The sequence below is a fragment of the Perissodus microlepis genome, chromosome 12, assembly GCF_051167445.1.
Source record: "Perissodus microlepis isolate ML-2025 ecotype Zambia chromosome 12, ASM5116744v1, whole genome shotgun sequence".
Taxonomy (NCBI): Eukaryota; Metazoa; Chordata; class Actinopteri; order Cichliformes; family Cichlidae; genus Perissodus; species Perissodus microlepis.
Genome location: NC_140472.1, coordinates 5,970,883 through 6,257,863, shown reverse-complemented (window position 1 = coordinate 6,257,863; position 286,981 = coordinate 5,970,883). Strand labels below are relative to the sequence as shown.

Below are 286,981 nucleotides of genomic sequence, written 5' to 3'. Positions count from 1 at the left end.
AATAGTGTGCAAATACTGATAACAGTGCAAATGTTTGCAATATAAAAAATAAATGAAAAATGTAAACATCTATGTTTAGTGAACTTTGCAGTGTTGCTCTGTGGTGCAGCTACGACACTGTAGCAAAGTTTACACACTATGTCTACTTGAGCCACGTCTGACTCCGCGAACCCATAATGTTTCCACACCACTGAAGTTTTTTTTACCTCTCTTTTCAACCAACAGCAGTCACTTTCCTCTCCAAATAACTTCTGCCTAGCTTTCCGAGCTTCCCTCGGGTCCTCTTAATCAGCGGTCCCCAACCCCCGGGCCTCGGACCGGTACCGGTCCGTGAGTCGTTTGGTACCGGGCCGCGTGAGTTGAGGCTCAGGTGTGAAATGTATAGTTTTCAGGGTTTTTATCGGTTTTCAGCGTTATTTTTTTATCGTTTACTCGGTTTTCCTTGGTCTTTTCACGTGTGTTATGAATAAATTTTCTTTTTTTCGGTACCGGTACTAGTTTTATTTTGTTGTATTTATCCGCGACACCTTAAAGGCCGGTCCATGAAAATATTGTCGGGCATAAACCGGTCCGTGGAGCAAAAAAGGTTGGGGACCGCTGCTCTTAATTGTTGTGACACGTGTTCGATATGCAGAGAGGTGCGCTCGATTTGCCACACGGAGCAGCGCGAGAGTAAAGCACGAGGGAGGGGCTAATAATCGGCTCAGTCATTTTTAATGATCGTTGAAAGCCCAGATCGTAATCGAGATTAAAATTCAATTAATTGAGCAGCCCTAGTTCCAGCTGTGGCTTTTTGTCACTTATAGAGCCTCTAAGAGAATATGAAGTGACAGAGGCTGTTTTTGTCCCTGCAGAGACCAAATTCACCAGCTTTTGGAATCTGATCTTGGATGAGAAGAAGCCGTTATTCACTACAGAGAAGTTCCTCTCCCAGGGCAGTGAAGAAAGTAAGAGCATTTTAAAAATGCTGTTATATAGTTTTACATTGCTTATGAGTGATTTAAAAAAATGTCTCATTTCTGTTTTGCACTCTGTCTCTAGCTCTGCTCACAGTGCTGCAGCTCTGTGAACGGCTGTTTTTAGATCATGCCCACAGACTGAACAGCAGCAAAACACAGTGAGTCTAACCTCAGTGTTCATTCACAGCAGAAACACTTAGATATCAAAATACTGTCCTCACACATCGTGTGCCCTTTTTGTTATTTCTAACAAGGTGAAGGTGAGAGCCTTTCTTATGTCTCTTCTTTATGGCTGATACAGATTCTTTGAAAAGACTGAATAAAGGCTTTTGATGATAGCACTTATTGACAGCATACCAGTATCTGCTGTCAGTGCCTACATCAGCTGACTGATATCAGCCCAGTTATAGCCAGAAACATATGTTAACTTTAACCTGAGATGGTACTTTTTTTAGTGGGCAGTGAAATGGGGTTTAAAAATGTAGTGCACAACAAGGACCTTACACAACTTGCTTATGCTATTTTACATATTCCCATGGTATTAATACTGTTGGGGCAGTGCTTTTACTGTATGAAGGAGCCTAAATGCAAGAAATTGTTGTGTGAAAAAGTCTTCACATGCGATGCTTGATCCCTGTAGTTTGTTTTGCTTGTTGTTATTTATTCCCCTTAGGCTAGTAACAAGTCTTAATAAGAAAAAAACTGTTTTAAATCTTTTCATCACACCATGTTTTAACATGTAAGCAGTAAAAAAGTGGAAACAACAGAAAAACATCAGTCTGTCATTTAGATACAGGTCTGGAAGGCAATATTGGCCCATGGCAGTGTTTGGTTGGAATATAGATACAACCACAATTCCAAAAGAGTTGTTGAAGTAAACAGGACAAAACCCAGACTTGCTGACTTGCTGAAATTAAAAGTCACCTAGTGTTGTTTTTGTGCAGGAAGCACGCAGTCTGCCTTTTATCCCGTTTTGCTTTAATGACATTTGCCCTTTTGTGCGCTCTGTAGGATGTATCATCAGGCCACGGTTGCGGCTCTGTTGTCTCGAAGCTGGCGTGTGAGGAAGAGAGCACAGCAGACAATCAGGAAGCTTCTCTCCTCTTTGGGAGGATCCAGTCTTGCTCATGGCCTTCTTGGGGAACTGCGGGTGGTCATCAACAAACACAAAGTACAGAATCACTTATCATTTCCAGCTGCTGCAGGGCTGGATGCTAACTCTTTCTATTCACTTTATTTTTATCTTACTGACACTACTGTAAACTTTCAGGTTTTACCCCAGGACAGCGTGGTGTCAGAGTCCGGAGAGCTGACTGAGCTGGGTCGCAGCTATGTGCCCCCTCGCGTCCTGTTGGACGCACTGTGTGTTGTTTGCTCCTCTGCCAGCCAGTGGGGCGATCCTGCTGAAGCAGAGAGTTTGGCTATGGAGACCCTGATAGTTTCTCATCATCCATCTATAGGTACATGGTTTTCACTGTTTGATAACCCCAAGGTTTGTTGCTATAGTGCTTTGGTGGTGGTAGCAGCATCTGAAATGTTTCACTCACGTTTATCTTTTTCAATGGAAGCTCGCCGTGGCCTCTGGCCTGTTCTCCTCTCCTCCATGAACTTGAAAGCTGAAGAGTTCATAGAAAACAACCTGGAGGCTATTCTCCCACAGCTGCTCAAAGTCGATGCCGACAACCAGGTTTGACAATCGTACAGCTTCATTTCTTGTATTCCACATTTGTTTATACAGATTCATGTAGAAAATGGTGAAAAAACAGAATGAAACAGCTTCATGTAGCATCTAGATCCAGGAAAGGAGACGTGTTCAGAAGATGATAACAAACATGCACCTCTTTACATTTGCTCTCCAGCTAAAAAGCAGCATTTCTTTTTTTTTTTATTTCATCTTAAATTAAAGAACAGTTTTTCTTACTGTTCACTAAACTCGTACACTTGCAGACTTTCTGTTTGTATCTTAAGTGATGAATAAGTTCTTGGATTATTTAGTGATTTTATTTATGTATTTATTTTCTTCCTTTCTCCTCAGGCGGTCAGAAATGCAGTGGGCTCCCTTTCACGCCTCTCCCCAAACAAGCTGTTGCCGCGGGTGATCAGTCACATCACTGAAGGGCTTTCCAAACCGGCACTGCTTCAGGTCACCAGGGAGGAGTATGCCATCATGTTGACACCCGAGGGAGAACTGTATGACAAGAGTATCATCCAGAGGTAAATGCACAGTTTCACTCACCTGCAGCTGAACTCAGAGCTCCGTCTGTGGGACATTTATTCACTCCTGTCTCCCCTATGTTAACCTGCTGCAGTGCCCAGAAGGAAAACACTAAGAAAGTAAACATGAAGCGAGAGAACAAGGCGTACTCATACAAGGAACAGATCATTGAACTGGAGTTACAGGAGGTAGATTAATTATTGTTTTTTATTTTTTAAGGACCTTAATGTTTGATACTATTTGAATGTGTTAATTTCCTTTTTGATGTGACAGGAGCTCAAGAAGAAGAAAGGTATCAAAGAGGAGATCCAGCTAACTACCAAACAGAAGGAAATGATGCAAATCCAGCTGGAAAAAGAGTCTGCTACTCGCAAAAGACTCCAAGAGGTAAGGAGCTCTAAAGTCTGTCCACTAAATCAGGTCATTAAAACAGAGTGCCCCCAGTGTGACATTTTAAAATTCCCTGTTTGCAGCTGGATGGAGAGCTGCAGAGTGTGGTGGGTCTCCTGGAAGCCACTCTGATAGAGAGACCTGCTCAGATCACCAGGGAGCTCCCTGCTGTCCTCCAGGTCCTAATGCCCCTGCTGCATTCCCCCCTGGCTGCTCCAAGCATCCAGCAGGTCTTCTTGGATATTGGAGTGTGCCTCATGCCCAAGAGCCTTCAACATCTGGGTACAAAGTCTGTCTTGGTGTAGTTTTAAAACACTGTTTCTGGCATCTCAGTTTAAAATCACTTTTGTTTTTCTTTCCCCCATCCAGCTGTCCTTGTGGGTCATGTGACTTTACGGTTACTGAAGCCTGAGTGTGATCTGGATAAGGCCTGGGAACAAGAGGACCTGGCTACAGCTGCTCACCGCACCGTGATGCTGCTGCACAACCACACCGTCCCACAGAGAGAGGGCAAGACTGCCGGTGAGTACATGTGGTTCACAAAATGAAATGAATGTGAGTCAATAAATCTGAAAGGCTTGAACCAACACCACACTGATGATTAAAAACATTAAAAGATGAGAATAAAATCTAAAGAACACAAACTAAAGCGCGGCTCACTGTGACCACAGTATAACTGCTGAATGTGATGAATATTAAATTGGTTTCAGTTTCATATTTTTTCCCCCAAAATATGAAAATAATTCAGATGAAAACTCAAGTAAAGGAGACAGGTTTATAATAGACATTTCTCTGTGCAGAAAATACAGACCTAAAAAGTATGTAAAAGATGGTCATACCTTATGGGTCTGAAAACCTGAATTCTTTCAAACGTCCAGCAGAGGGCGCCTGCTCTAGTTTAAAAACAAAAAAGTCCCAGTCTTAAAAAGTCTAAGATGAGCTGATCTCTGTAAATACTTTACTGATGAGTTTGTGCCGTTTAACGGTAATTTTAATCCTTCTTGAAAACAGTGATGTTCATTTAGGTTTGGTCAGTACTCTTGACTATCAACAGACATCAATGACCCAAAAAATATATTCAGGCCTTGTAGTGAACAAGGCTGTTAAGTATAAATTACCCTAATAGCATACATGTGTAAATAATTTTAAATTATAAGGTACTAAAAATAATTATCCGGGCACATAAAGCAGTCACATGAGATTCTGAGGAACATAAAAATGATAGAAAACAAACTGTTAAAAAAACCCAGAATTGAGCGTTACCTTGGCCTGTGTGTTGGGCGGCAACAAGCAAGCGTCGTTCAGGAGAGGGATGACCTTCTCTTCCTTTCCTTTCAATATGTATTTTTTATTTTTTCCTCAGATGCGGCGCCTCTATCTGCTCCTGCCTTTTCCTTCTGCTTCCCTCTCCTCAACGCTACACTCAGGGAGTCTTCAGACAGCACCGAGGAGACGGAGAACACCATGATGAGAGCACTGCAGGTCATCAATGAACACTCTCAGCTTCGGGCTGACACCAACAGTGATGACGTTGCCATAGATGAGGTACAGACGAATTGCTTTATTCCATTTTCTGTGTGGTGGCTGTTATCTGCACAGAGCGAGGTCTAAACAAGTTGGGAGTCTGTGTGAAGTGTAAATAAAAAGAGAATGCAATCATATGCAGAAACCCATATTTTATTCATATAGTGCACATAAAAACATATCAAACATTTAAGAGGAGAAAATATTCAACTTCAAGGAAGATATTGGCTCATTTTGGTATTTAATGGCAGCAACTCGTGTCGTGAAAGTTGGCACAGGGTAGAGTTCCCTGTTCTTTTAATAACAGTCTGTAAACATCTGGGGACTGAGGAAACCAGGTGCTGGACGTTTGGGAGATGAATGTTGTCTCACTCTCGCCTCGTAAAGGATTCTAGCTACTTAACAGTCGCCATACTTCTTTGTGGTGTTTCATGTTACATGACGCACTGAAATGTTTTCAGTTGGTGAAAGGTCTGAACTGCACGCAGGTCGGTGAACTCTTCTATTATGAAGTCATGCTGTTGTAATAGATGCAGGATGAGATTTAGCAGCGTCTTGTTGGCCTTTCCTGAAATAGATCCTGTCTGCATGGGAGCACACGATGCTCCAAAATCTGGATATGCCTTTCAGCATTGTGCCTGGTTCCAGATGTACAGTCTGACATTTCTATAAACACCAATGCACCCCTATACAATCAGGATGTTGGCTTCAAGGCTGATGGCTAGCCGGATGATCCCTCTCCTCTTTAATCCAGAGGACGCAGCGTCACTGTTTTCCAAAGAGAATTTCCGATTTAATTCATCTGACCACAGAACAGTTTTCCACTTTACCTCAGTCCATGTTAAATGAGTTTATGCCCAGAGAAAGATGGCAGCATTTCTAGATCAGGTTCACATAGAGCTTCTTTACATGATCGAGCTTTAACCTGCTTTTGTGAATGGCACAGTGAACTGTGGTCATAAAGAACAGTTTCTGAAGTGTTCCTGAGTCACGACAGAATCGTGTCTGCTTTTTAATTCAGTGCAGCCCGAGGGCCCAGAGATCATGTGGTATCCACTATTGATTTTTCCACCTTGTTCCCGTTTCAAGTTAACCTGATTAGCTGTCAAAAGTTCTTCTAGTCCAGTTTTTTAGTACCACCATCTTTTTAATTTTTTTTTATAAATTTTTTGTTTTTTTCCTGTCCCAACATTTTTGGTCATTTGTTGCCACCATCAATTTCAGAGTAAGCTGAAATGTATTTTGAGAAATGGTAAATGTTTCAGTTTAAGATGTTTTCTATGTTCTATAGAAACCACAATAAATCTAAGTTTATGAGATTTGTAAATCTTTGGGTTCCTTTTTTTTTTTTTTTTTTAAATTACGCTTCACATACCATCCCCCTTTTTTCTTGGCCTGGATCTGTTTATTTTATTTTACTGTGAAATTTTTTATATGCAAATATTTGTCTTAACATACAGTGCTGTGCAAAAGTCTTGAGCCACCCTCATTTCTTTAAATATAACATCGTTTCTAAAGATACAATTTAAAATCATTTGTTTACTCTGTGTAAACACAACACAGGTTTATTCTTTGAGTTAGGGCCTTTGTTGTTTGCATGATTCATATATCAGTGTTAAGTAACTTAACAACATTTTTACCCTTGACCTTCCTTTAAAAATGCTCAGCTACAAGTGCTGGACTGAAAGTGAAAAAACAGCCAGTGTCCAAAGAAAGGCCTTCAGAAAGTCTGGAGAATTATTGCCCAAGAGCACTTTAAAAATGACAAAGTCTGGCTCTTTGTAGTGTAAATAAAATGAAGAGTGGCTCTAGACTTGCCCGATATAGAGTACATTTCCAAACACTGCATAGTATCATTTCTTTGTGTTGTTTTCTTGTCATAGAACGGCCCAGAGCTGCTTCCACGTGTCAGCATGTTGTTGCTGCTGACCAGAGTCATTTCCACCGCAGCACCGAGGCTCCAGGTAAATGCCAGAGTTTAGAGTTTGTGTATCCAAACATTTGGACCCTTTCTAATTCTTCAGTGGGACATCAAGTCATTTTGTATGTTACCTTTTAGGTCTTGTTTTACTCTGCTCCAGAATTATTGCGTAGCTCCACAATGTGACACTTTGCACACTTTGTGTTTCAGGTGTTGGCGTCTCAGTGCCTGACGGCTCTGTGTGCCAGTGCTGGAGGAGAAGAGGGCTGCACTGTAGCAGAGCAGCCAGAGATCGATGTCTTACTCAACGCCCTGCTTTCACCCTGCTTCTCAGTCCGTGACGCCGCCCTCAGGGTGAGCCTGGGATCACTTCATTTTGATATTTGCTGAAGTGTCTCTGTGTCTCTCTGTCTTGCATTTCACTGGCCGTGGTTTTCAGAAGTGTTTGCATTACAGAACAGTTCAGAGCCTTTGTCCCTGACTGCCACAGATTTCTCTGAATTAACTTAGTCTTTTAATAAATTAATGAAGTTAATTTAATTGTTCAGCTGTATTCCTGAAAGCCTTGGCCTCTCTGGGTTGCTCTTTTTATACACACTCATGTAATTAACCTGGTTTTAAGAGATTCCGCCAGATGTTTTTCAGTCTTTCAGTGCCTCGTCCTAACTTTTTTGAAGCATTTTCAACGGTTCGTCCTGTTTGTTTTCAGGGGCTGTTGGAGATGGAGTTTGCCCTGCCTACAGACTGCACAGACGCCAGCGGGATGAGTTTGCTGCGCAGGCTTTGGGTTGCCAGATTCGATGTTGAGGAGGAAGGTCAAGCCTTGGCTGAAAAGTATGTAACACACGTTCCTAACTTCTTGCAAACAGTCACTGACTGAAAATGTTTGACTTTTGTTCTTCAGCCTGTTTATTCGTTCATGTTTCATTCAGTCCCATGTTGACACCATTCTGCAATAACATTGTTTGATAATTTACATTTTAACCATTCTGGTTTTTATATTCGAGTCAAAACATGATGAAAATGTTTGATTTGTGCTGTGGAGAAACAATGTTGTAAATTGGCCAGTTCCCCTGTTTGTTCCTCCTGCTCAGGCTCTGGGAGTCTCTGGGTCTGGAGTTGGTCCCTGAGATCTGCTCACTGCTGATCGGGGACGTCACTCACCACGAGGAAGCCATCCGCTCTGCAGCAGCTGACGCTCTGTCGAGTGCTGTGTCCCAGTACAGAGACCAGTCTGCCACGGTGCTCTGCCAGCTCACTGAGCTCTACCATCAAAAACTTTATGTAAGAACATGTCCCACCCACCAATTTACATAGATTTTTATTGCTGTAAGAATTTTACCCCCAGTAACAATATAAGTTTGTTTTGATCGGTTCTTTCTTCTCTTTTTTTCCTTCTAAAGAGACCACCGCCTGTGCTGGATGCACTGGGCAGAGTCATCTCTGAAGCCCCACCTGACCAGTGGGAGGCCAGGTAATTAAATCTGGGTCTGATGGAATTTAAGGAAAGAAAAAAAGCTCTGAGTGCCACACAGTTCTGTATTACCCAAATGTAAATGACGGGAAAACATCAGGACTTAAGAAGTGTTCCTAAAGACTGTGGTTGAATGCAGTGTTGTTCTTGTGCACTGATTATGTTTTTTATTCTCAGGTGTGGCATTGCTCTGGCTCTGAACAAGCTCTCTCAGTACCTGGATGAATCTCAGGTCACCCCTCTCTTCCTTTTCTTCGTTCCCGATGCTCTGAACGATCGCCACACTGATGTGCGGCGCTGCATGCTGGACGCCGCCCTTTCAGCGCTCAACACACACGGCAAGGTAACGCTCAGTTCTATTTTTCTAGACGTTGTTTTCAGACAGCTATCATTTCTGTATTCCTCGACATCTCATGCACCTTCCTTATGTGTCAGGATAACGTGAGCTCCCTGCTGCCAGTGTTTGAGGAGTTCTTGAAGAACGCCCCGCAGGATGCCAGCTACGACTCTGTGCGTCAGAGCGTGGTTATTCTCATGGGTTCCTTGGCCAAACATTTGGACAAAAATGACCCCAAAGTCAAACCCATTGTGGCCAAGCTTATTACCGCACTCTCTACACCATCACAGCAGGTAAAGGCCTACTTTGGCTCCTTTTCTACCCACTCAACTTGTACTACTCCGATTTTCACAACGTCATCTTGTGTGGTATGTCATCCTTCACCAGGTCCAGGAGTCTGTTGCCAGCTGTTTGCCTCCTTTGGTCCCCGCCATCAAAGAGGATGCTGCAGGGATTGTTAAAAACCTGCTTCAGCTGCTGCTTGAGAGCGACAAATATGCAGAGAGGAAGGGTGCAGCATACGGGCTAGCTGGACTGGTCAAAGGACTCGGGATCCTGGCGCTTAAACAGCAGGACATCATGACCACACTTACTGAGGCCATCCAGGATAAGAAAAACTTCAGACGCAGGGAAGGTCAGCAAGAATTCATGAGTCACTGAACTGTCTGGTTTTGATTCATCCTCTTTATACCAGATGCCACCATTATTAGCACAGCTCAGAGTATCCGGTTTATTTTTGGTTTGTTGCAGGGGCACTGTTTGCCTTTGAGATGCTGTGTAATATGTTGGGAAAACTGTTTGAGCCCTACGTGGTCCATGTGCTGCCACACCTCCTGCTCTGTTTTGGAGACGGGAACCAGTATGTTAGAGAGGTGAGCAGGCAGGTCGTGTTGTTGTCTAAATATTAGTTGTTGGAGGCTTTTCCTCAAGTGGGACATTTTACCACCCCTCTTGCTTGTCCTCCCAGGCTGCAGATGACTGTGCCAAGGCTGTGATGAGGAACCTGAGTGCCCATGGGGTGAAGCTGGTCCTGCCCTCCCTGCTGGTGGCCCTGGAGGAGGAGTCTTGGAGGACAAAAGCAGGTAAAGCGCATCTTCAGTCAAAGGGTGTCACAGCAGGTCTTGAATATAGTGATGTATTTAGACTGGGCTCTAGTTTTTTTTTTAGCGCACACACACACACACACACACACACACACACACACACACACACACACACACACACACACACACGTAACTAGAGAACAGTAGTTACACGTGTGGTTTTCAGCTGTTGTAACAGCACTGAAGAGTTCATAAATGGGTAATAATCAGTCTCAGTCAGATGACTACTCCAATCCCGTCGCTCAGCCCTCTTGTTCCTGCAGGTTCTGTGGAGTTATTGGGTGCCATGGCTTACTGTGCACCCAAGCAGCTGTCCTCCTGCCTGCCCAGCATTGTGCCCAAGCTGACGGAGGTGCTGACTGACTCCCATGTGAAGGTGCAGAAGGCCGGCCAGCAGGCCCTCCGACAAATTGGCTCAGTCATCCGCAACCCAGAGATCCTGGGTAAGTGATTCAGTGTCTTGAGGCACAGCTGCCAATGCAGAAGGCTTGTTGCTCATAGGCAGTCATAAAATATGGACCCAAAGAGGATTAAGAAACAGAAAATCTGAATATTTCCTTTGTCTTCATTCAGAAGCTACTGTTTCAGGTAGTGTCGATGAAGAGCAAATAAAATGAGAGCTATACTCTGCTGCAATGAGTTTAATCCTTTTTTTAACACAGGAATGCATTCCTAATTTGAATATACTTTTTAGAGTGGAAATATTGCACTTTCCCTTATTTTGTCATGTATACTTTCCAACAGTGAATGCTAAGCTTTAACATGCTCAAAGTTTCAAATGAGGTCAGTGTACAGCTAATCTCCGTGAGCCAAAACTTCAGCCCAAAGCATGAAAAGCTCAGCTTCAGACAGTCCTTTTGAACTCTTTGCGTGATAATAATGAGAACAGATATCCTTAATCTCAGAGCACTGAAGCCCACCCACCTGTTAAAATCTGCAGTTTGCAAGTAGAAAAAAATCATCTGAGGGGCTGCACCAAATACAGTCTAACAATAAAAACAGAATGTAAATAACCATAATTGGCTCACTCTAAAATATTTAGCCAAAAAGGTTTGTTTTGTTCTGAGTGACTGGAACAAATCATCTCAACAATGTCTAGTACATCTAGTACAACATCTTATGATATGACGAGTTGCATATTAATTTAATTCAGTTTTATTTATACAGCGCCACATCACAACAACAGTCGCCTCAAGGCGCTTTATTTTGTAAGGTAGACCCTACAATAATACATACAGAGAAAAATCCAACGACCTTAAGCATGCAGTTATTCACCCCTTACTTAAGAAGCCAGGCTCAGATATTTCAGTAATGTCAAACTTTAGACCCATCTCTAAACTTCCTTTTCTGAGTAAGATCTTGGAAAAGGTTGTTCACACTCAGCTGATGGATTATCTAAACAACTCTCAAATGTTTGAAGTTTTTCATTCCGGCTTTAAGCCGTTTCATAGCACAGAGACAGCTCTCATAAAGGTTATGAACGATATTCTGGTAGCGACGGACTGTGGTAAACATATAGTGCTTATACTACTAGATATGACTGCTGCATTTGACACAGTGGATCACGACCTGCTGATCTCTCGATTACAGCATTGTGTGGGCATTTCTGGCTTGGCACTCCTGTGGATAAAATCATATCTCTCAAACAGGAGCTTCTGTGTTACGTTGGGCTCGTCATCGTCCTCTGTGGCCCCTCTGCCATGGGGTGTACCACAGGGATCTATTCTTGGGCCATTACTGTTTACATTGTATCTCCTGCCGCTGGGTGCGATCTTTCGTAAACACAAAGTTTCATTTCATCTATATGCTGATGACTGCCAGCTTTATTTTCCTTTCAGTCATTCTGATAGCTCCCCAATTAGACTCCTGCTTGATTGCCTTAGTGATAAGTCATGGAGGGCTCAAAACTTTTTGAACGTAAAACTGTTCGGCCCGAATCGTTCCTCTGATATCCCTGATGTTGACCTTGCTGCTCTGACCCCTCACCTGAAGAGCTCGATTACCAATCTTGGGTTAAAAATCGACTCTGCACTTACCTTTGATGGCCACATGAATGGGGTGGTGAAATCGTCATTCTATCAACTTAGGCGTCTGTCGAAGGTTAAACCTTTTCTTTCAAGGCGTGACTTGGAGACTGTTATCCACGCTTTTATAACCTCACGCTTGGATTATTGCAACTCCCTTTTAATAGGGGTTGGACTGGGCACTCTGACACGCCTGCAACTAGTACAGAATGCTGCGGCACGGTTTTTATCTGGTAAAAGGAAATTTGAGCACATTACTCCGGTTCTGGCCTCCCTGCACTGGCTTCCAATTGAATTTAGGATTCATTTTAAAGTTCTTTTATTGGTTTTTAAATCTTTAAATGGTCTGGCACCTGCATATTTGTCTGATTTGCTGAAGCCCTATGTCTCCACTCGTTCGCTCCGGTCAGCTGAGCAGCTGTTGCTCTCAGTCCCCAAATCACGGCTGAAACTGAGAGGAGACCGAGCGTTCTCTATCGTGGCTCCTAAGCTTTGGAATAATCTTCCTCTTCACATTAGGCAATCGACATCAGTGCTGGTTTTTAAATCCAGATTGAAAACGCATTTTTATTCACTGGCTTTTGACTCAGTGGTTGACTGACTTTAATTTACTTATATTTTATTGTTTTCGCTATGTTTATTATTTTATCGTATTTATTATTCTTATGGAATCTATTATATTTCTATTGTTCAGCACTTTGGTCAGCCTTGTGTGTTTTTAAAGTGCTATATAAATAAACGATGATGATGATGATACGACCCCGTATGAGCAAGCATTTTGGCGACAGTGGGAAGGAAAAAATCCATGTAAACAGGAAGAAACCCCCTGCAGAACCAGGATTAGGGAGGGCGACCATCTGTAATCTACTGGTATTATACCAGTGGTAGGTACAGTAATGCTAACAGCTAAGTTTGTTTTTCTCTTCCAGCTATCACCCCCATCCTATTAGATGCTCTCACCGACCCGTCCAGGAAAACCCAGACGTGCCTGCAGACGCTGCTGGACACCAAGTTTGTGCACTTCATCGACGCCCCCTCTCTCGCCCTCATCATGCCCATCGTCCAGAGAGCCTTCCAGGATCGCTCCACTGACACTCGCAAGATGGCTGCTCAGATCATTGGAAACATGTACTCGCTCACTGACCAGAAGGTACACGGGGATAAGCGAAATATCAGAGTAGTCCATTCAGTAAAACTAGTGTTTTCCAAAGCTTTTTCTTAATGATTTGTATGCTTTGTTTTGTTTTTGTTTTCTTCTGCTCCTTACAGGATCTGTCACCATACCTACCCAGTGTTATTCCTGGACTGAAGGCCTCCTTGTTGGACCCGGTGCCTGAGGTGTGTTTAGTATTCTTAAATAATCCTGTATGTGTGTAGCTGACGATGAAGCAGCAGTTCACTCCGTGTTTTTTTGTATTTTTTGTTTTACTTCATTTTATCTCCTCTCATTTTTTCCTTTCATCTTTTATCATGTTTCCTTCTCTTTCCCCCTTCAGGTTCGTACAGTATCAGCTAAAGCCCTGGGTGCCATGGTTAAGGGGATGGGTGAGTCCTGCTTTGACGACCTGCTGCCGTGGCTCATGGAGACGCTGGCCTCTGAGCAGAGCTCTGTGGACCGCTCAGGAGCTGCACAAGGTGGGTTCTTCTCTACTCTGTCCTCGTGTTTCTGATTTGTGCTCAAAGCCAAGAGCTCAGTGGTTTGTGTGACGGTCTTTTTCAGGTCTGGCTGAGGTCATGGCTGGACTGGGAGTAGAGAAGCTGGACAAGCTAATGCCAGACGTAGTGCAAACTGCCAGCAAGGTGGACATTGCTTCCCACGTCAGAGATGGCTACATCATGATGTTCATCTACCTGCCGCTCACTTTTGGAGATAAATTTACTCCCTATGTTGGTCCCATCATCCCTTGCATTCTCAAGGTACTGGTTACTAAGAGCTACTTACTGCTAAGAGTAAAACATTTTAAAATCACAATGAATAATAATATAAAAATGTTTCTTTTTTGTATAGCTATTTTCAGTTTTTCACTGTGTATCGTGTTCACGTACATGTTTCACTGCAGCCTCATGCTCTCTCTCGTCCACCAGGCGCTGGCCGATGAGAACGAGTACGTGCGCGACACAGCACTGCGAGCCGGCCAGAGAATCATTAGCATGTACGCTGAGACCGCCATCGCACTGCTGCTTCCCGAGCTGGAACAAGGACTGTTTGATGACCTGTGGAGAATCAGGTCAGATAAATGCACAGTAACATGTTGGCAGTTCAATAAATGTCACTCATAGAGCTACTGACCTGCTGACTCGTGCCCTTGTTGGTTTATAGATTCAGCTCTGTGCAGCTGCTTGGCGACCTGCTGTTCCATATCTCTGGAGTAACCGGAAAGATGACCACAGAGACAGCGTCAGAGGACGACAACTTTGGAACTGCTGCATCCAATAAAGTATGAATGTATATATTTTTTTCTCAGCAGTTCATTTTCTATTAACTGTGATATTGGTTGAATTTTGTTTGCTGATCTTTGACCTTTACCCCTCTCAGGCTATCATTAGTGCTCTGGGAGCTGAGCGTCGTAACCGCGTCCTCTCAGGCCTCTACATGGGCCGTTCAGACACCCAGCTCGTGGTTCGACAAGCTTCTCTCCACGTGTGGAAGATCGTGGTGTCCAACACCCCCAGAACTTTGAGAGAAATCCTCCCAACCCTCTTCACACTCTTGCTGGGCTTCCTGGCTTCTACGTGTCCTGACAAAAGAACAGTAATGCTTGTTTTTCTTTAACTCTTTTTATGATCTCTGGTGTTTCTGTTTGGCTCTTGACGTGAAAGTAGTCATACAGAGCTTTTTGTTAACGTCATTTGTCTGCACGGTTTTAGATCGCTGCTCGGACGCTGGGTGATCTGGTGAGGAAACTTGGAGAGAAGATTCTCCCGGAGATCATTCCCATCCTGGAGGAGGGCCTGCGCTCTGACAAGAGCGATGAGAGGCAAGGTGTCTGCATCGGCCTCAGTGAAATCATGAAGTCCACCAGTAAAGACGCTGTGAGTCACACTGTTTGTAATTATTATAGCTCGTGGGATTGAATTGGAACTTTTAGAATGATTTTATTTATTAAAAACGGTTCTGAATCAAGCAGTGGGGCCTGTTTTAGCTTAAGCTGAAAATTCTAGTAAACTTAAAACCTTAAATCTGATGATGCTTGTGTTGCAGGTGCTTGTTTTCTCTGAGTCACTCGTCCCTACAGTGAGGAAGGCTCTGTGTGACCCTCTGGAGGAGGTCCGAGAGGCTGCGGCCAAAACCTTTGAGCAGCTCCATGCAACCATCGGTCACCAGGCGCTGGATGACATCCTGCCTACCCTGCTCAAACAGCTGGTGAGGGAGTGAGGGGGAAAATGTAATATGAAATCTGTAGGATTTAAGAAGCTTTGCAGTCTAGTCTGTATCTCATACCGAACATGTTTTTTGCAGGATGATGAGGAAACGGCTGAGTTTGCTTTGGATGGCCTGAAGCAAGTCATGGCAGTAAAGAGTCGTTCTGTGCTGCCTTACTTGGTTCCAAAGGTAAAGCATCACACGTGATTTCCTTTTTAAGGCCTTTATGTCATTTTTATGTTGTGTGACTATAATCCAGTGTTCTCTGTGCTTCTGCTAGCTGACTGCTCCTCCTGTAAACACCCGAGTACTGGCCTTCCTGTCTGCTGTGGCTGGAGATGCTCTGACACGTCATCTAGGGGTCATCCTCCCTGCCCTGCTCTCTTCCCTCAAAGGAAAACTGGGAACAGAGGACGAAGCACAGGTACAACCAGCAATCTCCAAATATAAAGCTTCCCTACTGATTCTGTTGTGTTTGAGGATTTTGTTAACGTCCTTTGGTCAGATTTTTCTTATTTGCTTGTTTGTTTGTTTTTTAATACGATACCACAGCACTCAAGAGCTGCAGTTCCTCCAAGATAAATATGGAGAACTGCAAGGTTTTTGATCAGGGCTTATTTTATTTTTCCTGTATATGTTAACTTTGTAGTACAAAGTAGTCTGAGACAATACTCCAGCACTACTGCTGGTGCCCCGTTCTGCTCAGTGGCTTCTTCTATTTTAAATCAACTGGAGAATTAAAATCCTTCTTATCTGCTAAACAGGCCATATGTCCTACTTTGATTTCCTCTTATTGTCATTCAAAATGCAGCTGCAGACGTACCAGAACACCATGTCTCCCCTCTAGGCTCAGATTATTTTTTTCCCCTTTTAAAGCACAGCTTTGACCATCACCAGGTTAAATCAGTTACTATCCAGTCTGCGGTCTCCCTGTCTTTTAAAACCTTCTTAATTTATTTCAAAACATTTTGTACACAAAGGAATTGGCAATGATTTAGAAAGAGCTGCAGTTTTGTGGCGTAAATATTTACAATGCATTTAAACCCTAAAATACTTTTCAGATCTATGCAAGAAGTGAGCTCCATTAAAATGTCAAGGTGTTGCTTCTATTAACTCAGACTTTTTGGTGGTTATTTTACTGTGAACACTGCATATTTTAAACTGCCTTTCTGAATGATATGACTGGATGTTGTTACCTTTGCACCAGGAATTGTGCAGCTGTCAGACGGTGATCCTTTCTGTGGAGGATGAAGTGGGCCAGCGGATCATCATAGAAGACCTGCTGGAGGCCACACGGGGCACCGATCCTGGCCTCAGACAGGCTGCCGTCACCATCCTCAATGCCTACTTTGCTCGCACCCGACTGGACTACAGTGCCCACACACGCACGCTGCTGTCAGGCCTCATCCGCCTTCTTAATGATTCCAACCCAGAGGTTTTGTCTCAGAGTTGGGACACCATCAACTCCATCACCAAGGTGTGTTCCTATAAAAATTTCTTTCCATTTGCATGAGCTTTCATAGTCTAGTACAAAATATGGTAGTAAGTAAAACAGTGGACCTTTTGATTGTTTTTAAATCAAAGGTGAAATGCAAACTCACTGTGGCTTTGATGTGTTCTTTAGAAACTGGATGCAAGCAGCCAGCTGGCTCTAATCGACGATCTGCATCGAGACATTAGATCAGTAGCCGGAGACGTGAAGGGTCAGCACCTTCCTGGTTTCTGTCTGCCCAAGAAGGTAAGAGGGCAGCGCCTGACACAATAAACACTATTGCTACATTATTACAGCATGGTGATGTCATTCTACAGCAGCTCATTCATCCTATTGAGTTCTTGTTCTGTCAAGTGAGCAGAGCTTTGAGTGGGCACATTTGTGACATGAACTGTGTCCACATAATTAGAAACTCATTAATAGTGATCATTCACATGGAGGTCTTTCTATTGATTTGCTCAATAAGGGCGGGCACTGCAATGGGCCAAGTGTGTTTTAACCTGGCTTACACACTTTCAGTAATAATCTGATTTTAATGTTGTTTAGTTCTTCAAAAAAAGCAAAGTACCACATGTCCACTGGATCCAGCTTTCAAAAGGTGTTTATGTCATTGTGTATATATATATTATCTGTGGATTCTTGACTGTTCAGGGAACAAAAAAGCAATTTCAATATGCCACCAATTAAACATTAATTGGGAAATGTTGGTTTCTTTCAGCTCTGTTCAGTTAATATTTTTATTTTTATCTCGATGCTTACATAGGGTGTGACCTGCATCCTGCCAGTCCTGAGAGAAGGTGTCCTCACTGGCACCCCTGAACAGAAAGAAGAGGCGGCTAAAGCATTAGGAGGGGTCATCAAACTGACGTCTCCCGAGGCTCTGCGGCCGTCTGTAGTCAACATCACTGGACCTCTTATTCGTATCTTAGGAGACCGCTTTGCCTGGACTGTGAAGACTGCTCTATTAGAGACTCTCACCCTGCTGCTGGCAAAGGTCTGGTGGAAGACAAAATGGCCAACCGTACCTCTCCAAAGCTGGTCAAAGTTTCTGTCAGAAGGCTCTAACGTCTGCACTGCGTTCCTCCTCCAGGTGGGCATAGCCCTGAAGCCCTTCCTGCCTCAGCTCCAGACCACCTTCCTGAAAGCCCTGCAGGATTCAAGCCGTGCTGTAAGACTGAGGGCGGCAGAGGCTCTGGGTCAGCTGGTTTCCATCCACACCAAGGTCGATCCACTCTTCACTGAGCAACTCTCTGCAATTCGCAATGCCGAGGACTCTGGAGTCAGGTTTGTGTGCAGTCTGGTATTGTTCAGTACAGAATCAGCAACAATAAACATCCCCAACAGAATTTTCAAAATGTGTGAGCCTGTGATGTTAATATTTTAAATCATTTTATCTCCAGAAATAGAGAAGTTGAAATGTATCATCTGATTAAAGATGCTGCTTTGTCTTAATGTTACAAGCACAGACTGGGAGCCATTAGTCTGAAAATGTGTGTATGAAGCATAGCCTGTATATTAAAGAGGGCAGTTCACTCCTCTATTTTGGAATAATCATTTAGACAATAAAATATGCTAAGAAAGCATTTACGTGCTAATTACTGCCAAACACCAGAACCAAACCTTCAGGGCACAGAGCACAAACTTCAGGATGGACTGAATCACCCAGAAAGTCATTTTATTTGTCACTTAATTTCATCATGAAGACTCCCAAAGGCACCATGAGCACAAAAAATATGGAGAAGTCATAAACTGGGCACACCAGCTGCCAGTACAGCTCTTTATATTGGCACACGTGTCATTGAAAGAATGATTTTTATTTTTATTTTTTTAAATACTCTCCAGCACAGCTGTTATTAAATGGTTGATTGGTTGTAAATATGTTGGATTGTAACTGATTGAGTCTGGTCGTACCCACCGGGATGTCACCTGAAACCTAGTGGAGGCTTGTTGTATCGTCAACATTAACTTCTATAAAGCAGACACAACAGCGTTTGTTTTTTGTAACTTTTTGGCCCTAATAAGGAACATAAAGAGCATTTATTTAATTTCTCGGTAGGCTTAAATTAGTGACCAGTATTAGCTATTTGCCACTCTACCAATCTCCGCACTGATAAAAATTAAATAGTAAAGAAGAGGCTGGAGAAACACTCTTCAGTTGTGTTATGGGTGTTGACATTGCACAGTTTGTCCATCAGAGGGCACCCTGTAGCGTCACTGTTTGCAAGAAATGCGACAACCATCTGATCTGAGCAGTGTCGAGCAGAGCGCAATTAATAAATAAGTACACATATCAAATGTTAGGAAAATCTGCTTAAGAAGTATAAGCAGTAATAATATCAGCCAATAATTTAGAATTTGGGATCTTTTTATTTTTTTCTTAAATCATCAAATATTGGTGTTGGTCCAAAAACAAATCCTTTATCGGCTGGCCTCTGCTGGCTTCAGTTTTCTAGTTGCTGCTTGGTTTGGAGTCAGTATTAAAGTCTGAGACATTTCTCCCAAAATATTATTAACTAGAAGCTGATAGTACAGCCTGACACCAGCTTAAATCTAAAAAGTGTACGATGGAAGGAGAGCCAGAGTACAGAAATGCAAATGTTTGGATTTATCTTTAAAAAAATAGTTCCTCATTACATCCTTTGTCAACCAGAAAGCACTGACAAATTTACTACAAATCTTCTATCATATTTCTGGGAAGTTGAGTTTTAACATATAATTAGCAAAAACTGTAGTTTGTGCTGTGTGTTTATATCCAAAATACAATATCTGCTTACATGTTTTTACATGAAATAACAAATATTTGCTTTTGTCTTTTAGTTTAATTCTCCTGTTTGTGTTCACAGGGAGACTATGCTCCAGGCCTTAAGGTTTGTCATCCAGGGGGCCGGATCAAAGGTGGACCCAGCCATCCGCAAAAACATCACCACCACATTGCTAGGCATGTTGGGACATGACGAGGTATGACGAGCAGCCCTCAAAGACTTCTTTTGAATGTGTTGCAACCCTTTTTTCCAACCCAGAACCTGCAGTAGCTACTGGATACATAAAGTAATTAGCAGTGAAGTATGTGTATAAGCAGATTTCAGAGTTATTCACAAGTAGAGTTTCCTCTGTGATCTCAGTAGAAAAACGGAAGTCAGACAAAGAGGATGTGGTTTTCTAAAAAGGTGGTTTTAGTCTTCGTGTCAGTTTGAGAATAAATGACACACAACCTGTCTCTGTCTGGCTGTCTTATTGGTGTGTGTGTGTGTGTGTGTGTGTCTGTGTGTGTGTGTGTGTGTGTGTGTGTGTGTGTGTGTGTGTGTGTGTCTGTGTGTGTGTGCACTTGCAGGATGCAACTCGTATGGCCTCAGCCGGCTGTGTTGGTGAGCTGTGTGCCTTCCTGTCAGAGGAGGAGCTGAAGAGTGTGTTACTTCAGCATGTCTTAGGTTAGTATTTGTGTGCAAAGTTATTTTACACCTCTCTCAGGATCTCATTGTAAGTGTGTGTAGTATTGCTTTGTCATTGTGACCATCATCAGATGTCCTTTTTCCTGCTCATTGTGAGTTATAGAGTGAAATAATTATAGCGCTAAGAAATTTGAAATTTAAAAAAATCCCTTTATAAAAACATTTAATGTATGTTTGTCCAGTGTATCTGCATCAAAAGAAGCTTCAGGTTGTTATTGTCTGCTGCTGTGTGCTGCATTATTTTGTGCGTTAGCTGAGCAGTGATGCCACGAGCTCATGAACGGTCTGCCTCTCTTTAGCCGACGTGTCTGGTGTGGACTGGATGGTGCGTCACGGTCGCAGCTTGGCCCTGGCCATCGCCGTCAAATCTGCTCCCGGGAAGCTGTGTGGGAACGAGTACTGTGACACTGTGACAGAGACCATCTTGGCCAATGCCACCGGTGATAGGGTGAGCAGAGAGTTTACTCATAGATACCCACAGGGAGATTGGAAAACAGTAGAAATAGTTGCCATTTTGGGAAGTGTGTTGTGATTTTGTTCTGGTAATGTCTCCTCGGCTGACAGCGAAGTTTGAAATGGAAACATCAAGGTAACACAGTCACTTCTGAAAAACACCAGATCAAAAAATATATTTCAAACCACTGTTAATAAACCAATGTACTCTTTTACTATAAGGATTAAACAACTGAGATGTGACAGGCGGTAATGGAAAAATCACCGTAATGCCTCGCAGTAAGGTGTCACCAGTAGAGCTTCAGTGCTCCTCCACTCTGATTCTCCAGGTTTGAACTCTGAAGAGTTGGACCCCTTTCCTCCAAAGTATTTCATGTTTTGATGAAGGTCGAGCCACAGGAATCCTCCATAGGTGTTTAATTTGGTTGAATAAAGAAATTACATTCATGTCATTGTCACTGTTCAGCGGCCCCATATAACCATTGTCATGCATGCCTTCAGTATAGAAATACTTTATACTGTTGTATAAAACACTCCGAGTGCTAGAGTAGAGTAGAAAAGCGGCTACAGAGTACTGAGGACTGGCTGCAAACACAGCATTGTAAGGTTGTGAATGATGAAGCATTTCTGTCCACGTAAATGAATTTACTTTTTGGCATCAAAGCGCTATACAAATACAGGCCATTTCCCGGGTGGTCGAGCGAGCGTTAAGATATAGCACAGGAAGAACATAGAGCGAGACAATCTATTGCTCTAGATCAGTGGTCCCCAACCCCCGGGCCTCGGACCGGTACCGGTCCGTGAGTCGTTTGGTACCGGGCCGCGAGAGTCGAGGCTCAGGTGTGAACTGTATAGTTTTCAGGGTTTTTATCGGTTTTCAGCGTTATTTTGTTGTCGTTTTTATTGTTTACTCGGTTTTCCTTGGTCTTTTCACGTGTGTTATGAATAAATTTTCTTTTTTTCGGTACCGGTACTAGTTTTATTTTGTATTTATCCGTGACACCTTAAAGGCCGCTCCGTGAAAATAATGTCGGGCATAAACCGGTCCGTGGCGCAAAAAAGGTTGGACACCGCTGCTCTAGATTGTCTCATTACTGTTGATTGGTCTATTTTCAATATTGTATATTTTGATGTTTTGCCCTTTTAATGCACCGTGCGATTATCTTTTTTGTCTCTGTGTGTTCTTAATCTCATTGATGTATTCCTTATGTAATTATTTGCATTTTCATTTTATCTTTCATATCTTTTTTAATTGAATTTACTTGTTAAGTTTCTTTTTTCATATAATATGTTACTCTGTCTTATCAGCTTGTCAGTCATCCTTGTAGCAATTTCAGCTGCACTGATCGATCTTCTAGCATTATCTTAGATTCTTTTTGTCCTCTTGCGTGGCATTTTGTTCCTCTTCCAGATTCCCATTGCTACCAGTGGGATCAGAGCTATGGGATACCTGATGAAGCATCATTTGAGAACAGAGGGGAGCAGTGGTGTTTCCCAACAGATGATTACACAATTTGTTAAGGTAAAGCAGAGAATCAAACCCTGTCCACTTCCCATTTCTATATTTGTACAGGTGAGGAAGTGGGAGCAGTCAAGTTGCCAAAAATGGGCTCGTGCCCACTGTAATGTTGGAAAAAGGTGTAGCTGTTTAAATTAATACTTCTCACAGTAAAATTACGTGTAATACAGACATAGTTGCTTGTAGTAGAGTTATGCTGTAGTATTATCATTTTTGGTTTTATAGCTCACGCTCATTGTTTTATTTAGGCTCACAGCTCTTCTTAGTCTTTAGGTAGAAAACTGAACACTAAACTGCACAGTACTGAGGGCCAGGAAGAAACTAAGCAGTGTGCTCAACAGGATATTCAGCATCTGTAAATGAGTGTAGAAAACATTTATTTTTGTGTGTGAGTGATTAGTGTGTACATTTCCACACTAAAAGCACAGCATGAAAGCTGATATCAGTCTGATCAGGTGTTTACTGTGAAGCCTGTGTATTTATAAGAAGATGATTCCTTTGAGTACCTTTTTGAACAGTGTGTATTGTGCCATTATATCTGTTGTCTGCGTGACCCTGCAGTGTCTTCAGAACCAGTCTAGTGATGTCAGACTGGTGTCAGAGCGGGTGCTGTGGTGGGTATTCAAAGAACCATCACTGCCCTCCGTGGACGTGAATCTCATCAAACCTCTGCTGAAAACTCTGCTGGACAACACCAAGGACAAGAACACGAGCGTCCGGGCCCAGAGCGAACACACAATCGTCAACCTGCTACGGCTTCGCCAGGGGGAGGAAACCATGCAGGTGCGACTATCAACTCCCTACTCTAATCTGCACACAGGTGTAATCTGTAGAGCAAAACATTTTTACACGCTCCTCTCTGCATTTCAGACTATTACTGCCATTCTGGACTCTGCCAGCAATGACCTACTGTCAGAGTGTCACCGCCGGTCTTTGAAAAAAATTGCCAGCCAGCCAGACTCCAATGAAGAGATCGATGACACAATCCTAACATGATGGACTAAACAACGAAGTGCTCTGATCTGCAGAAAGCAGCAGAAGATTTACTGACATATTAAACAAATCCGTGTATGAGAACCTCAGACACACTGGGGAGCCTGAGATGAGTAGTGTTTTGGCTGTATTCCCCAGAAAATGTAATTTTGTTTTTGCCGTTTTTCTTTTTTCTTCCCCCCTCACTTTAAATCCTTGTTTTAGCGGCCTTTAAGCCCAATTTATTTTATCATATGATGCACAGGTTGTTCTCTTGTACCGAGCAACAATAGGAAGACACGATGCCAAATCTGTTTTGATATTTCAGTGTTTTGCTACTTATTTTACCAAAATGATTTCAAGTATTGCCACTGTTAATGAAACAGAGCCCCCCTATCTTTACCTTTTATTTGAACTTTGAGTGTGACGGTTGTTTGGGGAAAGCAACTTCTTATAAAAACACAAATCATTCTTATGTCAGTGATGCAGTTGTAAAAAGGAAATACATAATAAAAGGTTCTGGATTTCATAATGTAGTGTGTGAAATATTGGATGCTTGGTTTTTCTCAGGTTGGCGTCTCTCAGACTTTGTCACACCTCACTTGAATTCCACCAAGTTCTCTGATTCACCAATTGCTGGATTTTACTCTTGAAGCTTCAGCAGACAAAAACTTTTGGCTTCCAGTTTAAACCTCGCCACTCTCTTGCTTTCTATGTGGCCTTTTCTCTCTTTTCTACTCTGGTGATTTGGTCTGAAGTCTCCCTTCATGGTCTAGGTTTTCCAAACCAGGAACACAGAGCCTAGAGGAGATGCAGGAGTACATTCACATCTGAAATATTATCAAGTGGCCTTAAATGTCTGAAGAAAAAGGTTTCAGGATTGGTTTTCCACTTGTATATTAAGAGGAGGAAGGGGAACTATTATGCCTTTCTTTTTTCCTGCCATATGTATGCTCTTACAGCAGTGGACACTTATTAAATGAGGCTAGTTTCAGTTAATGAGGTTGGTGTTTGTCCTTAAACTGCTCTAAATTCCGTTTAAGGCTTTTTTTTCTACGTTTGGCTCTGTGTGATCTCACTGAGAGCAGATACCCTTTATCTCAGGCACACAGCTTTAAGTTGGCAGCTAAAACAGTTCATTTCAGACAGGATGCACTGAGGGGAAACACCAAGGATAAGTGTAAGATGAATAAGAATTATGTAAAAGGTTTAATTACCCATATCTGCTACTATAGAGCTGGAAATGGTCATAATGAAAGCCTTTTCACTAAAATTGCTCAAATAAGTATTTTGAAATACTTAAGGGGAAATGATCAAGCTGGCAATGCATCAAATTATAAATGATATCGGATAATTTCTAGTTTTGGACATATTTAAATGAAGTAACAGGTACCCCAGTCTAGGGGGAAATCTCTGAAGCCTGGTGTGTCTGCGCAACAAGCCGGATGAAATAAAAGGTGGAGCAGACTGGAGAAAGGTACTTCAGCTACTGTAATACAAATAATATATAAAAACCATGAGACAACAGCGAAATAAAATAAGTCTTCCCCCCTTTTATGGCTCCAAATTATTTCTAGTTGATTACACAAAACTGACAAACTGAATTTCCTCTCTATGCAAATACGAATTTAGTTGAACTTCCTGTAAACTACTGCAATGTGGAGTTAAACTACGAGTTTAACAACACGTGCTTCTCAGTATTGTGTGGTTTAAGTTGTTTTCAGTGCATTAAAAAGAAGCATGAATCCGCGGGACTCTCCAGCGTTTCTGCTGGCATGATTCTTGTGTTCATCAATGGGATGGGACCGCTGTGCTGTAGCTCGAGTCTGCGCAGTGAGACTGGGTCACAGTTGGGTGCAGCTCCACCAGAGGAGGAAGCGGAGTTTCCGGCTGTTTGCAGCGGAGAGTGAGGATTGCTGACGCCGCGAAACCCCGATAAAAAACTCCGCCGGCTCGGGGGGCTAACAGTTTGTGATATCCTTAGTGGTGGTGGTGTTTTATACCGGGGGGATCTGGGGGCTGGTGATTTTCTTTACGCACCGAGGGAGTCCGACAGCTAACCGAGCAAAGAAGCGGTACACGGCGGGGGTGAGCCACCAGCTACCGGCATGGCCAGGGACTACGATTACCTCTTCAAGCTGCTCATCATCGGTGACAGCGGTAAGCCGACGCCGGGGATGCAGGACGGGAAGTGGGCCTTGTCTTGTTTTTTTTACAATGGGGGAAGCAGAAGTACTATTTTAACCCGGCTATGTACCATCCGGGCGCTTTTGCAGTGTATTATTTTGTCTTTTAGGCACTGAAATTACGTGTTAAACGTACACATCCGCCATATTTTCGTGTCAGCTACAGGGCGGAGGTTGTGTGTCCGGGCTGGGCATGTCAGCCGATGAGGCCGGATACCGCCTCCAGACACTAAGGATTTATCTCTTGAAAATGCCCTATCTTGTTCTTATATCGGCTTAGGCAATTGTTTTACCGCCGTAACACAACACGTACTGTGACCTATACCGTTCCTGGGGTAGTAGGATGTAGTTATGGCCTTTTGTTTGTATCTACAGTTAGCTAGGTTGTGTTGGCTAGCCATGAGCTAGGCTAACATGACAAGTCCTTGCCTGGTTATATGTTGATAACTGTTAGTTATCATTTGCTGCACCGGGAAGGTTAAATGCTAAGAAGTTGCCGGCACAGATGTAAATTCAACTAAGTCCGGTTAAGATGTTGCAATGGGTTTTGTTATTTATTTAGTTAGCTAGTTAGCTTGTGAGACCTAGGAGGTTGAGAGTGGAGGAATGCTGCACTGCAAAGACATGTTTGCATCTAGTTAGTCAGACTACAGTGAAGTGAGACTGACACCGCGGTTAGTGTCAACCAAAGTGCCCTTTGGTGTATAAGCTAAGTATATAAGGTATAACAGCACAAAGACTCTGACTGCTTCTTTATGTTTAGCACCTTCTTATCATGTTAATAATTAGAACAAACAGCCACAGGTAGATGCATAACTAAGATCTGTGTATATATGAAAAAAAAATGTTTGCCCCTCTTGTTTTTAAGTGGAAAACATGCTTTAAGAAAAGCGGGAAAATAAAAAAAGTATTCCACCCTCAGCAGCTAGAGCCTTATCCCGCTGAACTTCTTTTGTGAGCAATGGTCTTTGGATTCATTGACAGCTCCGGTCCTGGCACTACCCCATCAGCTGGCTTCTCACAGTGGAGAGACAAGGCAGTACAGCAAGCCCTTCACTGCATGTCACACACAGGGGCCAGTGTGCCCTCAGCTGCAGCATGGAAGCACTACTGTTTGCAGTGCTGCACAGAGATTTTTATTTATTTATTTGGGGGGCTCTGACCTTGTGCCCTTGGTCTGTTGTCAGACCTGCTGCTTGCTGCTGGGAATCAGATTCTCCACTCACTGAATCCCTAGTTGAACGTGAACACCCTCTAATCTATGTTAGTTAAAAGGACATACAAAATTTCACAGTACACATGAACATCATTCTCTAAATGGAAATTTGAGCAACATTTCATGTATCAGATATGTATTACCTTTTTTTCCATGGTCTGTGGTTAATTTATGCTCCATTGATGTAGAGATATAATTACAGGCTGGCAACAGAGGTGTCCTGGATATTTGTACACCTGACAGTTTTTTTGTTTTGTTTTTTTTTGGGGGGGGGGTTGCCAAGCTAAAGGCTCACACGACATGTTAAAGCTGATGAATGCTCTTCTGCTTTGAAGCTTTGGTCATTGTATGTTTGAACAAAACTCTGTAGTGCTGAGATCACAGGAACCTGATAGCTTTTTATGTAAGGACAAATCAAACATGAAATGACAATAACACAATAGATAACCTGTGTAACTGGGCTGCAGGTTCAGTCCCACCTCAGGCCAGCAGAGTGACTTCCTAACTTTCAGTTGTAACCTCACAATCAATCTTACTCACACTTATAAACTAACCTCATTTTCAGTCCCTTTCTCTTTTTTCTTTGTCCTCTCATCTTTTATTACTCTTATTTCTTTCTGAATTCCACTGTTTCATATCTGAATTTTTTAAGAAGCCTCCCTGTGTCTGCCTCACTGAGGTTAAATCGATTAAGATTCTAGAGCTACCTTCGTCATCAGAATGAGTATGTAGGGTGTAGTCTTGCTTACCCGAAGCCTTCAGCTTGTACACTGTGCAGCAGGTTAGATCCGTGTTTATGTCTTGAAGAACTAAATCTTTATTTACACAAAGATTAGAGGAACGATTCAGCTTGACATCCCCCACTTTTCTTTTTTTTTTGTGTGCGTGTGCGTGCCGTCATCACGTGGTGCTGCTCTTGGTTAACTAGGATATAATATGCGAAACCAAAACTCTTGCTCTGTTGTGGTGCAAAAAAAAAAAGTGTTTTCAGACTTGCCAGTATCAAAAATGCAGAGTTGTTATAGTGTATATTTTTTTTGTTGTGCCGCTGTACTTTAAACCTCTTCCTGTGCTTGTGTTTCCTCCTCAGGAGTGGGGAAGAGCAGTCTCCTCCTGCGATTTGCAGACAACACATTTTCAGGTGCGGGGCTCGACCAAAGCAGCGATGTATAATCAGGACTCATCTCCGTTTCAGTTTCCATGTTTTCATAATAAATTCGATTTTGTGTTCGCGTGCCCACTCGCAGGTAGCTATATCACCACGATCGGTGTGGACTTCAAGATCCGGACAGTGGAGATCAATGGGGAGAAGGTGAAGCTACAGATCTGGGACACAGCAGGGCAGGAACGTTTTCGCACCATCACCTCAACGTAAGTGGATCCATTCACACACACGCCCCCCTCCTTTGCTTGGAGTTTTCAGGTGAAACTTTTTGTTTATGTTTCAACAATTAAGTCTGAAACCATGAAAGGCTCTTTGCGGTCCTGACATTAGGTTTTATATGAGGAAGCAGTAGAATAAGTCATTGCTGTTCTATGAAACTGGGTGGAATTCCCCACACATCCTAATTACAGATGTGAGAGGGAGGCTCCTTGTTGTGTGCTGTAGTGCCCAGTGTACGTCATTACCCTCTTACACTTGCAGCGTGTTTCACACTGCTGTCCATGTGCCCTGAGGGTTCACAATGATCAGCACTCCCACGCTTTAAGAAGGAACGTTGGCCTAAATTTTTCTTTTCTCCACAGTTTACCTGAATAGACCAAGAACACAGACTGCTGTCTGTCCCAGAAGTTCACTGCTGTTCAGAAAGCCTCTAAAAACACAAAGTGCTGCTGCTACTCTTGCAAATTTTAATTTCTGTTTTTGAGAGCTTTTAAGCGTTGGTCGACTTTCATGACAAATAAACATGAAGTCTGCCAGAATATAGAGATAACAGTTGTTAACAGCATAAATTTGGTTTTGGTCTGTGCAGGCTTTTTTTTTTTTTAAATAGAAATATTATCGCTTCAGTTTGGTCTTGTGGTTTGATGGCAGCCTACAGAAAGATGCTCTCTAAGCTTTCAGAAGACGTCCCATCATTTACGTCAACCCACATAGCTCGCAATACCACGAGTGGAAGTCTGGAGTCTATTACATTTGTTTTAAGGTTGGATGATGCAGCAGTAGTTGACCTCCAGGTGACAGATGGTAGGTTAGTGGGCAAAAAACCCTTGATGCAAATTAATATGATCCCAAACTAATGAAAAAGTAAAGCGATTTCAGCATTTAGTGCTCATAACTATTACCACGACCACTACTGTTGCTTCTAATAATGATATCAAACTATAACGATTGCTTTTATTATGGATAACACGTTTTTAGACTCCTAAAAATAAATTTCAGTAATCTTTGCCATTGTATCAAGAGAAATAGTCTGCATTCATAGGTTTCTATATTCATGACAAATAGTCACTCACTCAGTGCTCTGAGCAGCACCGATAGGAACATCATTGATGTGACCTACAGCTTAAACTGCAGTCATCTCACATGCTCACCCCTTTTTGACTTTGACTGAAGCAGACACAGACTGCGCTTGGGAGATATTGGAGTGTCATTTGCCTCCCGAGTTTCGTCTTGAATGGGACCAGGAGGGCATGTTTGACTCTTATGTACTAGCACTGCTGCAGGGAGGCCAATCAGAATGCTAAAATCATCCAGAAAGCGTGAAATCCTTAACGCTTTAGCCCCTGTGGAGCATAGCCGTCCTAGTTTGGAAGGATTGTTGCGACTTGTTCTGCAGGAATCCCTCCAGCGAGCAGGCTGCCTATTAAGGGTGATTGTTCCCTGTGCTGAACTAGAGTGGCATGGTGCCTCATTAGATCCTAAATGAATGTTTCTGTGGAGATGGATCATGGGCAGTGACCTGCTGAGTCTACTCAGGCAGACTAACCTGAGGTGGTAGCCATATGTCAGTGAGCAGCTGTGTGTTTTCAGCCTCAGGCTTCAGTCACAGCATAATATCACTTTAACTTTATCTTTTTCTCTTTTAGAGACTTTTGCGCTGTTGTTTTTCTCATAATTATTTACTGTTTTGCATTGTAAATAAAAGAGCACATAATGAGATCAACAATAGTAAAAAGTCCGCAGGTGGACTCCTACCGAGAGCATCTAGGTCCCAAGTTCAAGCGCCAGCAGAGGTCCACCTGAATGATGACTCTTTCAGTGAGTTCAGTATGCTAACCCTTTACAGAAAAGGGTACATCAGGTTGGGCTGTGAGGCTGTTTGTGTGTTTGGCAGTTTAAGGTTCTTTATTCATGTGCAGTGAGCAGACATAAACGCACAGCCACACACCGCTGCTGTGTCTGTCCATCATTGATGGACATTGGGGACAAACCCAGACAACAGGCTTGGGTGGTATCTTTTTACTGAGGATACAGTAGTATTGTGTGTGTTGTGGTGTTTGTTTGTTTGGTTTTGTCATTGTAGTTTTAATTAAACAATTAGATGTTTCCACCCATACTAGTCAGCACTATTAATACCAGTCTGCTAGCAGGAGCAGTGCAGAACAATTGTCAGTACAGTAAGGCAGTCTGATTTGTTTAGCCAGAAAATTAGACTCTACAAACTTCACTAATTGTAGCATGTATGTATAATAAGAAGCGCTCTCCTTCCATAAATAAGGAGAACTGAGCTTGGTCTGTGTTGGCTTTACACTTTACTCTTGTATTGGCAGTCTTTGCAGTACAAAACATCTCATCAGATCACCCTTGTATCAGTTTCAGTAATAAGAATAGTTTTTTATGGTATTGAAAATCATGCCCAATAATGTTAATTTACATTAATAACATAGTGTGATATAAATCCTTGATGCCACCAAACCCTATCAAAACAAGCTGTATCCCCAAACTGTCACAACACACACACACACACACACACACACACACACACACACACACACACACACACACACACACACACACACAGAATCCCTGACAAAAGTTTCTTTGTGTTTGTTTGGCGTAGTGTAGTGGTACTGGGGATGCACTCTCTCAGATCTGGCCTCTGTTTTTGAAGCCGGTTCATTTGTCTGTGCGGTATAAATGTAGTGCTGTTGCTTTTTCCTTCACACAGTCATACACTCTGTCCTGATGAATGTATTTATTAAGTTGTGCCCCTTCAAGTGTCTTTCCCTTTGCTGGATAACATTAGTTATAAGCTCAGAAAATTAGGGATGACTTGAAATTAAAATTATACCGAAGGTCAGGCCATTGCATACTTAAACTGTTACACGGTGTAGTGGTATCAAAAACTCTTCACACATCAATCCTGTTGGCCTTTTTTTTGTTTTGTTTTTTAAATTTTCCAGTCTGTTTTGTGTGTTAGCCATTTCTGCTGTGTATTTTATTTTCATCTATTAACTTTAACAAATTATTTTTTACATATTTATTTGCCAACTTTAGCTTTAATAATTCATTTTATTTGTTATTACCTTTACCAAACTATCTCTGCTGTTTATTCGTCAAGCCTATCTAACAGTTTCTATTGAGGCGTTACTTTTAGATTTACTTTTAAATTTATCGGTTACTTTCCATCACCATCATGTGATGTTCAGAAAAAATGCAGGTCAAAGGGTTTTTTTCCGCCACCAAAGCTACGTCCATGTTTTACCCTGTCTGTTATCCTTTATCTTTAGGTAATCAGTTATACTGTTGTTCATACTCTTCGGCCAACACTTTTAACGTTCTCTAGCCTTGCTGCTATACTACCGTTTCTCTGTAGTAAAAGTAGAAGTCGTTATAACTGTTCAGCTAATTAGAAATATTTTATCTAACTAGTCACAGCAGACGGACGCCCCTCCCTGAGCCTGGTTCTGTTGGCGGTTTTTTCCAATGTCACCAAGTTCTTGCTCAAACGGTGTTGTATGACTGTTAGGGGTTTTCTCTGTATTATTGTAGGGTCTTAACCCCACAATTTAAAGCGCCTTGAGGCGACTGTTGTTGTGATTTAGCATTATATGAATAAAATTAAAATGAATTCAATTGATTTTTTTCGCAAACTGTAAGCTGACTGTTTCCCCTTTCTTCTGTCTTTAGATATTACAGGGGAACACATGGGGTCATAGTGGTATATGACGTCACGAGTGCTGAGTCCTTTGTCAATGTAAAACGATGGTTACATGAAATCAACCAGAACTGTGACGACGTGTGCCGAATATTAGGTGAGTGCGCTCCAAAGAAACACCTTGGCACTGTTCTCGCCTCGTCTTCTTTAGCTTAAAAATAGACTCTGCCCTTCACTCCAGTGCACGCCTCTTGTATTTGCTGGCAGTATGGGAATAATTTCTTGCTCCATTATTTTACACTGAGCTGTTTTCTATTTTTAGTGGGAAACAAGAACGACGACCCAAACTCTAAGGTGGTCGAGACGACTGACGCGCAGAAGTTTGCAGAGCAGATGGGAATCAGCCTTTTCGAGACGAGTGCAAAAGAGAACATAAATGTTGAAGAGGTAATTAGTTGTTTTGTGTTATTTGTAGCCTCAGACTGATAAGCTTGTCTGGAGCTGTTCGCCAGACATACCAGGCATGCACAGAAGCTCTGTGATAACTGCTGATCAGCTTGCCACTGCACAAAGCATCGCTGAAAGTTACTGTTTTTGCTCTGACAAAACAATCTGCTAATTGTTTACTCAGTTATTTCAAGTGAGTGCTATTATTTAAAATGGTTCACAATCACACAGCACAAAGAATAGTGTCCTTATTTTTGAAAAGCTAAGAGTGGATTTTATTACTTTTTAACCAAAGGCTGTTAATGTGCTCTTCTGCTTTATTGCAGTGTTAGATTGGCTTCAGATTTATAGGAATAGCAATGAGAATGGTGTCGATCTTCCAAACATCTAATAGTTTGCTAGCCTGCTTGTGTACATAGGTAAACAAATCCACCCCAAGACTCGCTAATCAAAACAAAATAACAACATCTATGTGGAAACTCATCATCAGAGGTTTTCCAGCATTGTGAACAGCTGTGGGTGGATTTTTGTTGCCTGATTCTTAAGTTCAGTTATCCAGGCTGCAGCTTCATATTTAGAAATAAGACTCAAGTGAGGCTTTGAACTGTTCCTTTAAATACTCCTTTGTCACCATTATGACACACAAATCTGACCGCTCTAATCTGTTCATGCTTTTTGGTTTGTGCCTCTCTCGGCAGATGTTCAACTGCATCACAGAGCTAGTGCTAAAAGCCAAGAAGGAAGTGCTAGCCAAGCAGCAGCAGCAGCAACAAAACGACGTGGTCAAACTCACCCGGAACAGTAAACGAAAGAAAAAGTGCTGCTAACAAACTCGAAGCCATCCACAGAAAAGCGGGCGGCGTCTTCACATGCATATACACACATACACGATGGGACTCAGAGCATCTAAATTAAAGAGCAGATAAAGATTTAATAAATATATGGTGAAAGATTTAAAAAAAAAAATGATGGCAAAAATGTCCCCTTTGGACAAACTAATCATGAAGACTTTAATAAAAAAAATTGTACAGATTTTATTAGACATCAGATCAAGTTTTATTTGGAATTCAGCAGATGGGCACTATTGACCTGAGGTCCTAATTTTTTGTTCAAGGATCTGCAACTGACAGCTATAATGCTCCGATTTGTATCCACTTCCACAACCCTGTTTCTCTCACATCAGTATCTCATCTCTCCTTCTCATTCCACTGCACACGGGACATTCAGAGTCGGGTTGGACTCTGCGTCTGAGGAGGAGGAGGGCTCACCTTTCCTGGATTTATTTGGGTTTGTTTTCTGGGGCGGGGGGAGGGAGGGGGGCAGTTTTTGGAACAGGTGTCTCTCCACTGAACATCTCCATTGAACGTTTCTGTGTTACGATGGCTTCACGCCAACAGATCATGAACTTCTAGGTTTTGTTTTATTTGACTTGTTGGGGGGAAAAAATCACTTGGAGGAGGAGAAGGATCATTGGTAGTCAATCTTTAGCAACTAATCTGATGGACAGAACTGGTGACTTTTGTTCTTCTTTTTTGTCTGTATTTTGCCAAGTTTTCCCTTGTTTCCTTTCTAACTTCCAGTAGTGCTGAGCCATCCATAATAGATTTTTTTTTTTTTTTTTTTTGAGTGCAGCGGAGCAGTTGAACCACTCTCGGAGCTCTGGGACGTCGAGCTCCTCGTGCACCTTTCACTGCAGTCTTACTATGCTTCAGAGTTTGCTTTAAAACCTTTCCCCAAAATCTTTTTTTTCCCTTTTTTTTTTTTTTAAACCGTGATACTGCCAATATTATATATATTAAAAAAGAAATATTAGGAGCTGCAGCGCCTCTCATTGGACTGTTGCCATAGTGGCCAGTGGCTGGCCAAGACGTTTGGTGAATTGAGTCCTCAGGCGCTCCCTCCATCCCTCTCCCTCTTTTACTTCTTTTTTCCTGCAGCGACCAGCCTTCTCTCCCCTGATGCCCACATATCAGCACCCCTCTCAGTGATGGACTCCTGCATTTGGTCCAGCGACGGTGCATGGAAGCTCTTCGCCAAGACACCTGTGCAACCACCCAAACCTCCCAAATACATTGCAGACTGTGGTTTTCAATCTTGTGTTTTTGAGCATGTAACACTGTTTGATTGGGTGTGTTTAGAAAAAAAAAGATATGCCATGCATTTTAGCATTCAAACTCTTGTGGATTTCCTGCGTTTTCTCTTGCAGAATATTCTAAACAGTCGACTAAAGCAGAGGTCCCCAACCTTTTTTGCGCCACGGACCGGTTTATGCCCGACAATATTTTCATGGACCGGCCTTTAAGGTGTCGCGGATAAATACAACAAAATAAAACTAGCATCGGTACCGAAAAAAGAAAATTTATTCATAACACACATGAAAAGACCAAGGAAAACAGAGTTAACGATAAAAACAATGACAAAATAATGCTGAAAACCGATAAAAACCCTGAAAACTATACATTTCACACCTGAGCCTCAACTCTCGCGGCCCGGTACCGGTCCGAGGCCCGGAGGTTGGGGACCGCTGGACTAAAGCATTAAGGTTTATCGCTTTGCTTTTCATGGTCATGACCTGCACTACCTGCCCAAATTGAAGTGTTACAGGACAGTGTTTTTTGGCAACCCTCCACATTGAGAGTGTGGCGCACAGTGGGACTGTTAATATAAGAACAAATGGGGATGAACTGCAGCACTGGATCCGCTCCCTCCCCGCCCGGATTTGCCACAGAGGCCGAAGCGTTGTACAATGTCTTACTGACATTATTATTAATTTTTTTTCTGTCTTTGGAATTGGGAGCGAGGTTGATGTTGCACAAGCTTCTGTCGAAAACACTTTGTTTTCCTCCTCTGGGCAACGCTCCGGCAGCTGGTTTGGGATCCCGATACGTGTCAAAAGGTCACCGTGACCTCAAGGGCCTCGAAATGATATCAGATCTCACACTTTATGATTTCTCTTCATTATGTGTATGTATATATAAATATATTTGTGTGTTTATATTCAATATAGAACATACACACATGATTAGCACACCAACTGCACATGTGTTAAACATGGGCCGTGTGCTGTGGTTGAAAGACACTTGTCAGCTGTGGTTTGCTGTACACTGGAGACAAAGATGTACTATTCATTTTTCCCTACATGAATTTAATCAGTAATAAACGTTTTAAAAGAATAAATATTTGACACATAATGACTGATCTCATTTGTCAGTGGTCGGAGGCTCAGTCCCAACTTGAGTTTAAACCTGTGTCCGTTTAATTTTGCCTTTTTCTGAGAGTGTTTTATGGTCTTTGGAAAACCTGTGACTACTTAACTCTTATGTGGGTTGTTCATATTCATTTAAAGGAGGTTTATGACCACTTAAGGAGCACCAAGTGGAGTAGATACCCTCATCTTATACTAAACATCATTAGTACTCATACCTGCCTGATTTTACATGGTCAGTGCAACTAGCTTCTTTTTTCAGTCACTGTGAAGTAATGAGAAGGATTTGATAAATTACTCATATCCTTCGAATTGTTTATTAAAATGTTTTATATGACTAGTTTGTAATACATTGAGAAAATAAGCAAACTGGTCAGTCAGTCATTGAGTGTTTTTGTTTTTTTCAGTTTCTGAATGCTTGAATAATTGAATCATTTAACTTTTTCAAAATTATTATTATTATTATGGCTTTTGTATCTTTTGGGTTGAACCTAAAATTTCTGCACAGAGGAAAAATATGATTTATGATTTTCATATTTATAAACAGTTTTACTGATGGAAATCATAAAAACTAAAAATACCGTAATTAAAAGAAGCTTCATGTGGAATGTGCTCGTGATAAAAGCAACACTTTTTGTGATTTTAACATGAAATCATGCATCTACAGTGTTTTGAGAAGTAAAAAAAAATTTAATCTATAACTTATTTTAACTTAAATTTAACATAATGTATTCCAAGTTATATGTTACAGTTTATCATGTAAGTTATAATACATGCATACCATGCCCAATTATGTCTGATCTCAGAAGATAAGCAGGGTTTTCTACCAATTGGAATGTCAGTGGTTTGATCCCTGCTTATGACATTTGCATGTTAACGATTCCTTGGGCTGAACCCGTAGTGCTAAATAAGTACCAGTTTGCTTTGTTGGTTGGTTGGCTGGGAGTCCAGTGCTAAAGTTGTCTGAGCAATGGCAGTGTTATTACTTTTGTAGGTTTTTGGTCATAAACTAAAGAATATGACAAATGAAGACTTGATGAAGTTAATGCATTATCTAAGCTCGAATGAAATTCATCTGGTTCATCTGTTTGCGAATCACATCAGATCCCAAACATAACATGGATGTGTCACTTCCTGGATTCCTGGGCCATATATAAAATACAACTTTTGTAAAACTGCTTTTTCCTGCTTAAAATATGTGTGGCTCTGAGAACCACAGGCAGAAAGTGTCCCAGTTTTCAAATCCAAGTCAGCAGAGACAAGTTGATTGTAAAGTATTTATTCGTACAAAAACAAACCAAAAAAAAAGTCTTAAGAAAATTGCATGATTAATATTTTGAATAGTTTGAAGCATTTTCTAACTGAAACAGTGCCGTTAGTCATGGGTGAATGGAAGCACTCACATGGAGCACAATGGGCCCAACAAAAGCTCTAAATTCCTAAACAACATCCGCCCAAGGAGACACAAGCAAACATTCAATGGCATGTCTGTCTGCCCCTGGACACACACTCGATCCACGGTGGCAGCAGCGTGATGTTTACCACAGAGACACAGCACACAGAGTTTTAAAAATGCTTTCAGTCGGAAAATGAAGGAGCGGATACACCGAGGAAAAGAACACGATGCTGACAGAACTGAATATGGTACACAGTATGATTTCTCTACATGAAAAAACAAACAAACTGAAGTCTGGTGATGGGCAGGAGCCACTGGTGTTGAGTCAGAGCTTTCTCACACCGGTCATCCAGTCACAAATCTGAAGGTCCAGTTTTTAAATCCATATGCCATCACACTTACTGCTTATTTCTGCCAGAAGGGGGAACAGGTTTCTGATCACAACACATCAAACACAGCAGGAAAGAACTTTGTGATAAGACACCCCTAAATGGAGGGATTTTTCAAAGGCTGCATTAAAGGTCAAAAAACTATCACTGATATTTTTGTAATACCTTATGCAGACTCTTATTGGGATCTTTAAAATAAGTCATCTATTTCTGTGTTATGAGCAAGTGGCCTGTTGATTCATTTACACAGGACTTCTAAAGGAATATGTCATAAATGTCATATTTGCACTCAGACACACAGTCACATCTAAACAAACAGCTACCAACAGGAAGTTGGTATTAGCAGTTTAATATTTCTCAATCAAACTTAAAATCTCAACCAATGCTCATAACTAATCCCTAAAGCATTAGTAAGCAATTTAGTGGTAGTTAAACTACTCCTGATATTTTATTAACTATTTATATGGGATGCCTTGTCAAAAAGTTGTATGAGAACGTGTCAGATAAACTGAAGTGAGGTGATGTTTTTAAGGGTTTACTGTAGATATGATGCAAAGTTTAGGTTGTTTGATCTCCTGGGATTGACTTGACTGGGACTATAATCTCAACTGCATGCCACACCAGAACAACAAAAACTGAAGAAAATAAAATACAGTCTACAAACAGCATTATACAGGTGTTCTTCTGTCTACAAAAAGACTTTCATTCAAAAGGTACACATTTTTTGTCATATAAATATATCAGTTTCATCCAAACCTATTCCATTTTTTATATATATAAAAATCACTCTTTGGGTTGATCCTCCCCCTACAACCAGCTGAGACAACACAAAGACATCTGCATAGGTTTGCGCAGCTGCGTTAGACGTGAGTTTAAACACAGACAGACATGAGAGACATCGCTGCACCACACTGGGAGTCGTCCATGCATTTTCAGGTCAACGCCTGCTTTTCGACGACAGACGAAAAGAACGGAAGCACGCGGCCGAGAAATCAAAGTGCCCGTGAAGTACTGAAGCAATGAGAATGGAGGTAGAACTTCTCTGATAGTGGTAAACGCAAAGCAAAGCAGCAAATGCTGACCACTGTGGAGGACGTTTTGTGGAGTTACTGTACACTGACATGCCTTTTAACAATGCGAAATTCAACACGTTGTTGACACGGAGAGCTGATGAGCACTCTACATACAGCAGTTCTGCCTTCTTCTCAAGCTGATGTAAACATATTGGAAATTTTGGTCAACTAGGAAGATGATTGACATCATGGGGACAACATTCAACAGTAGATTATCTTTTAAAAAAAATTATACATTTTTAAATCTTAAATATAACATTAAATGTAGAAAAATAACAGCTGGACAGACTTTGTAAATTACTTGAGCTACCCAAAGGTTTATTCAGGTGTCAGAGGTGAACATGGAGGCCTGACTGTGTTCATAACACAGATCATTACACATTCACGCAATTCAGATATTCTCTTAATATAATACAAATATTATGATCCTTTTCTTTTTGGGTTAGGAAGCTAGAAACTTACACTAACCCGAAAAAAGTGTTGTAAAGTACAACAGGTAAAAGGTAGGCTGGAGAGTTGTCGGAGAGTGTTGGTTGCATTATACAAAAAAAAAAAACTTAGGATTTGAGTTTCTTCTCCTGCTTTCAATGGAAAAATAATTTCTTTAAAACTAAACCAACTGTTGCAAATGGAACTATCTGCAAATACTTCAAAAACACATAATGTCACATTTTATTAAAATTGTTTGGCAACATGACCACATCCCCAGAGCTGAAAAAGCAGTTCCAAAAACTACCTGCAGCAGTCACTTAACGATGGCTCCAAAAGTGAGTGATTCCCCTAAAGTCTCATGTTAACATGGACGTTAAAATCCATGTTTACAGCCTTATAATTAACTCTTCCATTAGGGTATAAACCCAAGGCTAAAAACTTGGGTGTAGACCTTTTGACTAGCAGGTGTGCTAACAGCTAGCTAGAAGCTGTATAGCTACTAGGCTTCACCTCTGCTAAATTGAGCTAAACACCATATATGTGGTTTCTTTTCTTTTTGAACTTTTTTAAGTAGAATCTTCTGAATATATACGGCAGCTGTGCCATACAGAACATCTGCTGGAGTTTTGGTTAATGAATTTCTGGTATGTTCTTAATGCTCCTTAGCACTAATTAGCTTATCGATGCAGTTTGCTAAACCTGCTAGCATGACTTAGCACTCCAGCCTCTGATCCAAGCTCTGGCTCCAAAAACACAACATGCAGTGGCCAAAATGCTTAAATTGAAGTTTCAAAACTATAGAGTCCAGAATTTTCTATAAAGTCTATGGTTCACTGATCCATTGGGCAATGGGCTGTAGCATTAGCAGTTGTTTTAAAAATATGTTTCTTTGTGCCAAATAAATTTCAGGGCCAAAAAAGTTGGAATCAAAATTATGGAATAAAGATAGTGATGTCTTGGTGGATTTAATGAGAAAAAGAAAACAAATGTTAAGCTATTTGTTTCTATAAAAATATTGCTTAGTGCAGCTTTAATAGTGTATGTATATATTTGTGATACCCCTGTAGAGATATCTTTTCTTACTCTGAGTGTTTGGATGTGGGGCTATAAATGATGGGGCTCCCCCACTCACTTAAGCCAAGTAAACAACACTCTATATTCCTGATACATCAAGCCTCATGTTCCCCTGAACAAATGAATAAACCTGAGAGATCACATGGGCTGACTGGAGCATTGTTGCTCTGTACCTAGAGGATAGCAATCATATTCTGTCATGTCTTATAGTATTATAGACTTATAGCTTTCTCCAACTATCCTCATCTTTTCTTCGTGATCCTGCTTGGTCCCACGTATCTGCCCGTCTTTCCCCAGACTCCTTGGCCTGCTAACTGGGATGCATACAGTAAGAGTTAATAAATAGTCTTCTTTCTCTACAGAGTTGGCAGTGGGGTAGTAGAGATAGTTTTAGGCACTACAAGGAAACCTCCCCTTCTGGAGGTACATTTCATGACCCTGTTCATGCTCTGTAAGATCAATAGCTTTCTATGTGAGGGGCCTTAAGCCAAAGCCTCTGGGGAAGTTCTCAACATTTCACTCACTGTCAGCAGTCACCAATTAATCACTAGGGGAATAATAATGGGACAGATAAAGTGCAAAATGACCCCCCCCCCCCAAAATAAATTAAAAAAAAACCTCAGTGTGCATGTGCACTGCCTGTCTTTGGCTGTGTTTTTACCCCCTGTATTGTGATGTCACTACCCTCCTTGTCCTGCACCTCGTCCGTCTGCGTCTGTCGGCTGTGCTCAGGGCCAGCATGATAGGGTTCAGTTCTTTTTGAAAAAAGAGAAAAGTCTCTTGTCCCGGTCGGAGATACGCTGAGCTCTTCTTGAGGACTGACCCCTGTGGGTTACGGACGACCCCGACAGAGATGTAGGGGCTGCGCGCCACTCGTCCTGGTGCTTGTCCATCAGCTGCTGGTCAATCACTCTGTGCATATCATCCTAAAAGCAGAAAGGTAAATGAGTGAATGACAAGAAGGAAAGGTCATGCGGAGAGGGCGTGCGGTGAGATGTTACAAGCACTTCTGGAAACATTGGACCCACTGAACAAGTTACCTGTTGGATAGTAATTATAGAAACACCACCATTACCTTTTACCTGTGGTAGAGTTTTCTGTTCTGTGTCCTGTTTTTTTTTGTATATGTGTGTTTTTTGTTTTGCTGCTGATACAACCAAATTTCCCTTTGTGGGACAATTAAAGGATTATTCTATTATTCTATTCTATTCTAGATCATACGAACCTTACTACACTGTAAAGTCTTGACAAAAAGTAGTTTCCCCTCAGAATACATTATTTAAATCATTTTTGAGAGGCACGGGAATTTAAAATTATTCAGTAATTCACTAAACAAAGTAAAGGATTGAAAAAAAAAAAATAAAACAAGCATAAATTTGGCACATTGTGTAAGAGTCCACTGTTCTGAACTGCACCAAACACTTTGAATCTGATGCCAGATTCATTCTTGGTTGTTGTTGTTGAGGTATAAAGCCACCAGAGGGCACTAACAAGCTGTTTAATAAAGGGGGAACCAATTGTGATGTCAGACTGCGACTTAGGTACCTGGAAAAAAAAACAACCATAATTTAATTTATCCCCTAATGTCACCGACATACAGTAGCACAAATATAACCATACACAATTCAAATATTGTGATCTGCACTTCTGAAAGGGGTGTTCTCTCAACAGGTAAGCTGACCAGTGGACCGGCATATGCAAGTGAAAGCAGAGAGGACACAAACAGGTGGTAAGAGAGGAGGTGGTGGGTTTAGATGGTTCTCTGTGCTGGTTAATGGTTTCAGATGGGGAGGGAAAAAAGAGCTGAAATGGGCATTTCTCTTGGCATGGAATGGCTCAGCGGTGGCTGGTTTAGCTGGTGCGAGGTAAAACTGCGAGATGGCACTGCCCGGGCTCACCTCTAAGGCAGGAGGGGGGGTGAGTACCACAGGGGAGAAGGGGTGGTACAGAAGCTGAGAAAGGCCACTAGATCAGAAACCACAAGAGCCAAACAGTAAAGAGCCCTGAGGAGGCAAACTGTGGGTAGGGAGGAGAGAGAGGAAAGAGCAGCTTGTTACAGATAAAGGGGATGGGGAGGGAACACACACACACAATATGTTCAAGCAAAAAGTCTAATACAGTACTGTGTAAAAGTGTTGAGTCACCCCTTGTGGGTGGGGGTAGAAATTTATTGAAACACAATCTTGAAAGTCAATATTTGTTATCACTGACTTTATTCTTCAACATAGCTTGAACTGTTCAAAATGTCACACAAAATCTAAATCTTCTAATTTCTTTAAGTTGTCTATTGATAATGAATCGGACCAAAAATTTCAAATTCGGATTCATCACTCGATAAGACCTGTTGCCACTGATTTTCAGTCCAGTTCTTGTGTAATTTACCAGAGTCTTTTCTCCCTGTTTCCCTTCTGTAAGAATGGCTTCTTGACAGCCACCCTCCACCCGTACAACACTTCATCAAACAGTAGATGAATCAACTGAAGGGCCAGATGCCGGATCCCTCAGGTCCTGTGTCAGGTCTTTGCTGGATGTTTTTCTGATATCTTAAGGACATGACTTTCAGACACTTTCTGATAGCCTGAAGTTTAAAGGAGGGTTGCAACAGACTGCAAGTTGCAAAGTTCCTAAAGATAACATTTAAAATTCAGTCTTCACCAGGTTGTCTGTTATTTGAAGATATCACTGGTTCCTCCCTTGAGTTAGGTGCTTTTTTATGCTTGACTGTGTCATGGCTCAGTGTTAAAACCTTTAAAAGACTCAAAAATCCTGGAGAACCTTTCCTTGAGACCACCAATTGCCAGAAATTCTGGCTCCTTAGAAGCAAAAAGTAAATAAATATTGGCTCAAGACTTTTACACAACACTGTAATGTTCCTTTATTTTTGTCCATCACAGACAAGAAACTGACACTCTCCCTCCGCAGTAAAGTGAGTAGCTCAGTTTGAATACACAGATGCTGTGAGTGGCTTTAAGGTAACAGACTGACACAAGCTACAGCGAAGACAGGGGGGATGGACAAACTGTTCTAGCAGCTAGACGCATTTTATTCATGTATAAGTGTATTTAAAGTTGTCCAAACCTAATTTAGTCGCACTTCATCTTTTATTGCGTTGCCATTTACGTAACTTGTGTTTTTAAAATGAGCTGTTCCAAAAAAATAAATAAATGCTGAATATTGCCTTTGACCCACCTGCCAAGCCTCCAGCTGCTGCGACAAATTGAGCTTCTGCTGGATGGCGTCCAACAGCTGGCTGTTCAGAGACATGATGTCTATTTTACATTTGGCCAGCTCCATTTCTACCGCTTTCTTCCTGCAAGACACACACACAGACACACACACACACACACACACACACAACAATATGAATGAAGGCCACACGCAAAGTCAGCTCTGGCACTTTGCCACACAAATCAGTCATTACTCAGTGACAGAATAAGTTGACTTCTTGCAGCAAACCTCACAGTTATGTTGAATATATGCTGTATCAATTTGTACTTGCACAAGCAGCAGATTTTAGATGGATAAGAGCACTTTGTCAGCATGTATGTCACAGTTCTAGATCATGACATTATGGTCTAGAACAGCGGTCCCGAACGTTTTTAGCGCCACGGGCCAGTTTATGTCCAACAATATTTTCACAGACCTGCCTTTAAGGTGTCGTGGAAAAAAACACAGCACTGGTAGGTATCAAAAAAAAAAAGATGGTTTTATAATACATGGAAAAGACCCAGGAAAACTGCGTTAACGATTAAAAAAAAAAAAAAAAAAAAAAAGATTAAAAACCCTGAAAACCACTTCACACCTGAGCCTCAACTCTCGCGGTCCGGTACCAAACGACTCACAGACCGGTACCGATCCGTGGCCCGGGGGTTGGGGACAGCTGCTCTAGAACTGTTTTTTTCATCTATCTAGACTCTAGAATAATAAGGTTTAGGGTTAGGGATTAACAGACTTGATAATTCAGTTATCAAACATATGATTAAAATCTGAAATGATGGCTGAAAATATTTACATCTCATTATATTATAACTTGAAAAAAATTAAAGCGCTGTCGCACTGTTTGATGAACTGAGGCATAAATTTAATGTAAATACAGTAAAAAGATAAAACTTGTAATCTTTTCAACAGCAAAATGAACTTACTAAACCCGTGCAAACACCTGTTGAAGTAGTGATAAAGGACTAAGCTAGTTGTGAAATCGCACAGTCTTACTTAGCTATGGCATCGTCTCGGTCTCTGATCGCACTCTGGAGCTGCTCGCTGGGTTCTCGAACTTCAGCCATTGTCCTCATTCGCTCGTTCTCTTCTCGGAGAGAGCGCATCTCTACAGAGAGCAGCGCCACCTGTGGATCATGCAGAGTGAATGCGAATGAAACATCCCTGTGAGATTGAGGCCATGTATTCAGGGTGCACGGTTTAATGGCAAAGTTAGACAACATGGTGCTCATGGGCGAGATATTTGTTTGACCTAGTTCGGCAGAAGATGGAGTGCGTGAGCAGCTTGTGTCATTTAAATCATGCAAGACGGCATTTTAAACCCACAGGAGAGCGTGAGCTGTCCTGGCAGAGAGAAGGTTGAACAAGGTTGAAGCAATGTCCCACATTAGAAAAAGCATGCATCAAATTCAAACTGATGCACAACAGGGTGAGGACTACATCTGCTGCACTACGTGTTCTTGTTAGACATGAGAAACTCCTTAATGCAGCGTTATTACCCCAGAAAGACAGGAAAGGATCTTGACTTCAGCTACATTTATTATCTAAATCTCTGACTGACATGCACATACATGATGCACACACATGGTTGTTTTACCTGGTTGTGCAGCTGCAGCAGCTCCTCTTTATTGCCGCGTGTTTTGTCCTGCTCCGCCTCATACAGCTCTCTGACTTCCCGCAACTCTTCTCCCAGTTTCCTCACCTGCTCCTCCAGAGCCTCCTCATCACTACGCCGTGAGCCCTTTGCACACAAAGCACACACGTTACAACAAAGACTTACTGTGGACAGTATCGGCTTTATGAGAAAGGAACTTATGTGTAAAGTGACGATGATTTCTTTAATGCTAAAAATTTGCATTACATATTGTAAAGACAAAGTGAGGTGAGCATTGCCTGTTTAAAATAAAAACAGAGTAGTGGGAAAGTCTGTAGACATTCAGTGCACCTGTCTCCTGGCCTCCTCCATACATACTGATGATAATTTGAACCAAATACCTTAAATTTAGACTCATGACTCCATAAGACTGTTGCCCGTCCCTAAGTATGGCTTCCTGACAGCTACCCTTCAACTGAGACCATTTCTGATGGGGCTTCAGTGAACAGCGTCTCTCGGGTTCTGTGTCAGGTCTTTCCTGTTTCTGACTCTGGGATACTGCCCAACTTCTGCAGATAGCTTAGGCCAGGGGTGTCCAACTCCAGGCCTCAAGGCCCAGTGTCCTGCAGGTTTTAGATGTGTCCTTGATCCAACACAGCTGATTTAAATGGCTAAATTACCTCCTCAACATGTTTTGAAGTTCTCCTGGTAATGAACTAATCATTTGATTCAGGTGTGTTGACCCAGGGTGCTATCTAAAACCTGCAGGACACCGGCCTTTGAGGCCTGGAGTTGGACACAGCTGGCTTAGGCCCACCACTTCCACTTATCCAGTTTCCTCAGATTTTTTTAGGACACACTGCACACCAAGACATGCCAAGTTTCATCTAATAGTTATAACAAATGTTTCTGTGACAGACTGCTAGCACCAAAGGGCCTAAAGATAAAATTTAAAATGGATTTCTTTGTCTGTTGTGTGTAGTCACAACACTGGTTCCTTCCTTGTGTACCTTTCTTATGCTTGAATGATTCACAGGTCAGTGTTAGGTGGCTTAGCAAACAAAAGAAGTATTCCTCTGAAAAGCCTGGAGAACTATTGATGAGAACAAGCGGTGGCTCAAGACTTTTGTCACACAGAAAATAAGATGCTGTATTGCCGTGTACAGTACTACATAAATAGTTCTTCTTTTGAAATGATTCAATCGCCAAAAATTACTAGTAGTCCAAAATTAGTCATTATCTCACTTTTTCAGGTAACACCTAATATTAGTCTAACAACAACAATGCTGACTGCCAGCGTGTTGCTCATTACCGTAGACTCATTGCCATCCAGCAGATTCTGAGTGAGCCTCCGTAGCTCTAGCAAGCTGGTGTGGAGGCTCCCAGTAGGCACATCCTTGGCTGAGGAAGTCTCAGAGGACTCGTCCATGGAGGAGTCAGTGGACAGCGCTGAATCCGTGACATCGTTTCCCCGCAGATGAGAGCAAAGTGAGCGAACTTCACAGTAGGCCTCCCATAGCTGAAGACGTAGCTGATTGATCAACAAGACAAGATAGTTTAGATATTAGTCACCAACACTCCTGATGCTCACAGCGAGTTTAAACAAACTGACTGTGGATACGATCAGGCAGTCATAAACATCGCTACCTGCTCCCTCTCCTGCTCCTGCTCCTCCTGCTCCATACTTTGCTCTATCTCACACAGCAGGCTGGAAGGATGGGGGGTCAGAGTTTGGAGGCTGTGCTCCTCCGTCAGCTCCTCCAACCTAGCAGCCAGCTGCCTGTGGGACACCTGAACCTCCAGCAGCTCCAGCTGGCTCTGCCGCAACTGGACACGAGAGAGGAGTTAACTAAGACTTAACAGTGGCATTCATCTCATTTCCAACTCTATATTTTTATACTTGGACTATATTAGAGTAGCTCTGGATGATAGATAGTTCAAAATCATTGTTATTTATGCAATACTGAACCTTAGTGGAGTTCATCAGCTCCTCCACTGTCTGAAACAAGCCGTTTTACCTCCCTTTCTCCTTCTTTTAAGTAACTTTTTTCGGGTTGGCTATGCACATAAAAACTCACAGGGATTACTTGTTTGTACACTGATGTAATAGTGTATATACTATACCACTACTGTAACAGCTAGATATGAAAGAAAATGAGGGAAAGTAAAATAATCTAAAACCACTCTAATCATTTGTAATAATAATAATAGGAATAATATACACTATCTACTAAGGTAGCAATTATTCCCCGAAGCTTCATTTATGTGTCCATACCTGGAGGTCCTTCTCGTGACACTGCTTCTCCAGCACCAGCGTCCTCTCCCGGAGCTCATCCACAGTATTCTGCAGCAACTCGTTCTCCTCGAGCATGGCGTGCACTCGGTGCTCCGACTCCATCTTCCGTTCTGACAGCATCTTAATCTAGCATTTCAAACAGTGACAGTTAGACCCTGCGCTGTGGGAAGCAGGCGTTGCGTTTAGAATCCAAGCATTGCTCAGATTTCCTGGTCGATCGCAAACAAATGGGCAGCTATGGACCGGATTAAAGGCTGCATATTGTTTTTTCCCTGCCTGTGAGGGAAGCTGGGCTCTTACACAAGATTAAAAGCACTCCCACTGGCCTAAAGAATGTTCGTTGCCTAGCACGGGTGTCAGCATTGGTCGCCACCCTCGTCTTCAGGAATGTTTTGGTGATGCTTTAGCATCTACACAAAGTTTCATAGCAGTGTACTGCTTACCGTGCCTGTGTAATGGCCTTATATTGAAGACACAAGATAGACTTCATGAATTGTCTTCCCTTGCAGCTGCCTGAGCAGCTTTGCCCATTAAACAAACATCAGCTCTGCTCATTTTTATCCCTCCTGCTTCTGACCTACATCTGATAACCTACTTCGCAGCACAGGGAGCTTTCATGCAGAACAGTTGTTTTTACTGGCACATGTGCATCTACGTGATCAGGTTCTGGATATTTTGGGTTCTGCGATAGTCTCTGCTTTCACCCTAAAAGCCATTAGTCATCAAGAACATGTCATATAAAGGCAAAGCATTGGAATAAGGGGAGCACCCAGACATTGCAGTATCTCTAAATATAGAGCAGGAGCCTTTTCTCCCAATTATAGCACAAGCTCTGCAGTCTGGGTGTTTTCTCCCTGGCTTTGAAGAGAAGCTGCGGAACAACCTGAACTCTTACAGCACTGACGTAGAGGACATATCCATTCACATATGGCACAACTGACATCACAACACAGCTCATGCTCTGATAAAAACAAAAAAAAAAGTATCCATGCTTGGCCTCGGAAACAGGGATCGGCAAAAATGCTGCGCACATAACATATTACATACTATAAAGGTGAAAAGAGTCAGCACTTTGCCCCATCATCAAGACACATGACAGGCAATTGCAAAAATCAAAACGAATATCAGCGCCTTCGCTGTTCCTGCTGTTTTACAATGTGTCACATGCAGCATGCAGTCAGGCTGAGAGACGGTGCAAGGGAACCACTCACTTCTAGCCCTTGCTGCTCCAACCAAGAAGGAAGGAGGGTGAGGGGAATGGGAAATGGTGAGAAAGGTGAAAAAGATAAAGAAGAAAGGAAAGAAATCACACAAGTGCCTCGAGTTCAAAGTGAAGATCATCCCCTGAGAAAAAAATAATCTATTAAGGGAAGAAAGACTTTTCTTTTTCTTTTTATCATTAGTGGAGACTTTAAAGCATGACTGTGACTTTTATTGAACAAGTGGACACTGTGGCTACAGGTGGTAATTGCAAGATAATGGCATACTGACTCTTTAAAGTCATCATCATTAGGCAAGTAAAGTGAGGGGACCGGATGTCAGATAAACAGCAACATTTATACTTACCTACCTCGCGATCGATTACAATTAAAACTAATGATGCATCTCGAGTCTCCCACTTAAATGTTTGAACTCGCTATACTAACTAAATAAAAGATGGACCATAGACTGTGCTGTAACTCATAACAAAGCCCTAGGTAAAGCCTCAGGTGAGACACGCAGTGGTTTCACTTTAGAGGCTGTTTTCTTATATACACTCCCTGGTCTACATGGTCTAAATATTTCAATTCAATTCAATTCAATTTTATTTATATAGCGCCAAATCACAACAAAAGTCGCCTCAAAAACCCTACTGGGAAAATCCCAATAAATGAGCAATTTCTTGCTGATATCCCATGTCAGTGGAAAGCTGCTTTAGGCTGAGGCTAAGGGAAGGATGAGAGCATCGCTGACTTACAGCTTGTCAAACCTTGAAGCAGATGAGTTACAGCAACAGAAGACCACACCAGGTATCTCTTTTGTTAACTAAAAATAGGAAAGTGAGGCTACAATTCACACTGGCTCACTAAAATTGGACAAGACTGGAAAAATGTTGCCCGGTCTGATGAGTCCTGATTTCTGCTGCAACGTTTGAATGGTAGGGTTGGAATTTAGAGTAAATAACATGAAGGTATGGATCCATCCTGTCATGAATCAGCAGGTCAAGCTGGTATTGGTGGTTTAATGGTGTGGGGATATTTTCTTGGCACATTTTAGCCCCTTTTATGAATTACTCCTATGACAAATGGAGTATTAATTATATGCCAAAGCCTACTTGAGTATTGTTCCTGACCACGTCCATCCATTAAAGGTCAGAGTATGTCACAAAACTCAAATGATCTCAAACTGGTTGGCTGTACTTAAATAACCTCTGCTGTCACCAAATCACAATCCAATAGAGTAAATTGGGATTGCGGTGGAACAGGATTTTCATTATGAACGTGCAGTTGACAAACCTGCTGCAACTGCGTGACGCTCTGATGTCAATATGGACTAAATTCTCTGAGGAATGGTCCCAGCATCATTTTGAATCTGTGCCACAAAGAATTGAAGCAGCTCTGAATCAAAAGGGAACTAGCAAGTTGTACCTAATGAAGTGCCCTGTGAGTGTATCTCTGACAAGAATGACTTCATGCAGTGCACTGTAAGTAAAGAAATAGTGAAAATATGAAATATTTAAATAGCTGCGTGTATGTTTGCGATAGTTTCCAGCCAGCAGAATATCGTCAGCATCCAAGAGCAATGTCCACACTAGCTATTTAGCTATTTTAGCTAGATTAGCTATTTTAGTTTAGCTGTCTAGATTAGCAATCTTAGCCTAGCCATGCAGATTTTCTTTCCTTTTTAAATCAACCACTGATGTTAATGTGACATGCATGTGGCATAGTTTGGCGCTGGTGCGTATTAAAGCGCCATCTTCAGTATAAAAATTTTTAGATAAGTGGTGACTGGCATAATGCATTTTAAATGTAAATGCAAAATCCAACATTTCTGGTAAGTGTATAACTTGCCTTACTTGACTTGGGCCTGTCAAAAACAGTGTACTACATGGTTGTGGACAAAATGAAGTATCTGAACAGACCAGCTTATTCAAAAAACTGCACAGTCTTGCTTTAACTTCCCTTGAGTTCTGACGCCACCCTACAGTTCTTAGAAATGAACTTAAATTGCTTCTACTAGGCACCATGATTTTTTAACTCTTAAGTACCTAAGATAAATGTTCCTGTTAGAAGTTCTAGTCAGCTTTAGGGGGAGTTTTCTCACTTGTGCATGTTCAATCAACTGTACTTGTTATGAAGTTATGTATACAGTAGACGGGATGCACACAAGACTGACCTCAGCCTGTAGAGTCTCTAGTCGTGTCATGTGCTGGCGTGTGGACACACTCTTCTCCCTGAAGTCATCCCGTAATGAATGGACCTGAGTGGACAGCTGCCTCTCCACCTCTGCAGCCTGGACAAAGACAGAAAGGGAAGGACAGAAACTGAGCTTAAAAGAGGCCTGCTTTTAGTTTGAAAGAATACAATTTAGCACTGTAAAATGTTGCTCATGTAAGCGTTGTTCGTGGTAATACTGGCATTAAAAATCAATGTTAACGTGTTGCAGAACTTGATAACTTAAATTAGAATACTGGCACTGCAACTCTTTTGTCTTTTCTCCCCCATGGTGACTCATTGGAGGCTAACACATGCAGACACTCAAACACATTGCTGTTCAGTTTGCACTCACACTGTGTTAGTGACACTGACGTGCTGTAAATCAGCCCTCCCCAGTCTGTTTTGGTAAATGGTGCATTTAATAGCTGGTTCTCTAAAAGCACAAATTCACCCACAAGTCATGGCCCTTGCTAAAAGCCTCAAACAACAGAAATGATCTGCTCGCTATTTGTGCAATCCAGTGAAGCAGCAGCAGCAGCAGCCTTAGTGCATCACTAGAGCTTATTGGACAGGTGGGATCAGACCACACAGAGCCAGGCTGTGCATCATTAGCATAAAGCTGCACTCAGGAAGCTACATTTTGCATTATCATCACTGCCATGGCAACAACAAAATCCTAAAAAGCATACTTTATCTCTCTCAGGAGATACTGAAAATTGAGTAAATGGACTAACAAAAAAAAAAACTAGAAGCAGGAAGTCCGTTTATATTTCCTTATTTTTGTTGTCTTTTAATCACCGAGTGTTGAATGAAAGTGAGGATGACTTATTGCATCAATATCAATAAAAGCCTCTAGATGGCACTACACGCTGCTGCAGCTTTTTGAAGCGCTCACAGAGAGATGAAAGGGCTCAACAGCTGGGCTGTACATGCATCAGGCCATTTTAGTTCACTTCTGTTTGTAAAGCAGCACTGTTTGTGGTGTCAGTGTTCTTTGGGAAGTCTCTAAGGACAGGCTGCCATTATGACCATTTCTGGGGCTCCACTCTGAACAGCACCTAACAACACAGTGTAAGCACCATGACTACTCATGTTTCTACTGCTTACCTGCAAAGGCCTATTTACCTTTAAATAAATCAGTTTATCATCCACTTCAATCCATCATGAATTCCAAAAGCACACAGCACTAAAAAAAATCCTGATTTACAGAACTTAGCGCCTCATGGACAATCAAATCCTTCCCTGCATGCATATGACCTGGATTAAATAATGAAAACAGGGGTTGCTATATGTTATTCTTTTAGAACAAGTCAATAATGTTTACATCAGAAGGGCAAAAAGTAAAAATAAGTTGAAAAGTGAAAGTTAAGCTTTCCTTCAGAAAACATTGTGGTACTGATGGTCTAGAATAATCTCTGGATCCAGATAAGTTTGTGATATATTTGCAAACATGATTCAGGTCCCGACTAACTCTAAAAGTTTAATCACTTCTAAGCTGAACAAGCACCATCTCTTAACTTTTTGAGTAATCCTACCAACAAGTAGATAAACTGAACCAATCGCATGAACTACTTGGCAGAGCAGTGATGACTAAGTGATGACTAAGCAATAACTTTAGTTTTTATAGGTCTAATTATTCATGTGTCAGCTTTACACCTGGTAATTAAACACAGAATTGAAAACAAGCATGCTTTGTGTGCCATGCTGTAATAAAGGAGCCGAATGAGCTTTTATGAATCGAAAAAATATGGTGTGGAAAACCTTCTTTTTACTTTTTACACGAAGCATGTAAACAAGAACCAACGGTGGATGTATATAACTTGGGAAAGCAGAGAGATGAAAAACTCCAAGTTATATCCCAAACACCAAAGATTCATGGATGTTTTGTCGGCTAAATGTGATTTCCATGGAGTTTTTTCCCCCTCGTAACACTTGTTTCTCTTTCCTGAACTGAGTGGTTTCATTCATATTTCAGGGCTGCTCAGGTGTGTGTGTGTTTCCTTATGTTTGATACCTCTAATCTACACGTTCTTTCAACTAGAGAATTTTTTTGTCATAGTTTGTCATTAATTAGACTGTAATAATTGTCCTTTTAACATTTTGTTCAACAAGTGTTTGTTGGTTGGGTAGTCAATGTAGTTGACTCTTTGTAAACCTGTTGACAAACTACAGTCATGTTTTCTGAAATAACACAAAAGGACACCTTTTTCAAACAATGTAAATGCAGGTATTGGATATGTCATTCCAAAAAACTTGCTGGGAAAAAGGAAAACATACAAATACTTGACAGTCTGATCTGATTAGTTCAGTCAAGAAGCCCAGATGTACTTATCTGGATGAACACTACATAGTGCCGTTGTCTTTGAGTGGAAAACAGGGGCAGGTAGCAGGAGCCAGTGTGACAAGCAGGCCAATGTGACATCTGACCCACTGGCCCAACAAGCTGACAGATTGAAATCGTTTTGGGCAAACCGCAGAGTCGACTGTGAAGTTCCAAACAGTCACTTAATCTGTGCATAAACTCCTCAGATTCCAGATCAAGTATTATCAACATGACAGGACAAACTGGGGGGAAAAGAAATCAGACTGCTGCGACTGAATCCAGGGCACCAAAGTAGGGCTGAGCAGAGAGACGTGTTACCGTAAAGCCTCTTTACTCTGGACATCACTTCCGGTAAATACGTGACATTCGCTTTTCCAAAGGTGGCAGGAGGAAGAGGAGGAGAGTCACTGCTGCTGATTCTGTTTGGGGCTTTCTGTGCGGGACCCGATTCAGGTGCATCAAGGGTCTTGGGTGACACAAGCTGGCATCAAACTATCTGTATCCTTGTGCCATTCTGTAGAGCACATTCCCATGGTAACAACACAGAGGGTTTCAATTTGCATGTCACTCTGGTTGTCATAGCAACCGCAGAGAAGTGGGATTGGTGGAGCTGCGACTTGGGGTCTCAGTACTTGTGGTATTTTCCGCATTCTCTTTCTCAGAGTGCTGTTCCTTGCATGGAAGGAGGAACCCTCCGTCTTAAACAGTTGCATAACAAATCCCACGTGACAATACGTGAGTGCGACAGCAGATCTTATAGGTAATCCAGCAACTGCTCCATATGGTGTCAGCAAACGGATGGACAGATGGGCAGCACTGGCTGGAGTTTATAAATGTAAGGTTTGAACTAACCTGACAGGTAAATTTAAGCAAGCGATGAGGAAAAAAATTGCACTGACTCCTCCTGTACAGCCTCAAATGAATCAAACACAACATTCATGGGTGAGTCCATGTTTCCTTAAGTAAACTCTGAACGTTGAGGGAAGTAGAATTGACCCCAAACATAAAGCGTGACACTTTTTTTTGGCAGAGTCAGGGCACCCTCTGCTTTCTCCCAGCCTGTGTGGTAATGTAATTACAGAAAGGTCCCTTTTCCTGCTTGTTCACTCTGATCAGATTAAGCCCGATGAGATTGGCTGCCCTGACACTCCAGACCCCCGGAAACAAGCACACACCTCCTGAATCAATGACAGCCTATTTTCTCTGAGTGCACTGAAATAACATATAGCATTAATAGTCAGATCTGGACTCATTCAAAACACATACACACAAATATAGTGCCCAGACGGAAGAAAACCATGAAGGAGGGGACAATTTTTATGATCTTCTTTGCTCAAATACCAGCGTTACCTGCTGCTGTTATTAATTAAGTAGAGTATGGATTGAAGTTGTTTTGGTTCCTGACTTAATGCATATAGCAAGGCTATTAGCTTGGATTATAGCTAATCCCTTCAGGACCGTATCTTACCCCATGACTTACATCACTTCCTATGAAGTGCCCTGGCTTGTCAAGGTCATCTCACTGGAGCCAAATGAAAAGAGCCTGTTAAGAGCTGATCCCTGTGTTGTTAAAAGAGCATAACACTGTTTTCTTGTGTTTGCCTGTAGGTTTTACTTCCTCTGAAAAGCTGGCCATTTTACATAAACAGACTTGTTAATGGGCAAATGTATAAATAAAAGCATAAATCATGAAATATTTAGCATTAAAAAAAAACTGTCTAAAAAAGCTGAGATCAATTCACAAATTGACCTTAATGTGATTCACCAGAGAAATAAAAGCTAAAATAAACCTGCAAATATAATTAATGCTAATGATTTCTCTATTACTTTTTTTTGTTGCTTCTACATTTTGTAAATCCATATATTTATGCTTTATTGGCAAACAGGTCTGATTTTGATCTCTGTGATTAAATTAGAGACAAGGCTGGATTTTCCGTGGCGTTGTGTCTGGTCCACTTGTTTGTGCAGTGATGTATAACACTTTTGCAAGAAAAGGTGCAAGGCTATGTAAAATGTAAACAAGAATGGCCAGTTCAAATATAGCTTATCAAATATAGAAACTCAGACATTTTGATAACACAACGCATTTAGTGCATTGACGACTAGGAAAATATTATATCTTGGATTTTTATTTGTTTGTTTGTTTGTTTGTTTGTTTGTTTGTTTGTTTGTTTGTTTGTTTGTTTGTTCGGGAGGGGGGGGCGGTATTTGGTGAGATCTCAATGTTTGGGTGGAGGCTTTGGGAATACTATGACCTGACTATCTACTGATGGTACTGGAAATTTCAGCTCTATGATAAGTCACAAGGACAGTTTGCAGCTTACTGATAGTCAAGAGACATACTGTGCTTCCTTATAAGAAGTATGTACTGAACCTGTGTGTGTTATTAGACCTTTAGAACTGGATGACCAGCCCTGCTGTAACATGTAACTTTCTCTTTGACATTAAGTGACCACAATACTGCACAGTATATTTTACACTGTTTGTCTTTATAGTTTGTTATTTCTGAGGAAAAACTCTGTCTCATCATAACAAATAGTGCAATAAGTAAAGTAACAGCTCACAAATGCAATTTAAAGCACTACAAAAAACCAAAAACACGCAGGCCCATTTAGGCCTATTAAGGAACTGTCTTGCTTGTCACCAGCACAGTGATCAAATCCCACCATCAATTCCAGTAGAAGAGTCCATTAGTTACTGTGCTCGATGTCACAGGTGGCTTGCATGTTTGCAAAGACACCATAAGTGCTGTTTATTATACACAGGGTTTAGAGAGACATCTGCCATCCACACATTAACCATTGTGCACATCATCCAATCACATGGCTCCACAATGAAAACTAAACAAAAATAATAGTTTGTGAGCTGTGCCCGCCCACCTGCACGCTAGACTTTTGCATTTGTTTCCAAAATCCAACTTTTCAGTTTCAGTTTTTTTTTTTTGTTTTTTTTTAGAAATCAGCAACGTGATTGAAAACAATTAGTAGATGTGCTTCATTGTGATTTTTAGGAGGCATGGCTTACGCAACAGTGACAAGCTAGTTATCACTTAGCCAACTTATTTAACAGGGTTAATAGGACAACATATAGATCTACTTTTATTATGAATCTGTTTCACTAGAAAATTTAACCATTACAAGAAACAGGTCAGATGAAAATGAAAGGCCTTCTGTGGCTTTACTACTGCACAGTTTCCTCGGGGTAGCCTTACATTCCCTCCATTCATCCAGACATGTAAACAGCTAATATTACTTAGTCACAGGCCATTGCTTAGTAATGAGCCCAGACAGAAAGAGAAAGAAAAAGAAGAAAGACGCAAAGAAGAAAGAATAAAGTGAGATGGTGGGAGCACTGTGGCTGACCTCATTATTTTTACTAACCAGTAGGTCTTCCTCTGTCTGCCCAGCACCCTGAATCATGACATCTGGATCGATGCAGTCAATTTGTTCTCGTGAATTTCCCTGAGACCACAAGATCTGCTGCCCTCCTCAAAACATAACACAGACCACTTCTGGGAATATCTTCAAAGTTTCCCATGCCAGGATTTCAGTGAAATTAAATCCAGTTTAATTATTCTAAGTGCCTACTTTTGCTGCAATCCACAGTAACTGACTTGTCCAGCACCGCCCTTTGATTGCAATGCGATCGTGGTGTTGGAGCAAAACAGCTCAGGAAGCCGATTTAACCTGATGAAGATGAGGGGGAAAACTGTGGGTTAAAAATCAACTGCACTGGGCCTTTCCCATGTGCCTGGGAGCAGATCATATCTTCTCCCAGGAGGGGAAACAAGCACAATCCTGAGCGTCATCAGAGGCAGTAGTGACGGCATTATCGAAGCACCTGTACAGGCCTGTCAGTTGTTCTGTACAGGAGCCTTGGGGCACCTTAAATTGTAGCTTCAGCACCCACTGTAAAGCTACATGACACCAGTCAGTACAATGATGCCTCTGTTTACAGCCTTCAAGTTGTTACACTAGCCTGACAGGTGCTGTATGTTTCTCTCACGTGCGAGACGAGCAGGATCAGGGGCGTTTCAAGAGTAAAAAAAAAATCATAAAATTCTGTCTGAAATAAATATAAAACCATACCACTTGACAGATTTCCAGCCTCCATAAACATGAACTCTAACACATAGCTGGCCTGTAAGAAGTGATGGCAGCGACACTGATTCAACAGCGAGGTACTGGATCTTAGGAAATGCAGCGTATGAAACGAATGATGCTTCACAGGTCCTTTGTTTAAAGGTCACTTTTAAAAAGCAAAGAAGTTATAAAGGAGACAGAAAGTGGACCAAACCACTGTTAGGCATATGAGGGGGAGTCGATTTTTTCAACATGTAGAATATATAGTTGTTCATCGGCTATAATTAGCACAAAAGGACTTCAGGGCATATTGTTACATTGCTAAATATCATACTTAAGATAATGCATTAAGGTAGATTACACAAAGAAAGGGGGATCTGGCCTCCACCGTCCCCCCATGATCTCCACCAACGGTTACACTGATATGACAATTCAATTCTGGGAGGGGGCAATCAAATTTCATGTGCAAAGGAACAGGGCACACCACAAGCCACCAAATCTAGCCACAAACACAAGCAGCATTCTGGTCTGTGAAAGCACAGCATTCCTATGACATCAGTTATTAAATACGATGACCTTTAACCACCAAGCAGAACATAAATAATATTAAACCGTTGTTTATTAAGTGGCAGTGCAATTATCACAGAGGTGAACAGTGTGAATAAAAGGACACTCTAATAGAGCAATTAAGTGTGCACTCGGTCTGAATAGAGGCTGCTTGTTTTGATGTTGATTGAACAGATTGAGGTGTTGTACTGAGCTCCTTAGGATGGCTTAATCAGCTCTGGCTACAAACATTAGCATTCTCACTTCTGTCAGTCTCCACCTGCTGTCAGACTCAGTTTACCCTAATGTGTTTCCAGTATATCCAACAAGGATAGAGCCTGAAGCTTTCATGGTGACCCCGATCGCTGCTATATTATACATCTGCGTGCTCATCTACTGTAATGTGTCTGTCTGGAGATCTGCTATGAGACCTTTTCTACTGTGCCAGTCATAATAACTGCACTCAAATTACCTGTCAATATGCAGAGTGCTATTGCATAAGTGTGCAGTCAAATCGTTCTAAATTATTCCGCTTAAGACCTGGAAGCTACACTTTTATATTGATGAGTTAGCATAATTCAGGTGAAGTCAGAGAGAGATGGGCTGAATAAAGATAGATCCACCCTGAGGGGTGATGAATCCTCACTTGGCTGAGCACCTTAGGTCATATCAGCCAGGCAAACTGAGTTGTGGCCTCACTGGCCCTGAAGCCAGGCCAGGGAGAAACACTTATTCAGATACACAGATGCACATACTGGCATTTCTGTGAGTCGTGTTTCTAGGTGGGGTGGAAGGGCATTTACAGCGGCTTTAAGACCATGTGATATGATGAGTCAAAGCCCAGACTAATTAAATCTTCCTTGAGGGTGGCCCAGGGAGCCTGAAGCAACACATTTGAAGCACAAACATGCACACAAGCACACAGGCTGAAGCATTCCTCACCCTACTGAGTTGCTCCAGCAGCCTGTGGTTCTGTTCTGAGAGCTCGCTGATGGCCTTGGTCTTGTCCCTGTCAGCTTCTTTCAGCTGGACTTGCTGTCGCTCCAGCTCACCCTGCAGCTGCTGGACATCTGTCTCCAGCTCGGCCACCCGGCCTTCCCATTCCCCCTCCCGGCTTTCCAGACGCCGTCGCAGCTCATGCTTCTCTTGCTCCAGGTGCTGCATTATGTTGACAAGAAGAAGAGGTCATCGTGTTTAAAACCCTTAACTTTAAACACAAGTACCAAAAAAGACTATTGGGGGTTTGACAATGACAAATACTGGTGGTTCTATGGACTGAGAAAGTAAATCTGTCTTGGGCAAACACATTAGAGTATTGGTGGTTAAAAAGCAAACAAAAAAAAGTTGAGACTGGAAACACCAGTTGAATCCACTGAACAGATATGACCCTAGCTATTGGAGTGACAGTTCAGATAATAAGATGCTTCTTTTTTCTGCAGTTAGCAGTGGACAGATGTGCATTGCACCACCAGCAGCTGCCAGCTGTTATGGTCCTAGGATCAAGCAATCACAAAAAAGAGGTATTACATAGACTCAAAACAAAACAACATCAAGCACTGCCAAAAAAAAATGAAACAACATCAATGATAAGGAGATGTTGGGGCTCAGCTTCTCTGAGGATAAATATGGATCAAAGGGATGAACAGATGTACAGCAGATACACTAGGCCAGGATTAGTCCCTGTGTTTTTTCATGTGATTTGTTTTTTCTCGGCCCATGTGCCTGGTTGTTCGAAACATTTGGAAAACAACAAGAACAAAAGATCAGCTGTGAAGCCTTCATTGTAAACATGATGAGTTTATAGTGAATGCTGTGCTGGTCACTCTAGCCATAGACTGGACTGAGCAGCATGCCTATCTACACTGTATACTATAACTAGGCTTGGAGCACATTGTGTACAATGACAGAACTTGCAAGTCTGCAGGCAGCATTTGTTGCTGAGTTTGTTTCCAAACAAGGCCTAAACTTGACACAAACCAAAACGATACTTGAATTAAAACTTGTCAGGCGTACTTTCTTTAGATTACCTCCAATTTCTCGTTGAGATCTTTGTGCATTTTCTCATATTGCTTGGTCAAGTCTTGGTTTCTCTCCAGCAAAGCTTTGCCGAGTTTAGCAGCTAAAACCAAGTCTTTTTCCTTTTGGCGAAAGAGCGACAGCAAGTCTGCGTTATGCCCCACCGCAGGCGTGTCTGGATCTGACAGCTGCTCCTCACCTCCCCGCTCCCCGGTAAGCATGGCCAGTTCCTCCTCCAAGGCCATCCCGAGGCCTCCGGAACCGGCGTGCCGCAGCGGATGACCCTGAAAGCCACCGGGCTCCTGAGCGGTGGGGCTACCCCGGGACTCCATGCAGTCGCTGTCCAGCTCCAGCGGTGCTGAAACCACGGCAGACGTCTGCAGGTCTAGGCAGAACGCGGACATCGCCGCCCGGCGGAGGAGAGGCCAACAGATTACAGCCGACTGATTTCACACCGGATGAACCCACCCTGCTCCGACTGTGTTGGGCTGACCGGGCCGGCTTCTAATCAACAATTCATCCATTATCGTCGCTCTTCGGATCCCTTGGTGTTTAAAAAGTGCTGCCTTCCCAATTTCCTCACGTCCCCCTCTCCTCGTTAACCTACCAGCCGCAACTGGCTCTGATTGAATCCCAGCAAACACCGCCTCCTCTGCAGCTCACTGACTGCTTGTTTATGATTGCTCACAACAAAATATTTTTATCCAGGTATGAACCGCCTCAGTGAATTCTTCGCAGCCGTCGGTCGGTCAGGGTCCATCCCGTCTCGGGGTCCTGGATCCCCCATAATGATCGGCCTCCACACCGGAGGAACTTAGCAGCCAAACATGATAAGCGCGATCACGATGCCTCTCAACCTCCTTCCTTTCCTAATGCGCGTTCCCGCCACGGCCGTGACGCCAGCTGAAACCTGTTACAAACGAGCAGCCGATTGGCTGAAAATGATAGCGCCATATTTTGGTGCTTCACACACACATCTGTGACATCCAGTAAATGAACACGTGAAGGGATAAAATGAAAACACTGTGCTGCCTTCAGTGGTGCAGGAGCCTAAAACCTACACACATAAGCGGGCACTTAAAAACAACAAAAAAAAAATACAACTTTTTTTTACATTGATTAATTTAAACTTAAGCTTTCGCGATTTTTTAAAAAAAGAATCTTTCAACTTGATCGCTTGGTCCAAATAAATAGGCTGGTAAACATGAATTTATGTAAATGAACAAAAGGTAAATAAAAACAAAGAAAAGGTTAAAAAAAACTACAACCACGACAGGGCCAAAAAAAACCCCTAGAGTTTAAATAAACATCAGTTATTTATTATAGGCCCTAGTGTTAATATATAGCTCTTTTTCCTGATAACATAAAAGTAAGGTTTTACATTTATGTGTATTACGTGTGATATTACCTTGTGTATTATACCTTGTACGTTACCGTTTGTACTACTCTGGTCACTCTGTTGTATTACTCTGTTTATATCACTGTGGGCACTTGTTTACCCTACCTCCACAGCTCTGTCAGTACATTGCGGTGCTAATATGGCACAAGACACTTTAACTTTCCACTCGCACAATGTACATTTTCAGACTTTTAATTTTAAAAATCCAGATTGTTTTATTTAATTTACTTAATGTATATAATTCACTACTTACCATATATAATGTCCCCTTTATGCACAGTCGAGGAGCGTTTCAGGACACATTTAATTTCACTGCGCGTTGTACTCGTATAACTATGCATGTGACAAATAAAGAATCTTGACTATTACCTACATAAACCGATCTTGCCACAGTTTGTGGGTATATTTGGACTACAGGTGTAGCTCGATTACAGTGTCAGAGGATATTCAGGGGTATTTCTGGCAAAACTAGTCTGCAACACGAAGTTATCACGATATTTGATGACGCGCACATTTACAGTCTAGGTTCAAAATGTAATACCAAAGCAAAGTGACCAGTAAGGTTATCATATTACGTTTTGTTATGAATTCGTTTATTTGAAAAAATGTAATTATTTACACCATAAGATACATATGATACATTTTGGGGAATGAGTAACTTTATAACTTGTTTTTCGTTCTTTGAAAAATACATGCAGCCTCTCAGATGTTTCTAGAGAAGCTAATTAGCATAATCAGCTAACAGCTGTCTGTGAAATGAAATGTCTGTACACAGTGTATCAAGATATAGCTAATTTAATTGTTGTCAAATTTACACAAATTTAGCATTAGGCTATATTAATTAGTAGTTATAAATAGGTGCTGCGATGTCTTCCAAAAGCGCCCACTTAATATAAACTAACACAAATCATAAGGAAGAAAATGGAGAAATGCATGATGTGAAACTGCTTATTAACTGCTTTAAGAGATAAATTCAGGTTAAGTTGATAAATAAAGGATTAAGCACACAGGGATTAGGTTTAGGGTCATGTGTTTACAAGTTAAAGGTTTTTAATGGACTCGCTAAGTCCTTCACAGATACTGTAATATGTGTGTATGTAGTAATGAGGGGGATGGGGTTAAAAATGGGGTTAGGGTCCTACAAACAAAGGCTCTACTGGGAGCACAAAAGAAGTGGGTCACGGCCTGCTGGCCCACCATGGCCTATCTTTGTGGATGGGGATGCCACCATAGCTCAGTGGATAAACTCTGCTTTGATAAACCTAAGCTTAATGAATTTATCCGTATTAATATTATATTATATTGTTTGCAAATATAGGGAAAAATATTAACATTTGTCCTATAGATAAATAGTTGTGCAGTTCAGTTTTTTTTATATAGTGCTAAATCACAACAACAGTTGCCTGAAGTCTCTTTATATTGTAAGGTAAACACTCTACAATAATAGAGAGAAAATACCAACAATTACACAACCACCTATGAGCAAGCACTTTGGCGACAGTGAGAAGGAAAAACGTACTTTTAATAGGAAGAAACGTCTGGCAGAACCAGGCTCAGGGAGTGGCATCTGCCATTGGGAAAGAGGTTAGAGGGACAGGACAAAAGACACACTGTGGAAGAAAGCCTAACTAAGGTAGGTGTAAGCTGAAGGCTCTACCTCCCATTCTACTTTTAAATATACTAGGAACCAACCATCAGAGAGCTAAGTACTCTTTTGGGGTGATATGGTACTATAAGGTCTTTAAGAGAAGATGGGGCCTGGTTATTCAAGACCTTGTATGTGGGGAGAAGGATTTTAAATTATTCTTTGTTAGTATAAGTTTATTCATTTTCCTTTTATTTTTTGATAATCATTTTTAAGGTTTAAGTAAATGCAAACCCCCTGGCCAAAAACAAGGTTTGAAACCTTTTCCAGTTTTTAATAGAGGGTAAATATTTCTTCAGAGGATACCAACGTTTTTATATGCAAGAAAAATCATGAAAAATACATGAAAAATAAATCTTTTTTCTTTTTTTTTTCTACTTCTTTTTTTTTTTTTTTTTTTACTAATAAGGGATTAATCAACTGCTTAAAGCCTATTATTAGGGCTGATGATCAAAGGGACACAAATCAGACCAACCCCGGTGGTTCTTTATTATAGACTGTGGCTCCCTCTGTGGAAAAGATGATGATATTACATTCACCTTCTCCAAGTGATGAATAAGAGATGATCATCCTACTTTCACTACTTGCAGCTCACTTCCTGCAGATCTGAAAAGTATTTTAGGATTGTGATGTGTTATAAATATTTATGCTATAAAACTGTATCTGAGCTCTTTCTGAATCATTGCCAATCCCTTTGTGTACAAAATGTTTTGAAACAAGTGAAGGTTATTATAGAGATTCATGACCAAAATATGTAAATTGTTGACATATTCTGTGAAGCTTCAGTATTTAGAAGGTGTCGGAACGACCAACAAAAGAAGATGAAGAGCTTTCTGCCTGTGCTGGATTGTGAGTGACAATTCTCCATCCCCTTTTCACGTCAGTTGCCTAATTAACTGATTGAGTAATCAATTTTAAAATCCTCTAAAGAGCAAAATTAGCTCCCTTAATAGTGACAGTTTGGAGTGAATATGAGCAGAGTCTTTTAGTACTTTGTGTTCTGTGCTTATGTAACACCAACCCTTAGTCATACAGGCCTGACTTTGCCTTTTTTTTCAACTGATGCAAGGTTTGGCTTCCTGTTATGTAACAGAACCAGGCTCTTCAAACCTCTAGATTACTGTATTTCTCCGTGATAGCCCTCACCCTATACCAGCATAGCAGAACATACAGAATGCAGAAATGATGCAATATAAAGTATTTTGCCAGTGGGTGGCAGTGTTTTTGCACTGCTCCTTCTAGTCAATGACTTGGAAAGCTTGTAACACCTGCAGAAGAGCTACTGCTCTTTCTGGGAATTTCAGTTTTTCCCTGTTGATAGTTTCTGCCATTTGTATGCTCACTAATATTTCCTAATGTTTACAGGAACAAAATAACCCCTAAATTCAAGAATCCTGTGCTTGTTCGCTTTAAAACGATTTGCCACCAATCATCAGTCAATACAATATGGATGGTGGTCCATCCATATTACTTAATGTATGAGCAGTGGTGTACATCACAGTGAAATACAAGTGAAAACAGCCTTGGAAAAGGCCTGTTATTTTCCATCTTCACTTCAGAATTAAGCTGTGGTCTTAGACACATACAATACCTTGTTGCTAGGTAACATCAGTATGATGCCTGTGCTCAGCCCACTACTCAAGATCACTTTGAAAATGCACCCTTATTTCACACTAATGCCAGTAAATTATGCTAACAAAAATATTCCATGAACAGTTTTGTCAGTAAATTGACTTCATTGTGACTTTAATGTTAATTGTAATCAGACTAACTTGTAATGACAGGTCAATTTTTACCATTCTATTCAATGTAGATCCACACTTGTATATATATATTAGCTATAAAGGTTGGGAAAAGTACCAAGTGGAAACTTTACATACCTTTAATAACATGCTGGATTGTGCAGTGGCGTAAGCTAGAAGTAGCTCTATTTATAAATCATCACACATTTTTTTCCTTCAGATATTTAAGGATCAACAAAACAAACATTGTGTAATACTCTACTCCACAGATTTTGGTTTTCATGTTTCCATAGCAGGTGTGTGCGCTGTTTCTGAGTGTCATCCCAAGGTCTGTATGCTGAACTCTATAATTAAGGGCTCTTCCTGTATGTGTGCTTTTGCAGACACAGGCTGTTTCACAGTAACTGAAACAATGTAAAAGTGTTGTTAATGCACCAGATTCAAGGAGCAAAGAGGCAAAACTGGTCTGTTACCTACAGCAAGGAGGATGTGCAGAGTTGGAGATGAGAAAGTGGAGGTGTGAGCTGATTCAAGGCCAACATATGGGGGTATGCAGGCCTTAAGAAAGAAAAAAGATGGCTTTTGTTACACAACTAAGTCAGTGATTTCATAACCTTTTTTTAAGTATGAAAGACACGGAGATCTAATTAGCAGCCATAACAAAGCATAAGTGAGTACTGCCCATGTTCTCTGTCTGCCACTGATTACTGTCACACGCACTAAATGTACAGTACTGTATTTTCACCTTGATAGCATTTTGTCCCTTCTGTTGCGCTGATGTAGTACTGCTTGCCAGGTTAGGTTCTGCCATCTGTTACAGAGTGTGTAATCTGTCACTGTGTGCGTGTAGTTTGCAAGTCAGTGCCACGGTGACGTGTCACTTAGATTGCCAGACACCAGGGACCTTGTTAAGTTGTGACATGACATGTACCATTATTCTGTTAGCCCATGTGCAATAATACTTTCATGTATATTGCACCTGGTTTCAGTACTTTAAGTGTACTTTGTTACAGAGCTATTAGACACCATTATGGTTTACTGCTTCTATTGGGCCTTACTGGGTTTAAGCTAAAAGAGGGAAAATATATGTGAAAATGCAACATGTGGCTGACTCAGCTGTTCACAGCTCCTGCCTTTATGTGGGAAAAGTCTTTCACAGTCCATGCAAATGGACTGATTAATTACTTTGCTGATTTAAAGTAATTTAAAAAAGATTACTATTGTAGGTTACAAACCATATTTGGCCGACAACCTTGGAGTACTTGAGTCTTTTTCCGTCAACTTGAAAATGAAAACAGATATTTGCTGTAATAGGACTCTTGTCCTGTCAGTTATTAGACTGCAGTTCTGCTCCTCAATTAGAAGCTATTTAATAATGGTCACTGCATTTAGAAACTAATGAGGTGCCCAGTTTAAGAAGTCTTAAGCAAAATAAATGATGTACAGTACGTGGATCAGGCTGCCGACATTAGTGTGATTAGTTCTGGCTGCTACAGAATAGAGAGGAAGACAGAATTTGGGGAACGGTAAGGGTGAACAGATGACAAATAAGTGAGAGAGATAGCTTCCTCTCACACTATGGTATGTGATCTGGTCTGCTGCATTACTCAACAATGCATTTTCTATGTAGTCCTCCACTCCCTCCCTCTCTCCACTCTCTGTAAGCAGTAATCTCCGGTCGCTCTCACTGCCTCGCAGCTTTCTGCCCTGCCACAGCGCATCTCTCTCTCTCTCTCTCTCTCATTCTATCTCTCTCTCTCACTCTCTCTCCTTTCGGCTCTACTTTCTCCCCAGTGAGGATGACAACCCCGAATTTGATGAACCAGCGAAGCTCTCATTCCAGCTGGTGGCTTCTGAGGGAGACCCCACATGAATGGGCTTACTGGACGAGGAGGTGCCGCGTCTAAGGAGCTTCGTAGGAAACCTGTCAGCTGTAGCAGTCGCTGAGTGAGTGTTATACTATTTTACTTAGGGTTTCTGTCAAGGATAAAGAATGAGTGAGGGTGATGACTGGATCGGGGAAAGAATGAAACCAGGATTTTATTGCTTTTCAGGTGTGACAGTGCATTATTTCCCCTTTAAGCATGTTGGAACCATTAGTTGACTGATTGATTGTCTGACACTACAGCTGAGGATTTATAGACTTATGAGATAACTAAGGCAGCGTTGAGCTTACGCAGCAGCTGTATCCCGTCTGTCAGGGCTGAGCACTGTTCTTGGTCACGACACTGAAATGCTGTGCCTTTGTTTGCCCATCTCTCTTCATCGCTGTGCTTACTGTAGCATACACTCATACAGATGGCTATCACTCCCTAGGGTTGTGTTCAAACTCACCATTGTTTGTAAATGGTCAGATTACGATCGCATCAGGCTTTTCCAAACATCTATCTATACTAAGAGTGGGGAAGTTTTGAAACAAAGTTGACATGACTATTTATCATGTAAGGATTTTTCAGATGATCTTAGCTCACTTTAACAATCCACTTGGCTGTAATAGTTATATGTAAAAAGATCTGAAATAACAAAGTCTGATAAAGTCAGAAAAAGTGTAACAAGATGAAGGCTGTGGTTGGTGGAAGGCATCTCTATGGTAACAGCAGGTTATGCCAAGGTTAGAAGAGAGGTGAAGGAAGCTTGCAGCTTCTTTCTGGCGCACATTTAGGTGGATTGCAAATTACGTTACTGACGGGACTTAAGAGGATCAGCAAAACCGAATATTAATGAGGAAATTATGAAAGAAAACAGAGGAAATTTACATACAATAAACTGTGTAAAAGTATTAAACACAACTCAAACCAGGGAGGGGGGGATTTCTAAACTTCATCTATAGTATTCTGATTATATTTAATTTAAAACAGTTCATCAGGAGGGTTGGTTTGTTGGAGTTTCATCTCTAGTTTCCTGTTTGCGGAGGCAGGCCAGTCTGATGGTAGAGGGCAAAGAAAGAATAGAAGACACCGAGAAACTCTCGGCAGTAAAGATCTTCCAATGTTAATGCGACCAGCGACGAGAGAGAGTTCGCTGCACCACATCCTCAAGTGTCATTTCCCCAAAAGGCTCCTTTAGAAGCCCACACTGATCCTCTTTGTCATTTGGATTTGAAGTATAACGATGAGCTAGATTTGTGAAGTGGTTTTCCAAATGCTCAGCATAAATTGTGACATTCATTCAATTTGATCGCCGAAAATGGCTGTCTCTGGAGCTCCAGAGCATTCAGTAGCTAGTCCGTAGCACTGATGGAGCTAGTTAAAAGTAAAAGTGTTTTTGGTGCCACGTCGTGAATGTAGGACAGTTATCACCATCAATGAAGGTTTTAGGAAGGCTAACCAGTCAGTTAGTGATTAAAGTCTAACTGTGGTCTGCACATTTTAACATGGCAGCAGATCTATCTACAACTGGCTGCTTGGTAACTGGAAGCATTGAACTGCAGCTCTGAATACCATTTTAACTGTTTCAGGGTGGAATTTTCCTATAAAGCTTATGTAACAAATGATATTTCTGGCCAGTGTTTATTTTGAATGTGCTAGTTCTTCATGCTGCAAGTATAAAAACCTCTAGTGTCACTTGAATTGCCTTAAAACCTCTATCTTATGGAAAATAGTATCTTATATCAATTTCTGATATTCCCATGCACTAGGCCTATGATGGACCTTCAAATTAATATTACTGTAGTCAAGCACCAAATAACATGGATAAGGCTATATTAGTAGTAGCCTTCAAAACTAAAATGCTAGCAGGAAACTGTGGAGCTAGAGAGCCTTGCACTGGGGTATTGTTAATTTGTCGTTGTCATGACAATCAGCATAAAATCTCACAGTATACATGGAAAAGATGGCCTGAAAGACCAACTTAGAGGGAAGTGGTTGAAAGAAAGACATTGAGCTTGTTCTTAGGGAGAATCTGTGCCACTACAAAGTTGCAACAGGTCTGTGATTCACCGCTGCCCATACAGTGGCCGTGGCCCTTGGTCACCTAGACTGAATGTGGAGCAACACCATGACTGGGATGCAACCTCTCTCCACTCTCCTCCTCTTCAACAACTCTGACTCACAGCCCAGCACGCATTATTCAGCCCACGAAAAAGAGCTCTTCGAATGAAGCCAGTGTTCTTCTCGGAGCTCTCATTTGTCTCATTTAAAGTTTTTCTGGAGTTGTTTTGATTGCACTAGCACGCCAAACTATGTTCAGGGTTTGAACACTGTTAAGTTTGAACAACACAAATCTAGAGATGTTCAGTAGATATAGACTGGCTAGCTCAGAGGTCAAACTGTCTTTCCCGTTGTTGCAATGAGGTTTTAAAAGTATAGTTATTAGTAATTGCTTTCTGGGAGCTAATTATTGCTGAGGAGGAGCCCAGCTGCACAGTCTGTTAGCTCAGCTGATTATGGGCAGTCAGCTAGCACTCGAATTTTAGAGGAAGACAGCCAGATCTGAATCCCATCTGGTGCCTCATGCTCGGATGGCACCCCTAACCACCAACTTTACCACTGGCTGGCTGCTGATGAAGTTCTCCACATTGTTAAGAAGTGTCAGCACATATAGATTCATTAGTGGCTTTGAGCCTCTTAGACCTACGAGCAGACATGAACCAAAGGCACAGAAATCTTCTGTGCCTCTCTGAGTCAAAACAATTTCACAGGAGTGAAAATCTTTTGGGGATCACACTTGCAAAATTGTTTTTCTAACCGCACTGTCACCATTGAATACAAATGGGACTTTTTGACATCTCATATAAACTATACAGAGGGAACACGCGCCTCTGACGTGATGTGCTTACAGGCTGAAAAATCATCAGGTGCATGAGGAAGCTAACCTCATGCATCATCACCCATTACAAGCCACCTGCTCCTGCATCATGTTGTGCCAGTGAAACTTGAACTCTAGGCTGATGCAGCTTGGGCACATGCTGCGTGGCCTGTTGTGATACCGGACAGAACACTCAAAAAAAAAACCTTGAAGCATGATGATTACAGAATGTCAGATTTCCGGAGGAAGTATTAGTAAGCACCAGCAGCGTCTCTAGAAGTTCACAGTGTGTGTTGTTCATCTGCATAGTGTGCATAGCTTAGCTTCCACTTAGAAATCCATGCAGTCTTCTGGTAAACATCCTGATTATGGAAAAAATAGCAAAATTTCACTAACAGAGTATTGTCAAGAAATGGAAGTGTTCCTGCTATGTTCATTTCTTTAGAGACATTACCAGCCATCTAAACCCTAAGCTTAAACATTATCTGTACATATTCTGACTTCATTATTTGAAATTTTGCTATCTTTAATATGACCATCCCCCACTGCAACAGCATTTATATGGCAGAAAATCAGAGGAACCAAACTAGATGCCCTTAAAACGAAATAATAAAGCATTTAAATAGTAAATTAAATCTCTTATGAGCACAGTGCAGCGGCAGTAGAGCACATACAGTAGTTGAGCTTGAGCCGAGCTTGTTACTGTAGCGAGGAGTGGGAGGTGAGCCTGTGCTTTTAATAGACATCCTGCCTCTGCCACTCATTCTTGTGCATGCTACTTGATCACAAAAGCTGCCAAATATATCCAGTGGTGGTAAAAGAGGCTGTTGTTGTGAACACAAGCAGGCTATTTTTAGTCTCTGCCAGGAGAGAATATATGATCACGTATTTGATCAGCACAGTGGTTTGCTTACTAAATATCTAAGCTGTGAACAGCATCCTTTATCTTCTAGTCATCTGTGGTATCATGTTAATGGAGTAAGTGTTAATGTATAAAGTGTCGCTGCTCTGGAATGACTGTGTGCTATGTGAATTTCGCAAGTCTTCAGTGCTTGTTTGATAAATGCTATTTTTGGTATGAAAGTGAGCATTTGAGTTGAGATTTAAAGTGTATGTAATCACGGTACATTTGCCCGAGTCACTACATGCAGTAAACAGGATTTAATCTAGTTTTGGTTTGATAGTTTTGACAATATACCACTTATTTACTTTTTAAATATGTAGCCACATAGACACATGAATTCTGTTATGTATGGTCACAGGAAATATCCCAACTGACTTATGGAATAAGTCATCTATACAGTATGATTATGAAAGGTAAGTGTTTTACATAAGAGCACTGAGTCAGCCCTTCATATTTCAAGAGAGGATAAGCAGAAACTGTTTATTGTAATGTGTCTCTAACTGCTATCCGTTCACTCTCACCTACAGATTAATGACTGCATCTATCAACTCTCCTGATAAGACCATCTCCTTTGGCACAGCCTCATTACTTTAAAAGCACCAAAACAAAGGCCAGGATTGCCAGACACATGTCACAGGTATAACTTTTCACATGGTAAGAGTTTGTTTCTAGAGTCAGCCATCTGTTTGCCAGTTTGCCTTGCCTGATGTGTTTTTCTGTATGTTTGGAATTTCTGGCTATTTACCCTTGTGGCTACACTATGTGCTTTACCTTTAACGGCTATGGTAAGAATAAAAATCTCTGAAGTTCAGCAACTGCTGTGAAAAATATACTAATTAATCCTGACTGATGTGATGTAAGTGATGCTTAGCAAAGAAGCTGCATAATCTTTCTCATAAAGTTGTCGTGATAAAGGTGATAAAACATTTAAAAATATTAAATTCAGTTTTATTTATATTGCATCAAATCACAACATCCATCCCATCAAGACACTTTATATTGGGAGGTAAAGACCTTACAATAATAGAGACAAACCCCAACAATCAGATGCCCTTGTGTGAGCATCCACTTGGTAACTGTGGGGAGGCAAAACTCCAGGCTCAGAGAAGGGGTCCCCTCACCCCCATCTGAGTACGGGGTGAGGGGAACTGAACTGAGAAGGTGCTCAGACATTTACAAGTGAAATAAGGATCATTATGAATTGTGAATCATGCTAAGCTACATTAGTCCAAGAATAAAAATATGGAGTTGAAAAATGGTCCCTTTTAATTTTTGTTGCTAATCAACAAATGTTGCCATTTTATTTCATAGCTTACACAAGTTAATTCTCACAAACAGATATATTATTTTGTTGAATGTGCTCTACTGATTGGTGGTGAGATTCAGTTTTGTATTGACTGTTTGTTTTTGTATGCAACTCTATCAAAATACTCAAAGTTAGGCATCTGGTTCAGTACATCAAACCACGCAGCTTGTAACACAAAGAATCCATCAGTGAGGGAGCAGTAATATCTCAGCTACTTCAACACCGCCGTCTCGTTGTTAAGCACATATTTAAACCTGTCAGAAGGAAACTTTGCTGACTTATAAGATCTGGCTAATGTAATCTGTATGACTCAGAATATACCTCTTATAACACCTCCACAAGCCCCAACCAGATGAAGATATAATGAGCAGTGTACTTCAGTGTCCTGAGTCACATATAAATGTGTGCAGATTTACACCAATCCACCTTTATTCATGTCACTGTATTTCTCTGAGCTGTCTGCTGAATGACTTGTGAGTGACACATCATTTTGGATTCCTGTACCACACTGACCCTTTGGTTTTACTGGCTGCAACACCCATGCCGTGGTGCTGTGTTTTCGTGAGCATGTGTCTGCATTATGACTGTGTTAGTGCTGCCATAGACTAAGTGCTGTCACAGTATCTGTGACTGTGCTGCCTGTCCTGCTGTTTCTCTGCTTTCCAACCCTCCTCTTGGCCTGTAATGCTATAATGGCAAATGTAATTGTAACATCAATCACTACCAATGACATTTGGCACCAAACAAGTCTACTGCACTTTTACACAGACACACACAGACAGATAAGCATATTACATGCATGTTGTGATAATTGCACAAATATACTGTTTTTCCTTTCAGGTTGAGCAAGAGATCTCACTCATTCAGAGGAAGATGTCTGACCTTGAGTCAGTGCTCCAGCAAAAGGACATAGAGTTGAAGGCCTCAGAGACTCAGAGGACAATCCTAGAACAGGATCTGGCCACTTATATCACCGAATGCAGTGTGAGTATCTCCAGGGATTATAAGACAGAGACATAGCACTGGAAAGAGTGTGAAATGTATGGAAACATTTGCTAAAAGCAAAACTGAAACTGAACTACCAGGTAAAAAGTTTTAGTACGCCTTATTTTGGAGCAAAATCGATTTTTATTAGATTTAACAGGAGATTTTATATTAACGTTTTTTATGATGTGTGACTACTGGAATTAACCAAGCACCAGAAGTGTCTCATGATGGTTGGGAAGTGGTAAGAACTGCTTCTACAAAAACTTTGTATTACTACAATCGCTAGCATATGGGCTGCTTCCTCATATGCATGTGTGTGTATGCCATATATACTATGACTCTTGCTGTCAATTCACTAAAATGCAATGGTAGATGAACAAGATATTGGAAATACTACTTAGCTGATGATAGTACGATTCAACAGCATCCAAAAAGTGAAACGACACCTATTTAACGCTAACTATTTATTTCAGGATTTTGATATCAGGTTGATTTATTTTCAGCTGCGTATTCCCAACAAAGTGTCAGCTGACTGAACACACGTTTGTCTTGATTTCAGAGTCTGAAGCGCAGTTTGGAACAGGCTCGTATGGAAGTGACACAGGAGGACGATAAAGCACTGCAGCTTCTTCATGACATTCGGGAGCAAAGCAACAAACTTCAGGAGATCAAAGAACAGGTAGGACGACATTTCGGGTGTCACATTAGGTCAGCTGGCTGAGAGTACGCCTGATGCTGTGGGCTCAGAATTGAATGATTAATGAGGAAATTAGTCAGCTCTCTACTGTTGCAATCATTTTTTGATTTCATTAAGTTTTGTTCTTTTGAGTGAAAAGACTTTTCTTTAGTGACTGTTTTCCCCTTCGTTTTCCAATGAGTATTCATGCAGTACTTTGCAGTGAAGGGAAGTACTGTATTACATAAATAACGAATTATGTTTTTCAAAAATAACATTTTAAGAGGATTTCATAATGGCAGTCAGATGGAGCAGGTCGAGCCACCAAGGCTGAGTGTGTGGGTTGTGAGTGTTAATTAGACAGGCACATGATGCTGAAACCCCACAGCTAGGGATGGGAATTGATAAGAATTTAGTGATTCCGATTGCATTATCTATATCACGTATCGATTGTCATTGGGTTCTCATTGGCTCTGTTTTGAGAGTCAGCACCATCACTAAGCAGCAACGAAGAAATTACATTCATGCAAATGAATTGCATGCCGTGGGTCAAATGTTTGTGCATGTTTGCTGAGCTATTTTCCCTCTTTGTTGTGATCAGTGAGGAGTCGTTACTCAAAAAGTCATTATTTAACATAATACACACTTTTATTTTCATGCAATGTAGTACGTTTCTAAATTACTCCCAGGAAAAAGTAATTTGTTGTACTACCTGTTACATTACTTTCATGTTACTCTGTAAAAAGCTGAAACACACTGTCTCATAATCACTATTTTACAATATAAACAACCCCACACACCAACACAAATCCCTAACGAGGACACACATCTCTAAGATCTTTCTCTTAACAGAATACAAAGCTGACTGCACAAAGCAAAGATGAAAACCAGCACAAAAAAGCGATCGCTGCAGTGATTCTGCTTTAGAAACATGAACAGGTAGAAAGGGAGGCTGCAGCCTGACTGCTCATCTGCTTGTTACCTGTTGAAGTTCAGGGTCTGTCTGCATTCACTCAGCTTTCACCCTGGGTTCTTGGCTAGCTTAGCGTTAGCATGCTGTCTTGGCAGATGCTTGCAAAGAAAGTTGTGTTAGCAGCATAATGCGGTTGTTTCTGTCTTGGATGCAGTTTTAAGCTTTATCATTTATCTCGTCCTTTTGTGCAATAAAAATAAATGCGCATATCCAAGCTCTAGACTGCATCGCTATTTTCCTCTTCTGAAATCAGCTGATTGTAGCACAAGTGCAAGAATGGATAACTGGGATCGACAGGCAGGGAGACTAACAGTTCCAATGAATTGGACTACTGGGAACTGGTTCTTGATTCCCATGCCTACCCACAACAGGCTGTAGGGGTGCAATCAGTATAGCATTACCTACATCATGTGTAGAAATGCCTCATGTTGGAGTACCCTCTTAATGTAAATGATTGTGGTTTTTTTAATCCTTGAAAATCCATTTTTTATACATGTATATATTCAATTTACGGTATATGGATGGAGTGCATGTACAGCGCTTTATTGGAAAAAGGTTTGTTTACCACAATACTGAGAAAAAACTCATCAAAGGTTTAGTTTACTCCTCTGTTTGTAAGACCTTGCTGTATTAGGCTAAGTTGATCGGCAGTTTTTAAGATGTTAAAATACAGTGAGTCTATAAAGTGCTTCGACTCAGTGAGTCTCTTTGGAATCAAGAATACGTCTGATATCAAATGAGACAGGAGTGTACACACAGCTCTTAATTAATGAAATCAAAAGTGATGAGTGTGGCATGTGTTTGTGCGAGCATGTATAGTTCTGCAGGGGTGACGGCACAACATGAAAGAATGTTGCCAGCTGTGAGAATCAAGCTGATACAAGATTGACAATTTAGGACAAGAGATAAGGAGCATGAAAAATCATCTTCCTGGCATTATGCACCATTTTTTTTCTTAAAAAGCAACCTGTTTTCCTCAGCCTACACTAGTGCCGGTTACCAAGCACTGAATACAGGGAATATAACTGGTTGCCATGGTGATGAGAGCCATATACCTACAAGTGAGGAGAGCGCTGATGCAGTGGGCAGGCTGTCGTGATGAGGTGTTGGGGCCTTAGCTCATACTGTTTGGAAAACAGAAATTTTGACCATCACTTCATATTCTCCTTAAACAAACAGTGATCCGTGTGATGTAAGAGATTGCAAAATACCACTCAGATTAATAAATTGTCCAGAAAAAAAGTGATGGAAGTATTTTCTGGAGGGGAAGAAAATGGGAAAAAAGCTTGAAATGGAGGGTGATATCCTGTCACAAAGCTGTAAAGTCACTTTGCGAAGTGAGGATAGTTATCACATTGTCTTTTTGGAAAGTTACAGAGATGTTGGACACAGTGCAGAATCAGTTTTCAGCTTGCTTTTCACGTAAAGCATACTGTGGCCCTGGGGATCCCTCAGCAGGAGTCTGAGGAAGTTGTTTTTGTGTCTGTTTGTTTCTTTTTCTCAACATTTCAGTACTATTATTCATTTTAGCGTGTTACTGTGCAGAGCTGACTGATAACCTGAGAGTACAGTCAGTCTCACTGAGTTAAGTTAACAGCAGTGAGATTAGGGTTGTGGTTGATTGTGCTGGGGTACTAAAATATCAAACATTATTAGGTGTTTTCTTTTCAGTTTTCTTCTTATGTGGAAGCCCTTCATGGATAAATTCTGACTAAAATAAAGAGTTCAGACTACACTGTCAAATTTGTGAGGATTTTCTGCTGCTCGTGTGTATTATACGGCTCTGTGTTCCCACTGGTGCCTCCCAGCAGGGTATTTACACCAGCTAAATCCTGCATTTCATCTTGAATAGCATCTGTCTCCCACGCTCTGTCACATGACTGCAGTGTTTATCACTTTTGTGCAAAAAATCATGCAGTGTTGGATCAACAAAGAGAGATTGGGGATAGATTCATTTACAAAGAGAAGAACTCTGTGCCAAAGCCAGGAAGACCTGCAAACATATAGAAAGAGACAGTTTCACTGAAGATACAAGAGTAAATAAGACCCACAGAAAAGCACACTGTTCCTTTTTTCTGCTGTATCAACAAAAAAAGGATAGAAGTCATGAAATTTTAGAAAGTACCAAGAAAGAGCGCATGTACTGTGTCTGCATTTATACATAATAGAATACTGCATACAAAAAATGTTAGACTTTAAAAAACCCTGCCCAACAATGGTTTGAATTTAGTTTTGCTCCTGATAGGTCCGTCTGTGGAACAGTCCCAAACTAAGCCATGAGATGAGCGAAGATTTTGGCCAGGACTGAGTCCTGTTGACTTTCATTGTTATCAGTTGCAAACTCGTGCAAGTTTCAAGAGCCTAACATTTTTCTTACTGAGTGGGAATAACTAAAACAACATTTAAGACAAATTCAATTAAAAAATTTTAGTATAGCACAAAATCACAACAATGGTTGCCTGCTTTATATTGTAATATATTATAATAATAGAGAGAAAACTAATAAAGTAATGAAGAGAAAACCCACCAATAACACAATCGCCTACAGCATAAGCAAGAACTCGGAAGAAACTTCCTTTTAACAGGAAGAAATCTGAGGCAGGACCAGGCTCAGGGAGGGGCGGGGCCATCTGGTGCGACCGGTTGGAGAGAGGTGAGGAAAGAGGTGCGTCAAGGAGAAGTGCTCAGTGCATCATTGGAAATCCCCAACAGCCTATCGCTATTGCAGCATAACTAAGGGAGGATTAAGGGTCACCTGATCCAGCTCTAACTGCAAAACTAAAAAAAGGAAGAAAAAAAGATTTAAACCTAATCTTACAAGTAGAGAGAGTTTCTGTCTCCTGAATCCAACCTGGAAGCTGGTTCAATAGGAGAGGAACATGAAAGCTGAACACTCTGCTTTTAAATATCTTAGGAACCACAAATAACCCTGCACTCTGAGAGTGAAATGCTCCATTAGGCTGATATAGTACAATGCGGTCCAAGTAAGCGCACCACCCAAATAAAATTAAAAACGCAAGGTTTGAAACATCAGAACACAATTCAGAATCAGAATTTTTACCTCTAATAAGGTGAAAATTGCAAACTACCTTAGAAACAATACATTTATGGATTCTTATGTATTTGTCTTGTGAAGTGAGCAAGTAGGAACAATTTAATGTCATTAATTTGCTTCTTTTTCCTGTTTTTTTCCTTTGAGTTTATCAATTCTTAAAAAAAAATCTGCATAGAAAAGAAAACAGATTAATTTATTTACTTTTTTTGTTTGTTTTCTTGCTTTTTTCTTTACAAGTAAACACAGATTTGAAGATCTCAGTCTTTAGGGGTTTGAGGGTGTTAACAGTGGCTGCCTTCATTGCATCAGCTCATCTAAGTTTTGAATGTCATGTCTTGTCTCAGAGTTTTTTTTCTGTGCAGGTGTGTGAGCCACAATTATGTTCCATCTCAAGAAAAGACCGCTGCTGTGATTCAGCAATTCACAAGCTGTATTTGTTTAGCACACTGAAAGCTTTCTTTTTCATTTCTTTAGGCCAAATCATCGTTCTGCTAAAGAATTACTGGAATTGGAGAAACATTTCTAACCCATAATCATGATTATTGTCACTATCAAATGGGAGATGTACCTATGGATCCAATGAATTGTCACTATAATGGAAACTGCCTTGCTTTAATGGAGCCAAAGTGGTCATGGTGGAGGCAAATGTTTACTTCAACATGGTGCCAAACCAGCTCAGTGATGTTTTTCTTCCTGGCCCACAGCAGTACATTCTGACAATGTGGGGACTCTTCGGATCACCATGTCTGATGCTGTGTGCTTCAACATAGACCAGTTTTAATCTGCGTCGGCTGAGCACCAATGCTCCCTGGATGCACAATGATGCTAGTTTTTATTAGACTGACAAACAGGCTGATGTACCCTGTAAGCAGATGAGGTGGTTAAAATTTGATTTGTTATGCAGTGACTAATTACTGTTTAACAGACATCTGCAAATGACTGTGGCCGATCATTGTTTCTACATTCTTTTCTCCTTTTAACGGTCTTTTCATAAATGTACCGTTTATTTTCCTCTACTATGTGATGAGTTTTGAACGTGTGCCTGGGACTGCTATAAATGATGCAGTGATCTCTAACAAGGACATCTTCTTCAGGTTCTAGTCAAACAATGTAAGGTTGTTTGAGAAAGCGTGCAGTATTTGCTCTATCCAAATATGCTACACTCAATCTTAATGGCTACTAAAAATATAGTTACGGTACCTGGATTAAGTGCTTATGATTAAGATATTAAATCCTTGCAATATTGTGCACAAGTATTAATTCAACCCTCATTTGTTCATTGTTTTGCTTCTAAGGAAACAGAGCTTCTTGCAGTCCAGTCCTTGTATCTGACAAAAAGGAGTGTTTGTCTTTGTTGTCTACAGTATGTTCAACATGTTTTAGTAAGCTTTCATAAACCTTTAAGAAACCTTATTTCAAGGTTGAATCCTGTCACTGTGCATCTGGAAAGCCCTATTTGTCACCATGTATAAAACCATTTGTAAAAGCCCAATCTGACAATGCTCCCAGCTTTCTGACTGTAGTTTGGTGAAGCCCAAATTTTTAAAAACATCACCATGCTTCCCTTGTGATGATTTAGATTCAAGTCTGAATTATGTGAGAGTACCTAATTTGGGTAGATGTGGTATTGGGTCAGCATTTTGTGGGACTACTTGGACCCTTTGCTTTAATTTCTGTTTGTGTTCAGCTTCACGTATCCAGTCATCTAAGGTTTCTCTTACCTGTGTGTAGGAATATCATGCCCAGCTGGAGGAGATGCGAGTTTCCATTAGACAGCTGGAAGAGGACCTGTCTGCTGCCCGTCGCCGTAGCGACCTTTATGAGGCAGAACTGAAAGAGTCCCGCCAGGCCAGCGAAGAACTGAAGAGGAAAGCTGCAGAGTACCAGCACAGGATTCAGAAGGTCTGCACTGGAACTAAAGCTTTTAATGATTCAAAGGTTTTAGGAAGGCATCGGTGACACAAACTGTATGAACAGTTGTGGTCAGACGTTTGCATCATGGGCATGAATGTCATGGTATTGGGAGTTTTGATGATTTCTTTGAAATGTTCTTTCTCCACATTGTTGAGCAGTGATTGTATGGCATACATCTGTAATGGCTAAAACACAAGAATTGAGTGCCTAAGTTTGTGGACTACATTTAAAGGCAGGTCAGTTACAGGAAACCAATCAATTGTGCAACTTTCTAAGGGGCATTAAACCAAATATTAGTGTGGGTGTGTGCATATATTTGAGCCTCATTTTGACCCTTAGTGGATTTGATGAATGCTATGTAAACTACTGAGCATACCTGTAATCTGGCTATTGGCAATTATAGCGCTCACAGTGACAGAGCAACCACATGATCATGATTTGCAACTTCTCACTTTTCTAGTAAGGTAGTGATCATTTCTCTTCCTGACCTTCATCTTCACAGGCCAAAGATCAAGGGAAAGCAGAAGGAGATGAGACGATCACCAAGTTGGAGAAGGTAGCTCGTGAAGTTAATTTATTCGTGATAAAACTGTATGATTGGTGAGGGTGAAAATTTATTCTAGGTAAAGACACTAAAGAGTTTAAATGACTTTAATGTGGGATAATATTTCCATATTAAAATGATTTTTTTCCCTTTTTAGACAAATACTGAACAGCTGGTAAAGATCCAAGAGCTACAGGAAAAACTCACCAAGGTAAAATATTTTTGTTTAAAAGACCAATTAATAATTTATTTGAACTTGTATCCTAAATGGAAGAGATGCAGCAGTATTTTTGCACTTTGAGATGACTTCATAAACCTTTCATTACCCTTCCCAACCTCCTCCTTTCTCTCTCTGTCTCTTGATTAAACTTTGGTCTCCTGTCAGATGTAGGCTATTGCCAGGGAACAATTAAACTGGAATTACTGATTAATAATCAACAGTCAAACAGTTTTGGCTACAATTGGCCTAAATCTGACACAATGTGAACTAAATGTGAAATAATTAACATGTAGCATGTAATTTTCTTAAGGATTTGGTATGAGCAATGTAAAGTAGTTTATTTAAAAGTAAGAAAGAGAGCAAAACTTTGGTTATTCCTTCTAAATGTTTTCCATCTTTTCCTTCTAATTACTAGTCATTAAAAGCAAATGCTGAGGCTACTGACCTCCTTCAGACTACAAAACTGGCCAAAGAGCGCATGGAGCGGGATCTAGAGAGGCTCCAGAATAAGGAAGACTCCAGTGACAGCCTACGCAGACGTCTCCGTGAGACTGAGGTACACACACACAAACACTGCTGTCACAGACACTGTACACATGCACAAAGACTTTCATACATGCGTTCTGGGGTTTTTTCTTGCTATTCTGTGTTTTCAGTCATTCGTAGATTTGCACCGTCAAAATTTCTGTGTTAAAAGTCTTAAATAATCTGACAGAAGCACAAACCTGTTCTGTAATGAATCGTTGCTTGTCAGAGAGGTTTTGTTTTGGGATTTGATTATTTCCTGGTTGTCGGGATCTCCCCCCGCTGTCCAGTTCTTGTGAGTGACACCAGATTAAACTAGACAAAAATGTCTGAGCTCAACAAACATTCATTTTCTTTAGTTTAAGGTCTTCAGTCTGTATCCATTATGTAGCGACTGTGTGGTTTTGGACAGAAGGACATTTATTGTGATTGTTCCTGTGAAACTAACCAGGCTGCCTATTATATTTTCCTACATGATCATCGAGTGGCTGTTTCTGTATACAGTTTTATTCCAGGCCACATTCAGGTGACTGCCTTAACATCTTTTTTTAAAGCAGCACATTCCTTTTTTAAGCCTTTTGTCCTGTTTTGACATAAAAATTTTAAGGATCTAAATCTGGATTGTTTTGACAAAATGATTAGTCCTTTAACAAAATTTAAATTCCAATTTAGATTTTATGAAGCAAATAAAAAATAAAACACTCCAGTGTGCAGACAATCAGGCACCAGCAGCATATCTTTAGTTTTAGCATCATCTAAGTTTTAGTATCTTTCTGAGAGTACTAATCTGAATCTGAATGCACTGCTACGTCACACAACTGTCATGATAAATTAATGACATAAATTAAATGACATAAATATGCAGTCATATAGAAGCTCTGTTTGTAGGGTCTTTTTGTTATGACCATATCTTAGTACTTCTGTAAACAGCATAACTTAGAGTCAGAGAAAAGAGAATATGCAACAAGGTCAAATTTATACAGCTCCAAAGATCTCCTACACCTCCCAACATGAAAGGAAATGAGCTCTGTGGAACTTTAGTTGGGAGTAACTTGAAATAATGAGATATAAACACAGCAGAGATGCATCCCTAACAAGCCAACTGGGTGTGACCATTACAGTATGTCGCCAGTTCTTCCTTGAAGTGGAAATTTAAAGTTAATTGCTGTTCTTATAATTGTGTGTTATGTCTAGATAGCAAAAAAAACACTGTTTTAGAGCATTAATTCTTTTGACTTGTGGATGAATTTGAAAAAATCATCGCTACTTTTTGTGCATAACGTTTGCTTGTTTTGTGTTATCCAGGATGGCAGGAAGACTCTTGAGAACCAGGTGAAGAGGCTCGAGATTGTTGAGCGCCGGGAGGCCAAACTGAAGGATGAAATCCAGAGCAAGGGCCAGCAGATTCAGCAGATGGCAGATAAGATTCTGGTAACCCACCTTTCATCTTTTGAGCAGAGCAAAATGAAGAAGGAGGTGTGAAATAAACAGAACTCATTGTCATCATTGCAAAAGAAGTGCAAATTTACATCTAATATTTTTACATATGCAGTGCTCAGACACTCCACATTTTTTATTTTAATTGCCTTACAGCTGTGATACAATCAGGCCAGCGCTTTGAATCCGTTTACATCACCAGACTGTGTGTGATCAGATCTCTCTCTAACTTTTCCAATAGTTTTGTTGCACCTGTTATGAGAAATTACTCCTTTATTACCATGATTTTCTGCATTATCAGCGTCTGAACTGTGTGCCTGAGATGAAAGTATTAAGCATATCCACTCAGAGCTGACAAAACCGTTTCAAACAGACAGTTTAGAGGACTGTGAATCAGGAGCTTTTGACTCACAGCGATTATAGGGAAATGAATATGAGCAAGCACAAAATACATGCAGTCATCTGAAAAAAAAAAGTTTTTACAAGACTCTTTGGTGTCCCGTGAAAAACGAAGAACACCTCGTACTATTCATATGAATTAACAGGGTGAGTGCATTTGCTGATAACCAAACGCATCATTAACATTAAGTGATGATCAGGAAGTGTGAGCACCTCCATAAAAGCAGTTTTTTGCCATGTTGCTGATCTGGATGATTCATGTGTTTATTGTCACAATGCCATAACAGTTCCCTACGCAAATTCATATATTGTGCACTGCAGATTCACCTGAAATCAGACCGTGCAGTGCTCAGGAAAAAAACAAAACAAAAAGCTGACAGCACAATTTGAAAAAAGACTGATCACATAGAGAGTGTTGCAGATGGAGAAACCACAAGACATCTGAAACAATGTACTTTGGGCAGATGAGACCAAAGATGACGTTTGGCCATGATGCTCGACGTCACGTTTGGCAAAAACCAAACACGGCATATCAGGACAAACACCTTATACCAGCTGTCGAGCACGGCGGTGAGCAGTGATGATTTGGGCTTGCTTTGCACTTACAGTGCACACAGAGTTCTTGCAGACCAAGAACTCTGTGTGCCAAATTATTCTAGATTTGAATGTGAGCCCATTTCTCTGAAGCTAGGTAAATGGTAACTGGACTGGCTTTTCTACTCTACCTGAGTGCTCAAATTGCTCAAACTCATTCACCCATTCACACAAGCACTTAAATAGTTTCTGTCTTTCTAACTAACATTCACACGCCAGTGGATGCATTGGAGACCAGCTTGAGGTTAGTATTTTCCCAAGGATATTTGAGATGCAGACGGAAGCAGCCATTGATCAATACACCAACCTTCCCATTAGTAGACGACCTGCTCCACCTCCTGAGCTACAGCCACCCGTTGACCAAAACTTGTTCATGTAACAGGACAATGATGCCAAACACATCAGCAAATTTCTAAGAGAGAGGCTGAAAAAAACAGTCAAGGTTTAGTAATGATCTAGTCATGATCAATCTGATTGAAATGTTATACCTCAAGAGAGCTGTGCATTAATGGATGCCTGCAAACCTCGACAAACTGGAGCAACGCCGTAAGGAAGAGTGGGCCAAAATTCAACCACAATGATCTGAAAGACATACAGAAAGTGATTATTTCAAGTTATTGCTGCTAAGGGTAGATCTATAAGGCACTAAATTATGGGCATGTTGTGTTGTGAAAACGTTCTGGTTCCCGTGTCTGCTTGTGACAATCAATAATAAAAGAAGTCCCTTTTAAAACTCTGAGAGAGTCACAAAGCTTCTCCATTTACTTTTGATTACAAAGAAGTCATAGAAATTGACCTTTTGCAGCAGTGTGTGTGAGGTCCACCTGTGCATTCCCTGCTGCCTCTCAGCCAAAATCTGTGCTATTAATAAAGCCCAAAAAAGAGAGGAGCTGACGCTGGAATCATTGATATAAATGACTTTGTGTTACCTGAGCTCCTCTACATCCATAGTAACAAAGACAAGGAAATTTTACACTGTAATCATTGCATTTTAATACTAATCTTTCTCCTATATTGTATGAGGGATTAAAAAACACCTGTGTGTTGGTGATTGAATCTCTCGCTGACTACCAGAGACCACAATCAACCAGAGCAGAGCTAAATAAACAGTTGTTATAATTATATCTCAAAACTCTCAAAACCTGCTGGTGAGCAGCAGGAACCATCACTGATTGTGATTAGGTGTTAGTGATTTTGAAGTCCTTTGCACTGCCTCTAACAAATGTATCAGTTGTGTTTTGTGATGAAATGCTTTATGCATTACCTTTATGCCAGAAATGATGGCTACTTTAGCGTTTGCGAGCATGGCTGCTGATGTCAACATGAAGCAAGTGACCTATTTGTATTTTGTGTAGGAGCTGGAGGAGAATTTTCGAGAGACTCAAGCCACAGCCCAGCGCCTGGAGACTCATCTGAAACAGAAAGAGAAGCTCTATGAAGACAAGATAAAGGTTCGATTTATAAATATGTACACACAATCATATACGCAGACCCACTGGTTTGATGTAAAACACCATGCAGAAATGTCCTGATAAACTTGCTGGAAGTGCTCTGTCTAGTGGTCGTGCCTTAGCCGGGGTGCTGGGAAGAGCAGCAATATGTCATATTCAAATTCATATTTTACCCTGTTAAGTGATATCCCGGCTATGGGTCTGTGGGTTGCCTGGCATTGAGCAGGTGCTAGAGGCCCAGATGAAGGCGGACATGGCCGATAAGGAGATGCTGGAGTCCAGTCAGAGCAAATATGAGGAGGAGGTGCGGGAGAAGTGCAGCATCATCAGTGAACAGAAGGCGGTAAGAACTGACCAGCTTGGGAGCACTATTTCAGGCGTATTTTAATATTTATCACACTGACATAGATTCCATGTTTGGAATAATGATTGTATAATTAAAAAGCACAAAAATCACCCTTAATCCGATCCCATTTAAACCTCTGATAGGAAGACCAAACTAAATGTTTGTTAAGCGTATGTTATAGCTTCCACATTTTCTTTTCAGACAATAAATGCAATGGACTCAAAGATGAACAGTCTGGAACAGAGAATTGCTGAACTATCTGAGGCCAACAAACTAGCAGCTAACAGCAGTATCTATACCCAGAAAAACATGTAAGTACCCCAACACAAAGCATTGTTATTGTGCTCCATAATAACAATAAAATACAATAATAATACAATAGATACAAATACGCTTGTAAGCTTGTCCTTTTATTGTGTCAGGGCAGAGTGAAGCTGCAGCTTGTGCGCAATAATATCTGGAAGGTACTTAATTCTGACCTTGCCGTTGCTACATAGCCTTCTATTTAACCTTTTGCACATTTTGATGTTTTGTCTTGCCAGGAAAGCCCAAGAGGAGATGATCTCAGAGCTTCGCCAGCAGAAGTTCTACTTGGAGTCTCAGGCCGGGAAGCTGGAAGCTCAGAACGCCAAACTGGAAGAGCATCTAGAGAAAATGACTCAGCAAGAGCAAAGCAATAAGAGCCGCGTGCTGGAGCTGGAAACCAGGCTCCGAGAGGTGAGGAGACATTAGAACAGGTGCAGGATATCTCTGCTGATAGATGGTGGTGGATTTTCCAACTGTGTGACAACACTTTTCTTTGTATTTGCTCTATTCCCTGTCTGTTTGTCACAGCACCATCCACTTCATAGAGTCTTTTATTTCTATGCTTTATTTTGTACATATGAAGTAATCTTAGTTAATAATATTATAGAGTATCTGCACAGATATTTTATCAAAGCATAAAAGGCATTTTTAAACATTAAATAGACAAAGCTGTGCAGTAAACCTCTTCCATCTGTGTTGATCTGGCTCCATGTAGTATAAACACACTTGCGTGGAACTGTGTCCCCGAGTGTATATTGAGGAAATAATTATAGTGTAGTATATATATCGTGACCTCTTGGGGAAGCAGGTGGTGCATATAAAATAGCTGTTTGATGGTAATATATGGACTAGAGCTGCTAAGTTGGACATTGAAAAGGTAGGGACCATTTGATGTGCAGTGCATATTATGATATATGGAGTTTGGGATCCAGTAGCATAATGTAGGATACGTCCAGATGAACAGAATCAACTTTTTGGGATTTAGGATACAGGATATTTTCTATAGTACTCCATTTATCTCCATAATAGCTTGTAATTTGAATTTCCCCGGGCCATAAAAGTCTCACTTGCTATTGTAAAGTCAGATGTTACAAAATGTGAAGCCTAATAACTGAAGGCAGTCAGACATGTGTCAGGTGTAATGCTCTCACACCGAGGTGATGTCAGCATGTGTCTGACTGCGCTGGGGATGAATCGCCTCCTCCTCCTGATCCTGGTCTTTCTGTCTGCTTTTGTAGATTGGGCTGGAGCATGAGGAACAAAAGCTGGAGATTAAACGTCAGGTGACAGACCTGACCCTTTCACTGCAAGAGCGTGAATCTCAGATCAGCAACCTGCAGGCAGCTCGCCATGCCCTGGAAAGCCAGCTGCAGCAGGCTAAGACCGAGCTGGAGGAGACCACTGCAGAGGCCGAGGAGGAGATAACTGTGCTCAGAGTAAGAGAAATGGAAAGGAAAAAAAGTAGTGAAGATGCTGTCTCATTGATGTTGTGTAATGTAGGCAGTAATATCTGTCCCTGCATCTCTCCTGTCATTCCTCCTAGGCACACAGAGATGAAATACAACGCAAATATGATGCCTTGAGAGACAGCTGCGCGGTAAGCTGCTCACACCCTTATTTTTGTCATTCGCTCTTTACAGGAATAAACAGCTCTTCTGGCACCGAACACCAGCTGAATCATCGCACTAGAAGTAGCCTCGTTTCAGTCCATATGTGTTTCTGTCACTCTTGGATGAATTAAAATTTAAAATCATTTGACTCCGTGTCACTTTTAACACCTTCCCCATTTCATCACGTTTGTCTACCTTGTTGGTGCTCTTTATGGAGATGTAAAGCTGACTGCATAAATGTGCATCCTTAAATATGAGCAGGTCTCCACCCTGTTTTCAAAACATTATGTTTCTGGTCAAAGTGAGAATTGTTATTCCAGATACAATTTTTACAATAATATTAGACTAACTCTCAGAACTGTTTGTTGTTTTCATGGCACCATTGTGCACATTAACACAGAAACTAAGTGAACCTCCACTAACCAAAGTTAGCCCTACTGAATCAGAAAATAATGCCCTCTATTCGGTGATCATTGCTATTTGGGAGCTCCAAATTTTTTTATATTTATTTGCGTTATGTTGTCATTTTTTCAGGTATTTAGGTGCCGTCAAGTTTATGTATCTTGAATAAATACCAAAACCGTCACAGTCTTCCTTTATCCCATTGCCCTACTTTTGAGATCCTCCCACTCACAAACTGTTCAAAAAGCGACAACCATAGATTTAGCTGGCCAGTATTCAGGCAAGCACAGCCAAATTCAGCAACAAGCAGAGCTTGAAATGCCACTCTATTTTTTGCCCTGCTGACTTGCAGTGTTGGTTTAACCATTAGTCTGTGGAGCATTTTGGAGGAGAACAGGATATCTGGACAACTGTGAGCCAAAGTGTCATTTAATTTAGTGAGGTCTCCCGGAAATTATTAATGCATTATGGTGTGCGTTTTGTATTATGAGAGCATTGTAGCGACTAGTCACCGGATGTGGGAGCTCATGATGTTTTCACTGCTTTGTGATCTTTTTAAAAAATCTGTATTCATTGAGGTTCATAGCATATCTTCACTTTTTTAACATTGTAGTTAATCAATATGTTAAATATGTGTAGAAACTGTATATTATAAGATTATAGCTGAAGCCATCATGGGTGTGTTAGACTGCTGTGGGCAATGTTTAAAACTGATAAAGACTGCAAATTCATTGGATGTAGTTATATATTGCCTGCATATCAGCATTGCATTTACACTCTATAGCATTCACACTGCTCACTGAAAGAAAGATCCTCCTCTGTGTTTTGTGGCAGAGGTAAACAGTAAATGATATGTTAATTTTAATCAGTGAAAGTGTGTGACAGCCACAGATTTCACAAACAGCACTGAGCAGTTTGTATTCAGCAGCGTTGAGGATGCAGATCTAGATGTGATTTACCTTAGCTGTTTAAGTTGCTCTATAGATTTGGTTGACAGATGATTGGAATAAATTGCCAGATCACCGCTGCACTCATTCCACTGTTGACTTCTGGCCTTGCCTTAAGAATTTAGTCGCTGCTGTCAGTCCCCTGCCGAAAGGGAGCAGAAGCACTGAGTCAGTACAGAACAGGCAGCTAATTTATGTACTTAAAAGCTTTGCCTCTTCCCCCCTGCCACCTTGAAGTTCTGTGTGGTCCCCTTGTTCCCACAAGAGCTGAGAATAAGGGGCTTTTAACAGACAGCCTCGTATAACCCTCATCTCTTTACAGTGTGCACTGTAGTCATGGCTGATTAAAGGAACAGACCGATGCTGATGAAATGATTATTCTCATTCTGAATGCTACTTGGGTTGAAACAGCAGCATAGAAAAATGATTACTGCATTACATCACTAACCCAGATATCTGCATCATGTAATCATGCAGCAGTAGAGTTGAGATTGTGTGGGGTGTTAGGTCAGCTGTTATTGTGGAGGAGCAACGATCTGAGCATTATATGCACAACAGCACCAAAACTTTTTCTTATGTGCGAATTGTAAAATTAACATTTTTATTACTTTTTCCGAACATCCAGGAATTCTGCTTTTACAGTGTAGGTACACACTGCCTTTGGAGCAACAAAAACACTGTGTAAAGTGTCACATTACAGGCTTATAGTATTATACACAAATGCAGCAAAAGGTTTTGGGTTTTTGGGGGTACATTTTAGTTGCAGATGGATACTGTGTATGTATTCAGCCATTTAAATGTGAAATATGAATGTTCCCTTTACTCTGTAGGTGATCACAGACCTGGAGGAGCAGCTGACAACATTGACTCAGGAAAATGCAGAGCTTAACCGTCAGAACTTCTACCTGTCCAAGCAGCTGGATGAAGCCTCTGATGAGAGAGAAGATCGACTGCAGCTCAGCCAGGATGTGGACAGGCTGCGTCGGGAGGTGGCTGACCGTGAAATGCACCTTAACAACCAGAAACAGGTGCTGACTTCTGATGATGGTGTACAGTCCTAAAATGCAGATGGGTTTGTGAACCCTGAATAAAAACAGAAACTTAGTTACCAGAAAGCACACTGAACCTCTACTATTAGCCCAGAGAGATGTTTTAATCAGATTCAAGAGGCTTGTTGAATCTCTTGTTAGGGTTTCACCTGACTCAGGATGGGGCGACTACACAGGCCACTCACATGTCACCACATACAGTAATACATTACTTTTTGTTGTTATTTTCCACTACAGTAAACATTAATATCTATTATTCTTAAAAATAAAACCCTAATTTCAAAAAAAGTGTAAAATCTGAATAAAAATGCAACGATTTGCAATTCTCATAAACACATATTTCATTCACAGTGGGAACATAGAAATAAAGAAATGGTTTAAAATGACAACATTTTACATTTTAAGAAAAATAATCACTCATTATGAATTTGATAGCAGAATGCATATATAAACACTGGGTCAGGAGACATGTTTATCACTGTGTGGCATTCCCTCTTCTTTCAACATTAGTCTGTAAATCACTGCGAACAGCTGCTGGACTTTTGAATGAGGAAACTCATCCAACTGTTGTGTGATGTAGGATCCTTTGCTCAGCGGTCCTGCGTCTACTTTGTTGTGTTCTTTGTTTCTTGAGCCCCAAATCTTTTCAAGCCTGTATACAGCTTTTAGCACTGACGGTGCCTTTCCAGATGTCCAAAGACATAGGCAGTGATGCCCCCCATAATAAGCTGAATGGTCCCTCTCCTCTTAAATCTAGTTGATGTGGCGTCCATATTTTCCAAAAAGAATTTAAAAGTTGGGTTTGTCTCACCACAGAACAGCTTTCCACTTTGCCTCAGTCTATTTTAAATGAGCTTTGGACCAGAAAAGAGAACATTTGTGGAAGTGTTTCAGAATCATGTCTTTTTTTAATGGTAAATGGACTCATTCTTATATAGCACTTTTCTACTCAATCTGAGCACTTCCATAAGGCCTTTTCCCCCAAGTGCTTCCTATCTAACGTTCACATACATTTATACTCTGACGGACGCATCTGAGAGCAACATGGGGTTAGTTTATTGCCCAAGGATATGTGCCAGACGCACAGATATCCTCGTGTTGGTGTTGTTCCCACATCATCATAATAAATGTTGTTCCAGGTTCAACATTGCAAGTGACCAATCACATTGTTGTGACATCATACGTTTGTGACTTCGGAAAAAAACGCGTTAAACAAAACATCTACTTAACTTGCGAGAAACCGCCTCTGTCCGCCGATCCAGCAATTTGAATTCTTTGCATTTCATACTGTTCTTTAATAATCGGTAAGCATTATACATATTGTCCTTGCAACATTGGAATTTCATAAATCAATGAATCGCTTAGCTTGCAAAAGTATGACGTCAAACAATGTGATTGGTCACTTGCAATGTTGAGCCTGGAACAACATTTATTATGATGATGTGGGAACAACACCAACACGAGGATATCACCAACCTTCTGTTTGGTAGGTGATCTGCTCTACCACCCGAGCTACAGCCTCCCCTAATGCTGTTTCTTGTGAGGGCCCAGAGATCGCAGGCATCCAATATTAATTTTTGGCCTTGTCCTTTGTCCTCAGAGGTTTCTTCATATTCTAAGAATCTTTTGATGATATTATGTGCTGCAGATTATTCAGGAGAAATTGTTGCATAGCTTTTTGCAGATTGATGTCTCTAAGATGATCTTTTCGTACCCAGTTTTGTTTTGACCTGTTGCTAAGTAACCTAAATACTTGCAAAATGTTTAATTTTAGTACCTCTTCCATTTTTTTCAATGTTTTATTGCCCCCATCTCAACTTTGAAATAGCTGTTTCCATCAAATTAAAAATGAGCTATGATCTTTCATGAACTAGTAAAACATCTCAGTTTAAACATTTGATATATTTTCTGTGTTCTGTTGTGAATGAAATCACAGTATGCTGTTTTCATTTACATTTAACACAGACTGGATCTTCCTTTGGTGCTGGCAAAATTGTTATATGCAGGAACAACCCAGCTGGTATTTTTTATTACTTACCAGCAGATTTATTAGCTTCTGACACTGAATTTCCTGCTCAAAAGAAAAAGTCAGGCAGGTTCAAATCAAATAACTGTTTACTAAGCTCGGGTCAGTAACAGGAAGTCTGTCAGAGAAGGCATGAGCATCAGATGAAGAGCAGCAAGCAAAACTACATGTACAGACAGGAACACTGTATTAAGCACAGGGAACACTAGACAACAATAACATGACAACCAGATGTGAAATAAAAATAGATTTTACTGCAAAGCAAGAGCACGAATCAGATAAGCGAGAAAGAAAAACACAAGCAAAACTCAGATAAAGTGTGAAGTCTGCATTCATTCTCTATATCATTTTGCACGGGCGGCCAGTCATTCAGCAAATAAACACATAAAGAGTTGACATCTGAACCCAGCATTTAGAGTCACAGTGCTTACCACTCCGCCAACATGCCACCGCTTTTGTGTGGCAGTTGTTTCTGCATGAAAGTTGAAGTCTGTGAGACAACATCATTTTCTGTTTTCTAAAACACTTGTATTCCTTCCTCTTATTCAAGTTTCTTCACCCTGCCCACTTCCCACTCACAGTCAGACAGGAGCTTTTCACTTACACTCACATTATTTGATATCTCCACAACACCTGTGACAGGTGACCTAGACATCTCTCCCAGCTCCGAGAGTGCCAAGTGTAAATCAGGCAGCCGAAACACTGGAATAATTTTATTATTGTTATGCGTTGTATTCTCAACGCAGTGAGAAAGAGAGATGGAGAGAAAGAGAGAGGAGGCTGTGTGATGGTGTGTTGCCCCTGTGGGAGGATTTGTGTGTGGGTGTCCAGTAGCGCTCTCAGTCCTGCTGGTTGTGTAACCACCGATGGAAGTCATAGACGAGGGATGGGGTGGTGTGTGGGAGGGATGTGTCATCCACATCACTCCCAGGTCGTGTCAGCTGTGGAAGCATTGGACTTCAGAGGGCCGTGGTGTTGCTGCAGCACCGGCAGAGGCTATATTTGTCTCCCCATGCTTTGTCTAAAGGAGTCTGTTGTAAGACATTAAACATGGAGCTTTGTGTAGGCCTGGTGAAAAATATAGGAAAACATTCCGAGGCATGAAAATAACTCCACTCAAAAGAAGGTTCAAATAGTCATTTACATGGAACGTTAGTTGTCAGACTTCATGTATATTATTTAAACAGTTTGTGAGCCCCTGGCTCTAGCATTGTGATTTCTTTTTAACAGATTGTGACTGACAATGCCATGAAAACATTTTTACTTTTTGACTTCTTAGTTTTTTGCATATTTGTTACACCTACATTTTTCAGATCATCAAACAGTTTTTGATACCCAGTGCCCGATGGGTGACGTGATACCCATGTTTGTGAATATGATAACTCAAGAACAAGGCAAATTACAAGTTTGAATCTCAGTAATTTTGACTTCAAGGTCAGGCTTAATCTTTTATGAAAATCACCTAGGATGTTCACATTTATATCATAAGTGCATCTGCTCAGAGACTGGGGGGGTACCAAAGGCAGCCACCAGTATTTTTTGTATTTTTTTTTTTTTTTGACAATTAGATATAAAATGCTGTTTAAATTATAAATTCATTTTTAAGGGAAAAAAGCTCTCTAACCTTCCTGTTCCAATGTGAAAAAGTAATTAATAACTTAATATAACTGGATGTGCCACTCTTGAGAGCAAAAACAATCAAGTGTTTGTTATTCCTGGATTTCACATCGCTGTGGATGAATTTTGGCCCACTCTTCTTTGCAGATTTTAATTTTAATTCAGCCACATGGGAGGATTTTTCATCATGAAAGGCCTGTTTAAGATCGCCCTAAATGATGTCAATCTTTTTTTTTTTTTTTTTTTTTGTGTCCCGTTTGGATCTTTAGCCATCAGAATTGTTGTCTTAAGGCCAAGAAAGATGCCAAGCGGATTTATTTTACCAAGTGGATCATCATGGCCTTGCCATATTGGTCCATTTGATTGACCTTTATTATAATTATGTATTTATTTTATTTTCGGTTGCTACAAACGGGACAGACATGACTGGGGGATAGGACAGGGAGAAAGAATGAAAGAAAGAGAGGGAGAGAAAGAAAACCAAAGGGGAGAAGAGACGGTGAGAAGGGGGGGAAGAAAGGAAAAAACAAACAAACAAACAAACAAAACACCTGGATCACCTGTATGGAGAAAAAAAAACAGAAGAGAAAGCAAACAACAAAGAGCAACATAATAAAAAAAACAGCACCATCACAATAAACTAGCTAGCAGTAGATAACAGTAGATACTAAATAATAAACGATATTGTGCAGCACGCAAGATAGACAGCGCACAATGTGCTTTAAGGCAGCAGCCAAGAAAGGTGTAGTCCGCGTCTGTGAACACCCGTGTGTACACCTGTGTGCACACCTGTGTGGATCAGCACGCTTGTATTCCAAAGGTTTCTCCATGTAACGATCTGCTAGGGAGTGTGGGGAGCCATAGCCCCGTCCACCAGGGTATGAAGCATGTATGGAGGAGATCCAGGCCCCAGAGTACAAGGACCCGAGGAGGACCACCAAAGGGGGGGGAACCGTGCCACCCTCCTGGGAAGAGCTGAGTAGAGCCCCAAAGGAGAGGTCACCCCGCAGCTACGGAGCAGAGGCCAGAGGGGGTTGCAGTGGCGTGCCCGCGGGCTCTGCCGGCAGCCAGCTGTGCCAGAGAGGACCGAGCTTCAGGCCCAGAGGCCTGAGGCCTGAGGGCATCCCACCCCCCGGAAGGAGCCCAGCCGGGCCACAGGCGCCCGGCCCCGCCAATCAGCCACCAGGAGTGAGCCAGTACATGCATGAGCGCCCAGCCCCAGACGACAAGGACCACCAACACACCAACGTCTGAGGGCATCAGCCACCGGCAGGGAGTGTGGTGAGGGGAGATAGGCCTCCGTACTTTAGAGGGCCTGAGATGTACCCAGAGAGGTTGAGTCTAAGACCCAACCTGACATATAGACACAGACAAACAGGCACACGCGGACACAGACGTGCATTCCCACCCCCATATACACAACCAAATACTCGGCACTCACCCAACGTGTAGACAGACACAAATAGACACTGCACAGACAGTCGCATTCCCCAAACATACTCTATATCCCAGGTCCAGGTACCCCCACCCCCAGAGGGGCAAGCTGCACCTAGACCCAGGAGATGTAACCCTTCTCTCTGGGGTGGAGGCAAGCGGACCACCTCCTTATCTGCAGTAGCAGGGAGGCCCCGCATCCCAGACCCCAGTCTGACGGCCAGCACCTCCTCCCAGCCCCCCAGCCCTGACGGCTAACAGAACCGGGGTGAGTGAAGACCTCAAACCTCCCTACGCCCGCTAATATGTAGTGTTGCTGTGTGCTGTTCTAAAGTGCATTTAAAACTCAGGAGAGCATGGTGCTAGCTTCCTCTCAGAGAGCAGCACGGCTCCTCCCGAAAACCCTTAGTGTCTAAATGCATTTAAAATTGAGGGTAGGGCACCAGCGCCAGAGGTGGGTTGGAGTACAACGACCATCCTCTGGATGCTGTAAAACGTGCCCACCCCCAAGGCCCTATATGTATGTGTTATGTGAGAGTGTGAGTAATGTGGATGTCTAGGTTGCAGAATAAAATTGAGGCACAGGCGGCCAGAAGGGGACAGAGGGGGAGTGCCTCCCCTGCACCCTGGTGACATACCTGCACCCCAAGCCCTGCGTGTGTGGGTGGGTGTGGTAGAGCGGGAATAGGGAGGCAGCTGAGGATGGGGAGGGAAGAAAGGGAGGGGCAAGCGGCCCCTCCCTGGGGCCAGCTCCCCCGCTGACCCCAGTAGGCACCCCCACGCTCTGGAACCCACCAGGGCAGCAGCAGCACCGCCCAGCCCCACAGAGTCCGGGGCTGGGCGGTGATGATGTCAATGATGTCAATCTGATTAATGTCTGGACTTTGATTAGGCCAATCTAAAGCCTTCATTTAGTTTTGGGTTTTGAGTCATTCAGGAGGTGGACTTGCTGGTGTGCTTCGGATCATTGTCCTGCTACGTGAACCAAGTGTGCTTGAGGTTCAGAGCATGAACTGATGGCCATTCATTCTCCATAAGACTTTTATGGTAGAGAGCAGCATTCATGCTTCTGCTCTTTACTGTAATTGAATACAGACCTGGATGGAGTATTTAATTACGACCGTACAGGTCCTAAAGCAGCAAAACAGCCCCAGACTATCACACTACCACCACCAGGAGGTAGCGTAGGAGTGATGTTCTGTGAAATGCTCTGTTATTTTTATGCCAGAGTCAAACCTTCCTAAAAAGATCAACTTTTGTCTCATAAGTCCAAAAGTTTTAGAGATCATCACATGTTTTTGGCAAATGTGAGACGAGTGTTTGTGTCCTGTTTGGTCAGAAGTGTTTTTCTCTGTGGAACGCTCCCATGCATACTTTGCTGAACCTTAACTGAAGCGAGTGAGACCTGCTGTTCTTTAGCTATGGTGTTTGGATCTTTTGTGACCTCCTGGATGAGAACAGCTCTCACAGTGGTTCACTGGAGTCCTAAAGCATTAGAAAGGCTTCGTAAACCTTTCTAAGCTGACAGATTTCAGTTACTTTGGTTGACTTTAAGTGATTTCTTGATTCAACAGCTCTGGCAGTAATCAGACCTGAGTGGGGCCAGTGAAATTGAATGCAGCTGTCCAACAGATGTGATTAGTCACAGTTAATTCATGATTTAACAGGGAGGGGCAATTACTTTCTCCAGGTAGGATTGGATAGCTTTTTTTTCCCCATAGTAAATGAAGCACCGGTCCCCAACCTTTTTTGTGCCACAATGTCTGACAATATAATAATATAATAAAAACCAAAATAAAACCAGTACTGGTACCAAAAAAAAGAAAATTTATTCATAACACTCGGGAAAAGACCCGGGGAAACCGAGTTAATGATAAAAAAGATTAAAAAATAACAATAAAAACCCTGAAAACCATAAATTTCACACCTGAGCCTCAACTCTGGCGGCCCGGTACCAGTTCGTGGCCCGGGGGGTTGGGGACTGCTGCTTTATAGCATTTTACAGTATAGTAAAACCATAGCTTGGGAATTTAAATGGCACCAGCTCACTTCCAGTTTCGCATTCTTACTAGAGTTGCTTTTTCCCACAGTCCTACAGTTTAAACAATCTTTATTTATCTTAAACTGAGTCTTGGTGTAATTCTTAAACAAGCCATTTTGACTCTTGTCAACTTTCTTCTGATTGGCAGCCTCTTGTAAACAGAAGGTTTGAACAGTGGGTGGGCGTGGCTTCTGGTTTCAAAAAAACAGAACTGTGTGCCTGGGCTGAACATTTTAAAGATGTGCCCTCTTGACGACCTCAAACAGATCAAAAACAGTCTGAAACATTCTCATCTGTTCACCAGAATCTTGAGACTCTGAAGACCACGTGTACCATGCTGGAGGAACAGGTCATGGAGCTGGAGACTATGAATGATGAACTGCTGGAGAAGGAGAGACAGTGGGATGCCTGGAGGGCAACACTGGAGGAGGAGAAGAACCAGGCTGAGCGGAGGACCAGAGAGATCCAGAGACTCTTAGACACTGAAAAACAGAATAGGTGACCACCACAAGATGTATCACTGTAACTGTGAATCCTAAATAGCCAAAATGTTTTCCTCAATGTTCTGTTTCTATTTTGCTTGTAATTTTCTTGCTACTATGAAAACAGTCTACAGCACATTAACTTATATTCAGGGCACCTATATTTGCCTCAAAGAAACGTTAGTATATTTATTTCTGCACATTGCAATAGTCCAGTTATGTAATCTTGCCACGAGACCTTTAAGAAGGATTATGAGTTTCTTATTTCATCAGCAGAGAAAACTATTTTTGCTCTAAATGTTTCTCTTGCTATCAGTGTTGGATAAAGCTCCCTTCGCCTACACGCACTGGATTCGACAGGCTTTGCCGTATTGTCTAGGGTCTGTCAAAGCAGGAATTCTAGGTAAAATATGAAATGATTTTCTGAGTTGCCTGGAACAGTGGAAAGTGATGAAAATTAGGTAAACTTTAAAGCATTCAAAAACTGAAATTACATTTTTAGTGGTGTGGTTTTCTCTATCCAGGACCACACGACTTTACCCCAAACAAACCATTGAGTGAAACAGCAATATGAACATTACGAAATACTTTAGTAAGTTTGTTTCAAAGAGCCTGTAAACCCATAATAGATGAACTTGAAGAGCACGCACTTGAAGGCTGAAAAATAACTGGCACTAACTTTTCTCCGATCTAGGCTCCGTGCAGAGCAGCGCAGCACCGAGTCTCGGCAGGCTGTGGAACAGGCAGTTAAAGAGCACAAAGCTGAGATCCTGGCCCTGCAGCAGGCCCTCAAAGACCAGAAACTCAAAGCCGAGAGCCTTGCAGACACTGTACGCATTTTCACACTCCTGAATAACATCTGTTAAGTTTTGTGTAGTTAGCAGATGTCGCAGCAAACTCTTCCTTTTCATTCCTCAGCTGAACGATCTGGAGAAGAAGCATGCCATGCTGGAGATGAATGCCCGCAGTTTGCAGCAAAAACTGGAGAGTGAGAGAGAGCTGAAGCAGAGGCTGCTGGAAGAGGCACAGTGTTTCATTATTTTCACAGAGCCACTGATCTGATCGTTTTATTACACTTTTATTACAGACATATGGTCAAAACCGGAAAATAAGTCGGTTCTATTTTTCAGAAATTCTTAGCAGTAATAATAATAATAAACCTTTCTGTATGAAACCACGCTGAAAGGTTTAGCGATCAGTAAAAGCAATCAGTTGTAAGAAGTGTGTGTGGCTTAGTAAAGACATTCAGAGGGTGATGTAAAGGTGCTTTACCTCCACAGCAAGAGAAGCTGCAACAGCAGATGGATGCCCAGAAGACCCACATATTTCGTCTGACCCAGGGGCTGCAGGACGCTTTGGACCAGACTGACCTGTTGAAAACTGAAAGGACTGACCTGGAATACCAGCTGGAGAACATCCAGGTGCTGCTACACACATACATGCACACGCCTACTAAAGACAAATGAAAAAAACCCACACATGTAGGAACCATGTGAGTTTTAAATCACTGCAGGTACATGTACGTTGCTGGACTGTGTCATTATCAGTCTTGTTTCTCCCCCACTGTTCTGAGCCACACGTATGTGCACACACACTATTTGTTTTACAGCACACAACTCCCTCCCCTACTTTCTGTCTCTGTCAACCTCTCTGTATGAAATGAAGTACTTGAGGAGAAATTCATGGCAGTAGTGATGTTCACTTAGCTCCACCTGCAGGCTGTATACTCTCATGAGAAGGTGAAAATGGAGGGAACCATTACCCAGCAGACTAAGCTCATAGACTTCCTCCAGGCCCAGGCACACGGTGGCTCCAAGAAGAAAAAGGTCAGATGGGATTAAATATCTGTCTCTCTCTCTCTCTCTCTCTCTCTCTCTATATATATATATATATATATATATATATACTTATTTCTTATCTTTCTATTTCTTTTTGTTCATTTCTGGGCTCATTGTGTTTCTCCCTGTTTGTGTTTGCTTGTGTGTGTCTCAGGGTCTCTTTGGACGTCGTCGGGAGGACCTGTTGGCCGCCATGGCTGCTCAGGCTCAGACTCAGGGTCAGACTCAGACTCAAGGCCAGGCTTCCCCTGTGCCTGCCATCCAGCCGGTGCCTCTGCAGTATAGCGACATGAAGGCAGCTCTAGACAAAGAACGTTCTCGTTGCACAGAGTTAGAAGATGCTCTGCAGAAAATGAGAGCAGAACTGCGAGCACTGAGAGAAGAAGGTGAGACTGCCCTGCACCAATCTGTGGACTCCAATTTACACTCTGTTGTTCATTTATAATCATCAGTACAAACTTGAACTAAGAATTTTTTTTAAATTTTACTCAAAACAAAATACTCAAAGTTAGTCTTTCCAACCCAGCTCTGCAGTATAAGGACCACGGAAGTTCTACAAACCCAGCCACAGCTCGGCAACAGATAATTATGTCTGCCATGGTGAAGTCTCCTGAGCACCAGCAGGGCCCCACCAGCCTTGCACCCTCCAACTCTGGACGGAGGAAGGACACTCCCACACCCGAGGGTAAGGGAAGGGTGATTTTCATAGTAGCTCAGTGTGTTTCTTTAATCCAATGGCACAAACATGCAGGCTCACAGGAGATGCATAGAGGAGAGTGAGGTAAGATGAGCCGGCAGGTTTGTTATCTCATTTAGGCAACCATTCATAATTTTTGTCATGTGACTTTTTCTTCTTTTTTACCTTGCTGTGTAAGGAAGAACTATTTGTAAAAAGCTCAAGTCAAAGCCTTTTTTGGCAGCTCAGTTTATTAAGTTCAATCAGATGTACTGTGTAGAAACATGTGAAGGAGTCAGTAAAGTGCTCTAGTTTAGTATAAGTCTGATAAACACTGTGGTTGTGGTGTAACATGGGAAAGAGCCTTTGTGGTAAGCTGTGCTTACATCAAGTGAGATATTTGAGGTTTAGACTCGTTTCCATCATACCAGTGAGCAGATATTATTGTTCTCATTTTAGACGCGCTGTAGCCCGAGCACTATCATGCAGCATAATTACAGAAGAAAAACAAACACAGGTCCCCTGCACCGCTATTCTTCAAACCTAGACCTCTGTATGAAGTATCTGCAGAAGTATACAGTATTGCATGCAGCAAGATTCTGAGCTCCTTTGAATAATGGTCAGCACAGCAGGTGCAGTGGTTAGCACTGTCGCCTCACAGCAAGAAAGGACTTGATTTGGGCCCCCATGCATGGAGCCCGCATGTTCTCCTTGTGTCTGTGTGGGTTTCCTGTTGTCCTCCTACAGTCCAAAGACATGCTGTATACTTTAACTGGTAATTTTAATTGGATGTAGAAGTATATAGAATAAAGCATTGTATAAATGTGTCTTGTTGTCACATTGATGCAGTTCAGGCAGTTTTCTTCATCTCTCAGAACTGTGGACAAGTTGTACTCATATTTATTTCATTATCACCAATAATATGAGTAGAATTGGGGATTTGATTACTAATTACTAGTTTTTTGTAACTATATTTTTCAGACAGCTGTTAAATCTTCTTACAGTCACACTAGATCAATTTTTGGGGGGTTGACTTGATCCCAAAGACCAGTCGTTTTTTGGTTGTCTATTTAAGTGAGGCACAACTGATAGGTATCATACGACTTGAGTGCAAAATGTCTTATCTCTTAGCTGACTCTCCTCTACTGCCTCTGCAGCACACACCTCACATTCAAAGGTTGATTTTTGAAGCTCTTACTGTCTCTTCTTTCACACACCTTTCAGAGGGAAGGAGGGTCACTTTTGAAAGTAAGTCATCCAAATTCATGGTTTCTGCAGCTTGGTCTCTTATCTCTCCTCTACTTTGCTACATCCACATCTTTGACAGGCCAGATTTTAAAAGCTCTGCACTTTTACAGTATAAAATGTCAGATCCAAACAGGTTTGTCAGATGAGGCTGAAGAACCTTCAGTGCAGAGCTTTAGAAATCTGAAGCATTTTATCTTGGTTGCTCAAGCGTGTGATTTGCAGAACCCTTCTACTTTATTTAACTCACTTTATTTCCACCTCAAATTCACATCATATACACAAATGTACCATATTAAAAATTCTGCAATGCAAAAACCGCTGTATGCACTTTAAACCCACACTCTGATCTAAAGGTATTATCTAGCCATTTTGTTAGTCAAGGTTACAACAAGAAAAGAAAAGTCTCATATCTACGTTTTATGTCATAGTGACCTGGTAGTCAAAAACAGAAACAACAGAAGCAAGAAAGGAAAGAAAGAAAAAGATGTACAGCTGTCAGTTACAATAGCAAATCTGATGGACACAAACAGCTTAGAGGCCTTGGGGAACAGACACAGGATCCCTGAGAGCGTCCTGTGTCAGATCCTCTGGGTTCTCTCTGGGATGCCGGATGAGATAACTGTGAATCTGACTTGTTCAGCACCTTTGGCTCATTGTTGTGTTCCTCAAGCTGTTCCTAAACAACTTTGCAGTCTGGGGGAAGGCCATTGCTGTCAGTGGGTGCCATTGCCAATGGGCAGGTGTATTTAGTTTGTAACAGCGCTTACCTTGGAGGTTTAGCATCCGCATGAGTGCCAGCTGCACAGCAGTTTGGACACTAATGTATGTGTTTCATGCAAGAGGACTAAAGAAGATGACCAAGTTATTATGATTTATTTTAAGTTGCTAGCTCTAATCATAAATAAGTGTAAAACGTACAGATTTTCAAAGTGCTTTTAAGAACTCGTTAATATAGATCAAAATCAAAAAGTGAAGTGATGCAGTTAAAATAAAAAGAACATAAATGCTGAACAGTGTGAACGGTATTACAAGTAAAATAAATAAACACGGAAATAAATAAGTCCATAAAGAAGTGATAAGAAGATAAAACACTTTGATCAGTTTTCTGTAAATGTACGTTTGTAATGTAATCTAGATGTAAATGAAAGGTGAGTTTGCGAACGTCAGCTCCTTTGTTAGAGAACAGTTAAGGGCTCTGATCAGAGGAACAACCCAGCAGCTCGGTTCCTTGGGTCTGACTGTACATTTATAACACAGGTAAAAGCATGGCACAAGTTTAAAATCAACTGAAATAGCTGGATAAAATAGCTAGTATACAGTAGCAAAACTGAGAGTGATATAGTGTTGTCTCTTTGATTTTGTTCAAAATCAGCCTGGCAGCTGAGTTTAGGACAGACTGGAGGCGGGGGGAAAGACCAAGGCTTTACATTTTACTTAAGTCCAATTAGACTGTGATTTGCCTCCATTCCCCTGCTATTACAATAAAGGTCTAAACAACAGTCCCAGCACTATGTGATGCTAGGATTTCAGAGCTTATACGCATCTATTAGTGAGATATGGCTCTATTTATTATTCCATTCTACTATGATTTACTCACTGATTTGGTCTCTTTCATACTTTTCTCATGCAATATCACATTAAGGTAGTTTTGTATGAGAAAAATACAAACGGGGCCATATTCATCAGTAACTTAACAACAATATTCAATAGATACATGAAATAAAGTGCTCACATTTTTCTTTCTTTCCATGTTGGTTGTACACACAAGATTTGTAAATTTCATACTGATTGACATTATCATATCAATAAGCGCGATCGTTTTGTTGCCATAATCATGACGTGAAATTTTTCAACCATCTTTAATGCAGAATGCAGTTCGCTGATGCTGACTGGATAATGCCTTTAAAATGCTGCAGTGTGTGGGCACAAGCAGAGGGACTGACAAAATGAAGAATCTGTTTCAAGCATTTCCGTCTTCAGAGTACTTGCATTAATGCATTTTGCCAAACATGTACCACTCCTTTTGGAAAGCTTTTGGTTTTTTTTGTTGAACTGATCTCATAGATGGTATGGCATGATGCACTGAGGTTTTAAAGCGATGGATGTACCTGACAGAGTAAGACATGCTGGCGCTGCCTGCCCTGACTGTGTTCCCTGCTGACTGTATTCAGAGTATAGCCGTCGCTTGAAGGACAGTCAGAGAGACAGAGAGAGGGAGAGAGAGAGGGTGATGCACCACAACACGCCTCACCGCTTCACAGTGGGACTCAACATGAGAGCTGCCAAGTGTACCGTGTGCCTGGATACTGTGCACTTTGGTCGCCAGGCAGCTACCTGTCTTGGTAAGTTACAATTGTGCTCACAAGGACTATAAACTAGACAGTGATGTATACCTTCACATAAACCATATTTTAACTTCTTGCTATATTACATTTTTTCCAATTGTTTACACACATTTTCTGAAAGCATGCCTCATACTGTCAGAACTCTACACACAAATCAAAAAACACACACGCAATGTGCAAAACTCTTCAATTCTCCTGCAAAATTAAACTTTACATTCAAAACAATGTAAATGGAATTTTGTTTTCAATGACACATGAATAGACATTTATAAGAACCAGTTGAACACTGATGTGCTTAAAGTCATCATAATGACTTACTGTAAGCAGACACTACATACAACATACAACAACGAACTTCTAGTAGCATTCCTGATTATTCCTGGATGGTGTGTCTTCCACCATACGCTCCCTTTTTTTACTGCAGTTCTTTTTTTTGTTAAAATGTGAGTACAAGAATAAATGAATCAATAGAAAAATATTATTTTCCTGCTATCTCACAGTGTTTTGTATTTATTTCTGTAATGTGTAATAGTTGCTAAGTTGTGTTTGCACATTGGCTGGTTTTGTGTGGCTTTTGACATTAGTGGTTGATTCTGAGTAAGGTTAAAATAGTTTTGGGTCAAATGTTTGGTTTTGCAAGACAAGTTAAAGGTTATGTGAGCGTAGCTTGAATTTTACAGTTTGTGTTTAGTGTTTTGACACAAAGAGATGAGATTTTAGCAAATGTGTTTTAGCAATTAAGAAAAACTGTATAAAGCTCTGATTTCTTTTTTTTCATTTATGTTTTATTGGTTTTCTTGTTTATACAACAATACAACTTAATCACAGTGGGGGGAAAGAAAAGGAAAAAACAAACAAAACAAAACAAAACAAAACAAAACAAAACAAAACAAAACAAAACAAAACAAAACAAAACAAAACAAAACAAAACAAAAACAAAAAACAAACAAACCAGAGAATACAACGAGATTATACAAAATCGGGCCTCCCATTTTGTACATACTTCAACCATTTCGACCAGTATTCGTCAAATGAGTCCGCCTGCAACTTTAGCCTAAAAGTTATTCTTTCCATAACAAAAATAGTATCTATCACATCAATCCACTCATTTATAGTAGGAGTGTCCTCATTAAGCCAACGGCGGGTTATGGCATGTTTGGAAGCTACCAACAGCACACTGAACAAATATTTATCCGGTTTACATAGATTAAGACTCTCTAAGTTACCTGGGTACAATACTGCAAAATGAAATTGGAAGATTGTTTCCAGGACCTTATGTATTTCCTTCAAAAATGGAGCCACACGAGGACATTCCCAAAAGATGTGGAAATGATTTGCTGCTGCATGTCCACACTGCCTCCAGCATGTTGTCTTATGGGAATAATTGGATTTTTGAGCCGGGGTATTAAAATAACGAATTACATTCTTCCAACTTTATTCCCTCCACAAGGGGGAGCTTGTTACCGACCACTGCTGCCTACAGATCCCATCCCATTCCTCTCCTGTTAGGGATAGATTACCCTCCGTTTCCCATCTTGCTTTAACATATCTTGTATCATGATTGGTCAGTGAACGATATAATTTGGAAATAATTTTTTGATAGGATGCATCTCTATATGCATTCTCAAATATGCAAATATTTTCTTCATTCCCAGTCGATAACTGGGGATGTTTTAGCTTTTTATTCAAGAAGTCCCTCAGTTGCAAATATCTAAAAAAGTCTTGATTTTGCAACCCAAACTTATTCTTAAGGTCCTGGAAACTCATCACTTTTCTGTCTTTCAACAAGATACTGTATGTGGTGAAACCTTTATTAGCCCATGTTTTATATGTTGAGTTGATCTTACTAGGCAAAAATTCTGGGTCATATGCAAACCACCTAAGGAATCCGGCCCTCTGATTTAATTGATACTTTTTAAGTACTCTTTTCCATGTCTTTATTGAGCTTACTATCCAAGGGTTGCCTGGGTCTCCCAGGAGACGCAACGCTGAGGGATCTCCTATCAGTGCCCCAACAAGGAAGTTACCTCTCAAGGAAAATTCCACTTCCTTCCATCTTGAACAACATCCAGGTTTACACCAGCCCACCAGACTCCTTATTTGGATTGCCCTATAATAGTCATGTAGGCAAGGGAGGCCTAGTCCTCCTTTATCCTTGGGAAGCTGAAGTGTTTTAAGCTTAACGCTTGGCTTTTTACCCGCCCATATAAATCTGGAGAGGATCCTATCCCATTCTGCAAAGTATCTATCAGGGCTTTCTATAGAAACAGACTGGAACAAAAAGCTCTGATTTCTTAATTGCAATTATGTGTAAAAGGTGTTTAGCAATGTGGTTAGTATGCAAAGTTGGGCAACTGAGTTTACAATTTTGAAAAGTGCAACACTGAACAAAAAAGGCTTACATTAAGTCATTATGATGACTGGAGAAGAAGTGGTCATAGTGTTTTACATTAAGCACATCAGTGTTTAACTGGTTCTATTAAATGTCTATTCATGTGATGGTTTGTGTGTCATTTGAAAACAAAACGCCATTTTGACAAGAAATTACATTGTGTTGAATGTAGAGTTTCATTTTGCAGGAGAATTGAAGGGTTTTGCTCGTTGTGTGTGTGTTTTTGTGATTTGTGTGCAGAGTTCTGACAATATGAGGGATGTTTTCAGGAAATGTGTGTAAACAATTGGGAAAAAATGTATGTTACTGTCTCTCCATCTTCTATTTGCCAGACTGAACCCTGATTCATCTTTCAAAATATATCTCATGGAGGTTTCCATGGAATCCCTTTCAAACACTCTATAATAGATAATAGATAAGTAGTGATACAGAAAGACAGACTAATGAAATAGTGTATTTACAGTATATGCACTCCAGATATATGTGCATTACAATATAGTCTACAGTACTGCAAGAGTACCATTTGTAACAACCTAGCCAACAGTAAGAGTAGGCCTATGGGCACAGAACTCTACTGGAAGAGTCGCTGGTTACAGGTTACACTCGCACATACTGATATCGTAGATCTTTAAGTCTTGCAGAGGGTCTGATCACATCATTAGAAACATGTGTGTTCAGTTGTGAGTTGCTGTGTGTAAAAGATGACAGCTGTGTTGAAGTTGTGTTCACATTTTGCTGCCAGTGTTTACAGTTTTGCAACACACATGTGAAGTGTGTTTAGTGACTAAGGATATGTTTAAGGCTTTGAAAAACAGAGTGCATGAGTTTTGCAAATCGTGTCTAAGTACCTGAACCGTGTTTAAGGTTTGGCCAAAAGACTGTTTGATGGCTTAGAGAATGGAGTTTAGTGTTTTACCAATTCAGAAAAACTGTGATAAGACCAAAGTTCACATTAGCCTTTCTGTCTGTGTTTTGAAGTTTTCCGTTTTACAATGAAAGTCATCATTCTGGGTTTTATTAAGCTGAACACCCTGGTGACAGCTGCTTCTGCTGTTACCTAACACTCCTGATACTTTATGCCCTGCAAAAATAGCAGCATTTCATCTTTAAATCTTTACATCAGTGAACACATATACAAAATGTTCAGTCTTTGACGGTTTGCAGATGTTTAACAGTTAGCAAACACAAGCTTTTTTCACAAGAAAAGAGCATTTTTATGGACAGAAAAACCTACTGTGCATTCTCCTTACACTGATAGTGTTAACACGCTCTCCTTTTAGACTGGCGGTGTCAGTAGTGTCGCTCTGCTCTCATTAACAATGTTCTTTCTCCTCAGAATGCCATGCATTGTGCCACCCGAAATGCTCCCCCTGCCTTCCAGCCACATGCGGGATGTCCAGTGACTGCTCCCTGCATCTGTCTGAGGGCCTGTGTCGAGATAAGAGCAGCGCTCCGGGCCAGCAGCTGAAAGAGGCCGGCGGACACATGCACTTGGAGGGCTGGATGAAACAGCCCAGGTTAGCTGTGGACACAGTGGTGTCTGACTCAGTCTTTGCTCACTTGCATTATTATATATCAAGACCGTCCTACACATCACCTGCCGAAACAGCTGCACATAAATCTGCAGTTCTAATGCGCAGACTTCACACATACCCATTTTTTAAGTGAGTTAAACCTCCAGCAGTGAGATGGACATGAATGTGAGACACGATTTAACAAAATCTGACAAATTAGAGCATTATAGTGTCTGATAAATATCAACCTTATATTTTGAATATTAGTAGTAGTAAAAGTACAAATTTCCAAACTTTTTTTTGCCTTTTTTTCTGTAATTCTCCAGTTCTCAGTTTCACTTTATGTTACTGTGTATTTGGCTTCTTCTTTATTGTTTTTTTAATGCCATGTTTACAAACAGTGATTTTATCTGAGCGTCTGATCTTTTCATCCACATGTGTTACATTTCACAACGGTAGAGATTTACAAACGAGGAGTGTCTGTTCAAACAGCTTTAAAAATTAAAAAAGACGACAAGAGTGGATACCTCACACAGGATTTTATACATCTGGTCCCTGATGTTTCGTATGTACAGTCATGTGAAAAAGAAATGACACCCACGACAGCAAAGTTATCTCAGGACTCACCTGGTCTTTAGCAGATCTTCTAGTTAAGTAAATACTAAATTAGGGGATTTACATATTGTATACGTCATTAACAAAAACGTAATAAATCAAACAATAGTTCAGCCAATATACAGAAACAGTGTGTGGAAAAACAAAGTCCACCTGTACTCAATTACGAGGGAACGTAGCAGCCAGCTGCTGCTAATCACATATATTGATTAATTGATGATCAACAAGCGAGAGCAACTCACATGCTCACAGCTGTAAAAGCAGAAGTTTTGGAACATTTGGGTGTGTGTTACAGTGTCAAGGAGGAAAGACATCAGTGATGATCTTAAAGAAGCAATCATTAGTACCTGCCAATCTGGGAAGGGCCACAAGTTACATACATTTCCATACAATATGGAGTCTGTCATTCTACAGTGAGGGAGCTATATGCACCCATGTCCTCTAACTGATCAGGTGGCCTGATGTTACTGAGAACAACTCCTCATAGGCCCTCACAATAATACTCCGTCTGGTAAAATCCACTCATTTGGTATTTGAGCCTGTTTGAACTAAACCAGCATCTGTCTTCACAGTGGTATTGTTGTCGTCTTGTGTTTTTGCAGGAATGGCAAACGAGGCCAGGGCTGGGAGAGGAAATATGTGGTCCTGGATGGGACTAAAATATCCATCTATGAGATAGAGCCCAGAGAAGGTGACATGTTTAGCTGTCTGGATTTTTAGATAGATGGAAAGTTATTAGAGTGGGCGCCAGTGCTTATGAATCTCCTTATGTGTGTTGCTCAGACTCAGTGAAACCACTGGAGGAGTTTGATCTGTGTCTGTCAGATGGGGAGGTGGTGGTTCATGGAGCAGTGGGAGCATCTGAACTACCAAACACTGCCAAGTCAGGTAGATGTGAAGTGTACCAGGCAGCCTTTGCCTTCCCAATGTTGTTCAAAAGTCTGTCAAATATTAATCATTTGAAGTCGTGTCATACTTTATTCTCTCTGTGTGTCAGATGTTCCTTATGTCCTAAAGCTGGAGTCACGGTGTCACACTCCCTGTTGGCCTGGTCAGGCTGTTTACTTCATGGCTCCCAGTTTCCCAGACAAACAGCGCTGGGTGGCTGTGATGGAGTCTGTGGTGGCTGCGGGCCGAGCCTCCCGGGAGAAGGCAGAGGCTGACGCAGTGAGTATCTCCGGAGCAGGCGAACGCAACCCGGGGCAGCTCGCTCTCTGTCTTTAATGTCTCCTGACTCAATTCATATCTGGCCGTGGTCACAGCTGTCACGTCTGTGGTCGTAAACATGATATTTGACTGTGTTGGTGCTGTTCACCATGAGCAGATTTCCCCTCCGTAGTCTATTTAAGACGTAGGTTTCAAGTTTAAAGTTTAACGGGTAGTTTCGCTTACGTGCGTCATTAATTGTCCCTTTCTTCTCTCTTCTTTTCTCTTTCTCTCCTCTCTCTTTGTCTCTCTCGCCTGTGTTTGTTGCTTTTTCATCGTGACACATTGTATGTCCGGCATATGGGCGTGATTTGTCGATTTGCTCTATTCCTACCCATGTGTCACTGCACACATAGGCTGCTGTGTCCAAAAGACAAATGGTTCTGTCTCCACTGGTCCAGGTAAACAGTTAGACACGAGACATTTTGACATACACGAGCACTGCACATCCTACACGAGGCACGCTGTAGCGCATGAGTCTGTCATTTCGTTGGCTGTCACCTGCCCCCCACCCTGCTGTCATTTCACTTGCTGGGACCACTTCTCACTTTCACTATCCTTTGCTGTATCCTGAACAAACTCTCAAATATTCTTCCCTGTCTCCGATGTCCTTTTTTCTAACCACAGTACACAAATATTCGCCAAGATGTCTGATCATCTTTGGGTTGAATCTCTGCAGCTGTCCTGTCCGGAGGAGCAGGGATCGCACTGCCGAGTTTTACCTGTTTGTGTACTTGTCTGCGTTGTTACCTCTGCCCTTTCTGCACACTCCTCTGAGGCTGGGACTCAAGTCACTTGACTTAACCAAGAGACGCAAGTCATATTCTTACTAATCTTTAAAAAAAAAAAGCAACAACAAGATCTAGAGCTGAATGTGGTAATATTAAAATTACTTGAAACTAATGTTGTCCAAGTAATTTTTTCTCATCCTCATTAACTTGTAAATTCAGGTTGATATGAGTGAAACGACGAGTGAAACCTCATGTGTCAGTCATGGAGTTCATCTGAAGTCACTTTATGGGTGACTCTGTAAACGGCAATGCTCATTTTTCATAATTTACTCTATTTATAGACCAATCACTGAAATTGTATAAGCACTATGAATGTGATGGACATGAGCTTAGTACATCTGTCATCCATATAAATCAGCACAGATGCTGATTGGGTACACAGGCGAGTGAGGCCTAAAGCTTGCTACTGTACTTCTACCCAATCCCTAAAGGAGTTCAAATTCCTATCAGACTCAATTGCCACATTTTAATATTAATAGTTTAAGTTGCTATGGCGACTGTCCTAATCTGCTTGACCCTCTCATCTCAGCTTGCAGCTGTATGCATCTGATGTAATTCTGTTGTATATGTGTAGAAGATATCAGCAGCGTATGAGCTGGAACACTGACTCAGTAATGAGGAAGCCGGCGGTGATGCTGATTAGTGTTAATAATGACTCTTGTTTAAACGCAGTAGAGCTTCTAGACTTTGATCCTTTCACTCTGATCATTTGTGTAAACATTACATTTTTGCAATCTGTACTTGACCACTGGCAAAATATTTACTTCATTTATTCATTTCAAATGTAAAATCTTGTTCTCAGCTTCGTAGGAGTTGCACGTTTTATTCCCTTTAATGCTGACAAGTGGTACAAAATTACTTTATTACAAATGAAAGCATCGTTTCTTTGGTACTGTAGAGCCTCTGAATAAAACAGCGTGCTATTAAAGGTCCAACAGGTATAACTTTCTATCCGTGACCTGAAGCTGAAGACCGCTTGTGACTTGGTCCCACGTCTGACACTGTGATTCTGAACCCAGTCCTCCAGCCATCCAGCCCCTCCCGTCCTGCTCCTCTGTTCCCTCCTACCCAAGATCACGTGGAGGTCGTGATCCAGCTGACCCCTCACCCCTCTCTGTTCTTTCAGAAGCTTCTGGGAAACTCTCTGCTGAAGCTGGAGGGAGATGACAGGCTGGACATTAACTGCACCCTTCCGCTCACAGATCAGGTAGGAACATGTTTTATATGCTATAAAATGATATTCATATGTAACTACATATATATTTATTAGAAAATATGTTTACTTCTTAATTGTGCATTTTAAGCATTAGAAAATGACATGATCTGCAGTTGCAGGTGTATTCAGGAGAAGAACGATGTATTGGAGCATGGAGCAGATGCTCGGGGCTCTCTGCCAGGATTTGCCGCATGTTGCTCCAGTTTGGAATGTCACCACGTTCACCTGAATATTTATGTTTTTTTGGGTTTCGCTGCTGTGCTGCAGATCGTTCTGGTGGGCTCTGAAGAGGGGCTGTATGCGCTGAATGTTATCAAGAACTCCCTGACTCACATTCCTGGCCTGGGGTCAGTCTTTCAGATCTACATCATCAAAGAGCAGGAGAAACTGCTGATGATTGTTGGTAAGAGGCCCAGCTTTGGTATTTTCAGTAGAAAATAAATGTCTGCTGAGCAGCAGGAGTCGACTCTAGATTTTCGTTCGCTCAGACATTCACAGTGTCGGTGGTAAATCAAAAGGTCAATATCTGCTGCCATTACAAATAATTGGCATAATTGATGAAGTGCAATTATTATGCATCATTTAAACTGAAAGGTTGGTCTGCCATACTAATAACTTTGGAGAAACTTGTAAATATCTTGTTACACAAGACAGCACGGTGGCTTAAAAGTGACTAATGTCTTTATCCTTGAACAAGCTATGTGTAATGTCTGTGTGCTGCAGGGGATGAGCGAGCGCTGTGTCTGGTGGAGATTAAAAGAGTGAAGCAGTCTCTGGCCCAGTCCCACCTGCCTAGCCAGTCTGAACTGGCTCCATACATCTTTGAGACTGTGAAAGGCTGCCATCTGTTTGCTGCAGGAAAGGTAGTTCTTCTGTCTTTGCATGAATGCTGTTTTCATGGTTGAAATGTGATCGTACATACGAGCGTGTGCATTCTCTTTGCAGATAGACAACACGCCTTGTATATGTGCTGCAATGCCAAACAAAATAACCATTCTGCGCTACAATGAAAATCTTAGCAAATACTGCATTCGTAAGGTGAGTATGACACAGTACAGTCTTTTATACTGCTGAAAGTATGTCATGCTTTTTTTCTTTTGACCAAACAAAGGTAACGTTTGGTTTTAAAGTGGATAAATCTTCTACCTTCAAAACATTTTCTACTACTAGATGTGCTTCAAAGTACTGGCTTTCCCTCACCACCTAATTCTTTACCTCACAGGAAATTGAAACTCTGGAGCCCTGCAGCTGCATCCATCTGACCAGTTACAGCATCATCATCGGCACAAACAAGTTCTACGAGATTGAAATGAAGCAATTTGTACTTGAGGGTGAAGTACTTCTTTATGCCTTTAATGCTTTCAGGACCAAATCAGTTACCAGCCAGTCACAGGATGATATTTTACGGTTGTTAGATCACTGTGTGGCTTTTAACCTCAGCTTTTTCCGCTGCAGAATTCTTGGACAAGAACGACGTTTCGCTGGCCCCGGCTGTGTTTGCAGCCTCGTCTCACAGTTTTCCCATCGCCATCATGCAGGTGGCCAGCAGCATGCAGAAGGAGGAATATCTTCTGTGTTTTCATGGTAAATCCATAGGAACTGAGCTCCATGAGCTCATGAGATACGATTAGCCAAGTCAGTGCAACAGAAGGGGTTTTTCTTCTAACCTGGCTGGATCGAAACATGTTTCAGGCTCCCAAGTGTTTTACATTTTCAGCTGGGTGAATGTGTTTTACACATGCATCCTGTTGTGCTAGTAGTACTGCAGTTTCAGAAGCACAAACTGTTAGTGTCCCAGGATTTTTAAATGCACTCGTTGCATAGTGGTTACCACTCCGACACTCCAAAGACATGTACTTACTGGGGATAGGTTACTGATTCTAAATGTCTATTCTAGGTATACATCTATAAATAATAAATGTCTAATCTGGGTATATAAATATAAGTTGAATAACATTTTTGGGGATTAAAGCCATTATAAATGTAAAAGTGTGCTTAACATACTGCTGTCTGCACACAGTGTTTTATCTGTAAGAGTATGATGAAGAGTGCAGCAAATGTTTCTGTGGCAGAGTTTGGAGTATTCGTTGACTCGTATGGACGAAGAAGCCGCACTGAGGAAATCAAGTGGAGCCGTTTGCCTCTGTCGTTTGGTAACTGCTGCTTCTTTCATCTTAATTCTCTCATTGGATTAAAAAAAAAAAAAACATTAACTGTACCAAATCCACTTTGCAAAGGTACCTTTTATAAAACTAAATTGTGTGTGTCGTCTGTTGCAGCCTACAGAGAGCCCTACCTGTTTGTCACCTACTTCAACTCCTTGGATGTCATCGAGGTGCAGGGGCACGCTGCTCTGGGGTGAGACAGTGGCCTCTTTGTGCCACATCTTACACTCATTGAGTTTACTTCTCAGCTGCATTTCCCTCAATTTGGTCTTTTCTTCCAGTCCTACAGTGCTGGCACACCTAGATATCCCAAATCCACGTTACCTAGGCCCAGCTATTTCCTCTGGGGCAATTTACCTCGCCTCCTCCTACCAGAACAAACTGCGGGTCATCTGCTGTAAGGGAAGTCTGATCAGAGAGTCTGGGGAGCTCCAGAGGACCGGGTCCAGTCGAGGGTCAGTTCACTCTGTCATGTTTGCTCACTTTAATCCAGTTTAAACAAAGAAAAAAAAAAAATGTTTCAGTGACAGTCAAACACAAAACAAATCACCTAAAAACTCCTGAGCGCTTGTAGTGTCTGCTAAAAATCACTGGAAGGTTGGCTTTGCTATGTCTGCTACCATCCATGGTGTGTTTTTGTTGTTGTTGTTAACAGTAGTCCCAGTAAGCGGTGTCCACCCACCTACACAGAGCACATCTCTAAGCGTCTGACCTCAGGCCCTGGCAGCCATGACGGCTTGCATCGGGAGCCAAGCACCCCACATCGTTATCGGGAGGGCCGCACAGAGTTCAGAAGAGACAAGTCTCCTGCCCGGCCTCTGGACCGGGAGAAGTCACCGGGCAGGGTGTTGGACAGCCGCAGGGAGAGGTCTCCTGGAAGATTCGGAGACAGCAGTCGACTCCACGCTGGTTCTGTCCGAACCCAGCTCGCACCTGTTAACAAGGTATGCAGAAGTTTCCAGTCGGCCTGTGGATGCGCTAAGGAGAAATTATGAACAAAATCAAGCTGCCCTTCTGGTAGAAAGGGCATCCAAATATTTAATGAGTGTGTTCTGCCTTGGATTTGATCACAAAGTCCTATTCTTGATATGGTAACACAAAGCTGTCCTGCTGAATGTGGATACATCATTGACATGTTTTGTCTCCAGACGTCTTCTCCCCGGTTATTTCTGTCAATGTGCAGAAAAACACAGTTTATATCTGTAATGTGTGGAGAATGTTGCACTTTCACAAAGTCTTCTGAAGAGGCTCAAGCTCCAGCAGCGCTTGTGCCATAAAGAGCAACCTTACTGCTTAGTCAGCACGTTTGAGGTCATCCTGATGAAGATAGCAAGCAAAAACCTTGCTCTTTATGCTGCAGTGTTGCTGCTGGAGTTTCAGACTTTAGATTTTTCACAAACCTCTGTCTCAGCACAGATACATTTGGGATCATTTATGTTAAAACAATTGTGCACATAACCACACACACACACACACAGTAGGTTATTTTGATTTTAACAAAGTGACTCTGCAGACAGGTGTACACATGCGTGTGCTATGAGGAAGGTTAATCGTTATAGGGTATATCAATAAAACTGAATTGAAATGAATGAGTGAATTAAATAGGCTGGATATCTTTTTCCATATCTAACAAGTTACTGTCTGCAGATGAAGTGCTGAACGATAGGTGAAATACACAACACAGGCTAAAGGCAAAACAGCTGATGTGTGGGGATGCAGAGAAATACTACATGAATGTGTTTGTGCTTTAAGCGCTGGGTTCAGTAAGACTGGGAGAAAGCCACGTGAATTTAAAAGCCGTGTCACTGCCCAGCATCAGGAAAAGGATCACCTCTGATTAGAGTTGCAGATTTTATTAAAATACTCCAGGCTGTGTAAGACAAATTCATCTGCAACCCCAGTGGTGTGAGAGCAGGTAAAGAACAAATTTTTAAAACATGAATTCAAAAAACTAAATTAGACTTTCTCATTTTTTAAGGTTAATGTGAATGAGGCTCAGTTACCCTGTTTGAGGATAGATAATATTAAGTATTGTAACATGCAGACATGAGCTGCCTCTTGAGACATTTTTATATAGTGTGTAACAAATCTGATAATAGAAGTCAAAATCAAACAAACAGGGAAAAAAACAAAACAAACCTTCAAAGTGTGCACACTGCTGAGGAAAAACCCTATAACATGCACCTTGTGCTGGGATTCCCTGCTTCCTTCCTGCTGTTCCAAACAAATATTACTAGCAGCAGCGATCAGGTGCAAAATAAGACAAGCTTTGTTGTTAAATTTAGCAGTTTGCTGTAAACTTCAGTAAATCATGTTTGTACCATTCATTTAAATACATATCCAGTAAGGCCACTCACCTTTAGTTTCAGAACTGATGCTGCAGCTCTTTAGTAAATACAGACAACACCAAACTATTCATGATGTTTAAGTCACAGTAACACGCTTTGACCTTTGCTCTTAATCTGTGTTTGCAGGTGTGGGATCAGTCGTCAGTGTGAGTCCACTTGCTGCTCCTGACTGGAGGTTGTAGAGAACCAACTGCAAAAGCCCTTATTCCACCCTGAGTGCAAGCGCACGCGCACACACACACACACACACACACACAGCCAGCACCATTGCCTGTACATAGTGCAGCGTCAGTTCCTCGTTCAACCTCACAAAAACCTGCAACGGGAGACGTCTCCTGTGACAATCCTCTTGACACGTGCTTTGATGGGAGTTATCCCACAGTAGATTTGGTGGCAGGGAACCTACGCTGATCTACAGAAGCTACTTTCTATCTCCTCAAAGTTGTAAATATTGCTGTCGGAGTTTTTATAGATAAAAGGGAAGAGTCGGCTGGTAAAGCCATGTCTATTTTTTTTAAAAAATGAGTTTCTAAAGATGTTGCAGGGAGATTAACGCTGTCGCTGGCTAGGACGTACAATATCAACCTTACATAGGAATCTGAAATATCACAGGGTTTTTTCTCCATTAAGAGAATTAAACTGACATTTAATTACTTTCATAGCTCACTAACGGAAGGGAGATCTGAGGAGGCAAGACTTTGCACACAAGACTGGATTTGATCAGGAGTTTAAAAGCTCATTTTTGTTACACGACCAGATCAACCGTGTGGTCTTCTTGCCTGAATAGCCTTTGATATATAACTGCATACGAGTGCTTCGACCGTCGTTGTCCGGCCATACTTTGTAAAACAATTAAGCAGTGTTTCGCTCCAAGTGTTCCTCGTGTTGTTTTTAGCAAACCTAAGAAAGAAACACGCAGCTCTGCCTCTGATGCCGGACGCCGTGCTGTCAGGCTGGCTCAAAGCGCCTCAGCTTGCTCTTAGTCCGCTGCTGCCGATTATGGTACAGATGTCCCGTTTCTGTGCAGTGATATGAAGTCTAGTAACCGTCAGGGGTCGTCACTTGCTAGTATCGTTTCTTTAGAGGCAGCAAGACCACCTCCACTCATCACATCAGTGAGCATGACTAACTTAGAGCAGCACTGTCGCTTTTTGATCAATTCTCTTGGTTGTTCTTTTCTGTCATGTACTCACTTGGATTTGCATTCTATAAGTAGAAATTGATGTTAGACAGTGTAACTTGAGATTTTCTTGATTTTTAGAGCTGTATACCAGTACACGCATTAAACATGATTCTAGTGTCCGTTTTCTTCTTTGTGCGCTCTCAGTTGCAGATTCTCCACCACAGCAACTTGTGACAGTGAAAGCAGGTATCATCTAGCAAGCAAACAGTCACAACAGAGATTCATCTTCTAGTTTATTTCTTTAAATTCTACAACAATGTAATTCTCTTTAAAAGGAAATCCAAAACAGAACAAAATATTCAGACTGAACAAGGAGCACTTGTTGTTACAGGAATTTGCTATGTACAGCCATACACTCGACAGACATGAGAAGGTTCAAAGTGCTTAACAGAGGGGGTGAGAGAGAAAGAAGAAAAAAAAAAAAGCACGAGTGATCCCTTTGTGAGAGACCCGTAATAAAAACTGCTTGGCACCAGGCTCCACCAAAGAGACACTCAGTCACACTAATGCTTGAAATGCTTGATGCATTTATACACTCACACCTCATGTGACTACTGGGCCATTGCAGTGATGCCTCTAAAAGCAAGTCAGCGTGAGTGGAAAAAACGAAACCCCAACATATGCATACTGGGGGTGGGGACACAGCAACGTTAACTGAAGCCCACATTACCAGCCCCTCCCACACACACACACACACACACAGATCTGTCCATAACTCCATCATGCTGTTGCAATACTGAAAAGCACACCTTCAGTCTCACTTTACTCAGATGCGCCCTGTGGCAGTGTTTACTTAATGTCATGTGCAAATAAACAGCCTTTCCTCTCCCGTGAGACCATTCACATTCATGGATTGTTTAACAAGACGTCCATGTGACGGTGGTGAAACTCGAAAAAGGGAACTCACGCTGCTGGTCGTCAATGTGGGGAAGGTCAAAAAGCTTTGGCTTCACAAGGGAGTGTGGAGTCTTAAAATAATAAAATTGTCTATTTGGACACAATTGCTCCATTTTGTTGCCATCGTGCCATTGTGGAATTGACTCATCTTTTGCGAGAGGGCCAAAATAATATATTTCAGTTCTCTTTGAAAGACTAAAGGTCAGGCTGTCGAATTAAACACTTCCACAGGAGGTCGACATTAAAAAGCACACACTTGAAGCTGGTTGTTTTGACCACCTAAAACAGCAGCTCCACCACCAGATGGCAACAATCTCAACTCAGCATCATGCACAAATCCAACAGGAAGTGACAGGAATGGGCTCAGTCAAACAGCTTTAGGATAATTAAGTAGCATCAGGTTGTCAATCACAGTTAATGTCTGTGTTTCCTCCCTTAGTCCAAAACTTGCTGTGTTTAGATCTACAGCAGCCATCTGACACAGCGAGCTGGATCATGGGGAATAGAGATCGGCAGTCTGAACAAAGATTATCAACCTTGTCTACGCTTCTGTGCTGTACCTTTAAATGTTCCAGCTGAACAGTAATCAGGGGAGGGGTTTACAAAAAGATTTGCAACACAACAACAAACCATTCGTGCTGGAAATCTGAAAAGCAAGAGTCACTCAGCAACTAGAAGCTCAGTATGTGAATGTATGTGTGTCTACATGAACAAGTGTGGATGCAAGTAGAGGTAGTGTTTGTAGATGGGTGTGAATGGTATAAATGTATGAGAGCTTTAAAGGGGGCAGGGCTTCATTTTGGGTTCAGGCTGCTTGTTTTGGACCACTGTTCACTCAGTGCATAGACATCTCGTTGGCTACCTTTGACTGCTCACCCCCTCATAATGCTGAAATCTTTACATCCACACATGCTGTGATTGGCCAACACAAAATATTCTGACGGGATGCTGTAGCCAAAGTTCAGAACCACCGCTCCGTCTCTGTTTCTGATTATCCTGTGGCAAAAACTGAGTTAACTGGAGTTTTAACAGCAAGTCAACAATACAAATATCAATAAATAAAATCCAAGTAGGGGGAGGAGAGAGAACCATTACAGCATCAAATCAGGTCACCCTGCTTCTCCATTTATTCAAAAAACAAAAACAAAAACTGCCTTAAACAGATTGCAAAATATAGGTATTTTATACAATTTCAAAAAGAAAAGAAAAAACTTTGGTGACTAATTAAGTGCCACTATTCAAAGATTCTATACATTTTTCTTAAATGCTATGTAGGTATCTGAATATATTATTCCTCTCATTTACTGTACAAAAGTTGTGTCTGTGTGTGCACAAGTAGTTTGTGAATGGGTGTGAGGCTGAGCAGGCGTCTCAGCGATGCTTTGACAGATTTCATGTGGCGTTACAGACCTGGGAAATGCAGAAAGCCCTTACTGCTGCTGTGCTCCTGTGATTTAGACAAAGTGGAATTTGTTTCGTAGTGGCTGACAGCCACCTGAAAAAAAAAAAATATATATACATAGATAAAAAGAGGTCTTGTTGTGAGCTTTACACCCGTCTGATTAGTACCAGAGGACTGAGGGGAGAAAAAAAACAAAACAAAAAAAACAAACAAACCCCCAAACCAACCCCAAAACAAAACAGGTTGTTCCGTCCCAGTGCCTGCTGGGTAAAACAAAACTGGATCTTTTGGCAGCAGTTGGCCGCACCGTCGTGTGCTTCAGTTTGTCCACGACAGACAAACTGAAAAAAAAAAACGTCGGTATTGATGCAGGTCTATTGGCCAAACCTGTGTGATGTTAATGCTTCGAAACAAAACAAAAAGCCAAAGCCTGAAATCAGCAGAGTCTCACAGTGAGTGCTCCCTGCACACGAGTAATAAACAGTCTGTTGGTATGGAGGAGCAGCGCAGCACGAGCTGTTAAAAGATCAAATAGCCACAAGCCTTTTCCTCTCACTAACTTGCTGCATGACTTGTCTACACGGGGGCTTCAAACACAACAGAATGATTCACCATCCTCACCGTGGTCAGGATAAGGATGCCAAACTACTGAAAAAATAAAAAAGCAATTAGAAAGGGGAAAAAAAAAAAAAAAAGTGCATTTAAATATGTGAACAGCACAGAATTTTACAAATTCACAAACTCCAGGAGTCCAGCCTCCCTTCTGTACTCTGGACTGAATCTCAACCATAACTAAATGTGATGTTCACAAAGCATCAAGGGCTTTTTGATTTGTACATTACTTGTTTGCCACCACATTTGTGCGTCGCTTCTGAAAAGCTGCTTAAAAGCTCACCCAAACAAAGCAAGCACAGTTGAGACTCGGCCCACAGAAAGTTAAAGGCTCAATTCACCCAGTTATCCAGAGTAATGACACTGCAAACAAAGGCTGCGGCCAGTTTCTTTAAGAGATGCACTTCACTGTTTTACACACTTTTCAGACAAGCTCTCCTCTAGACTGAACATGTGACTGAGTGTTTGCAAGCATCCTCACAGCACTCTTACCAAGTCAAAATGGCAAAACTTGCCTCACTCTCAACAAATCTGAATATATGGAGCCTAAACAAGCTTCTTAGGCACTCTGGTTTAATTTGGAATATGATGCACTTCAGCATTCCCAGTCCAGGAGAGGGAGGAATGGGGTTTTCAAATGTACTGAGCTCTTGCACACAATGGTAGAGAGGACCAAATATTCCCAAGTGTGCTATTACTAGTTGATGGTGACAATACAAATGCATGTATGGTAAATATCACCTGCTTACAGTGGTTCTTGAGCAGTGGGGAACATCAACATTTAAGTGACCCATCTTTAAATAGGATGCTATCACTTCAGTCACTTTAGCTGATGATCAACCAATGTCTGAAAAGCATGAAGTCAGTTTTTCCACAGAGGACTTAATGTAGTTTATTACTAACTGATCAGTCTGCGGTCATGTTATCAAGTCATTACCATTAGAAAGCAGCATTTTTAAATGAGATTCTGAGCTACATAGCTGGAAGTATTAGTAGTAATTTTAAAAACTAGTTTCCTGCACTTTTAGGACAATTCTAAAGTGTAACAGGTTCAATGGGTATGTGCCTCTCAGTCAGATCAGTCTTATTTTAATGTGGAAATCATACCTGCAAGTGTACCATTGCAAAGTTGAGAATTTGATTGGGGGATGAATCTCACACTGGATCAGGCTTCTCAAATTTGCTTGTTACATGTATTCAGATATAAAAGTGTTTAGGTTTCATTTTGGACTGTTTATATGTAACCAAGTTTTCTGGTAAAAACAGCCCAACCTTACAGCATTAACAATTTACACAAAAATATGCTGAACTGATAACATGACCTGCAGACTAATTGGCAGCAGAAATCTCAGATAAGGTCAAATCATAATAAATTTTGCTGGATTGTTGGTACCATAGGAAGTGAGGGAATATGACTACCATCTCCTCTGGTGATCTGGATGAATTGTTCCTTTAATCTTTCACTGAGACATTGGCTTGCTATGTGGATATTTCCAATGCTGAGGGACAGTCTCGTGATTGCCAGGATGTCAGAACACCCTGCAGAGATGAGTCCATGCTCCAGGCTAGGAGATGAGAAACCTTTATGATTTTTTTCAGGATCTTCAGGAGAATCTTTCACAGACCAAAGTCCTCCAGGAGACTTCAGCAAATACAGTGAGACAACCTCCTCTGCCTGCCTGGTCCAAGGAACCAGGATGTCCAGTTTCATTCCTTTGTGCGCAGTCCCATCTCACCAACATGCCACTCAGCTTCTCTTTCACACATACACTCACACTCCAAAGTGCAGTAGCACTCACAAAGTTGGTGGGACATTCTTTAGCTCCTGTGCTCTTCAGCAGTGCTTCCGCATCAGCGACTTGCAGCTCAGCCCGACTCCTGTCTGTCCTGGTCCTCTGGACCTCAGTTGGAGCTGGCTGTAATGGGCTTCTCCAGCTCCAGGTCCAGGGTAGCTGAGCCATGCTGGAGATTGCTGTAGCAGGTCTTACAGACGCGACTGGGCTCAAACAGCTGCTGGCTTGGCACTGGGATCCTCTGGTCGCAACAGCTGGCACAGAACACGTTACCGCAGTTCCTGCCAAGGAACACGGAGATGTTATTTGGGGGACTCTCACATTCTTTACACCTCAAGTTACCATGCGTCCCTGTGGTAGAGTCTTAGAAAAAAAAACAAAAAAAAAAAAAAACACCCCATTTAAAACAGTTTACTTAAACTGGACTGATGTGAGTTGGGGGTTTTTTTGTTTAAAAAAAAAAAAAAAAAACTTTCAGGAGAAGAAATAAATAAAGAAAAAATATCAAGTTGGCGTGTGGGCTAGCTTATCTGGATCAAGTTTATATTAAACTACAAACATTCACTTATCTAGGAGGTCCACACAGGGAAATACTCAACACTGATTTTAAAACAGGACTTAGGTGCTACTTATTTAAAAAAAAAAACAAAAAAACAAAACAAAAACAAAAAAACACTCCTGGTGAAGTGACGTTGATCTATGATTCAACCATGTGTGACGCATGATAAACTTTTATTTTAAACATGATTTGAGTTGTGGGCAGACTCCACCCATCCAGTTTACAGTGCAGCTCTGCTGTGATGTTTACTACATGCCGCTTAGCAGAGGTGCTCCAAACAGAACATGTTGATTATTCAACTCAAAACACTGCTGTGATCACTTGACAGACAGGTCACACTGAAGATTTCAAACACCCATGCTCTAATTCTGATGTAAGGCCATGCTCACACACACAGCGCTCCCTTTCAATTGCTTGTAACCACACAGAGCAGAAAGTGAATTAGATTCTGTTTTTCTTCCAACTCTTTACCCTTTTGCACCACCAAGTGGCCTGAGAGGTGTCTTACACCATGCTGTGCTGCTGGGAAGTGGGATGCAGGGTTGGTTAGGGGCAGCATGCTGCCAGGGTGTGTGCCGTGTAGGGGTGTAACGGTTCAGAGACAGAATCTGCAGTAACAAACGTCCATGGTTTCCAGATGTGCCACGGTGGATTTGGAGAATCGTTACAACCCTAATGTTGTGGGTGAGTCGGGGGCAGGGTGCTGATGTGATGCTATACTAGGATGGTCGAGGCTGAGGGATCAATTTAGTAAAGATTTACAAATTTTCCAATGAAACGGGCAGCCTCTGACTAAGTGACAGCACCATGCTCACTGTCACAGCCAATTCAAAACTGCTGTATGAAAACACACTGCTACTGCTGGAGGACACACACAAATCAACCCATCTCAGAAATGAAGAGGTTTCCCTGAGAACTTGCTGATTGCCAAAACAGAATGAGGGGATTCAAATGCAGCAGGTGAGTAAGGGAAAGGGTGAGGTGGGATTGGGTTAGGATGAGGAGGAAACTGAAGGATGCTGGGTTGAAAAGGCTGGAGGGTGGGTGGGACAGGGGAGCCGGATCTCACCAGACCTCCTGAACAGGCTCCCTGCCACTGTAGAGGAGGAGAGGGGCAGAAAATGGATAAGTACTGCTGAACAGCAGAGAAAACATAACACTTAAAAAAAAAAAAAAAAAAAAAAAAAAAAAGGTCCTGATGGAGATGTGTTGTGTTTAAGTTGCATTCACAGGATTCACACAAATTACATTTACAACTAAACATCCTAAAAGATTCAACCTCAAAGTTCTCCTGAGTGACTTATGTGATCCACTGACAAAAAGGGAACTACAGAGCAGTCAGCAGTATAAAAGGAAGTGATGACACCAGGAGGAAGTGTCCACGAGCTAATTCACCACATGATTATCAACCTGACCACCCAGTTTTGTGTGGACACATCGGTGCAAAACAAAGGCATCTACAATAAATTAAACAACCAATCAACAGTTTACTTGGCTCCCTGGCTCTTGTTTATAGATTGACATAGTACAGACAACCAGAGAGAGTGGCGCCTCATTCCATCGGCAAATGAAATGCAAATTAGGTCCTCAAATTTTAAAAATAACTTTCCTCTCCTGAATGAAAGACATGATACTGGGACCAAAAGCCTTAAATCGTGCAACTATCCTGACTGTTCATCCACAGCAGGTGTAGAGAGCATGCAGGACACTTTCTTTGGAAGGCTACTTCCACACAGTACAGACTTCTTACATTTGCACAAAGGGCATGCTTAAAGACTTTCTACAGATTTCATACATTAGAGAGTAACACTTGGATCAAAAAGGCAAATCTGGGTCACTTAACTGGCTGCATTTAGAATAGTTGGGCATCATGTCAACAGACGTGTGAAAGACCCACACTACAGTATTCAAGTACGCCATCTGTTATTCTGATTTTTTACCTTATTTAGAGGGTTTAATGATGGTGCCCATTTAAGTGGTACCTGTTGCATTTTATGTGGATGCTGGAAATAAGACTGGCTGCCCCAGCGGCAGGGAACCAGGAAACATCCAAATAAACCAGGCAGAAGTGTATAAGACAGATTTCTCCTATACAAGTCTTTAATTCACAAAACCCTTTGCTTTATTAATAGTAGACATAGCTGATTAATAGCTGCCAACATTATACCAGTTCCAAGTACTGCTTAGTGCGTCCTTGAAATATTTTGAGCAGTCACAGATTACATCATGTTTATAATCCATACATGTCTGTGCAGGGACACAGACATGCATACTTTGAGAAAAATGCATCAAGTGAGAAACTCTTATTTTGGCTTTCAACGCAAACTGATTTTAAGCTTTGGTCCATAGAGAGGAAGTAAACCTCGTCACAAACAGGTTGACAAAGATTCTCAAGTTCATCTTCAGGTACCAAGCATGAACAGCCTCAGCTGAACCTACATACAAGAAGCTCATCTGACCCGAAGAGGAGTGAGCTAAACAGCAAAGGCCTCAACAGGAGAGAAAGAATTGATTTGTGATAACTGAGAGTGAAGGCCTGAGATTCTGCAAAAACAAAGCTGTTCTCACCTGCAGTGATGTTTCCTGGTAGCAAGCCAGAACCTGCTTTCACAGCCATAACACTGGGCTGCCAAATGATCAGGGTACCAGCGGGTGACCTGCAATGTTTGGGGAAAGTATCAGTTCAGTTTCCATATACCGAGCAGCTCATCCAGGTTCTTCTGCATTGCATAAATGCTGCTAAAAGACCGCTTTGTGAGCCTTGTGCCATCCCTCCCTGACGAGGGTCTTTATATGGCTGCAGCTGCTCACCTCAGTGTCCTGCTTGTCCACCTGCTCCCAGCTGGCCTCAGAGAAGAGCTCTGTGCTGCAGCGCGACAAACAGTTTGGGTCCAAGTTGTACTCCGAGTCAGTCATTGAGGTCTGAATGGAGGGAGACAGATGATCACAGTAAGGTTCACTTTAACTGGCAATGGTAAGCAGGGCAGTCTGAAGTGGATCGCTTCCATTTACAAGTTGTAAACAGATCAGAGGGTCAGTTAACTTTCAGTGGCTTACCACTTCATCTCCAATGTCTCCGTTGATCCGGTGGGAGATAATGTGCTGTTGACTCTCCAGGCGGCTCCAGAGCTCCTGGACTTGCTTCTTCAGAGTCTCCACCTCCATCTGGTGCCCCGCTTCAATCTGCCTCAGTCTTTGCTGGATAGCATCATTGTGCAGCGTCAGCCCATCGTCATCCAGATGGCTGCGAGTTGGCTGCTCAGGGCTCATGGTGACCCGGCCTAGCAAGGCGTGACACCAGCGGTGCTGAGAGCAGCTGCCTCGTGGGTGGAGGATCAGAGAGTTGCAGCTTGCTACGGATACCTGACGGCTCAAAGGGGCCCTCTCCACATTCCCTTTGGCCCAGTAAGGTGCTCCACTTGGCTCCCCTTCGGAGTTGTCCCCATTACAAAGTCCATCCCTGCTAAGATCAGCACGAACTGACTGAAAGGCACTGACAGAGGGCCGCTTGCTGCCCTCGCTTAAAGTTCTGATCAAGCCATGCTCACTGGTCTCCAGCCCCTTCTCTTTCTTGGAAGAGGGAACTGGGCTCCTGCCATCACTCATGAGGTGATGGTTTAAACCAACAGGTGGCTGCACAGGGAGCTCCACCCTGCCACAGACCTCTTCAGTTAAAGTCTCTGTGGAGCTTTCCATCAAGGAGGTCCTTTTATCTACCAACTCCACTGACTCAGGGACACTGTGGTCAGATTCAGAGTCAGGGCAGCTTCTCTCATCTAAGCCTAGTTTTTCAGGTGACCTATACATTAAGTCACTATTTATAGTTCTATGAGCTGCAGGCTCTTCTGGCTCACCTGTGCTACACTCCTTCGGTACATGCGCAAGTTCTTCTTGTACAGAAGATTGCTCTACATTCTCCGTCACCAAGTCCTCAGTTCTCTGAGACGCATTGGCTTCCTGTTGATCCTGTTCCTCTTCCTTCTGTGTGGGCACAGAAAAAGAGTCACCGTTCTCCTGAGCCTTCATCTCACCATTTTCTGGGAGCTGACCATTAGCGAACATGTCTCTCTTCATGACAGTCTCACTGACATCCACCATCTGATGCTGCTCTACATGTCCATCCACCTCCTGGTCTACAGCATTAAAAACCTGAGCAGTATCAGCATGGTCCTCTCTTGGCACGTCGCATCCTGCCTCCTCCTTTGTGGCTTCCTGAAGGATGTTCACCATTTGTCCCTCAGCCACACCCACTGCCACAGAGAGCTCTGCCTCCTCCGCTTTATCTTCTGCTGGGTTCACAGAAGACTCTTCTCTACGTTCAGTATTTGAGCCCTGGGATTGCTGCTTGCTGTGATCCATCTCAGAGTCCAGTCTGTCATGATATGGCTGCACCTCATCCTGGTTCTCCCCTCCTTCAGGCCCCACTGCCACATTGAGCTCCAGAGACCGCCGGTGGTCCTGCCACTTCTCATTCAGGCTTGGGTCACTGGAGCGACGGTTGGGAGCCAGTGAGCTTCCCAGCTCACACGCACTAGGCAAGTTGTCAAAGGAGCGTGTCTTTGTTCGCCTTAACAGGAAAGGAGAAAAATAATTACAAACAAGCGGTATTTCATTACATAACAATAGCCTAGTATGCTTGACAGCCTATAATCTAATGAGGAACTGCAAACAATTATAAAATGTTTGCCTAACAAATCACTCACATGTCTGTCTCATCAAAACAGACATTTCAGCAAAGTATCCAGACCATCTCTTTAATTCTGACCTGGCTGTCACAAACTATGTAAATGAACGGGCATTCACAGCACTTCTAGTCCTATCGACCACCTGAAGCGCTTTAATGACAGCCTTAAAGACTACTTCCTGTTGCACTTCCAAGATGTTTTGACTGTCGGGACACAAGATAAGAGCATAGACTGCATCTAAGCAGAGCATGTGACCAGCAGAGTGGAAAAGCCGGCCCCCTCTGGCTGTGGGTAGTCTGTGGCTTGCGTTTTATCTTACACGATAGGGAGAAGAGTGGAAAGGGGTCGGGTGCCAACGTGCCAGGCTCACCTGCCCAGGGGTGCATCTTCCGGGTTGGCACCGGGCACTGGGTAGGGAGCGCAGGAATCATCGGAAGGAGTGGTAGGGGAGGAGCTGGGCAGATAGACGGCCGTCCACAGCATCAAATTCCGTACATGACACACTGGATGGAGAACCTGAAACAAGAGCTGCAAACTTAACTCAAGATATAGTCAGACATGACGATGACAAAAGTTATCTGAATGCAAATCTTTAGAAGGGAGTGGATTAGAATAAATGAACAAACAATCTGCCTAAATCTGGGATGAATAAAGTTTTATAAGATTTGTCAAGAACATCTAAACTAAACTTGTTCCAAGAATGTAGTTTCTTTTCATACCAAGAGGACAATATTTATGTCTGCCCGTCTCCACCCACACAAAGCAAATGCAAAAGTAGTAACCACAAAAATGCAATTCTCAGAAGGGTGTCAAAAGCACTGGTATTTCACAGTATTTTAGATTTATTGCCAATTGTTATGTACAAAAATTTACAGCACTCTTGGGTTCCTTAAAAAAAAAAAAAAAGAAAAAGAAAAGAAAAAGCAGCATGTGAAGACATGCTGTATGCAACGGCAAGAAGCACAGATCTTGATTCTGAGATAGTTAGATTTGACAGTTTCAAACAGGACGGTCTCTTTAAAAGCTTCCTTTTATACTGTATCCTGTTCACGTCTAGTCAGTTTTGTTGAAAGCAGAAAACCTTTGAATGAGCTTCAGGAAATCTTTCATTTAACTGCAGGAATCAATCTGACTGACTTTCCACTCATGAACAACCCAGACACCGACGTTTCACCAAAGTTCACTATATCTCTATGGTAATTCCACATGCCTTTGTTCTGTAGTGTACGCAACAACAAGAAAAGCTGAGGTATGTCTGAGACAGAGAGCATCACTGGAGTACTTGCTAGCTGCACTCCATACGACAGGAAGGGCAAAAAGTGGATCAAAATTACTGATGCAATTAGATCAGTAATAAGCGTTTTAAGGAACTGCTTTACTAAAATATAACTGAAATACAGTTATGTTATTCACTTTATATTTTTCTCATATCAGAGGACGCAACCAGGCCGCTACATAATGCCGTCAGACACTAGTTTCTCTATTCCTTGTCCTCACTCTTAGTGCACCTTACACTCACTAACACCACGTGTTGAGTAGAGCTGATAGGTTAATGACAGCATAATGAGTGTGAGACCGAGTCAGCAAAGCTCACAGTAAAAGTATTGCTGTCTGAGCTTTTCACTTTGGTCAAGTAAGTCTATGCAACTTTTACATTTATGTAAACATGCCAAGAGAAAAGCTGTCGGCTTTGCTGTGTAATACCTCTGAACTAGTGAACTGCTGCTGACACAGTGTAGTAACTACACAACTGAATATAGTGACATTCTGTCACTGACATCCCCATCCAGCTTTCTGAGCTGGGAGTCGATCAATTCTGTCCAATAGCTTGGTACAGCCCCAGTTGTCTTTAAGTTTAAACATTAAATGTTAAAGTCAGAAAAGACAACAAAGACACGAGTATCTTTGCTTTCTTTTAGCAGGACTGAATGATTAAAAGTGTTGACGTACAATTTCGGAGTGTGAGGAGTAGAGCATGTTCCTCAGAGAGCGGTTGGCTGGCCTCAGGAGTGACCAGACAGAGCAGGTCCTCTCCTGAACGTGACGATCCTCCCTGTCCTTGCCGCTGTTACACAGGAAAGTGCCGAAGAGGCAGGAGTAGGTGTGCTGCACCAGTTTCACCTGCACAAATGTGACACAAACACTTGTATACACATTATCAAGTATAACAAAAGCATGGATAAAAAGTTCCTCATATTAAATTTTAGCACACCATGAAGGTAAATGCATATCAATCTCTCACATCTGGAACCTGAATGTAACTACACTTTAATCAGAGACACCATTATGTCTGTAGATAAATTGCTCATTTTTAAGGATTGTTTTTTTGTTGTTTTTAAAAAAAAAACAAACAAAAAAAAAACAAAAAACAAACATTGAATGTACATACCAGGAAGGCTTCATTGAACTCAAATGAGCATGGAAACTGCCTCTGCAGTTGGTGAACACAGTCCAGCCACTGCAAGAAAACAGGGCAGCGCTCATTCAGGTCCTCTGAATTTTCTCCATGGCCACATCGGTCAGCAAACTTGTGGCCAAAGTCCAGCCATTCTGTCTCCACCAAAACTTGGAAGCCCTGCATGAGATAATCCAATAAATGCTTTTATCATTTTTACATTTTATTTGCATACAACAACATTGTCATCTCCATCCATACCTCAATAGTGCGGTAGTAAGGGTCCAGCAGCAGCTTGGATAAAGCAACAATCTGTGGTGTGCGGTCCCAGCCGTCAGAGCAGTGCACAAGAACAGGCCTGTGGTCTCTGTTCACAGCGTTGACCACCAGCAGAGCTGCCTTCAGTAGCAGGGACAGGTGTTGCAACCACTTTGTGCCCTCAAGTGCAGAAAGCCAGCTGCAAACAGACAGCAAAAGCCTATAGTGCCCAGTTTATTAAAGCTGAAGTGCTGAAATGAATATAATCTTAGAAAGAAAAAAAAAAAAAAAAAAAAGTCCAACAACACCATGTTATGTGACTAGTAGGACACATACATACACCCTGACCCACATAAATGATGATTCTTTCACATTACATAGTTTATAAATCTAACCGCAACTGTGTTTTCTAGATCCACACACACCTCTGCCAACCTGTTCAACTCCAGCTAAGCTGAATGTCTGAGTAGTGACTTAACCCTCACTTTTAAAACCCCAAAATGTAACCACTGCATCCTGAATGTGCTGTACCAAAAAAGAGAAAAGCACACACACACCACCCCTAATAAACACCCTGCTTCAGACTGTTTTATCTCCTTCTTGATCTGCAAACCATAAGAAGAAAAAAAAAAAAAAAAAAAAAAAAAAAAGAAGCCACACAAACACTTAAAGCTGATAACACTTCATATCACTGCAGTGTTGAATATGGCAGTGCAAAGGGAAAGAGGGTTTGGGCCTCAGTATCAGGCGCAGCTGTAAGGCCAAAGTCAAAACGGCTATGATTACTAGTTACATCCAGCTACTACTAAAGGTTGTTGGGGGTTTTGAGTTTTACTAGTTTAGTGTTGTGTCATAAAATCTTGACTTGGGAAATCTGGGTGTACTGCTGGAGACATATTTACAAACACACACACATACTTGGCTGGGTCAGGCATCTGAGTGCAGAGGAATCGTAGAGACTGGAAACTCTTGCGAATGGAGTGGATGTTAGCCATTCCCATGAAAACCACCTCGCAGTTGGGATAGTATTCTGAAATAAGATGAAAGTAAAACTTACTATAAGCAAAAATTGATCTCTTTAAGCCAAACTGAGCTGCTAAATCGAAGACACACACTGACCCAATTCTGTATGCGACTTGGGACCAAACAGACGGGACTTACCTGGGCATTCACAGCCTCCACCTTTGGCCCTATTAGCTACAGCAGCTGCATAGGACCTGGCATCTAAGATCAGTAACTTCTGAGGTTGGCTGGCCAGTGTCTCCACCTCTGAGCTGTTGGTCATGGAGGATTCTGACAGGCACACACACAAAAACAAAAGAGTTACAGCTCAGGTTGTATAAAGCACCTTCTGGGGGCATAAGTGAGATTCTTTCAGGCACATCAAACATGTCTTTAACAGAAGTTTACTGTAGTTTGCAGCTTCAGACAAGCACCAACAAATCAGACAAGTCAACGGTGTCTGCTGCAAATTCATAAAGACGGCAACACTTCAAGAAAATGTGCAGTGGTAGGTGTATGTTCAGCTGGAAGCATGCATTTGTCTGTGGGCGTACACGGCATGTCAGTGAGGCTGACTGAAGGCCATTTTACACAGATCTCACTCCACCACTAAGGCCACTCCTTGTGATAGCTTTGCTTGTTTACACTGAACTAAAGAGAGCCAGCATAACACTGCAGCAGTGAGGAGTGTTATGAATGAATGCTGGGCTAACATGATGTAACAGTAGTTTCTAGTATGATGCAACACAGGGACCCAAATTTCAAACATATGGGTTCTGCTTTCAAAACAATAGCAAGCAGGTGAACAGACTTTGAGAAAGAAGGGGAAACATTTCAGCTCTGACAACCTCTGCTGCCAAATAAAGCAGAATATTAACATATCCTACTCTGAGTGGGCAGTATAAAAGTGTCTGAGTGAGAGCTCTTACCAAAATCAGTGTCAGGCAGGTCTGAGCTATTGGTGTAGCTACCGTTGGGAACATGTTTTTGGGAGCTGCTGTCCACGGCACAGGCCTTGGCAATGGACTGAACCAGGTGCTCATCATCAGCGTTCCTCCAGCCCCACCAGCTGACCTCTGGCTGGCCACAGCGGGCAATTACAGCCCCAGTAGTTGTATGCCTATGTGAAGGGCAAGTGAGGAGAAGTTAGACTGGTAATGTCTGGCCAAGGTAGAGTTTATTTAATGGAAGTAGGGCTGCCACGATTAGTCGACTAGTCACGATTACGTCGACTATTAAAATCGTCGACGACTAATTTAATAGTCGACGCATCGTTTGAAGCTTTGTAAGATCCCAAAAGATGCAGGAATAAGTAGTAGTATTTAAGAGTGTAATAACGGACTGAAACAGAAGATGGCAGCACTGCATGTACAAGGATGCCAGCTGCCGTTAAACCCCGAAGAAGAAGAAGCTGTGTCCCAGAATTCATAGCGTGGCCCAGCGCAGTAGTCAACAATGGCGGCAGCTAGTTAGTTTTAATATTACTCTTATTATTCTTTTTGGGTCACAAAAAAAAAAAAGTTTAACGTGTTTTCAGGCTGAATGTAGCTGTGTAAACCTCAAATATCTGCTCAATTTATCAAGACACCACATATTTTCAAAAGCGCTCTAACGTGAGACGTCAGTTACCCACTAGCTCGATAGTTAGCCGGGGTACAAGGCTCACTAGAGCCGGTGAGAACACCGGACTCCCAGCAAATCGTTTTCAAACCCACCGCCGTCTTTCACTACTCAGGTTAAACATGTAATATAAGTCACTTAGATAACTTCAAAATGTTATTGTTTGGCTTTTTTAGTATTTTATTTGTTCCTGAGTAAATCGGTTTGGCTGAGATTAAAGTTATAGTTTTTACACAGCTGAATAAACGTCAAGCAGACAGCTGATTATCAGAAGTGTGAGATGCTGGAGAATTTACTCCGGTGTCCTGTTATATTTTAGATAGCAAGGAGTTTATTAAACTTCACCGAAACAACCTGCAGATTTCATTAAAATTTAACAAACTATCATCTTGTCTTTATTTTTAGTTAGCACATACCTTAAACACTTCAAGCTGTAAGCTAATGATAGTTATATAAGAGCAGATGCGTGCTGGTGCAATAAGCTGTACGTTTTACGTCCAATGGATGATGATCTGATTAGTCAACTAATCGCAAAAATAATCGGTGACTTGTCGACTATCAAAATAATCGTTTGTGGCAGCCCTAAATGGAAGTAATCAATTTAATGATAGTAATACCAGTACAAATCCTACAGAAAAAGATGACAATTTATTCCCTTTCACAGCATTTTGTACTACTTTTAACTTTTCTTAGATTTCCAAAAAAAAAAACACCAGACTTAGAACGCACAAGTATATTAAAAATAGAATTTCATTACCACAACTCAGTGTGTCACATGTATGAAGTAGACCTTTTAGTTTTTCTTAGGCACAAAGCTTCGGAAATGCCAGTTTATGCAATTTAATATACTAAAATAGTAAAAAACTTAAATTTATTTTATGTTCTGTGATGCACAAAACAGGCATACAAAGTCTTCACTTCTGATTGGTTCAAGCATTAAGTTGCCCAAACAGTGCCAAGCATTATTAAACAAAAAGAGCCAAAAATGCTTGAAGCACTTTCAAAATTGGTGACGTCAGTGCTTTTGGTCAGGTAGCACACTAAACAAAAAATAAATCTGAAGCTAGGAGGGTTTGTGGCACTGATATAGAACAGTCAAGATTTTATCCAACAATTGCTTTGTTTCCGCTGCATAAGGAAGCTTTTTACCTCTAATGATAAACAGGCCAAGTGTCTGCTTTGAATAGCTGCGGAAGAAATAAACACAAACCTGTAAACTACAGCAGGAAACCTCTTCCAGGAGCGGAAGGCTGCCACATTTTCTAGCTCTTTGTCAGTAATCCAGGCTGGCACTAGGAGTTGCTGAGGATAGCTGGGGCAAAGCCTGGCAGTGCAGAAGGGCACAAAGAGCAAAGTTAAACAAGGAGAGGGAACACCAAAGGATTGTGATGGCTCAACAAAAGTCTCTGTCTGCAGACACCTAATCCTGGGCCAGCCCCTTATCTGTCCAGGGTTCAGCACTCATGGAGTACAATAACACAACCACCCACTGTTTAACACATACTGACTTGTGCTGTTTGCCAATGAAAGCAAAGGATGGGATCCATCTTCTAGCTGCAATTCTGAAATCAACACGGAAGCAGTATCCTGAAAGAAAGCCGCATCTACCTGAACTTGCTGTTGATGTCAGATATCCTCCAAGCATTTTGAGTGTCAAAGCCCATCCTCTCCACCTCATTCTTGAACCATGAGGTCACGTGTTCACCTACAGTGACAGCAGAGATGTCCGATAAGCAAAATACAGGTTTGGGTAAGTTTCTGTGAAGACAAGCGAGCAATTAAAAGGGTACCTGGTCTGCACAGCTCGCCATGCTGCTCTTTCTCTCCTGCGTACACCTCCATGCACCAGGCGTGGAAGGCAAAGGCAAAGAGGTCTTCCAAGCGAGACGGAGGCCTCACTGCTGTGTTCAGACGTTTCAACCATTCCTGGCACTGCTCAAAGGTGGAGATCTGACATCTGGGGATAAAATTTAAAATGTGATCTTTCAAAAAGTACCAAATGCAGGAGTCTAGTACTCAAAAACGAAAATAAATAAATATTAATCTTTACTAATAGTACAAATTTTATCTTAAATGTTATCCTCAGTTTTCAAGAGAACATTTCAAACCCGTTTACTGTCATTTTGTCATACAAAGCAGGCTCACACTGTAATCACCTAATGTCTTTTTTTGATACTGCAGTGATTAATACAAACATATGGAGGTGACATGACTCAAAGTTTCTCATCTAGAGAAAGACAGGAAGTTTCAATGGTCATACCTGATGACTTTACAATCCTTACAGGTGACATGAAGCTGGAACATCTCTCTACACTCCACACACTCAATGAGCTGAAGAGGAACCTGAAGAGGGGGGAAAAACAAGGAACCGTCACATCACTTATACACTGCAACACTAGTGTATAGCCTTAAAAATAAATAAATAAATAACTAATCTCAAACCCATGCAGTCAGTACAGGTAGTGTGGCAGACTCGAGCAATCCTTTAAGCAAATTAGTGGTGCCTGGATAGTGGCTTCATGCCAACAACACACAAAGTATGTGCTGATGTGCAAGAGCAGTTTAAAGTATAAATAAAAACTAAACCATCAGTCACAGTGCTAAAAATTCAACGTTAAAAGGTTATTTGTTGAAGTACATTTTAATCACATCATCATAAATCACATCCCATTCTGCTCTGCAAATATACACTGCTGTCAGAAAATTCAGACTCTTTCAAATCTTATTTCAGTTTTACTCCAATCCTTCAAAACTCTTAGAGAAAGGAATAACCTACACAGCACACCTAGGAACAACTGAGGCCATTGCTTAAGAGTGCTGAAGAGTCAGAATAAATCAGTGTTTATTAAAATTTTGATGGGAAAACTATTTATATAATCCCCCCCACCATAAAATACAAGAAAAAATTAAATGTGTAGATTAACAAAAAAAAAAAAAAAAAAAAAAAAAAAAAAAAAAAAAAAAGGGAAACATCTTAGGATGAGTCCACACAAGACGTGGAAAACTTGAAAGAGTCTGAAAACTTTCCAAACAGACAGCACATAATCCTCTTAACTTTCCTTTTGGTTCCCCATTTGCAAGGAGAAAGAAAAAAAGCAATCATCCTAGATCTTACAGTTGTATCTGCATTTCCCTTTGGCACAAAGCCATTTTTTCCCCTCTCCCCGGCACATAGCAAAGTACAGAACTGGCTTATGCTTATGACTTAACAGCATACTTTAAATACTGCAGGGAAACACCTATGCTGCCTTTGACTAAGCTTTGTTAATTAGATAATATTTCAGTAGCTCTGTGGGATAAAAAGTTGATGTTCACACAGTCTGGAGTCATGCATGATCATCAGCACGTCAAGCTCTCCAGACATATGCACAGTGGCAGAGTCACAGCCATATGGAGATTTTATTGTAGTATTTAGAGCAGGGGTGGGCAATTCCAGGCCTCGAGGGCCGGTGTCCTGCAGGTTTTAGATCTCACCTTGGGTCAACACACCTGAATCACATGATTAGTTTCCAGGCCTCTGGAGAACTGCAGGAGCTAATTTAGCCATTTAAATCAGCTGTGTTGGTTCAAGGACACATCTAAAACCTGCAGGGACACTGGCCCTCGAGGCCTGGAGTTGCCCACCCCTGATTTAGAGGTTGGCAACCTAAATGCTGTGAGGATAGATTTCCCCCATACGCATTTTTGTCATGTCTAGTTTAATCCAGCACCTTGTGCAAAACTAACAAGCAGTTTCCTAGTCTGAGGCCATCTTGTTAACAGGCAGATACACACAAAACTGTACAGTTTAACCACACCATGCAGCTCTTCTGGGTACTTACTGACATCTCACAACAACAACTCTATGCAAAACAAAGAGAATACTAATGTAAGCGATGCATGTCGATTTGTGTGAGGCTGGCGTCACCGCACATTCATGCATCTTGCTGTCACAACTTAATTTCCACTTTCTAATCTGCAACCCTAATCTAGCCACCATGAAAATTCCTGGGCTGCTTGTTAACAACCTCTCGCTCTCTTGCAGCACATCCCACCCCTGGTTTGTGAGCTCTGACAGATTTGCCATGTGATGCAACACATCCAAATATGTGTGAGGAAAATGCTGGCTGTGTGACATGGGCACAGGGAGGCACTGTGTAAGGCATGAACCAGAGGGTTCCTGAGGTCAACAGGAAACACTGATGGATGCACAAACTGTAGTAAATACACCAAAATAAATAAATAAATGTTCCAGTTATTTGGATAAGTTGTCTTTGAGACTAAAACTGGTGTATTCATAACTTCATTTACTGAATAACTACAGCTTGTATGACTTGGAAATAAGAAAAGAAAAAAAAAAAAAAAAAAAAAAAGCTACTCACACTTTCAACTTTTCAGAAAGATATTACTTGTTGATGAGATTCTTTGTGCGTTTGGTCTTTTAATGAGAGTTGAAATGACACAAATGAAATAAAAACATTGCAACACTAAAACAATGAGCAAATAAACTTCTCTATAGATGATTAAACATTTTCATTGAGGCGGAAGTGAAACAAAAACTTCTGTAGCACATGATTTCACATTGCAAAACTGTCTTGTGGTTGTACGTCACTAGCAGATTAGCTTTATCAAATGATGGCAGATACTCAACTAAGATAAACAACGGAAACAAAAATTAAAAAATTGTAATAATAACTTTTTAAATACTACACAACATAGAAAACAGTTTAAATAAACTAAAAGTCCAGGACCACTGGGCTTTAACAGGCTGGTAATACGAGGTAAAGGTGGCCAGCAGGCACCAAGACCCTGGTGAGTTTAGGTCTTTAAGGCAAGCAAGAGGCTAGCTGCAATATGATGACGAGAAACCATGAAAAGCCAATGAAATTCACAGACTAGTAGTCATGACAGGGTGACTACCACTGAAAGTGTAAAGAGTCCTGTGTAACTTTAGGCTCTAATAAATCATCTTTTTCTGAAAAAAGAAAAAAGTAAACATTCATAGAAGGCCAGTGTGATGGTAAATGAAGACCATACTTTGTTAACAAAGCTTGTCTCTAACATAGTGAAAAGAGATGGAAAGAAGGGCCCTGGCTGTTATGCAGGAACCTGTCGGCCAACTGCATCCATGGCAACGGCAAGTTCCAGAGAGAAGCCAAAGCGAGCAGACGAGTGTAGAAAGAGAGGTGATGAAGAGTCACATGGCACTGCTGCCAGTGGAGAGCAGCTTTGAATGGCCTGGTCACCACAGTGCTGGCCCTAGCTCTGTCCATTCACAAAATACACACATACTGATACAGCCTCCAATGGAGACAATGTGGTTCATTTTGCAGTGATTTTGTGCCACGTGAAAGATTTTCTCTCTGAAGCTACAACACTGAAGCGCACTTGTCACTTCGAGATACTTACATTGACAACTGACTTTTTGAACTTTATGTGTAAGCGGTAGTTGGACATTGCAATAATGGCATCCGCTGCTCTCCCCACATATTCTGTGAACTCCCCGTGCAGCTCAGGAAAGGGCACCTGACAACAGCAGGAGAGAAAACATTTCAAATAAACTGCAGAGCTACACAGATCAGACACAAATATAGTGGGAAAAGTCATGAGTCATATGACAACTTGAAAGTTGTGTCAACATTTTGCCCATTTAAAAAAAAAAAAAAAAAAAAAAAAGTAAACAAACAAAAAGCTGACTCAAAGCAACATTAAAAAAAAAAAAGTGGTAAAAGTTTATTGAAGTGTTCTGGTGTTCTGAAGAAACACTTCAATCTTCAACACAAACTCTTGAGCATAAAGGGTAAGCAGAAGCAAGCAAGCAAAAGTCCCACTTGTCATCAGGGTTGTGTAACTGATTAGGAAAGATTTACACAACTGTCACTGAGTTTGTTTTCGCCCTCATACTGCACAAAACAAGCAGCTAGTTGCAGTGGTTTTCTTACCTGCATGTTTTCCTCCTCCAGGACGGGGGACTTCTTGGGGAAGATCTGATTAGCCTGGATACACTCCAAGCTCTGCTGCCCCTCCTCCTCCTACAGTGCAACAGTCTGTTAATGTTTCTAGTTAACTAGTACTAACAACTTTAACTATGACATTCCTCTTCACACACACACACACACACACACCTCTTTCTTGTCTGATCTATTTGGAAGATGCATGCAGTATATTTTTGTAATGTAGTGGCTGTGGTCAAAACTAACTGCATTTTATGCTTATACAGCCACACAATGATCTTGTGCTGACAGTAACAGACTCTGTAGCATTCTTGTTTGGCCATTAACAGATTTTAGTCTCTCTTTGCTCAGTTTTCAATCTAAGTTTGTTTGAAAGAGATGATAGATATCACACAGTGGAAGAACTTCCTCCGAGATCTTGTCTGAACACGAGCAGAGCTAATATGAATAGTTGCCACAGCTAGAAGAGCACCATGCCTAGGCCAGATAGGGACAGGCACAACATAGCAGCATGCCAAAAATGGGAACAGAAGAAAAAAAAGCCAGGTTCAAAAAAGGCAATGCATCAGATCCAGAGGTTATGTCATAGTGCAACAACTCATTTCTGCAGTGGAAACTGAAAGTGTTCCTGCATAGATGGCAAACTTGGAGGACCTTTGATACTGCTGACACTGACGTAAATGTCTGCCTCCTGGTAAACCGTGCTGATTAAGGGTAAAAATCAATTGAGAGTTCCGATTATAGAGACAGTACTCAGGCCACACAACAGTTATTATCAAAAGCATGCCTGGGATGATAATACATTACCATGGCCCCTGTCAAGGAGTGTGGGTCACCCAACAAGGAACTCCGGCCTGGATCTGTCTGTAGAAAAACAAAGAGACAAGTAATTTTTTTCTTTTTTTAAATATAAATTAAAAAATAAAAATAAAAAAATGCCAGTAACTTCAGGAGAAATGGCTCATTTAATATCAAGTTATCTTGTTATAGCTGGTAATGTTTTAAACTCAGGCTTTCCAAGAATTAATCAAATTATTAATGGAAATTCTCCAACCCACAGGCTACCCCAGGTCAATAGATATCAGAAACATTTTTAAACATAACCTAGTCCAGTAACTCTCCATTCACCACCTGAACAAGCTTGAGAACTCCCTGGGACAAGATTTTGGGGGTTTTTGGGAGGCGGAGGGGCTGTTGTAGTTTATTGAAGAGCTGAACCCACACACGGGCAGCAAAGATGCATTTAAAGAAGAGTTAAAACGCTGGAGTTGATAACACTGTCAGTAAGTCAGATCATTTGCCGGTTTAAAAAAAAAAAAAAAAAAGTTTTATTAAAAGAAAAAAAAAAAAAATTCGAGAAGCTTAAATACCACCTGCTCCTACCCATGCTCATTTTTGTTTTACACTAGGGCTGCCACAAACGATTATTTTGATAGTCGACTAGTCACCGATTATTTTTGCGATTAGTCGACTAATCAGATCATCATCCATTGTACGCAAAACGTACAGCTTATTGCACCAGCAGCATCTGCTCTTATATAACTATCATTAGCTTACAGCTGTAAGTGTTTAAGGTTTGTGCTAACTAAAAATAAAGGCAAGATGATAGTTTATTAAATTTTAATGAAATCTGCAGATTGTTTCGGTGAAGTTTAATAAACTCCTTGCTATCTAAAATATAACAGGACACCGGAGTAAATTCTCCAGCATCTCACACTTCTGATAATCAGCTGTCTGCTTGACGTTTATTCAGCTGTGTAAAAACTATAACTTTAATCTCAGCCAAACCGATTTACTCAGGAACAAATAAAATACTAAAAAAAAAAAAAAAAAGCCAAACAATAACATTTTGAAGTTATCTAAGTGACTCATATATGTTTAACCTGAGTAGCGAAAGATGGCGGTGGGTTTGAAAACGATTTGCCGGGAGTCCGGTGTTCTCACGGCTCTAGTGAGCCTTGCTCCCGGCTAACTATCGAGCTGGTGGGTAACAGACGTCTCCGAAAACTTCGGAGCGCTTTTGAAAATATGTGGTGTCTTGATAAACTGAGCAGATATTTGAGGTTTACACAGCTACATTCTCGCCTGAAAATATATTAAACGTTTATTTTGTGACCCAGAAAGAATAATAAGAGCAATATTAAAACTAACTAGTTGCCGCCATTGTTGGAAACTGAGCTGGGCTGCGCTATGAATTCTGGGACAGAGCTACTTCTTCTTCGGGGTTTAACGGCAGCTGGCATCCTTGTACATGCAGTGCTGCCATCTTCTGTTTCAGTCCGTTATTACACTCTTAAATCCTACTACTTATTCCTGCGTCTTTTGGGATCTTACAAAGCTTCAAACGACGTGTCCACTATTAAATTAGTCGTCGACGATTTTGATAGTCGACGTAATCGTGACTAGTCGACTAATCGTGGCAGCCTTATTTTACACAGAGACAAAGCTTTAAAATTGTGTCCAATTTTATAGTCTACCATGAGCTTTAATTCTGGCAGATTTATCTGCCTCCTCTCTGATGCTTTGCCCTTGCAGCATGCAACATGTCTAAACGGGGGATGGACTATCGAGGAATCTCTATCATAGATATGCATTGTCACCTGCAAAATGAGTAGTACATATTACCAGTAACACGGGCAAGGTAACCCCCCCCCCCCCCCTCAAATAAGAGTGAACAGAGTCATCTCTTTCAACACATTGATCTAGGGCAGGGGTCCCCCAATCCCAGTCCACGAGGGCCAGTGTCCCTGCAGGTTTTAGATCTCACCCTGGGTCAACACACCTGAATCACATGATTAGTTCATTACCAGGCCTCTGGAGAACTTCAAGACATGCTGAGAAGGTAATTTATCCATTTAAATCAGCTGTGATGGATCAAGGACACATCTAAAACCTGCAGGGACACCAGCCCTCATGGACTGGGATTGGGGACCCCTGATCTAGGGTTTACTTCAGCCTGTTAGCATCACAGGTGATTGTCAGAACTACTGGCACAAAACCAAATGAACTAGCAATTGGCTAATCAACTTTCTCAAAGCATTTTACTATGAATCCTGACCGTGGATCTCCATTGTAAAAAATAGAATTTATGGAAAAACAAATTAGCAAATTGGTCTGACTAGTTGGCCAATATCCCTGGTAAGAATTTCATTGTCATTTCGGGACACTACTAAACTGTCATTTCGCCAGAAGTGAATGCATCCACAATTAGGTTTGCAATTCAGTTCAACATGTATTTAATTTACACCAGAAACCCTCACCTTTGCCCACATACAACCCTGGTTCTTGATGGTGTGGGTGTGCTAGAAATACACTGAAATCCACTTTTAAGGTTTCAAACCTTGTTCCCGAAGCTGGCCCAATCCTGTATGTAAATACATGTTTGTGCAGACACCAGGGTGGTTGAGGGGTTAAGACACCAACCACAAACTACAATATCCCCAGTTTGACTCCAGACCAGATCTCTGCTGCATATCAGTCTCACCTCTGACCAACCTCATTTCCTCTCATTTCTCTGCTGACATGAACAGACTAGCAGCATTTTCTATACAAGTTTTAAGTGTTTCTGTTGGCATTAGAAAGCATGTGAGCATGTTTTTAAGTTTACACATATAAAAGAAGCAGTAGTAGTAGTAGAAGCAGAAGAGAAAAGGGAAGGATCCAGGGAGTGGCTCATAATACGTTGAGGCTGTGCATGAGCACCTGGATGCACAAATGCCTTTCCCATGCAATGTGTCCAGGCATTGGGAAGACTGTAAACGATGATCATCTATGATGTGTTGGGCAGTCAGAAAAATGGCAGTATGGGGAAAATCCAATGGTTGGATTTACATGGTTAAAATTGAAGAAAATGAACAAAATGTGAAAACACAGATTTTTAGACTTACCACAAACAATCACTAATTGATGATAAGCAGACCTGATGATCCTGTGTGGAAACTCTCACAAGTAAGACATGGAAATCTGTGGAAATGAAAGTGAATAATGAGAAAATGCTTCTCCGTACTGAGACACACAAGCTACAGAAGCTCTTTTGATTCACTGGCAAATATAGATGTCCTGGTGGTCACAGTGGCTTGCATGTGAGCTCAGATACCACTTAAAACTGTACTGCAGACTGGAAAATAAGCCAGCTGGTTCTCCGAGCCTACAGTTTAGCTTGCATAAAGACATGGTTCAGGCACGTGAACTGATCGGCTAATGTTCACCTTCAAAAAAATAAAAAATTAACAATTATGTGCACAATACATATTTAAGAACATACAGTCACATTTTGAGGTTCTTAAAGGGTAGTGAAAGACATCAGAAATGTTAGTGTTCAATTAATTGTGCTTTGTGGTTCAACTACCCAACAATGGTTGGTAATTTGCCCAAATGGTTGGCCAAGCAGAGCCAAAGACCTTGCAGGACTTGTCCAGTGGCTGACAGGTTTCAAGTTCCTACCCAGGTTGCTCTTGAAAGAGCAAAAGAAATGCAACTTATCAAAAACAGTAAAAGCAGCAGCAGCTTTGTTGGTCAGATCATGTAAACCATCTATAAAGAGCTTTTTCTTACATTCCATTATCGATATCCTCTAACATCACTTTTCAAAAGGCAACCTGTTAGGATCTCTCAGCAAACAGGCCCACAAGTAGTTGTAAAGGTCAGCTACGCTTGCAAAGACTGAAACTTGATCTAAGAGAGTGGAGGGGCAGCTCAGGAGAGCAACACACCTTCTCAGGAACATTTAAGCAGCCTGGAGACAGAAAGAAGACAAAATACCCCGCTGTACTGCCAAAAGTATCTCCGGTCATTGAGAGAGTTGTGAAGGAGGCAAACGAGGTCATTACTTCACTGAGAGTAGAGGCCAACTTTTACTGCTGCTGCTACCTGATAAAGCATATCTGCCCAACACACGGCTCTGTTTACTGCAGCCCGCTCGTGACCCGTGGCTACGGCTCAGTCTGGCTCTCAGTTCAGCAGTCACACAGAAAAGTCTAAGCCCCTTAGAGCTTTAACCTTACTCCTATCCCGTGACAGGCCAGTCATTTTCACAAGTGGTAACATTATCGACACTCTAGCGTCGAAATGATATAAGGAAAAAAAACAAGAAACGAGACAATGAACCAACACGTTTGACAGCGGAGCTTTGCGTTTACAGCCGGGTAGCCATACTGAACAGCGCTGCTAAACAGTGTATAAACGCAAAAGCCTCGGCTAACTTCGTAATTGGGGAAAAAGGACTTCCCAGCTCAATTTTAACACTTTGTCGTTACCTTTTACTTCACTACGGTGAATAAAACGTAAACTAGACTTACTTAATCACCAGTTAATGTTATTTCAACTAGTTAGTATTCGATGTAAAGATACCGGTAGTTTTGGCCACTAAAAAACATAAGCTACGGTCAACCCAAAAACAAATGCTTCTCGCAAGTGCTCTGCAACGTTATATTAACACGTTGCTAGTTGACGAAAAGCCGCTTGCAAAGGGGAAAAAAGGAAAATAGCTAACGTTTCTTGTACTAACAGGTTGTTAAGTCAAGTAACTCATCTTTCGTTTTTTCCTTTTTATTTTTGAATAGCGGTTAGCTAGTTTTTCTGCAGCTATGTAATGTAAACTGTTGGCTAACCAGTGTTCATCAACAACCACTCGACAGCGTAAAATAATGCTAGCGAGCTAACGCTCAGTCGAAGAGCTATTTACATGCAAACAGTGGAAATTAACATTGCTGGCAGACAGTGAACTGTTATGCAGCGGTCTCTTAACACTCGACGTTTGGCATTAAAAGCCGTGACACAGAGCAGCGCGTAGATCTGCTAGCTAGCACTAGCTGGTTAGGCTGAAGCTGCTTTCTGCAACTGTTTTTGTTGTTATGAGATGGAGGGCGGACCCCAGAGCGGAGGCCTCTGTCAAAACACACCGAGCAACGACTACAACCGGCGGACTCACCAGTCAAACGAGTGCTGAGGTGTTAGACGACAAAGAGTCATCCGAAACTTGTGCAATTACCAAACATTAAAACAACGTGTCCAACATGAATCATACCAGAGCCGAGGCCAGCTTCACTGTGTCCCTTCCCAACACCGAGCCGTCGTCGCCATCGCCGCGAACTCTCCCGTCTAAAGAGCCCTACGTGTGAGTGACGTCATCGCGTCAGAGCGGTTCTCTGGAAAAGGGGAGGGGCTCAGCCACACGGTAAGTCATGTAAACACTGGAAAGTGGGATGCCTGATAAATTAATATTACAACAGCTTTAAAACTTTTTTCTTTCTTTTTTGTATTTAGGTAGAAAGGCGATCTCAAGTATCATCGATTTTCAAACGTCTTATAAGCAGATAGAGAACATCTAATTAAACAAATGGGACACTATATTATATATGCTAATTTTACACACTAAAGTAAAATATGTAGTTATATATCTGATTGGTGAATGAAATTAGAAGTCAGATGTTTGAACTCAATGACATTTAGTCATCAGTGACATTCATTCAATCTGAAGAAATCCGAAAGCATTATTCTTATTCCTAGAAGTTCATATTAATGAATGTAATAGTGAGTCATTTTCCTAAATAAATAAACATTCAGTCTACTTTGTTTGACTGGCTTTTCTTTGAAAATCCAGTGGTGTTTATTGTCATATTTATAAGATCCACAATTGCCCAAGTATCATTGTATGCTTAATGTAGTGGACATGAATGACCCTGAATTCAATAGGAAAGATGAAGTGTTTCCTTCACTGAAAGAGAAGAGTGCGATGTGAAAATGATTACACTTAGTTAGGGACGCACGCTACAGTGTAAGGTTTTATATATGCACATGAATTTGCAGTAACTTTTGTATGTTAATGTGTGGAGCGCTCATTGCTCATTATAAAATAAAAATAAAAAATAAAAACACAACACAGCAGGATCTTAAACAATTATGTATTGACTGATGGCTTACACAGCCTATGCAATTTCATTTCCAAGATGCTTGGCATATCATTGTCCATTCTTTAACATTTAATAGCCTGACGTGAGGCATCAGACAGTTATCTAAGCCTGAAGGATGCTTCTTTCGATTGGCCCACAGCTGACTTATGAATGACAACTTCCCTTGGTGACAAACCCTCAGTGCCAGATTTTTTTTTTATATAAGCAAATCTTAATGCATTTATTCAAGTTTTGCCAATCAATCAGTTTCTCCATTATTTAGTGACTGAAGTCAGTTATAAAATTAAAACATCTACTGTGCAGGGCTATTGTGATATAGAAAAAGCTTTGCTTTTTTCTGTACTTACAAAAAGCCCTACACCGCTCTCAGATCAGACTTCACCACAAGGCATTTCTCCATGAGGATAATGCATGGGGCAGGTGATATGGCACAAAATAAATCTGGAAGTATAACGTTTGTAGGGCCAGTCTCAGGTTCTGATTTGACCATAATCTTGACAAGTTTGTGAGAGCCAAATTTCTCAGCTGCACCATGTGTGGACTTCCCTAATGCAAAAAGACTTCAAGTGCTGATTCAATGTCCCTGTGCAAGAACAATAACACAAAAACAGTCTATCCCTTGTTGTGTGAGCAGAATGGATTTGCATGCAAAACAATGAGATGAGCTTTACATGAAGAGATAATGGTCTGGGTAAATACATTTCATTTTCAGTCATATGTCCATGTTACCTTGAGAAACAATGAAGCTTTCACATAAGAAATGCCACTTCTAATCATACAGTATATTATGCACAAAATATGATGGTAAGAAAACCAGAGAGAAATCTTCTGTGGCTCCAAGAAAAAAACAAAAACAAAACAAAACAAATAAACAAAAAAAAACAAAACAGTATTTCCAAGAGCAAAGTCTACTGATCTAAAAAATGCAACCCATTTAGCCTCATCCTGGTGGTTCCGCTCGACACTGTACTTTGACACATCCATGTAAGGAATTACAAAACAGCCACGACTTTCTAACAATCCGCTTTTTTTCCCCTTCGTGTGAGTGTCAAAAATCCCGTAATCATACAACTTTCACATGTTCGTCGAATATTTAACGGAGTCATTCTCCACATCACATAGTTTTCATATTCAACACCACTAATGAAAGCAACTGTTTCAATAAAGCTTTAAAAAGCAAGACTACCCTGAGAGAAGGTCTAAAACGTGGGCAAGCTTGCCAGACCAGAACTGGCTTGAATGGGTTTGGTTTATTAAATCTGTACACTCTATTTCAATATAATCAGCACATTTTTGTTCCAAGAATGTAAGATAGTATTTTTTTTAGTAATTGTGTAATATATATCTCTACATAATACAATCCAAGTCCTCTGAACTATGTAGACATGTGCAAGTGTTCACTACCAACTTCAACGATACAGTAAAGGCAAAGACTTGTGGACACTAAGTTAGGATAATGTTGATATTTGAGATTTTTCTTGAGTCCTCACAATTATCAAAAAAATCTAAGTGCTGTAAGTACTTCATACACGAGGTATTGAATATCTAGTTAACTGTTCTGAGTATAAAATAGAGGCAAAATACATAAAGAACATCTTGCAAGCATGACAAAGAAACGTCTACAGACACAATACACACGTGGTCAAAGATAATATGAGGGGATACCTGTAACCTTTTGTGTTCTTGAATATAGCGTACTTACAGACTGATGAGAGGTCACACTGTACGTATCATGCTTTTAAACACTGGGAACTTCAGCCTCAAAGTAGATCAACACAGAGAAGGGTGGCCTAGCTAAACAGCATCTCAGTGCTTGAGGTGTTTTGATCCGTATAATTTACAGTAAAATGCACATTTTCAGAATGTGCAATCAATCAGGTGTTACTCCATAACACATACAAAGGGACGAACAGCAGCAGATTTATCTCATAACCCCCCAGCCCCCCAATCACCACCACCACTCGCTTCATTGTTTGACCCTCTGAGGCGTGAGCTCGCACCCGAAGCATGATACGCCAGCGCCTTCCCTCCCTTGGTCCAAACAAGTGTGCGTCATGTTTATGCAAAAGAATGGAACGCATGGTCGTCGCATGATGTGCATCAACATAATCTGAGGTAAACTGGGTGTCCTGTGTCTTGGCCCGTTACAGTCTGAGAACCAGTGCCTTAGAGAGTCAGAGAGGTAAGTCTGAAAGAAATCGTGTAAACTGTGCTCGTGCGAAGTGACTGTTGCACTCACTACCAAAAGCACAAGGGCCCTAAACTGTAAACCTCGAGGATTATTCAAAGCAAACTAAAGAAACCAAAAACACTTCAAAAGTACTCTACTCATTAGGTTTAACATTTCCTTTTTTTTTTCCGCATTTTTTGCAGGGTTTTCAACTTTTTTCTTTTTTCTCATGTTTTCGCTCAAGTATAATCACAGGTGACTAACTACAGAGGATAAACAGGGTCAGGTGAGTACCATGCTACATCAGGTTTAGAGAAGGCTATTGCAGACAATTCTACAACATGTACAACCACATTTTATACGAGTGAGTTACAAATATTTCAAAACATATCACCAGGAAACTAAGTACATACAAGATGTTGAATATTTAGAGTCTTAAAGGACTATCCCTCAGTCAGTAATAGGATTTCATGTTACTTGACTTAAACTGTCCAGTCTTACAGACAAAATCTGAAAAATTGCTATTCAAAAAGTAGCAAATTTGGTCAGTGTCTCTTTTCAAATAGTTATAGTGCTTTTAATGGCTTAAGACAGGGGTCTTCTTTTAATCTCACCCAGTGGCAATCTACAGAACTTCAGTGTACATTTGATGACACCATAGCTGCAAAAGTCTTCATGTCAAGTCCAATAGGTAAAATGACAGCTAGTGCTGTCACATATATTTCAAAGTAGTATGCATTATCAAAAGGAAAAAAAACAAACAAACTAATACACATTTATAAATTTTTTTTCAACTCTCAAGTTCTTGTAGGGAATTCAACCGTATGATTAGCTCCGTGTTCCCATTTCCTGTGAGTTATCATTCTTGGAGGACAGGCCTTCAGGAGCCACGCTCCATTTAAAGACGTCAGGAAGCTTCTGAGACTCTCCTGTGTGGCGCAAAGGTTTGGATACACCAAAAGTGGACTTAAAACTCCCATTCCAGAGTCTCTTCTCGATTGGCTGCTCTCTCTAACCTGTGGATGATGTTATTGAGGTTGGCCATTTTCTCCGTGCGTCTCTGAGTGCTCCTGTTGAGTTTGGGACTTTGGAAGGGAGGGGGCGGGTTAGGGTCCAGGCTGTGACTGGTGCTCGTCGATGGAGGGTTGGGCAGCGAGGGCGATATGGGCGCAGAGGAGGAGGGAATGGGCGAGACTGACATCATGAGGCCCGGTGAGGATGCAGCAGAGGGCGAGTTGAGGGAGACCTCCAGGCTGCTGCGGCAGGGCTCTGACGAAGCCTTGAAACTGACCGGGTCGATGGGTGACTTTCCGGAGTCTTCCCCCTCGTGCCTGGTCTGATTGCTTCTCTGTGGGCCGTCTACGGAGAGCCCTCCAGGGTAGAGACCCTGACCTTCTTCCTGCCTCAGGCTCTGGCCTGCCAAGTGGGGCTCGCGACAGCCCGCGACGGAGTCCTCGTGCTCACTTTTCAACTGCGGCAGCGGCACGGCTGTTGGAAAACACTGAACCCTGGACTGTTTTGCCGAGCTTTCCCTTCCCTCCTCTGTGTCGTCTTCCCTGTCTAATGCCTCCTGTTTGACATGAGGCAGTGAGGTGTTGGCACTAAGAGGAAGGCTGGAATGGATGTGTCCTGAGGGCTGCTGCAGCCTCCTCTCCTCTCCGTCAGAGTGAGGGCGCCGTGTCACTGAGGGGGAGTAGCTGTGGTGCTCAGCATCCGTGTCATTGTCTGGCAGACCCTCCATCAGCACCTCCCGTCGCATCCTGGACCTGCACACAAATACCACAGTTAGACATTGACTGAAAGAGACTTTAGAGACTAAAGTTTACTTTCTAAATCAGATTTCAGTTGAAGTGTAAGAGACAGTTTATCACAAAATTAGATTTACATATTCTTCCTTTGGCTCTTTAGGTTTTATATTTCAGAAATCAGGACTTGATTACTCAAAAAAAAATAAAAAATACACGTCTATTTTCTTTCTACTGGATGTAGACAATAGAAAGAAAATAGTTCCTAAATGAAATTTCTGAAATGTCTCTTGCCATATTATTCAAGAAATGGCTCTATAGCAGTTCTCTTCAACACTGCACAACACAGCTCTGGAGGCCAGAGAAGAAAAAACAGATTTTGATTGTAGTGTGAGCTGTCCACCTAAAGTAAATGTACAGTAATAATAAAAACAACAAAAACAGCCATTTGTAAAGGTTACAAAGGACTGGCCTGTAGTTATGAAACCAGTTGATGACGGTGTTGGTTTTGAGGTTGAGCTGCGACGCCAGCATCTCGATGGTGTTTTGAGAAGGGTAGGGCTCTAAAAGGTAGGCCTTCCTCAGGGCATCTTTCTCTTCGGCTCCCAGCACCACCCGAGGCTTCTTCGCCTGGCTGTAGGGGCACAAGTCCAGAGAGGCCAAAGCCGGACTCACACACTCAGAGCGAGTGCTGGGCGAGTCGCTATCCGAGCCGGTGCTCAGCAGGCCGTACCGCCTCTTCAAATAGGCTGGAGGGCAGACAGAGACATGCAGAGTATGACATGCAGAGTACAAACGTGTCAGAATCATGTCCTCCGTCATATTACAGAGTAGACTCTGGTTCCCACCTTTCTTCTCCATCTTTTTCATGGCCCTCAGCTTGTCTACATTGTGAGGATCATTGAGCCACAGCTGCATGCGGACGAAGGGCTCCCTGCCTTTCAGACTGAGCTTGTGCCATGGTTTGGGTCTGGAGAGCAGGTCAGACACCGAGCCCTGCGTCAGGCCCAGGATGGTCTCCCCAAAAAGACGCTGGCCTGTGGAGAACAAATATACACAGGTGTATAGTTGCTATGGTGTCTTTAAGAAGTGTTTTGGGGAGTTTTTTATCCCAAGTTGTGAACTCAGACCCACCTAAGTTATTATCTGTTAGCACCTCTTTGACCTTCTTGGTGATGGCATAGGTATCTAGCTCTGGAGACATGGCCACCAGCTCCTGGATGCCCAGTGGGTTTGTGGGCTGATGCAAGGTCATGAGGCTGGGAGTGGATTTCACTCCCTCTGGGTGGGTGGACAACCCCAAGCTCAGGCCCTCTGGCTGCTGGTTCTCTTTACTGCTCTCCAGGGAGAGACTCACAGGCTCTACCAGGGGACTTGGCTGGCTGTCTGCTGGGCTGGGAGGTGGGGATGGTGAGGACTGGGCCGTCACTGGGCTTTTATCTGTAAGTAGGAAAGAATAGTCACACCAATCAAATAAATACACGCAGTTGACTATGTAAGCTGTGTGTGTGTTTGTTTGGTTTTTTCAGTTGCAAAGTTTCTCAAGCAGTCTAGATAATCTCAAGCGTGTGTTGTGAAATGCAGACTCACCCTGAGTGTGGCCCTGGTTTGGGGGCTGGTTAAGGCTCTGTCCTAGCTGATCCAGTAACCACAGCTGCATACGGATGAAGGGCTCCCTGCCTTTCTGGGTCAGCTTGCTCCAGGGTTTGGGCCGAGACAGCATATCACTCACGCTGCCCTGAGAAAGCCCCAGCACCTGGAACACAAACACTGGTTGATATATTTACCTTTTAATTAAACACACTATCTATGTCATTGCTCACATCAAATGTATATGTTGCACAGAAACGACTGAAGCTCCAAGTTATTATTGTGAAAGATGGAAATCTGTTTGGTCATGCACTTTCCCCATACAACCACTGGAGGGAGACAATGTACTATAAATCTTCATGTTTAATGGTTTAAGTTCGATTTGCAGCACACCTCATATTTGATTATTTTCATATGTGATTTATATTTCTGCGATTCAAATGCGCAAATTTCTGTAGTGATAAATTTTCTTCCTTTTTTTCCACATGATCGTATATTATAAAAATAAAAAAACTGCTGCACTGTCTTCAGCTTTAGTGGGACTTGCATTAAAGATATTTTACAACAGTCATATCAACACAGCAGAGAAGGAAGACAGCACCTTTCATATTACTCGGAAAAACCTTTGTGACACTCGTTATATTTTATCCACTCCAGACAGAATAAAGTGATATATCACAAAGGCTGCCTAGGAAGACACCCAGAGGGATTTTACCGACAATAAAGGCACACTTTCTGGGGCTTGAACTAACAAAACCGATACCGAGTCTTCAGTAGCTCATTTCAGGGAAAATGCAAATAAAAACACACCATTTTTAAAAAAAAATGATTTAATCTTCTGTGTGTTTGTCACAGAAAATATAACACCTGGGTGAAGGAAAACTAACACGTTCCGCTCAGCAAAGAATTGTTGAAAAGATGACTTTGGCTGAAAAGTGAAAGAACGTTCCAGCAACAGATCCAAACTCAGAACCTTTCAGCTATGCAGCAGTAAAAACCACTGCACCACCGGGCTGTCCCAGCAGTAAAGTTTGATTGCACTGAGGCCTCTATAATATTTTTTTTTTTTAGTCTAAGAACCTTGAGTGAATGCTTGATGGCTGTTTTATCACAACCATTTAACAACCAAATTTAACTAAATTTAAAAAAATTCTCAGTGGATAACCAAAAATTTACATTTCACTCTTCAACCAAATTCAGATATAACAGAGACGCTAATCAGAAACCCCAGAAAACATCACTGGACATTTGATGCTCAGTGGGATTTGATAAGAGACTGAGATTATAATGTTATTCATTTAGGGAACACCCGATAAAAATTAATTAATTAATAAAAAATAGCCGTATTTCCCTCAGGTTCACACCACAAAAGTCCCACAAGCACATTGCACCACAAATGTAACTCTGAAAGAGATGAGCTGCTCAGATGCCCTCCCAAACCACTGTGACAGCTAGGGAGAATAATGGGGTATGGTAAAACTTGCGGGCAGCCTCTAAAAGGTTTTTCAAGGGCACGAATGACAACTCAACCAAACGCAAGCCTCTCAGCTAAAAATGTTGATGGTTAAGAAAGAGATGTGAGAAACTAGGATTCAAAGGAAGAGCAGCAAAGCAGAATCTATTGCTGTCTGACATATGGGGAAAAGCACCTGAAGGCTTTTTAGGACAATGTTGTATGCAGAAAGTAATAAAACGGCAAACTTTTAACCGTTTTTTTACAGGGCATATAATGTCAAGACTTCACATCATTATGTCAAGTCTGCTGCAAGAAATTCTAAAGAGCGGGCTAAAATTCTTTCACAGCGATGTCAAATACCAGCACCGTATTATGCAAAGCTCTGAGCTGCAGATACGGCTACTAAAGTGTCGGGACCTGTTATTAGGTTTAAAAGGAGTCCATTACTTTTCCACATGGATGAGTTTTATGTTCTTTTTTTAACATAATTAAAATGTGTTTTATGTTTACTGAGATCACCTCAGTCTAATATTTCACATGCTCTGAAAATCTGAAAAGTTTAAATTAAATATCATTTTTCTTCTTTTGTATTTGCAGGCTGTTTCATTTGCAGTATGCAAAGGCCAACATCTGACCTTTTCACCAAAGATCCTCTGACAGATGCCATTCTTTGCCAGCTTCTCCTTCACCTGCCGAGTCAGCTCGATGGTGTCCACCTCCCGGTACATGTACATCTCATACTGCTCTGGTGTCAGCGGGGGCACGGTGGGCTTCAGTGCACGGGGGATATATGCTGGATAATAGGAAAGGCGTCCCGGGCCGGGTCCTGGGGACTCCCCGCTTACCGAGGTATCTGACTCCACCTTCACCTCCACCGGCCGGCTCAGGCCCAGCTCGTCCTCGGCAGCAGAGGCCTCCTCACTGTTGGGGAGACCCTCGCCGTTCTCCAGACGCAGCCACGGCCGGGGTAAGGTGGAGGGCCCGGAGGAGGAGGAAGACAAGGAAGGGGAGACCGAGCTGAAGGGCCGAGAGCTGCTTCCGCCGCCGAGCACCATAGATCCCCGCTCCTGAGACCAGTGCTGATCGAAGTAGGTGCCCGCTTCGCCGATTTCTGATTTGACTTTGCGGATGATGTTCTGGACGAAAGCAGCAGGGGAGAGGACGCTGAGGGGTGTCTGGGGGCTGCTCACGGAGTTGGCTGTGCACACTGTAATGCAGCCCCCTTCCTCCTGCTTGATGGAGATGGGTAAAGGCAGGCCCCTGGAGCGCTCGGGGGGCCCCAGACGTTCCACCTGAACTCCTGAGCTAGCAGTCGAAGCCCTGCCGCACACTTCCATCTCCATCAGGGCCTGCTGCTGAGCTTCCATCTCCCTCCTGGCCTGTTCGAGGATGCTCTTTATGGTGTCGTCAGAGCTGCTGCCAGGCCCGTTACTGCTTCTGCCTGATGAGCTGTTTAGAGATGACTTGACATCACCTAAACAAGAAAAACACACACGCTGACACTGACGCACACTCAAATCTCCTTTCCTTTCTAATCTAGATGCATTCAAGTACTGATCAAAATACATAATAGAACTCATTGTGCATAGAAAAAAAACCAAAAAACAATCAATAGGGCTTTTAACTATGACTTATGACTCGAAGCTTCATCCTCACCCCTCTGGGACTGGATCTCCTTCTTAGCCTGCTCCAGGATATTCCTAATGGCGTCGTCTGACCCAGTTTCAGGAGTTCGGATGCGTGGAGTGATGCTCCCTGCCACAGAGGGTAACAGAAAGAGATGGAGATAGAGAGAGAGGGAGGAGAGAGGAGGGGGTGAGTGGGATGGTTGATCAGAGAGCAGTTCCAAGGCTTTGCTTTTGACTGGTAGATCAATGGCTGCCTTTGAGCGCGTGCTGTCTGAGGTTGCAGTATACGGGAAGCTCAACTTTCAAAAGCTGTGAATCTAGGGAGAAAACAAAGTTTAAAAGTAACACTATAAACATGGCAGAGGAAACCGTGATGAAGTCAAGGATGAGGGCCAAGTAGATTTAAATGTAGAAGGTTTAAATGTGCACAGGTCCAGGAGCTAAGCCACCAATACATCTGCTTTAAAAACCTCTGCGTACATAGTAGCACAGAACTGATGAAGCTTTTCAGTCATATATTGTATACAAATGCTCATAACAAACATCAGCCAAGTTTCAAATAATGAGGTCAGAATATCCAGTTGTGTGAAGCCTTCAGACAGTTTTTTCTACTTCTGCCTCTCATTGATGTCAGTGAGAGAATATTTGCCTAATATGGTCATGACAGGTACACAGCTCTGCTTGTGACCACTAAGCCCAGACAACATGTCTTTCAAAGATTTTGATTGGAAACAGCAACCAATCAGAAGACAGCTGGCTTAAAGGGAAGGGGAAGCTAAATAAGGATTATTTTGAATTATACAAAGTTAGTCTAGGAATAAAAACAGGGACGTGCAAATTAGTGCAATAAGTCCCCGCTAAGCATTCTGAAATGCACTTTGTCTAAAAACTTATTTTATTAAGAATATTTCTGGATACCATTTGTAGTCTGCTTACAGTGCATGTTCAAGCTTTGGCTGCATGCAAGTAAACAGTCTGTATGGAGAGCCAAAGAGGAATGGCTGTACCAAAATGCCTTTAATAACCACAGTTATCTGATGATGATTTCACTTTTTATTAGCTTTTTCCCCCCATTTATCTGCATTCAAAAACAATGAACAGAGCACAGAACAGAAGTCTTAGCACACATATCCGCTGGCTGCCGGCAGTCAGCAGTCAGCAGACTAGCCTAATGGTTTCCAGACTGGTACTTGTTTAATTAATTTGATTATTTCATCGTTACTGTAAAATATGACCATTGTGCTTCATCTATCGTCATGTATCAGTGCAGTGGATGAAAATCACTGTCACTTCTAACGTTTGATTTGCAAGCCAGCGGTCTTTAAATTATGCTTAAAACAAACTTAAATTGCCAAACTTTCTGACGCTATGTCAGCTGTTGTTATGTGCTGTAATGGTATTGTTACTTTGGTAACTTTATACATCTGTGTGTTGCAGCACGGTTTTCATTTAGCCCGTGTCCTGTCACAGTGTCACGGCTGAGCAGCCGATGTGCTTCAGATGCGAACCAAATGCAGACACAGGAGAACAGAGCTTGAATTCAAACAAAAAGCGAGCCTTTATTTGGCTGATGGCAGATGGAAACATGAAAACTAAGAAAACTATGATAAACAATGACTTCAATGACTTGAATGACAGACTATGATTTACTATGATGTGGATAACAGACGACGCGACGCTGAACACAGGAAGACTGAGGACTTAAATACACACATGAGGTGATCAGGGGAGGTGGAAACACATGAGGACACAGCTGACTAGAATTAAACATAATGAAAACACAGGGGAGAGTAAAACTAACCACATGAACACACACACACACAACTTCAAAATAAACACTGACATGACAACACTAAGCTTACAGACCTAAAACACATGATAAACTAGGCAAGAATCCAAACATGGAAATCAAGGAAACAATAAATAATGGCTGCCTTTAACCTAAGCTAGACAGGAATAACACATGATCACAAAGCTAACATGAGAAGAATAAAAAAATAAACTCAGAGCGATGGGTCAGAGACCCAGGCTGTGACACACAGTAGTTAGCACTCACCTCTCTGTCGGACCTGGATGGTTCTGAGTGCCAGAATGTTCTGTTCATCAGACAGAAACTGCTTCATCTTAATAAAAGGTTCTTTGCCTTTCACAGTCAGCTTCCTCCAGGGTTTGGGTCTTGCCAGGATCTCGCTGACCGAACCCTGGGACAGGCCCAGCACATAGTGGCCAAACACTCGCTGGCCGATATTATGCTTCAGCAGCTGCTCCTTCACCTGGAAGGCGATCTCCGCCGTGTCCAGTTGGTCATCGTCTCCTGCGGTCGAGCTGCCGCTTTCTGACTGGTCGCTGGGCAAGCCGGCATCAACGCTGCCCGCCCCCACAGGCCCTTGTGAGGCTGACATAAGCGCGACTTTGGCTGCATAGAGGGCAGTAGGGAAAGCCATGAGGCCATCCTTTTTAAAGTGTGGAGATAACAGCTGTTTGTGGAGGATGTGGTCTCCTGACAGCCGGTCCCCAGAGCACGGCGACACTGAGAAAGGCCGGGGGAGATCATGGCTGGAGGAGGAGCGGTCCAGGGTGGGGGGACCGGGGCTGGGGGAGGCACGACTGTCCACCTGAGAGGAAGATGAGTGGGATCCGGGCGGCCTGCCTATCTCCCTGCCTGCATCCTCAGAATGGTCATCATCTGGTGACAGAAAAGCCATCTCACTCAGGATACATGGGATGTGTACAGCTACATGGCTTTAACAATGAAGACCTAACTATTATTCAGCTTATAAAAGATATTTCCTGAATTAAATTGCTTACTTTATACCCTTGCAAATCCAGACTACATTATGCAAACTCAGTTTAAGCACAGAGATTTAAATGTGGAAGTAATCAACTATAGAATCAGCTGCCCAGTGAGTGCCAAACAAACAGGCAGTATTTGGTAGATGACAAAACTCAACACCTTTTAGAAACTAACAATCTCTTAGTACTAGTTTTCTTTTAACTTTATAGGCTAAAAAAAATGAGACATTTATTTTACCATTGCTGTGTAGTATTCGGGTCTTATCCACCAGGTACTTGTGAGATGGAAGAAAGGCCTCTTTATCCAGCAAAAGAGCCTCTGCAGCCTTAGCAGAATCCTACACACACACCCACACACACACCCACACACAAAAGCTGTTAATTCTAGATTAATCAATTGTAGTGGCTGCCGATATCCTTATATTGGATATAATGGATGATGGACCAGTGACGCATTCAATTGCACTGCTGTAGTTTTTCTTCTCTGGCCCTAAGGCTACGTCCACACTAGCCCGGATAGATTTGAAAATGGCGTTTTTGTCTGAAAACGCTCTGTGTCCACACTACCCTTTTCAGTCGTTTTCACAGAGTTGTGTGTCCACATTGAAACGGCCGAAAACGCTTATGTTCCAGTACTGCGCATGCGTGAAACGCAAGAAGATTCGACCTGCCTCATTTCTGTCTGCCGCTTATTTACTTTCCCGCTCTCTGAAACATCGCGGCAAAATGTTGAGGAAAAGCACCGAGTTTTTTAAATGGACTAACAATGAGGTGGAGTTGTTGCTGCGAGTAACACAAAAGTACAAAGTGCAGGAACATGCGTACCTGGGATGAGCTGCCATTGGCTGAAGCCAGCTTCATTACCTTTAGGATACTACGGCGAAAACCAAAAGAAGCACAGTCATATATTTAGATGTACATTAACATTACTATGAATTACTGACATGTTCGATATCAATCAACCACCTGAGTTCAGTTTTAATCTCTTCATAGTCCATCTGGGATTGCAGTTTAGCTTCTAATCTCTGAAACAAAAACACAGAAGGATAATATTTTCCTCTGAATTAATAAGAGATTCTGCGGACGGAGGACTCTTCCCCACATTTCCCATCATGTGTCCCAGCCACTCACCTCTATAGCTTCTGTCTTATAGGCTACCTGGCGCTCCAGCTCTAGAATCTGATTGGCTGAGGTTTCTTGAACTTCCTGCAGTGTGAACTGCAGCCGCTGAATGTTTTCGAGAAGGCGGAGGATTTCACGGTCTTTAGCCAGCAAGGCAGCCTCCAGCTGGGAGGGCAACACCTCTCCCTTCTCGTTCTTCTCCTGACAGGGTGACAGGAAGATGTGACAAAAGGTGTGAGAGTGAGGGAGAGGAAAAAAGTGATAAAGGGAGTGAGGGCAGCCTGTGAATCACAACCTCTGCTGTGGTAATGAAAGGTGAGAGAATATGACTTCTGCAAAGATGATGAGGTCGCAATTAATAGCATATTCTAATTTATCTCAGAGACTGATAAAAGACAACATTCAATATTTCTACACCAATTAAAAAGCCCTCTGGCAGGGATTTCATAATTTCATAATCTGGTGATTTGTACAGAACAAAACGTCAAATGTGGTTTGAAAATTTTAAAAAGGTAGGTGTACATAATACGTTTTTAAGATGCTCTAATATCTAGTTAATGACCACTTTGTTAGGTACACCTGGTCAACTGTTTGTTAATACAAATGAATTAATCAATTAATAACATTGCAGCAACTCAGTGCATTTAGACATTTGGGCATGGTCAAGATGACCTGCTGAAGTACAAACTGACCATCAGCCTGGGGAGGAAACATGATTTAAGTGACTTTGACCATGACATCGTTGTTGGTGCTAGACGGGCTGGTCAGAGTATTTCAGAATGACGCTCTACTGGTAATTTTTCTACACAACTAACTTTAGGGTCATTCTCTGTAAACCCTAGAGAGTGGCAGTGGGTGAATATGCTTTATTGATGTCACAGGAGAATGTCCAGACTGCTTCAAGATGATAAGGCGGCAACAGTAACTCAAATAACCACTTGTTACAACCAATGCAGAAGAGAATTGTCGAACTTGAAGAAGTTAACAGAAGATTGAAAACAACATTGCCTAATCTGACCAGTCTCAAGTTAGATGCGATATTTGGATGGTAGGGTGAGAATTTGGCACGAACACCATGAAAGCAAGGGTGGACCATGCTGCCTTGTATCATTGGTTTAGGTTGGTGCTGGTGGTGTTGGTGTGGGAGACATTTCTGATGGCTGCTTCCAGCAGAATGAAACACCATTGCCCAAACTTAAAATCACCTCAAACTGCTTTCTTGAAAACAACAATGAGTTATCTGCGCTCAGAAGTCACCAGATCTCAGTCCAAAAGAGCACTTTTGGGATCTGGTGGAATGAGAGATTCACATCATAGATCTGCAGCCAACAAATTTGCAGCAACTGTGTGATTCGTTGTCAATATGGACCAAAGTCTCTGATGAATGTTTCCAGTGCCTTGTTGAATCTATGCCATGAAGAATAAAGGTGTACTGATGTGTGTGTGTTTATCTAACTGTTGTGTTACATGTTATGGTATAAACTGTAAAATTTGTGGTTATTTTATTAGTAGTAGTATTACATCAACATTATTTGATTGATGTGCTAACATGTGAACTGAAAGTTACAGTTCAATGGTGTCAAACATAAGACCCACAGGCAAAAATCTAGCCATCGGAAGGCTTTGCAGAGTGAAACAATTGGACAAAACACATGGAGTTACTTTTAGACTTTTCAGAATCAGAATCAGAATCAGAATCAGAATACTTTATTAATCCCGAAGGTAATTAGGGTTACAGCAGGCAGCACGCTAATGGCGCATGAGCACTTACAAAGGAACCTTCTGACCAACTTTACACAAACATCACATTGGGGAGACATGTCAGAAAGGTAGGCTGATAGGAAAAAAACAACGAAAATACATAACATGAGGTAAGAGGAGGAGAAAAAAAACTCCATTCAGACTGAGCTCCTAGTGGGAGAACAGTTTGATAACAGAAAAAACACCTCAGCACAAAAAGCACATGACTATCAATACACCATAGAAACACAAGACAAGCAACAGGGGCGGGTAAAGGGTAAGAGAGAGCCGGTGTAGACGCCGCATCCGGTCCTGCAGCATGTCTGCGCTGGTCCAGTCGACTGCCATCTTCCCCGGGAGGGGACAAGCATCGAAGGCGTTTGGAAAAGGAGGGGGGATCAGTGTGTGCATATCAGTGTATGTGTGTGTGTGTGTCCAGAGTTCAGCTGAGACAGTGTCCTTCGCCCTGCCAGGCTAAGTAAACAGTCTTCCAGCCAACCCAGGTGGCCTTGCATGGAAGGGGAACAGTCTAAACACAGTCGTTATCAGGGTGTTTTGTTCAGCTCCAGCCTTGAGGCCGCAGCTGGCGCCGAAGGGGTCTCCGCATGAAGTGATGATGGTTTTTACTTTAGTGCGAACAGCTCAGATGAATTTCAAAGCTGTTCTAACAGTCCAACACTGGTCTCTCAATCTCCCGTTGGAGAGCTGTGAACTTTCTATGATGTTATCCAAACTTACGTTCCGTGATGTTGTCATTCTTTTTGCTCAAAGAGCAGGTTCTGAGAACTCACGACCGCAGTGCACTTCCCCAAGATGTGATCGAATTTGCGCTCAAAGGTGTTATTCGAGCTAGCCCCTCCAGATGTAATCCAGTTTTTCACTCAGAGGTCTTGTTCTGAGTATTCACGGCAGCCGTGCGTTCTCCAAGATCTTCTCCGTGCTGCACTCAATGAGCCCATTTTGAGAAACTCACGCCTCGTCCCATCATTTCAATCCCAGCGGGCCTTGTGGGGGTTTGAACAGCCGGTTCCGCTTCCTTAATTCTTCGATAAGCCAGGGCCAAGCCAGCTCCGATCAGCAAGAACCCTGTTATCATGGTTCCAAATAGGTAGATATCTTCAGCAGTCAGGCTCACCCGAGCCCAGACTTCTCGTTGAGAAGGGGTGCCAATTGCATTCAGAGAACAGTTGATCAAATCCATAATTCCTCTTTTAGGTTTTAGAGAACAGACTGTGAGAGAGTGTTCCAGGGAAAAGTAAGTAAAAACACAAGACAAGACAAGGACATAAGAAGCTAAGCAGGGAAGATAAGGGCAGGAGAGGAGAAAAGTGCGACCGCCTTCGCTGAGAGCCAAAAGAGACTGTATTTTTCACCAGAAATGTTACATGTGGTACTAACTTATTCTTATGAAGGCATTTATGGCTGTTTGTTATCTTTTCTAAGTTGCAATTTTGAGGGCGGGGCTCTCGGGAGTCTAATCCATGTCCGATAGTGTTCCTTTGTTTGTTTTTTTAAATCCAGGTATGCTGGTAGTGTGTTTGGGATCATTCATCACTCCATGAATTTCAGTTCAGTAGTCCAGTTCTAGTGTAATTTGCGTTCCTCAAACGGGCTTCTTGACAGCCATCCTTCCACTGAGACCGTTTCTGTTGAGGCTTCAGTGAACAATCAGCTAAAAGGCCAAGTTTCTCTGAGGTCTTGTGTCAGACTTTGCTGGATTTGTTCCTATTTCTGAAGGACATCACTTTCAGACACCGTTCATCTGTTGTAGATTTTTTGTTGTAGGTTTTTTAGACCAACTAGTACTTTTGTTCTGCACCCATTTCCTCTATTTTCTAAGGACACACTGCCCAGCATGCTCAGATATGCCAGGCTTTCGACTAATAGCTGTAAAATTAGTAAATCACCTTGTTTTAATGGATTCAACTTAAGAAATGAGAACATGTGAGTGTGGCTGCTAGTAACAACGTGTCTAAAGATAAAACTTAAAATGGATTTTTTGCTGAGCTGTGTATTTTATGATATATAAACACGATAGCTTGAAAATATTTGAATGAAATCTAATCACATCTATATCACATTTGACCTCTGCTCTCTCGTTTCCACGTGTGCCTTTCTTTCAAGTTGACCCAAAAATCTGTTCTGTCTTTAAACAAAGTCACGTGAAAAGAAAGAGAACGAGCTTAACAGTTAGAGTTTAATATTATATTATAAACTGAAGTTATTCATGTCCAGTTATTTACAAATCAATACCTATTATCCACTATCTACTCCTACATAATGTTTATATACAATACTATTCAATACTATGGTCAGGTAGAAGGACTGGATTGAAAATGAATGAAAATAAAGTAAAATATCTCCAAATGATACCTGCAGTTGACTAATACATTATTTGTGGCCATTAAAAAAACAAAAACAAAAGAAAAAAATAATAAGAAGAAAAATAAAGTATTTTACACCCAACATGTAACAGTTCTTACCCTGCTAGTGCCCTCTGCTGGATGGCAGCTCCCTGCGGTGACGCTGTGGCCACTGGATAGCTGTTCCTTTAGCCTTTCCACTTCCCTCTGAGCCATTTCCGCTCTCTGCGCACAGACACGGCATCACAACGTTACAGTTTTCATACACCGGCCACATCAATTGGCTAATGAGTTGATCACAGCGAGAGCACACTAACATAGTAAATCAAAAAAAAAAAAAAAAAAGGCGCCCTCGCTCAGAAAATTTAGCAAAAACCTGAGCAGGGGCACAAGGAGGTGAGTGCAGCCACTGGTTTATTCTGCTGCGAGGGGTGTTTAGTCAGCCCACTTTATTCCCCAAACTGTTTACCTGCTCTGTCACACCCGGCCTGCTAATTAATGATTCATTTTGAGAACATTTATCTGGGAGCGGTTGGCAGAGAGCAGCAGCAGCAGAGAGAGGGAGAGAACGAGAGCAAGGGAGAAAATCAGAGCAGAGAAGAGGGAAGCAGAAGAAAAGAAGTATCACCAGGACAGGAAGCAATCAAGGCAATGAGATAACTAAGAACCCCGGCGTTCGGCACTCCGGCATCAATCGCGCTCGGCAGTCTCCTGTTCTCTGCTGAGTGGAGCCGTGCTGCCGTAGCACGCCCACCGACGGGGCTTCGGGTTTACATTCACTAATCACACTCTCAGGGCACGGGAGGCAGAAGGGGGGAGGAAGAGGAGAGGGTTGGGGGGGGGGGAGGGGGGGCACAGGGCGGAGGGTGCCTAATTAAAGCCGAGGCTTGATTACAGGAGTGATTACCTTAATGAAGGAGCATCTCAATCAGAGGAGTGCACAGGAAGACCGAACTCACCTGGTTTGCTTTCTCAAGACTCGCCATGATGCCGTCGACCTCCTCCGCCCTGCAGCACATGCACATCCAGACAGAGAAGGTTTACTGGCGACATATTTTCATTTTCAAATAAACAAAACAACAAAACCAACTGCTTTTACACATTCTGCTACACACGAAAAAAAGCTGTAGCGTGACAGTCATATTTCAGGAAAGCTATGGCCCTATAAGCAAATACTGACCAACAACAGGAAATGCATAATAGAGTTTTGCAGAGTTTTGTTTCACACATATACTTTATACTCAAAAGGACGTTCTAACATTTACTACACATAAATCATTATGCACAGAATATTTGGGGAAAAAACTGTTCAACACACTAGAGGCTAAAAGTCCCTAATGAACTGGCAATTGAGTTTTATCACTGTCTGTATTCTGGCATTTCAGTACCTCAAATTAGAAACTCAGCTGGGATTTTGGAAAAAGTGAGTTTAAATTCCCACCCCCTACAGCTAATATGTTACCAAGCATTAAAAAAAACTATCAATTATAATTTGAGAGACATATTTTCAAAGCAAAGTCCACAATAACAAAAAATTAACTCCCGAACTGTTTATTCCCTCAAAATCATGGAAATATTCTCAATATAATGGATTTTTTTAATCCACCAGGTGTAACCGGTGTCTATGTAAACCCAGGTCATTAATAATCCTAGATACCCCAAGAACAGTTCTGATGGCACAACGTCAGCGGCCGAGCGAGCGGATGCATACACGAATCGTGTTTTTTTCCCCTCAGAACTCTTGAGGCTGAACTCCAACTTCCAGCCTCCATACATCTAACAATCAGAGAAGTCTAATTTAAACAGAAGCTCAGCAGGATCATTCATGAGGTGTGTTTGAAGTTCAACAGTTTCATTTTGCACACATGGGATCAGATTTTCAAAAGGTAGATAAGGATGAATTAACGAGAACGCTGTGATTGATTTAAATATGCACATAGGTTTCTCAAGTTTCGGGACACAGCAGTCCTTTTTAACCAAAGGAAATAAAACTGTTCAAAGAACACATCAGACTTTTTAAATCCTTATTAAACTAACTATATTCAGCCAAACCCTCATTATCTTTCATGTTTGCGCCTATCTGCTCCATTGTCTCACATCAAAAGCTGTGATTACCTGAAAAATTATTAATCCAATGGGATCACAAGAACGCACAAATACAATCTTTCAATACTTGTGCATAAGACATTAAGACAAATGAACTTGACAATTTTGAGAGAACAGCTGCTCTCTCTCTCCTATGTGGTGCACACTTCTGCAAAGTTTAGAGAAGCTAGACTTGTGGCTTGAGCGTGCAGGAGGCAGGACACATGGCATCCATGCACTACTAATAAATGCACCAGGAGATAAGCTGCTCTATTCACTCATCAACACGATGTGGCTTTGCAAGAGAATCAAGCTAGTGCAGGTATGAATGCAAATGTCTGATTGGACATCTACATTCTCACACGCACTTCTGTCAGGTATGTATGAGCAAAGTTCAGGAATGCAATGCATGCGTGAACGTGGCTGTAGTGCAGCTATCTGTCAGATGATGCCTCCGACCAATCCCGTTCTTGCAGTTGGTGCAGCCCCAGTTTTAAAGGGTCATGGGCATGCCCAATAAGGCCTGTATAGATGGCGTCCTCCTGACAGAAAACACTAACAGGTGTCAGTTCTACGTTTAATGAACTTGTGCACTACGGAAAATGTTTTGTATTGATTACCTGTTCAGCTACTCAAGCCGAGGCAGACAAATAGTTTTTCTTATCAGCACCGAGGAAACAGTCAGTGAGACTAATAGAGGCCCGGCCCGGCGCTCAGACGCTTGGGGTCAGGGCAGGATAGCTGCAGCTTGAGCTGCGGAGTCGCTGCTGCTACTGTCGGCCTTGAGGAATGCGACCGGGGCAACACGCACACACAGTATGACAAACTACATGACAGAGATGCTCTTTCACATCGCAGCTCTTTGCAAAAAGGTAAGGCCAAACTGAAAATGTGTCCAATCCGACAAAATGGATGGCAGCGGGTCTGGAGACATCAGTTCAATTGCGCCAAGGATTAAGCCTGGGAGAAAATCCATTAGCAGCGGCTGACTGTGCTCTAGAGCACAACCCAAACAAAGGAGTGTTTACTTTGAATGTCTATCGACATCCTTCATACAAGCTCAGATTCATTTCAGCCGTGTGGTGGATACATTGCGCTCAAAGACCAGGACAAGGTAGAGTGTTTTCTGAAGCAATCTTTAAATGAAGCAATTCTTCTTGAGGGCTGTCAAGGCCCAGCTGCCAGTGAAAGCAAACACAGACCTCTCTCATCGACCTGCATTAGTGGCTGAGTCACTCTCACTCTCTGCTTTTACAATGGCATTCCTCAGCTCTACACTGGACGTGAGTTTATGTAGGTAAAATAAGAGCGGCTTGAGCACTCGAAATGCTACGGTGATGCTGGCGTGCAGCCGTCACGACTGTGAGGGAGCGGGGAAAAACCTCTGAAATTTGGAAATGTGTGCCAAAGTAAACAGAAAACATGAGATGAGAGGCAGACTCTTACTTGTTCGTCATCTCCTGGTTGTATTTACACCGCAGCTCCAGCAGCTCTGTCTGTGCAGTGTTCAAAGCTAATGAGAAACACACAGGGGGGAGTCAGACATTCATGTTAAAAGAAGAAAAAAAAGACACATGAACTTTTACCTTAAAGCTACATTGTACAGGTCCAATTTCAGGATGGATCAATATCCACTCCAGATTCAAAACACAGCTTGTTATAAGTTAACAGCTGACAACTTACACTGACAAAATATATCAACTTCTCATTTTTATTTATGTAAACACGAGCACCAATCGGGGAGCAGTGTTGCAGCAGGGGGCACCATACTGCAATTAGACAAGCAATGGTTCTTTAATGGGTTGATATTAAATCTAACAGCTACAGCACATGCCAGTGTTTAAACCACTTACATGAATGCAGAACTTTGATCTTCTCCTCGGCCTCTGATAGTCTGTCAGCCATGCTAACATCAGCGCTCTCCTCCTCCTCCCTGAGAAAAGAAACTCTTGTCAGTTCCTGCCTACATCATGGCCATACGTTAATGCACACTTTTAATGTTAATCAAAACCAAGTAGAGCAAAGGGAAAATGCTTTAAATTACTGAAATGCTGACGTGTTTTGGGCCACATTTGATGCATGTAGATAAAGTGGGATATCTGCAACGATTCCTCCACACCACACACACACACAAGAAGCCAGTTTTAGCTCAAGTTTAAAATCGTTTTATTAGCTTTTTCAGGCTGGCCACATTCTTTTGCCCGTTTTACTGCGTTGTTTGTTTTTGCCCACTATAAAAAGTTTTCCAGTATACAGGGTAGTCCATCCCAATCTGGAAACACTGCTAGTGTACTACCAGGCTTTTCTTCTGTTCACTATCCATTTCACTATGCAGCATGCTAACATGATACCCTTAGAGCAACTAATTTTTCAAACTTTCAGATAAAGAACGAGCAGCTGCCTTAAAAAATTCAGATGCAGTCAGCTGCCTCCCATTACCGCCATGCTAGAGCTGCTTTTGCTCATTTTAAAATATGTTAGCAAGGTACACAAAATGTTCCGCTGCGTGCTGCAGGAGTGGACCCAAACATTTTCATGTATTCCCAACAACTGAGGAACTGAAGACCAAGTATATAACTTTTAGTTCTGACGGTAATATCTCCACCATAAAAGGAAAATCCCTGTGTAATTTTACCATCTGTTTGCTTTTCTCCCACTCGCTGGGCTCACATACACTATATTTTTATACAGCCAAATTTACATTATTTGTATGTAAGGTGTATGAACATATTTTTATGTTTCTGCAGCATTATGTGGTGAAAACACGGCCATTAGAGTCATTTTTTAAACCGCAAATGGCTTCACATAAGTTACAGAAATGACTGTGTAGTGATATTGTCTACATTTATGTTTAAAATTATCACCCAGAGACAATGTTAGAAGGCACAGAAGCCAAAATGGATTTGTTAGTAGTCAACAGTCTTGCCTCAAAAACAGCAAAAAGAATATACTGGTTCATTTCTGGAAGTACTAGAAATACTTTGGGGTAAAAGTCTGACAAATCAAATATGTGGAGCTACCTGTGAAAAGGGATGGGAGCTAAAAAGGTGTATTTCAGACAGGGTGAGAAAAGGTGCAGCTGTGTAAGATGGAATATTAAAGCATGTATTCAAGCAGATTCCCAAAATAACAAACCTCTACATGAGAATAATAAAGTCAGTTTAAAGTCAGCATGAGCTGGAAAATATAATATAATCTTCAATTACATATTTCTTTAAGAATTACAAACCATTGTGTGCACAGGTTATAACAACAATTTATTATTTTTATAAATTAAAAACTAGCTCTCACCCGCCATCATTAGCACGATCCCGGTGGTTCTGCTGTGGGGAGTCTGGGGCCCCAGGAGCCGGGGTGCTGTTTGGGGTCATCAGGGAGGATGGAGGGCTGGATTCTGGGACCTCTTTATTCACTGCTGTGTCTGAGATTGCCTGATCGTCCTCTGCGGGCTCTGTGTAAATGAAGAGCCATGAGTTGGTAAAGTGAGGGCTCAGAAATAAAACACGACAGTTTCTTTTATTTAACGATGTTGCTTGTACACACTTCCTCCGATACTCAGATATATTTCAACACCAGGTGTATTTTAATGAAGCTTCGTATACCTGCAGACACGTACTGCAGCAGCCGCTTAATGTAGATGATTTGAGGCTGACCTGTCTTTTCAAGGCACTCCAGGTGTTTCTTCCAGTGCCCACTGATCTCTCGTACCAGGGCCTCGCTGTCTGGGGCTGAACTCTGAAGCTGCTGCAGTCTTTCCTCCAGGGAATGTGAGGCCTCCAGCACAGGAGCGGGATCTGTGGAAACACGTGCAAACAAATCTGTGCAGGAAGAACAACTGAGATTCACATGATACCCATACACTTCTACTTTTCAAAAAAGGCAAAATAGCTGTTTAACTGTGTGCACTGTCTGTGAAGCACATTACAGAGTTTTCTGCTTCGCACTTTCAACAGAAGCAGGCTATTCCGCTGAGACTTGTTTCCAAAGAGTGACTCTCAGACTTTCCCCACTCAGCCGCCTTTGAAAATTTCACAGCCTGGACCTAATGACACAAGTGCTGTTCCGACCCTTCACATGTTCAAAAATCTAATCTAATGAGTCCTCTCACATGCTGATGAATGGCAAAGACGACAAAAAAAAAGAGAGAGATTACAATGAATATGTGACAGAGACTTAAGTCCCATGTATACACCTAGGCAAAGTGTAGAAAAACTCTGCTCCTGAAAAGGAGGTTAAAAAAAAAGCGGGATTCTTTAGCACAACAGAGGAGCTGTTTTGCAATGCATGCGCGGCAGCACCAGGCCCATGGGGCCAACTAGGAGGCTGTTTCTCAGCTAACAAGTCTCCTCTGTATCATTTGATCATTTAAATTATTATGCCAGGAATTCTCAGGAGGCAGCTCGGCACTCCACATCACAGGGCTGTTTTTAATCTTCCCCTTCCCTTTTTTCCCCTCCCGAAAAGTTCAACAGCTCAGAGAGAGAGAGCTGCTCCTGTTGTGTACCTGCCTGCCGAACACCAAAGGAGGTGACTTCTAGTGCCAAAGCACAGAGAAGGAAGCTCAGGGGAGCTCCTTGACAAGTGGGGGAGGGGGGCAAGAGCCACGCGCACACATTCACACTCACCCACACACACACACACACACACACACACACACACATGCAGATGCACAGACACACCGCAGCCCTTCAAAACTCTAAAAGAGGAGGAAAATCGCTGCTTTGCTGCACAAACTTTTCTCCCACAGCTTTCATCCACTCATCTTAGACTTCTGTGTGGAACCCAATTGGATCCCTTCTTCAGTATGGGCACTGACTGAAGTGACTTTTCATAAGAAGTTGGAGCCACAGACGTTTAAACTTTGCCAGATGCCACCAAGAGAATGCAAACTCTGAACCAGCAGGCCACGAAATAATAAACACTCATCAAAGAGCCGAAAACTTCTGCAACGTGCAATTTGTTGAAATCCTGCTCGAACATTGCAGCTCGCCATATCTGCATTTTCATCAGACAAACATTTTGGGCCATTTAATTGATTGAGCTATTTTTCCCAGGACCGTTTACAGTCAAACATTGTCTGCATTCATTGTTACACCAACTGTAGAGATATTGCATCAGTCACGAGGGACATCACTATTAAGAGCACAGCTCTTCTAAGACAAACAGGATGACTTAAAGCACTGCTATTCCATCGACCCACTGTCACAGAAATCACTTTATCAGCCTCTTTCCCATATATCCTTTCAACTTTTAATGATCAAAGGACAGAGATTATAGTAAGGGATCTTTCACGCATGGACAAGCCAGGATTATCAATCAGTGGCAGGGGAGTAAAGTAAAGTCAAATTTAAAGTGAAGGGATATAACTTAAGTCTGTATACAAAATTAACCCCCATCAAAGTAGAGCAGAGAGGATATTCTCGAAGGGGCTCGGATCTACAGTTACTCAAGGAGAGTCCAGAAAGACTGCGGCTAACTTTGGAAAATAGAGCTACTAATTGATGGAGGTTCTTCTTAGAGCAGCTCTGGTCCTAAATCCACCATTAAAAAACTGGAATTGGAGAGGAATTCAACACTAACCTTAAAGTTCACAATCCCGCCAATCAAGAAATATAATGCAGCTGATGAGGCATTATGTACTTTGTGCGAGTCACACCAGAGTCTGCCCAAATAAATGCTTCCATTTAATTCATCCCTTATCTTAATTATGGATGATTGGATGTGCGCTCTCAGGTCGTGGTAAGTGACTGGGCAACGGCGGGTCGTTTCAGCTAATAAATCACAGGACATTTAATGCATCGTTTTCTCTGGTTAATAAAGGTCCATGTGTGCAACCACTGAAATCGCAGCCACTGAACAGAGTGAGATTTTCTTCCTCTTCTAAATAAGGGAGGCTGGTAATAATATGTCAGCCTGTCTGACTTCTTGTGTTTCTTGATCCAGTCAACTCCTTTTTTAGTTAACATCAAGACATTTTTAAAAAGAGTTTTGTAAATTTCATTATATGCAAACTGTCAAAACAGTAAGAATGTGTAAAGCCCGAGCAGAAACTTCCAGGTATCAAAAACTGCAGTTCCTCAAATGACAACTTCAGGTTTGCCCCAAAAGTAAGTCACTCCACATCAACTACCATGTTAAAATACCCAACTTTACAAGTGAAATATACATAATATTGTGTTAGTCTCCAAGTAGATGACAGATGCACCAGGGTGAATTATTTATGCATTCATTATTTAAACTTCTAAAAATATTATTTATGGCTAAAAGGCCATTTTTGAGTGACAGATGGCAGCTGCTAGACATCTGTCTGGCATGACCTGAAGTCCCTGGACTTGGTCTCTCATCGTCTGTGCTGTTGATGCCTTTTGGAGCATTTTCAAGTGCAATTTAAAATTTTAGTTTTAAATATCACTGACTGGCTATGAGCTTAACTGTGAAATGACAGAATTTTTTATATGCCAAACAAAAATTTGGCATCCACCCATAAAGGCTATGAATGCGACTTGCTGAACGCCTCCATCTCATCCACATGTGGTAACTTCTGACTCGGAAAAACAATAAAGCATAAGGGGGAAGTTCCAGCCCATTCTCACTCCCGAGGCGTAACATCCCGACAATTTGTCACATCCCGCGCTGTTCCTGAGGAACGCGAAAGGTGACCTTCCCTGTTGTTATGCTATGCGCCGAGTTACGGGTGAAATCCAGTAGAATGATAATGGTATACACGTGGTAATACACGCTCCAGCCATGTATTCCAGCCCTAACCCTAACCATAACCTTATCCCTAACCTTAACCAGCACTTTAATGACGTTAAATAGTGTTTTCCAAAGCGATTTAAGTAAAATGAATGAACATGTGTAGATTGATTCCAAACGGTTCTCATGTTTTATAATTTTTCCAATCTCGTCATTTAGGGACGTGATGGGTGTCCACAAGCGTAATATGTTGACGATTTGTCACCTAGCGCAACATATTACGCTTTGGGATTGAGAATGTGTTGGGAAGTTCACAGTGAATACATCCATCTTTTATATACAGTCTGTGGTAAAGGCCATATTCTAAACCCTGAACAGGTCAGGTGCTCTGCAAAACTTAGATATAAGTATGAAAAAAACAACAGGTTAACATAAAATACTGTTTCACACTGATGTCGCCACATTATTGATGATGTTGTACACGGTTTCTTTCTTAATCGTCCGCATCCATGAGAAGTTGCCACTAATCGTTAACTGTATGTGAGAAAACTGGAAGTAGAGAAGATGCATGGGCGTGCTGCAGATTTTCATTCTGGCTGTCTCGCTCATCTTGCTGTGTGTGCATCCTTAATTAGAAATTACAATGTAATTAATACCAACATAAGAGAAGGCCAAACTACATAAACAATACCCATTTGATTAATGTAACCCCAACTGATCCTCAACAAAAGGTTAGCGTGACTTTTTAAAGTTTTCACGCCACCTCGCTCGCTATGTTGATATTGAGTTTCATCACTTTAGCTGAGCGATAATGAGGTTACCACCCTGTAGCTCCTTGCTTGTGGTCACTGTGCTGCTGTTTCTGTGCAGTTACACATCTCAAAGCAGCTACTGTGTGTCTGGGTGAGCCTTCGGTCCAGCAGTCAGAGCCTGGCTCGGCGGATGGCGTGTGGCACCGGGGGGGAGGAGGAGGGTGCACAGGTTCAGGCTGCGCGTCTAGGTGGGTGGGGGTGGACAAGCGTGGCGTGCGCCAAGACAAGCAGGTGTGTCGGGGCGGTCCGTCTTGGCCCTGTCAGCGATACACCATCATTAGGCGGTGTGGGCGCAGTAGGGTGCACCATTATGTCTCCCTGGGCCCTGTGTAATTACGCTCTGACATAATTAACCCAGCAAGCCCATTAGCCAAGCATTGGCTGGCTGAAGAGAGAGAGAAAAAAAAAGAAGCTATAATTATTTGTTGTGCGCATGTTAATGAGGCCAGCTGTGTTCCCATCATACAACACGAACAAATTAATTTACAAGGCTGTGCTCCAAGGTTTTTTCTTTTCATTCAAAACAGTCTTGTTTTTTTTTTTCCCTCTGAGTGGACTTCAAGGTCCATAAACATGCTCTGACGCTGCTGCAACAAACAGCAAGACTGCTGTAATATTGTTGTCAAGGATTAAAACTAGGTTGACAGAACACTAAAGCTTCGCTCTCACCTTCGCACACAATGCATCGTGACATAAGATGTATCGAATAAAACGGTGCCTCTTTCCCGCAACCAGTCAAGGATTAGTTTTGATTAGAAGAAACACAAACCACTTGCAGCAAATTCAGAAACATAACTTTGTTCCTTTTGTGGCGTATTTTAAACCAACGAGCATTTGATATTCAGATAGCAAACCCAAGTCTCGCTTTACCTTGATGTGGCAGGAGTGAGAAAACGCTAAAATAAAAAATAAATAAATAAAAAAATAATGAAAAAAGATAGAAGGTGGAATGAAAAAATATGATTGTGGGAAGCGGAGGCTTTTGTGTGCACGAACAAAACAAAGCTGAAAGAGAAACTTTTTAACCTGTTCTTTTTCATTGCCGTTCTGCGTCTTTGTTTGACAGACTGAAGGACGAAGAAGGAATGACATCAATACCGAGACATTTTAAAGCTCAGAACAAAGACCGGGGCTTTGGAACAAAGAGTAGAGCTAGACAGCATTTAAAATTAACACGAGATGCTGCAGTGAAAAAAAAGATGTGCCAATAACATCCAAACCAAACTTCACTGGAAATGTGACAATGATAAAACCACCTACCTCCCAGTCTTGTTTTATTAGACTTGTAAGACAAATCACAATGATATAACCTCATCAAATATACCAGCCTATTGTTTAAAAATTTTTTTGAATACTTTGGTTAGACACGCACGCACACACATGCATTCCTACACACATGCACACAAACACACACACGCTGCTGTCTTTTAAGAGCACACTCTCCTGGTCCCTCTGGGGTCTCCTACTCCACAGGGATCAGTTGGAGAGGCCCCGGCTCTTTTATGAACATAATGCATTATTAAGCACCTCAAACATCTCCTGGGCCTTTGTTTATTACTGCTCTTATTAATCACTTGTGCATAATCTCGTCCCGCCCAGAGAGCTTTCATTTTTCCATCAGCTTTTATATGCCCTTATTTTCCAACAGGACTGCCACAAATGCACAAGGCACTTCTCCTTCGCTCTCCTCCTGACTGTAGGTACTCAGCTGCACAATTACAATAAAACCAGCTCGCCGTGCCTTGCAGGCCTCTCTTGCTGGTGCTCGCATTTGTATATGGGAGGTTGAAGAAGGACAACTATTCTTTATGCATCTGAACGACTCTGAATTACTAAGGTCAGCGTGCTGCGTTCAGATAATCTCATAGCCGAGGGAAAAATCTGATGCGAATATGCGAGGCACTTACAAGCATCTCTTAACACAAGACGACACGCGCCTTAATGTGGCAAAAAAGCTGCTTGTGCCTGGGCTCTCGTCTGCAGTGCTCGCGGTCACCACTAGCAAGCGCTGTTGTCATAACATTTCCACATAAATAGACACACACATCAGACACGCCGTAGGCCCCAACGCAGACACACATACACACTTAGAGGGGTGTATTCAGATCAGAATCTTCAGAAAGTCTCAGTGAGCTCCCCGCTCAGATAAAAGGCAATGTGTTCTAAAGGAGAGGGGGAGCGGGGTGGATCCTGAGGGATGAGTGTGTGAACTGCGAGGAGGAAAGGAAGAGCAAACACCTGGAGCGTCAGTCTCAGGGCTACGCCCCTGGCGACAGGGCCTCCTTGCTCTCACAGAGGTGGCAACAAACGCAGACGTTCAAACGCCACTCGAACACGCACGCACGCGCACTCGCACACTCCAGGAGAGAAGGCGAGGAAGAAGAAGACAGAGACGAAGTCGGGAGCATCTCTGGGAAACCGATGAATTCGGGCAGAAGCTGCCACTGTTTTTCAGCATTCAGTGATCAGGAGGTGTTTATGTGCGCTGATCAAAACCATGTGGAGGTGATATAAACATTGTTAGGGAAACACTGTTAACAGGCCTCTTTCAAGCCCCAGACTGGGTAGGAGTTACACTGCACAGCATGGGGAGATGTCACAGGCAAATCAAAATATAGAACGCTAATGAAACACTCCAGCGGATTGACATCTCGGCTTAGGGGCCTCATGAAAGGAGATGAAAAAAATCACTTCAATCACTCGCATCAAAAAGTTATTTCTGCTCTGAGTTTACTGTTGCAATCTGAACAGGAGCATTAACAAACCGCAGCATTATCACGCTGGAATCTCACGACTGTAATGGATACGGCTTTTTGGAGCCGATAGCGTGCGTGGCAAAGTGAATAACTGATATGTGACCACATGTTAATAATATCCATATACAACAGGTCACTTATTGAGCCTCTGCACCGTGGGCCCCTCCCCCCTTCTTTCCTTGTTCTCCTCTTGCATTCATTAACTCTGCTGTCGGCCCGCTCTGATTGGACCACAGGCTTGGTGTCGGCGCACACTGAGCGTGCACACACACACACTGAAGGAGAGGCACTTTCAAATAAAATAATAGGAGGGGAAAAACGTCCTGCAATGAATAGTAATAACTGCATTAAGATTAACGAGCACGGCGTGTAAAGAATAATTGCATCTGTCAAAAGATTAAAAATACATGAGCTGTAGCGTTTGTTGGGGGAATGGTGGGAAAGCTCACTGTTGTGTTTGAGGGGCAGAGAGAAATGAAGTGGGGCCACAGCCAAATGACTGTCCTCCGGTGTACCTGGAGTCATCCATTCTAGCGAGAGGTGGGCGGGGAGGGGTGTGTGGGGTGGGTGGGGGGGTGACCTTGGACACAAGCAGCAAGTACAGTGACAAACACGCACAGGATACTGTAGGCCCTTCTCACAGATGGCAGATACTGGAAGGCCCAAAAACATAAGCACTCAGTGCTCTGACTGATTTGGCTGCTGTGATCAAACCACACCATGTGACAGTGGGTAGGCAACTGCAGTGAGACATTCTAGCAGACAGACATGGAGACCCTGACCACATCATTACAGGATAATGTAATATTTTATGAGTGGCAAGTGGAGCAAAAAAATGATTAGAGGGAGGTTCTAAATAAGATATTTAATTCTCCTTTAAAAAGCCTGTGTATTCAGTGTAACCTAACTTCCTTTGGTCACAGTTACAATTTACAGATGCCCTATAAATGTGTCAGATGTTACTGAGAACAGTTATGTGACTGTGCCTGTTAAACATGTAGCTGTGCAGAATGGGAAGACAGCGAGCTGGAGCATCCAGACAACTTTAAGAGCTCAATTTTAAAGGGAAAGTTAAAATTTGGTTCGGTTACAGTCTTGTCACTTTGTTCAACTGTTAAACTTAGAGGTAAGAGGCTGTCCTCACAAAGACAGCCAAATAAAAACATGGCTCGGTGTGTACGTATGGCGCTACTCACAGACCAGGCAATAACAAAAGGCAATACATCAAAATATGAAAACGGGTCATCCAAATGACATCAAGCATGGCAAGGTTATTGTGGTGAATAACAGACAAACAGATGAGCATACAGAGCTTTCCTGAATTGATATTTGACAGATATTTCAAAATTGTTTATTTTTTAAGTAGTATTATTTTTCACGAGTGCTCTTCTGATTTTGCCCCAATTAGTACCTTGATTGCTAATCACAATTTACCTACAAGTTAAAAAACACAAAGCTGTGACACCATGAGTGCAGTGGGTAGCACGGTGACTGTCACTTGGTAAAAAAGTGCAGACAGCCATGTAGAGAGTGATGCTTTTGAGATTGTAAAAAAGCAGGACCTTTAATGAATACTGAGGAGGCTACACCTTAATTTGAGAGTAATGTAGTAATACTAGTAGTACATATAGCATGTAATCCAAATTCTGAAAATTCTTCTTAAAAATTATTTTTAAGTTTAGTTTTTCTGTCAGCTTCATTCTGTAATTTTGTCACCTCTGCTCAACTGAGTAATAAAAATCAATGTTGCACTAAACGTAAGGTTATCATTACGCTGTTATTACAGTTTTCATTGAGTAGTTATTACAGTATTAAGTCATGCTCCCGTGGAGTTACAAGCAATGACTGCCTCATGGTGTTCAGTACCATAGCTAACTCCCTGACCTTTGCTGAGTGCTGAGAGTGAAAACAACTCGCTTCACTCTGTATGAGTCGCAGTGCTACAGTGAAACAGACTCCCTTTGTAAATGTAAGGTCAAATGGAGGTAGGAGGCTGGCTGCGCTACGTCACCTGATGTAACCTGATACAGGAATGTCTACTCCTGCATACTCGATATAATGACCACAGGCGGGGTGAATAAATACACTCGATATAAAGAAACACGGAGAGAAAAAAGATAGTCGTTACCCTGCAAACAAATGCTTTTTCTTAACAGCAGGTGTTGGATGACAGCAGCCTTTGATTTTTGTTTTTTTTTTGTTTTTAATTTATCAGTCTTTGTTCTTGAACATAACATAACTCTTAGTTGACTCTATTTGCTACTTGAGAGAGTTTTTTGACAATATATATCTCACAAGACCCTCCTAGGCTTGAATTAAGGCCTTGATACAAAAGGTATAGGTCAGAAAATCAAACTGAATACATCTTCAAAGAAAGCTATCTTTATCAAGGAAATAACTCCATTCAAAGTGTGTGAGAGTGTATGTGTGTGGGTGTGTGCATGTGTGTGGTGGTGCAATATCAAGCAGGGGACTTCAAGGAAAAATGGAGACCTTTAAAAGTCAGTTGCTGCCGTCGCTATTTCTCTGACGCAGACTTTTATCTTGTATTCATTGAATCTGTAAACAGCATTCTCTACTCCTGCCACAAGTGTTTCTCTGATCTAGACTGAGATTGGGCTGCGTTTTGCTGCCGTCTCCTGCAACAAAGAGCAATACAGTACATGTGCCCTGCGTGGCATTGAAATAACAACTAAATAAACACGCAATATGTCTTTCCTCTGCTCTTACTTACTGTCTTTCCCCCCTTTTTCCCCCCATTGGCCTCATCAGACCTGCGTTCCGCACAGAGCCAGACTTCAGTTGGGATTTTAATTGGCCCTCCACAATCAACAGCAAAGCTCCTCAAGGATGTGTTCGCTCCTCAGCCAGGCTACACTCAAGGACCAGTGCTGGGTTTTGAAGTGGCCTCACGCAGAGTTTTGGAAACCACTCTGAGAGCGTAGACTTTGAAAAACAGATAAGAGCCACAGGCTATAGGGTTTTATGCATCTTGTATCATATACTGTTCCACCATATCTATCTATGGTAAGAAAATTACTTTTTTTCTTCACATATGCATGATATGTCTCTGCGTGTACACTTAGAGGCCTGGTCCAGTGATAGGGAATTGATCTCTGGGGAGGGATCTTGGAAGGGAGAGAGATAATTCTAGGAGTAACGCCGGTGTTTATGCTGCTGCCGCTGCTGTTGTTTGTGAAGATGCACATCTCAGGTCTTAGTGGGAGACTCACCTGGGGCCTCGATAAGCTGTTTGTAGATTCCCAGGAACGCAGACTCTGCCTCCTTACTGCGCTTGTTCAGAGCAACCACCTGCAGGGGAGAAGATGCCATTAAGGAAAACACGGACTGATAGGATCCTGGCACACGACTAACTCACAATGCACAGAATATTTGCACTGCAGGCATTAAATTGACGCTTTTACACAGAGCAGAAAGCATGCAAACTCTCCTATTGCTCGCAATAAATGAATGGTAGCGAGAGCAAAGGTCAGCCTCACAGCATCCTGCCGATAAATCAAACATTTCTGCTTGTCTTTTATATGTGCATACCGGAAAAATGCTGCGTGGCTTCTACTGTACATAATCTGCGACAACTAGAGAAACAAGGTATAAACTACGACCATGTCCTTGCTGTTTCACTGCCAAGATGCTACATGTTGCGAGGTGACATTTGGCCTGTTAAATGTAGGTGCTGGTGTGTGCGAGGAGACTTGCCAGTGGCCTCCATCACCAGCAGCACTCAGCACCTGCTATCCTTGGCGCTGCGGGTGATGCAAACCAATTAACGATTCATTAGGAGGGACAAAGAAAGTGAATTAGCTACCACCTGGCCCCATGGAGAGGGCACCTGCACTAGTGGGTATGTGGGTTACTCTGCTCCCAGCTCCCGCTAAGACCTCAGGCCTGTTTTCGTAAGTTAGAATCTGCCTCTCCATGTCCTCATGCAACACTAAATCAGATCAGGCTTGTTCAAATGGCCCCCCACTCCAAAAGCAGATAGAATTCAAATTATTGTCATCTATTGTCCATGTCATTTCTGTCACTGTTGATTACAGACTCGAATTGGCTCAATGGACTCAATTCAATTCAATTCAATTCAATTCAATTTTATTTATATAGCGCCAAATCACAACAAAAGTCGCCTCAAGGCGCTTCATCTCCACAACAGTGGGTCAAGTGTGCAGTATGGCTAAGCCGGGGCCCCTCCTCATCAGTACGGCTGCACTCGAAGGAAAAAAAAAGAAAAAACATTCATTTTGCAAAGGCAGAAAACACTTATGAGAATGGTGGCAATGTGTTGGGGGCGGTTTAGTGGGGTTATAAATAAGGTGTGTGGAAAACAGCGAGGGACGCAGAGCCTTTGATTTACTGGAAATGGCTGGTGTCTTCCCCAGGGAGGCATAACGACAGCATCATGTTTAAAGAAATATCATAAAGATCAGGCAAATCCCCCCCATCACTCCCACTTGGAGCAGCTCCGAGGAGTTCATGGAAAATGGAAAAGGCTGGAGCCCAATCAATACAGATGCAATAGTCTGCCGCTCTCAGTCAGCTGCCTGCTACACTATGCTGTTCTGTTTCACTCAGCTCTACCCATATTTAACCCTCCTACCACCCTCCATTTGCCCCCCTCCTCCCCCAGTCACCCGTCTCCCTGTCCCTTTGGAACATGACATTAATGTTGGCATGTTGGTGCACAAACAGTGAAAATGCGTGAAGCTCAATGGCACCATAAATAACGTTCCGGCTTTATCTTTTGCTTATGAGTACATCAACAACTGAGCTGCTTCAGCTGAGGCGGGCTTTATTCCCAATGATGAGACACTGTTTTTATGCTTGCTTCTCGAGGAGGAGCAGTTTGGTGACCCAGAGCTTGTTTTTGAGGCAGTAACTAAAAAGTCTCCTTCTCCTCTCTTCAGCGTGACAATGAGCAAACCAACAACACCACTCTGTGACACCAAGACAAACTATCACCAACCTGAGCTTACACCTCATCTACATGGCCACTACAGCAGGGTGGCTGATCCCACAGCTAGTCATCAACTTTTCACTGACAGTCTGCTGGCTGGCGTGCCTTCCTCAAAGCATATACATCAAATGAGACTCCCAACTGCATATGTAAAAAGCCCGAGTTCCTTGTGAAGGCACCAGCCAAGGCTCCATCTTCCAGGGTCTGCTGGCCCTCCATCATCCTTTAATGAGAGAACACGAAGATTACCTTCACAATCACACCATTAACCTGCCTACAGACGCTAGCAAAGACATCAATCACACGCCCGTCTGATGCCTTCTCAAGTTAGTGTCCGCTCTGCGTAAAGACACCCCCACACAAATCTGCCTTTCCTATCATCAAAGCACTTTGAGGTGTTGTGCATAATCACAGAGTCATCCTCAGGACCACGATAATCCACTTCCAGTCAAGCACGTGGGATTTTCGAGCCACAAGTCTAACTGATATGAGCATATGGAGCTGGTGCACAGGGACCAGCATTTGTATGATACCCCTGGGATCACAAGTACCTCAGCCGATCAGTGTTTATGATGACATCACAAAGATCCAGTGCCAGCTTTAGTTCACAGTCTGCTACTACAGTATTATTACGTTGACTACTCTTTGATGACACTAAAATGTGGAATTGCTTCTTGCATTTGCATTGCTATACCATGAAAACACTAGCTTGCACAGGTGAGCTAGGCAAATATTACCAGAAAAACCTGTCCAAGACTATCCTGAACTCCTGGATAGCAACAAACACAACAGTATTATGGACAACTTGCTATGTTTAGGAATGCATTAGGACATTTGAGAAATGTTAGAAGTATAAACATGAATAATACATTTAAGTTTCTGCTTTGTTAGCTAACCCAAACTTTTTCTAGCATCCTTTAAATATAGAAATAAATTTTATTTGACTCAAAATTATGTTTGAGTCAAATATCTGTGTTTATGCTGCTGATTTAACTTTGCTTTGTAACTTGCTAACGTGCAATTTCATTGTTACCCAAGTTTTAGCTTAGATATTAAACTGCCAGATATGTCACCAACGTAATATGTAACTAAAAATTCTGCTTTGTTAAATAAAAATATATATTTTGCTCTTACACTTTAAATATCCATATGAATCACATTCTTTTCAACTTAAATTTACAGTAAAACCTTCTTAATACTATGGTTGTGCACACCAGGACATAAACCAAAAAATTCTATGTCTGTACCAAATCTTACAATTATTTATATGCAAACTCACTTGAACAACAGCTCATTTGACATTACACCACATCATTGTTTATATAATAAAAACTAAGCCAACATGCAGAAGCAGATTGTGGAAAAACTACAGAACCATTATTTAGTAGCTTGTAGAATCACCTTTAGCAGAAATAACTTATATAAGAAATGGTTGTTGATCGATGGTCATGACAATTTGCATATTAATCAAAAAGCTGACCTCACAGCCCATTGTTCATCAGTGGTGCTAGTTTCAATCATTATGCAAATGTACTGTTTATAAGATTGGGGAAACCTGCAATCAGCTGAGACTTGGATGAGTGACGAAACGTTTCCTCCACTGAAAACGCCACATCCAGATAAACAGAATCAACTTTTTGGAGCTTGAAGGAACCATTTTCTGTTTAATTTTACCAACGATAAAATGCTGTGGAGAATTGAGATCATCTTGATTCTTTTATTTTGCTACTGTTGTCCTGTTGCATAACCTACTTTCAGCCAAGCTCTATCTGTCAGACAGATGGCTTACATTTGACCCAAGAATATGTTGGTATACAGACAAGTTCATGGTGGACTCAATGACTGCAAGGTGCCCAGTTTCTTTGCTGCCAAACAAGCCCAAATCATCACCACATCACCACTGTGGTTGGCAGTTGGTATGAGCTCTTTGTGCTAATATTCTGCATGTTCTTTTCACCAAACCTAGAACTGTGCATTAAAGCCGAACATCTCCACTTTGGTCTCGTTTGTCCGAAGGACATTTTTCCAGAAGTATCATGGCTTGTTCAAATGCAACTTTACAAACCTAAGATATGATGCCATGTTGTTTTAGTGAGAAGAGACTTTCTCCTGGCAAGTGGCTCCGTAGTGTATGATTTACGCATTTGCCTAACAAGTTAAAGACCCCGATTCAATCCTGGGAGCAGACAAATCTCTTGGGGGACACATCAGGAAGTGAAGCTGGCATAAAAATCTGCCAGATATGCAGGGAGCTACAGCTGTGGTCACCAATTGTGATTAAGGGAACAGCCAAAAGTAGCTGCTACGACTACTAGGCACAAAGCCGTAATTGTTCATCCTCTTTTTAATTTTAATGTTATGAATTTTAAAACGCTAACCGAGGCCTGAGATGTAAGTGTGAGATGTAATGTTTGGGGTTTATTTAGTTTCTCTCAGCACTGCACGGTTTAATCTTGGGGTGAATTTGCTGGAACATTCACTCCTGTAAAGATTGGCATCTGCCTTGAAGGTTTAGCACTTGTGAATCATCTCTCATTGCAGGTGCCCAGGACTGCAACCTGTCTGGAAATGGCCTTATAACCCTTCCAAGATTTTGAATGGCAGCCACAGTTGCTTATTTAAACTGATGTTTTCCTCCTTGGCATTGTGTTAACACACACACACACACACACACACTGCCCAAACTTGTGCTTTTATAATATCATGATATTAGTGAAGCTGTAGCAGCAGTGTGGAGAAAAAACCTTCACACTGCTCTTAAGTACCGGATAGCTTGTTTTTCTTAATCCTTCTCTTTTTTTTTTTTGGTCTGAAGCGTGTTGTTGGTCTCAGGATGACAACAGCTTGCCAAAAATCAGGACCTGTAAGAACAGGTGCAGCTCAAGGTAGGTCTATAACTACCAAATCACTTCTCCTCTTTTGGCTGTGTGATATGGCTCTTACCCTGGGTTTGGCTCACATTTCTTTCTTTGTTTTCACCCATTTCATGATTAAGGATATGGCTACCAAGGGAATGGGCTTGGCCGCAGGTTGATTTTCCAAAGAGGAATAAAGCCTGAGGCAGAGCAGCAAAAGAGAGACAAAGGAAACCTGTTAACGCTCCTCCATAACTCTTCATGCAGCAGCGGAGTGGGCAGAGCACAGCCTCTGGGACAAAGCTGCTGGGAAATAGTTACTGATAAGCCTTTGAGAATACTTACAGTGCCCACTAGTGAGTGTCTATGTGTGTATGTGAGAAATAGCTAGCATGTGCTGAAGAGAGAGGAATAAATAAAGGAGAACAAGTCAAGAATGAAGTAGAGGAGGCAGCATGAAGGGCTACTGAGCAATGCTGAGAGAGAGAGACAGAGAGACAACAGAAAAGAGAGGTTCCCATAAAGAGCGCAATTAGCAATTATGCAGTCATCAATTACAATTATCACAACTGGTGATTATGCAATTATCACACTAAATCATCGTTTCCCCCCTCTGCCTTACCAGTTTGCCACCCCCTGTGATTTGGTTGTTTGAGGATGGGTTGTGATGATGCAGGTGATTAGAGTGTGCGACAATGATGGGGGTGTTGGGCGGGTGTCAACGCGGAGAGTGTGCAAATAAATGTGTGAATGCTTGGAGCATGTCTGCATATGCATCTGTGCCTCCGTGTGAGCAGCGTGCCATTTCATTCTCTCTGAGTTAGTGTGTGCATGTGTGTATTCACGGATGCGCCGCCTCCATCTCAAGGTGAATGTGGTCGTCGCTGGGGGTGGTTTGGGGACAGAAAATGTATGGTTCCACAGTCCCTGAGGCCTCTAAATTACCTGTCATCTTCCCCATGATGCAAAGGTCAGCGCACAATCAGAGGGAGTCCATCCTACTGTGCTGCTCACTGAGCTCCAGTCCAGCCCACAGGCTGACAGGATGTCACAACAACCCCGGTCCCGCTCCATGCTTATTAGAACAAAACAGTGGGAAGCCCACTACCACCACAGCACCACTTGTCACCAGAATTTCCGGAAGAATCTGCTGGATATGTGACAAATATTTGCTCCTTGGAGCTGAGACAGGAGATAAGCCAAAATACGATCGATATTATTCTTTCCTGAGATACATTTCTATAACATATATTCAGTATATAACCCCCAGTGATTGTTTGATTTTTTTTTACATTTCCAAACATTGGTTTTAGTGGACTGACTTATCCCAGTCTGCAGGTAATACTATTTTAGGGGTGCACTTGTTGACTACCACTCTGGAAATAAGGTGACATTTACCCGTGGCTGTGGCTGATAATTATCTGTGCTATGCATGTTGTTTATAGAGATACCCAGCGGTGCATCCCTATAAACAACATTCATTCTGACCTGTCCTGAGTAAAATTACTTTGATAAAGTATCTCATAGTGGCTTCAATGCAAAATTTCTTTGTTTCCGTAGCGCCAAAAAAATGAATAAATAAATAAATAACCAAAAACTGGTAAACAAAAAAAATATTGTTATCATCCATCAGCCAAATTGTTATTTCAGACATCAGCACCTGTGTGGATTTCCTGGTCAGTGGGTCCTACATCTGTAAATCATCATTTAAAGCCAGCAAAATTATTCAGCATCTCACTCGGTAATTTATAGCTGAGTATTAAGGAGGCCTTAAATAAAGGTCAAAAGAGTTAAAATAATTTCAAGATGACTTTTTAATGACTGACTGGTCACAGGAATGCCTCTGTGAAACACCGCAAAATTTCGATTGTAAAAGACAATTCAAGGAGGAAACCTGTGAGTTATCTACTTTCAGTTTCTTTTATGTGATCTGTATGTTAAAACGAAAACAAATGCAAAAAAAAAAAGAGAAAACTATCATCATTTTCTCCTCAGAAGCAGGAAAGAGATCTGATCTTAGCCATGCAGGCCCAGCACTTGTGCAGCTGTCACTGCAGGCGGTTGTTTTGCTTTGAGAGTAGGTTCACAGGAGAGGCGGGAGCACAGAGATGAGTTGGTGAGGAGTGACTGATGAGTGGGTGGAGGAGAGAGTCAGAGGTAAACACTATTGCAATACAGTCTGGACATTGAGGGACCCGTGTACACCCACACATGCACTCCCACGTACACACACACACACACACACACACACACACACACACACACATATACATCAAGTTGCTCTCATTTAGCCTGTGTTTGAGGGCAGATTTAATCATGGTGACACCCATCTTGGAGCGGTGGTGGCAGCATGGCGGTGGCTGCAGCCATCTCTGGGTGCCCGGTGAGATGAGCAGTCAGAGTACTGACACACATCTCGTCGCCACGTCAATTCCAATCAGCGGTGCCTGTCAGTCAATGCGCCGCGCTCACAAAAGACTGACGCTGCCGCCACTCAGCCACTGCAGAGCTGCCGTCTCAGCCAAATAAATGGCCAAAGCTGACCAAACCAATATTCTTCTGAACCACTTATCCGCTCCTCATGTGAATACATGCTGCAACAAAAGCAATGACAAATTCAATGTGAAAATTTGACACCATTCATGGTAGCCTGTAAGCCCAAGGGGAGAGGCTCAACTGTATTGGAATAGTTGAATGATATTTGAATGGTACAATGAAGGGAGGCAGAGTAGGACCTTATAAAGTGTACACCAGAAAAAAATCCAATATAGGTTTCAAGACCCTATTAACCTGAGGAGAAGAAGGCAGAAAGGTTTTCATATAGCATTTTACAGCTGCTACTGGATTAAGCTGTGGTTATATACTTTCCGTGTCCGTGAGTCTGCTCAGCTGCACTCGGGTCTCAGTGATGCAAACTTAGCCATCAAACAGGGAGTTCAAGGGTCTGTGCAGATGTTCGAAGGCCAGCCTTTTTTTAAAGACTCATCAATAGAGAATTTACATTAGAATGCACCAACTATGCATGTGATCCAGTTGGCGGACATCGAAGAAGCATAGCAGGAATGACTACTTGGCTGTCGGGGCTTCTACAGTCTGCGTCCACAATGGAGTATCATGTAGGCTTTAGCAGGCAACCCTGTACAGGAAGTCATGCTTTGAGCTATATCCTAACGTCAGCATGCTCACCGTAATGTGAGAGAAACTGTTTGCTGGGGGCTTGTTAACATTAACATACATGTTAGCACTGACCACGTTCACTACCACAGATATTTTATATGGCAGTTAACAAAAAAAACGATGTCTGAATGATGAGATATAATAAGCTTTGCTAGGTTTTAATGCTCTAACTCAGGGACTGAAACTGAAGCCAGAACTACCGCAGTTCCTTGAATAGTCCCCCCAAAATTAAGTGTTACAAGGAACAAATTTAAAGCAGAAAAAACAAACAAAATAAACAGGTTTATATCCTAGTGCAAAAATTTGTGTTATGAAGGTTTTTTTTAAAAAAATAACTAATCAATTTAAATTATTCTGAGGCACAGGTGTCAAATTCCAGGCCTCGAGGGCCGGTGTCCTGCAGGTTTTAGATGAGTCCTTGATCCAACACAGATGATTTAAATGGCTAAATTACCTCCTGAACATATCTTGAAGTTCTCCAGAAGCCTGGTAATAAACTGATCATTTGATTCAGGTGTGTTGACCCAGGGTGTTATCTAAAACCTGCAGGACATCGGCCCTCGAGGCCTGGAGTTCGACACCCCTGTTCTAAGGCTTAAAGTTATGCATTATTTGAGGTGTGGCCACTTTTACAGGTGTGCTGACACAGGTGTGCTGACACAGGTGTGCTGACACAGGTGTGCTGACACAGGTGTCTGCGGCTGAAGCTCAGCTCGGCTTTACATCCACTAATTCAATCCACTGCACCTGACCTCTCAACTCTCTCGGTGCCATTTGGAGCATTTTTAATGGAATTATCTGACAAATATTAGAGCCTGCTGTGCAGGTAATTATACAGAGCAGCCCATCCAAGAAATCTGTGCTCCAGTTTTTCTAAGTAAATTCTACCATTTATATATGTTACTCGGTAATAATTAGCTTTTTTCTTTGAATACAGGTCTTTTCACACCTATTGCCACAGGTGTATAATATCAAGCACCTACCCATATTGACGTTCTAATGAGCCATTTACAGTTTAACCCTTTAAAACCGGTCAGAGCGGGCACGCTCCGTTTTGTGTAACTATTTTTAAATCCTGGTAGCACTGCAACCACGTGAGCTAGCGCAATAATTTTTTTTGCATATGAAACCGGAGGAGTTGTACTTACATCTTATGCCGTCAGCTTGTCCTAGGTCACAGTTTCCTTCCACATATGGCTTTGCAAAAACTGCATAAAAAGCACTTGCAGCAACAAAAACATAATATTCCAGAAACACGCTTTGCCGATCCGATCAGCTGTTCATAACACTTCCTACGTCCATCAGCACGATCTATCGCATGCCCACATGACCTTCCCGAAACCGGAAGTGACGTCATTTTCGCGGAAATGTAGTTTTTTACCATCAAGGCCTCATGAGCTTATACTGGTGTTTTTAAAAGTTATGTTTGACTTTATGACTTTCTGTGTCGTTTCTGGGATGCTTAGGACTCATATTGCACTGCTGGAAATAGTTTATTTTGATGCATATGCTGCTTTTTTGCAAATTTGCATTATAATATTTATTTTCGTTTTTCCTGCAGTGTATAGAAATTGGTGTATTTCAAAAATAAAACTATGAAGACACTCAAAATAAATTTCCTGTGGTGGGAAACTATTTTGTGCAACTTTTTTGTATTTACAGTTTTGAGGGATAAGCCTCTTAAATTTCTCTAACTAGAAATATATGTTAAAAAAAACAAAAACGATTTTCAATTTTTTTGTAGTTTATTGATCTTTTTTGCAATTTATGTAATTACTATGCACTTAATGCATGCATATTATTAAAATTTAGGCTGTAATGGTTGTATTGATGTATAGCAACTTGAAATGCTCCCAAAAATGGCTCTACAACATGTAAAAAATATAATATAAGCTCTGGCGGACTTGGTTCTATGGTAGGTCTTAAAGGGTTAATTCCACATTAAATTGTAAATGGTATTAATACAAAGTGCAAACATTTAATAATGACAGCAACTCATCCACAAAGTGCCAGGCCACGCAAACTTAGTGCGGCATCACTGAGTGCTGAGGCACATAGTCACCAACGCTCAACTGACTCAATAACTGCAGGGCTCCAGCCCTCCTCTGGCTTTAACATCAGCACAGAAACTGTCTGCTGGGAGCTTCATGGTTTGGGTTTTTATATCCACGCAGCTCCTGTAGGTGTACCGTGGCCCAGTACTTTTGTCCATATGCATGTCTGGGCAATATGCCTACATAGGGCCAGATTGATTGAACGCAACAAACTACTGTGTGAGCACAATCCCCAAATAATGCTTATAGTTGAAGTTAGTTTTACGAGTGATTTGCAAAAGTTGCGTTGTTTTAGTTTAATTTTAGTTTTGCGTTGTTTAATTAGCAGCAAATAGCAAGTTGCAAACATTAGTTTTTTCCTATTTTTGTGCCTTTTTTTTCAAATTTCAGAAAAACTCCCAGAAACACATATGCAAGTGGGTCAGCGCATCTTATTAGTATGGTTTGCTAGTGTTAGCACTCCTCTCACCCAAACAGGCTTACTTCTACACCTGCTTGGTTCAAATAACCAAGATGGCGACAGCCAAAATATTAAACTCAAGGCTTTAAAATAAAACCAATGGACAACCTCAGGATGGCTACATTAATCTTTTATATACAATCATATATAAGATTTGCCAAATTAATAATTCAGAATCATGCTAGATATAAAGACACATGTCATCCTTTGAAGACTTAAGGTTTGCATCTAATAGTTGCAAGATACTTCAGTTGGAGCCTAAAGGTGGATACACCAACATCATTTTCTCTACAGCAGCTAACATGGCTAAAACTGCAAATCTACATATACTGTGTAAGAGGAGAGAGACTTCAGGTCAATGCTCCAGTGTAGTATGCTGATAATGACCCAGACAGAGAGAGAGAGAGAGACAGCAAACCTCTACAGATCAAGGTGGGGCTGACGTAATCCTGACGGACGTGGCACGTGTCGCTGCATGAGAGACAGAGAACATGGCACGACATTAAACCGAGATCAAAGGGCCTGCTGTCTCCGCTAGGCAGCAGGTGCCTTCTGGGTAACCCCCCCCCCAGTCATCATCAACAGGCGGTAGAACCACTGTGTTTCCCACCCTCTCAACAAAATTCAAAAGCACCAGCCTCCGTACTAACACCTCAAAGTCACAGCAAAGTCAAAGTCAAGAGCCGACGAGAGACAAACGGAGAAGAGAAAACAAATCTTTTTTGAACGTCTTTGTAGTTCAAAAGACGGGAGTTGTCATTTTCTTTGAGTTTGCTCTTTCAAATGTTTCAAGCACCGAGTGACCTAAACCTTGAGGAAAGTGTGTCTCCTGAAAATGTATCCATCACGGCATGATGGGAGGGAGCGCGGGCGTGCTGAGGGTAAGATGAAGGCACCAGTTGATGTGCTGAGAAGGAGGGCTGCGAAAAGTAGTAATGAGTGCACCTGGACTAGATTTCTGTGCTGGGAGAACTGTTAAGAGGAGAGAAGAGAGAAGAAGTGTAGGTAAGGGCTAATTATAACAATAAAGTGCCCCCATTATCCCGGCACTGTACTGCCCTAGTGAACAGAGCTACAACAGATGGGGTGTCACAGGTAACTGTGCCAATGTGAGCCAAAGCCCTGGAGTGGATGGACCCTGGCAGGCCGCTGGTGGAGCAGCTCTGGTTAAGGGGGAGGCACAGCTGCATATCTCGCCCCCCCAGACACATGTTGACAGTGTTTCTCTAGCCCTGCCTACACTAGTCAAGGTGAGACAGCATGACACGAGAGGAGAGGGAGGCAGCGAAAGAGGGAGTGCGAGTGCTCCTCTATGATGGATAGCGCTCTCCAGCCACCTCTCCTCTCTCTCCCTCTTAGAAGGCTGGTGACTTTCCAGTGAGGCAATTATCATTGCGGAATGCATAATAGCCTAATTAATTACAGGTGTCAGCGCTGCCTTTGTTTCAGCATGGAGGAACATCATGCCAAAGCCGCATCCGCTAAAAAGAACAGCGCTGATGAATGAGCCTTGAACCGTGGTTAGAAGAGCGCAGCTGACAGAGGAGCGAACGGCGTGGAGATGGCTTGAAGTCTGCCAAACAATCCGGCGTCTGTTGCAGACAGAAGACGGATCGGAAACACATGGTGCAGAAATTAGGTCCATTATTTGCTTGATAAATCTGCCGTTGTCAATCGCAAGGGCTCGGAAGAAGATCTCAGGTAGGCCCCACGTAGGACGGCTCTGCGGTTAATTTGGCTCCAAGTAGAGGAAGAACGAGAGCGACGTTGGTGGCGGCACTATCAACAATCAAACGGCCCCCTTCACCCAGCCTTCCCTGACAAACACGCCGTATCATTTGTCCTGTCAGATTTGCCGATCTCATTCATTGTAGTGAAAAAGCCGGAAAGTAGACAATTGCCGGGGAAAAGAAACAGGACCTGCGAAGGAGAGGAGTGAATGATGGGGTGACTAGGGAGGAGAGACAAGCACAGAGATTTGTGCTCCTCTCTGCCGCAGCTAAACACAAGCATACATTTGTGCAGAACTTAATGGAACGTCACATTTAGTGTGCCAGTGTGAGCATACTGTACAGCCCGTGTGTGTGTCGGTGTGGGGGTCGTGGTGGTAGGCTGATAATCCTTCCACGCCCCCAGGCAGCGAGGGCTCATTGTAGAGTACATTGAGTCTAATAGAAGCAGGCGCTGCAGTTGTATGCAGCTTTTTTCTGCTCCCACTATGAGAGGAGTTTTTACATAATTAATGACTGTTGATGTTTCCTAGGTAGTCGCCCGGCAAATTCACTCCAGACTCGGCTGCCACCATCGTTGGTTCCACAGAGAATGAGCGACAGTAGAACAGACAGCTTACATTACAGGCATAAATAAGGCAATTTTGTACAGTGTCTTCAGACATTACTGTGAGGGGGGTTCAGGGCCAATGATTCGACTTGCTTCAGAGAAACGCTCAGAAAGAGCTTTTCTGTGTCTCCGAGTCTTCCGAGAATTTGCACTTGATGCGAGTAAAACTACTTCCTTTAGTGTTTTTTTTTTTTTTTTCATTCTGTATGCTCTTAGAGAGGCGCAGATGAAGAGGCGCCTTTTCAAAAACACTTGACGGCTCCAGACGGGCGATCATTCACATCTGCATGAATCAGTCTAATCTGAATGTCGCTTTTAATACACGTTAGTCCGGCGTAGGAGTCTGGGTTTGTACACCGCAGACCTCCGGCAGTCTGGCGAGGCCTCGGGGCCCTTTGCACATCTTGCTGGGAGGCAGTCCACATTTATACTGGAGCATGTTAAATTAAACATTTAAACACGACACCAAGGGAAGGCTATTTTTTACTGCTCCCAGCCCACTACTCATTATTAATTTGTAATAACCTTTAAGGCTTTTTGATGTCATACATATTTTACAGAGAGATATCACTCCCAGCCAGACTGGTGAGGGCCTGTCGATGACAGATCACCGGAGTGCCACTGAAATGTGGCTTCATCTGCTATAATTAGGACCAGGTGGGGGTTGGGTTCCCTGTGTGTTTGTCTATGCACCAACTCACACACAAATGTAATGACGTGTCAAAGACCAAAAAAGTGTGGAGGGTCAAAAAGAAAGGGAAAAAAAGGCATCTTTCTGGCAGTTACCTGTCCATCATTGTATACCTTTTAGATATTTATGAATGCCAAATGTGAAAGTAGTTAATTTCAGCTACATAAATCACCTGAGTGGCTGAATGCTTGAAAAGGAGGGGGGGCACATTAACACCCCACACTCTATCTCCTTCATATTCCTCCGTTAGAGGGCTGGCCAAGACCCATCTTACTGCCGCTCTGCTGGGAGGCCCTTCGTGCCCGCTGGATGCCAGCCTAAAGCTCATGTACGCTGGTGCCAACATGCCACTAAAAGCTGTAAAACAAATGAGCTCTGTTTGGTTAATGTACACTGATTGACCTCCGCTGCCAGGCATTTGATGTCATGATTGTAATGACCAGCTTTCTGCCTGATCACTCATATACAATGTGACAAGCGTGAGGTGGCGTTTCTATTTGAGTGAATGAGGACTAATCAGAGGAGATGGCTACAGCGGCACAGCTGATGTTTGCAAAAGCAGATCTCGGCAGCGATCGACAAAATGACAGCGGTCACATTTTATTAGTTGATATTTCTTAAAAGGTCAGTTAACCAAAAATTATGATTTTTTTTTAGGGATGCACCGATTTTCTAACACTCCTCTTTCAAGTAGCAATCTGGCTGCCAGCGGATAGCGACACTAATTCTTTTGTTTTGTTATTGGTTGTTCTCCTTTTTTGTGCCATGGAAGTTTGAAAGTTGTTCAGCACACTATGGACATGACATAAACAGATATTCTGATATCAGTCAACAGATGTTGTTAAAGGCATTAGGTTGCAATATAATAGTAGGTACATTTGTGAGGCATAGCTGAAGAAATGTAGTATTTCATTTAATAAAATTCTGCAGTTTCACACCTTTTTGACAGATAAAATTTCTACTTGACTCTTTAATCTCGTGGAGCATTTGCATTAGTGCTTGACAGTTTGATCAAACTTATGTTAAGTTTTAAACTAAAACTATACAGCATTTCAAAAGAAAGAAGCCAATATCACAGATTTAGAAAGTTTAACTTACTCTAGCGAGCATCTGCTAACCCTGACCTCTTGGATTCATCCATGAACCCGTTGCAGGAGTCCTGACCGCGAGGTTGGAAACCACTGAGCCACAGTTTCAACAGTTTTCTTACCAGTGTTTTTTTTTCATTTTAGCGACTTTTTTTGTCCTCTCCTCAATAAAAAGAATGTGAAATAAAAATAACAAGAGTGAGGTCCTTGGATTATCCTGAGTAATAAGGACATCGCTTCTTTTTTAATATTTCTTCGCTTTGAGGACCACCAACGAAATTCCTTCCTCATCCATTGTATGAAGGGGTGGAAGCAAATCTCACAAACCGACAACTGTGCAAAGCATTTAGATACTAAGAGGAAAGCAAAGATACTTTCAAAAATAATTCCATGAATAGTTTTTATTGATCAAATAACCTCATACAAAGTGCAGCAAACATGAACAAAAGATAAGCTCAACCTTGATGAGCCCCCCCCCCCCCCCACCCATTGCCTTTAAAACAGTACTAGTCTTCCTCGGCACTCTTGCACTATTTTCCATGGTAGAGGGCACATAGTTTGTTTTTTTACCCCTAGGCATCTTGAATAACATGCCACAGTTTTTGTTATGGATTACGGCTTTCTCAGTGTATTCTGTCTCCTCTCCTCACCGGACTCCCCACAACATCCATCAACGTACTTCTTCAGACGTGTTTTCACGCATCAGCTTTGAACGATTTCAGAAAAATCAAGCTGGGAGAAAATACCACAATTTTCCTTTATTACACATAACACACAAGAGGAAGTAGTGCACTTCAGATGGGTTCACGCTACAGAAAACGCTCCAGCCTGGACAGAGCGTGCAGGAGGCAGCACACACGACGCCCACTCAAAGGCAGTGAATGCACCAGACTATTAGCTTCACACACACAGGCTGTGAACTAGTGAGCTGGCAGGTTAAACACGGGCTATTGTCCTACGTGACTGAGTCAGAAATTTGCGCTGGTACCTCTGCGAGGTAATGTTTCGAAAACTTCAGAGCCGCACAGCATGTGTGGAAATGACATTAGAACCCGGCCATATTTCTGAGGTCATGTCGAACAATGAGTTTTGATTAGATGTCTCCCTGATGGCGTGCCTAATGGAATATAAAAATCAGAAGTGCCTAGAGCCTTTAGAATAAAACAAAAACATTGTAGATATTTGAAAACCTGTGTAAATAAAAATCACTAAAGTTAATAGACAAAATACTTCCTTTTTTTCTTTTTTACCTGAGTGAACCGACCTATTAAAGAAAGAGCCAGGAAAAATATGCTTTTTGTTACATCATTGTGAGGCAGACGTTCAGGAGTGCCAAATCAATCTTAAGCAGCCTCAGAAACAAGTCTTCAGCGAGCTTTATATATAGGCCCTCACTTTAGTGGTTATCTATTGGATGCTGAGTGTTACATAATCCTCCATATGCTCAGAGTGTAGGACAATACCGTACGGGTTATAAATAAAGAAACCTGACGCACGGCTGCAGCCACTGTGATTTGGGCAAGTTCTCACATGGGATGTCATAGTTCTGCAGTGCTAGCCCCACTGCTATTTCAGGCTCTGCCTCATTAGAACATCCACTGTGAGTGAATATATAATATATATATATATATGTGTGTGTGTGTGTGTGTGTGTGTGTGTGTGTGTGTGTGTGTGTGTGTGTGTGTGTGTGTAACTGAATCTACAAAAGATCATTCATTAGGGACAAGAGCGCATAAAGACAACGTTCACCCTTCCAGCAACCGTGCGGCTCAAGCTAAACTCCACGCGTTTGCTACACTTAAGGTAGCTGCATCTGTGCTGCCTGGTCCCACAAGGAGGTCTGCAGACCTCCATGACAGGGGCACACACGCAACCTACCACAATGACTGCAATTACCCCACATCCACTGCCTTCACCAGGGGAGTGTGTGAGCATGTGTGTAAGTGTGAGAGAGGGAACGCGAGCAACAGGACGTGCAAATATGTATGGAAGTTTGCGTGAGAGTAGAGGGGGAGGAGAACCATGCACAATATTGCATGACCGCCTGTACCTGCCTCTGTGATTGTGTGTGTGTGCCTGTGGAGGCCCTCTCACACCACAGCGGCTGGCTAATTTAGTTAGGGAATAGCTGGCTGTCCTTCGGGTGAACAGACAGAGATTGGTCTCAATATGAGATGTAATAAAACAAGCCCATCACTGGATCTCGCCGCACCTTCGGCTGTCCTTCACATGTCTCTCCAGAAGAAGACACACACCCACAAATATATACACATACACACGCTGATACACAAACACACACACACACACACACACATTTGAGTTTGTGAGCCTTTATATATAGTTCAGAAAACAGCAGAACAATTGCTGGTTTTTCCAGTTACTTTGGTTTGTCTGCAATGTGTTTGTCATTTGTTGATCACCACCATCAATAACTACAAGTATAACTAATGCCAACTGAATATCCATGAACATTTTACTTTATTTTTTATTTAACCTTTATTTATACAGGTAGTCCCATTGAGACCCAGTGTCTCATTTGCAAGAGAGCCCAGTTCCAAAAAAACATTTAAAGTACAAAAAAAAAAGGATCTAAATTCGTCTAATGTACATACATATATATCTTCAATCTAAACAAGCTGGTGAATGAAGTGATTATTTACCTCTCGCTGTTCTCGTTCAGGTCTGAGATATTATCAGGCAACAAGTGAAAAATCCGTTATTTAAGTTGATATTTTGGAAGAACTAAAAATGGCCACTCAATTAACCTATCCCCACAGTTAGGGGGATAGGTTAATTGATTAATCTAAACTGCCCATAGGAGTGAATGCGGGAGTGAATGTGAGCGCGAATGGTTGTCTGTCTTTGTGTGTTAGCCCTGCGACAAACTGATGACCTGTCCAGGGTGTGCTCTGTCCCTTGCCCCATGACAGCTGGGATAGGCTCCAGCGACCCTGAAAAGGATAAGTGGAAGCGAATGGATGGAAGAATGGATGGATGGATGGATGGATGGATGGATGGATGGATGGATGAAAATGGCCAAGCTTTAGAATCCACATGATTCTGACTTTGTCACCCAGACACCGGTTTGACTCATTCAAGCTTTTTTGTTATATTTTGTAACTTTGTAATATAGTGTATTATTTATTTTACTTTTGCTAATTACTGTCTCCCTGTCTTGGAGCAACAGTGACCATATAATTTCCACTTGGATTAATAAAGGATTCTGATTCTCATGTTGCATTTCCAACATGGTAGGTCATGTGGGGTGCTGCAGTGGTTAAACTAACTAGATCATGCAGTGCCTCACAGCTTGCCGCCCTTGGGGCTTCGTATCCATAAACCAGTCAGCGTACCCACGCTGAGCTTTGTCCACAGCTGGAAGGGCCTACACTGGTTCCACTGGTCTTCTTCCATTGCTCCTTGTATCTTTGTTACTGTTTATAGGGGGGACAGATGGCACCAGGATGCATTATGGAGAGCCGGTAGAGGCGCTGAGCATCATTCTCCTAGGAAGCCTTTGTGTCTGATAATCACATGAATATTTTTCTGATATGTACCACCTACTAAAACATTGTTAAAGATTATGCATCCTTTCATCCTGGCAATAGTATTCGGTGGATTCTTTCATCAGGATACTGGAAACACTATTCGGGAATAGTTTCAACGTGTCTGTCTTGGTCTCCACATACCCAAGATCTCAATTCAGCTCAACATCTGTGGGAAGAACAGAGGCCTCAACTCCATACGTAACAAGACCTTCTGGAATCTCCAATTACTCACAGGTCCTATTGTCACAGGTTGGCCAATTAAAAGTTTTGTCAAAGGATTAGCCATTTCTTTAATTGTCTTAATCTCATTACAGTATTATAATCTAATGTAATCTATTCATGTATCGGATTCAAATTACTGCAGCTATAATTTTGCTGTAATGAAATGTTTACAACTTCTTGGTTATAGCAACCAACTGTAGGAAAACCAGGCCACCCAGGCAGTTCTCCCGTCTCCTTATCTCACCCTGACTGACTAACAGTGCCTCTCTCTTTGGGACTGGAGCACGGGCGAGCGCCTTCATTCCACCTGTGCTCCCGTTTGGCTGCATCTGACTCCTGTTCCTTCCTGCCAGCTGCTAGCGTCCAGAGCCAGACGACCAGCAGCTTTTTCCTTTTTGGCTGTCCCCTTAGCCCCACTCCACAAGAAGAGCTGGAACTCTCCCGCTAAATCCACAGAGACCCAATTACAGGGACTGCAGGAGAAATGACGAGGAGATGCAAAGTTACTCTGCTTTAATTGAGAATGTGTTTAACATTCTCCTCAGGCCACCGTGGCTTACGTCTCTGATGAAACACAGAGCCCTGCAGTGGGACTTTAAAACATATATCTGTTTGTGACAAAGGCAAAGCAGACTCTGATCTGTGGGCTTAAGATATTTTTGGGGGGGGGGGTGTATGTGTGTGTGTGTGTGTGTGTGTGTGTGTGGGGGGGGGGGGGGGGGGGGGGGGGGGGGGGGGGGGATTTAGGAGGTCGCACTTCCAGTAGAAAATAGGAAAGGAAACGAGGAGGTCTCTTAAAAGTGTTGGCGCTGATTTGTGATCAGGACGCAACACTTTAATGTGGGGCGTACATCAGAAGAGAGTTACTTCACTTGCAGCTGCTGGTTTTAATAGAGCCACATGTTAATTAGCATTGTAGCTAATCCCATATTAAAGAGACCCAAACTGTCAGGTCACATTATAAACAATCGGTCCTAATGTTCGTGCATGTGACATTTGGAGCTGCTATCTCTTCTAGCAAAATGTTCCCTAGGTACTAATTGGCCTACTTTACGCTGTCTTTCTTTGAATTGCCACTTTCTTTATCATTTAGGATATTAGCCTTGACAAGCATCATCTCATATACCATAGGCTCACTAAAACTGGAGATGAGGTGCATCTTTTTTTCCTTCTTTTTTTTTTGCAGAGGTACAGCAAAAATGGGAATAAATGTTTTATGCTAGCATGTAATACTGCGAGATCTACCTTCATGGGATATTAAATACAATTTGAAAGAAGAATAAAAAGTTCAAACACTTAGCCAGCAGCAAAGTAAGTGTAACTTTTCACCGCTTGCATTATTTAAGATAGGCTCCATCATTTTATCAATCTATCGATCTCGCACCAGAAAGATGAAAATGGAAAAATAATGAGGCCGATGAATGCTGTGTAAAGAACATCAATGTGCAAAATTTAATTATCTGTGCTGGAAAGAGCAGAGAAAATGTGTCGGCTGTTTTCTAAAACAAAAAGAAAGTGAAAAAAGGAGCAGTTAATATTTTTCCCTCTCTGCATATTTTAATTACCAGATCAATCATAACTTCGTACTGCAGCACTGCAGAGAAAAGAAAATTGCAAGTCTAAATGAAAAACAATAGATTTGCTTTAAAGTCTTCACTCTTTTGAAGTCTAAATTAAAATTTCAGGTACCTTTACAAGAGCCTTCTTCAGAAAGTTATGATATTTAATTAGCATGTTTAGATTTTGCTGAAATTAAACTTCACAGCCGAGCATCATGTGAAATGAAGACTGGTATTCCCAGGCTTCAGGTGTGGGGGTGGGGATGGTGGGGATGGTGAGGGGGAGGCCACTGCAGATGAACAGTGGGAATTAAATCACTTCGGCACGTGAGGCCTGTGTATCCTCTGACAGAAGCTCATGTTCTTCTGACTTGTGCTGACACCGGCCTGATCCGGTGCCGGGTCTCTGTGTTCAGTGGAGGGGAGAAACAACTTTACTCCGACTGTGTCTGTGCAGCTCCGATTCTGCGCCTGAAATCAGAGAGTCGTGCCGTAGAATCGACGGAGCAGCTCTCCCGTTCCGCCTTTTTCCTCTTCACACGAGCTTTTCCTGGTTGTGCGAGCACTGATGTTTATTTCTCTTGGCACGTCCTCGCCGGCACTGAGCCACCGATTTCACACATTTTTATTGGCTAATTTGACTGTGCTCTTGCCAGCAGCTGAGAGTGAGCCAGGACTCGGAGAATCTCAGAGACAGTGCTGCTGCTGTGGTTCGTCCTGCTGCTGCTGCTGCTGTCTGACTTAGGGTGCCTGGAGGGAGCAGATGAGGAAACAGAGGCGTTCACCTGCCTCGTAACCAGTAGCTGACCATGTTAAGACCGAGGCGAGCTCAGTCTTAGAAACTGCCTCTTGGATTAGTTACTGTGTGCTGCTGGTGAGTGTCCAGTCAGGGATGTGATTGCCTGTCTGTTAAGGTGACAGGGGTTTAGAGGAGGGGATGTACACCCAGTCAGACATCCAATAGGAGCGCTACAGCCGGCGCTATGCGTGCGTCCATCCTCAAACATGGCTAACATTTGCACAGCAGCGGCAGTCAGGCGTGATGTCTCTGGGCTCTGAGGTTTGTGCTGTCAGGACGGTAGAAATTAAACCTGGCACTGCAGAGCAGAATGTGCTGAAACTCATCAATTCCACATGGCTAGAGAGCCAAGTGCCTATTTATAACAACCCCCCCCCCCTCTCTTCTTTACCTGGTGTGCATCCCTGACTCTAAACACGCATCCATAATGATGAATACACCCAACTGGGACGCTCCGACAGGGCATCAGTCAGGACAGGAAAACAAACACGCCAACACACACACACACACGCCATCAGATCACAGCACAGCAGAGGAGGGATAAGACTGACACTGGGAAGGCTGATGGAAAGGTTGAGGCGTCTCAGCATAAAAACACCCGGCAGAATCACAACAATCAGTCACCACACAGGAAACAAACAAGGGCAGTCAGATATATTAAACTTCTACAAAAGGCCCAATATGGAGCTGAAAGATGGTGCAGCGCTGGTGAAACGCTGCCACCCAACTACTGGGTTTGTTTATGTTGTCATTTACTGAATTAATGATATTTCATTTTAAAAAGGTACTGTCTGAGCTTCTGCCAAGCAGACGGATGGTAAATTCTTAAGCTATAAATTTGGCCAGAAAAAAAAAAAGTGCTCACCTCTGCAGACAGAAAACATACGTAGCAAGCATATTTAAAAAGAAAACACAACCTGTGTTTTCTGTTTGGATCTGCGAGATAATGATTTCTATTTTTGTCCATCTCGTGGAAGGCTTTTTCTGTTATAGCCCTCAGTTTTATTTTATGAGAACAAACTGGTTTGGTACAAAACTGGCAGTGTTCACCAATTCTATATTTACTTGTAGCTAGCAACAAATCCCGACCTATACGAGTCACCTAGAAAAAGTAATTTGTCCATATCAAGCATTAACCTCCAGTTCTGGGAAATGAAGCGTTTGTCAAAACTGCAGTTCCTCTAGTGGCCACTTGAGGCTATCTTTAAGGAAGCTGCGGCTCTCTTCCACAGCATGTCTTTTATCCTGTCTTCCTTCTCTCACCCCAATTGGCGCAGCAGATGGCCCCGCCCCTCCCTGAGCGTGGTTCTGCCGGAGGTTTCTTCCTGTTAAAAGGGAGTTTTTCCTTCCCACTGTCACCAAAGTGCTTGCCATAGGGGGGTCATATGACTGTTGGGTTTTTCTCTGTATGTATTATTGTGGGGTCTACCTTAAAAAATAAAGCGCCTTGAGGCGACTGTTGTTGTGATTTGGCGCTATATAAATAAAATTTAATTAAATTTAATTGAATAAACTTCCATGTTAAAATGACAATTACAATAAACATTTTTGGTCTTTATAACTAATGTACTTGATAGCAGGTAGATTTTTATTTTTATCATTCATTTAAATCCTTCATAAGCCTTACAAGTTTACATTGCACATTAACAGCATGCCCTCTTTGAGTGAAAGGTGAATGCTGACACAGCTGAATGTCTTTTTGTACCAACAAACCACCCAGGAAGTGCATGCTTTTGGGTGAGGGTAATTCTACTTTCTCTAAGAAATATCAGTATCTTCAGAAAAAGGCTATTTATTCACTGCTCGTGTACAGGACTTGGCATTAGACGAAATGAAGTTGCATTGTTACAGCAGGATACAGAGCATTTGATCCAACATCCACATATAAGCTTGTTCATCTCTGATTAATCGTGATCGATAAAAGTAAACTTTAAAGTAATAGAAACTGAAACAGTGAGTGAATCGAGGTGCATTACATTTGGCTCAAAGCAGCTTTTCTGCACTGATGTGGAGAACATGCAAGGCCATTCACCCTCAGGAGATGCAAAGGACGTAGAAGACTCAAGAAGGTATTATCTAATGTCCAATTACACTCCCACGCCCCCTTACATCCCTCTCCCTCTTGGCTCTCCCTTCTCTCTCCTAACTTCCTTACTCTCACCTTCATTCCCTCTCCTTAGCATGAAAAGGACACAAGCGATAAACTGGGAGCAGAAAGCCGGTGGTTTACATGGCCCCGGAGCCCATTATGTTCCCCACAATAGGCTGGAGGCCGGTGCGTGCTATGAATAGGTAATGGCCTGGAGATCCTGGGCCTGGCCTGCTGCTCAATGAGCCTAAGACAGCCGAGCAGGAGACAGGCATTAGAGATACCTCGTCGGCCCAGTATGGAGCAGCCTGGTCATAGCCGGGGGGGAAGCATGGGAGGATGGGCGAGTGGGAGTGAGTAGGAGGGTGTCGTAAATGCCCCTTACATAAGGTAGGGCATGAATAATAACACAAAGGGAATATTCAGAGGTACCTGGGAGGCACAGATCTGGTTCACTGGCACAGAAATATGAGCCTATAATGTACAAAGAAATCCACACTAGCTTGCTTTTAAAACTGTACGTAGTCTACTAGCAGCTTTTTATCAGACTGTATGACTCTGCAGCTCACTCATTCCGACACCACCTTCCCAAGTTAGCCATCCACTCATGCAATCTGTACCTAATAACCGCAAGGTTTAGCCCATGATGAAGATCTGTCTTCATTGAGCTGGAAAAGCTGTAGCGTCGCCGAGCATTTTTCCTAACGGCGCAGTCCCTCATCTATGAAAGTGCCATAGAGCCCCTCAGACAATTAGGCAGGGAAAAGCTTTATGACCGTTAGACTCACTCAGCGAGCGGCACTCTCACTGCCAGCACCGCCAGGAGCGCTGGCTCGTGCAGAAAGGTAATTACGGAGCCTCTCATAATGACACAGAGGAAGCTTGCGTCATAACACCCACAGCCTTTTATCATAGCGCTGTAATTAATTATCATCCTTTACTCTTTGATTCATTCCACTATTCATAACATATTCATACATTCAAGAGAAATTATCATTTCCTTCAGGAATTAATCAAAAAGGAGGAAAAACTGGTCGGCTCTCGATGGATGATCAAAGATGGTGGTCGTCTACCTCGCCGCGTGGAGTGCGGGAGGGCAGCTCAGGGCGAGGTATTATGGGCAAAGGTCTCCACTCAGCTCTTATACTCGTGGACAAATTATCTGCAAGAAGCCTTAAACGAGGATGAAAATGCAGTTGCTGAAGCTTTTAACGACAAAAACAAAAAAGCACTAAAGCAGATATGACAATCCAAACAACTGTTTTGTCTTTTTTATTGCACATTTCTGGTGCCGCTCTCCAGCATGAAAGGTCATATTACCAGCACAGTCCACCTTTCCAGACAAGACACAGCAGCCATTTTGAGATGTCTTAATTCATTTGAAAGAGACCTCCAAAGCTCACACAGAAAAACAAGCAACCACAACAACAACAATATACATGAAAACATTGTCTTCCCTCACATCATCATTTTTAGCACCTCAGGGGAAGAAATGGCACAGTTAGACTCATAAACAGGTGTCCACCGGCCCCCAGCTCGCACTGCTTTAATAGCTGTTTGATGTTTTTGATGTCTAGTCAGCTCGATCGTACCTTACTGCTTGATAATGAGGGCCAATAATGATTCCTGAGCTTGAGGGGTTAATGGCATGTAACCGGCAGAGCTGCTAATTACACGTTACAAACTATTTATCAGAATCTCCATCTGCGCAAGCACCACAACTCTCATTGTGCACGCTAAATTACTCTACGGATTATCATTGTAAAGCAAGTTTCAGTAATTAGGGACCCATACTGCTGTTTTCTTTTTCCGAGATCGCCGAACGACATCAAGAGGAGAGGAGAGAAAAATAGAATGAGTGCTTAATTTGGGCCTGATATTCAGATTGTCCGGATGTGAGGAGGAATCTGCCTCTCTCCTGCAAACATACCAGGAATCACGGTTTGTCCTGAGGGGAGTTTATACTCTAAAGTGAGAGGGAGGTGTAAATTGCACTGAGAAGCCCGCGAAGTCTCGGTGAGAGTCGGCGAAGTCTGTTTTTCCTGTATGTTCAGATGGCAGCGAGAGCTCTGAGAGAGAGAGCTGTGTGAACAGCGCGGTCCAACGGGCCCCGGCTCTCCAGCGATCGGTTATTTGAGAAATAACTGTCATATCCCTCAGCCCCAAAGGTGTGCCTGAGACCATGGAGACGTGTACCATCTCCTCTTCTTCGCCGTAAATTTTTATTAAAATTACCTTCTTAATAAGACAGTGTTCATTATAAAACCAAAAACGCCGGTCTCCCAGGGCCCTGTGGATTAATAAGGACAGCGGTGTATTTTAAGCCGTAAACTCAGCTCCTCACTGTCCTTAATCTCCTTCCTACTTCACAAGGCCAAATTAACACCTCTCCTCAGCTCTGACGGGACCTCATTAGCAAACTTCCAGGGAAAGAAAAGAGGAGAGCAGAACGAAAGGAGAAAAAAAAAGAGAGAGGAGAAGAAGGAGGGAAGCGACCAATGACAGCCACCAGCTCTGGGATTAACCCTTTCTCCTCCTCCAGCTCTGCGGAAAAACTAGGTCGGCAACGTGTTTCTAATCAGTCGCCTGGTTAGTGATAATTAGAAGGCGAGATTGGACGGGAGAAGAGAGGGAAAGTGGGTGGGGAACATTGAAATGAAAAAAGAAAAGAAAGGGAACCTGTCATGTCGCAAACACTTCAAAGGAGCCGACTTCTCCTTTAGAAGTGGCATGATGAGGGTCCAAATACCAAGAGGCACTCCTCTGGGCCTCCGAACTGCAATGAGGGAGGGGAGGAAAAGGGGGGCAGGGACCCAGTTTTTTTTCCTCCTCGCAAGTATGCATCCTCACACACGCACACGCAGAACACGCCGGGACTTTTCTACAGTTCACCACCTGTACAGTGCACCTGCAGGGGAGCTTCGGTCTATCCCAAACCACACAGCCAAATAAGCACATCCAACTCCAACCTTCCCTTCCACTTTCTCCCCCTGCAGCAGCAGCAGGTCGAGGTCCCACGGCTTACACTGAGGTCGAACAGACTACCGCTGGGTAAAGTTCACAAGCCTCTGCAAGCTGTTTGACATTACCAATAAGGTCAAAGTGTATCAGAAAAACACCAGAGGATTAGATTATTATGGTGTGCTTAGTTGCCTGCTGCACCCTGCGATCAAAAAATAGCTTTTTTGCTTTGCAAGCTGGCTTACTTATAAATGTGCAGAACACGAGCCTGTGGTAGTTACACAAGAGAGACCAAGAGGTACCCAGAGAGGCCTGCAGCTAACATGAAAAAAAAGAAAAAAATCATTGCTCATTATCAGCCATCTATTTTATCTACTATGAAACATCTCGAGACTCCCAGTTGTCAGACATCAATGGTGCTTAAATTAATCCTTTGGGTTCCTGTTTGCACAATAAAGATATGGAAGGGTGCTTCTGATATTTGTGGAACTTTACAGTCGGAGTAATTGAATTAGCACAGAAATCAACCACAGGGTGCTGAATGTGATAGCTCCTGCCAGAAAACACGCTTACTTGGGCATAGTCAATTATAAAGCATTAAAAAGAAGCTGCCAATAATCGCTTCCAAGAGATCTGAACAATCCATGCCGAGTGTTCTAATGTTTACCGATGATGAGGCTTTCAGGTTAGCGCTGAGCGGGAGTTTAGAAGGGGGAGAACGAGACTGGAAACATATTTGTGGTATCATTTCCATAAGCCTCTGCTTCGTGGACCATAATGCAGCTCACAAATGTGATTTATGACCTTGGTTTAATGGCTAGAGCAGAGTCTTGGTAGGTATCAGATGACTTTTTCAATATGGCGACGTCAGAGGGGGCACGCTGAATGCACCATCACAACAGGAAATGAGGGCTTGTCTCAGCCAAGAAAATATGAGAAGCCAGATATCTGATCATCTAATGGCAGATAGATGCTACTTCACTTTGACAGAAAAGGCATCAGTCAATAAGCACCAGATGAGCAGTAACATGAAAAGCACGCCATGGATTCCTTGCCCTATCAATCAAGTGTTTCTTTCCAGGAGCACAGCGGTCTGCTTTGGTCAGTGTGCTAAGCAAGAGTGTCTCCTTTCAGTAGATTATAATGTTGTGCAGACAAAGCCTCAGACATCGTCGATAAAAGCGCTGAATCTGCTAAATCCGCTGCTGAATCAGTGATCCGTAACATGCAAAAGTCGTGCGACTCACCTGGGCTTGGAAACTCTTGAGAACAGGTGCCACCATCTCCCGGACTTCCTGTGTACAGACAAAAAAAAGTAAACTCTGTCTCAGCACTTTGTCGTTTTTGCACACACTCCACCTGTCTACCAGTCCCAGTGCGGCACAAACATAAGAAAGAGCACGTTAATGGATTCTCACCACAGCTTCCCTCACACTGCACGTGTGCTGCCGGTGAGTTACGTCGTAATGGGGTGTGAGTATTAGTGGTTAAACCTGAAGAGTTTGAGTGGGCATGTTTCAAAAGTGGGGCTTTCCACTAGCTAGAGATCCAGACGTGTGCGAGCTCTCGCAGCCTCAGGTAAGGGGATTGTGCTGCCAGTGGTGACAGCCTGATCCTGTCTTAAACGCCTGTATTATACTGACAAGATTACAGCAGCGCACTACAGGCTGAGATAGGCAGGCAGCATAGCAAATAGCCTGAAGGTTAATTTATAAAATATAAAAATATTCCCTTTGAATTCAGCCTACATGCCAATAGTTGATCATTTCAAAGGAAGATGATGAAAAAGGACTAAATCATATCTGTAGCTCTCTTAGGTTTTGCTTTTCATGTACTCGGTTCAATCTACCTTAATTGCCATTTTGCTTTACAAAAGCAAGGTGCATCGAGGTCTCAGCACATTTTTAATGTAAAGCAGAAGAACATCAAAATAAGTGATGTCTATATAGCTTCTTAGTAGGTATTAAAAATAGCCCAGAACATAAATAATGACACATGAAATTCTACATGTTGTTAAAATCTTATTGTGATGTATTAAGTGTAATGGTTAGGACAGATTGACATCCGCCCCTTTTAGTAGAATTTAGTAGCGTCTGAAAGTATGATTAGTCAGGATGTGACAAAAAAATGCTCTCTTTCACTTTTTCTACTCTTGGTCCTGCATGATGTCAATGCAAGGGGATATCCCTGTTGTAGTCACCTGAGCCATACACCTCTGGATGTAGGAGTTCAAGCCCCACCCACCTGATGTTCAAACCTCTTGTAGTCAGAAGAAAGTTTTCTTAAAGGGAGGGGGAAAACGGCTCGCTTCAGACAGAAGATAAGATGAGCTCAATAAAGATTATATTTTAACTGTGAATTATGCAAAGCTATTCAGGTCCAAGAACACAAATATGGAACTAGAAAATGAGCATAACGGGTCCTGGTTAAATAAGATATTTTTAGTACCTCTAAATAATGACAAGACAAGAACTGATCGTAAACAGAAGAAATATTATAGCTTACGTTCGCTTCAAATGACATTCACATTCCAGTACTTACACTGAAAGATGCATTGCTTGTGTTTAATAGTTTCTCTCGGTGGTGCTAACCACAAAGAGATCTCATATCTGACTACACTGTAGTTAATGCAATGAAATTTCATTAAGGAAAGCTATTCAGAACTGGTTCCAGATTGTCCAGTTCATCAGAATCATATGGCTCCAAGTGCATCACTCCTTTTTACCAGTGCCAACATGTTTCTTTTGACAGCTACATATTGAAAAATAATCAACATTAGCTTTTAATAAGTGGGGCACACCTCAAACTTTTTTTCTCCTTTAGTTTCTACACTGTGTTCAAAACTCTAACATAATAAAAACTGTTTTGTTGTGGCTCAGCTGAGAAGAATCAATAACAGTATTGGTATCATAAAGTCTTATCAATATCTATTGCCAGTCCTCATTCTACGGCAGCCCTGAGAGGTCAAATGCATTGCAACTTAAGAAAACGTCAGCATATAGAAAAGCTACCAAAAAAACTACACACACAAAACAAGAGAAAAGATAAAATGCAACTCAAGTGTTTCTGTGGAGACGATAACGTGACAAGCTGCGAAAGTGACAAGCTAACAATAAACGGCTAATAGCAAACACGTAGCTACAGTATTACATGAACCATGTGACCTTACCTTTGTCTTTTTCTCCCTCACGGCACTGATTAATCCTTCTTTTAAGCGTGTCTCAGCGGCGCAACCCTTCACATGTTTTGGTTTCTGTCACTTCTGCAGCTGTTTTGTCACCTTAATGTCTCCCCCCACCCCCAAAACATCTGTTGTGCTTTGACTCTCAGGGCCACCGTATCATTCGCTTTAAAGTCTTAATTAAGGAATCTCATCATTGGCAAACAACAACTTCAACATTTAAATTTGACTTTGGCTTAAGGTAGAACTTTTTTGTTTGTCCCTCAACAAGAAAATCTAAGAATTACAGATTAACTATTAATTAAGAAATAAAATAAAGAGGGAAAAATAGTGCTGGTGGCAAGACAGCAGAAGGAAGGAAGTAGCAAGAGGCTATATGAAAAGATCAATGCAGAGTCAGTGGTCCACACCGCTTCAGCTGAAGACAAACAGTGGATGTAAAGAAACACAAAGCTATGAGATTACATGTGAGATTATGGCTAAGAACCTAAAAGGGCCTGCTTCATCACTGTAGCAAACTTTAGGGATGCTACTTGTATGTTAGCCTAGCTTTGGAGTAAAATACACAATTTATCTGAGCATCAGTTTTGTTTTTTTTTAGCATGAGCACATTTCACGTTTGTGTACAGCATGTGTGTAAACATATGTTGAGAAATATCTTGGGTAATGTGTATATGTAATAATATTCTAATTAGCCATGTGCTTGGTTATGGTAATTAGCCATGTGGAGCTTTGTTTTAAGAGACTGCAAAACATGCTATTCTAGTGAAAGCTGTTAGAAGAGAGTTCAGAAAAAGAATGAACTGAAGATACATCAGACTAACGGAGTTCACTTGTTGTTAAAGGAAAGGAAAGTAGCTGCTTTGATAGCTCAGTGTATATCACAACTTATGTCTGGTTCTGTATTGTAACATAGAACCAGAGACAAAGTAGTGAACCCTAACAGGCGGGATGGTGCAGAGGGGGATGCGTCCTAATCAGCATTCATCACATTGTTTAGTCAGAATCCCTTTCCTTAATGGGTTTGGAGAGACACCTGTTCCTGATCCATCACATAAACCTGGAGATATATCAACATCCACTGCCAACTCTGACACCAAGATAACTTTTTCATAAAGTGGTGCTTTAGCTTTGGAGTTGAAAGCAACCAGCACAGTCGTGCTTTTTTTTTTTTGCAAATGAGCCCCCTCACCTCTCATCGCACCAAGCCAGAGGCTAATACTGCAAGGCCTCAGCATTTAAATATTAACTGATCTACTGGAAAGGGGAAGCGAGGAGGCTAACCCTGATTTCTCGCAAGTGCTGCGCACTGTTAACATACAGTATGCTAATGCAGGCTTTACAAGAGAAATAATTCCCTGTTCAAAAAGGTATGTGTGGGGGCTTGAGCAGCTGCAGTGATGCAGACAGTCAGTACCTGCTGAGGTGAAGATGAGCAAAATGGCACATAGTTGAAATAATGTAGGGGGGTCATATGTGTGTATGTGTGAGACAGTGTAGGGGGGGGGGTGGCAGACTCACCTCAGGGACATTTCTCTTGAACTCTCTGCTCAGCTCTACCAGGTGCTTGTGGGAATGTTCACTCTCCTCTTGTCGACCCGCCAGTTCAGACGCTGCAGAGTTTAGCTCCCTCTACAAAACACACAAAAGACAGACAAACGGTGAGACGGGGGGAGAGAGAAACAGAGCGAGGCAGAGAGAGAGAGAGACGGCACTTCAGGGAGCCGGCCAAAGCTCATCCAGTAAAGCTTAAGAGTGTACATAAATAAAAATACACTGCTGAATATTAACAATGTAATCCTTCATGATCTCACAGCAGTAATACTTACAGCTAGCCCTGGCCCATAAATAATTAAGCCAAAATAAATCCAATGCCTACAGTAGCAGAAGGCCTTTTAGATAATCAGTATTTGAAATAATCAATACGCTTGCAACGGCTATAGAGCGCCAGTGAGCGAATGGGGTGAGAGGGTGGAGGGTGAGAGAGAGAGCAAGGGAGGGAGGGGGTCACGTGTTAAGGCCCAATAACCTGACAAACACCCTTATAAACAAATGGAGCTTCCTTCTGAAATGAGTGGCTGTTTTTTACGCCCGGCCGAGACCTGATTCAAACACACGAGCGCCTCACATGCTGTAGTAATTACCACAGGTCAGATCTATTTTCAGCCTCTTTTCCATCTCTCGCCCCCATCGCCCGCACCAATCTTTATATTGATCCCGCTCAGATTTTCAATACGCGACAGCAGCCTCCATAGCTTTAAACCACATTACCCTTTTTGCTACAACAACGGGCCCCAATTGCTATTCCATTAATGTCACATCGGTTGCTTACATATCTGTAGTCATAGCAAAACGAGAGCTCCGCCCTGCCGACATGTCTGATCCGCTATGCATAGCTGCCTGTGCAGTAGGCCCCTTCATCAGAACCTTGCATTCACCGTGGACTCAGCTGCACCACATGCCATCCGCAAATCCAATATTATCGATCAGTCATCCAATTCCCGGCTCTTTCAGCAAACAGAAAAAAAGGGAGAAAGCAGATTTGAACTCTGCTTTCCTACACCGAGCAGTGAAACAGACAGCAGTGTATTCCTCTTAGTTTGGACTGTGATTATCAGTAATTGACGAGGATCTTCTTCTCTTGTAACTGCTGGGTTACAATATAAAAAGTGGAGTAGGGGATTCAATTACCACTGCGAATTTATATATGACGCCGGGAAATTAAATTGACTGTGTTTTAATTAATCTGCAGTCTTACTTAAAGGCAATTTAATAAATCATAACACGACAAGGAGGAGAGGGAAAAAAGTCAGATAATGGAAGGATGAAGCTTCCAACCAGCCGTGGCCTCGTGGGATGGTGACAGCCTGTCGGTTGGAGAAGCGGTCTGTTAATTGAAGGGCTGCTGGTTCAAGTCCCTGGACTGGCAAGTCAAAAAGGGGCTAAAGTAGGAATGTGCACTGTCTTAAGCGAGATGCTATACACTGAGACTAACGCCACAACTTTACCAATTTGTCTACAAGAAAGGTACCTGACTGATGCTATCGCCTTGGCAGTAAAAGTTTGTTGTGACAGCATGCAAGCCTTGAGGACATTTACAACCTTGGCGCTGTATTGGCCAAGGTCCATGCTCCTGAGATGTGACGAGCAGCGTCCAATGTCAAAGCTACAGCTTTAATGCCCATCAATCCACCCCAGGTTCCTCTACAGGAGGTTATATTAAACTTATCCCACTAACTCTTTCTTCTCCAACCGTCTTAGCCTATAAAATGTTCCACAGAAGTCCATTTAAATGTTAGGTATGGCATTATTGTATGTCACAAAACTATAACAGCATTTTATTCTTTCTGACTTCCTGACTCTTTCGTTGGCGTTCAGCCTCAATGCAACACTGAATCTTTAAATTTGTTCAATCAAAACAACACTTTCAGTCATTAAAAGGTTAAAAACCATACAACTAAGGATGTACTGATCCATCACTCCAACATCACTATCAGCCCATTTATCAGCCCAGTTGACATATGCAATGAAACAAGCGAAAGCCAAGCTGGGGTCTAAAACTTTCAATTTAACTTTTTTGTGTGCCCTAACATGTAAAAAAATAAATAAATAAATAAACAGATTTAATTCATGCAGCTTTGTTTATTTTCTATAGATCTTAAACTTGAACTGTCGAACTGTGTCCAGTTGTTGAATTATAGTAATTTTATAACAACGCACATGGATAGTCATGTGTAACATGTTTGTAAAGGATTTAATTTCTGACAAAAACTTCACTTTCCAAGAAATCGGTGATCGATCACTGAACACAGAGCGTCATCGCCACAGGCTAAAGACGGAAAAGTCACAAGCATCACTACAAGGGGGCAAATGTTCCTGACTGGCCAGGTTGCACCTCCAGGCATGTGCTGCTGTGCTAAGCTGCAGTTTTCCGCTCATAGCCAAGAGGTTTGCTGGATGAAGATTTTTAGCAAAATATTGAAGTTAACAAATATTGGAAAGTCTGGTTCTTCTCGACTGCATCATTTCTTGGTTGTTTTTGTGGCAGCAGCCAATCTCTGTTAGCGTCTTTGCTCATTTTTCCCCATATGCATCGCATATTGAGATTGATGTTTATCATTTGTGTCACTTTAGCAAAAGCTAAATCTAAAAAAAGAAAAACATTTTTTTAAATGTATTTGCTATCCTGGACAGAAAGTAAAAGCACTGGTATAGACAATCGACCAAGTTATTTTAAACATTGGCATTAGCATCAGCCCAGAGTTTCACTACAGGTGATGCCATAAATATATAAACACATATAAAATTATATTTTTTCACTGTTCACAAAGCCTTAGATGAGACTGTTCTCATGTGGTATATATGCAACATATAAACCAGTGGCCAACTGAACAGATTAGGTGCACGCAAATAAAGAAATAAGACGAGCTAGAAGATACATAGTGCAATACGGTAAGTCAGATTAATCAAGTGTAGTTTTGTCTTTTAACCCTCTCGAGGCAGGCGTTGCCGATTTGCAACAGTTAAAAACTAACAACCTGATTACCCCACATACATATTTTATGAGTTTTTTTTACTCAGAAGTACCACTGCAGGACTTGGTTGTGCATTAGCAACAAAAAGTTTAATTTGAGCCTGAGAAGGTTAAGGAAGACTGCTAACAATACGAATAATAGACATTGCATTTTATTCTGGGTCAGTTGTTTTCATAGCTAACTGCGGTTATTTTCTATGTGTGTCTGGGTCTGTGTGAAATTGCTTTGCATTAATACGAAAAAAACTAAAGAAAAACTTAAACTGCAGCAATGCAATGTGTAGTTTTCAAGTAATGACAGATCAAGTTGAAGTCAATCATGCCTAAAAGGCTGCGTGCCTTGTATTTATACCAAAGACCAACGTAACATGTTTGAACATCTACCCTTGTCAAAACGTTCCAATATTTATGATACGTTTGGTGAGAAGGAAATGTGTCTTTCCTTGTAAATCGTGCTGTCACAGAAGGAAAAAAAAAAAAGAAAGAAAAAGGGCATGGCTGTACAGGATAAGGCGACAGGACTTTATAAATTCCTGTTAGTCCTCACAGTCCATCTGGGATGAGCCTTCCTGGAGATTAGAGAGTCGGCTTTCAGAAGCCGGCCAACCTCCACTAGATTCAAATGGCCCTAGACTGGCTAATCTTGCCAAGAGAAAATTCCTCAAGAAGTGACTTTGAGTGGATTTTATAAGTACTTAAGATATAACAGTGTGGTTTTTCTGAGTCTGCCCGTGCGTCAGTGGCTTCGCCGTAAAGCTGGGCTCACTTTTATTGCAGCTCAGCTGATGAGAATGGTGGATACTCATGCAGTATGCAAGTCAAACAGTGCAGTCATTATGGCACGGTTATTTTGAAAGCATCCCCACAGTTTCTAGACCATTACGAGGGAGGGGAGCCTGGGCAACAGCCCATCAAATGAAACCTACTGCCTGTCTTTCTGGAAAGAAGTGAGGCAGAACAGACGGTTTGCTACTTTGGTTGTCTTGTTCAGACTGATGATGGGAGAAACTCACAATATAGTGTTGCTGAAATAGCAATGCTATCTCTGGAGACAAAAGATACTGAGGTAGACTTTTCCTCTGCTTCCTAATCAGATGTGATCCGTTTCAACCTACAACCAGGGGACCTTCAAGATCCCTGATAAAATTCACTTATCTCCCTTCATTATGTTGGGCTTCATCCTTCACAGGATCAATTGCATGAACATGTAGATTTCTTCGTCTTAAAAAAAGAGGAAGAAAAGGCAAGTTGCAACAAGCTGTGCAAAGAGGAGTTTCTCAGTAATCATTTGACAGGTTTTAAAAAGGGCGATTGGGACCAAATTTTCAGTGTGTGGCAGTCAGGTCAATACAGAGCTCCTGTCATTAAGCCTGTGCCAGTCAAACATCCAGCCATAATTGATGAGTTTCCCCTGGGAGGGCGGAGCTGTCACTGGGACCAGAGGAGGCAGGAAAGAGGGATTTTGAGAATGGAACCAGTCCTGGTGTGCTCCCATCGATACGTGAGAAGAAGGCAATCTTGGTGACTCGAAAACAAAGACCAAGAAAGAAGGAGCTTAGTGGTTTTAACAGGCTAGATCTGCACCCTATTGGCAGCCTGTAAACGGACTAGCGGCTCAATGACCAGCTAAACACAAGGGAAGGAAAAAATAGCTGTGAAACCATGACTCACATATCCTTTGGCTTACAAAAGCAGACTGTGGCCTTCTGACACTGACCAAAGACGGACCCCATAGTGGAGCCATCAGATGATATGATAAAGCAGCTGTTTATACTACATTAAGAGGTCTGAGGTTTATGCAAAGCGTGTTGCAGCGAAGGCTACAGGCACAGATCCTTTCAGACTCCATAGGGTGAGAGAAGCAGGCAAGAAACTGGAGGTTAGAGGTGGCAAGAAATCTGACAAAAAAAAAGGACAAAGCGAGTATGTTATGTTTCTTTAAATGATGATTCTACGCAAAGGGAAGTTGGATAAAAGCTAATTAACACAATTGTTCTTGACAAAAAAAAAAAGTGGAGCAAAATGATGTGCTGTAGCAATCTGTGCAAGCAGGAATGTTTTAGGTAAAATCCGGGACTCGCTAATGTGTTATGTTGGAGTAGATTTGACATTGATTCATTAAACCTAGCTCATCTTGATTACATCTGTGGTGGTAAGCTATTTTCTGGCCTTTCACAAAGACAAGCCGTGGTGGAAAATGTTGACAACTGTGCAAAAAAAAGAAAACTAGCAAGGTACTGCATTGAGGTAGACTGAGTCAAAATCACTATTGTGTGCAGTGGGCTTGGACAGCACAAATTAAAGAGGGAAAAAATAGGAAGGAGGAGGAGAGAGGGGAAAATGCAGATGGGGGTATTATTTTTCTTTTTGTATCCCATCTAATTGCAATCATAGGCAGATGTCTGAAAGTGTGACAGCATCAGCAGAATTGCTGCTGAGAGCACAGAATCTTTGTCTAAAAATAATCAGACATTCTGTGTGCTGCTGTTTGTTATAATGGTAATCGATGCTGGAGGCTTTGAATTCCATCAATTTATAGATCCACTCTGTTCTGCCTGGTGACTGTACTGCCTCACAACCCCCACCGCATACGCACACTGACACAACAACACACACTCTTTGCACGCAAGGTCTTGCACAAAAGAGCGATTTGGCACACATGTGTGCGCACAGACACATGTGCGCTGACATCTGCACACGGGGGGCTGCAGCGAGCGAGGCAGAGCGGGGACCAGTATGTGATTAAGATAAGTGTAGTTTCCTTTCATACTTTCCTTATCGCTTCTCATTCTCTGTGAGGCACAAGATTGTCCATAGCAGCCTCAGATTAGCCCCGCATCTGAGACGCCACATTCGAGAGGGCAGACTGATCAATAAATCAAATCACTACAATCAATGGCCCCAATCACTGCAGTCTAGTCTGGCCTCAACATTATGATTGGCAAACGCTCCCAGCCGCTAACGGCGGAGGGAGTGGTTTGGCTGAAGGGGTTAGAGGAGCTCGGGGAGAGGTGCACGTTGGCGCCTGTCCATATGAAAGATCCAAAATGAACTCTTATCTGGCCTCCTTGAGCTGAGCATCAGTTAAGGGCACAAACAGACAGCGTGTGTCTATGTGGGTGCTAGACCGCCCAGACAAACCCAGCAGGGAGGAGCTTCTGACCTCCGCGACCCCACACTTGGAATGTGAGCTGAGCATGCAGCTTCTGACAGGGGCGGGATGCTATCACCTGGCATCCCCCTCCATCTGTTTATTCCCCGAACTGATGCTTCGTTAGTTTTGCTCTACATCATTTCATGTCACCATCACACTGCGGTTCAACCAAACTACCCAATACCTACTATTACCCAATATTTCCCAGTTCGTTTAAACAACTGTGAGTGCCACATGGGGTTGAGCTTAACCCAAGATAAAGATTTAGAAAAAGTATACGGTCTACCCACAAAAATATTATCTAAACATGGTTATGAAGAGGTCTGCACTGAAAATCTGCCAAACACTGACTGCCAACGGCTAATTAAAGAGAAATAAGGTGCAAATAAGCAGCTTCCACACACAGCTATTTGCATACACATCTGTTAGGTAAGGTAACACAGACTTGCCTCAACTTTATATTCAATTCAATTCAATTTAGTGACAAATCACAACAACAGGTTACGGGTAACGACAGGTAACGACCTGCTATGAGCAAGCACCTGGCGACAGTGAGAAGGAAAAACTCCTTTTTAATAGGAAGAACCCTCCAACACAATCAGGCTCAGGGAGGGGCAGCTATGTGCCGTGACGGGTTAGCAGTTAGCAGAGGAAGACAGGACAAACATGAATGTCTGTGGGCAATAAATCTGTTAAAGTATCATCTGTAAAGACAATTTCCTTGTTTTCATGGGGAAAAAGGCAGAATGAGTGACCACAAAAAAATAAAGACGAGAGAGAATAAAGCATCAGCTATCAGCCAAATCATAATTTTTGTATCTGCCCAGAAAATCACAGTCCATGCGTATTTCAGTCAGAGAGCTCATATTTGAATTTACTGATTTATTAAAGCAACAGAATATAGTGAGAATTCAGCTCTTCCCAAAAATATGACACACGTAGAATCTGGGACATGATAAGTAATTATCCCTCAGAGCCCACAGGTGAATGCTGGGGTAGTGGAGGGGCAGCGATGCAGGACAGCAGCAGGCCTGACATGTCTGAGGAGGCGATAGGAAATTCTGCAGCTTAAACAGACTTCGAATGATATGAAGACATGATGCCTTCCTTTCCTTTTCCCTTGCCATTGTCTTATTACATTTGTGGGAGTAGAGTAATCACAGGATTGGAGGTTTGATCCCATGCTCATTGCGCACGTCATATAAAAGCGTACAAGCTGCAGCTGAAAAATGCTGCAGCAGTCATGCAGGAACTGTGTATAATAAGCATGTGTGCTCCGAGCGTCCAATAAGTCTCCTTTCACCTCCTCTGATACATTTTGTGTCTCCTTGTGAGGTCCTGACACCGAGGTTGGGAACCCTAGCTCCGTCCACTGTGTAGCAGCAATGCTGACTGCATTGTGCATAAACAGGTAAAGGTGTATAGTGTACAGACTGTGTGTGAGGACTTACCAGCGAATGCGGAGGGAAAATAAATAAATAAATAAATGTTTTTTAAAAAATCACGTTTCATTTTGACACCTCGCTCAACTCTGGACTGGAAAGTCTGATAAATCATCCAAAATAATTAATCCCCAGTCAGTCAGGCTGTCTTCAAACAGCATGCTAAATCTTACAAAAGGAAGGAGAAGCGCGTGAGCGTTACAACCATCAGCAAAAGGTGTGACTGGTGTTGTCAGCCATTATTCGTCATACCCTGCTTCATTTAGAGAGTTTTTGGCGCCTGATGCGCCAGAGCACAGCCTACTTGTCAACACTTCTCTCTCTTTAAATCCAACATGCACGCTTGGACACACATGTACACACAAACGCGCTTTTTTCCCTCTTTTTTTTCACACTAATGCACTGGTAATTCATCTTAGTATGACCAGGGAGGCCCTAATTCCATTTATTGTCAAGTCTTATTCAAAAATAGTATCAAGAGGTATCATGAAAACATCTTATTACAGCTCTTTCAAACAATCCTGTATCCACTCTGAAACCAATGAATAACTTTAAATGCCCTCCAATTAGAAACTTCAAATTACAATCCATGACTGAGCGCTCCAAACGAAGGCCAATTACAACACCTTATATATCATCATTAAGGCCGAGCATTGTTCTGCTCCTTTCAAACTCTGTGGTTACAATCAGGGTGTCTATTGTCATTGTGTTGTACATGCAGGGTGACTAATTACACAGTCCTATGATTCATTAGCAGACTAGTGGGTTGAAACCTGAGCGAAGACACGATAACCTCAGTCGGCCAAAATGATCGGCTCAAATGGAGATGTGAATATGAAAGAGCAACGGGGAAGTGTTACAATAGTTGAGAATTAGAAAAAAGAGAGAGAGCCCGGTGCTTCAAACACAATAACCGTCCAAAACAAGTTGGGGGTTTTTTTCTTTTCTGGGGTATGCGTGAAAAATTAGACGAGCGGCAACAGTGTCGCACTTGAATAAAATTGGGGACAGGTTTTGCTTTCTGGTTTCTAATAACTTTCAAAGTGGAAACAGAGGAGCGTGCTGCGGGGGACTCGTTCCTGTGAAGCTTCACCATTGAGGTCAGTTTGCACGAGAGGAGGAAGGCTCCGCAGACGCAGCCATCGCTGCCGTGGCCCACTTTCACCTGAAACAACGAGCTGCAGCGATGCAGCACAGCTAACCTGCGATTGTTTATTCTCTCTTAAGAAATGTCAATCTGTTCGCTCTCAGGTGTGCTGCTCTTCCTCTTGTTTTTGTTGTTTTCTCTACCCCCCACCACCCCATCCTCTACGTTTTCCCTTGTCGATTGCGGTGAGATCAAAGCGAAGCCGCTGGAAGAATCTGAATATTTCAGGTGTGGAGAGAGGGCTGCGTTTCACACCACCTGTGTAGCGCCGAGAGACGGGTCCCTCCTCTCGCTCAGACTCAGTTAGTGGGGCCCCTGGGGCCCGGCGACATAAACCGGGGCCACCTGTCTGAGAGAGAGGGAACACTCCCTTTACCCTCCCTCTCGGCATCACACTTTCATTTTACAGCATTTGAACCAAAAATAAATGAATCTAAATAGAGCGGTGAGAGTGGGAATAAAACCGGAGCTGACAACAAGCAGCCGAGAGCTTTGAGCTCCGTCACAAAAGGCTCGGGGAACTGGCAAGCGAGTTCTGTTGTCACAAAATGGGTGCAGCCACTTGAAAGGCCAGTTTATACTTCAGTCGCTTTAAAATTTGCCCTGTTGTGCAACAGAAGGTAGCGCTCGTATATTAAATGATAAGCTCGGTCAGGAGATTGTTTCCTGCCTTAATACGGCGCACAGCGTCGAGCAGGTCTGTGGGATGATTCTCATCACATCGTCAGGGCCACCACATCTGACCCAAAGCAAATAAAAAGCATCCCTGATGCCTGCACCAGCTTCGCCAGTTTGATGTAGCTTCTCTCCTCGGAGGGCCGTGCGCCTCGCCACGTGTGCAAGTGCAAATGCAAGCGCTCGCCAACGTGCGCGTGTTGTGCGGACATGTGCTCAGGGGGGCGTGGAGGAGGTTCCACGCTGCCGGTTTCCAGCCATGTCTCTCAAAAGGGCCGTAAAGTCTTTACAGCAAATTCCTTACATTCATCTGTGTCAGAGCGCTCGGCACACATTAGGCGTTTACACGGGAGGAAACACAATCTATTTGATGCTACACTGCCCACACGTCCAGAGCCCTCCTCCTCACGCTGGAGATTCACAGTGTTTAACTTCCATTTCATATTCTGAACAGGCAGGCAGACAGGCAGGCGAGTGCGGGGAATGGACTCCATCTTGCTGTAAATCAGCGTTTAAACAGCCGACTAAATGTAATCTGGAATGAGTCAACAAGAGGGCCCGCTCAAGATATTTGTTTTTATTTATTCTGGAATGTGCAATTGATTTTTGTTGTTCTCCCTAACGATGTATGCAAACGGTGCACTGAAAAAAGTCACACTTCTTTTTCTTTTTTTTGCCCCCCTCCGCCGCTGCCTGATGCTGCTTCCCATCTTTTAATATCAGGGATACTTATGAGAACAAGTGGAGGTTAATCTAGGGAGCGGGTCATAGCCAAGCGGCTCTTTGTAAATGTCAGCTGGGAGATCCGGGCCTCTCTTATTACCACACTAAACCAACACGGCTGATGGCTCCAAGACGGATGTGTGACTCGGAGGTGTCTTCCCCCTCCGCCCCTGCTTCTCGCCACCATCACAGACCAAACCCATCCCAGAAAACCTTATTAATCAATCGATTTATCGCCATAAATCAGGCCAGGCTTTGATTGTATCAGCAAGTCCATGCGATCAATCAATTAGTCGGGACCTAGCAGCCCAATTTGCCTAAAGAAAGATGAATGCTCCCCTGCATCATCCATTTGGCTGTCCGTTTACCCATCAAACACGGCTGCTGTTGACTCCCAGGCCCAACGTGCATCCTTTTATTGATTTCTGCAGATTAAACTTGCAAAAGAATCAAAGGACACTTAACTGACTGGGAATTATTCTGCCTTCATTTGTAGTGAAGTATGTTCTGTGCCGTCTTTTGATGGCGTTGCCTCGTATCATCAAAAACAAGTGTAAACATTAAATTCCAGCATGCACAGCTCTTTTGAGCAGACCAAAGTGACAGCTACAGAGGATAATGCTCATAAGTAACTGGGGGGGGGAGAGAGAATAAAATAAATGGGGCACAATGGGACAAATCATGGATTATTAGTAGTCAGCCCTACCCAGGTTTGTATGGCAAGGCAAGGGGGAGTGGGGGGAGCTGAGCTAGGAAACAGCTGGGTGAACAAACAGCGGAAAACATATGTGTAATGACATATTTGTTTCATATTTTATCCCAACTGTGAATTCCAATCCACATTGTGACACCAGCTGCCTCGGTCCAGTGCCTCCCATCTGCAACTCTGTGTCAAGACGTCTCCCAGGACGAGCTGCGAAACTTCGGGGACGACAAAAAACCGACAGGAGCAAGTAGAGCACGACAGAGTGGGCTCCCGGAGCCTCGGTGTGCTTCTCCCCGAGCGGCAGGTTGGAATGCGGCAGACTGCGGCGCTGCCATGGAGAGGAAAGAACGCCCGGGGCTCCCCAGAGAGAAAATCTGTAGGGGCATTAGGGCCCCACCAGACCTGGTTCTGCTTCACACCCCTAGATCCTGCGCTGTAACAGCCAGGGGGAGGGTGCCGCAAAGCTATCTGCCGGGGCTTTACAGTGCTGCCCAATCTCCCCAAGACTCACCATGTAATTAGAGATAAAGACAGAGGGCTCGGCTACTCAACCTCAATTCTCCCAGCTTCACACACGGCTGCCCACCCATAGCCCCCCCAAGAGGAAACCCCACCACACTGCCACTACATCAGCAGCCGTGTACGCTAGCTGTCTACAAACCCCATCATCTCCCGACCGAGAGTTCCACACACTAAACATTTAAGACGCTACACGATCGTGACTGACTGCCGTTCAAATATGAAGTATCCTGGAGTTGTACAACGGCAGAGTGCTTTTTTTTCTTCCTTCGACGCCATACTCCACATATTATCTGTACTGAAGAGGATTCATATTGTAAAATTTTCTCAGGTAAACAATAACCACGGTAAATAAGTAATTTTTCTTCATATCTAAAACTTCATCCAGGCAAGGCAGAAAAATTTAGAGGATATAGCAGAGGAGGAACTCTCGAGTATATTCAAGAAACATAAAATTATACTATGGAAGGATCCATTATTCATCTCAGATACATTTTTCATTTAAGAGTGGGCTGGATATGAGCAATGATGAATGCATCGCCCAGGATGCAATTTGTATGTAAAATAACAGAAGATTACAGAATATGTTTTAAGTGCAAATGCAGTTTGTTGCCATCTAAGTAGAAAATGCATTCCTACAAAAAGGAATAAGACCTGAGCCCCATGATGCTCCCTCATAAAAATCACTTAGCCCATAGCTAGGCCCCTCGCCAGTCCACAGAGCGGGTTACAATGAGAGGCTCAAGTGATGAATGAGCCGACTGGAGTAGATTTTCATTCATATAATATACACTACCTCTTGGCGTGCCATTTGAAAATGTGGGGATAAGTAAACTGAATTACTAAGACTAATTCAACTCGCATCCAGCTCAGCAGCACACTTCCTTGAAATCCGCCCCTCCACAAGCGAACGCACACGGCGTAAACACGGCGTCTACGCACAAGCGCGCACAAACATACAAGAGCGTTTCGCTGCCTGCCAGGCATCCACATGTTCCTCTCAGGACTCGCTCTCTCCTCATCAGCTTCACTCGGTGCACACCGTCTCAATTCAGCGCATCTCAAAGACACACAAAGAGCCTTCCCCTGCATTTACAGTACAAAGATTGAATACAGGCCCCTAACACAAGACATGCCCACCACAGAGCATGTAATACAACTCATTACTGGGTACGCAGGGTGGAGAGGGCTGTGATGGGAGAGACAAGCACAACAGGGAGAGGACGGGGGGTAGGGGGAGCCTCTTACACCAACATCTCCATCTTTCTTCACAACTAGCAAAGCTCTTAAACAAAAGCTTAATAACCAAAGCCACCCGTGTTTTTCCATGCCGGTGGAATTGCAAGAAAAAACAGAAATACTGCTCACACTTTGGGTGAAATTCAAACAGCCTCAAGGCCACTGTGTGCCTGCTTTACATGGTGGATAGTATTCAGCTCTGAATTGTAACTTCCCCTGCTGCCTCTGACCCACAAGCAAACCACTGTATGTCCAATCACAAAGAGACAGGGGGACAGTGTATCTGGGTCAGCCGCATTGATCTGAGCTCTGGGGTCAGGTTTTTGTGTGTGGACGAGAGGGCACTAGGTTTGGCTCCGTGCACGCAGAGCCAAAGAGAGGGTGCCATGTTTATCAAGGTAGGCAGGGAGGAAGGAGGACAGCTAATCCACCACCGCACGCAGCCTCGTGGACCTTCCGTAACCTCGGGGCAATCGCATGACCTGAGGCGAGGCATTACACACATTAAAAAGACATGAACTTCAGAGCATTGGAGTTTCAAGCACGCGATCAATGTGGCCACAGGTGCAAACATTTTCTGCACTGCCAGTGGAATGCCCTTTTTCCACCCCCTCTCATAGGATTACACTGGAGTCTGTTTTTGCACTGTGTTCATGTTAATGTCAGCAATAATAAAGACCTGCAGCACAAGAAACAATAAAAAAAAAAAAAAAAAAAACGAGCGTAAGCTGGAGACAGCTTTTGGAGGTGGGCTGGAAGCAGCGCGGGGAGTCGGGAGCGAGGGCAGGATGTGAGGAGTATGTCAACTTCTCCCTGTCTGCTCCCCGTGTTCGCTCGCTTCAGACTGAGGGGAGCAAATGGGCCTAATTCACACTGGCTATGTGTGAGTGTCTCTGCTGTCTAGCAGCGTGAGAGGGAATTAGATCTATGGTTTGTAGCCTTCATCCCTTCCCAGACAGACTTGTTCCGGCTCAGAGGCGCTGCCTAATCCGCACCTCTCTCCCGCTTGCACTCCCGGAAAATGACTTCACACAGCTGCCTCAAACACCCAACGCAGCAATTCTCGTCTGACTGAACTCCCCCCTACTCAAAAAAAAAAAAAAAACTCAGCAGACCTCCCATAGCTCATTTAACATACCAATTCATCCCCAAAGCCCACCCTACCCCCTCCTTTTAGGAGTTGAAAACAACAAGGAAAACAACTAGAGCCCCACTTGATAATTTAAGGGCTCTTTTCTCCAGAGAGCTGTCAGATTCAGTGGTATACTGAGAGGAATTCAAAGTGTGAGGAGGTACCCTGAGTGAGCAGTAGTTGGTTTATAGGATGTCTGTGACTCACCACGTATTTTTTTTTTTTTTTTAAAGATATAGGAATTTGAGTCACCTGAGGTACCAATTCAGCTCTTCCTCGAGCCCGTCTTCCTCCATCTATGTACCCATCCCCATCAAGTGGGTAAGAAGTGAATTAAAGTGAATGTCAATTCACAATGAGGGCTCTGGGAACACAAAGCCAAACGAGTTCTCACATTAAAACCCAGATCTTGGCCAGGTGGATTCTTGTAGTTGTTGTCAAGGACACAATCATAGTAGATAGGGCCGGGCTGCAAGAGGGCTGCTCCCAGGCACAGCGGCCTATGGAGGGTAGCTCTGGATAATAGCGAAGGCCACTCAGACAAACACTCCAGCCTTGAGGACAGGAAACGGGGGGAGATCCTTGTTATAAAGCCCAAGTCTATCTCCTAACAGCTTTTATCTGTTTAAGAATACCCCCACCTACGCAGTGACGCCTTACACTCCTAACCTTCTTTTGTCTGTTCCATAGAAGAATATAAAAGATGGACCTAGACACCTTGACATCACCCACTGGTTTCTGGATTCTGCATTTTATAGTCTCAAAGTTAGGTTTTTAGTGTTGGCTATAATGTTGTTGTTTTTTATGATGTAGTGTAAGTTATTGGCTGAGGCTAGCGAGCTCCAAGGATTCAATACACATATATAAACAGTCTGCCAACTAAGAAAAAAAAAGTATAAAATTAAAAAAATTGATTTGTCAGATATGTACATTAACCTCCTAGGACCTCGCATCCACATATGTGGACATCACATTTTGGGTTGTCTAGACCAAAATACTAAATTTTGCTCTACAAGGGCCTGACATCCACTTATGAGGACATTATACTGCCACTGTTCTATCGAAATTTAAAACGAATGTCCTCTTATGTGGATCTTATTTTTCTCAGAAACAAAAATCAGGTAAAAAAAAAAATCAAAAAAAAAATCAGGTAATTCTTTGTTTTTACACTCATCAGGGCCCAATCAGCCCAAATAGCAAAGAGAAAGTGAAAATGCATGCCATGAAAGAGTTCGGGTCTTAGGAGGTTAAGAATACTCCAAAAGGCACCAAATCAACTCACTGTAGTGGAGGTGATGCCCAGCAGACCTCTGGGAGCTATAGCTGCTTGTGTCTGGGTGACTTAAAATCAAATCAAAGCAGCAAGAACCCCAACTTTAGCTTTACCAGGACCCAAATGGAAACAAATGCTTGCCACAGGGGTAGCTCCAGATGTTTGGTTTGGCAGGTTTATGCCGGATGTCCTTCCTGGTGCAACCCCAAAGGTGATTTGCGTCTCCAGCTGGACTCAAACCAGTGACTTTCTCTACCAGAAAGCATACCAAATCACCCATAGTACAGCTGAAGCAGGAAACTACCCATGGAGACCAAAGCAAGTTTTTGTACTAGGCTATAAACACACCATTTAATGCTATTAATATGGGCATTTTAACTTAAGAGACTGTGGGGACTGGCTCGGTTTTGGAGGCAGCCTCCAGTGGCCACTCCAGGGACTGCGGTTTCCAGTAGTTCCGTGCTGGCCTAATTTTTCAGGCCCTATAGATTACAACTGAGTACTTTCTCACGTGACAAAAAGATGCTGCTACGAGTAAAGAGAGCTAGTTTAGGTCTTTAGGAGCCATTTGGGATCTTCAGGGGAAAGCTAAATCGCTTGTATTTGAAGTAGGGGGGGAAAAAACTGTGAAAGTGAAAGATGCAAGCTTTGTCTTCTATATGCTCAAATTGAAGCATTTGTAAGCAGCCGACTGATGCTGCAAGAAATGCAGTGTAGTTCTCAAGAACTCCTTAGGCAGCAGTGAGAAACAAGTGATATTACAAGAAAAGAGAATGATTAAAGCCTAATATGGCACAGCAGAGAGGGGAGAGAGAGGTGATTTATCCCTTCACGGCCTTTTGACACTAAATTAAACTGTTGAGTCCATTCCCCCGTGCCAGCTAGTTATCTTTCCAGGCTAATTTAACACTATAATTTACATTCCATATAAAATACATCCTGATGTGGTGCTGTCAAGGCCGTACATCATTTACAGAGAGTGCTCCAGTTTCAGTGAAAAGGACAGAATTAGATCATATTCATGATGCAATTAAACACTTCAGTGGGAATCGATGTAAAACCGATGAGCCCTGAAAACAATGCATATGGCTGAGAACATTAGAACACATTACCTACCCTCGGATCTCTCGCTCCACAGACGCAATTTAAAATCCTCCACTACTCCACTCTCTGTCTCTGCAGATTCATAACGCACAGCGATAATAAATGAATTTTTCACAAAATTATTCAACTACTAAATTGCCCATGGTAACTGAGTATCAGATGAAAGTGATGTGAATTATTAAGTAAGGAAACTGTTTGTTCTCACCATGGGTGTAATAATCAGCTAAATGAGGAAGAGAAGGGGCGCAAGAGGGGCAGGTTACAGTAGAGGAAGATCTCATAGTAAACATCAGTGTTGATGTTTTTAAAAAAAATAAAAAAAATAAAAAAAAAATGGGGAAACTCTGTCTGCCGCCTGCGCCTCCAGCTGGGATGATGGTATCGACCAATTTCCCTAGGGCGGCAGTGTGGGTTTTCTTATGGATACCGAGAGCAGAGAGAGCATTACGAGGCACTGCTGCACATTCTCATGTAAAACTGGCAACAGGCCCTGTGAAGCTGGCAAAAACCACTGCAACAGCCAGCCAACGTTACACCACCTCACCACATTTTACATAATCAGACAGACAGCGCAGCAGACCACACACTCACACCGCTCCACTCCAGATCACATCAACTACCTGTCACACTCCTCTCCACAGCCATCACGCTCGCTTTGATTGGCTTAGAGCCACAGAAGCTGAAAAACCTTTACAAAGCAAGCTCCAAAAATACATTTCTCAAACCCTTCCATTAATCACCATTTGCCTTTTCAATTCTCCTCGCTAAACCCATTTCTGCTTTCAAAGCCCGAACTTGTTGATGGCAAGAAAGTAGACAAATGTAATGAAATTCAGAATTTAAGAGCCGTGCGGGGGGGAGCAGAGGTAAAGCAATTTGTAACCATTTCTGACAGGATGAGTTGGCCTCTCCAACTGAAACAGTAATTATGTTTAATGGTCCTTTAATCTGTCCATCAGGCAGGAGGTGAGCGGCCGGGTCAGCCTAAAGTGTTTCGGGCGTCACGGCGTGTCACAGTGCAGTCAGAAGGGCGAGGTGCTCCACGAGGAGTGCCAGGACTGTTCGCCTCGCCACACAACATCTGCAGGTCCCCCTCCAACACACACATTAGTCAACGAATCATCCACCTACCGACCTCCTCCTGCATTAAAAAAAAACCCCAACAAAAACAAAAATGCTTACAGCTGGACTATGAAGCGGCGGCGAGAGATAAACAGGCTCCCTCAATAGCTATGAAGAGAGCAAATGAGTGAGAAAAAGTGTGGGCATCTCAAAAGTTTGATGTAATTTGCTAAAATTTTAATCACCCAGGATATGATGGGTACATTACACCCTCTGCTCTGGTGAGAATTCCAAAGTATTGTGTCCAGCTGGTGCCCTGGCTCTCCGCCATCACCATTAATCTGCACCTCTGAAAGGATTTCTTAAAGAATCACAACTAATGAAAGCTGGATCGGAGCTCCGCTGATTCCAGTTGACATCATAAGTCCCAGGTCATGTCCCTTACATACCTCGGCAGCCCCGTGCACAGGCAGAGCATTCCAAGATGGCACTGGGTCAATCCCAATAGTAATAGCAGAGACACGGGGCCCATACAAAAACAAGGGTGAACAAATAGTACCTTTGTACCCAGAGTCATTTGCACCCAGCTCAGGCGCTTGGCTATCTCAGAGCTTGGCAGATAGAGCTCCCAGTCCCTGCTATGCATCTGCACTTGTGCTGTATTTGTTATCTTGGACAAGCATTCTCCCTCACCGTTTCACTGGCCAAATAGAGAGGGGGGAGAAAACGAATCACTCCTAGACCTACTCCTGTTGTTCCTTCAGCTGTCAACACTTCTCACAGACTTCACCCCCGCCTAGCCACATCGATACAGAGAAGTGACTGCCGTTTGCTTTATGATTGCCTTGTTTTATTCTCTCGGCCGGGCTTTTTCCTCAGCCTTCACAGCTCTAATCAGAAAGCCTCGCCTGGACAACAGAGGCATTGTCTCTTAAACTGAAAGAGGCTGTGGATCAGTGAATCCCTTTCCATTTTCCCACTTTATTAGCCCGCCGGCACACCACTGTTTATACTAGAGGGTATTCTGTGTTTGCTAAGAACAATTACAGTATGAAAAATGATCCGTCAATGCCATCTATCAGGCCAGAGTTGACAGGAATCCTATAGACAGGGCAGCCATTCGTCCCCCGCTCCCCATCTCTGGGGTCCCATGCTTTAGTATCCATGACAACATGCAAGCCACTTGCCACGCTTGCCACTTCACAGTGAGAGATGAGCGCCCGTGAGGGGCTTTGAAAATTAGCCTTTGACACCCCGTGTTCCACTGCGCTCCCACCCTCCTCGCATGCAGTCCAGACCCTTTGGGGAGGCCTCGGAACAATCCCGATCCTTCTCCGCATTCAGCCTCACACAAACAAAAGCAGACTCTGCGCGCTACTATAAACATACTTCTTTAGGGTCTCGCGGTGTCAGTTTTATTGTGCCTGAGCTATATGATTCTCAACATTAACCTCACAGCTACATAACCTATCCGCCAATGGAAATGAAAGAGAAGCACGACTCGGCCGGCATCCATAAAAACGGGGTGAAAAATACAACGGCTGAAACTGAAAGGCTGAGAGGTGCCTGACTGCACATGAGCTGCCAGCACATTACCAGGCAGATCCAGCTGTTTGACCCCTCCGCTCCCCATTTCTTAAATGACTTTGTGAAAAAGTTACATCTGTCAAAAAATACAGATTTGCTTTTTCACCGTGCAGATGGACCAGTGAACTGTAACAAACTACTGTAGAACTACATGGCATTTTGTACATGCAGTGCTTTTACAATAAACTACAATACTTCTTTTAATGATGCCATAATGTCCATGCCTACATTCAAATCATTGATCGTTTTGGCTTATTTGTTTGTGGGAGTTTTTTTGCATGACGAAAAATACTGTTAAAGTTTACTTTAAGTTTAGACTAGAAGTCACGGCTGCGTTTGGTAAAATGTGGCATTCGGCAGAGTTCCCATAACCTTGGAGTGTAAGGACTGTCTTGTGGAAACAAAACAAAAGCCCCTATGTTGTTATAGTTCAAAGTAGACAAGAGACATCGGTGCCAAATTGTAAATATAGATAAATATGACTATAATATACTTTACAGTACCTTCATCTTTTAGCAGTAAAAACACTTTATTAAGATTACAGTAGGTGCCATGTAAAATAGAAGCTAGCAATCTAGCTGCTAGTACAATTATTTAATCTGATTATTGTGAGATATCAAGAGATCAATGTCCAAAAGTTCCATAAAATTCTCAAACGCGACTGCAAACACTTAAAGTGACTAAGTGAGTTAAGTCTAAGAGATGTTGCTGCTGTTCCCATTTGACTCCCAGACACACCTCTTTGGGGTTGTGTTTATGCCATAAAACCACACTTGGCAGCTGAGGATCATATTACTAGCGTGAAAGAAACAAACAAAGCTGTGCAAACGTGGTGCGCTGTCAGAAGCAACGGTTTTAACGGCTTGTGATTAATCATATTTGGAGAAACATTAAAGGGAAAAGGAGGGAAACTGGCTCCAGCACTAGGAGGTAAGGGTGTCAACTGATATAACCCACCACTGACATCAAGCAGAGCCAGCTAGCTCATTGATGTGGCAGCGTCTCATTTTCACCAGTTTGGAAGCAGACAGTTTTGCAGTGCCTTGCGGTTCTTAATTATCTTCCGACTTTGTCTAATTCAATCAACACAACTCAGATCTAGCTGCGAAATGGCACTCACATCCCCTCAAGCTCAGCAAGTCAAAAAACACTGAATAAGTGGAACAGTCAAACTGACAAAATGGCATAGCACATGAGAAATAACTGCTATTTTATCTCCCGGGCTGAGACCTCATCCACAGCAGAGGGGATGAGGGGAGGCTGGGAGAGCATCCAATCAGCTTTTTGTTTTTGGTTACAAGGCTGCGTTCAGGGGGGAAACACAGGAGTCGAGCGCTTTGATGACGCTGCAGATGCCGCCTTGCTGAGCACTGTGAGATCACCGCGTTAGCCGAGACTCTTGAGGTCCCTTTGCTCGGATGCTTCCTGGCGAATCTAATATCCTGTTAACACAATTGCATCCAACTATGTTGTCATGTGTCAGGACAGTACGCTCTTTCAGCCGTGCTCCTCACAACCATACATTTTTAATCGACAACAAGACAAACACATGCGCAGACCCACAATGGGAGAATTTAAAAGGTCATTAGGGATTAAATTGCTTCCTAATTTGCCATTTTAAAAGCGAACGACATAACGAGAGGAGGTGGGGAGGCCAAACCCGATCCCCACCGAAATCCTTTTCCACATTACCTCCATTCCCACCCATTTCACCTCCCATCTAATTCCAAGGGCCACAGCATTATTAGATTTTGACATTATTAGCCCAAATAGCAGAGTGGCCCCACTGTCATTATAAAGCCTTTACTTTTTGCGCTGACTGCCAAATCTGTTTTGCACCAGCTACACACTGCCAAACCCAACAATGGCAGATTAGTGAAGCCCTTCTCTTGTTGCAGCAGAGGTTAATATAAAGTGACAGGGCTAAGTCCGCTCCGATTAAGTATGCTGAGAGATATTACGGCAGTTTGTTACATCAGATCATTATTGGATTAAACAGCATGCACAACAATGAAAGTTTAATTTTAATTTTCAGCAGGAATATAAAATAGGCTCTAAGAGCGCTCCTGTCAGAACAAAGGCAGTATTACAATACCTTCTTGTTTTTGCCCCCCCGCCTCCCCGTTTGCCATTTCTGGAGTGGCAGACATGAGAAAATATGATGGTAAGTGAGGATGTCAACCTTTAGGGGTTTTTTTCCTCCCAGAAGTTAATGCATTATTTATAAACCAACAAAATTCAAATGCACTTCACAAACCAGGAAAAAAAACATAAGGGAATACAGCAGGTATCAGAAATAGTATGAGTAATATAATTCTCATAATCTTCCTGTTTATTGGTCGGGTCATCTACTGCTGTGCTGCTTGCAGCGATAGCGCAGTTGGCCAATGCATTGTTAGCTCTGCAAGAGGTCACTGCACCTGACCAATAAGCTGTTATTAATCCTCACAGAGTCATCCATTAGGCATCCAATTTTTATGACCCTCTTTTTTATTAGATGTGCTATCAGCTGTCCATACCTGACAGAATTATGGACTTCCTCATCTTCCTTTTCCCAGAAGATGTTGGGCCAGGTAGACTGAACCTGAAGCCAGGGAAGCAGGTAGTGTAGGGCTGAATCTGGCCGTCTCCTGGGGTGTTCCCCCACTGTCCCGTTACCACCGATAAATCTCTGTGCTTTACGATTAGGTACATAAAATGAGTCATAGATCTGAACGGTAAATAAGAGCTTGTCAGTGGGGCTGACGCCAAGCCCAGCTCCTCCCCCACCTCCTCCTCTGCCAGATAGTCCCTCTGTACCCCAGCCATCAGACTGCTGCTATTGAGCTGGGGCTAAAAAGGCTCCAATAAATAAGCCTGATATTTCCCTCTGGACTTCTACGGTGCCACCCTGAAGCATGCTTGCATACACTGAACAAACAAACAAAACAAAAAAAATAAAGTTCCCGCATCAGACACTGGACTACCTGGACAATAACAAAGGCTTATTTCTTGTTTTTCAAATTCAGAAAAGTATTAAAAAATATTAAGTACTCTTTGCCTGTAATTACTCCTCTCAGATAGAAAAGGAAGTCAATGGATCAATCCATCTCAAGTATATTCAAACTGTATGCTGGACTCCGAGACACTGATGTCTTTTAATGGACCTTCAATCCATACTTGCAATTAAGCATGCAAAATCTCCCATTAAGTAACTCCATTTACAGTGTATTTACTCTAGAGCTGTTTGGGTTTTTTCTTAGAGTGTCTTCCACGAGGCTGAGAGAGCAGCAGCGAGATGACCTGAGGGAGGCCTGATGGTCTCAAAATGCACTCGCACAAAGACGGACACTTCCTCTGCAGCACCAGCTAATCATTGTTGCCGATTTCGTTTACACTGTTCCAAAACGACTCCCTGAATGACCACCTTCGCATATTAAACAGACAAACAGACAATAGGGACAGACTGTTAGAGGACATGAGAGCAGCTAAACACCAGCAATGTCATGACAGTCTGGGGAGAGGCAGACTCATAATGCTGTATGTACAAATGGGAATCTACCGGGTGATTGATAGCATATTAAACAGAATTGTGTTACTGCCTATCCACTGCACATTTTGACAAGGCACCTGCAAAACTGTTTTCAACATACATCAGCACCTATTCAGCATAACTGCATATAAAGTGCACTACATCTCTCTGTACCAGGGGAAAAAAAGGCTATCAGTAGAAATAGGTCTAGAGAGGAAAGCAGAGAAAGTGCATGGCTACAGGCATGCAATCAACTAAGAATTCAAAATCTCGCCCAGTTTATACAGTTCTATAATCAGAGAGCAAAGAAGGAAAACAACGCCATTGGCGGCGCACCAAAGAGATTCAAAACATTTTCATTAGTGAGCAAAAAATAAGTACTTCTTACAGAGAGCATTGCTTCTTTTTGCATAAGTTTGATGTTTAAGAGGGAAGATTAGATGGAGGACAGGGGGTTTTATGTCAAGTCTAAGCTCCGCAAGAGCCTTTCTCACTAGTTACACCATCTGATTAGGACCCTTGTTATCCCGAGTGTTTCATCCATCGAATGGAAACTGGAGCATCAAAAATATAAAGCAAAAATAAAGCTGTAACAAGTAACTGTAACCCAAGTTGATTATATCCAGGGCAGGGTAATACAGAAACGTCAGGTTACTCTTGGTTGTGCTCTCCATTAAAAATATATAAAGTCAGAAACATTTCTACATAGGGCTGTTCGATATAATGATATATACCGGATGACGATATAAAAACGTCCATCGTTTCATTTTACGCTATCGTTTGTTTCGTGGTGTCGCAAAATAAACTGTTTACGGCAATATTTTCTCATCGTTTTGATGGTCACTGTAGTGGCTATATTAATTTATTAAAGTTCTCTCTTTCTCTTATATTTAAAATGACCACACTGTGGACGGACAAGCGCCTGTTTTTATGCGTTGTGGTTAGCAACAACGACGGTAACAGCATCGCGTGTCCGCTTGTTTATGTTCCACATAAACCTTTCACAATAAAGCTCAAGATCCTGTTGAGAATTTTCAAAATAAACTGAATCACATGAAAGAGCAGATTATTTACGGATGCGAAGTAAAAAAAAAAAAGAGCCGCCAGGTGCTAAAAAATAAACCTTATACTCAAGCGTTAGAACAGGCTTTTCCCCGCAGCACGCCGTGTAATAAATACTCACAAAGAAAACGGCGGCTGTTACAACTTATGTCTAAAACTGTATCGTTTCATGCATCGGTTAAAACACTCGACTCCAGGTACATGACGCGCAGCTGGAAACACTTCCCGCAAGTCGAGCTGCCCGAGATTCACATAATTTACAGAAAATGTTACATTTTTGTGATTTATATCGTTATCGGGACGATAGAATTCTTATATCGGGATATGAGATTTTGGTCATATCGCACAGCCCTATTTCTACGCTGACATTAAGGAACAGCCTGGCAATTCAGGGCTGCATGGTGGTGCACAAATATTACGACGCAAGGAAGCATCACAGCGCTGGTTTTAAGCAACCGTATGTGAGTGTGTACTTATACAACTATGTGCCAGTGTTGCATTGCCATAATGCCAACAAGCCACACTAACACCATCTTGATAATAAGGCAGGCATGTCACCAAGTCATGCCAGTGCCATTTGCCAATATTTTGAATAAGTCAATATGCCAATTTATCATTCGGTGTGTCCTTATGTCATATATCACAGTCAATATGCCAGCAAAGCAGTGGGACCCAGATCCCTATGGAGGCCAGTGCAACGACAGCAACATCATTACATCGTGATATGGTCAATATGTCAAAATGTCATTATGTCACGATATGCTCAATATACAAATATGTAAATAAGCCAAAATGTCATTATGTCAGTACAGCGGTAAGTCATTATGTGAGTGTGATATCATTACGCCAAAGGGTCACTGCAATGATGCCCATGTCATTACACTGTGATACAAATTAGAGGATAATATCATGCCAGCGTATGCCACGTTATGTCAGTATCTCATAATACCACCGATTCGACACGCAATGATGCCAGTATGTTGTGAAACTACTGTGCATGTGGCACAGTGCCATGTTATCATGTAAAAGCAGAAAAATATTTCACCTTCTGTGTCTGTCAATCTGTAAATAGCATTTATATCTGTTTGTATATATGCACAATGCAGTTCTTCTATAGAAAAAAACAACCTGACAAACCTCAATGTCAGCCTTTGTAAATGGAATTTAGTCACTGCTTGCCGAGCTACGTCCTAGGAATCTTACTGTTTTTGTCCAGCCACCCACTCCACTGCTTACTCTACCTACAGTCAGTGTTTAGAACTGTGAAGAGAATATGTTCCCTCTGATTTTAGTCTATTGTCTTTTTATCCTTGTAGCTAGAATTTTCGTCTTTGTTTTGCGTGTTCCTCCCTCTCCCATCACTATCTTCTGTCTTCTTTTGTCCTTCTACGCCACATCACCTGCTCAGTCTTTTAGCTTCTGTGACCATGAATTAGTCTAGAACTTGCACACGACTGTACATACAAAATCATACTATGCTTATAATTATTTAAACTTTGATTAACTGATTTAATCCAGTCAGCAGAGAACACTATTGATTCGATAAGATATTGCACCATCTGGTCTATTGCATACTTTGAAAAGAATGCCATGTGAGCAAATGTATACCTTTCAATATATTTGAAACTTTTTTTATATGCTTGCTTTTGATTTTGACATGTTTGTTAACTTCATGTTTCCAGTACACACTCGGTTATTTAGAGTGCGTTACGGAGCAAGGCTGTGTCAACTTCCTCTCATAAATGCCACGCTACATATTAAAGTTTCAAGAATAGAGCATTTATATTTCAAATGTTAATAATAAAAAAAAGGCTGGTAATGCTGCAGCCCACTGTAAACATTTTCATTCTCAACATACACGTCTTTGAAGCGATCACACAAATAATATTGGGAGTCGGGTGTTTAAAGACCAGATGTGCAAAAATGAGGTGCACTCTGAAGAAGGATGATCCCCCCATAATTCTGCCTACATATTGAGTCACAACTAGACATCGTCAGCAGTTGCAGAGAGGTTCTGAACATTAAGTTTATGGGCTCCTCATTATTTAACATGTTAGGGTCTCCCCACAGCCCAATGAAATTTTGATGGCAGTATTACAGCTAGTTTGTTGGCTCTTCACTCCTACTCACTACTTAGGCAGATGTAAATGTGTAAGAGATGTCTCTTTGGACAGACCCATGTTTCACACAGGAAAAGATACTAGACTAATCCACCTTTCTGCTCTGATGTGAATTCATATTCGATGTGATCTTCCAAAGAGTCTGATCAGAGAGCACTGGATGTTGGTTGTTGCTGTTGTTACAGGCCTCTGTCTGGACAGGCCCAGGACTGCAGTGGTGCAATGATCTGCCTAAGCCATTTCCTGCCTTCCCATCTGCATAGTGTAAAAAACAAACATTCCTGTAAATAAAGACGGCTGTCCAACAACTGTCTTCCCAGCGACAATGCTATTGACCATAGTCAGATGCTCCACTGATTAAAAATTGATCCATTTTGAAAAATCTAATCAACTGAATAGGTTTCCTTCATACGTGGGGTGGGGTTAGGTGCTTTTGTTGAGGGGGTTGCAGAGGAGGGGGATTGAGCAGCTGCTGACACAGGGAGGGAGACCTGTTATTAACCCCTGCACCTCCACGCAGCCCCGTGCACCCTGATCCCCACTTCACCTCCCCCTGCGCCCCGGGACCAGACAGGGACCAGACGGTCTGAATTATTCAGCAGTCTGAGAGAAGCTCCGGCCACTTGGCCTATTAATGCCTGACAGTAGAGGCTAGTGGCTCTAATGGCCAGCCTGGAGAAGCCCCAGTTCCCAGTGGATGCGAGAAGGGCTGCTAACGCTAGGCTTCAGGGGATGTGAGAGTGAATTCATCAGAGGCCGAGGTCGTGGCAGGTTAATGATGCTGCACGTCTAGACGGACGCTGGACTCACACCCTGCCCAAAAGGCAGCGGGGAATGGGGGTGGGATGCAATAATATTTTTATCTTTGAAGGAGAACCAGCCCTGCAATATTAAGTCTTGAGGCTTATTTATGAAGGAGCGGCGTTGTTGACTTTGGCCATGATCCGCAATTGACTTGAGGGTGTCCCTTTAAAAATAACAGAGAACAATGAATATCTCCAATCCCGCTGATATGACTCGGCTTCATGTTATGTTCCGGTAGTCCTCCTGTTATTTAGTGCTAAATGAAAAGGAAGCATGAAGAGTAGCATTTATCATAAATGGATAAAATGTACAGACGTAGCTGAACAACGTTCATAACAGAGAGATTAAACAACTGTCGGCACAACTCAACTCTGATTACTCGCTAACCCTTATCATCATTGCACAAACAATGCCAACAGCTGGAGAGGCCCCTCAACTCTAACACAAAGTCACTCTGTAATCAGGGCATCTCCCCCAGAGAGAAAAGGGGATGACGCTCAGGGTGCAACTCATTTGGGAGCAGCTCAGCTGCCATGTGCTCCATCACCGTGGTGATCGTATGCATCCGCTCGGTGCCTCGGAAGATGTAAACAAAAAAATAAACGCAGGACCAATGAAAGATATTACCCCCTGGGTGCAGCGTGGAGGATCCAGTCAACAACTGCCGAGTATATGATCCGTGTGGCGTCTACCTGGAGATTCCTAATAGAGGAAGCTCTCAGACAAACAGTAATCATTTTTGCACTCAGTCATCATTCACTGTGAGGACAAACACATTATGAAGTCCAGGCAGAGAGGCAGAGGAAGGTATTCTTATTATCATCCACTAGAGATTTATACACTTCAAGGTTGAGTTCTTTGAGTGAGTGGGCTCGATCAGTCTGATGAAGCGCAATGAGTTTAGCCTTCAGTGGGTACTATATGTACCTGACTGTATGGCCACACAACAGAAGCTCTTCCCTTATTCAGGATGCCAAGCGCTATTACTGTTGAGGTCAACATCGCTGCCATGATTGCGCCAAACCAAGGGCATCCTGCAGAAGGCTACCGAGGGGACACAGACACACTCCGTGCCCATTTGCACAAATGTAATTTCCCACCATCTCCCCTCACTCAAGGTGACCAAGCACATAACTCAGAGACCCATGTGAGATGATCCTGATGGACTTGTCGCAGCAGAGAATGGCTTGCATTAAAACAATCTTGCCAAAGCATGCAGAAAAAAAGCTTCTTCAAGAAACTGTGAGCGCAAACAGAGGAGCAAAGCAATTATTTTGCTTGGCCAGAGCTAAAATCATATGCTTATCATACAGAAAGCCTGAATTGCAGTCTAAATATTGGTACTGCATTAATAGTCAATTGGATGATTTCCATACAGTGTCAAGCGGAGATGAAAGTAATGTAAAGATATAAATTCCTGTGAGGTCTGTGCAGACCTCCTGCAGTGAAGGAGAATGAGAAGACTGTCCACTTCACATGCATGTCCTCTGATTTGTCCCTCCTCCACCACCACCTTAGCCACATTCCAGTTCCTCAGGCATACTGTTCCTCCTGCCGCATACAGCAAAAGCCTGGAGCAATGTTTAGCTAAACCTGCTGGCCTACGTAGGCAGTGAGAGTCCCCAGAGGGCTGAACAATCAGACAATTTCAAGATCATGAAGCATTAAACCAATTCCGGCAGGGTACACTAATTAAACAGCCGAGCCCGGCACAGCCAACCAATCCCCACAGAGCAATTAAATCCATCCCCTCTAAAACACTGTGGAACCTGTCTGGGGAAAACTGCTGAGAAGTGAGAGAGCGAGAAAGAGGGAGAACGATAGAGTGTGTTGGGGGAGTGAGGGGTAGGAGGAAAATATCATAAAATTCATCTGGAAAAAAAAAAGAGGAAAAAAAAACTATAGGGGGAATGCAGCAGGAGGCTAACAAGGGAAATTGAAAAAAGCGAGTCTCAATTCACTTCTTTGTTCTTTCCTCTATTTTTTGTCATTAATATTCAAAATGTCTGCCTTTATTCTCAGACGAGGAGGTGTGTGTGCGTGTGGGGGGGTGACCACATTTAAATTCAAAAATAGTGACCCTGTTGCGATCAAAAGTTGCATATTTAATTAAGATTACAAGGTCTGGAAAGCACTCGTGAGACTGAAGGGAAAGACAGAATAGCCTCAAGGCCTATATTACACACCGGCAGAGCTGCTAACACAGTTGCAAACCCTAATCAATACCCCGATGCTCTCCTCCACGAAAGTAAATGAACAGGTGACAATGGAAGCATGACATCACTGGGCTTTTCAGGGAACAACAAAGCTTGAGAAAGTGAGAGGCAGGAAGCAACGGAAAGATTAAAAGTGATTTCTGGGTAGCTCCTACATGCCAGAAAAAAAAATGCATTTGTTAACCTGTATAATTGCCGATATTAATAACTTGTGATTAAAAAAAGAAAAGAAGGGCAATCTCCTTTCCCAACAATCTTATGGTTAGGTGAAGCAAATTCTCCCACTGTTTACCCATTTCTCCAGAGTGGCTCGGACAAAGTGCAAGTGTATTTTGGCGGTGCTGAAGAGGAGCAGAGAACACCACAGGGGTATGACTCTAGTGGAAGCAAACCAGAGGTGTGGACAGGGAGGCAGACCTGCTCTTTTCTCTCCCCCGACTGAGGCGACGTATAAATCAAGAGCCCAGCTTCACGTCTCCACTTCCTGTTCCTCTCCATTAAAAATGATAAACTGTACCTCTTGAAGCCGCTCGCTCGCTTTAGGGTCCCGGTCTGCACCTTCCTGGTGGAAGAAGCGGGCAGAGTGCGCGGCTCAGATTTATTCCATCCCCTCCCATTGTTGGAGATGAATAAGGGAGTAATTAACTGTGTGGGGGTAGCAGCTGCACAAAGACGAGTCCGGCTAACACAACAAGCCCGATCCGTCTGCTTTTGCTATAACACACCTTTTGTGTTATTTTGATAAATAAGAGCACATCTGCTTAGTAATAACAAATGCTGCTTTAATACTCAAAAGACTGTCTTTCGTGGTTCTTCTCTCTTCCCACTTAAATGAGGACAAATGGGCCTTACAAATCGGTGGCATGCGTAAGACTAGTATTCCTCCAGTCTGGTAAACACACTCTGAGCACTGGCACATAATGAGAGTGGCTGAGATCCCCGAAGACAACCTGGAGAAGGTTAGTGAAGCATTGATCTCATGAGTGCGCGCCGAGCTCAGGGGCACCCTTCACACCACGCAAACCCACGTTACCAGACAACCAGCATCAGAACACAGAAAACCTGGCAGCTGCACATTTGGAGGGTTAAATAGGGTTAAATGTTTTTTCTTCCTTCATGAAGGACAAAATGGACAATAGGGGAATAAACTACAGCGACTGAAACCCTCCCAAATACAGCTGAGGCACGTTATTTAGAGAGATGGAGACACAGAGAGAGCGAGAGAGAGAGAGGGCAGCAGGATTCATTGTAAGCCTAGTAAAATGAACAAGAAAGGACTGCTGCTCAATACGTCTGCAGTGGCGTCAGACAGTCAAAACAAATAAAGCCAAGGCCGCGGTGGAGAAACGCAGCTCAATATGGACTTACTGGGCAGGGGACTGGCTGTCAGCAGGGAGAGGACACAGCTTTATACCAATGCCGATGAGCCATTAGCTCTCTCCTCCCGATGCTTCCGCCTGCCTCACTGCGAGCGAAGAAGAGGCTGCCCTACCGCCATGGAGCCATCCTCCAGCACACTAATGTGTCCCTGAAGTTTTGTTAAAGCTGGTTATTTACTCCTGCAAAACAATTGCTCCAGCCTAGGGGCAGCAGTATGAAGAACACACTGCTATGAAAAATCTGGCGTCTCTTGCTATGAAGCACTGTCAACTACCAAGGGGGTGTTCTTGTTGAAACATTGGAAGTACTGTGTTTTTTTATGTTTTTACCCACAATACCACACGAGAGAAAACAGATAATATGCATAACTTCAAGAAGGTAGCAAATTACAACACAGGTAAATGGAAAAAAATCTTAGTAGTCATTAGCCACAGTAATTTGGGATCAGTGCTATGAAATCATGTGTGAGGTATGTCAATTTCTGTTGCTGTGACTGAAAAGGGTCTACTCACATAACACACACACACACTCGCATGTGCACACGCAACCACTTTCTCACTTACCTCTAGTGGTATCTATTCTTGGAGATAGGGAAGAATCAGAGACTCAAAACCTGAGTGAATAAAAGCAAACCTTTCTTTGGTAGAAAATACTTCCAATAAAAAATACATTAAAAAAAATTACAAATCACTCAGGGAAAGGTTGTGTTTTCTAAGCCCAACCTTAGACCACCATACCTCCATACTACAGTTCTGCATCACACAGCATTTCAGTCGCTGAGCGTGGCGCCTCATAAAATTTGTCACAATCCTCTAAGCGAGGTTGAGGCAAAAAAACATCTGGCACAAGTCATTTAACAATAGTGTCATTACATAGTTTGTCCAGCAGAGCAACTTCAGATCCATTATTTAAAACGCTTCTTTACTTTCAGTACTGCAGCTGCCCTTACAAATGACTCCCAGCTAACACGCCTGAAACAGACAAATCATCTCCAAAACTGGTCAACGTATGGCACCAAAAACACGACCACAGACACACGGATGTGGACGTCTTCACCACGAATAACATATCCAGCCAGAGAAAGCAAGAAATACCAATCAGATTAAAACAATGAAAAAATTAAATGTGTGTCTTTTTTTTTCAGTAAAACTATATATGACTGACAACTAATTTGGTTACTAAATGGTTGTGAACAGCTCTGTGTACACAGACTAGCATTAATGAGCCTGTTTATTTAAACATAGAACTTTTAAGTCATCTATGTCTGTGACTACTTGAAGTCCGGAGCCAGCTAATTATTATTCCATGTTGAAAGTTTCACAAGACTGCAAACATATAACTGGGATATATGACTTTGTCACATTCACCACAAAGGATTGTGGGCCAGAATAGCCAGGAAGGCACGCTGGCTTGCACGCTGGAAAATGCAAAAACAAAAGCATTACATATGACATACTGGGACCAGTGTTAACAATAACCATCATAATGGAAGTAGTACACCTTAACACTGGTTGACACCTGCCATAATACTACTAAAAGTGCAAAAAAAGACATGAGAGAGACTCTACCTGCACCAGAAATTTTTTTTACCCAATTCAATTGCAAACTAATAGACCGACTCCTTCGTAATGCCGCTTAGTGCCATTTTAACAGCGTCTTGACAGACCAAAGACGCCAAGATGGGAACTGACTGCAAGTGTTCACAGACCTGGTTCCCATCTTCAAAGCATTTCAAAGACAGAAAAATCACAAGTTCATTGGCTATGGTCGCGATAATTCTGGTTGTGCTGCAGTGTCCAACCACTGTTTTCCCTGTGATTGTAGCATAATTGGAACCTCTAAACTGCCCATAGGTGTGAATGCAGAAGGGAATGTGAGTGTGAATGGTTGTCTGTGTCCATGTGTTAGCCCTGCAACACACTGGCAACCTGTCCAGGGTGCACCCTGCCTCTCGCCCTAAGACACACACAGCTGGGATAGGCTCCAGCCCCCCCCTCCCCCTCCCCTCCATATGACCCTGAAAAAGGATAAGGGGAAGCGAATGGATGGATGGATGGATGGATGGAGCATAAACAGCGCATATAAAATATTTTCTGGCATATTGAAAAAAACTGATGCTACTAACATACATACAGCATGCTAGCATCAGTACTGGAATGGTTTAGACTACAAGAATCATTAATTTCATAGTATCTCTTTTCTTGTTTAAGTGCTGTGAGCAGCGACGCACTCAGTGCTGCCAGTAGTGGCTGGAGGCTTCGCTACCGCATTGCTACTAAATGCTTTCGTACGGATGATGAAATGTGTGATTTCCAAAAGACGGAGATAAACTATGAGGCATAAAATAGTAGAGATAGATTGCAGATGTCATTTTTCTCCTCAAAGCTATAAAGACTGCGAAGGACCTCACAATCAACAACACTTTATTTCCGTGGAGGAGCTATTTGAGAACGGTACTATGTTTGTAGCTGGTATTATCCAAACCTTTCATTTTACAGCTTTCAGGACATCTCAAGTTTACATAAACAGTAACATCATCACACCAGGGCTTATCAACCAAGAAAAAGAGAAACAGTCTGCAAACAGGAGCCCAAGCAAGGCAAAATGATTGGATAGGTATGGAAATCTACTTGAAGGAAGGTCAAAGTGATTAAGCTGACATTAATGACAGGCCTAGACTTCCTGTGAGAATGCTCACCGTAGCTGTCTCTAAACCCATTTGTCATTCTGCTTCCAACGCTGAAGCATCTGCTTTGAAGTCTCTACCACTAATGCTACACAGAGAGGTTAAACAGCTTAATGCTGAAGTCTGTTTCACTCCTCTCGCTCTCTAATGTTCCTCTCCGTTTTATGTACCGGGGGTTATGGCTCTTGGATTTCACATCTCAATTTGCCCCAGATAGTCGTGTAAAAGCTCCCCTTCTTTCTTATTTGCTTTGTTGTCACTGTCAAAAGGAAGAGAGGGGCAAGCTGAAGGATACCGGGGACCGTGACAGGCATGCCCCACCCATCGATTCACAGAAGTGGGAATAACAAAACCGCGTTAAGAAATGTTTATATGAGAGGTGAGCACAAGTGAGCTGGCTTTTACATTTGCACTTAATCTTGCAAAGATTTGAAAGACAAGTCTTGAAAAATGAGCTAATGAGCACTTTTAGCAGCCACTGTGGAGGTCAGCTTCAAATCCTTTTACATCAATCGCGGTATGTGAATAAAATGATACAGCCATTATGATAAATAACACAAGATCTGAGGCGCTCTGGACTTACTCTCCACTACAATGAGATTATGGTGACGCATGTGACATTAACAATATCTGCAAACAAATATATGAAAGCATGAATGAAAGGGAGACAGAGACCGATTTTCACAGCCAATTTGAGATTGCAGGGTGGGTGTGTGTGTGTGTGTGTGTGTGTGTGCGTGTGTGTGTGTGTGGAGGAGCTACTGGCAAACAGCACACAGAGCAGGCTGGCAGCGGAGGCAGCCAGGCTCACAGGCTGCAAAGCAATTTCACTGTTTGGCAATACTGTTGTCTCTGTGTGTGGATTAGAGCTGACACCAGAGCAACTGAGTCATGCTAAATGTAGTACAATCACAAGCTTTTGTTCCTGATCTAAAACCCCGCTGCCTCTTCGATTCATGCAAGAGAGTTTGGAAACAACGCTGAGAAATGGTAACAAATAAGCAGAGTATTATTTCACCATATGAGCACAGCGTTGCGACATTACTAAAAAAAAAAAAACGATCAACAGAGGGATTACAGTGACTGGTAGTAAAGGCACAGAGCCCAAGTTTGCTGAAGGAAAATCTAATTGGCCTTTTAAGTCGGCTTTGACGATAGCCTTTTCTCCGACTTCTCAAAGGGCAATTAAAGGTAACATTATGTGTGATAACTAAACAAACTGTGACTGTAATCAAGCTGCATTTCCACCTGGTTTCACCACGGCTTCTCATCGCCAGACCATCCAAAAACACTCTCTTACTCCTCAGGTACCACACTGGCCCAGAGTTGCTTCTGAGCCTGGCAGGACCTGGCAGGACAGACCCTGACCCGTCCTTTTCATGCTCGCCCACGGAAATGCCATCTGGCTGGTGTGAATGATTACCACAGCAACGGCCGGGTGACCTGCAGCCAGCAGGAACCAAGGTCACTCCACCTCAGCACTTCGCACTTTCCCTGCCCTCTTTTCATCAGCCTGCAGGTGAATTATTCATCCTGTGCAACTCAAGAGGCACAAATCCACTGCACAAACACTGAAAAAAAACAAAACGCACACTCGGTTTACTGATATAATAACTTGTAATGAGAAAATAAATGTTCTAGTGTGAACTGTTCAAATAAATAGCTTGCAGATGTATTCTGCTAGAGCAAAAACTCGGGTTCTATATGGGAATAGATGGTGAAACGGCTGTAATGATTTTACATTACCGGAGCTGCTTTCTGCAGGATAATGTGATCAAATTTGTGGAAAAATATTAAAGGTTTCGGGGTTAAAAAAAAAACGAATAGAAGAAGAAAAGATTAATTTTCAACACGGCCACAACTTTCATCACATGCATGCGTGCAATGAGTTTTAATGCTCTAGTGAGTGAAAGTGAATGTGCACCTATCACAGGTGATAAAATACAAGACAGGTAGCAACATATGGATCTCAGCTTAGTTGCAGTCTAACACACCTGTATTTCTGCCTTTGCACACAATGACCTGTTTCCACCTGATTGGCTTATTGTTTATAATATGCACCACATACTTATAGTTCAAATCCCATCTACCTTCAAGGCATTCACTACTAGAGGTGTTATTTATTAATAAGCTGATAATAAACGTCCTGAAAGGGATTTACTACTTTATAGCAAAGGATGCCTCATTTAACAAGTATGAGTTAACACTTTTCTACAGGTACCATGAATTTAACTTATACAGCTGGTTATTATAAACCTTATTATCATCAGTTACCGAATGGGGGATACCATTTTTTATTATATACCGCCACATTAGTGGTCCTGACAGAGGGCATCCTTAAGGGGCACTTTACATTTAGCTCCTCGCCTACTGAGACGCATTTAATAATAATAAAAATATATATATTGCATGTATACGTCTATCATAAATCTGGTGCCGTGGTGACATGGTGAGAGCCAGCAGGGAGGACGCTGCATGAAGCCGCCAACAACAATAGCTTCCTCGCCCCTCTGGATCCCCAGCCTGGATGTGTGAGGTGTCCAGCGGCCGGGAGCTGGAATAACACTCGACCAACCGGAGAGCCACTAAGATCTGATTTCTGCTCCTCGGCAGGCTTTTCCGACAGAGCCGGACTGCCATGCCCCTGTCATCTCTCATGTTACAGAACATCAGTCAAACGGCAGAGACGGTGCCCTTGCGCCGGCCGAGGCTGATTTACAAACATTAGCGGGGAATACAATTACACAGCTTCCCCCGGCCGAGCAGCCCTATGCGGCTTCAGGATGGAGAGAGAGAGGGGGGAGAAGAGAAGAGCAGGGGTGGGGGGCGGAGTGGACACTGAAAACAGCGTTTAGCTTTCCTCAACCTTATTTCAACGTTTGCTTCCAGGACCAGGAGCGAGCTACGAGCCCGTCAGCGCCGTGCTTCATAAATCCAACTTTGAGTTTGAGTGGCTCAAGCTGTAGCCGAAGGCTACGGAGGCTGACATGCTATTTAACGGGACTACATGTTATGGCTGTGATACAAACAAACCGCTCACCTGCCACATTCTCCTCGCTATTAATCACAAACATTTTGGTGCCAGCGACATGACAGTCCAAAAATTTTTTTAAAAATTAAGAGAAAAAGAAAAAGGTCGTCTGTGAACCGCGAATAAACGCTGTGTGAATGTAGCCTAACAGTAGTCTACTGTGTCAATACAGCCCAAACACTAGTCCGCACATTAAATATTTTATCATAATAAAAATGTCCGAGCAAAATAACTAAATTAACTTTCCACGTCACACTTAAAAACTTCCCGACATGCAAATCCTTCGGAGCAGAAAATGTAAAATTCAAAGAAATGCACTGTAGCCTGCTGAAAGGTGCAGCAGCAACGCAACGACCGTCGACACAAACCGCATAAAACATTAAGCTGGGAGAAAAAGTTACAGCCTACGTCCAAGGACAGCGATTCGGAGGCGCATTAAAAGTTTCCGTACATGTAAGTACGGCTGTGCTCGTCGCGGACAATAATGAGTAAAAAAAAAAAAAAAGAAGCAGAAGAAGAAGAAGAAGAAGAAAAGCTAATGCATAAACATCAGTGCTGTCCGCGGTGCTGATCCCAGATCGGTGTGGCACAGAAGGCTGTGCTGCTCCGCGGTCGCTCCACCGCTGATCAATGATTGAACTGAACAAAGGCAGGAGAGGGATCAATTTCTAATAACTATCAATGCAAACAGCGCTTCCTTTCGCTTCACGTCCGCCCAAAACAAGCAAGCACACCCCGGAGTACAGTAGCAAGGCATACCGCTGAAAAATAAAGCGAGAAAGGTGAGAATAGCACTAACCTGCAGCCGCCGTAGATCAAATTTCTTCCAATATTGAAACATCGATCCTACATCGGCGGCCATCTTGGGGGATATTGAGGAGATTTTTTTCAGCGGCTGCAATAAATATGTGGGCTGGATTCCCCCTCGTTAAACAACGTTTACGATCACCGGTCCCACTTTTTAAAAAAAGTAACGGAGAGACTTAGCACGAGAGTCCGCACGTATGTTTGACAAGTCTGCCAACATGTCTTTTGTTGGAGTAGGAATTTAAAAAAAAAAAGTAGAGTTGTTCTTTTTTTCTGGAAAAGTGCCCACGTCTTAAAAAAAAGAAGAAAAAGAAAAAAAAGAATAAGAACAAAATGTATCCGTGCCTCTGTCCCCGACATTAACTGGACAATTGCACTTGATTTCGCTTAGGCAAAGTTATCAATAGTGACGAAGAAGCCCGAGTTTGATCAATAGTGTCTGGAAAAGGAAAGGAGATGATGTGCAGATTAGTGGAGTTCTGGGAATTTAGCCAAGCCTACTTTTTTTTAGCGTGTTTATTACACGAGCACATGGGACTGACTAATTAGAGGCAGAGTTGCAAATTAGAATGGGCTACATTATCGATACGTGTAGTCCAACTATTATTAGAATGCCACTTATCAATCCGCATGTCGCCTTCTTGTCGTGCAAATTAGAGCAAACTTGCGCATTATGAAACTCTTCCTCCACATTTAAAGGAAAATGTACACAAAGATGAACATTTCAATCATGTTTTTACGCTATTTTCCCAAATCACTTTCTGATGGCAGACAGTTACTGTCAAAAGTTCAATCCCAAATTTGTTATTAAACATTCCACATGATCTACTACTTACAGTATTTTACCATATTTGGATTTTCTTCTGGATCAATTTCTATAGAATAGAAATGAGCCACTGTGACTTGGTGGCTATTGAGTTTAATCGTGCATTCACATTAAGAGGAGCAAATTAGGACGTAAACGCGCTCACTGTAAGACTATAAAAACATAAAGATGGATTTTAGGAAATTGACTCGTTTCCTATTACTGACAGCAGAATGCTGGGAAGAGTTAAACTGTCACAAAATCGACTGTCTAACTGACTATAGCATGAGGGTGCTCTTTGTCTACTTAAAATAACTCATTCCTCTGGTCTGGAGATGCTGCTGTACTGCTACAACACTGGAGTCAGGTGCTCCCCCTGCTGACACCACAGAGTCAGAAGGAAGGTTATGTGCGGATGGGCTTTGTGTGATTCCTTGCACAGGTAAAACCCAAATGGTTTGCACCACAAAGCTTCTCGCTCATATATCCCTTATATGAAAAATCAGTCCCAGTTAGAAAATTAAATTCTCTCGAGTCATAATCTAAGCGCCTCCAGGGACGATGACATATTTCTCTGCCACAGACAAACACCTTAGGGGGAGAGCGAAGGGAAATTATTAAAAGTTTTGCTTATTGCATTTTATTTCTGGCTCTAGGGTGAGGCTAAAGTGATGGATTCATATGTAAGAAGGAAGGTAGTTATCAGAAAACCAGCATTCACAGTTGAGCTATAGAAAACACTGTGATTCTTATAACTCATTAGGATGTATGAAAAACGTAATGAATACATTGAGAACCAGCAGCGGTCCCAGCTTGATGATGTTGAATCGTCTTCTGTTGTCATTCTGACATATTTAGAATGCATATATATATGATGTATTCTTATTTACATTTGAGGAGAGAAATAAATCTCAGAGACACACACTTCAACAAAGGAATGAGCACAGGTGTAGATTTCAATATCTGTGTCATTTCACCCCCACCGCAATGAAAAAAAAACAAAACAAAACCTGAAAGTAGCAGAGGAGTTACTGAGGAAGAGAACCACGGGAACGTCACTCAGAAAAGGAATGCCTCCCAAAAAGTGTCTGTTTTTTAACCCCCAAAATACAAGAATGAATTATAAGTTAATGCAATTCTTCAAACACAGTTATAACCACCACATGCAAACACACATATTTAAAGACACACAGTGTTGTGGTCTCAGTCAGCAGCTCTGCAGCATCTTCTGTGACACCTTAGATACAGGCAACCACAGATTTATCTGACAGAGCAAAAGAAGAGATCTGATATATTGTCTCAAAAAGTTGTTTGTTTGTTTTTCTTTATTATAAAATGCTGCTGTGGGCCTTTATCGTTTTCATTCAACCTGATTAGCATAGATGATATGTACATGATCTTAAAAATGAGGGGTTGATATATCAAAATGAATGAATTTATCAGTGACATAGAGTTAGCCTGATATCAGACACCCTGACTCTCATGTCTGAAAGCGCACAAGCACAGAAGACCGTGTCTAGCTTAGCAAGGATACCACTAAATGAGAAAAGCTGAGAATGATTATTTGATAGCAAGACGGAAAGCCGCTGAGGCCCCAGCATATGTTGAAGTGTGAGCTGCAGCCTGATGATTGTGTTTTCCTTTACATAAATAAACTGATGCAGAAAATGCACAAATTGGAGCATGAAAGTGTAAGGAAAATAAGTGTACGATGCTCCAAATTTCAGGGGAAAGGACACCACCCCAATGTGTCCTCCCTGTGAACCCTAAGCCAACAGGAGTGAGAATGAAGCCCACCTCTGATCAAGCACACTTTACTAAGTAAGGACATAAAGTTCGTATGGTACATACACACTTTCTTAGATGAATCTTTTACGTTTTCTCTGTGCACAATCGCCTGCTCACGCTAGAGAAATTCTATCTGCCAGCAGATATAATAAATTGTTTTCAATCGCAGACATTTTCCAGTGCCGGCCAGGAACACTGTTCTGGCTCACCAGGAACATATAGAGAGAGCCCAGGCTCTGCAGGGACCCAGCTGGACTTAAATGTGGCTCCAGTTGCTGAGACTGTGTCTGTCAAGGTCCCTAAATCCAAATTCAGCCTTTTGAAAAATTGCTCAATCTCACAGCCTCAATCAGCTCTGAATATAATCTTGACCCCACGTTCACCACCATCATCAACAAAGCACTACGGGCCTCTTCCAGTAACCCCCGTCACCTCATTCAAATTAATACATTCTTCTGTAAAAGCTTAATCTAAAAAGAAATCCACAGTTACTTAAAATGAGGACTGTGTGCACAGATGGGAACAATAAAATCATAGCTTTGATGAGGTCGCTGAATGAGGCATTTCTTTGAAAATGCTGACAGTATATTTAATAAAGTGTCAGGTTTTTGATGAATGATAGCAGCTTCTCCAAGCTTGTTTGGTGATTTTATTACGGATTAAAAGCTCCACCTAAGTCTCAGTCAGAAGAGGAGAGTGTCTCATGCACGTTTCTGCAGCTACTCTGATAATAATTCATTGGAGATTCATTTTAGATGAATCGAACATTTATCAGTGTGATCAGAATACCTATATGTTAACAGTGTTTTACCATTTATATAGAGAGATGAAAAAACAGAAAGATGGCCCGTGCACACTGCTGAGAACCTTCGGCTGTCCTCAGCAGGAGCAAGGTTAAGGGTTATAACTGTAGCCTGTTTTATTTAAATACACATTTAACCATTTTCTTAACCCGTCACCCTATCCTATACAATGCCTATCCTAGCCGTCACTGGCTGAGAATCATGGTGCTCTCTGAATAGGGTTTCCATCACAGGGCTAACATCCACACCCATGGCCAGTCTTAGAGTCACCAGTCGAGCAAACGTACATATCTTTGGACTGTGAGGAACGTTCAAATGCTCATCTCTAAAATGCAGTGATACTGACTGCTTTCAGGGCAATGCAGTGGTGTAGTAGTTAATGCTGTTGCCTAAATGTCATTTTCTGGTCTAAAATCTGTGTGGTATACCTAAATTACATATAGTGCATGAATGAATCCTGGCATAAATGTGTGTATGAAGAGCTTTGAGTGATCAATAAGATTTTTTTTAAAGTGCTATATAAATTCCAGTCCATTTCTTTGCCAGGTTGCTGCCTTTGTAAAATAATAGGTGATTATGAGCCAATTATTAAAGAAAAAATAATTCTATTCAATTCAGGTTTGTTTATAATGTACCAATTCTCAATAATTACCTTCTTGCGCTTAAGAGCTTATAATTTTAGAGGGAAAACAATTAGACTGTGAGCTAACACTTGGCGACAGTGAAAAGGAAAAACTCCCTTTTAACAGGAAGAGGCTCAGGAACAGGCTCAGGGAGGGGCAGACATCTTCAAAAGCAGTTTTGGGATGAGGGAAGAGAAGAGAAAGGAGAGCAGAAAGAAAAGAAAGAAAGAAATGTAGCTGCATGCAGTAAAATAAATAAGTGTTAAATACAGCCCATTATTCATAACTGACTTATTAACTGCGCTAACTTGGTATAAGAGCTAACACTTGGACTAAATCATAACTTTACAGCTACATTTTAGTTGCAACCTTCCGCTGGCATTCTCATGAAAGCGAACAACATTGTTAATACCTGGGAGTTCTTTTTTTAATGTTGTTATTTGAGATTATCATACGAAGTATATGAGTTCACACAATGCATCTGCACTATATTAAATGTGCAATTTACCTCAGTTAGGTGATTAGCAACCACACAAAGGTTTGATGATTTATTCATTGGAAAATGTGATATTATCCTAAAATTTCCATGAATAGAAATTATATCAACATAATTAAATACCCTATTTGAGGCACTTTGATTGCAGATAAAACTTTTGAAACACCAGAACACTAAAGGTTTTGAAATTGCGTGAGACAACAAAAGTAAACAGATTCAGTGTTGCTGAAAATGATGCAATGTCCCAGTCCCATCACTCGCCTAAGGCCAAAATCGCTAAACCCTCACAGACGTCGTGGGTGTCTGCTCTGAATTTATTACAGGTTCAGAATGGTGCAAAAAGTAGGAAGGGGACAGCACTATGCCATTTGAGCCACAATTACAATAATTTATTAATAAATAAATAATAATTCCTGTTTGTGACATTAGACATTTTAACAAAAGTCAGGAAAAACATGAACATATGTAAACACTATCCAGCTGTTTAACTGGATACAAACAAGGGTGCCATAAATAAACACACAGTGAGCAGTCAGATGCTGTCACTTCCATCCATGATTGGTTATTGTAGATTTTATCTGGGGACAATTTTACTATAAAATGTATGGAGACACCCTAAGAAAGCTCTTAAATGCTCCAGAAACTGGTCCAAAATGCCTTCTATACTAGTTCAGCCTGGATGCTGAATGTTGTGGGTTGCTAGCACTATCTACTGGACAAACTGGGTAAATGACTGGTCAAAGAAATAAAAGAGGAGTCTTTGTAAATTAGTAAAAGGTGACGCATTTGTCTCTATTTTCACAGCAAAGCTAGTAATATAAATAATAGACAGATTTCATCAAATATGAAAAATAAAAGATATGTAATGAACAATAAAAGGGGATTAAAAAAAGAACAGAATATACAAATGTGATTGATTAGGGATGGAAGAGCCCAGCGTCAGAGTCAAATCAAATCAAATGAGTAAAGATGGAAGCTAAATGATTTTTCATTATGAATTCAGAAATACCAAAGAGGTGGTGTTGTGGTGAGTTCTAAGTTGTGGGACCAGAGCACCTGGAAGCAGTTTTCCAAGCTCAGTATGAACTTGAGGAGTATTGCAGACATACTCAAAGGCCCGAGTCTGACGTGATCCAGAGCACCGGTCTATCTCAGAAGCAAACTGCCAACATAAAATCCGCTTAAGCTGCTGTCAGTTAGCGCTAAAACTTCACCTTTACACCGCTGTGTTTTGCAGTATGGTGTGTTAAGTGTGTCCACTACCTTGTTAATTATCTAATGTCAAAGGAGCTTGCAAAGAAAAGCGTTGACGATGACCTGGATGACTGAGAACCTTCACAGACTTAATTATCTAATGAAGCTCAGTCTCACTGCTGGATGTCCAGCACTGCCGCAGGACAGAAACTGAACACTGCTTTGAAAAAACACATGATATGAACAAGGTTGCCTATTTTCCACAGCATGACATACTGTTTATAATCAACTCTTATTGAGGGCTCAGAAAGCTTCTGCTAACAGTTCTGTTTATTGTGCTACTAAGAAATGGCTCCAGTCAGAGGTTGTCCCTCAGTCTCTGTGGAGCAGTAACAGGACAGCTGGATGATGGATCCCATCAAGTGCAACTGTCAGTCACAAACACAACTGTCCTTCCCGAGCCAGAGCTATGTCCTGTTGTTATTCTGGGGGCTCAGTAATGGGGTATGTGTGTTTGGCTATTATCCCTAAATCTCATGAACTCAGACAATGGTGGCAGTGAGAGAATAGACCTCTTTACCTGTGTCTCTGCCTAAACAAGGCATGGAGTATTTATAGCCCATAAGCGTGCGCCATTATAGATGGGAGAGGGGTGAGTATATCAGCCCCTTGTTTTGGGGGCTGCTCCATCATAAAGCAGCGAGGATACTGCTTGGTCCAAATCCAGCTAACACTGAAACATGGTGAGTGGATAGAGATCTCATTGTTATTGTCTTTAACATTGTTTAAAATAAGCGCCAGACTGTGAGGAGACAGTTTGTTTCTGCTGTGTGATTAATGTGTTTACTGTAGATATCTGTATAACAGTCCGTCAAAGTCTGCTCTTTTCAAACAACAGATAACGCACCAATGTACTCCATGTCAATATGTTGTGAGGCCTTTTTTTCCTTTAAATAATCAATCGGACAATGCTCCTGTTGTCCTATTGATGAGATATTTGTCTACTCGACTACTCGTATTTTCATCAAAATGACAACAAATTAACTGTCTCGGAGAAGAGAAGGAGGAGACGGTAAGGAAAGCCTTGACCTTAAAAAAAAAAATATTTACTTGCAACTTTTTCCTCCGTGTTTGCAATAAAATGGAGCAATGACATTTAAAACACACACAACATTTAAGGAGAGGAAATGGGAGGGATGAAGAGGAGAGAGGTGAGAGAAAGGCAGCAAAAAACAGAGAAGAGACTTAGAAGAGCAGCCAACCGGGTTGGAAAGAGCAAAACAAAGGGAGTGCGGAGCAGACAGCAGAGAAACACGAGCAACAGGTGCAGGCTATGAAGAGGTCAGTGGTTATTCGCGTAATATTTGGCCCAATAAAGTTTCCGCTGGTCCAACAGTGATGTGCATTGGGCAACAGCAAGAAATAGCAAACTCTGCCTCATTGCCCACGAGTACATGAATCCTCTTAAAACAAAATAAATAATTAAATAAATGTATCTGAGTGCCAGAGGTCCCTTCCATGAGATATACAAGAGCTAATCCACAACAAGGGTTAGACAGCAGCTGTCGAGAGGACCCTGAATCCGAGCAACATGATGTCACTGCGCTGCATCCCCCTTACGGTGTTTTTCGCAGTTCCTTGGCAGTCATGTAAATAGCTCAACATAATCCTTGCCTCTGAGGGATTTCTGATCAAACAGGGCTCAGTGTACTCTCCTGTCATCACATAGACCCTATAGAATAATCCCTCATGTGATCCTGGGACTATGAGAGTGCAGGCAGTGGACCACACCCTCCCTAGGCTTACCCTGTGTGCTCCCAAAACTGGAGGCTCGAATAAATATTTCCATAACAAACTGACAGTGTTTGTAATCCTCACTAATGAAATGTGTGCCCCCCAGTATAAACCTTTCCTCTTGTGCAATAGATGCATACCCCCGCCCCCCCCCCACACACACACGCACTTAGTGAGAGTGAGCTGATCGTCAGCTCATTACCACGTGTGACAGTAAAACCGATAATGAGTAAGGCTGTACGAAAGAGCCAGGTGATGATCGTGTGTCATTGCTATTGGATCTAATTAAGAGTGTCATCGTTAAACCCCCCACAGGCACCCAAGAAAGCAAAGAAGAGAGCGGAGGGAGCCAGCTCCAATGTGTTCTCCATGTTCGAACAGGCCCAGATCCAGGAGTTCAAAGAAGTCGGTACTCTGCCAAACGCTTTCTTTCACATTGAATTTGAGCCGTTTACTCACTGCGATGTCTGCTCACTCTGAATACTCCCGCAGGCGTTCACTATCATGGACCAAAACAGAGATGGCTTCATTGACAAGAACGACCTCAGGGACACCTTTGCAGCTTTAGGTAAACTAACTGTGTGTCACGTTCCTGTTGTGATGGTTTCACATGAATACATTACACAAGTCCAGCAAAAAACAAAAGAAACCTTAGGCATTCTCAGGTTCCAGCTTCTCACATGTAAGAATTTCATTGCCTCAGCTAGTAGAACTCACCTTGAGTTCTGGGATGTATAATTGCCATTTTTAAAATACTGTCTGAACAAACAGATAAGTGATAAATTGAGCTGTAGTAGTCATGAGATTAATCATTAGCTGACTTTTTCCCCCAACCTAAGACTTATTAATATTATACATAAACAAGCAAACCTATTAAACATATTACAACACAGACTAAACAAGAAAAGCACAGCAAACAAACATGATCAAATTTACATTAAAAAGAATATTTGTATCTTTTCAAATAACACATGGTTCACAACAAACAGATACTGATTGACTCCCGGTCTTCCACGTATTTTAAAGAGTCTCAAAACCTTTCCAAGTTTTTTTATTTTAATACATATGTTTTCCTTCCTAGGGTTTATTGTCAACATATTTACTGCATACCTGGCAATATCTCCAACTGTTTCTACTAAATGTATTAAACCTGCAACTGAGTCATTTTGCAATAAACAATATTATGTCCTCTGGATATAATGATAGCTATTTCCTGAGCTAGTTATTCTCTACATTTGTTGTGTGATTTATTCCATTTTCCATTTCTATTCCAATACTTTGATTAGATAGAGTCATTCAAAAGAGTTTTATCAAAAGCCATACCTCATTTTCTTTATTATTGTTCATTTAGTTTTTATTTTGTATAAGAAGAACCTTAACTTACTGCAACAAATCTGTTCTAGTCTTTATCGACCTGGGATTCAATTTTGTTTAATTTTTTTTGGGAAAATGTTGTGTATTATATTGAGTACTATCCATCAAGCTTGCTGACTTCATGTTCTACATTTGTTTAAATGTTCCAGTGGTTTTAGAATATATTTAAAGGACCAAGTGTTGAATGTGCCTTGAAAAAAATCTCAATAGATTTTTTTTTAATACAAAGCTGGAAAACTGTTGTTATTCCAAATTTCCAGCAACTGCATCCCCTTCCAATTCCTTCTTTGGTCATTTTGGGCTGGATGGCATGGTCAACCCATCTAATAGTTCCATTGAGCTTTTGTGGATTTGTTTTAATCTCTTTATTGGACTATTTTCAATAAATAATACATCAGTTTAAAAAATGAGCATTAATTGCAACCCCTGTTTCACCATATATTCCATGTTTTTCAGGCCGTTTAAATGTCAAACAAGAAGAGATTGATGACATGCTGAAGGAGGCACCAGGGCCCATTAATTTCACTGTCTTTCTCACCATGTTTGGAGAGAAACTAAAAGGTAAACGAAGATGCCGTTATATGACGTTCAAAAAATGAAATCATTTTTCTTCAATGCAGAACTGCCACTTTTCATCTACAGGTGCTGACCCAGAGGAGACTATCCTTAATGCTTTTAAAGTCTTTGACCCTGAGGGAAAAGGAACACTAAAGAAAGAGTTGTGAGTAATAGTCTGGTTCTTAAGCAACTCGTGACATTTGCGTCTCGTTTGCTCATCATCACTGCTCGTCTCCACAGTGTGACAGAGATGCTGACGACCCAGGCTGACAGATTCTCTGCTGAAGAGGTTAGTGCTCCACCTCCGACGATGTAACAGATAGTTGAGCCTTGAGTTTTTATAAATGCAGATATGCTCTGTAACCTTTTTTTTTTTTTTACTTCATACCCAAAGATGGAGCAGATGTTTCAGGCATTCCCTCCAGATGTAGCAGGGAACCTGGACTACAACAACCTCGTCTATGTCATCACACACGGTGAAGAGAAAGACCAGGAATAATCACATCCTCCCTCACTGGGTCGTATTTGTGCTGAGATATGATCACATATGACAGCAAAAACAGAAAGCAAAAACGTAAATAACTTCAGCTTCAGTTTTTGAATATGCACATGGATCAATGTGTTCATTCATTCATGATTATAACATGTATATGTATGTATATTATTTGAATATATATGAGTAATCTCTTCAAAGGTGAAATTAAGAGTTTGACCTCGGATGTTTTTGACAAATCAATAAAGAAAGATTCAACCTCAGAGAGATGCATTGAAGAAGCAAATCTCATTGTACTTCATCTTCCATAAGTAGTGATATTTAATTATCTGTATATAGTGATTTTATTTCAGTGCTCACTGTTGATCAGTAGAAGAACACTGGAACCCAGAAGCTCCAAGTCCCATTTGTTCAATTTTGCCTTAAAGAGTACTTTAAGTGTATAAATATAAGGCAAAGGATTGCTAGGTAGACAGTGTGTCCTTTAAAGGCTCTATGTGGCTACTCCACCATAGCTCACCTTCTGTTAATGGTAAAGCTAATCTGTAATTACACTTTCTGTATACCCCAGTATCATTTACTGTACTTATGCATCTCTTTATTTTACATGGAAATCAATTTCTTGACTGTCTAGAAATTGGTGCATCTCTAAGGTTTTTATTGGTTAACTGATTTTCAAATTGAAGCAAAAGTGTTCATCATACTGAATTATTTCCTAATCAGATAACACAGAACAGGAACTGCGTATAATTAATATCTGGTATGGTGAAAAAACCTAATTTCATTATACTTTACTAGGGAAATGGAAAATAAGTGGAGCAATTTATTGAAACGAGATCAAACATACATGGAAATACACTATATAAGCCAAAAGTTTTGAAATTTCTAATGAACTTCAAAGTCAATATTTGATATGAATACTTTTATTCTTCACAACAGGCTGAACTTTTTTAGGGATGTTTTCTTAGCATTTCTTTAAGCAGTCTTCAGGAATAGTTCTGCAGGCTTTTTGAAGGACAATCAAAACTCTTCTTTGGATGTTGGCTGCCTGTTATTCTGGTTTCTGTCGAGATGATCCCACACTGCTTCGATAATGTTGAGGACTTGGCGACTGAGGAGGCCAAACCATAGTGTGTGTTTTTCTATCCAGATATACTTTGTACTGTGTTGGCAGTGTGTTTGGTATAATTTTCATGTTCTCCAAACGACATGACGTTCAGGTATTGTGTCAGGTGGCTATACCAAAGTGGCTCAACGTGTTATGTGTAGAAACAACACTGATTCATTTATTGAGTTAGGGCCCTTTTGTGGGTTAAGTAGCTTACAAAGCACGCAAATTAAAAAAAATATCCCTCTGAAAATTGTCAGGTACAAGGACTGGACTGAAAATGAGTGAAAAATCAACAAATATCCAAAGAAAAAACATTAAAGGACTTCAGAAGGTCTGAAGCTGTCCCCATCCAGCACAGTAGGGGGCAGTAGTGTAGCAGCTACCAGCACAAGCCGCTGGCTTAGCAGTACAAGGTGCGGCAAAGGAAAAACAGAAACGGGACACCGTCGCTAGCAACCGTTTGTGTTGGTTGACGCTTATTTTTTTATAGCCCCCGTCCCTTTTTTTTAAAAACAAAACGAAACAATTGATGTTGGCATTTTTAAAATCGCGATCTTTAAGTAGCGTATTAGGCTGTCAAAAGTGTCGGCAAGTGGCTAAACGGTATCAGGGTCGCGGCAACATCTTTTACCCTCAGCCGGAAAATAGACGAAGCTAACATTAGCAAGCTAATGCTAGGATAGCTAGCGGGCTAGCTTTCACAAGTGTGTCAACGCGAAGACCTAGATTTGACTGGAGCGATTTTTTCGTAACACCGACGCTTGCAATGGCTGATGTTGACAAGCTCAACATAGATAGTATCATCCAGCGGCTTTTAGAAGGTAAGTAAATACAAAAATTTCCACGAAACACTTGTTTTATTATTTAAATGTTATGGTAAATGCTAATAGTAGATAGCTAGCTTTAACTCGTGTTCATCTTGTTGCAATAATTAGTAACAATAATCAGAAATACTTGCAAGATAACTTAATATTTTAATTAATGTCGGCTACCAGCTTTATGTAATGCGTCTCTTGAGTCAGAATATTGGTGTGTCTGAAGGGTGTGAAACGACATGTCACGTACACTGTGTTCTCATACACAAACACCGCGAATTCCGTCACGGCATATGGCTTCTACACTCACCGTTTGTCCCAATTGGCGTCCGGGCAGAGATGCCATGCCCGGGTTAGCTGGAATAGTGTTTAGGTGTTATTCTTACTGACTTTTGTTGATTTTTGTCTTCTTGTTCCAGTCAGAGGAGCAAAACCTGGCAAGAATGTTCAGCTGCAGGAGAACGAGATTCGTGGATTATGCCTCAAGTCCAGGGAGATCTTCCTCAGTCAACCCATTCTCCTGGAGCTGGAGGCCCCCCTCAAGATTTGTGGTAAGAAAAGCTATGCACTTACTTACCAGAAAGATTGACTCAGCAATTGACTGATAGTATGTACTGACGTATGATAAGTGGTGTATGACTCAATAGCAATGTGTATAATTCAGCTTGGTATTTGCCCTGCAGGTGACATCCATGGGCAATACTATGACCTGCTAAGGCTGTTTGAGTATGGGGGCTTCCCTCCTGAGAGCAACTACCTGTTTCTGGGGGACTACGTGGACAGGGGGAAGCAGTCACTGGAGACCATCTGTCTTCTACTGGCCTACAAAATCAAATACCCAGAAAACTTCTTCCTGCTGAGGGGAAACCATGAGTGTGCTTCAATCAACAGAATATATGGTTTTTATGATGAGTGTGAGTATTGTTGAATGACTAGAAATGTCCAACCTGGGGCCTCTTGTGTCCATTAAGGGTACCTGTCAGACTCTCTGTTGCGTTATCTTTTGCTGGTTTAACTGTTTGGAGGAGGTTGTTGGTATGAGATAATGGAAAAAAAATGAAATATAATTTCTTGTCTTACTGTGTTAGGTAAAAGAAGGTACAACATCAAACTCTGGAAGACCTTCACAGATTGTTTTAACTGCCTCCCAATTGCCGCCATTGTTGATGAGAAGATCTTTTGCTGCCATGGCGGTGGGTTATAATGCGCAAAATGAATGTTTTGGCACAAAACTCTACTATCAACTCTAAAGTGTTTTGGTTGTATGCATGATGTTAGAAGTAGTGTACATTTGATATCAGCGTTTCTTATTTGTCCTTGAGAAACGCTGTTTTTGCAGTTTGTTACCTGACATGGAGCTCACCCAGTTCCAATCGGTGCTGACCTCAGTATCAGTGTGTTTATTTGTACTTTTACTTTACTGTTCCATTTAGGACTGTCCCCTGACCTTCAGTCCATGGAGCAGATCAGACGCATCATGCGTCCCACTGACGTGCCTGACCAGGGCCTGCTGTGCGATTTACTTTGGTCTGATCCAGACAAGGATGTGTTGGGCTGGGGGGAGAACGACAGGGGTGTGTCATTTACCTTTGGCTCAGAGGTGGTAGCCAAGTTCCTGCACAAGCATGACCTGGACCTGATCTGTCGTGCCCATCAGGTAATCACCTCCGTCATCACAAACAGAAACGTCTCTGTGGGAGGTGGGAAGTGGCCGTGTACTGGCCAGAGGCAAGATACACTTGGTACAGGACATGATATACTAGCACACGTGGTGTGTGTAGTGGACAGTGGGTTTTGACCTTTTTGGCTTGCGTTTGCATCAAAGTAAAATTATTTGCGCATTTCCAGAGGTTGTTACGTGTTCAACTAAAGCTTTACTTTAAAAAAATATCTAGAGACTTAAAGAATATGGAGAGAAATTGATGTTAGAATAGTCACAAATTACTTTAATGCTGCCACTTAATGCCAGTGCAAAGATAAGAGAGCTCAGCTTTCAATGCAGTCTTGTGTAATTTTGTGGAAAAGATGTTTGTCAGAATAGACAGTAGCTTGTAGTAGTAGAATATAATGTGTAGCTTATTAATGTAAATATAGAGTTTGGTCAGTACGACAACTAATAAGGAAAAACACTGTTGAGGCATGTTGAGTCTGCAATTAAGACAAGTGATTGTGAACGTAAATACACAAGTTTTACTTGAAACTCCTGACCAGAGGCTAGACTTTAATAGTGACCAATAAACCTTTGGCACTAATGTACTTGATGATGTAGCTGCTGATAGAAGTATCAAGATGAATTGTGAAGTGTATAGTGTCTAATCAGATTTATCTGTGTGCTGCAAAACTGATAGGCTGGTGTTTCGCGGTACTTTGTGCAGCTCTCTGTGCTTTGTCATAAGCCTCTCCTACCAGACAAGCGCAGACAGATACAGCACACCCTTCATTTGCTCCACAAACATAAAATTGAATCAGTCTGCACCGTTAGCCTTTGGCCAAAAGCTGTTATCAACATTCAGTATGGCTAGTCATCGACTGATTGCATTGTTATCTACCACAAGTGAGCAGCCTACATTGTCAAGAGAGGAACGGCAAACTCAGAATAAAGTAGTTACTGCTGGTAACTCCGGTTCTGCAGGTACATGTTTTATTGCCAGAGTTTTTGATCGGTTTGTCTTTGATGGGTTGCCTTCCAGTGTCTGCAGTTGTTGCCAAAGCGTTGAATAACAACTTTTCCTGCAGAATTTCTGGGCTTAAAACCATCTAAGGGAACATGCATGTGCATTTGTAGAAGTGCCACTATTAAGGAGGTGCAGAAATCTAGTTTCCTCTCAAACCAATTAGATACATAAAGGTTATTTTGGAGTGGTAGGCCAGTAAGGCCTAATAATAGATGCCTTTAACAATAAATGGAATCTTTTTTGTTATTTGTTGGAGTGCTTGAGTTAAAGCTTCAAGTCTTCATTTCACTTACACCCTGCTGGTTTTGATTTTAAACTCCACTCAGACTCCACTTACAAACCTGACAATATGTTTTGAGTTTTTATATTGAGTTAAAGATCCTGTGAACCATAACCCATTAGGTTAGACTGCTAGACTACGCTTTAGATCTGACCACCTTCATGTCTACTTGCATGATTTAGTTGAGGCTAATCCTAGTTTATGTATTTTGAAAATGTGTAAACATGTCATTCCAATTTGTATTTTCTCACTGGCAGGTTGTCGAGGATGGCTATGAATTTTTCGCAAAGAGGCAGCTCGTCACTTTGTTTTCAGCGCCTAACTATTGTGGGGAGTTTGACAACGCTGGTGCCATGATGAGCGTGGATGAGACTCTCATGTGCTCTTTTCAGGTACAGTACCTTTTGTTTATTTTAAGCATTGCGTTTTCGTGGCAGTGATCTAATCTAAGCTATTTGTACAGACAGTGTACAGCTATTCATTAAATGTTTTCAACCTGGTATAGATTTTGAAACCAGCTGAGAAGAAGAAGCCCAACGGCAGCCGTCCTGTGACTCCCCCCCGCAGCATGGTCACCAAGCAAGCCAAGAAATGAAGGGGTGGCCAGACTCTGACTTCTTTGTTCTGCTCTGTTCTTCTGCATTTGAGGGATTGATTATCCTTCATGCTGCCAATACTGAAAAGATATTCACTCCTTCTCGATGAAAGCAAAATATTTTTGTTGTTTTGTCCACAGGGGTAAATTGATATGTCACCATGAAAACCTCAGGTGTTTTGCACTCCCATTTTGCAGCTAGTCTTTGCCACATATGACTGTTCAATCAGGAAAAATGTAACAATATGGCTACTTATGCACAGGAATGCCTTGTTTGAAGCTGTGCACAATTTTTTTCCAGTTTCGTTCATGTCTTATTCCTTTATCATTGTTTTTTTTCCCCCCCACTGTCAATAATTAATGTTATTAATGGCTATACAACTATGGAGAAAGTCACAAACACCTGTTTACTTCTGTAAACTTTATATTGTGTTCATTTAACCGTCAGTGTCTTAGAACGCTGACTGTACACTGCATCACATTTTTAAACAAGTCGTGCTAAATTAAACAAATAAAGATGCACTCTTGTAATGTCTAAATCTTTCTAATAAACATTTGAGTGTATTTTAGGGGGAAATTTTCTGTCTGAGTGTATTTATTCCAAAGAAATTACAGCTTTTTAAAAAACAACAGTTGTAAACGAAAATACTTAACCATCTTGCTCAAGAACAACTTATAATTAAGGGTAGTTTCCATCCAGGGATACCCACAAGGGGGAGATGGAACATACTGCAAACTACGTTGCATCTAGGGAAATGGTAAATAATCCCAGATGTGAGCGGTCTTGTATATGTACAGGGTAGCAAATTCATGAATAAAAAGTCTTAATGTTTTTATTTGCGTTCTTATTTATTTTAATGTAATATATTCGTAGCTATTTCCATGTGTTACAGTTGTTCAGAAAAAGGCCATGTAAATGTATTTTTGTCCTTAAAATGTGTATCTACGCGTAAAACCTGCCTATTACTGGAGTTTTATGGCCTTTTATACAGTAAAAGCTGACTGAATATAATATTTCCATATCAGGAAGTATACGTTGCGTAACGATGTCTGACGTCAGAGCAGTCACAAGACCGGGTTCGTGGAGCAGAGTGTGTTGAGACCGCAGGGCTGTAGGTCCACATTTTGTGTTATGTAGCGTCTCCGAGGCAGAAGTGGCGCCATGGCCGCCGAGAATCAACGCTTACAGGGTTTCTGGAGGAGAACGGGCGACGTTTTTCCTTAACTTTCTCCTAGTTATCACAGCGGAAGAATAAAGCACTCGGAGGCTGTAGTCATATCAGCGGGAGGCATTGTCTGGGCGTGCGTGGCGGCTGTTGCCTGTCTGGGTAGCTCAGCCGCACATCTCCAGCCTCGTTAGCAAACTAGCAAGTCAATATAATAGTGTGCTCGCGTCGACGCTGAGCTAGCAGGACTGCTAGCTTGGCCGATTTTTTCGGTGGGAGCTGGTGTCGTAGGTGATGTTGTCCGTGCTGTCGTACGGTAGACTGGTTGCCAGAGCTGTCATCGGCGGACTTTCTCAGACAGACAGCCGTGACTACAGTCTGGTGACAGCGAGCTGCGGTTTTGGAAAGGATTTCCGCAGAGGCATCCTGAAGAAAGGGATGTGCTATGGGGACGACGCGTGTTTCATTGCCCGACACAGATGTGCCGATGTTTTGGGTGAGTATCCAAACAATAAGACATTGCTCCATGTACACTGGGTAAGACGTGACTGACAGGTCAAGGGTCAGCCCCTCCGTGGGTTGCACGTGTTTTTTTTTTGTTGTTGTTTTTTTTCAGAATGAAACGGATTAGAAGGCTCGTGTCAATGCCTTCTGAGTGTTAAATTTGTGCGTGTATTTTTCAGACTTTTGTGCTTGTTGCATCTTCTTTGTACGCTTGAACTTTTAGTGGGTTCATATTGCGTGCAGCATTCATTCATGACATAAAGAATATCTTAAGCAGCCAAAACCGATACAGACTTTAAAACCTGCTCCACTGGGGGCTGATGAAAAAGACTCTTAAGCACGGAAGCCTTGATCCCGTGTAAACCTATTATTGAAGACCTTAGCAGCTTTTATGCATATCTAACGACTGTCTGGGTATTTCTAAATGATTGCTATTGATTACTGTGATATTTTCGCAAAGTTGTTGTTTTTCGGCACATCAGTTGAACTGTGTGTCTGACTTGAGGAGGCCTGTTTCTTAGCTGTGGCACAGGGTGGTGAGACTCCTCCATGTATGGTCAGTGGAGCAGATGTCTGCGCCCTGGGAGTAACAAGACTAGAGTTTCCTTCCTAGGAAAATCTTGCACCTAGCTAAGTGCTCCTTTGGGGACAAAAGCTCTTAGTGAAACTCAAATAAGCAGGCCATGTTTCTGTAAAAAGGTTAATGAATGTTTCCCTTATGGATTTAATGCATTTAACTGAGGGGACAGATTTTAAGGTGGGTTAAATTACAACAAACATAAAGCGGGACGGTAATGTGGAGCTACTTGAAGCAACTTTCTGAAGTCGTTAGATGAGCAGAGACTCTACCAATCAGCATGAGAATGCTTGAATTGAGTAATGGGACATTTGAAAGCTTTGTACATTTTGTCATTTTTGCATCTTTTTCCATCTTGCTGGGAGTGATTGTTGTTGTTCATCATGCAGCTGCGAGGCATTGTCCTCCAGGCTTACTTGTGGAATGTTAAAAATCATATCTGCATCTTGGTGCTAGTTTAATCCTCAATGTTCTTAACTGGAACATGGAGTTCCAGTTTGCAGATTTCTTTCAGTTTTGTTTTTGTTTTTAAACATTGTACATATTACACAATTAATGGTTATGAGGAAAGATTATTATTATTTTTTTTTTAAATGTAATAAGGGATTAATCATTATTTCCCATAATGAAATCAACTCCTTTTAGGTGTGGCGGATGGTGTAGGTGGTTGGAGAGACTATGGCGTGGACCCGTCACAGTTTTCGGGTACACTGATGAAGACATGTGAGAGGTTAGTGAAGGAAGGACGCTTTGTACCCAGCAACCCGGTGGGAGTCCTCACAACCAGCTACTATGAGCTACTGCAGAACAAAGTGCCACTACTGGGTGAGTGCAACCACTGTAAACACAGGGTTTCAGTTTTTCCCAAAAGCGTAGAACCACATTCAGCTTGTATCAGTTTATCTATATATATTTTTATTATCTGTCAAATCATGAGCTTAAATGGGCTACAACCATAAAATTTGGCACAGTCGATGGAAATGATGGGCAAATGCTTTCCAAGTAATGTGATCCCAGGCGGCTAGATGGTATCAAGGTGATTACAGCACAACAAATTCAATATAAGAAAAGCCACATCTCTTGCACTGTAAGTCTGATTGCCTTGAAATCTGACACTGAACTGCAGCTAGAAACAATGTGCAGACACTCTCTAAAAATAACCTTCAGTAGGCCCAACTGGTGATCTATGATTAACAGTTCAAAATGGTGAAAAAGACCATTGCTCCCACATCGAGTCTTTGAAAGACTCGCATCTTAAGTATTAGGGTAGTGCAATTGTACATATTGATTTGGTTTGCAATTGGCAATTGGTCCTTCATTACTTCACAGAAGAAACAGACAACAAGTGACATAATACAAACTGGTACAAAATGTTCTCTGGGTGATGAAAAACGTCCACAAATTCTTGTGCTTTACAAAAAAATATCTCTTGGATCTTAAAGGCCTGGTTGGCAGGATTTTATTTTATTTTTTTTTATTTTTTTTAAAAAACAAATTTTAAAAGTGTGAAATTGAATCAAGTGACATGTACTTTTTGAAAATTGACTATAAAAATCCGATTTGGTTTATAATAGTCTGGGATTGAGGTACAAACCTAATTCTGCTGTTAGAGGAAAAGATTGCTCTGAAATAATGGTGGCCATTATTAAAAGCCTCAAAGGCCATGGCTTAATAGGAAATAGTCCATAATTCATTAACTTCATCAGATCATTTCATATCTTGAGGCCATTTCTGGAAATGGGTCAACCAAAGTGAGGGTGCCACATAGACGAGAGATATTTACCTTGAGAGCTGGTAGTCGAAGAGGTCAAAACACTGAACATCTGCTGACTTCAAATCTGAGTCGTGTCTACAACTTAATGTGCCCATTTGACGATAAAGGCCACCAAAGCTTTTTTTGTTTTTGTTTTTAATCATTAAGATTTGTACAAATTTTGAACACAGCGTTGTGGGTTTACTGAAAATTGTCAAGAAACAACAACAAGTCTTTGCAGACAGCTGCTGTGGACAAATCTTTATGCTCCATTTCTGGTACATACTTGCACTGTGTAGGGCAGTAGATTTAAAGCATTGCTGTGTAGAGGCAGTAAACAGGAGGATTTCCATGGAGTTCAGTTTTCTTGGGCTGGGCTGTGTTTACATCTGTTTTGTTTAATGGTAGCTGGCTAAAGATTTTTGCATCATGAGTAATAGAACAGCCAGCTCCCATTAGAAAGTCCTGGTAACGTCACTAGGCCCAACTTGCTCCATGCACTTCACTTCCACCGATCCCTTTCCTGCTCTGTGCCGCTTCCCGACGACAGAACGTGTACAAACGCGTAACATCAGTGAACAAATGTGTTTGGAACAGATCTGTCTCGGCGCGTGTCAGTACTTTTCCATCCCGTTATCACATGTGCACCAGGGGAAACAACGCTGTATTGTGTTGCTTTTTTATGGCAGAAGGAATGTTCTTGAGGCCGGTAGCGTGAGTAATTTGTACTGTTGGAGACAAGAAAGGGAGTGAGTCAGAGTGCGTGAGGGGGTTTGAAGGTTGATCCCCCAAAGAGCATATTTTGGTGGGCCAGATGACTCACCAGCAGGGTGTGATCACACGCTGTCCGCCTCTTCCACTAGCTCGTGTTTCCTCCTTTCATCACAGAAGGACAAATTTAAAAAAAAAAACTTCTCTCATTGTTAAGTTTGTGCTTTTAAGTTGACCTCATTTGTCTTTCTCCCAGTTTCACTTGGAAGTTGTGTAAAACTAAAAGGAAAGTAAGAGAAAGTGTTGCTTTTTTGTTTTTGTTTTTTAAAGAAATGTATGTATCAAAGTCTGTACTCCCTAATGACTGTCCTTCCTGCTGTTAGAGATGATATATTTACATGTGACAGTAGTGACAATAGTAGAAGCACAGGTATTAAAAATGATCAATAAATGGTTTCCAGCTCAAACCTTTTTCAGTTCCAGTGGGCCAGTGCTGTGCATGTTGGCTTATTGTCACACTTTCACGCCATACTGGAAAAGAACTCAGGCGTTGTTAATTGTTATTGTTATTAGCAACCACAGTACTTGTCCTACAACTCGGCCTCCTCTGAAAAGGGCAAAACGATGCAAATGCAAATGTTCGGTCAGTTTATTCTAATCAGAAATCAGATGGACACACGAACAAACCTTACGTGGTAAACTAACAGACATGCAGACACCGAAGCACTGTGCCGCTTGATCTAAATCTGTGTGACCTTTCACACTGTTTTCAGCTTAACCGGGTGTGTTGTCTCCTGTTTTTTAAAATGTGCCTTGAGAATGTTTTTTATCAGTTAGCCGCTTGATGAAGCGAAGATCTGTTGACCCCGTTTCCATATATAGCCTCTGCAGCTGCTGATGTTGATGTGTATTTTCAGAATGCTGAGTGCTGTGATCATTGTTTTCCTAGTCCTAAAATCTATTTAGTTTTCCTTCTACTTCCATACATCTTGCTGGTATTGTGGTTCTGTGTTTACGAGTAAAGTCATGCTATACATTTTTGTTTTTATAAAAATAAGTCAGGCATCTTTACATGACGACTAACTGGCTTCCTGCTAACTTCTGAGTACAGACTCATAAGTTAGTTGTCCTGTCTTGTCTGCAGCACCAGAGAGGACAGCTCCGCTGTTGTTGGAAGCTGAAAGATTTTTGGCTGTTTCCAGCTTTAAATGTTGCATCTGTGCTATCTTTCTTCTTTTGGGAGCTGAACACGTATTTGGGTGCAGAGATGGTTAATGTGCTATAGTGTTGCATTTACCCATTTTTATTTGTTTATTTAATCTTAAACATTTTCTTTGTTTTGCATTGAAAATAAAAAGTGACGTGTGGGTTTTTTGTTTTTTTTATTTTTAGGAAGCAGCACGGCCTGCATTGTGATTTTGGACCGGCAGAGTCATCGGTTGCACACGGCCAACCTGGGAGACTCTGGCTTCCTGGTGGTCCGGGGAGGGGAGGTGGTCCACCGCTCAGATGAGCAGCAGCACTACTTCAACACCCCCTTCCAGCTGTCCATTGCTCCCCCAGGGGCTGAGGGGGCCGTCCTCAGTGACAGGTGAAACACTTAACGAGCAACACCTGGTGCATCTGCTCTCCCACACTCATTTGAGCGAGTCTGCCGGTGACACGGACGGGTGTCATCAGCACACTTCATTGCTCATTCATGTGTTCTTTACAGCAGATGTGATACATGATACTGTACTTATAACAAGGCAGACTGCTTGCAGAAACAACATTCAATAGCGCCTGCGCACCTGGCCTGCTGCAAGGCTGAGCGTCTATAGCGACTGCGCTGCAGCGAGCTGCAGTGTACCACTGTGTCTGAGGCCACGTGCTGCTGTGTCTCGTTGCTGTGGCGTGCCAAGCAGCAGCACAGTAGATGTCAGAATGCAGGACAGGCCCTGGATGTGTGCCAAGCTTTCCCTCTTACCTCAGGTCAAAGTCTGTGTGGGCTGATAGGGCAAATCCACAAGTCCACAGCCAATCCTGCACCAGCAGACTCCTCTTAAATTAAACAATTTACTCTTAAAAAAATAAATAAAAACAAAAGATTGCAAGTGAGCTTACTTGTTACTATAGATATATGTATTTACTTTTCTTAAATGCTGACCTTGCTTCCGTTTCAGACAGCCCATAGATTTGAGAAATCCTTTTACATTCGAGCATTTCATTTGGTTGAAGGATTTAGTCCTAGTGCATCAGCAGATTAAGCTTTCAGTCACTAATGTAGCAACCAACAGAAAAGAGTGCAAGGGTCAAAGCTAACAACTAGTTACAGCATTCCTGAGAGTGCACTAAAAAGTTTGGATAAAGATGTTTAAACATACAGCTAAGCACTTTGCACTCTCTATGATAATGCCACACAGCTCTTTATTTGCCACAAGTCCGTTTGTACATTCATTTTCATTGCTGTCTTTGTATTAGTAATAATATACAAGGGAAACATCATGTTCTCGATGCATTGCTTCATAGCTATAAGCCCACAGATTTTTGCCTTCTTGCCCGATGATTATCTTCATAACTATACTGGCTGTGTAATTATCAAGTGTCACAAATGTCTTTGGCTTATGAATATGTTAATGATGAATCACCCAGTGTGCACAGATAACAAAGAATGAGGAACAGCTCTGGTAAGTGTGGCTGTGCCATCATAGTGCTAACTAGCTGCAAGAACAGCCGCTACAGCAGCTTTTTCTTCCCATGTGACTGTAGTTTTGGCTTCATAAAAAAAATACATTAAAAAATTAGAGCACAGGACAGGCTGTTCCTGGGAGCTTTGGCTCACTGTGTCATGATGCAGTCCAGACAGTTTGTAATGAATCACATTCTTGACTGGATTTAGGGGGTAAGGACATCTTCCAGGAACTGAACCCGACACTGGCAAACTAACTTGGTTCCTGCCTCTGTGTATTTGAAGCGCCTTCATAATGGCAGCACCTTTTCTTGGACCCAACTGTCCTTTCCAAGAAAACAAACAAAACAAAAAAAACTCATGTGATGATTACCTGAACTTTTCATTATCCATTAGCAACCAAGTTTCTGTTGCTAAGCTCAGTCGGTACGTTTAATGACAAAAATTACTGCACCTGTCTCTTACCTGAAACTCACCTGTGTCTGTCCCTCAGCCCTGACGCTGCAGACAGCACCTCCTTTGACGTACAACTGGGCGACATCATCCTCACTGCCACTGATGGGCTCTTTGACAACATGCCAGACTACATGATACTGCAAGAGCTGAAGAAACTCAAAGTGAGTGACAAACATGTCTGCTGTAGAATCAGAAAAGGGCACGATAAACGCCTAATGCCTGCTTTGTTTGGTTCGTCAGAACACAAACTATGAGAGCATTCAGCAGACGGCCCGCAGCATCGCAGAGCAGGCCCATGTGTTGGCCTATGACCCCAACTACATGTCACCTTTCGCACAGTTTGCCTGTGACAATGGACTGAATGTAAGAGGTAAGTGTCCAAGTATTACAAAAAAGATGAGTATTTTTTGTAATTTGAACGGTTACAAACGTGTTTTTCAAGCAACAAACCTAACTGGCTGCTGTTTCCTGTCCATGCAGGAGGAAAACCAGATGACATCACAGTACTGCTCTCCATAGTGGCTGAGTACACTGACTAGAGTCTGCACGGAGTATCCATCTGCCGCTGCAGGTGATGGACTGCTTTGATTCCTGCTGGCCAGGATGTACAGCTAATGTCTGCTTCCCCCACACCTAAAGGATCTACTCTGCCTCATCCACCCACCGTCTCCCCCACTTGGCCAACCCCACACATTTAAAAACAAACAAAAGAAATCCTTCAACATGCCCTTTTCTGTCATTTTCTACATCAGACAGTGGCCAGATAAATCCAACTAAAGGCCAGACACCCTGTTGGCCGGGCTGCAGTGTTCCAATGCTCACCAGATAATCCCATTGGCTGGGATCATTGGGCATGCTGATGAGGATAAGTCAGCCTCTTCTGATAGTTGCCGCAGGAAAGAAGCTGCAATTCAGAGAAGACGGATGCTGACATAGCCCAAGAGTGTGTGTTAGCATGTGAATGTGGCCACGTACGGGCCTGCCGAACAGAACTAAACAGTCCTCAAGAAGGGAAGCGCACGAGAAAGGGCAGCATTAAGGCTCAATAAATGGGTCTGTCTTGTGCAAGCACTTAATAATACAGTGGTACTTAGGAAGCCTTTATGAAAGGGACTGGAAACTTGTACGAAAGGGCAGGGAGCATATGTTTGATATGAATGGTATGCTGTTCTGGGATGTTACATTAAATGTTTGCAAAAACAGAAACAAAACAAGTGTGATGTGACATGGGTATACACAGATGGTTTGTTTCTTGTGGCAGGATAATCCAACAAGATTTCATAAAGAGTGGCAGCTGCCTTTTCCATACCAGTTCAAGTATTGCACATATTTTGTAACTTAAGAGTATTTTGTAGCTCAAAAGCCTCTCAAGATAAATATATATATATATAGTATAAATGATAGTGTCAAACTGATGTCCTCCCTTTAATCTCACAGCTGCTGCTGAAGTCTTGATTGTGATTATGTGTGATGTGTGTATGAATGGGTGATGAATGCACATGAGCTCCTCAGTGTGTGTCTATTGAGTAATGTGCAATCGGTGTCAATGAAATGGATGTGTAGGCTAGAGACTTCTCCATATCCGCTGGTCTGACTTGGTCTCGCAGCCTTAAACGCACAAAGCATAAGGAGCATATCTGAAAAAGTTCAACGCAGCGGAAATTGGTCAGGTGACCAAATGTATTTTTGTAACCTCTTTGTTCCGTGGGGATTGTTCGCCGCGTCAAGTAGCTTACAGAAACTCTTGTTCACAGTCACCATTTGCTTTTCCTGTCTCTCTCCCTCCCTCCTCTCCCCCTGCTTGTAGAGCTCCAGTGGCGCATTCTTAAGTCATGTCACTGCAGGTTTCATGTGAAAAATGGTCAGTATGTTTCTTTGCGTCACTACAGGAAGATTTCACGGTAAAATCCACATTTTTGTGTAATATTACAATGTGCCTTGTATCATGTGTCATTGATACTGGCAAATAAGTCTTCAACCTTCCCCCTAAAAATGTGCCAGCACTGAGCACAAAGCATTAAACTGTTAAGTAGCCATAAGAGTTGGAAAAAAAAGAGCTTTCCCATCATGCCCTGCTGTCTTTACACCATCATTTTAACCCCAGTGTTTTGTTGTTGTTGTTTTTTTTTGTTGTTGTTTTTTTATCCCCCCCCCCCCCCTTTCTCCTGAAATCTGCTTCCTCTCTGCACTCAATCAGGAATAGTACTAAAGCCATCCCACACTTAGAAAATCCTTCCCATGGATCTTTAGATCACTGTTTACAATCTGCACTAATCGAAAGGATAGTTTCCTTAATGTGACACCCTGTCAGGTGTCATGTTGAAATGAGAACAGATTCAGGACGGTGAACAGTGTTAGTTGGCAAAATGTGATTTATTTATTTTTTTCTAAGTGTTACAGCACTGAGGACAATCCAAGCAGCCTTAACAAAAATGATAAAGCACTTCTCCCAGTCATTTGGCACTACCACTGTAAGCTCCATGGTCCCTGCTTCCTGTTTCACACCTCCCTGGATGACTCCTTTTCATCTGCCTCATCTTTCTGTTTAAACCAGAGCATGTCTATGTGGGAGAAACAAAAACATTTTCACATGTGTACAATGTTTAAATAAAGACTATAATATTTATTAACCTGCTGTATTTCATGGCTCTGATGTGTATTGAACACTGCAGCTGCGTTTTGTTCACATGAAGGACATTTGGCTCACTGCTCTACAGTCTGGGAACACTTTGTACATTTTGTTTGTGCTACCACATTCCTCAGACACAATGCGTGCCAGTTACCATCAGATGGGTGTGGCATCTTCCCGAGATGGCACATTTTTATTGACGGACAACATCGATGGTGTATTGTTCCAATGAACAGTAACTGGGAAAAAAACATTTTAACAATAAACCATATTTAATAAAAACTATTCTGGAGAGATTCACACTCTAACTATTTAGAGAAGAATATTGTTAATTAGTGACTGCTATTCCCTCAGAGTGACGGGCTTCTCGGATAGTCTTCCTCATCACTGAAATATGCCAGGACAGGTAGTCTGGGAGCACCATCATCGTCATCACCAGGTTCTGAAGACATGGCCTTGAACAGCAGGGAGCAGATCTACAGGATACAAATAGCCAAACATGAGTGTATGCAGTTCATTCAAGAACATTCTGACCCCACTGCATGAGGGTCACTTAAAAACAGTGTCCACAGGGAAAACTGGCTCAAGATCTTGAGTAGAACAGCTAAGATACTGCGCAGGACCCTCAAGCTCCCAGGCCTCTGGTAGAGGACCCGAGCTTGAAGGATTGACCGCCTACAGGGGCGAGCTGGGGATTTTTCTAAATATATTTCTATGATAAATCATTACAGTTAATTTGCTCAAAATAATGACATGCTACGGAACTGATATGCAGAACAGTATTGGAGCAGTCAGTTATTTCACATGCACACAGGCAAAAATTTAAGTTCACTTATTGCTGCACATCTTCCTTCATAATCTTCTTGTGCATTTGAAATATTTTTTGGATGGTGGAGTTTCGACTAGCATGCTTTATTTTGGCAACGCTTCCTGTCTTGAGTTGGGCCTGCACCGGAGGTGTCCTCACAGTGCAGTCTGCAGCTTGGAGGATGACCTGAAGGCTCATCAGAGGACTCTTAAATTTAAACACTATTAAGCAATAAACCTGTGTTAACAGGGAAAGTTGCACAGAAGACATTTGATAAAAGGTTTTGGGTTCAACTGGGATTCCAGCAAAAGTCTTTAAATCTAAAAGGGTGACAAAGAACATAAGACACGTCTCAGCTGATATTGTAAACCATTACAGCACACCCTGAACCACACTTCTCAGAAAGACTGTAGAGCATCCAAACCACAAGGAACACACAGGCCATCTGCAGATCCCAGTTAAGATTTAAAAATCAAGAGCGAGCTCTTATTACCATGCTGGAAGGTGGGGTCATTCCAGCACATGCACTGTCGCCCTGGCATTGGAGTTGCATCAGAACAGGTGGGTAGGTTATAGGGCTGCCTTGGCTGGATTCAACAAGCTCTGTTACATCAGGAAGAACTTGGAGGTTGTTGCTCTGAGTCTCATGTATACCCACAGGCAGAGCAGCTGCATCTGCACAGCTGGGAACAGACAGAACACACTTGTGTCTGCAAGCTGTAGATGACGCAGGTACATGGGTGCAAATTTGTATCTCAACACAGATTCAGAGTGTTTTTACACACATATATTCAGACAGTATTGATAAACATATCTACTAGTTTTACAAATGAGGATGTTGTGTAGTACCTTCCAATCCATATAAATATTAAAAACATAGTTGTTATTTGCTTTTACAAAAACAGTACCTAGCATTGTATCAGCAGATGGTGAAAGCAGCCTTAAGCACGGTAAAAGGGAACAAAACAACAACCTCGTGCATGCAACCACACGACACGTCAACCTCAGACGTAACCCAGACACATAATTAGGAGCACAGCAGGAAGGAGTAAAGAGGCTTCTAAAGGCCCCAGAGTCTGCAGGCAAGCAAGTATTGTACTTATCATACCATGAAAAACACAAATACATTGCATATAGTCAGAAATATCCTGCATGATAAATTTCATCAGGAAAAAAAAAGTATTAAAATGTAGATCAATTCTGAGCATTAGGAACAGGAGCACTGCAGAGGGTCGAATCATGGGGTTGGTGATGTCTCTGCAGACTTCCAGCAGTGCACACAAGAAAAACGAGCTACAAATGACCCAGATGTTGAGCAGTGCAGCTGGGAATGGTGTAATAAGATCCAACTAGACGCACAAGTAGAGGACAATAGGGAGAGAGCAGGCTAGCAAAGCAGGACAGAGACTCTGGCTAGCATAGCGTGGAGGAGGGGATTATAGACTGTCACACTGACGGGCTTCTAACCCAACTCTGCGTGCCCTGACCTTGCCCTATTTATCTCCGTTACAGACACAAGGCTGGCTACTGCAACATGATGCCTCTTAAGAGGCTAAAAACAGCCAATGAGGGCAAACCAGCCTTATTGAGTGCCAGGAGAGAGGCTCAGGTAGTTCTGCTCTTCAGTATACTGGATTGTAGACCTGACAAACTGGACGCACAAAGACTGCAACAATGACACCAGCTGGTCAACATAATGATAAAATACACTCCTCACACGCCATAATTCCTTAACCCATGTAACTCCTGCCAATTTAAATCGTTAGAATAATAATCGTATACAAGATATATGGATGGATGTATCACTGCTTCAAGATGATAGAAAGTCAACAGTAATTCAAATAACCTACATCAGCAGAAGACCACAATAAGTGGCACTCCTGTCTGCTAAAAACAGGAAACTGACAATCCAATTCATGCTGACTCACAAATATTGAACAACAGAATACTGAAAAATGTTGATGATTTAAGAAGTGCTGCAACATTCAGATGGCAGGACCACAATTTAAAATAAACAACATGAAAGCATGTCCTCCCGCCTTGTTTCAATAGTTTGAGTTGGTAATGGTGTTGTAAAGGTGTGGGGGATATTTTCTTGGCAAACTTTGGGGATCTTAGTCAAACTGAGCATCATAGGCCACACTATAGTTGCAGGCCACGTCCATCCCTTTATGACCGCAGTGTACGTCTCCATCTTCTGACATGTGCTTCTAGCAGGTATCGCACCATCTCACAAAGCTCTCATAATCTCAAACTGCTTTCCTGAATGAGACACTGAATTCAAATGGGCTCCACAGTCACCAGACTTCAGTAAAACAGAGCATCTTTGGGATGTGGTGGAACAGGAGTTTCACATCATGGATATGCAGCCAAGACACCTGCAGCAACTATGTGATGCTGTCATGTCAGTATGGACTAAAATAGCTAAGGAATATTTCTGAAGGCAAAACGGTTTTCTATAAAGTGTCCGATGAGTGCAGATTCTAATTGATTGCCATCCAGGGGCATAATTACAAACAAACTTTTAGGCTAATAGCTTAAAAATGTAAATGGAAGCTCAAGCTATCAGATATTATAGACTGGGTAAGACAAATGACATCAAACTCCACTAAAAAAAAAAAACAAACAGGCTGTTCAAAAAGGCCCGAGGACCCTTTCTCTATGTCATAAAATATCTGGACTATGTAGAAAGTTAATCTGCATGATTTATCTGTTGCAGTATTTAGCAGATTTTTTGTTTATGACAGTTTTTTGAATGATTTTGATCTTTTTTTTAAGCATTTTTATCTGGCAATGACTTGTTTTCTAACTAGATTGTGTGGTCTCTTGTGTTTTCATTGAGATTAATTCCTTTTATGTTCTGTGATTTTTCTCCGGTTTTTTATTTTGCTCAAATTAATTTTAAAAAATAGCTTTAAAAAATGTACTGCAGTAATTACCCTTCTTTCCCCCCAGGCACTGATGATTAAAAGTATTGCCAGTAAAGCCAGGGGTGGTCGTTACCTGTGTGTAGTCGGGGCTGGGGTCTCTGTAGGCTGTGAGGGGCCTCTGCTTTCAAAGTCAGCCAGCGTAGCCAGCACCACAGTGGCCTCAAGGACCATGTCCTCCACAGAGAAGCACACAGGCCTGCAAACAAAGTGCGTTTCCATGGCAGAAATCCCTTCACTGCGTCTTCTTTTTTTTTTTTTATTTGTCAGCACTTTTTACTTTTTAGCAGCAAACACACCACAACTGCTCACTTAGTGATGTGACTAGTGATATATAAACGTTAAAGAATTTTGCAGTCTAGCTGGTGTTAATTTGTTGAACAACACCACAGAGCCTGTGTAATTTGAGTGAATAAATTCCACTCAAGGTAATGACAGTAGCAAGGAAACGTACTTTCCTGGAGTGCCAAAGTGAACCGACACCGGAAGGCAATGTGACTCCGCAAAACACAGTAACCCCTGGCAAAAACAAAAAAGCAACAACTGAGTTTAATTGCTGAAAAGTGTGGGCTAATATTGTGACATGTTTAACTATTATCAGCCTGGAGATATACATCAAATTAAGGCTAAGACTAAAACTTAAAGCCTAGTTTCTAATCCGTCCAAACCCGATTTTCCAAAACCGACAGGAACAAGACGACTAGGCGGGCTAACGAGGAGCCTCACAGCGGGAAGCCCAAGTGACTTTCCAAGACATTAGGGTGAAGAGTTGTAGGCATTAATGCAGGCCAAGTCTCATTAACTGAACGTACACAGACTGTTATTTCAAATATCCAACAAAACTGTCTCCTTTTTCTATAAGCCAAGTGATTTTGCTTTACTGACCACACTAGTCTACACATTACACTTCTCTCAGCTTTTTCTGCTAATCAAATTATAAATAGCTGAAGATCAACCTTTAAGCAGCCCATAAAGTCCACACTCATTCCTACTTGGTTTTAAAGTTTATAATAAAGCATGCAATGAGGAGCCTTCAACTTCAGTTACTTTTTCTACGTAGTGGAGCCTCACTCGGGTCAAGACATCTTTGCTATAAAGATGAGTCACAGCACTGAGGGGAAAGTTCACATGGAAATGATACTGAGCACCGAGTACAGGACAGCAATATGACCTCTTAGACATGAATTGCCCACATGTGAGCTAGTGTCACTCTCGCTCTCCGCACACATAATATTCTCATGTGACAGGAGCAAGGAGGCCTCCAAAAATAACCCCGTTACCCTTAGCTCCTTCAGACAGAAGGTTATGTCCGAGTCCATTCCGGCTTGAAAGTAGTCAAACTCGTCTGGGTGTAAGGACATCTCAGTGTGCATCATCTTCATGTGATCTGTCACACAGGTACATCCAAGTCAAACAGCAGTCGTTACAGTGTTTCCTTTGATGTGCTTAAAGAACTGAACATGCAGTATGTTAGGAAGTTTTATGTTCATCTCAAAGCTTGTGCAACTTTCAAGCACTTTGTGAAACGTGTCAGCCACACGTGGGCTGAGCTAAATGGCAGTCTGACATTAACTGACCATTTCTCCCCTCGTTGTAATTTCTCAGACTGACTTTCGGGGCGGACATCGACAGAGTGACTTCTTCCTGAGACGCGTGGAAATGCATCACCATATCGCCTAGAAGCCTGAAGAAAGAGGAAAACACACACAGGCAGCTCTGGCTGCTTACTTTTAACATTTTTTTTCTGTCAATATATATTCTTGGTATTGTCTAAAACACAAAACCAACAGGCAGCCAGCATGTACTGATTGTAGAAAAGAAGAGTGAGGCTCTAATGCTGAAATGCTAACCTGGCAGGAGATTTCAGCACATTGGGACAGAGGTGTGAGGCAAACACTGCCTGCAGCGCCTCACTTTCCAGGAAACGCACATTGTAGGTTTTTGTTATGCCTAACTCAAAAACAGAGACATTTAGAGCACAGTGCCACCATGTGTTCAAAATATAAACTGCATGCACACCTACTGTCATTTATGCAGTTTCCTACCGTGTCTGCAGAAAAACTGAACGATCACTTGGTCACTGCCAGTGCTGACTGATATCTGACACCGTTTCACACTGTGCTCAATAGAAGTCGAACAACGGAAAAGTGGCAGCACAGACTTTAAAACAAAGAGACGCAGTTTAATCATAAAGTCTTGAAAGAACGGCATGATGTGTAGCCCTAATTTTACTGAACAGCCACTTGTTACGATGATGTTTCTGCCTACAAATGAAAAACCAGCAATGCCGATATACCTTCATGACTAGCTTGCATTTGATTGGTCCACTGTCCTGCTCCCTGACTGAATGCAGATTGTACTGCTGGAAGAAGAGCGGCGAGAAGAGGAAGCAGGCGTATGCAGAATGAGCAGAATTCACTGATCTCAGGGCCAGCTTTCAGAGGGAGAGAGAGAAATTATTGTGGAGGAAGTAAGGTGGTGAATACCTTAACACCTGGAGATTATCGATACAGATGCTCTTGTACACACACACACACACACACTGGTCACTTTATTAGTTGCACCTGTTTAACTGCTCATTAACACAAATATCTAATTAGCAAATCACATGACAACAATGCCATGCTGAAGTTCAAACCAATCATCAGAATGGAGGATTGAAGTGACTTTCAAGGCTGCATGCTTGTTAATACCAAATGTGCTGGTCTACTGTGATTTTCTAACAACCATCTGTAGTGTTTACAAAATGCTGGCTGGTCTGATGAGTCTCGATATCTGCTGCAATATTCACATGGTGGGGTCAGCATAAATTAGCATGAAAGCATGGCTCCCTCCTGACGTCTGTCAACAATCCAGTTTGATGGTGGTGGTGTAATGGTGTAGGGGATATTTTCTAGGCCCCTGAGTACTAAATAAGCATGGTTTAAATGCTACAGCCTACCTGAGAACATGAAAATGTTCAACCACAACTCGATCCAATAGGGCTTCTTTGGCATGTGGTGACTTGATATTATTCAATCGTTTTTGACAGATTATAGGACAACAAGCCATTTACAACAGTTTAATACCATTAATTTATTTTTTTTTTTTTAAACTTGGCAAATACTTTTTCAAAGTGTACCTAATAAAGCGTCAATGAGCATTTTTACATCTAGCTGCTGTTGCTGCTCACCCCTTTGACCGTTGGATCCAACCACAGCTCATCTCCAACCCGGGACAGGGCATGAATAGCCTTCCCAAATGCTGAAACACAACACAGCCCCTCCACAGTTCAAGTTTGACACAATATTGTTATTTACTATACTGTATTATTTTACTACAACCTTAATATTTCTTTCTCTTAATACCATGAAACGAAACATTTTCAGACAGAAAAGTGCACTTTTCTGTCTGAAAATGTTAGGGGTCATGACCCCCTAAAGCTAACTCATTATTAGCCAGTTTAGCTACATCAGATAAGCTAGTCCCGTTGTTCGTTCCAAATGAAGAATTTCGTAGCTTGAACAACTTTCATCAAGATTATATAATTAAATATGTTATTTTTACAGCAAATTTCGGTTCGCATCTTCTTCGAGTGTTCTTTATATTACCTTTTAAAGCGCTTCCTTCCAGGATGCAGTTCATGGTTTGCTATGCCTGTCACGGCTAATCACGGTGACTCTACGGTCACAGGCTCATTACCAAGGTTATTATAGTTAACTAAAACTAATCAACTGGTTAAAGGAAAATAAACTAGTTAAGGGAACTAAAAAATACCTAGTTAACTTAAGTCGTTTTACCTATAAAAACTAAAACTACATAGTTTTAGTTAAAAAAAAAAAAATCCGAAAGGATTTGCGAACTTGGAAAACTTACTGAATTAACATAAAAAATGCAGAGAATATATCCTGTTAGTCTGGTAAAAGTTTTGTTTGTTTGTTTTTTTAAATTATCCTACAAAGCTTTGGTGGACATTTATCGAGATTTTATTGAGTTTCCCAAATCTTTCCTCTTACATGTGACCAAAATACACGTTTTCAAGCAATATGTTTGTTTTTTGTAATACCTATAATGATTTTCCTAAATCTTACCTCTTACATATTCCTACATTTTCCTAATAATAATTAAAGACTAAAACCAAGATAATCTTAACAAACTAAACATTTCAAACAATAACATCTAAACTCACAATGGAAACTAACTGAAATTAAATGTAAAGCAAAAACAAGTTCAAATGAAATAAAAATTAAAAAAAAACTAATTAGAAACTATAATCATTTTTAAATAAATAAATACAGAGACAGACAACATTAACCAACCTAGTATATTTGGACTGTGGGAGGAAGATGAAGTCCCCAAAGAGAACATGCAAACAACACAAGTCTCAGCTGCCTTAAAAACAGATATGCTACATTTATTGATGTATTTTGGATATTAGCATGTGTATGAATGTAAGACTTTTCCTACGACAACTTATTTACAAATCATAATAAATACATATATATCATCTGTTGACTATTTTTGGAAGTGTGACATCAGAATAAGCTCTGTCGCTGCTTCTCCTTTGCCTTTGTTGCTTATTTGCTGCTGCATTGCTCTTCTCTGGATCAGTTTTAAACATGCTCTTTTCTTTGCAATGATGATCTCCATACATTCTCCTGCGGGTCTCATCATGACCTGGGCGATCCAAAACACAGGATGCGTTGGACTGTGCTGGTCAGTTTATGTGTAAGACAAACTTTCACTGCATTCAGAATGAATTCAGATACAGACCTGACTGAATGCATGCGTGCAGGACATTGAGATAGTGCTGCTTCATTTGCCGTCTCATGTGCTCTGTACTGTAGATGCTTGCTATACTGTAGAGGTAGGGTGTGCGTCCTCCTGTAAAAGCTGGCTCCTGAGACAAGAACAGATGTGATTACACATGGCAGAAGGACAGTAAGGTCATATATAAGAGATGCCTTAAATATGCTTTAAATGAGAAAATTAAGTTCCTCTCCTGGCATGAATTAAACCCGTACAGAATGACTTCTATTCACCAGGAATTACATATTTAGAAAACACTCTTTGTGCCTTAAAAACTGGTAACTTTTATTTCACTTTGTATGTGGGTTTTAGCCCTCCATCGCATGCCTGCATTCTGCCACCATGCTCCCTCTGCAGCTAAAAGCAAACCAGACCCCACTCACTCACTAGTTCTCCCGTTACATGGAGGGAGGGAGAGTGGCTGTCTCCACTGCAGCAGTGTGTGTTTTAGGTGTGTGTGCTCTAACCCTAACCCCAGTGCTTTTCTGTAAAAAGGAACACAATGTAAAACATTAAGATGATACTGTATTGCAACAAAAGCTTTCCAGCAAATATTACTTGTTGTCAGCTCAGGTCATATCTTCACCTGTGCCTGCTCTGCTAAAGAAACTAGCTGGCCTTTGAATTGAAGAAACTATCAAACAGCTAATAAAAATCTGTCACAACTGTCAAATGAGTCAAGTTCTCGGTGGATTTAAATTTACCAGTTTAGTTTCTTAGGTTTGTTACTTTAGAAAAACTCACATCTAACATATAGTAATAAATATCATTTTAGGGGCAGTTTTAACCTTTTTTCGAGAGTGCAACACTGATAGATAGATAGGAAAGAGGTGGAGGGAGAGTGAGCATAGTGAACAACATGTAGTAAAGGATCGCAAAAAGAAAAAACACCATATTTTTTCCCCTGGAGAGGTTCTTTAGCCCTTGATGGTCAAAAAAATAAATAAATAAATAAAATACCAAAAGCTACCTGTTCCAGCTTTGTGAGGTTACCTGTAAGAAAGGGGCAGACATCATAGATTTTGGAGGATGTATCGTTTTCAAGTGTTGGCTGCCTGCAGGTATATTTGTGTGTTGTCCTCTGTAGATTTCTCTCACCTGCTGACCAGGTAGACATTCAACGCCTACCAAAAAGCAACATGTCAGGAAAAAACGCTGTGTTTATGACAGGAAATCTGTCTGAAGTCCTCTGTACACAATGGTATTATAAAGTCAAATATGAAGCCATCTGTCAGACAGCTTAAGATTGGCTGGAGTCCTGAAACAGGCTTGTGATCCCAAGCATGTGACAAAATAGTCAAAGTCCAGACCTTAAACTGACTGAGATGATATGGTGAGATCCCCACAAATCTCAATGAACTAAAGCAAAGCCGTAAAGAGTGCAGAGAAGCTGTAAAATTCCTCCACAATGATATGGGACACTTAAATCCAGAATTACAGAATTACTTAAATTACAGAAATCATGACTTCGGGTTACTGCTCCTAAAGGAGCAAGCTATTGAATCATGGGTTTTCACAGTACACCCCCATTACACGTCCTGTGAAAGCTCTTCATGACTGTATGCCATGACATGTGCCATCAAAATGTTATTTCTTTTAGTGGGTTTAATACTGTGTCTGACTGATGTATACATGTATTTGGACAATGACACGGTTTTTGTAAATATTCCAGTTTAATTTAAAATCTACTGTAATCAAGATATGGCTGATTTAAGAGGTTTAACTAAAGTGTCACTTTATTAAAAGGCACAAAAACCAAAAGTTAGAAAGCAAAGAGATAAGCGGTGTTAAAAGAAATGAACAAACTAGTCTAACACTAGTAAGTTAAGGATAAATTGTAAAAACTATTTTTGAACAGGACAAATAGCAAAAAAGGTTTAAAGTTAATTAACAAATGTTGGTTAGGCTAAATTTGTGGATAAAGTGTAAAACGTTTTAGCCAAGCTAAAAACTGAAATGTCAAATGGAAGAAATGAACAGATGAAAACAAAAGTGAGAAAAATGACATTAAAAGAACAAAATTACCACAAATAGTTCAACAGCATTAAATTACATCCAGATGTTTATGGCATCTGGATGTTAGAAGCTACATTGGCAGCTCATTATTTTTCAACTGAGGTTTAGTCATCAACTACATACAAACCTCTGATTTATGCACTCTCTATTAAACATTTAATTAAAAAATAAATAATAATAATAATTTTTTTTAAAAAAATCGCTAACAAAAGGTTCATGTCCAGCTGGTAAATAAGAAAACTAACTCACCACCCGTGCATCTCCTCTTAGGGCCTGCAGATCTAAAAACAACAAATTACAAGTCTCACTGTGAAAATTCATAAATCCATCAGTTATGTTAATTCACCGAGGATGTCAGGACCTCCATGTAAGCGTTACCTCATTAAGATGTGACCACTTCCATTTCTGAACAAGTTTTCTTTTTTCAGGTTCTCAGCAAATGTAACCCGCTTCCTCATCCTCAGTTATACACACAGCAGTATTTCCTGTCCTATATCGGAGAGGTTGCTGGCATCTTTGTCCGCTCGGCACATGTTGCAGCCAGCAGAGCCTATTATTGTGAAACGAAGCCAGCCCTGAAACGCGAGAGTTCCCACTGGGTTCCAATTACAGAGCAGAGGTCTAATATACTTGAACCCAGAGTGTGTCCTCATGAAAAATGTAAAACACAACATTACAAAGCACTCTGTTTACACACTTTATTGAGCATCATGTCCAATATACATTGCATTGACACAAAATGGGAAAAAAAAACAACAAAAAAAAGAAAAACAAACAAAAAAATAAACAAAAACAAAAAGAATGGCGTTAGGGTGGATTACCTGGACACACCATTTTCAGAGCGTATTGCTTAATGACATTTCAAACGCACCGAATCTGTGCAAATACAGTGAACACCGGTCAGAGGAGGTCATGGTAGGTTAGAAAATTCTGACTTTAAAAGGTAATGTCAACAGCAGTTATGTGATAATCAAGTCTACAGAAATCTACCAACTGTACACATCACATTCACCCAGAATGCACTACCAATGGTATCCTACTGAAACTCACCCCAACTCCCTCAAACCTGATTGCATGCGCCAAAAGATGGTTATAGCTATGTTTCAGTGTCAGTCACAGATCAATACGTTATACAGAGTTCACGTCATCATGGCTTAATATTCAGCAACAACATCATCAATGAGGTGAACAAAAGCCAGTGGTTTCCAGACTCCACCCAAACACAACCTTTTAGTGTTTTTTTTTTTAAATAAAGCCTAAATGGGGGATCGCCTTCAGCCCCCACTTGCTTACACTTTACTAAGCGGCAAGTTAAGTCTCTGTGAAGGATCACAACCCAGATTTAGTAATCGAGTGAAGGTGATAAATTCTAATGAAGTATGTACCGATCAGAACTCAAGATGTTCACAGAAGAGCACTATCCCACAAACTAGCCAAAGTCCTGAAGAGTCTAAGCCCGCGAGTGAATATGAAGCACTAATTGGAAGCCAAATGTGCCACGACAAAACAAGGTAAGAATAACTAGCCTAACTCTACTAAGGAGCCTTTAAAATCCCCCGTATTCCCCAACAGATTAAGAACTCAACCATAAACCTGGTCAAATATGCTATCCGTTTAAATTGAGGTAAGCGCAGATGCCAGTTAATCAGTCCACATGCAGAATAATCACAGCTTAGGCTATTTTCACAGTCTGGATTTACTTGTCCGTGATTTTCAATAACTTCAACTAAGTGATCATTATCAGACTTCTTTGTTGACGGCGGAGCATTAAGTTTATCTTACTGATTGCTAATCGAGATCCCACTAAAGTTTGATCCTGAGAAGTTGGCACCAACCTCCTGTTACCATTAGCTATGCTTGTGTGAGTCTAAAAATAATAAAACAATAACTCTCAAGGTGCTGCGTAAGCCGTTCCATTTGCATCCATAGCTTAAAACGATACATAACAGAGCTGTTTGAGGGGATCATGCAGGTTGAGAGTCATGGTTTTGAAACTCTTACATGTACTGACACTTGAAGAAAATGCTAACAGAAGGCTTTTTCTCAAAAAATGTGAATACCATAAAAAGTTCTCAACGTGTCCCTCTGAACGAGACGGGGCGAACTGTGAAGCCGACGAAAGGCAACGGTGATTCAATGACAAAATAATCGCATCTATGGACAGAGCTGATGTTGGGCTGTCGTTAATCTATCTCAGTATGAAGCAGGGAGGACAAGTGATGACCTAATGACAACAGGCTTTCATTTTGTTTTACACAATCTTGACCACTAAATTGCATAAGAAACCTGGTATAAAGTAGAAACTGTTCAGCAGCAGATAAAAAAAGGAAGTTAATTTACAGTAGTGACATATTTTACATCATTATTTTTTCTCAAAATAAATTAAATTAAATATACAATTCCAGGTAAGAAACAGGATAATTTTGCTGGTAGGTTTCTCAAATTGGTTCGTCTGGCGGAAAATGACAACCGTTCACAAAAACGTGGTTGAAGCCAACCAACTCCTTTGACTGGCAAAACAAGGGGTGCAAAAGCCTTTTGCTGAATCTTTCCCTCTGAAGGCATTTCCTTTAACTGCAATAAAGAATGAAGTTATTACTTACAGAAGCAAGGTATTCCATGCAAATCTTACTCAGCAGGTCAGTTTGCTTACCCTGGAATTTACAGCTGACTCCTAATCGTATGCCATCTCTTGACTTTTTCTTACACAGCGAGCCACCTTCCTCTTAAATTCTCCATTAGGGTCCTCCCTCCACTCTTTCTGTAGGAAAGGAGAACCAGATTCTTTTACTCACACTTTCTCGAATTACCTAAGCTGCTCAAATAAAAAGGTGGGACTTCCAGCATTTGAAGAATGACATAAATAACTCACCGCAGCATCCACATTAGCTGGTGAGTCGCTGTTGGGGTCTGCGAGCATGGAGATAACACTAATCATGATTGTCTCTACCGTGTGGATCGGAAGCCAGCGTTCTTCGGGCTTTTCATAACCAAACTTATCTTCTCCTGGCTCATGCAGAATTGAGATGCAAACATCGCCGTTCTTTGCAACTGTGGAGACGAATTTCACACATTTTTTGATTACACTTTCAAGTCAGTCGCACGGATCTGTTCAGTAAAAGAGAGTTTATAAATCTATTTATATGCAGAGATCAAGTGATGGCAAAGAAGACTATGTGAGTAAAAGGATCAAAAGGGTAAGAAGTGGGTTTACCATTTGGGTGCCAGATTTCAGTTATGAACCTCATCTTCGGCGGCCGTAGTGGATAATCATAGGGAAAGGTTAGGTATGCTTTGAAAAACCCTCCTTCACTGCAGTGAGAAATACAGAAAAAAAAAGGACAAACACTTGTCAAATGACTGAATTAAATCATCATTTGTGTTTCTGAATATCTCAACCAAAGACCTTACTTACAAAAGGGTATCTTGTGGACCAATGATCACAACTTCCCATTTATATATGTCATCATCATCTATCAGACCAGCTGAAAAGCCCTCCACGGGGTTCTTATTGAGCTCTGGGAAAAACAGAGGCACAACGTGTATTTTATTCAGTAGCAAAGTGAAAACAGAACTGTAGTACAGAAAGGCCTATCACTAGAAATAGAAGAGAAGTCAACATCCACGGTGTTAACATATTTTGATGACAGACCCCTACTCTTACTACGTGTTATAAAAGTATCTCTGGATATTCAGAATTTTGGTATCATAACAATCAGTTAAGCTGACATCAACAGTACACAAGTAAAAGAGACTGGGGGGGGAAAAGCAGTAGCAGCTTGATAGAAAACATAAGCTGACATGATGCAGCTGACAAGGTAACCAAGCTCTGGTTTTTCACTTAGGTCAACAAACTTGAGTAAATAAAACCCAGCAGAAATAAACTATTATGACAAACTCATGGCACATAATTTCAGAGGAAAATAAATCTGTGTTGGAGACCCAGACACTGATTTGGTGGATATCATGTAAACCGCAAGCTCTTTACCCATGTTTTGTTTACTGATGCTGACACACTTCACTGTGGGAAGTATCTGACATCTGTGAATTCACAAAGAGCAGGTGACTAAAAATGAATCAGCAACAAGTACTATATACACTCAACTGAGCTAACTGAATTTTCCCGAATCACTGAGAAACCGACCCACACAAGGCATCACGATGAATATCTCAGTTTTTCAATATGGCATGTGCTTGAAGCACTCTTTTAACCTTGGTCTTATAGGAAATAGATCAATCTTACACTCTGGTTCCATGGGAGCAGTCTGTTGCTAAGGACTGAAGAAACAGAAAAATTACTTTCCACATCCATTCATTTTAAAGCCTTAATTATACTTTGTGTCTGTAAGCATGCTAGAGTCCTGCCAATGTTTTGTAACAGCGTGGACGTCCACAGAAAATCTACAATACAATGCACCAACAACACATACAGCCCACAGAAAGGACTTGATGAAGTCTTCGAAAAATATAACAGGAATAATTACTTGACCACTGACCTGTGGTTTTCCTCATTTGATGTCATATATAATATATATTCATAATAAAGATGACCAAATTATGTCAGCATATGTACAAGGGTTCACACTGATTTAAATGCTCTGTTTCAGACAGTTGTCTTTGGATTTTTTGGGGGGGGTTTTAATAACTCTTAGCTCTGTGTTATGTAATTGAGAGGTGATAATATGGCCCTAATATGGCTAAACAAATAAAATGAATACAAACATGGGAACTATGGGAAGACAATAGATGAACCTTTACTTCGCAGTTGAGCAAAAACTGAAAATCCATAAATTTTCATTTGAACAACCTGTTTACAGAATCTAATCGTGATGTCCAAAAATAATGAAGACTGCTGATATGAATCACTGACTTGAAAAGAAAAACTGCATCAAACACTGTCAATGATTCATTCCCCACACACAGAGTAACTAATATTTGTATGTGATGGTCAGCTGGTGCAAAATCCCAAATCACTTGTGTAACTGGATGCTGTCATGTTAATACGGCATGCTATATACAAACATACATAGCACTTGTGTTTGTCATGTGCTGAAACTGAACTCACAAAATGTGTTACTTTAGCTAAATGGACCAGTTTGACTGCAGTGTATTAACACTGAATTAATATAATTTACATGATTAAGACTGCACGATGTTGTTTTTTATATTTTAGTGATCCACCACAGATTTCATCACCTGATCTTGAATGCTGCATTAAGTTCTTTTACCCTATCCTATCGGGTAAATTATTATTGAATTACAGCATTAAAGTCATTAAATGAAAAGCTGCACCTCATATAGCAAAGTGTTGACTGAGGTATTGGTTTACTTTTAAAAGATGAGAACTGAAGGAACTGGACAGTCACGCAGCTGCAAACCAAACTTTATACCACGGGTTTTAAAGACTCGTGAGATCCATGTGTCATTTACAGGGCACAACAGCAATAAAATCAACTATGTCTCTGCAAAGACTTCAAAAGGAGAACAATAAGAGTTTCAGCATTGAGGGCTTGAATACTAATATAGATTGCCTCCCGCGTTAGACTCTGGGCCATATTTGATATCAGAAACGTTAGATTGTATCTTAAATGGCTATATTATGGATTTGTAATTTCAATCAAGCGGTTACTGATGTATTGGTATATAGATCTATGAAATCCTTGCGGTGCATAGCGCTACCATTAACAATGCTAAAGTGTTTAGAGCAGATGAGTGTCTGGTTGATTATTCCTTTGTTCCGTTAGCTAACTAATGCCCAACTTGCTAGCAAATGCTAGCTAGACTGGTCCTGCAATGTGTTGTTTGAGGTGTTTTTGAGCTCAGTATACTTCAAAATTATGTATTTATTCACAACACAGGTAAGCTATTCAAAGCTGCTTAGCCACACACTCAGCTAGACTGATAAAGGAACCCATTATGCTGTTCGGCTACCTTTCTGAGCTTACTTCTATTGCGTAAACACAGCTTTGCCAAGCCACAAAAAAAGCTAACGTTAGCTGCTAAGGTATGGAGCCTTTATGTCGGCTCTATTTGCTTACAGTTTTACATTATTATTACCTGCCAGTTGTTTTCGAAGAAGCAATGCTGATTGTTCGGTCATGGTATGCACGCGCAGTTGAAAAAAAGCACTCCGTGTAGACAAACACTTTACGAAGAGAAGAGCTAAACCCGAACAAACCGAGCTAAGATCTTAGTGCTGCCCGTGCCTGCTGCTGATTTCCCTCTGTGTTTTGACACAAGCCTGAGCTGTACGCATGCGCGCCTGCGGTCGACTGTGTTTATGCGTGGCTTCAAAGCAACATTTGATCAAGACAAATCAACAAGCAACAAACTGGAAAACTGTATCAGTCTTGTACTGCAGCAAAATCAAAATTCGCCAATGCGTTCGTGGAGAGATGTGTAGAGTTGATTCAATAAGACTGTAGCGTAATGAGACTGGTAAATGTCGCAGGAGGTCGATTCTGTTCATCTGGACTTAGCGTTTTCAGTGGGAGAAACGTTTCGTCATTCATCCACTTCTTCTGTCTCAGCTGACTGCAGGCTTCCCGAACCTTATAAACAGTACAGTTGCACAATGACTGAAACCAGCCCACGGAATGAACAATGGGCTGTGAGGTCAATTCCTTGATCATTAATATGCAAATTGTCATGACCATTGATTGAAGCCCATTGATCAATAGCCATAAGTACCATTCGCAGAGAGTTGGGGAATGGCTGCAATCACAGCATTGTAAGATGGTGAAAGTACCCTTAGGCCCCCTCCTCAGTTCAGAGATGGTCTTTATCTTTTCACGTAAATGGCCTTCTTGACTTCCGCTCAAGTGTTCCTCCCTGTCCAGGTTGTGTACATCCTCATCATTGAAAGAGTGTCCACTGGCTCATAAATGTGTGCCAACCCCACCCCCGACCAAATCACCATTTGGATTCCCCATCTGATGTCAGTTCTCAGGGAGACTATGATTGTTAGTGAGTGTTTTCTCTTTTCAAATAGACACAGATACCTTTTTGTGATGATTTACACTGATTGATTGTTGTTTATTGTACAGTTTATTATCGTTATTGTTGTGTGGTTTGTAGCCGTACTGAAGTCTATTAGGTTGTGATTTTGGCAGTCTCAGTCCAACCTAAATATTGGTTGGGGGAACCGATGTGCAAACTTTTTTTTTTTTTTTTTTTGATGAGCATCATTTAGACGTAGTGGCGGCTCATTGCCTGGATTAAGTCAGCAAAATTAGGTTTGAGCATCTTTCAGCAAGTAACATTTGGCAGTTTAATGCAACTGAAATGCAACGTTACATTGTTATGTTCAATTAAAATTATCTTAAAATTCATCCAGTTATCTCTGTTTCATGTTGTCCCTTCACTTGCCCTTTTTACACTCAACACGTGATCACACAAAAAAGTGCAGTGCCTGAACAATTATAATGTAAAACATCACCTCAACACAACACCAAAGGTGTCCCAGTTTACCTGAGTTCACCCAAGTAACAATGCTTATTCAAGTGGTATCTCTATGGACAACTCTTAAGCAGGGGCACTTCAGAATATTTTTTATGGGGACCACTAAAATATTGGGGTAGCACACCAAAAACAGAATTTCCAGTTTTATTATGCTGTTGTCAATATAGGTTACTAGAAAAAGATGGCAGAGATGGATTTCTTGCTATTAAACTTGATATCACTGAAAACTGGCACATATGAAAACCATATGTGTGGATTTCAAATAATATTTTGAAATCCACTACTGGAAAGTTAATAAGCTACCATGTGTACACATCTAAAAAAAAAATCTGATGATATATTAAGCTCACAATCCTTACTAAATATGTGTATCACCATATGGGCCCCCAAACCTAGTATCAGCTGATCTTGTGCATTAAAGAGGACCTGTTATACTCGTTTCCTGCTCCATTAACAGTTCAAAATAATCTTTATTTGTATTATAGTGGGGCTCATTGCTACCTTCATTATACTTCATCCACTATCTCAAAATTAGCATATAGGGTAGTCTGAAGCCTGAGTTTTTGACTCATATTTTAATATTAGATTAGCGATAATGTAAATTGTTTTAATACATTATAATTATATCATACACTTTTATTACAGAATTTTGCAATAGCGTTATTTGATAAAACACGACTGTTTAAGTCAATAGTTGAAACAAAATTTCCAACTATTTTAA

The 286,981-nt window shown here is 42.0% G+C and overlaps 11 protein-coding genes across 25 annotated transcripts in view; 6 read left to right on the top strand and 5 right to left on the bottom strand.

Moving 5' to 3' along the window:
- Positions 1-23,728, top strand: part of gcn1 (GCN1 activator of EIF2AK4) — a 30,589-nt gene extending 6,861 nt beyond the window's left edge. Inside the window, exons 15-57 of the mRNA XM_084946190.1 lie at positions 855-947; positions 1,042-1,117; positions 1,971-2,130; positions 2,230-2,419; positions 2,528-2,646; positions 2,995-3,173; positions 3,269-3,362; positions 3,448-3,561; positions 3,648-3,846; positions 3,934-4,086; positions 4,928-5,109; positions 6,972-7,052; positions 7,220-7,363; positions 7,719-7,843; positions 8,104-8,293; positions 8,413-8,483; positions 8,661-8,826; positions 8,919-9,113; positions 9,208-9,454; positions 9,571-9,692; positions 9,788-9,902; positions 10,187-10,366; positions 12,877-13,097; positions 13,217-13,285; positions 13,444-13,582; positions 13,668-13,864; positions 14,033-14,175; positions 14,268-14,385; positions 14,484-14,699; positions 14,816-14,980; positions 15,150-15,311; positions 15,408-15,500; positions 15,592-15,735; positions 16,519-16,788; positions 16,936-17,049; positions 17,567-17,797; positions 17,894-18,087; positions 19,647-19,761; positions 20,135-20,231; positions 20,552-20,700; positions 22,117-22,227; positions 22,786-23,007; positions 23,095-23,728. Of these exons, the coding sequence (XP_084802316.1) occupies positions 855-947; positions 1,042-1,117; positions 1,971-2,130; positions 2,230-2,419; positions 2,528-2,646; positions 2,995-3,173; positions 3,269-3,362; positions 3,448-3,561; positions 3,648-3,846; positions 3,934-4,086; positions 4,928-5,109; positions 6,972-7,052; positions 7,220-7,363; positions 7,719-7,843; positions 8,104-8,293; positions 8,413-8,483; positions 8,661-8,826; positions 8,919-9,113; positions 9,208-9,454; positions 9,571-9,692; positions 9,788-9,902; positions 10,187-10,366; positions 12,877-13,097; positions 13,217-13,285; positions 13,444-13,582; positions 13,668-13,864; positions 14,033-14,175; positions 14,268-14,385; positions 14,484-14,699; positions 14,816-14,980; positions 15,150-15,311; positions 15,408-15,500; positions 15,592-15,735; positions 16,519-16,788; positions 16,936-17,049; positions 17,567-17,797; positions 17,894-18,087; positions 19,647-19,761; positions 20,135-20,231; positions 20,552-20,700; positions 22,117-22,227; positions 22,786-23,007; positions 23,095-23,220 (6,491 nt within the window). The 3' untranslated portion in view covers positions 23,221-23,728. The remainder of the gene's footprint in view (positions 1-854; positions 948-1,041; positions 1,118-1,970; positions 2,131-2,229; positions 2,420-2,527; positions 2,647-2,994; positions 3,174-3,268; positions 3,363-3,447; positions 3,562-3,647; positions 3,847-3,933; positions 4,087-4,927; positions 5,110-6,971; positions 7,053-7,219; positions 7,364-7,718; positions 7,844-8,103; positions 8,294-8,412; positions 8,484-8,660; positions 8,827-8,918; positions 9,114-9,207; positions 9,455-9,570; positions 9,693-9,787; positions 9,903-10,186; positions 10,367-12,876; positions 13,098-13,216; positions 13,286-13,443; positions 13,583-13,667; positions 13,865-14,032; positions 14,176-14,267; positions 14,386-14,483; positions 14,700-14,815; positions 14,981-15,149; positions 15,312-15,407; positions 15,501-15,591; positions 15,736-16,518; positions 16,789-16,935; positions 17,050-17,566; positions 17,798-17,893; positions 18,088-19,646; positions 19,762-20,134; positions 20,232-20,551; positions 20,701-22,116; positions 22,228-22,785; positions 23,008-23,094) is intronic.
- Positions 23,729-25,026: 1,298 nt separating this feature from the next.
- Positions 25,027-35,278, top strand: rab35b (RAB35, member RAS oncogene family b). Its single transcript, XM_084945542.1, has 6 exons — positions 25,027-25,356; positions 27,689-27,739; positions 27,846-27,969; positions 31,673-31,797; positions 31,963-32,087; positions 32,786-35,278. Exons 1-6 carry the CDS (start codon positions 25,305-25,307, stop codon positions 32,912-32,914), a joined length of 606 nt encoding a protein of 201 aa, XP_084801668.1. The 5' UTR covers positions 25,027-25,304; the 3' UTR covers positions 32,915-35,278.
- A 1,277-nt stretch (positions 35,279-36,555) lies between these two features.
- On the bottom strand, positions 36,556-60,006 carry bicdl1 (BICD family like cargo adaptor 1). 5 transcript variants are annotated; one of them, XM_084945541.1, is made up of 12 exons: positions 59,157-60,006; positions 58,072-58,287; positions 50,138-50,254; positions 47,974-47,985; positions 46,742-46,888; positions 46,114-46,293; positions 45,779-45,997; positions 44,470-44,613; positions 43,869-43,999; positions 42,846-42,966; positions 41,555-41,608; positions 36,556-40,582 (listed from the first exon to the last, which is right to left on the bottom strand). In XM_084945541.1, exons 1-12 carry the CDS (start codon positions 59,547-59,549, stop codon positions 40,406-40,408), a joined length of 1,911 nt encoding a protein of 636 aa, XP_084801667.1. In that variant the 5' UTR covers positions 59,550-60,006; the 3' UTR covers positions 36,556-40,405. The 5 variants fall into 5 exon arrangements, 4 of the variants coding, with proteins under 4 accessions (XP_084801667.1, XP_084801664.1, XP_084801666.1 ...); XR_014801788.1 differs by having other exon boundaries at positions 40,488-40,582; positions 41,555-41,672; XM_084945538.1 differs by lacking the exon at positions 41,555-41,608.
- Positions 60,007-65,563: 5,557 nt separating this feature from the next.
- Positions 65,564-115,578, top strand: citb (citron rho-interacting serine/threonine kinase b). 8 transcript variants are annotated; one of them, XM_084947085.1, is made up of 41 exons: positions 65,564-65,878; positions 70,109-70,218; positions 71,728-71,871; positions 72,434-72,553; positions 78,310-78,480; positions 78,995-79,048; positions 79,194-79,247; positions 79,672-79,812; positions 81,087-81,212; positions 83,567-83,662; positions 83,889-84,005; positions 84,210-84,319; positions 84,551-84,725; positions 85,553-85,750; positions 85,858-85,911; positions 88,104-88,301; positions 95,745-95,938; positions 96,617-96,752; positions 96,841-96,945; positions 97,203-97,343; positions 97,641-97,748; positions 97,915-98,146; positions 98,287-98,445; positions 99,661-99,684; positions 101,856-102,026; positions 105,758-105,938; positions 107,153-107,241; positions 107,334-107,438; positions 107,548-107,717; positions 108,113-108,157; positions 109,674-109,754; positions 110,031-110,166; positions 110,487-110,626; positions 110,709-110,801; positions 110,986-111,094; positions 111,219-111,347; positions 111,836-111,916; positions 112,043-112,121; positions 112,210-112,383; positions 112,584-112,872; positions 114,403-115,578. In XM_084947085.1, exons 2-41 carry the CDS (start codon positions 70,210-70,212, stop codon positions 114,424-114,426), a joined length of 4,962 nt encoding a protein of 1,653 aa, XP_084803211.1. In that variant the 5' UTR covers positions 65,564-65,878; positions 70,109-70,209; the 3' UTR covers positions 114,427-115,578. The 8 variants fall into 8 exon arrangements, with proteins under 8 accessions (XP_084803211.1, XP_084803209.1, XP_084803210.1 ...); XM_084947083.1 differs by having other exon boundaries at positions 97,629-97,748; XM_084947084.1 differs by having other exon boundaries at positions 70,109-70,235; positions 97,629-97,748.
- Positions 115,579-115,679: 101 nt separating this feature from the next.
- mtmr3 (myotubularin related protein 3) lies at positions 115,680-142,743 on the bottom strand. 3 transcript variants are annotated; one of them, XM_084947091.1, is made up of 21 exons: positions 142,641-142,743; positions 140,503-140,578; positions 137,423-137,479; positions 136,604-136,693; positions 136,071-136,187; positions 132,943-133,025; positions 132,473-132,639; positions 132,291-132,387; positions 131,893-132,006; positions 129,992-130,182; positions 129,222-129,353; positions 128,979-129,090; positions 128,064-128,259; positions 127,797-127,982; positions 127,358-127,528; positions 125,778-125,923; positions 123,780-125,289; positions 123,534-123,644; positions 123,291-123,379; positions 121,792-121,818; positions 115,680-120,444 (listed from the first exon to the last, which is right to left on the bottom strand). In XM_084947091.1, exons 3-21 carry the CDS (start codon positions 137,423-137,425, stop codon positions 120,273-120,275), a joined length of 3,714 nt encoding a protein of 1,237 aa, XP_084803217.1. In that variant the 5' UTR covers positions 137,426-137,479; positions 140,503-140,578; positions 142,641-142,743; the 3' UTR covers positions 115,680-120,272. The 3 variants fall into 3 exon arrangements, with proteins under 3 accessions (XP_084803217.1, XP_084803219.1, XP_084803218.1); XM_084947093.1 differs by lacking the exon at positions 121,792-121,818; XM_084947092.1 differs by lacking the exon at positions 140,503-140,578 and having other exon boundaries at positions 142,641-142,714.
- Positions 142,744-143,503: 760 nt separating this feature from the next.
- cux2b (cut-like homeobox 2b) lies at positions 143,504-242,884 on the bottom strand. 2 transcript variants are annotated; one of them, XM_084945889.1, is made up of 22 exons: positions 242,385-242,884; positions 206,000-206,110; positions 202,545-202,592; positions 175,716-175,794; positions 165,872-166,012; positions 165,510-165,669; positions 164,072-164,151; positions 163,665-163,731; positions 161,093-161,141; positions 160,254-160,358; positions 156,040-156,231; positions 155,875-155,933; positions 155,734-155,782; positions 155,147-155,246; positions 154,172-154,801; positions 152,144-152,242; positions 151,123-151,961; positions 149,032-149,197; positions 148,576-148,881; positions 148,290-148,478; positions 147,914-148,190; positions 143,504-147,462 (listed from the first exon to the last, which is right to left on the bottom strand). In XM_084945889.1, the coding sequence occupies exons 1-22, from the start codon at positions 242,445-242,447 to the stop codon at positions 146,664-146,666; spliced, it is 4,608 nt and encodes a 1,535-aa protein (XP_084802015.1). In that variant the 5' UTR covers positions 242,448-242,884; the 3' UTR covers positions 143,504-146,663. The 2 variants fall into 2 exon arrangements, with proteins under 2 accessions (XP_084802015.1, XP_084802016.1); XM_084945890.1 differs by lacking the exon at positions 242,385-242,884 and adding an exon at positions 241,595-242,312.
- A 5,894-nt stretch (positions 242,885-248,778) lies between these two features.
- Positions 248,779-252,609, top strand: myl2b (myosin, light chain 2b, regulatory, cardiac, slow). Its single transcript, XM_084947032.1, has 7 exons — positions 248,779-248,844; positions 250,211-250,300; positions 250,388-250,463; positions 251,726-251,830; positions 251,912-251,990; positions 252,068-252,116; positions 252,222-252,609. Exons 1-7 carry the CDS (start codon positions 248,842-248,844, stop codon positions 252,324-252,326), a joined length of 507 nt encoding a protein of 168 aa, XP_084803158.1. The 5' UTR covers positions 248,779-248,841; the 3' UTR covers positions 252,327-252,609.
- A 1,216-nt stretch (positions 252,610-253,825) lies between these two features.
- Positions 253,826-258,373, top strand: LOC146375704 (serine/threonine-protein phosphatase PP1-gamma catalytic subunit A). The gene is made up of 7 exons (XM_084946456.1): positions 253,826-254,252; positions 254,666-254,797; positions 254,930-255,160; positions 255,335-255,439; positions 255,680-255,903; positions 257,459-257,593; positions 257,707-258,373. The coding sequence occupies exons 1-7, from the start codon at positions 254,198-254,200 to the stop codon at positions 257,794-257,796; spliced, it is 972 nt and encodes a 323-aa protein (XP_084802582.1). The 5' UTR covers positions 253,826-254,197; the 3' UTR covers positions 257,797-258,373.
- Positions 258,374-258,851: 478 nt separating this feature from the next.
- pptc7a (protein phosphatase targeting COQ7 a) lies at positions 258,852-268,261 on the top strand. The gene is made up of 6 exons (XM_084946457.1): positions 258,852-259,458; positions 260,689-260,868; positions 263,900-264,098; positions 265,669-265,792; positions 265,872-266,001; positions 266,112-268,261. The coding sequence occupies exons 1-6, from the start codon at positions 259,257-259,259 to the stop codon at positions 266,168-266,170; spliced, it is 894 nt and encodes a 297-aa protein (XP_084802583.1). The 5' UTR covers positions 258,852-259,256; the 3' UTR covers positions 266,171-268,261.
- A 90-nt stretch (positions 268,262-268,351) lies between these two features.
- Positions 268,352-276,479, bottom strand: rad9b (RAD9 checkpoint clamp component B). The gene is made up of 11 exons (XM_084946455.1): positions 275,586-276,479; positions 275,168-275,238; positions 274,292-274,429; positions 274,041-274,155; positions 273,846-273,945; positions 273,573-273,679; positions 273,276-273,382; positions 272,450-272,514; positions 272,072-272,194; positions 269,562-269,751; positions 268,352-268,736 (listed from the first exon to the last, which is right to left on the bottom strand). Exons 1-11 carry the CDS (start codon positions 275,617-275,619, stop codon positions 268,611-268,613), a joined length of 1,176 nt encoding a protein of 391 aa, XP_084802581.1. The 5' UTR covers positions 275,620-276,479; the 3' UTR covers positions 268,352-268,610.
- Positions 276,480-279,483: 3,004 nt separating this feature from the next.
- Positions 279,484-285,050, bottom strand: LOC146375701 (ubiquitin-conjugating enzyme E2 G1-like). The gene is made up of 6 exons (XM_084946458.1): positions 284,857-285,050; positions 282,215-282,317; positions 282,014-282,111; positions 281,672-281,850; positions 281,453-281,560; positions 279,484-281,373 (listed from the first exon to the last, which is right to left on the bottom strand). Exons 1-5 carry the CDS (start codon positions 284,897-284,899, stop codon positions 281,474-281,476), a joined length of 510 nt encoding a protein of 169 aa, XP_084802584.1. The 5' UTR covers positions 284,900-285,050; the 3' UTR covers positions 279,484-281,373; positions 281,453-281,473.
- Between the last annotated feature and the right edge of the window lie 1,931 nt (positions 285,051-286,981).

Bases quoted from the DNA above. Each gene is read 5' to 3' on its own strand.
- rab35b (XM_084945542.1), top strand. From the start codon at position 25,305: ATGGCCAGGGACTACGATTACCTCTTCAAGCTGCTCATCATCGGTGAC. The intron at 31,798-31,962 runs GTGAGTGCGCTC...TTCTATTTTTAG, and splicing joins CGACGTGTGCCGAATATTAG to TGGGAAACAAGAACGACGAC. The intron at 32,088-32,785 runs GTAATTAGTTGT...CTCTCTCGGCAG, and splicing joins AGAACATAAATGTTGAAGAG to ATGTTCAACTGCATCACAGA.
- bicdl1 (XM_084945541.1), bottom strand. From the start codon at position 59,549: ATGTCCGCGTTCTGCCTAGACCTGCAGACGTCTGCCGTGGTTTCAGCA. The intron at 58,288-59,156 runs GTAATCTAAAGA...AACATAATGCAG, and splicing joins ATCTCAACGAGAAATTGGAG to CACCTGGAGCAAGAGAAGCA. The intron at 46,294-46,741 runs GTATGGACACAT...TCTCGTGTCCAG, and splicing joins GTCACGAGAAGGACCTCCAG to TTGCGGCAGAGCCAGCTGGA.
- citb (XM_084947083.1), top strand. The intron at 107,242-107,333 runs GTGACATGTTTA...TGTGTTGCTCAG, and splicing joins TGAGATAGAGCCCAGAGAAG to ACTCAGTGAAACCACTGGAG. The intron at 111,917-112,042 runs GTAACTGCTGCT...CGTCTGTTGCAG, and splicing joins CCGTTTGCCTCTGTCGTTTG to CCTACAGAGAGCCCTACCTG.
- mtmr3 (XM_084947091.1), bottom strand. The intron at 133,026-136,070 runs GTAAGTATCTCG...CCCCCTCTTCAG, and splicing joins TCAAAAAGTCAGTTGTCAAT to GTTCCTCTTCAGCTCATTGA. The intron at 132,007-132,290 runs GTAGATGCGGCT...CTGCACTGCCAG, and splicing joins GACATCAACAGCAAGTTCAG to GCTTTGCCCCAGCTATCCTC.
- cux2b (XM_084945889.1), bottom strand. From the start codon at position 242,447: ATGGCCGCCGATGTAGGATCGATGTTTCAATATTGGAAGAAATTTGAT. The intron at 166,013-175,715 runs GTGAGTCTCCCA...GTGTTTCCACAG, and splicing joins ACAGCTTATCGAGGCCCCAG to ATCCCGCTCCTGTGCTGGAG. The intron at 149,198-151,122 runs GTCAGATGTTGG...TTTGTGTTCCAG, and splicing joins AGAGGATCTTTGGTGAAAAG to GTGCTGGGGCTTTCTCAGGG.
- myl2b (XM_084947032.1), top strand. The intron at 251,831-251,911 runs GTAAACGAAGAT...TTTCATCTACAG, and splicing joins GTTTGGAGAGAAACTAAAAG to GTGCTGACCCAGAGGAGACT. The intron at 252,117-252,221 runs GTTAGTGCTCCA...TCATACCCAAAG, and splicing joins ACAGATTCTCTGCTGAAGAG to ATGGAGCAGATGTTTCAGGC.
- LOC146375704 (XM_084946456.1), top strand. From the start codon at position 254,198: ATGGCTGATGTTGACAAGCTCAACATAGATAGTATCATCCAGCGGCTT. The intron at 254,798-254,929 runs GTAAGAAAAGCT...TTTGCCCTGCAG, and splicing joins GGCCCCCCTCAAGATTTGTG to GTGACATCCATGGGCAATAC. The intron at 255,904-257,458 runs GTAATCACCTCC...TCTCACTGGCAG, and splicing joins TGATCTGTCGTGCCCATCAG to GTTGTCGAGGATGGCTATGA.
- pptc7a (XM_084946457.1), top strand. From the start codon at position 259,257: ATGTTGTCCGTGCTGTCGTACGGTAGACTGGTTGCCAGAGCTGTCATC. The intron at 259,459-260,688 runs GTGAGTATCCAA...AACTCCTTTTAG, and splicing joins CAGATGTGCCGATGTTTTGG to GTGTGGCGGATGGTGTAGGT. The intron at 266,002-266,111 runs GTAAGTGTCCAA...CTGTCCATGCAG, and splicing joins CAATGGACTGAATGTAAGAG to GAGGAAAACCAGATGACATC.
- rad9b (XM_084946455.1), bottom strand. From the start codon at position 275,619: ATGAACTGCATCCTGGAAGGAAGCGCTTTAAAAG. The intron at 274,430-275,167 runs GTGAGCAGCAAC...TCCCTCTGAAAG, and splicing joins TGGATCCAACGGTCAAAGGG to CTGGCCCTGAGATCAGTGAA. The intron at 273,680-273,845 runs GTTAGCATTTCA...CTCTTTCTTCAG, and splicing joins GTGCTGAAATCTCCTGCCAG to GCTTCTAGGCGATATGGTGA.
- LOC146375701 (XM_084946458.1), bottom strand. From the start codon at position 284,899: ATGACCGAACAATCAGCATTGCTTCTTCGAAAACAACTGGCAG. The intron at 282,318-284,856 runs GTAATAATAATG...TGTTTTTCCCAG, and splicing joins TCTTCGAAAACAACTGGCAG to AGCTCAATAAGAACCCCGTG. The intron at 282,112-282,214 runs GTAAGTAAGGTC...TTCTCACTGCAG, and splicing joins GGTCCACAAGATACCCTTTT to TGAAGGAGGGTTTTTCAAAG.